The sequence below is a fragment of the Gallinula chloropus genome, assembly GCF_964237585.1.
Source record: "Gallinula chloropus genome assembly, chromosome: 28".
Taxonomy (NCBI): domain Eukaryota; kingdom Metazoa; phylum Chordata; class Aves; order Gruiformes; family Rallidae; genus Gallinula; species Gallinula chloropus.
The window spans coordinates 6,612,280-6,848,014 of record NC_140113.1 but is presented as its reverse complement, the minus strand read 5'-3'; the positions used below and the strand labels follow the sequence as shown (position 1 = coordinate 6,848,014).

Below are 235,735 nucleotides of genomic sequence, written 5' to 3'. Positions count from 1 at the left end.
GCATCTCCTGGCACGCCAACATCCCACAGCACCCCAGCATCCCATGGCACCCCGATATCCCGAGGCACCCTGGCATCCCGCTGCACCCCACATCCAGGCTGCGATGGTCACAGGGATCCCCTCTTGGGCTGGGGTTTTGGCCGGCGGTCTGGGAATGCGCAGCCTGGGGAGGGCTATTCCCAGCCACAGCTTCTGCCCGGAGCTTCATTCCTGGGCGCTGGGGCTGATGTGACCTTTCCAGCCAGAGCCAGTCCCAGAGGAGCTCATTGCTTGGCTGTAAATCCTGCGGCCATGCATGTGATGAGCGGCTCCATTCTCTGCTGGGGGATGTGTGTGTGTCTGGGGCGTGGTCCAGGAGGGACGTGTGTGTCCTGTGGCCTTGTGCATGCTGAGCACGCGGGGCAGCGTGGGGTGTTGTCACAGCCCCCAGGCCTGTCCCAGCACGTCCGGCATGGCACGACATCCCATGCTCTCCTCCTGCTTGGCCCCTCCCGGACCTTGATCCCTGCTGGGGCCCAAGCAGGGGTTTTGGGGACCAGCCCCCGTATTTACTGTTGGACATTCCCCTACTCAACCCCTCCCCCCCAGATCAGGACCCCACAGGGTCTCCCCTCCCTGGGACAGGACCCTCTCTGCCCCCAGCGATGTGCCCCCATTGACACCCTGTGCTCCTTCCTCCCAGTGGGGAGGGCACCTTGGGGGGTGGGGGCTGGTCCCCAAAGTGTCCTGGGGTATTCAGATCACCAGGGACATCCTAGCACAGGACATGGCAACTTGTGGGGAGGGGGTGGGTCAGGTACCACAGCCTGGGGTCCCTCTCCTCCCCGTCCTCCCTCTGCTGGTGGGATACAGCTGCCAGCATAATTTTTTGGGGGTGCACCCCTGTGCCCAGTCCCAGGCGCATCCCCCACCCACAGCCCTCCCTGGGGTGCTGGGGGAGGTGTGGGAGGGCAGGCAGGGTACCCAGCTCTGGTCCTGCTAGTAAACTCCCTCTTCCCCACCCCCCCCCCCCCCCCCCCATCCACTTCCAACCCTGCCCTAAGCAGCAAGATTAACCCCAGCTAATTGCCTCTCTCCTAATTAACTGCTGCTGTCTGCCTGCCTGCACCTGGGTAAGGCTGAGGGCCTCTTACTGGGCTGTACTGGGAAAACTGGGAATCATACAGCATCCTCACCCTCTGTGGCATGCTGCCAGGGGTGGGAAGGACGCTGGGTGGTGTGGGGACCCGTGGGTGCTGCCTGTGGAGCGAGGTGGGGAGGGCCCCAGTGCTGAGGGCCCAGTGGGGAAACTGAGGCACAGCGGGGGGGGGGGGGCAGAACGCAGTGACAAGAGCACAGGGTAGGCTGAGGGCTGTGTGCACACACACGTGTGTGTGTGTGTGTGTGCACCACTGCGTGTGCAAGGCCCACATCTCCCTGTGCCTCCCAGCTGCAGCCGAGGCCTCTGGGGCTGGTGCCCGACGCTGGCTCCCTGCCCCAGGGCTCCGCGGCGCTGGTGCCGGCGGCACGGCCAGGCTGGCAGCCCCAGCGGGCAGGCTGCCCACACACAGGCCTGCCTTTCAGGCACCCTGGACTGTGCCAACACCACCCACCTGTGCCTGGGGGGGGCTGAGCACCCCACCACAGAGCCCCCTTTGTGCCGCCGGACGGGTGTGCGTGGATACACGCACATGTGTGTCACACGTGTGTGTGTGCAGAGCTACACACACGCAGATGTGTCCCGGTATTCCCTCTGCTGGGAGCATCCCAATCACCCTCCAAACATCCCCATCTGGCACTGGAACCCCCCCAAAATTCCCCAGCAGGTCCCCAGCACCAGCACCTGCTGCTGGCCGTGGCTGTGCCCAGCCCTTCCCCATCACTCTGTGGTGCTCGGGGGGTGGGGAAGAAGAGTGGTAATTAAGTTAATTTGCACATGCAAATCATCCTCAGTTTGAATCTGTTAATTTTATAATTTGATGTTTAATGTACATATCTGCTGTGTTTTCCCAGCCAGAAACCCAACATTTTCTGGGTGCTAATGATGGGGGCTGTGCAGGGTGGGGGGTGGGTGAGAAGGGACCCCGCAGTTGCACCAATGCTGAGGATGCACCCTGATGTTAATCCCCATGGGGAACGGGTGCTGCCCTGCGCTGTGGGTGCTGCTGGGAGAAGGGGCTCACCCAGCACCTGTCCTGGCTGTGCCGTCTCCCTGCATCCCTCACCCACCCAGCGTGGTGGCAGCCACAAACCAGCAATTTGAGTTGGGTTTTTAAATATTTACAAATCACAACCTGCCCGTGAGGCTGATGCTGTCAGGGAGAAGGCGATGATCTGCTGGGCACAGCTGCTCCTGGGGGGGGGGGGAGGTGTATGTGAGGGTGATGCTGAACATGCACAGGGCACCTCCAAAAATGCTTGGATTTGCCCTATTCTGGAAGCAGCACGGGTTCTTTCTGTCCCTCCTGGGGTGTGATGGTGACCTGACACCTGGCAACTCGTTTCAGCTGGCTGCCAGCCTCTGAGAGAGCCCACCAGTGACATGCACAGCAGCACCCAGCTCCCCAAGGAGCCCAGCACCAGCTCGCGGCGCCCCAAACTTCAGGGCCCATAGAGGACGAGGTGCTGTCACCCTTTCCCAGAGCTCTGCCACCTCGTCCCCATCCCCAAAAGTCCTGCCTGAAGTTGGGGGACCCACAGAAATTGGGGTTGTGTAGCAAAGGCTGAGCATCACCCTGAGGCCAAACAGTGTCCCAGGGCCAAGGGTTGCTCCAGGGCTGAGCATCACCCTCAGACCGAGCATCACCCCTGGCCAGGCATCACCCCGGGGCTGAGCATCACCCCAAGGTGGAGCATCACCCCAAGGCTGAGCGTCACCCCAAGGCTGAGCCTTGCTCGGGGGCTGAGCACCACCCCAAGCTGAGCACCCCGTGCCGCGCTGGCCAGCTGACAGGCCATGTCCCTGTTTACCCATCACACCAGCTGGGGTTTTGCATAGGCCGGGTTTGTGGGTTCCCTTTGCAGCTTCCTCCATCCCCTCATCTTCAAGCCCTTCCCCACAGCCCCCCAGCACAGGAAGGATGTGGCCACCCACCTGTCCTGGGGCAGGATTTGGCTGGGTGATCCCTGGATACCCAGAACAGCCCTTGGGGAGCAGGGGGAGGGTGACGCCACCTTTCTAATGAAAACTAATTGCAATTAATCCTGTCTCATTGTTTACCCGGGGCTGATTTAAGCCCATTTCAGGCAAGACTGAGCAGTTGAACATTTCTAATGTATTTTTCTTTCTGCTTTAATGACCTCAGTCCCGCCGCCCCGCTGCTGTCTCCCTGCTCCAGAACACCAGTGGCAACTTCATCAAGTTCAACCAAAGAGAGACAAACCCTCTATGGTGCTTTGGGGTGTCCAGGAAGGAGCTGAGACATCCCCCCCCACCCCATCCCACTCCCCAAGCCCCCACAGGGGGATCATCCCTGTGTTGGGGCGGGCAGCTCCTTCCCCATCATGAGCCTCACCCAGCTGTGGGCATCACCATCATTGGGTTCTCACATCCATCTGTTTCCCAAAGCCAAATCCAGCTGTTCCCATTGCACAGCCCTTCTGGCTGCTCTCCCAGGTCTCCCCCATCCTGACATGCCCACCATAACCCCATTCCAGCTGGCCCCATTGCCATCCCAGATGTGTTCGCTGCATCCCAGTCTCTCCCAGTCCAATTCCCTCCAGCACACAGCCCCTTCCCTCCTGGCCTGCCCTGATGCCCCCACCCCCCTCCCCAATCACCCCCAGCCTCCCCCAGCTCTGGGGTGATTTTTACCCCCGCTTCATCCCTCTCCTGCCCCATGCTGAGACAGCAACTTCCACAACCTCCTTTCCCTAACCCAGCGACCTTCCATTCTCTCCCCCACCCCTGGGGATGGGACGATGCTGAGGGGGAGCCAAGGCGGTGTCTATCTTGTCTGGTCCCTGCTGAGGGATTTGCCACACTCACCTTGTCCTCAGAAGACCTGTCACCCATCCTCTCTCCCCCGACCAGCTCATCCCCTTTCTCCCCACCACTGAAACGCCTGCTGAGGAAGAGGAGCAGAGCAAAGGCTTTTGGGGGAGGGAGAGGGGGGCAGGGTGGGATTTTCCCACTGGTGATGAAGTGATGAAGCATCATCCCCCACATCCACCCTCCAACACCATCACACCCCACTGCCCCATGCCTCAGTTTCCCCAGCAACCCAACACATGGTGCCTGATAGATTCCCCCCCAGCCCAACCAGTGGCACCAGCACCCCTAGTTAGGTTGTCCCCATGGCAGGCAGCCTCCATGGATGCCCCCAGCTCCCCATAGGGATGCCCTTTGGCAGCACAGCTCTCTGCACCCGATTGTGATTGTCCCCTCAAGCGTGGCTAACGCCGCCTCTTGCCGGGTGCCACATCCAAAGCCAAAGCATTCCCCCCCCAGCCCCCTCCAGGGTAGCTCAGGCAACACCCACTTCAGAGACAAAACCGGGGGGGGGCGGGTGTGTGGTGTGTGTGTGTGTGTGTTTGTGTGTGGAAACCCCCCCCTACAGCCAGGAGAGAAAAGAAATCCCAAGGATTTCACCCGAAATAAAGGCACAAAACTGGAGCAGGCTGCTGAGCCCATCCTGCTATTCTTTATTTACCCCCCCTCCTTCCAGCATTCATCCCAATCCTGATGTCCCCTCTCCAAGAGGATGCAGTTCCCAGGAGCTGGGGATGCACACACACACACACACACACACACACACACACACACACACACACGGCTCTCTTCCTTGAACAACAGCCAAATTCACTAAATTAAAGGACAATCAGAGTCTAAGAAGCTTGGGGGGGGTGTATTATGTGTTATTATTATTTATTTATGCCACCCTTACAGCGAGTTAGTAAAAAATTCTCCACTCACAGCTTGGAAGTGGAGCAAAGAAACCACAAAAAAAAAAACCCAAACCCAACAACCAACCCCCCCACACACACTAAAAAAGAGCCAAAAAATGGTTAAAACCCCCAATTAAGCGATGAAAATCCTGCCCATCCTCCCTGCCTAAGGCCAGGAGTTAAGGTCAGCTCTTTCCCTTCCTTAATCTGTGATTTTTTACCTCGATAGCAATTTTCCCCTGGCTGCCAGGTGGTGGGTACCCAGCCTCTTTTGTCTTTAGCTCTTCCTTTCTTTCCAGGAGAATGCAAGCCTGGATTTTTATCCGTGGGATTTTTAGACACTGAGGGATGCGGTACCCAGCGCCACGAGATGGGGTGATGCTCTGGTACCCAGCACCATGAGATGGGGTGATGCTTTGGTACCCAGGCAGGGGGATAAACACACAGCAGGTGCCATGGGAGCCGTGAGGCTGGTGGCTTTGGGCATCATGTCCTGTCCCCCCCCAGTTTGTTTAATGTCCGTCTGCCTGTCATGGTGAGCGCCTGGGATGTGGTCCAGTGAGCAGTTTGTGGTGGTGCAGTGCCAAGCCAGCACGCTGCAGGCTCCTGGCAGGCACGGGGAGGTCTGGTTGGTGATTCCCATGGCCGAGCATCACACCGGTGCATGTCCCCAACCCTGGCAGGATTTTCCCCCCAAGGGGTGCCTGTGCTGGGGGGAAATCCGGTACCTCTGTGAGTGTATCATACTGGGAACACTCCCCACTTTGGCCTCCAGCTCCCGAGGATGGATCCTGCATTCCCCCAGCCTGGGGAAGCCTTCGGCTGCTCTGCCGCCCTGGGCTTTGCTCTGATCGATGCTCCAGCCTCTCTTAACACTTCGCAGGGATCGATGGACAAGGCAAGGAATTGCCAGCACTGGAGGGACATGGATAATCCCCCTGGCAGGGCTCTGACTGCAGCCTCTCACCTTAACCCTGTCCGTGCCATAGCGGTCACCAAGCTCTCCAGGAGCATCACTTGACCAGTGCCCATCACTGCAGCCTCTGGGCACCATGGCAGCACTGCACCCCCAGGGACTCTACCTGCTTCAGCCTCCTGCTCCTGCCTCTGCCTCTCCTCCAGCTGCAAAGAACTCTGACAGCCACCAAGAAAACTACCAAAATCATAGAATCATAAAATGGCTTGGGTTGGGAGGGACCCCAAGGGTCCCAGAGCTCCAACCCCCTGCCACAGGCAGGGACACCAACCTCCAGGCCTGGAGCTACACAAGGCTGCCCAGGGCCCCAGCCAACCTGGCCTTGAGCACCCCCAGGGATGGGGCACCCACCCCCTCTCTGGGCAGCCCCTTCCAGCCCCTCACCACTCTCTCGGCAAAGAGCTTCCCCCTAATATCTCCTCTCCCCCTTCCCTCCTCCAGCTTCACTCCAGCCCCCTTGTCCTGCCATTATCTCCCCTCTTAACAAGCTGATTCCCCTCCTGTTCCTCTGCTCCCTCCAGGGACTGGGAGGCTGCAATGAGGTCCCCCCACAGCCTTCTCCTCTCCAGGCTGACCCAGCCCAGCTCCCTCAGCCTCTCTCCATAGGGGAGCTGCTCCAGCCCTCTGAGCATCCCCGTGGCTCCTCTGCCCCCTCTCCAACAGCCCCACATCTTCCTTGTGTTGGGCCCCAGCTCTGGATGCAGGACTCCAGCTGGGGAGGGCAGAGCAGAGAGGGACAATCCCCTCCCTGTCCCTGCTGCCACCCCTCTGCTGATGGAGCCCAGGATGCCATCGCCCTTCCCAGCTGCAGGAGCCACTGCTGCTCATGTGAAGCTTCTCATCCCCCATGACCCCCAGGTCCTTCTCACAGGGCTGCTCCCCAGGAGCTCCTCTCCCAGTCTGTTTCTGTGGCTGGGATTCCTCTGGCCCAAGTGCAACCCCTGACACTTGGCAGTGTTGAACCTCATTAGGTTCCTCACTCAGCTTGGTGTCATCTGCAATCTTGCTGAGGGTGCACTCAATTCCATCATCCATGTTATTGATAAAGATGTTAAAGAGCACCAGTCCCAAGACAGACCCCTGTGGGGGACACCGCCTGTCACCGGTGACAAGCTTGTCCACCCAAATCTCCCCAAAACTGGAGCCTGCTGGTGGCACCGGGGCTGTTTCCCTGTCTGTGGGGACACTGCATCCCATTGCTGACCTTCCCTGCTGGATCCCACACCCCATTCCGCCAGTCACTCAAAGGCAACTTGGGCACCTTAAAAATCACGCTCTGCAAAAGGGGTGCTGGGATGCCCACACTCCCATGAGGCTCCTGCACCCTGGGTGGGGGCTGTGAGGGTGGGAGAGGGCTCCCTGGATGTGCTGTCCTTTGCTGCCGGAGCACTGGGGCACCTTGAACAGGGACCAGAAACCACTGGGTCAGGCAGTGGCAGAGACCTGCTGAGCCCTGTCACAGCTCAGCACACACATGAGTTCATCACAAGCTGGATCCAGATCCCTGAGAGGCAGCATGGGCAGGGATGGATCACGGTGGCCCAGCGAGGAGCTGGATCCCATCCTGGGAAGTCAGCTTTCGAGGAAAAGCAGTGAGGGGAGAGGGAAGAGGAGGCTGGAAAAGCTCCAAGATCAGCGGCGCTGCTACAGAACCATCAATTATCTTCCCAGCTGAGGTGGCTGCAGGAGAAGGCAGAGCCCCCTCCAAAACGAACCCCTGGGGAAGCAGCACAGTCAGCACCGACACATCCCCCTTCCCCTGCCCCCAGCATCGCCACCTTGTCCCTTGGCTGTGTGGCTACCTTGAGGTGAAGCGGCTGCTGTCGGCATCGTTAGTGGGAGCTGCAATTTCTCATCAATCCAAAGTGGTATAATTAACGGGCACCAGTGGCTGAGGCAGCCCCCCACACCCACCACGGCACGGGGCAGCCCCCCACACCCACCACGGCACGGGGCTGCCCCCCACACCCATCACGGCACGGGGCCCCGGGGCTGGCAGAGCCGCTGCCAGCTGTAAATCACTGGCACAGAGGCTCCGTGCCAGAGCATGCCAGCCAGCATCACCCGTCACCGGACCCCCACCATGACCCAGTCCCTTGGCACAGCAGAACTTCTCCACCCTTCCCCTCCAAAATAAATCTGGCAGGGGGCTGCGGAGCATCTGCGGTGGGATGGGCAGCACTGGGATGTGCTGGTTGGGCTAGGATGAGCTCCAGTTCCCTTCATCCCCCCCCACTTCAGCGACCGTTAACCAACGCCGCTTCCCGGCATCTCCGCGATCTAATTACACCCCAGATGAAGCAGGGAACGATACCTTGCCTTTAATTAATAACTCAGCACGGCTGAGGGGAAGGCTGTGAGCGCCAGCTCTGGGTGCCGGCGTTTAGGGGTGCTTAGATTTAGGGGGTGCAGAGGGGTCTGCAGAGCACCCTGCGAGGCTGAACGGGGAGCGGGGAGCTGGGGAAGGCCATTTAAATAACAAATCCCAGCAATTAAGGGGAGGCTGTACCTGGAAGAGCCGGCCAGCGCCGGCGGTCAGCCGGGTAATTAGACCGCGGCTGAAATGATGAAAAGATATTTGCAGGCTTTGAGGCAGAGGCTTTGAAGCTGGAAATCCTGTGAAGGCAGCATCCCCGCACGCACCCGCCGAGAGATATTTACCCCGTGGATGCTTCTTTCCACCTGCATCCACGCCGTGCCCGGAGCCGGCAAAGTCGTGTGTGTGTGTGTGTGTGTGTGTGTGTGTCCCCGCTGTGGGGAGATGCTGAGGGATGCTCCTAGGTACCCCGACTTCTGAGCATCGTGCTCCAGGGAAAGGGATCCCTGGTACTGGGAATGCACTGGGTACTGTGGTGTCACGGCAGCTCAGGCGGAGATTAATGTGGTGCTGTGTCCAGGGCTGGATGCGCCTTGGGGGGCGCTGGAAGCCTCGCCCTGTGGGGACCCACCGGCGATCGATGAGTGTCTGGATGAAGCCAAAGGCCCCGGCTGGAGGAGGGGGATAGATAGAGAAGCCGTGCTGGGGGAATGGTTGCGATTACCGGGGGTGTTCCCTGGCTCTGGGACACGTGGGTGAGATCTTGGGGTGCCAACACACCTCCCCAGCTGTGGAGCCACCTCTGCTGAGCTCACCAAGGCCAAGGCAGCATGGGGATGGATGGAGCCCGTGCCTGGGAAGTGCCAGGGCACCCTGTGGTCCTTCAACACCAGCCTGGCTGCTGCTGTTCAACCAGAACGATGTGACCAGCCAGAAGCATCCCAGGATGTGGGTGCTGGAAGGTGCCTGCGCTCAGAGTGGGTATCCACATGGGAAGACTCTTGGATTTGGCTCTTCTCCACCCCACAAGCCCTTGGCACAGGGGCTGGCACTGGCAGTGCCATGAGGGATGCAGGTGGGGTGCCCACGGCTGGGCCGGCTGGTCAGACCCCAGCAGTAGAAGCAGCAGCTCAGCACAGGGGTAATTAGCAGCTTGTGATTCCAGATCCTCATTAGGGGCTGGCATCTCCCCCCCTTCCCCCCCCCCCCCACTGTTGCGCTCTGTGTAATTAGTCGCTAAGTAACATGGGGATATTTATACCCCAGTGAGGAACCGGCCGGCGCTGCCGGTATCACCGGGATGCTCTGGCTGCACCCTAAGCCAGAGCAGGGACCGTGATGTCTTGGGACAAGCAGCCCACATTGCAGGCCAAGGACCTGAGATCGTGGTCTAAAGGACACCCTGGGGTGGTGCAGGTAGCACCCCTGGGTGGGGACCCAAAGTGCCACACGTGACAACATCACTCTGGGGGAAGCATCAGCCCTGGCACCATCATAGGGGAGCAGCTGCTCCCAGAGCCATTTCTATAGGGAAGATGTTTTATCTTCCCTCTCACCCCACCCTAATTAATTGTTTTAATTAAGGAAATGCCACTTCCACTCCTGACTGCCATTTGCCTGCAGAAACACTGCTAATTACGGCGAGGGAAGCACACTGTGGCTTGTTAAACCCGTTTGCAGGCAGCTGGGAGGGGGGTTGCATGCGTGGGGGGGGGCTAAAAATACATGGGGAAAGGGAAAATAAAGGAGCTTGGAGATGTAAATCACCATCCAGGGAGCTGGGGGGTGGGGTAGGGGGGGTTCAGGGGTCCCCTGAGAAGGGAAGGAGAGTGCATGGTCCAGGGATGTGCCTAGGGGTGGAGGTTTGGTACCTCCATCCATCACCTCTGCCTGGCAGAGGGTGTGAGAGCGCTAACAAAGCCTCCTTCGTTACCGTGTCACCCAGATGGAGCCTGGCTCCAGCACGGGGATTTCAACCCTGTAGATGTAGGGAGCTGTCACTCACCCACACCCCCTTGGCCCATCAGCAGCCAGGAGCTCCCACCCCTTTCTGCTTCCTAAAGGCTTTTGGGCATTTTAATGGGCAGTTGCTGCTGGGTTTTCCTTCTCTCCCCATTTCCTCTCCCTTCCTGCAGTCCTTTGGGTCACCCTTCATCTCCCCATGGGCTCACGGCCACCCCTTGGTATCCTCTGAGTCACCCCAAAACCTTCTCCAGCAGCCTCCCAGTCCCTGGAGGGAGCAGAGGAACAGGAGGGGAATCAGCTTGTTCAGAGGGGAGATAATGGCAGGACAAGGGGGCTGGAGTGAAGCTGGAGGAGGGAAGGGGGAGAGGAGATATTGGGGGGAAGTTCTTTGCAGAGAGAGTGGTGAGGGGCTGGAAGGGGCTGCCCAGAAGGGGGTGGGTGCCCCGTCCCTGGGGGTGTTCAAGGCCAGGTTGGCTGGGGCCCTGGGCAACCTTGTGTAGCTCCAGGCCTGGAGGTTGGTGTCCCTGCCTGTGGCAGGGGGTTGGAGCTCTGGGACCCTTGGGGTCCCTTCCAACCCAGACCAGGCTGGGATTCTATGATCTCCCTTCACCCCTGAGGTGGGGATCTCCCCCAAAGGCACTGAGGTGGTGTCAGCACAGCAGCTGCTGCTGCTCTGGCTGGTGGCTCTGGGCACCTCGGTGGCTTTTCCTGAAATCCCATGGATGGAAAAGCTCTGGAGACGCCACTTCAGAAACATCCATCTTTATTAGCAGCTGTTTAACTCCTCCCTGAGGGACCATAACGAAGGGAAGCGACTTAATCACCATCATGCAGCAAAGTGCTGGCGAGCACGTCTCGCCCTGCCAGGCTGCTCCCACCACCCACACTGCCTGTCCTCAGGGGCTTCCACCTGGCGACAGCGGCCCTCCCAGTCCCACCCAGCTCTGTGATGATGGCCCTCCTGGTGTCCTCTGGTGATGTCTCTCCTGGCCCTATGCAATGGCATCCCTCCTGGTCCTGAAGCCTCGTTCCTTCAGGGCCTTCCAGGTTCTCCTGGTCCCTCCTGGCTCTGCAGTGATGTCTGTCCTGGTCCCTGTCATGGTCCCTCCTGGCTTTTTGGTGATGTCCCTTCTGGTTCTCCAGCCATGTCTCTCCAGGTCCCACACAATGTCTCTCCTGGCCCAGGCAATGATGCCCCCCTGCATCCTCTGGTCCCTCCTGGTCCCTTCTGGTCCCCTCTGGTCCCTTCTGGCCCCGTGCTGCTCCCCAGGCAGGGGACACTCCAGGTGAGCTCCTCTTCCAACCTCCCCCACCCTCAGGCTGCTGCCCATCCCACCCAGACTGATCCTGCACCCAGGGGGGGCTGGGAAGCAGCAGGGGAGGGGGCTGAGCCAGGCTTTTTTCCTTCCCCACCCCCTTTCTGTTTCGGTGCTCTTCTGAACACAAAGCACTTCTCCAAAAGGGCTTGTGGTTGCCCCAGCGATCCAAAGAACGTTCCCTGGCAAGGACTTTGCTCTGGTCCCTCCCCTGCCACAACCAAAGCCCTGGAGATTTTGGAGCTGATCCCATCTGACCCCAAAAATGCCCTTGGGAAAGTGCTGGGCGTGGGAAAGCCAAATTTCCTGACTCCACCCCCCTCTCCCCCCGCCCAAGAGCTGGTGTTGGACCCGGGTGAGTTTTGGGAAGGATGGAAACAAGCCTGAGCTGCAGGCACCTCCACTTGGCTCCCTGGGCTGGGAAAAACCTGCTCCAGGAAGGGTGTGTAGGAGGAGGAAAGGAGCAGGAGAAGCTGGATCAGTCTTCCCAGGAGCTTCTGCCACAGTGCTGAACTGGGTATTGCTGTCCTGGTGTGGCCGGTCCTCCTGTCTCTGGTCACTGAACTGCTCTGCCCGTATGTGGCCGTGGGAAGATAATTTTGGCCATGGGGAGGTGGTTGTGGCCATGGGGAGATGGTGGATGTGGCTATGGGGAGATGGTTGTGGTCGTGGGGAGATGGTTGTGGTCATAGGGAGGTGCTTGTGGCCATGGGGTTTGTATCAGGTGCCTGACTCCCCAACCAGCCGATTTTCCCTGAGAGGGCAGGATCACAGCCCCATCTCCTGGTTTGCAGCATCCATAGGTGAGACAGGGTGACACCGGGGACAAGAGAGGTGGTGGTGGTGGGGAAACACAAGGTGCACAAAAGGGGAAGCTGCTTACCCGCAGCCCCTTTGACAGAGGATGCAGGTAACCCCCAGATCGAGCCCTGTGCTCGCCCCCATCACCCCTCCCCAGGGCTGATCCCCATCACCCCAGCCCTGCCTCCATCCCCACCGCAGCATCCCCACACCTGGCTGCTGCGGCTGCCACCGGTTCCCGCATCCCCGCGAGGGGAGGGAGCTGGAGACGAGCGCAGGGAACTGGTGAGCTGAAGATCAAGAGGAAAATGATCAAAGGAGGGATGTGGGTGAGCGCTGGCAACCCCGTCACCCTGGAGACGGGAAGCAAATATTTGGGCTAATAGCGCTCTCGGGGAGCGGGGACCAGCGCTTCCCATTGTCAGGTGACAATAGCGACCGGCAGCCGCCCCGCTGATCCGCTGCGGGGCTGGAGTCATTAAACATCGCCAGGGCCGGGGGGGCGGAGGGGGAATTTGGGGTATCGGCAGGTTCGTTAAGGGAATTGGCCATCGGTCATGTCGGATGAGTGGCTGGAGAGATGCTCTACTGGAGGGATGCTGGGCTGGAGGGATGCTGGGGAGGGTGATGGAGCCCCAGGGATGAGGGAGAGCTCCCAGGCCAGCACGGGGTTACCCCAGCCCCGATCTGTCTCTTCCTTTGGCACGCACGTCACTGTCACACCCTGAGCTCAGACAGATCTCCCAGCTGCAGCGACGCTTCACATCCTGCCTCCTTGGGGGCTGCTCTTCCTGCCTTACCAGGAGGGAAACTGAGGCACAGAGCAGGCAGGAGGCAGCAAGCTGCTCGGAAGGGCCTACAGGACATCACCAGTCTACTGCAGCCTCATCCCACAACCCAGCACCCAGCACCCCCTTAGTGCAGCTCTCTCCAGCTGGAAACCCCCAGCTGGGCTGGGAGGATGCAGCCCCCAACCTCCATCTTCTCCTTGGGAGTGCTGGGTTGGGGGTCCCAAATACATACAGAAGGTAGAGATACTCAAACACATGAACATAGATATAATTTTTACCACTTTTTTGAATAAATACTTTTAAAATTACTTTTTATTTAATAAACCTGAGCATCAGGGGACAGCAGTTCTTAAAGAGCTACCTCCAGTTTGAATCCCACGGTGCCCTTGGACCCACATCCTTAAAGCAATGGGGGAGCAACTGGACCCCATCTCCCACCCTTCGCCTTGGGGACACCCCACAGAGCTGACAGCACATCCCTCAGTGGCCTCCAGGGCCACCCACCTGCTTGCTGCTGTGTCTGGGTCTGTTTGCAGGGTGGGCACAGCCTGGAGTGGCACTGGGGGGGTTCCCAGGTGGGACAGGAGGGAGGTCAAGGTTTCAATATTGATGTTATTGATAATACTGTTAATAATGCTATATTTCTAGGTGTATACTCTGCATAATTATGATTATTATTGTTGTTGTTATTATTATTACTATTATTCTATTATTACTACTATGAGATGGACAGAGGGTCTTTGGCTGTCAGCAGGCACAGAGCAGCCCCTGCCCATCCCCGTGGCAGGGGGGGTACCTGCTGGTTCCAGGAGCACAATGGAATTGGAGTGACAGGGAGGAAAATCAATCTGAATGAATGAGGTCACCTGCCTTATAAATCATGCATCAGGGCGACTGTGGGTGCACCTCTCCCTGCTGCGGGGGAGCGGGTGGAGGGGTTGGGTGCTGGGTGCCAGGGCTGGGTGCTGGGAATTGGTACCAGTTCAGGCTGCTTGGGAGGAAGGCGAGGGGAGAGGAGCCCGCCAGCACCGCGCCGATGCAAAAGAACATCTTGAAGCCATCCTGCCATCTGTTGTGCTTTCAGCGCAATTAAGCAGGAGCAGCCGCGCCAGGGAGCGGGCAGCAGCATCCCTGCCTGGCCGTGCCGGGCACCTGGGGGACCCCATGGGCTCTGGGGGTCCCCTCGTACCCCTGTGATTCTCTGAGTCTGTGCCTGCAGGGCTGTGGGTGGGTTTTTGGTGACTGGTGCCAGCCTGGGTGGCCCTCACTGGAGGTCAGTGGGATGCTCCAGGCCATTTTGGAGCGCAAGTGAGGACCAGTAAGCAGATGGTAGTGGTGGCACGCTGATGGAGGGTGCCAGGGATTCTAGCACCCCGAAACTTCTCCTGCTGCCATTCTTGGGGACCTGGGGACACACGGACAGGGGACCTGGTTGTCCAGTGACACCATACACCCAGCGAGGCTGTAAGAAGCTGCTGCTGCTGGGGGTGTGATGTTGGGCTGAGACCTGCCCAACTCGTGCCATGAGCCCTCAGCTCCTCCTGCCATCCTGCAGTGCTCTGGGAGGGGGGATTCACTGCTGGAGATGCAGATGCTGCCGTCTCGGGGCTTGTCACCGCTTCCGTCAGCTGCCACCAGCCTTAACTTCCCCAGTAACATCTGTTGATCCCTTTGATCTTGATGGGAAATAGGGAGGCAAGGGAAACATCCCCGGGGAATCGCTGCCACATGCGCCGGGCTTTAATTAGGGATGGGAGATCTCTGCCAGCAGCTGTGTGGGGAAGGGGAAGGGATTAGGACCAAAATGAAATTGCCTGCTCCAGAACGGTGAACAAAATGGTCCCAGCACAGATCCTGGTGATGCCACAGGACTTGTACCACGGCTGTGATCCGGAGAGCCGAGCCCTGGCCACCGGGATCTCGGCAGGTGGCTGAGACAAGGCAGTGAAGCACAGGATGGATCCTGCAAACAGCTGCTGTGGTGAGGAGTGCTCCAGCCTCAGCCCAACCCCTTTGCCTGTCCCCAGTCCGGCAGGGAGGGGTCCCCAGGAAGGCCCAGCCAGGTCCCCTGGGCTGGCTGGGTTGGGGACAGCAGGGACAAGGCCACACACACGGCCCAAACTGCTGTCCTGGAGCGCTGAATATTGCCATGGGCAAGGTGGGGGTTAATGCACAGCGCAGGGCTGGTCCCCAGCACCTGTGCATCGGTGCATCGGTGCCCCTGGCCAGACACACACGGCACCGGGGACACGTGTGTCACCTCCCCTCCCTGTGCCCAACCGCTGGCTGGCTGTCCGGCTGTGCCAGGGTGAGTCCCATGGTGACACCCATCAGTTTTGGGGTGAAACCCCAATGCACGCAGTGGGTGAGGGCATCACCTGAGCTTCAGGGACACCCACAGGGATGCAACCACTCCCCTGGGCCAGCGGGGAGGTGATATCATGCCAGGGTACCAGCAGAGCCGGGGTGGTGGAGGCATGAGCTCCAGCAAACACTCCATCCCATCAAGCCTGGAACTCCAGCTCTCACTGCTGCTGCGCTCTCCTGGCAGCCCCGGCCTCCACTACCGACCGCAGCACCATAACAGGCTCTGTTAGCATAACTGCTGGCTCTGAGCCTGCTGAGGATGGGGAGGGTTAAGCAGCTGGCCGCTTCTGCTAATTAATAATCTACTTGGTTAAGAATTACCAGTCAATATGTCACCAGCATAAGGACAGAGCCTGTGGCCACAAGCTCAGGACAAGGTCCATTGGAACAGCATCTTCCTCCTCCTTCTTTACGCCCCGACCAGTCCCTGTGCTACTCTAGCACAGACTGCCCAGACCCCCCTCTGCCCCCTCTTAATTGTCACTATCTGACATCATGGATCATGCTGATGGGCCATCAGCATGATGGGCCTGCCCCCACATCCCCACTGTCCTTGCTGCTGTCACCCGGGTAGCTGGGGCTCCCTCCCCCCAGTACAGTGACATAACAAGGGCCCTCCCTGTCTGATGATGTCATCTGTCACACAGGCTTGTGATGATGTCACCCCCAGGTGTCATTTGACAGGCAGGGCAGAATTTGGCCATGGAGGATCCCAAAACCTTGGGGATGCAGCAGGGTGTCCCCCAAATGCAAGGGACAGCCAGGTCCACCCCCGCTGCTAAAGGAACAGCATCATCCCCAGCAGGTGACATTGGGGTCAGCAGCTGGCTGAGTCAGGGGCCTCAGGTTTTGTGGGGGGCAACAAGCTTTCCCTCTACCCAGCCTGGATCCTGCCAATGCTGCAGCAGAGGGAACAGTGTCCCCAGGGTGTCCGTGGCACACAGAAAGCACAGCAGGGAGCAATAATAGCATCTCTCCTGGTCCCCACTGGGGAATACAGAGCAATTAGCTAATTGCAGGGGGAGGTTGCGGTGGGTGCCTGTCCCGGCCCCCCTGGCACGGCTAAATGGGCTCCGAGCACAGCAGCCCCATTGCTTTGCTGTTAACCTACATTTGCTTTTGTCCCAGCCAGTGCAGCTGGAGTGCGCCTGGGGCCTTGCATTCAGCTCAGCACGGCACCGCACACACTGTGCGTCCCTCTTAGCAGCCCCCAGACCCAAATGAAGCAGCCAGGGCTCAGCCTCGCTGCCCCTCTCATGAGCCTGGGTGAGCAGGTCACACCTAGTGTGCAGCTTCCCAGCGGCACAGGCAGAGGTGATGACATTGCGGCGGTGTCCCTAGGCTGGGCACAGTGTTTCGCCTCGTCCCAGGAGGGTCATCACGGGAGCTCCTTCCCCAGGGGGTCCCGTTGGGAGCATCCTGCCCTGTCCCCTGCCAGGACGACGGGAGCACGCGGCAGCCTCTCGCTGACCCTCACTCCAACATCCACCGATCCCCAACCCCAACCAACCCCCAAACCCTATAACCCCCCAACCCTGCACGATTCACCGACGCCCACAAACCCCAATTAACCCCCCCTAGAGCCTCCCACAAACACCACCCCCAAAAAACCCCTCCCAAACCCACATGTCACCTACAACCCCCCCCATTCCCCCGCTCCGGGCACACAGACGCCTGCGAGCGGGTGGAGGGGGAACAACCGAGGGCTGGGGACGGGGAGAGGGGTCAGACTGCGGAGAATTGGGGAACTGGGGCCGGGCCACAGGGCAGAGAGGAGGGAATTAAGAAACGGACACGGTGAGGCGAGGGGGGAGAGGGGGGGCCAAGAGCGGGGCGGCGGGCAAAGAAGGAGCCGCCGCGGCGCAGGGAGGGAGGGAGTAAAGACGGGGCTCAGAGCAGCCTCCTGGGGTCTGAGGGCGGCTGAGTCACGGCAGAGGGGAGGGTTAAACCCCCGCAGGACCCCCCGGTAACGACGAGCTCCATTCCCCAGCCCGGGCGCTGGGCCGCCGTGCCGCCGGCACCACGGCGCATGCGCCGACTCGCCTGGCGTACCGAGCGCTGGTCACAGAGCGGCGGCAGCGAGCGGGCAGCACGGCGCATGCGCAGACTCGGCTCTAGCACCGAGCATCGTCACGAAGCGGCGGCGCTCAGCTGCCGAATATCGCACCCCACCGCGCATGCGCCGCGCTCCAGCAGCGGTTCGGGCCCGGCCTCGAGGTGCGTGTCGCGCCTCTCCACCGCGCATGCGCGATGATGCAGCGTCACTTGCGCCGCTGAGCGGCAGCCCCGAGCCGCGGCGGAGGGAGCGTCCCTCGGGCTCGGGCACCCGGACCGGCCCTGCCCGCGCACAACGCGGCTCCTGAGCGTGCCGGAGATGTAGAGCAGCCCCAGGGGAGCCTGGCTGGCCCCAGGACACAGCGCGGCGAGGGGCAGGGGGCTGCTGAGCGAGAGGGGAGCCCTCGAGGGCTGGGCAGAGGCAGCGAGCAGACAGGGCTGTGGGGAGAGGAAAGGCGGCAGGAGGCACCGTGCCAGGGCACGGAGAGCCGAGCGAGCGCAGGGCGCACCCGGCCCTGCACGGGCACACGGGGCGCAGCGCACGCTGCCCCTGCGCCCGCGCAGTGCAGGGGAAGGAGGGGCAGGCAGAGGTACGGGGGCGGGGCAGAGGGATAGTGAACACCTGAGAGGCAGAAAAGGGAGAGGGGGAGAAGGGACAGGCATCCAGAGTTTCACATTCACATGAGCATAGGATAGGCGGGCACTTAACTGTTGGAGCAGCAGCTTAGGGATCCAGCAGCTTTCTGGCTTAGGAGGGTGGTGCTTTCTCCTGGAACACGGGGAAGAGGCAAGACAGTGATTGATGCATCCTCTCAAATGCAGACACGGACAAACACATCTACCCTGTCTCAGCTCCATTGCGTCCCTTTGAATCTCAGTGTTGGAAGCCCTTTAAACTTTCTCTTACTGCCTCCTAAATCCCCCAGGAAAGGTATACTGCCAAAGACTCTACAACCAGGACATCAGTAAGCCGTTGACTGGATTTTATTATTTTTGAAAAATGGAATGTTTCACCAACAGAACCTTTAAGTGATGTTTGACCAAGAACACGTTTATTACAAAAAAAACAAACCCAAGCAAAAAAAAACCCAAACCCACAAGTTGACAGAGTATTTGGCTACAATGTGGCAGCAGTCCTGCTTTTTGTAATCACAAATTCAAGGTGACCCCTGTTAATAAAACGCACCACCATCGTCATCTGGCATTAAAAAAAATATATATATGTATCTATAGTGCTTTCAGTAGCGACGGGTAAAACGGGGCTCAGGGGCTCTGTTTGCCCGCTCCTGGCCTGCAAACGCTCCTTGGATTCCGCTACTCGGCATCATCTGGCTCTGGTTTCCAGCTTGTGTGAAGCCTCCACGCCTGAAAACAAGACCAGACCAATTCAATCTTGCCCAGGGACATTAATACTACTGCGACTCTCAGGAACGGTTTTCAGCTTTACTTGCCAACCCATAGTTACAGAATTACAAGGGTGGGAAGGGCCCTCCAGAGCCCATGGGGTCCCACCCCCTGCCCAAGCAGCGTCCCTGGGACAGGGCACACAGGGCGGTGTCCAGACAGGGCTGGAATCTCTCCAGAGAAGGAGACTCCACACCCCCTGGGCAGCCTGTCCCAGGGCTCCCTCACTGGGAAGAAGTTCTTCCCCAGATTGATTTAGAACTTCCTATGCTCTAACTTGCAGCCACTGTCCCTTGTCCTGTCTCCACAGACCACTGAAAAGTAAGCTAAGTAGAAGCTGACAGTATTAATTTTCACAACTGACAGGGGAATTTCTTCTTTTATACAGACCAATCAGCTATTATAAAAACATCATAAGCACTCTGACAAAGCTTCTTACCCCGACATCACTCCTCGATTCATCACATGGCCTGGTCCTGTCTGACCAGGCATACTTCTATCACCACCTAATTTAAACAAACAAACAAAAAAAAAAAAGGAAAAAAGAAAACAAGAAAAGACTTTTGTGTTTTCCTAATAAAAATGCCACCTCCTTCCCAGAATTTTTATTTGCTTGCTTGGTAAATGCAGTTAAAGCTCCATAGGAATTTTAAGTACTGCTAGAACTTCAGCAGCAGTAATTCATAGAAAAAACCACGATCACACTGGTAAGCAGCAAGTGTACCTTGCCATCTCTCATGATCCCGTCCCATCATTCCTCCATCCACATTTCCCTGCCATGAACGATCTTGATGCCCCTCTAACTTTCGACCATGATCTCCCCAGTCACGTCCATCTCTTAAAAAAATAAAAGAACATCTTCTAGGTGTGTCCCTTCTCCATTTAGCAGCATAGGGTAAAGCTAAACACCGTACCCCCTACAAAAGCACGTTACATCGTTAATCAAGCTGTATCTATAGCCACCCAATCATTGCAATAAAACCTGGTTAAAAAGAAATGATGAGGAACTTGCTTCTCGGCATCCTTCACACAACAAAGCTCATCTTTTTCTCTAGAGATAATAATTAGCATCACAACGTACTGAAATACTTGTTAACTGACCACCATTCCTGTCTGGTGTATTTACACAGAATGGAACATTAAACCATGTAGCCAAGCTAGGCGTATTCCAGATCCATAAAGAAAAGCTGCTACAACTCCAGGTGAGTCTCCATTCCCCACCCCAACCATCGCAGAGATTCTGCCTCAATTTCCTTAAAACCTGACCACTAGCCACAAACCAGACTTCCACAGGCACTACTGGAGCTTCTGGCACAGGACTGAATCTCATCTGTAGGAAAGGAAGTCATTCACAAGAGGACCCCAGTTAGGTGTGGAGCTAACTGAGCAGCACTTCTTTACTCACTACAACTCCCCGAGTCTCGGCGCAGGCGGGGGCTACGTGTGTGAATTCCTTGCTTCTCCGAGCGCCCAAAGAAACTATCTGGAGAGAGGGTTCATGCTTGTCAAACCACTCCTGCTGTCACCTTCAAAGGTTCACTGAGCATTAAAACATTTAACAACCAGCAAATCATTTCCCTTTATTTCTTATGCACTAACCGGGTTTGTGGAGGCATCCCTCTACCTTCACTCATTCTTCTGTCAGACCCATAGCCACCCCAACTATCCCGGGAGTGACGTTCAGCCCCTCCGTGGCGTTCATCTGGGTAGTGCTGGAAAGCAAACGGGACAGAGTTCTGCTAAGAATCAGTACTGCTTTTCCTACAGGATTGCAAATATTCAGCTCCTCAGAGGTTGCCTTTCTGTAAACTGTCAGAGAACAGAACAGCAGCCCTCTCGTGTTACTGGTGTCGCTGTTGTGACTGTGCGTGGCTCTCTCTGAGTGCTGTTTCATAGCATAGACCCCCACCCTGCTCATTGGTAGCTTTTTTGGTAGGGTGGTTTTTTGGCTCACCTTCTACCTTCAGCCATTCAATTTTTACACAGAATACCTGCCTACTACTTATCTCTCCTTGCAAGTGAAAGGTTTTGTATACCACTGTAGTACTGGTTTCCACATCTGTCCTTCTACAGTCATGTGCCTTGTTCCATCATGACACCAGTTATTTTCTACAAAACATTTATGTATCAGAGATCCCTCACCAGCTAAGGGTAAGATGCTACAGTAACTACCTCTTAAGCACTGCAGACACCTAAGATGGTTAACCAGAAAAATGTTATTGCCACATATGAGCTTGAAAAGATGCTGTACTGTAGGTCCTGTCATTCTGAAGCTTACCCCCACCCCAATCTGTGGCTACTGTACTAACAAGCAGGTAACTTTCTAACTTACGTTCCACAAGTTAGCATGCAAACCAGTTGCTGCTTGAGCACTGCTCAGTTTAAACCCAGCAGTGACTGCATTTAAGAACTAGGCAGCACATGCACCGAGTTCTTTCTGCATTGGTGATGGTTTGTTTGGCCTTTTAACTGAAGTGGTTATTTGGGTATAACCCACCTGCCCGTCTCGATCTGGTATTCCTCTTGAACTGTCTCTTCTGGAACAAAACAAAAAGAGAAGTTGTGGTTCCATCAACACAGCAATCACAAATCCAATGTCTGTATGAAATAACATGTGGAAGTTTCTCTTCATTAAGACTAAACCTGAACACCAAAGTTTGGAAGTAAGGTATCAACTGAGTTCTGGTTTCACAGCAGAGATCAAAGTAACAACCATTACAGTAACATGGGTAAGCAAGGCATCACCAAAGCTCGATGGAACCAGGAAAAAACAAACTTAGTGAACCTACTATTATCAGAAATCAGTTAGGAACAAAAGCAAAGGGATTGTTGCCAAAGACCCTTTGAGATCGAAACAGAAATCTCAACAGCTATGGCACAAGTACTTTTGCATTCTGTGGAACTGAAGTGCTGTGTTAGCTACGCCACAACGATGAAAGGAGAGCAAGTTTTAAAGCAATAGGAAATAGCTAAATCTCGGGCTGACAAACAGGGATTCATAAAACCAGATTTCCATACATCTCTAGAAAAGCTGGCATCACAGCAGACTGCATCAGAACCTGGCTTATAATCTTTATGCAGTCTCTCCCCTGTGTCCATAAACGATGGACACAGAGGGTTGCAAGCAGGTGCAAATTTAGACACAAGAAACACACAGGGTCTCTCCTCTTTTGGTACCCTTCAAGCCATTGTTAGGCCACAAAAAGACCCCTTGTTTCCATACAGGTGTAAGGAAGCCGTCGCCTTGCCAACCTGTCCAAACAGTGGTCTTGGTATCGGCTGCGATCCCTGTGGTCGAAGTCGTGGAAGCGATCCTGACGGCTGAACTCAGAGTGATACCGATCGTCCATCGCCATCCGCTTGGCATCCGGCCAGTATGGGTCATCGCGCCTGCAAGAAAGGTCACCATCAGCAATAACCTCAAAACTATCTTCCTTTCCCACTCTCTTGATATTAAACCTTATTCAATCAATTACACAAACAATTTGGGTTTATAATGAAAAGCATCTCAGTTTCAGAGGAAGCTGCGTGTATCGACACCATACAAAACGCATTAGCTCAGCACACGCTAATGTGAGAAGAGAATGACCACCTGTTTCTGCTAGCAACCCTGCGTCAGAGTCACAGAATCACAGACTCACAAGGATGGAAAAGACCTTTAAGATCATCAAGTCCAACCGTTCCTGCCCTAAGCCGAACCATATCCCCAAGTACCTCATCTACCCTTTTTTTAAACACACCCAGGGAAGGTGACTCAGCCCCCTCCCTGGGCAGCCTGTTCCACAGCCCCACAACTCTTTGTCAGGGAGGAGTCGATAAGCAGTTTCTCTTCTCAGTCTCCCCTCTTTGTGAAGCAGGAATTTTAAGTCCATCATAACAAAACTGCACTTACAGATAGGCAAGCGCGACACTGGCTCCTTCTCAAGATCAATATGAAAGCATTAAAAGCAACGTGTAAATAGTCCTTCACTTGTAAGCTCCCAAGACTGCTTTAGCAAGAGTATTCGCAATTTACATAGACTGCAGAATTCCCCATCTGTAACAAGATGTGGCCAGAAGAGTCTGGAATCTCCCTGCAGGTATCGTTACCTGCCGTCAGGATCATAAGGCCTTCTCATGGCCGACCGCCGTTCCTGTTCATAGCGTAGCTGTTCCTGCTGGCGTCGCAGCTCTTCCCTCTCCCGCTGGATTCGTTCCTGTTCTCGCCTTCTCTCCTGCTCGATGTGCATTCTTTCTCTTTCCAACCTCTCTCTCTCCAAGCGCTCTCTGTCAAGACGCTGCCTTTGAAATTCAAGCCGTTCTCGCTCTCTCTGGAGCCTCTGCCTTTCATCCCGCTCATGAATTGCTTGAAGTCGCTGTTCCCGTTCTCGTCTCTCTCTCTCTCTAATTGAAAAAGAGGCATTTTGTTTTCAACCAGAACCTGTAGTCTAAGCTTTATTACCAATTTGTTTTGGGTAGGGTTTCTTATTTGCTCCCCCCAGCCCCCAAATTTCTATGTTCTTCTGCTACCTGCTTAAACATGAGTGATCTCTTCTCAACTAAATCACTGCTGCTGAGATAAAAAAGAAGGAAGCAAGCAAGCAAGGAGAAAAAAAGCCCATACAGAAGAAAGAAGGGTACGCATTCTGCATGTCTAACTCTGGATCTACTCTAAATCAGCTCTGAAGAGTACAGCACGTCCAAAGACAGAAGTCTGACAAGCCTGAGTATTTACAGCCTTCCAGGGAAAAGTTGAGCATGGAAATTCAAAGGTAGAGTTGAACACGAGTCCTGCAAGCATTTACCAAAGTTAATACTCAATAAGGGTCTCCATAAAAGCACAGGCTTGGAGAAGAACTATGTTGGTAGCAAAAACCTTCAGAATTTGGCATTGTGTCTGTGCTATCAATAGATTAGCATTAAATCAACCTGAGGTACTTACTACTGCCAGCATGACACTGCTTTGTGGGCTATTCAAGTAACAGGCAAGTAAAACCAAGTCCCTGCCACTCCGAGCGTAGCACAGAAGTGGAGAACTCACCGGCGCCTTTCCGTTTCCCTGATTTCTCGCTCCCTCTGTCTCTGCCGTTCCCGCTCTCGCTGTTCTTTGATTTTGTCAAATGATAAAATATCTTGCTTTTCTTTGCTCTCAGATTTGCGATCCTGGCTTTTTGTGCTCTGAGTTAAAACAAACCAAAGCATGAGCTGAACAGGCGGTACTTTTAGCTGAAGTTCCTAAGGCAAAAGGTCAAACTTATGACAAAACGAACTATCATACCTTCCCAGAAGTAAAGAGTGTTGGAATTCCATGGAAAAGGAATTCAACTATGGCTAGAACTTCCAGAGAGTTTAAATATCTATAAAGGCAAAGGAGTGTTTATCCTGATTGGATTTGAAGGGGTGGAAAATGATACACTGCTTTAAAGGTCACCTGTCACCATGCTCCACGCTCTGGCAACGTTATTACCTTAACACCGTTTTTATACTGCAACTCTAGTTCTTCAATCAGGACAGCAACAAAGGCGGTGAAGCACAAGCAGTCACCTTTGCAGCATCATTAACACCCTAATGTGCTTCCTAAAAAGCAACAGAAGGCTAACTGTTCCCAATGTGCACAGCAAAAAATACCCCAAACCTTTAAACTAAATTCACGCAAAGCTATTCAACACCTACTTTTAGATAAAGGCTTCTCTGAAAAGTTGTACTCACCCTTTCTTTTGACGTAGATGTTTTCACACTAATAACTGGTTCTCCTTTGGATTTATCCATGACCACTGTCCTTTCAGTTCCTCGACTGGCTAGAAAACAAAATAATACACAAGACATTAAAAAGTTCTTGTGATACTCAGAACTGTTGATACACCAAGCATTAAAAGTTATTTTCTTGAGGCTTTAAGTTGTGGAAGAACATTTATGATTTAAATAGCTTACCAAGATGGAGATAAAGGCAGGAAAGCTATCACTAAATGAGTGTTTTCTGGCAGGGATGACAATTAAAAGAAAGGAAATTTAATTTCATTCATATGTCTGCAAAATACATCCCTCTGCCAGAGTTAAAACCAAACCAACAAACCCCAAACCAAAACACCCACACCCAAAAAACCACTCTGAGCCATGGACTGTGTAAGGTCTAAACTCAGTGATCCATAAAATTCAGAGTTTACAATTTTGACTACTTAAAGCCCAGTAATAACGAAAATTTAGGATGCCAGGAACTTCACAACAAAGGGAGAAGAAAGGTTTTTCAAGGTCTTTTCTGGTGGTATATTTTTTTTATTCACCAGTAAAAGCTCAGTATTACTAAGTACTCATCACAGTCTATTTACTGAATTATCCATCCCATCTAATAAGAACACGAAGTTTGCAGAAGCTGAAGTCTTCTAATCAGCCACTATTCTGAACGTTTACACTTGTTCTTCCATTTCTTGCTTAGCTAATCAATTTTTGGGATGGCTATTAGAAGCTGTTGCTGATATTCTTTGCACAGATTTTTTTTTCTTTTTACAATAAAGCATCCTCAAAAGTGTTTCTGAAAGGCAGCCAGAATTACCCGATTTGCTTGCCCTAGATCTATCAGAGGATCCAGCCTTCTGTTCATCTTTGTCTTTTCCTTCTTTTTCATCTTTTCCATCTTTTTCTGACTTCTTAGAATCATCTTTTTTGTCGGTCTTCTCCTCCTTCTTACTACCACCAGACCTAGAGGTAAAACTTTGCCTTTAATAGACATCCTAACAAAAAGTGCTACATAACCACTCTGATCAAACCAGCCATGTGGAAAAAACCCCCACCCAAACCAACACCCTCCCCGAACACAGCCTCCCCCCATCTCAGAAAACCCGCTCACTCCCAACAACTTCTTAGAATCCCAGACTGGTCTGGGTTGGGAGGGACCCCAAGGGTCACAGAGCTCCAACCCCCTGCCACAGGCAGGGACATCAACCTTCAGGCCTGGAGCTACACAAGGTTGCCCAGGGCCCCAGCCAACCTGACCCTGAGCACCCCCAGAGACGTGGCACCCACCCCCTCTCTGAGCAGCCTGTTCCACTCTCTCTGCAAAGAACTTCCCCCTAACTTAAACCTTCCTTCCTTTAGCTTCCTTAGCTTCCATGCTGAAGCCAACACATATTTCTACACACAATTAAAGAGTGGCAAACAAGCTTTTACTAAAGCTTTTACTTTAATAAGTCAAGTCTCCTGTTCCACCTGTAAATTCATGCTTAGCACTGAGGGAAAGAGGGTCCACCCAGCCTGCCAAAGCATCTCCTTTGCTGAAACTCTTAAAATTTGATGAAAGAACAAAAAAACCTCAGTAAAGCAAAATGCCTCTTTGAAAAGCAAGACCACTTGATAAAACAATACTGATGTATTGCTTGCTAGCCATGCAAAGAGACAGACTGAGTCCTAAAAATATGCCAGTTACAAGACCAGACGTGAACAGTCGGATCGGGGGACGAATGATTCCAATAAAAGTAACAGTTTATCTACAAATGAGTTATTGGGCATCTCCTGATATAACTGACAAGTTTTGATAGGGAATGCTGAAGAGCTCCCTGTTTCTGAGCAGAGGGCAAATTAAGATGCACTTACTGATGCAGAGCATCAATCTCAATTGCTCAAGCATTACTCCTATTTTAGATGCAGTACCAAGCAATGTATTAGTTACTGCTCACTTTGGTCACGTGTCTGCTTTTCAAATGAATGGTCTTTAAACACAGAAAAATACCCAAAAAACACTTTACTTCTCAGATTTGGACTCTGCAGAATGGTGCCTGTCTTTTTCCTTCCTTGCTTCACCTTCCTTTTTGTCCGAAGGCTTTTTCCCAGCCGGTTCATTTTTTGCCTAGAATTTTAGCCAGAAATAGGTGGGGTTTTTTGAAAGCATTAAACTCACACACTTGTATTTTCATTAAACTGTTATTTGAAATGGCCTTTCACTTACTTTTTCCACAGAAATCATTTTTCCATGCAGCTCTGTTCTGTGGAGGTGATTAATACACTTGGTGGCTTCTTCTGACGTTGACATCGTAACGAAGCCGTAACAGCGAGCGCCGGGACTGCGAGCGTTTGTCACTACTTTTGCACCGACCACCTTAGGGAAAGCAATCATTCTGTGTTTGCAGATCTGTTGCCAAATTATTTTTAACTTAATCACTATTTGAGCAGCTCTGTCTACCAATACCACGCAGCACAGCAGTGCCAGACAGTTTTTAACAGGGAGGAAATACATTCTGCGGGCAACATTCCATGAGGATTCTCTGAAGAAGGTGTTGCTACGCTTGTTGGACAGGCAGCAAAGGAAAGGTTATCTTCTTATCTTTGACCTTCACACTACCCGACCAACTGTAGTATTCTAGAAGCATCTCACTAAAAGGTTACTTCACAGACTAGGATCTGAACAGCGTTTACACCCAAGTCAACAGCAACACAAATGCAGCCAAAAAGGTTCAGTTTTAAGATTACTCCACATATGTTCAGAAAAAGGAATATAAAGCAAACACAAAATTCTGTGAAACAGATAAATCTGAATGTGGAAGGGATTACTGATACAGCTCTGAAAGAGAGACCACCCGAATAACCAGCTCAGAAAATGCATCTCCAAGCTGTTGAGTATGTAAATAACTTTGTGTTGCAGTTTTGTGAGGCTGTGCTGCTGAGACAGATTTTTAAGCAGCAGTTAGAGTTTTCTGCCAGCCTCAACTATAAACAATGAGCAATTCAAGGCCAAAGTCGCAGCTAGAGATAGTCAAGCGCCTCTGAGAATCACATACAGGAGAAAACAACCTGGAAGCAGCTGCATTTTGCCACCGGAGAAGGGAGTGAGAAGATGTAACGAGCTGTGCAGACACCAAGGCCGGGACAGGGCTGGGGAGAGGAGGTGCCCCAGGTGCTGGAGAGAAAGATGCCCCTGCAGCCCCTGGAGAAACCCATGGGAAAGGCCCAGACCCCACCTGCAGCCCGTGGAGGGGCTCCAGGCTGGATGGAGCAGGTGGAGACACCGAGGAGATGCTGTGACCCTACATTGGAACAAGCCCCTGCCAGCACTCGCAGCCATGAGGAGAATCAGAGACACAGAGATGAGAGAGAAATATCTGCGTGGGAACAGGTTTGCTGGGGGGAGGCTTGGAATCCTGTGGAGGACTGGGACTGAGAGACACTGTGATAAAGAGAGAAAGCCCTGTGGGAAAGGATTCACATTGGAGAAGTTTTTTGAGGACTATCTCCTGTGGGTGAGACCCCACGGTGCAGCAGGGGGAGGATGTGGAATGAATGGCCCCACACACCCCGGCTGAGAAGGAAACCAACCTGCAAGGGACTGAGCGAAGCCCCATCTCCCAGCCCCTGCCCCCCTGTGCTGCGAGCAGGGGGAAGAAGGGAGCGAGATCATGACTAGAGTGAGGTCTGCTAAGAAGGGAGCAGGGGGTGAGGGGGTGGGGTAGGGTGTGTGCGGGGAAGGTAGAGGTGTTTTAAGACCTGGAAAAAGCCAGGGCTAAACCACCACACTTCGAGAAGTGGGGAAGAGTGGGGGTGTAATAATAAAAATTAACCCAAACAAACAAGAAACAGACACCGTAACTAAAAAAAACCCAAACCCTACCACCACTTTGCCTTTTCCTACAGGACAACTCTGCTAGTTTCTATCCACAGATGCCAATCCCTGACCCCACAGAAACACTCATGTAATGACAAACATTTATACCCAGAAATGCATTTAGGGGAAGGGGAGATGGTCACAGGAAGGGCTCCCTTCCACAACTTCTGCTCTCATATAAGAGCTGGCACTGAAGAACAAATTGAAGCTTGCCCTCAAAGGACTAAATTTATCCAAGGAATACCCCTTGATGCAGAACTGCTTCAAACAGCATGAACTATTGCTGGACACCCAAGAGATATAGGACACTAGATGACCAACCAGATTCTCCTATCAATATTTGCCTCATTTTTACAGCTGCCTACATATAGAAATTCACACAAGTTTTAGAAACTTCTATTTCTGCTTGTCTCCCCAACCCCCCCTTTTCAGACAACCTGTTTTATGAAGTACATTACTGTCAGACCCAGAGTTTCAAAAGACCACAAGAATGTTAAATGTTTACCCCACCCAGTTATTCATTAGGAAAAATAAGAGCTAAAATTAAGGTAATTCTTTGAAATTGATATAATAGTTCTTTAATTTACATATCCACTGCATACCTTTCCATACTTGCTGAAAAGATTCTTCAAGTCTGTAGCTCTAGTAGAGGATGAAAGTCCACTAACCCACAAATTTCTGCCAGAACCACTACCCACACGGCCTAGGTAGAAGGGGAAAATCAAACACAGAAGAAAGTGCAGCACAAGAATGCAACAGTGAAAAAGTAAGCGCCCTACAAAGCTCACTTTTCTTCATAAACATCTTGAAATGCAATTTTACTTCTTCCTGTTCCAATCAATCTTAAAGTCAGCAGACAAATGGTAGAGCTGGTGAACTCCATATCTGATGTGCACTGGAATAGTCTTAATGAGGTTTTGTCTACATATTGTCTTCCTACGCTTCAACCCCTTATGAAAACTATGAAGTATTAATGTTAATTCACAAGAGAAAAACCCAAACTGTCAGCCAATAAGGTTACACAAGTTACATGAACTGAAACCTGCAATTCATGCCTGAATGGCTATATTACAACCACACTGGATTCACACTCCTCACAGGAACTGCCACTTGCGGTACAGAACTAAAGACTAAAGCATCATTTGAGATTTTTCAAACAAACCCTGGCCTTGCCAGGAGCTATTGTCATTCACAAAGGTGGTGGGATGCCAATGTCACTATTACTGTGAAAACACTGGCATGCTTAGGTAATTAACAAGGCAGAAAAAGTATACAATGCAAGAAAGGCAAGTCAAAAAGCGAGCAGAACCATTACTCCCATTGCTCCTCAATGTTCACACAAAACTGACTCAAAGGTAATAATTAGATTTGACACTGGAATATTTTGTCCCCAGTCATTTGTACATCTTAAAACCAAGAAATAAAAACCCCAATAAAACCCACACCCTCTCTCCCAAAGATACCTTTCTCATCCTTTGAGATCAACTTTGTATCTCCGTCCTCCTCAACAGGGCTAAAGACAAAACAACATGTTATTCAACCCATCATACCCAAAAAGAATGTTAATTCTAGAGTGTGCACTAAAATTGGATACCTACCAGGAAATTAGTTCTGAAATAAGCACTATCTTTGCAAATTTACAGAAGAGTAACAGGAAATATGGGATTCGTATCCTTTAAACAGACAATTCTGTTGACAGAGTAATTTAAGAAAACAACCTCTGAAGGTTGAGGAAGGAAAGAAATCAACCCCTCTGTGTTTAAAAAAAAATAAACAAAACCATCGCATCTGCACATGGAGAAATAAAACAGACTCTTTAGCAACAGGCTACAATTTCATCAGTCTCGGTGGCCAATTGAAGGAAACACCTTATTCGCATCACTTAACGACCAATGAAAAACAGAGAGCATCTGGGCTATAACGGAGAAAAAACAAACCTCTTTTTCTGATCACCGCCCTCACTGGCTGAGGACTCTTTAGTAGCAGGGGGTTCCTCAGAATTAGCTTTGTCTTCTGTCTTCTTGGCATCTTCTTTGCTACCTTTGGCTTCGGGACCCGCGCCTTTCTCCGCCGGTTCCCCACTAGAGGCTTCTGCGCCTGGGCAGCGCTTGCTACTCTGATCGCTTAGGGTCTCTACTACTAAAGAGTCAGAGTCCGGCTTCTCTTCCTCTATTGTCTGTTCACTTGTCTCCCCTTTTGCTACAACTAAACGCTTTGCTTCCTTCCTTGCCATAGCTTGTGCCGCTTTGCTGTCCAAATCTAAAGCATCTTCCTCCAACTGAGCGGCACCCAGAGCGTCCTCTTCCTCCGCCAGCCTCTTGCCTGGCACCACGTTACTGGCTTCCTGTGCACGTGGCCGCTCCGCTTCGGAAGTTTCTTCGTTAAGTAGCTCAGATTTACAAGTTTCCCCCAAAATGTCGAGTATTTTCTCATTTTCTACGGATTTAACAGGAATAGAATGGCACAAGATTTAATCACCAGGGAAATACAGCAATCACAAATGTGGAACTGGCATGGCTGCCACACTAACACCAAGAGAACTTCTAAGCTACACAGAGATTGGAAAACCCTAGTGTACACAGTGTTAACAGCCCTACGCTAGCTGCTGTCTGACAAGCTACCACATCAACCCTACAGTGTTAACAGGGAAGAAAAATGCCCCCACAGACTTAACAAAAACCTTCTGGCTCATCCTTCATTATTCTTCAGGAAATCATTCAGCTCGGTTTCTTCTCTAGTTAGCTTCCAGAGTCCCAGATGCTTAACTCAACGTATCAAGGCACTGCGGGTTCAATTTTTTAAATTGCTCTGAAATTCTTTTAGCAGACAGTCCAACATGAGAACTGGGCATCTTCTGATGGTGCATGAGTGTGTTTGCAGTCCAGAAAGCGAGTAGTTTCTGTAGGAAGTTCCTCTGATGACAGCGTATTCCTTCTTCTGAAGTCCAGTCAGGCTTTGTGTTCTGTATCACCTACGCTCCTGTATGTATACTCACAGAACTACAGTACAGTGTGATATCACAAGATCTGTTTTCAGAACCTTTACATCTTTAAGGCTCATTCTGCAACTCCACTGTGGGTGACAGTTCTATGGAACTGTTTTATCACATTAAACACGTTTTCAAGAAGCAGTTATTGACAGATCTGGTGATATGACCGGGTTTCCAATCTCTATGACCCTGCATGACCTGGATTGTCCACCATAATAATGTACACTACAGTAATGCATTAAACCAACCAAAATGAAAGAAAAACCAATAAAAAACCAACCAACCAGGGACACAAAAAGAATTTAAAAAAGAATCAAACTGTTTCAATGCCATTAAAAAAACCAAACCAAAACAAAACCCAAAACATAACAACAAGGAAAACGACCAACCAACCCCACACCAAAAAACAGTACCTGGCTCCAGAGGTAACTCCTCAAGTTCCTGCAGTGAACAAGGTTAAAAAAACAAGGAGAAATATCACAATTTCATACATTGTCAAGATACTATTCTGAATTACTCGAATGGCACTTCTAACCCCAAAACAGCAGATAACTTCAGGAAAGGGTTACTGTAATTTAGCCTATTTCAACTTTGAAAAAGTTGAGTTTTATATAGATTTCTCACAAGAAGGTGTAACATTACTTTTTAACATCGTTAAGTTCTGTGAAATGTGTGAAAATGTCAGTATTTCTCAAATTTGGACACCAGTTGAAGTCATGGCTCACATGACTAAATAAATCAACAAGTGTTAAGCAGTACAGAGCAAAGCTTGTCTGCCTGTGACCCTTCTCTAGATTCTACTTTACCACATCTTCTTTCTGAAAACACAATTTATAGAAACATCAGCTTCACACGGAGTTTTAGCTGTCCTTAACCTCCCACGAGTGATCTGGAAGCAATGGCAGCATTTTGGAATGGATCACTTCCAGCTTTCTTGTCAACATGGGATACACACAGTTTTAATGGGAATTATAAAGTGAGGCACTTGAGACAGGTACAGGGGATCCAATCTACCATCCAAACTCACTGTGATATATGCATCATATCTATAGATATACATATTCTTTGTCCACATGATTAGGAATGTATTAGCTCCTGTTTCTTGCAGGACACACCCCATGTGTACTACCTGCACATACACTGTTTCAGCTCACACTTTATACCACCTATGTCATGACTTTTTATTCGTAAAGAAAAAATTGGTTACCATTTACCTTCATTACTGTTAAATCAGATGAAGAAGCATCTAAACTGTTCCCAACATCTTCAACCTCTACCTTTAAAAAGGAAATGGAGGACATTGTGTTACCTACAGAAGAATGGCATTGTGAATGAGACCTGAATAAGAAAATAAACATGTTTTTTACTGACTATTGGTATTAAACAAATATATCTAGCATACAAAACAGACAGTATGGTTAAAACCCAAACCAGTGACCCCTATTGTCTCTTCCTGGTCCCCACCAACTGTACTAGCTGTTTCATTACTTTTCAAATATGCTGGTTGTCTCAAAAAAAAATGTTAAGAGCAGTGATTCCAAAGTAAAACTTACTCCTTTCTCTTTTATTTACAGCAACAACATAGAGCCCAGAAGTCTATGGGACTCAGTAACTGTTTTTCTCTACTGATAAAAGATAACTGCAGGAGCTGACCTGGACTCCATCAGTTTAGTCACTGAAAAAAAAAGGAACCCCCTCCAAAAAACCCTTTCTGGGTATTTCTATTTGACTTGCTGGGGATATGGGATGAAGCTTATTTCTGCAACTTTCAGATCTGAAGGGGGTGGTGTGGGGAGAACAATCACCCAACTTGAGAATCTTGTGGTCCTGACTGATGTTTTATGTCCAAGAGTTGTACTTCCCTATAGATGGGGGAGAAGTAACTTTCTTCAAATGATTTGTTGTACATTTCAGGACATAAACACTTGACCTTGGGGGAGAAAGTTATCTTCCAGTCCAGATGGACAATGTCATATAAGCAGCACAATAGTCAGACAAACACAAAAAGCCACCATATAAATACTTTCAACAACAGTATTGCAAGACCCTATCTCAAAAGAAAAATAATCTAGTTTCCGGAATGCTGCTGTTCAGCAAGGCTACAGCATTTGTATGCCTCATGTCCTTCTAAATAAAGAGTATATGAAAATGGGAATGTAAACATGAGGTGAAGCAGAAAGTTCAAACCATGACTAAAACAAATGCTTTCTGGCTTACTATTAATTTGTACAGTCATCTGTGTACCGACAACCACTAAGTATTTTAACATCCAAAATGCTACTTCCACAAACACGTAACAGAAGAAAAATCAATGACCATGAGAACTGGTAGAGCCCAAAATTTGTTTCAAATATACTGTAGCTACTGTTTTGCTATTTAATTAAAAAAAAAAAAACCAAACCAAACAACAGAAACAATCAAACAAAAATAATCTGATTCCACACAGGAGAGATGCATACCATCACTACTGGTATTTCTCTTGATTCTTCTTTAATTCCTGAAAATTGTGGGGATGCCTCCAAGTTACCTACAGCATATTCTGCAGGCTGATCTGCAAGTTCTTTCACTTCTGCATCAGCATTTTCTTTACTATCAGACAGTGAGTCAAGAATATTATCAGCACTGTAATCCTCTCCGCAATCTACTGCATTGCCATTATCTATTTCAGCTTCATCTAACACACTAATATCCATCATGTCAATATCCTGCAAGTTATCCAAACTTGCTTCAACATCCTCCTGTAAAAAGAAGAAAAGTATATATAATAGTCATTGTAACTTGAGAGAGATGCTATCATGACTTTGCTTCAAACACAGACTCACATACCTGTCCATCTCCAGAATCCTCTTCCAGGCCATTATCTTCTACTCCCTCTTCATCTGGTCTACGTCCTAACAACATTATCATCGTTAGAATGAAAATAAGGTAACAACCTGTATCCTTCAAGTTTTATTCTTTCATCAGAGTAGGTATTCCAATCAGTTATCTGCTCTTTCCTCATTTTCCATCTCTGACACCACGGCAAACGCGCTACAGCCTGAGGTGGGTCACAAGTTCAAGCAGCACCGCTCCACACTTCCCAGAACTTCCCAGTCACCTCAGACTGCAGTAATTATCTCAGCCTTTCATTCAGTTATATTTACTAGAACACTTAAAGAAAAATAAGCAACCAAACAAAAAAAACCAACACAAAACGATGAGCAAACCCCCACTCTACCAGTAAGCGTTATCGCAGCGCTCACTTCACCACACTTAATACCAGGAGTAACCTCATGGAACACAGTACGTTAGATTCACCACCAAGCAGTAACTCAAAATCAGAGCCAGGTAGTTGCTTTGTCTTTTATGAACGTTCCTGTCCTTAAAAACTACTAGCACATTACTATAGAAAAGGGAAAGGAGCTTTGGAGCCAAGAGGAACATCTCATATCTCTCCATCAGCGCTACACATGCTGTAACATGTGCTAATTATTTTTCTGAAACTTGAAAATTAACATGATTACCAAAGATCTCGCTGCTTTTACCCACAGTTGTGACTTTTTTTTCTCTTTCCAGTTAAGATTTCACATTTTAGTTTGCAAGCAAATGTATCATCACTCTAAACTACAAAAATCTGAGTGAAATTATTAAGGCAAACCATTTGATTTTCACCTCACAAATAGTTATTAATGCCTTTCATTTAAGCTATTCTCCTCATCTCCAATACAACAGTAAGTTTCAATATTATTTGATTGCAAAATAAAGTCAAGTCTGGTAATCAACTTATTTTAGAAGCATAGGATTGTTTGGGGGTTTTTTAACTAAAGACTATGTAAGACTGTCTCACAGAAAATCACACATAGAGAAAAAGCCTTAGAACGTATTGAATTCCAGCTGTTGATTAAAAAATAAGTCTTCTGGGGAGAAAAAGGAGACTGCTGTTAGCTATGAAGCATAACACACTGCAGAGGATATTCTGAATTTGCTATAAACTCTTTATTTCTACCTAAAAAAAACCCTCCAAACTCTCTCACATGTCACAAAAATAAAGGTACAGTCACATAACCCCCTCCCCAGCCAGCTGTTTTAAAGACACTGACGCTGTTTTAGCCTTACTTAGCAATTCCTGCTACAGACTTCAGGGAACTCTTGACAGCAAACAAACAGATGCTTCGAGCTGACCAATTCCTGTCTTATTAAATTACATTAAGTTCTGTGAATAAACAACTGCTAAATTTAATACTATCCTTCTAAACCTGAGCACAAACGTGGGGAACAGTACCAATAACATAAGGCATTAAAGATCAGAACCAAGGAACATTCGACTTAATTTCTTCCAAAGAACCAGTTTTACCCAAACCTGGCTCAGGCCAATAATTTTAGTGGTAACTTTGGGACTGAAAAGCATTCAGCAACTTTAGCATCATACTAAACTAAAGCTCTTTTCCAAAATGAAAAGCAAACTTCAGAAAAAAAAAAGATCATCGTGGTTCCATTTCATGAGTAAAAGTTGCTAGAAAATCCAAGGGGGATGGGAGTGGAGATCCTCTCTAACTGCCCTGTACCTTTGCTGCTTCTTTTTGGAGTTTTCTTCATGATATTTTCTGAAGCCACAGGAATTTCATCAGGATTCCCCCCTTCCTCCTCAATAGCCTATTAAGGTGAAAAGAGAAAAGACAGACATCAAGACAAACATAAAAGTTATTTTTGTGCATTTCTGTTGAGTTTAAGAGGTGGATACCAGAGGCAGTAAAATACCAAAACAAGAACCAGATGAAAGAACAAGCACATGAGAAACGGTAACACGTTGGTGTAAAATTTCTGGAGAGCAGTCAGTAGCATAACCTACAGACATGAGAAGTCAATCCTACTGCATTAGTCAGTGTACAGACATCCAAGGCATCGTGACCAATTCAGAACCTCAGTTCTAGGAGACAGCATCAGTTCAAGAAGGTGGACAACATGCTACTAACATACCAAACATTCTGGTGAGGATACAGTGCACAGACTAGCAGCTAGAAAGCCAGGAAAATATATAAATAAAAATCAGTACACAGCAAAAAAAAAAAGCCTAGTAGACAGCGTGTAGAACTGTAAATCCCCAGCAAGCTGAAAGGCATGGCAGGAAGCCCAGTGATGCACGGGGCTAGAAACACTTGGGCTGCTTGCCATGGCAGACGTGCTGTGCAGGTCTAGGAAAGAGAGGTGAAGCGTCGGAGCGGGATGCCCAGGGAGGCGGTGGAACCTCCGTCCCTGGAGCTGTTCAAAAACACCGGACAGATGTGGGGCAGCGGGGAGGCGGCTTTGGGGTCGTGGGGGTGGTAGGGCTGACGGTTGGACCTGGTGATTTTGAAGGTGTTTTTCCAACCGCGATGGGTCCGTGAGGTCGGAGGGGAGGTGGCTGCGGAGATCCGAGTGCCAGACTCGCTCACACCCCCCCCTCACCGCTCCTCCGTGCGCCCGGCAGTCTCGGATGGTCTTTCGCGGCCCCTCCTAAGCCCGCTCACCCCGTGACCCCGACTACGGGGAGGACGGGGGGGGCCACGCACGGAGCGCTGGCCCCTGGGCCGGCCAGCTCCACGGACCCACCCGCCGAGCCCAGCGCACGCTCCCCGCCTCCCTCCCCTCCGGGGGCCGCTCAGCGGCGCCTGACAGGGCCGGCTCCCCGCCCCTCAGGCGGCCCCGCCGCGCCTCCCCCCGCTCACCTTCCTCAGCCGCTCCATGAGGACGCTCTTGTTTCCGCCGCTGTCCAAACTGCGGCGCCGGAGCTCGGCCCGCAGGTCGATGACGCGCAGCTCGCTCAGCCGCCGCCGGTTTTCGGACTCCGAACCGGAGACTCCAGCTCCGCCGAGGGACGCCGGCTCTCCCGGGCCGGTAGCTGACTGACTCTCCGCCATGGGGCCGTTACTTCAGCTCCGCGGCTGCTGCACAAAATGGAGGCGACCCCGGGACGCGGAGAGAAAGGGGGAGGGCGGGCGCCGCAGCCCGCACGCGCGCCGACCGCAAGCCCCGAGCGCCTGGCGCGCATGCGCGCAAGAGCCTTTACCCCACCGCGCAGGCTACGGGAAACGCGCGCGCGCCAGCCCTTCAAGTTACCTCACCGCGGGATTGCGCAGCCGCGAGCTGCCTCGCGCCTACGGGCGCATGCGCGAGAGCCCGCCGGGGCTGGGCCGTAGCGGCGCGACGCTTTCTGCGCCTGCGCGAGTGTCAGCGGTCACGCTTTCCTCGCAGGCCCCGCCTCCCCTGTTGGTCGGGGGGGGCCCTTCTCTCCGCGCATGCGCGCACCGAGCTCTTCCCCCCCCCCCCTCCGGCGCCTCTCGGCCTCCCAACCATTTTGTGCGGCGGTCGCAAGGTTAGCTGCTTGGTTCTGCCGCGTTCCCCCGCGCGTTCGGGCTCGAGGCGGAATATCGAAGGGGCCTTGATGGCGGAGAGTCAATCAGCGGCCGGGCTGGGGGATTTCGCATCCCTTGGTGGGGCCGCGGCTCTTGGCTCGGAACCCGAAACCCGGCGGCTGAGCGAGCTGCGAGTCATCGATCTGCGGGCCGAGCTCAAGCGCCGTAACCTCGACAGCGGCGGGAACAAGAGCGTCCTCATGGAGCGGCTGCGGAAGGTGAGGAGCAGACCCCGGGGTAGGAGGAGGGGGGCGGCGTAGATGTCATCCGGGTCCTTTGTTCCCGGCCCGAGGGCGCTTTGCGCATGCGCGCTCGAGGGGGCGGGGAGCGCGGCCCGGAGTCCTGCGCCGCGGGAGGCCCAGGGGCGGCGCGCGTCGGGCTGTGCTGCCGGCTGGGCGTCTTCTCCCGGGGAGTCCTTCGGCACCGGCCCGCCCCTTTCCTCGGGCCGCGGTAGGGCTCCGCCGGTGGCCCCGCCGTCGCGCCGCTTCTTTAGGCCGCGATCCCTCTAGCGGGGCGGCCGCGCCGCCGCCCCCAGCTCTGGAGCGCTCCGCGGCGCGGGCCCCCTGGCTCGCTCGCTGTCCCTGCCTTGGGATGTCTTCATTGGCCGTGGCCGGTGTCCTGTGCGCCTACGCCCGCTCCCCTTTCCCCTGTTCCTCTCCTTACATCCTCCGGGTGCCTCTCGCCCGGCTCAGTCTTCACCGCGACTCCGGAGGTGTTCTCACAGCCTCTCCTGAGGCAGTAGCGGTGCACTCGGGCACAGGAAAACCAAAGTAGCTGAGAAAATCAAGAAAAACCCCAGTAATTGTCAGGAGTGCTTAAGTTCCTGTGGTGGTCGCTCAGTTTTAACCAGTTACGGCACTTACCTGCTGGGTAGAAAGCTGCCATTACAAACAAGGGGAACTCTGTTGAATCACAGAATCACCTGGGTTGGAAGAGACCCTTTAGTTCGTCGAGTCCAACCATGGAACTGTTGTCCAGCTGTAGTCTGATTTGGCGGTAGCACTGTATTACAGCACCTCACTGCTCTGTGTCTCTAGCAGGCGATATGGCTGTATGACCTGTGACCTGAACCAGAGGTGACAGGCCAATGATTCCACCTTACAGATCCTTAAATACACTGTTGTGGTTTAACCCTAATGGGCTGCTAAGTGTGATATGGCTGTGTACTTGTTCTATTTCCCCCCCTGGGAGGATGTGAGAGAGAATTGGAAGACTAAAAGTGCAAGAAATATTGTGGAATGAGATAAAGATAGTTCAATAATATTAAAAAATGGAAGTGGAGAAAAAAAGAAGCAAGGGGGAAAAAAGGCAGTGAAGAGGAAAAGGAAAAAAACACAGAGCAAAGGCAGCATTAAAGTTGGCAGTTGCTCACCATCAACCAACTGGTGCTCTGCCAACTTCCACCCCCACCAGTTTTATTGCTGAGCACGACATCATTCTGTATGGAATATCGCTTGGGATCAGCTATCTGGTTGTGTCCCCTTTCCAACTTGTACACCCCCAGCCTGCTGCTAGCAGGGCGGTTTGAGAAGCAGGAAAGACTGTGACTGTGTGTAAGCATTGCTCAGCTCTAACTAACAGCAATACAATGTACGGTATGCTGCTGTCTCTGCCAGGCCATTGAGGATGAAGGAGGAGATCCTGATGAAATTCCTGTGCCCTCAGAACTGACCAACAAGAGAATGCCGAAAAGAACTAGTAAAGGTATGAAGTCTAGACAAATAGAGTTCTTTTGTTTCCATTTAGCATACAATACTGATGTCTTCTGTTGTATTAGTTTATATTTTTAAAAAAGGTGGGTTTTTTCCCTTATGGAAAATGGTAAAACTGTTGCCTTAGTGAGTGATAACAAGTTTAGATGATGACACGTAACTGTACATCAGACAGCAAGTCCTGAAGCTTGTAGATGAGACCAGGTAAGTAGATAAGTTGTAAGTGTTTCCATACTTGTGAGTGTGCAGTTGTCTCCTGTACAGAGCAAGCAGCTGCAGCGTGTGCTCCAATGGAAAGCTCTGCTAATTTATATTAAAGTGGCTCCACGGGTTATTAATTACATTGCTGTAATTATATACATTTTATTTTTTTCATAGAAGCCCCTGATTCCCCTGTCATCATGAGGATACATTTTTTAGATGTGAGAAGTTACAGTGGGAATGATTAGAGTCATTACTGCCTGAATAACAAACACGTATAGCTTCTGCTAAGGTCATATTTCATGTCATCACTTGTTTTGAAAATAAACTCTTCTGAAATAGCTCTTTGCTTTGAAAATATTAAACATTGTGTGGACAGTGTTACATGTGGTTTGCTTGAATCACTCCTAGCCAGTTCTTAAAAAGGCAGTTTGTGAAGCCTCTTTTAAGCTGCTGCATTTAAGATACCAGGGTGAAAGTAGAGAATGAGCAGTTGTTCTTGAATAGCTCTACTGGTTTGCTGATGACAGGATGTACCTAAATGTGATATGTGCATCCAAGGTCTTAAAAGTGAAGACTGGTTCTAAATCAGTTGAATTATTTAATTATTAAATGGTAAGAAGTTAAGGTTTTGTAACAGTGATTAGGTGTTTATTTTAAATGGAGCACCTTCCTAGACAGTGTTGTCTTTTTAGGTGTTGAAGTAGTGTGACATGAGGACTGTAGCTGTTGAAAAATGTTATCTGTGTTCTAGTCCATGCTTGATGCCACTCACTCGTACCAGGCAGCAAGTCATCCTCCAATACATCCTGACAGACTGGGACTTCTGAATCAGGGTCTTAATGATTGTTTGTTGAAACAAATTCAGTGTTAAATAGATAATTCAGCAAACAGTAGATGTGGTATGAAATTCAGTGCTGTATCTCACTTCAGTGATGCTATTTCTAGGAAGAAAACCAGAAGAAGAAGGTGTTGAAGACAATGGGCTGGAAGAAAACTCTAGAGATGGGCAGGTAAGTGAAACCGTGATTACCATTGCTAAGAGTATGCATTATTTTACCCACCATAAATACACATTTACCCTTCTCCTTTCTATAGGAGGATATTGAAGCAAGTCTAGATACCTTGCAAGATATTGACATGATGGATATTAGTGTGTTAGATGAAGCTGAAATAGACAACAGCAGTGCTGTGGACTGTGGAGAAGACTACAGCCCAGATAATATTCTTGATTCTCTGTCTGATAACAAAGACAACGTTGAAGCAGAAATGAAAGAGCTTCCAGATCAGCTAACAGAAAATGAGGTGAGTAGAGGTCCTTGCAGATTTTCAGAAGGGATTTAATAAGTATTAAGTATTTAATATCAAGAGTTATTTCTGTGAAATAGAATATGGGATGTGGATGGGATGTAGGTTTACTTCGCACTGAGTAGGACAGGGGAGCTGTTGAAGTGGTAAACGTCTTTGGATCCGTCTGAGGCTTGAAATGTTCACAGTAGATGGGTCACAGCCTTTTTTACCTTGCAGAACATCTCTGCTTGCTGTGAAAGAAGCCTGGAAGAAAGTAATGTATTAGTATCAGTGCTTCCTCTGCCCATTTGTGTATGTTTAAGTGTACATGTTCATAGAGCCAGCCATCTAGATACGTATATATATATGTGAGGAGTGGGAGAGAAATGTAGCTGTTATGTAATGTAACCACACAAATATGAACTATGTTTCCTCTCCAAATATCAGAGTAACTTTAAAGAAGACAAGATCGTGTTGAAAATCAAATTGAAGGTAACTGGAGAAAGATAATTAGTCATCAAGAAAATTTATGTATTGGTCCTTGTTCTTGGATCACAATCTGAAGGAGTAATTGAGATCTGTGAAACAGTGGAAAATCAGAGACTGTGTTAGGCTGGAAAGGACCTTTAAATGTCTTCTAGCGTGACACTAAGCAGGGACACCTTTAGTTAGGTTGATAATATTTCTTGTATTATTGCTAGGGAAAATCAGGTAGAGCAGTATTTCTCTGTAAGTGAGTGTTACTTATTGTAAAAAATGCTATAAATTCCTTATTTTACTCTTTTTAGGAAGATTATGATGAAATGGAAAACAATTTAGATGCCTCTTCTTCTGATCTAATTGAAATGAAGGTAAATTGAAAATGTAGCTGTATTTCATATTCTTATTATCAGTATTCATTCTGTGCTCCTATCACATGACAGTAATGTGAAATTGAAACTTAATCCAAGACTGACCTGATCTTGATCAGAATACAGTCTGTCAAATGAGACTTCCTCTGCTTGTGGCAAATAAAAATGGCCTTGTATGGTTGATTTCTCCTTTATCCTGCTGATTATATAACAGTAGCTGGGTTTATTTTCCGCCCTGCAGCTGATGTGGCACACAAAGAGACTTTATTTGGTCTCTCTAACATTCTAAACTAGATCTCTATTTATTTGTCCTTAATGTGCCAGAATATACTCAGGTCCAGTGGATGGTGGGGAAAAAAGAAGTGCTCAATGCTGTAGATGAATTTTGTGTAGTTTTTGAGTCTTGGGCTTGAGCTGGGGGGTTGTTAATACTCTGTTACAAATATATTTTATAAAATCCTAATTCCCTGTTTGTTTTCCTAAACAGAAAATGGAGAAGCTACACTTGGAGCCAGGTACTGTTAGAGAAAAACATATTCCTGTCTTTTCAACTAATACTTTTTAAACCATTAACTATTTAAAAAAAAACCCAGCAAACAAACATAATTTGCATTATTTTTATGATGGAAAATCCAGATCATGCAGGGTCATAGAGATTGGAAACCCAATCATATCCCCAGATCTGTGAATTAATGCTTGTCATCTTTGAAATATTTCCAGTGAAATGAAATGGTTTAAAAACCTGTTAAAACTACATAAATGGATTTAGAGAAGTTGAGCACAGTTTAAAAGCTAAAGATTCCACTTGTAAACAGATCTTGTGATATCACACACACCTGTTACTAAGTAGAGAGTACTGAAAAGGTATTGTAGGGCATTAAAAGATTAGTTACTGGATTCAGAAGAAAGAAGAGAGTTTCTTCATGGAAATTTCATACAGATACTTTTCACTTTCTGGACTGCAAACACACTCATGCACCATCAGAAGATGCCCAGTTCTCATGTTGGACTGTCTGCTAAAAGAATTTCAGAGCAATTTAAAAAATTGAACCCTCAGTGCCTTGATACGTTGAGTTAAGCATCTGGGACTCTGGAAGCTAACTAGAGAAGAAACCGAGCTGAATGATTTCCTGAAGAATAATGAAGGATGAGCCAGAAGGTTTTTGTTAAGTCTGTGGGGGCATTTTTCTTCCCTGTTAACACTGTAGGGTTGATGTGGTAGCTTGTCAGACAGCAGCTAGCGTAGGGCTGTTAACACTGTGTACACTAGGGTTTTCCAATCTCTGTGTAGCTTAGAAGTTCTCTTGGTGTTAGTGTGGCAGCCATGCCAGTTCCACATTTGTGATTGCTGTATTTCCCTGGTGATTAAATCTTGTGCCATTCTATTCCTGTTAAATCCGTAGAAAATGAGAAAATACTCGACATTTTGGGGGAAACTTGTAAATCTGAGCTACTTAACGAAGAAACTTCCGAAGCGGAGCGGCCACGTGCACAGGAAGCCAGTAACGTGGTGCCAGGCAAGAGGCTGGCGGAGGAAGAGGACGCTCTGGGTGCCGCTCAGTTGGAGGAAGATGCTTTAGATTTGGACAGCAAAGCGGCACAAGCTATGGCAAGGAAGGAAGCAAAGCGTTTAGTTGTAGCAAAAGGGGAGACAAGTGAACAGACAATAGAGGAAGAGAAGCCGGACTCTGACTCTTTAGTAGTAGAGACCCTAAGCGATCAGAGTAGCAAGCGCTGCCCAGGCGCAGAAGCCTCTAGTGGGGAACCGGCGGAGAAAGGCGCGGGTCCCGAAGCCAAAGGTAGCAAAGAAGATGCCAAGAAGACAGAAGACAAAGCTAATTCTGAGGAACCCCCTGCTACTAAAGAGTCCTCAGCCAGTGAGGGCGGTGATCAGAAAAAGAGGTTTGTTTTTTCTCCGTTATAGCCCAGATGCTCTCTGTTTTTCATTGGTCGTTAAGTGATGCGAATAAGGTGTTTCCTTCAATTGGCCACCGAGACTGATGAAATTGTAGCCTGTTGCTAAAGAGTCTGTTTTATTTCTCCATGTGCAGATGCGATGGTTTTGTTTATTTTTTTTTAAACACAGAGGGGTTGATTTCTTTCCTTCCTCAACCTTCAGAGGTTGTTTTCTTAAATTACTCTTATTTGTAAAGATCTTCCTAATCTAAGTCTGTTTAAGAATCTGACTTTGTTATTTCTTGTCAGATTTCTTAAATCACGTATGCAAAGGTGTGTTTTCATTTGCAACATATTTTCTGGTAGGTATTTAATGTTAGCAATTTTCATAATTACAGTTAGCCACTTTTCTTTCTGACTTGAACAATGTGGTGTTTTGTCTTTAGCCCTGTTGAGGAGGACAGAGATACAAAGTTGATCTCGAAGGATGAGAAAGGTATGTTTAAATACAACTTTAATGATTGCTTGGAGAAGCTCTGCTTGTAGCATATGAGGTATTTCAGTGGAAAAGCATTGAAGTGTGCAGTTGTTAAATATCAAAAATTATTCATGTTTTCCTGGGTGCTTTTTATCTAATTATCTCCCAAAAATCGGTTATCCTTAGAAAATACATGAAAGGAAATCTGTTCCACACCCATTTGTTTTTATCTTGATCTCCAAAGGTAGATGTTAATATGTGGCAGGAGTGTCCTTCATCTCATGGATGATGCTTTGCTACATGCTTGTATTCTTCACACCATCTTCTGTTCTGCTGAGGGAATTTGGATTATTCACATCTTTAAATGCCCCAAAAACTAACAGATTAATACTGTCTTCAAGCAAAATGGATATTAAATCCTTGTCAGTCCAAATCCTGTTTATGGTGTAAACATGCATCATGAGCAAGATGAAAAACTGTTGATCAGTGGTGTAGGTGCCTTCTCCTTCTTTTCATCCAACTTCTTTATTTTAATACGTTATTCTTTATTATTGCTACATCAGAGTGCTGAGGCACTGCAGCTCACCCCGCGTCTCTTTTCTCCTACATAGCTAGGGCAGGAAATGTAGAATCAAGCGTTAATGTTCTTAATTACTGGAGGCAGGTAGGCCAGCACTGCAAGCAGGGAAGTTCCAGTAATTCCTCCAATAGGCACAAAACCTGTTATGAGATCCATCTGCCCACTGAACAGCAAGAATTTCTTTAGGTTTCACACCGCAGACTGAACTCTTTTATCAGCTGCTTTTGCCATGATCTGGGCTTATACCTGCCTGTGCAAGTTTCTGGACCTCACTAAGCTGTCTTAGGGTCTGTTTACCACTTGCTGACAGTCTGCAATCCTGTGGTCTCTTATTCCAGAGTATTTAAAGGAGTGTGGTGTGTGTGCTGTCATTTGCCTAGGGGCTTGTATGTGGGTTTTTTGTGGACTCCTCTTGAATTTTGCACTCAAAACAGCCTTCAGTATCTTGGGTGTCTGATAACCTGTATATCTTCCTCCAAAGGATGTGCTGCGTCCCATAATATTTGTCATGAATCCTTAGTATGAAAGGATTTTATTCCAGACAAGGAGTTTTCCCTTGCATTCATTATGAGAGCTGTATTAATAAGAGTGTAGCAAAAAGAACATATGAGATCATATGTGTGGTGAACTTTGCAGTTAATTTATGCATACCTGAGAGATGTCCCCTGTGTTGAAGGTTGTCTCCCAATATTTGTATCCTTCTAGTGACTAAATTAGAGAAGATTTTATAGTCCCAGTGCTTTTCTTGGCAGTGCAGTACCATGGATTGCAAGAGCACCTCTTTAAGTCTTACAGGAAAGCAGAAGCTGGAGATGTTAAGACTGATCAAATCTTAATCAAACAGGACGTCAAATCGGAGTTTTAACAGTCTAAACCATCAGTAAAATACAAGAAAGAAGAAAGAGCTTTGCAGAGAGAGTGGTGAGGGGCTGGAAGGGGCTGCCCAGAGAGGGGGTGGGTGCCCCATCCCTGGGGGTGTTCAAGGCCAGGTTGGCTGGGGCCCTGGGCAACCTTGTGTAGCTCCAGGCCTGGAGGTTGGTGTCCCTGCCTGTGGAAGGGGTGAGAGCTCTGGGACCCTTGGGGTCCCTCCCAACCCAGACCAGGCTGGGATTCTATAACTCCTAAAAGCACAGTTCCAAGGAGAGTGGAAACTGTCCCTGTGCAGGTGCTTCGTGCTGAAATGCGAACACTAAAACTTGGGTGTTCACCTGAACGTTTTTTGAGCTCTGGACATTGGGTTTTCAAGTTCTGCAAGTACATAGGCATTTATAAACTCATCTTTCTACTTCAGCTGCCAAATTGGATGAGTGTTCTGTTGTTCAAGAAAGCTAGGTCTTTCCTCACTCCTGTAGCTGAAGTTGCAGGCTTTATACCCTGACAGCAGAGTCTGGGGGCAGAAATAGGTGAGACATGTTCTTGCTTTCTGGTGAATGTCTTTCCTTGAGAGCTCTGGTTAATCTGCATCCTGTCATCGTTCCCTTGGAGCTGAGATGATAAGGGGGGCAAGACATGAGCATACTTGGTATTAACATGGTTCTTGCAACTCTAGCAGGCCTTCTGTCCTTTCCTGTAAGTGCAGAGTTACTGAGATCTCCAGAGGCAGAATCTGAAGAGCCACAGTTACTTCAGAGATGCCTTAATCCAGTTTGTATCTTGAAGAACGACCTAACACACTTCTGTTGTATGTATCAAAGTTCATAGTTCCATCCTGAAGTTTTGGGACTTGTAATACTCCTTGCCTTCAGAAATGTGAATCCTGGGGGTAGAATGTTACACATAGTTCACAAGTAGTTGTTGAAATAATTAGCATTTTGGGATCTGTTTTGGTTTTCATTGTTTTCTTCATTAGGTTGCACTGCTGGTGGTTCTGGTAGAAACTTTTGGGTGAGTGGACTGGCTTCCACTACCAGAGCTACAGATCTGAAGAATCTGTTCAGCAAATATGGGAAGGTAAGGAGCACTGGGAGGGTTTGATTTGGTTTGTCTTTCTGCTTGCCTTTTTTTCTCCTTTCTTCCATTGAAACAGTCTTAATAAGACTTCTTAACCTTCTGTCACTGAATATATCCGTGAGAGAAGATGAATTATCAAAACTATTGTGGGATATAAAAGATAAATTGCTGGATTGCAGATTGACTGCTTTTTAATTCTGTTGCTTGCTTCCAAACAAATACAAGATTTGGTTTTGAAGTTCTTTCTATGAAATAATGCATATTTACACACATTTCTGTCTCTGTAGTATAGTACCTTAAACCATTGTAAAGTCACAGTTAAGGGTGAATTTAACACTTTTATTAAACATTTCCTAGGACAAAGTAAAACATGCAGTAAATGTTGAAATATAATTATTGAGAAATACCTCATGAACTGCCTTGGTCCCTGAAATTTTACTTTATAAAGCACTTGTTTGCATGGTTTGGGTTGTTGGGTTTTGTTCTTGTTTGGGGTGGGGTTTGGGGGGGTGTGTGTTTCCTGCAGTTCTTCCTGCTAGACAAAATGGCAAGTTAAACACCCCTGTCAGTTGGGAAATCACAAGAGATAATGTAATAGAAGACTGACGTCAGAGACATCAGTAAGGATTTTTGTCAACCCTTCAAAGCCTGTTTAAAGGTGACTGACAAGAGGCTGTAGTAAAATAAAACTCAGGTGCTAGCAATCTGCTATTCATTGTTGTTAATTAATGAAAATGGAACTTAAATGTGACTTTTTCATCACTGCAAAAATGGATTTAGCACAGCTTTCACTTTGTCTGGAAGTCCTGAGACTAGTAAAACTTACTGAATGTTCCTCACACCAATATAAATGCAGTACTTTCACTTATGTGGTCAGAATTTGGTAATCTGGAATGTTGGCTGTAGAGATATACCACAGACTTTAAACTTAATTAGAAACTGCGTGACACACACTTAGTATGTGCCTCTGCTTACTTCTTGTAGTAACATTTAATCATTTAAATAACATTACTGTTGGTTTCTTTGGAGCACTAGGAGAGGCAGAGCTCCTACAAGGAGGAGTATCTCTGCAGTGAAACACGTGCTCCAAATCATGTTCTTTATTCAGCTGTACTTTAAAATACGACACCTCTGTGAAACACCTGATTTCTGTAGTAGAGAGGGAGCTGTACTGAATACATGAGCAGAAGTAAGCGCTGTTTATGAAAACAGGTCTTTTATGTGGGCTTTTTGGGGAAATACCTCATTTCTTAAACAAGAATGGAGGTAACATCATGGATCTGCCTCTGTGCACTGACAGGAAAATGGTTTTGCCAGGAGGAGGTGGGATTTAGCAGTTGATACAGCATTAGCATGTGGGTGGAAATTGGTTTACAGTTTTTTATTAGGTTTTTTACTCTGTTAGACTGAAGCAGAAATACTGCTGGTGTCAGGTTGGTGCTTTTTTATTTTAAAATTTATATATTTTTTGATGGGCTTTCTTTAGAATGGCTTTAAGCCTTCAGTACCCATCTATTGATGTGGCTTTTGGAGCATTGCATTGCTAACAGAAGCACGATGTCCTTCAGGCAATGCTCCTTTTTTATTTGTTACTATCTTAAAACTAGAAGTTTCTTGAATGGGATCTCCTGGAGAGAGTCCAGCGAAGGGCTATGAAGATGATTAAAGGACTGGAGCATCTCCCCTGTGAGGAAAGGCTGAGTGAGCTGGGGCTGTTCAGCATGGAGAGAAGAGACTGAGAGGGGATCTGATCAATGGGTATCAATAGCTGAAGGGTGGGACACAGGGGGCCATGGGCAGCCTCTGCTCAGTGTCTGTGGGGACAGGACAAGGGGCGATGGGCTCAAGTTGGAGCACAGGGAGTTCCCCCCAGTGTGGGGAAGAACTTCTTCCCAGTGAGGGTGAGGGAGCCCTGGGACAGGCTGCCCAGGGGGTGTGGAGTCTCCTTCTCTGGAGAGATTCCAGCCCCTTCTGGACACCGCCCTGTGTGCCCTGTCCCAGGGACCCTGCTTGGGCAGGGGGTGGGACCCCATGGGTCTGGGGGGCCCTTCCCACCCCTGTGAGTCTGTGATTCTGTGAATGCTAATGGCCTGGAATAAAAATGAAATAGAATAGAAATGGGACTTGTACTTCTTGCTGTCAGGCACTTATTACAGTGAGTGTCATATCCTTTTGCTTTGGAAAGGTGGTGGGTGCAAAAGTGGTCACCAACGCTCGCAGCCCCGGCGCTCGCTGTTACGGCTTCGTTACGATGTCTACGGCTGAAGAAGCCACCAAGTGTATCACCCACCTCCACAAAACAGAGTTACATGGGAAGATAATTTCTGTAGAAAAAGTGAGTACTGCTCCTCACACCTTACCCATTCCCATCAGACTGTACAAATGAGTGAGGCCTCATTCTCAGCTGACAATGTGCAAAACAAATTTCAGGCAAAAAATGAACCAGCTGGGAAGAAGCCAAGTGGGAAAAAAGAGAATGAAGCCAAGAAAGAAACAGGCAGTGAGAGGTACTGTTCTCAAAACCCTTCCAGTGGTGTTTGCTCTTCAGTCCACGTTGATTTGTCAGGAAAATCAGTAACAGTAAGAATTTCTGTGGCAAATGTTCAGAAAGAGCAACAGGTACCTTTTTTTCCAACTTTTACTACAAGATAAACTTCTGGTTAGGTGTTGGAAAGCTGCACTTTCAAGCAGACCTTCTAATTATTTATTTTTTTTAGTAAAAATCATGGTGCTTTCATGTCATAAATTGACAGGAAAGGCCATATGGGAATTCTTTTTTAAACTTCTCTCACTGGAATAGGCCTTTTTCAGATGGTTGTGGTCACTAACAGTTAAAGATTAATTATCCAAGGTCCTGCTTACAAAATAGTTCCTCTTCAGCACTTTTTTCTCTCTAGCATTATAGAAAGTAGCTGAGGAAGTATCTTACTGTCTTAAGTGTCTTAAGTCCTGCACAACATAGTCTGATTGTTTTAATGGTGTGCGAAGGTGTAGAAGGAAATCTTTGGATATCTAATTATGTCTGACTGCATCAGAATTGTCCTTTGTTAATGTGTTGCTACCATTCTCCTTTCATTTTCTCTTACTCTGTATTGCTCTATATCAATATCTATCTATAGACCTTGCAGTGTTAAACGGGATGAGAAATCTGACCAAAAAGATGATCCTAAAAAAACAGAGGACAAGGATGAAAAGGAAAAAAAAGAAAAAGATGAACTGAAGTCTCTTTCATCAGATCAACCAAAAACCATTAAATCTGGTAATTTGGCTAGGGTTTTTTTCATGGAGTAAAAGAGATGAAGTAAGAAGAATTCATTTTCTAGGTAGTTCTTTCCAAAGAACTCCCAGTATTCTGGAATTACTTCAGGTTTTATAGGGGTGGTGGTGGTGATACTGTGTCATCCTTAACCAAAGCATTTGGAGCTAGCAGGGACAAGGGAGGGGATTGGGGGATTGTCCATCTATGCTCTGCCCTGGGGAGGCCCCAGCTGGAGTCCTGCATCCAGAGCTGGGGCCCAACACAAGGAAGATGTGGGGCTGTTGGAGAGGGGGCAGAGGAGCCACGGGGATGATCAGAGGGCTGGAGCAGCTCCCCTATGGAGAGAGGCTGAGGGAGCTGGGCTGGGTCAGCCTGGAGAGGAGAAGGCTGTGGGAGGACCTCACTGCAGCCTCCCAGTCCCTGGAGGGAGCAGAGGAACAGGAGGGGAATCAGCTTGTTAAGAGGGGAGATAATGGCAGGACAAGGGGGCTGTAGTGAAGCTGGAGGAGGGAAGGGTGAGAGGAGATATTAGGTGGAAGCTCTTTGCAGAGAGAGTGGTGAGGGGCTGGAAGGGGCTGCCCAGAGAGGGGGTGGGTGCCCCGTCCCTGGGGGTGTCCAGGGCCAGGTTGGCTGGGGCCCTGGGCAACCTTGTGTAGCTCCAGGCCTGGAGGTTGGTGTCCCTGCCTGTGGCAGGGGGTTGGAGCTCTGGGACCCTTGGGGTCCCTTCCAACCCAGACCAATCTGTGATGCTATGAAGAAATTGCTTCTTAAGCTATATCTATATTAATCTATCTGGTATTATTCTGCATCATTGAAAGAATAGGTACAGTGAAAAAAGATTTTGAAGAGAAGGTTAAATGGCTTTAGATGACACAACTTCTGGCATAGTATTGAGTTGCGTAGACTATGTAATTTGATTGGTTTTTGCATCTCTTTCTCCTCAACCTCTGATTTATTTAGGAAGTAAAGGAGCAGAGAGAACAGTAGTAATGGATAAATCCAAAGGAGAACCTGTTATTAGTGTGAAAACATCAACTTCATCAAAAGACAGAGTAAGTCATGTTTCTGACTGGGAAACGTTAACATGTCGCTTTTCCTTGGAAACAACCACTGAATCCTGCTGAGCTGCCTGTAACCCACCCTTGTCATACCAATTTGTCCAATTAGGGTTTCTATAAGATTGATTTAGATCTTAATTAGTAAAATTAAGCTGATACCCTATTCAGCAGCATAATCCTGCCAGACAAACGTGGGAAGGTATTACTGTGCTAATACATGGGACCCGAGCTTTGAGACACGCTATGTACAAATGGGTATGGAGCTTAAAGTGTTGTTTGTGGTAATTATCCTTTTATAAATGTAATCCATGTAGATTCTCTAAATTACAGAGCGTTAAGAGCCAGGATCGTAAATCAGAGAGCAGAGAGAGGCAAGGCATTGTGCCATTTGACAAAATCAAAGCCCAGCGAAAAATGAGAGAGGCAGAGCAGCGCCGGTAAGAGCAACAGTGAAACTGATTCCTTTCTTCTTCCTCTAGAATGAATATAATTTTCTTGTTACTAAAAATAAGAGATAGAGGGGTTTGAATTGGTTTTTACTTGTAATCTGTTACATGTTTGAGGGTCACATACCTGTCTGATTGTCGAAGCTCCAATTACTGATTCCTAATACCAAGCGCTTGGGGAGGGTGGACGGGTAGTTTGTTTTGTGTTGGCTTTCCGTTGTGCAGCTTTTGTGGGTTAGATTGAAGCACGCTGCTCCCCTTAGCTGAGCATGTGTTGACGAAGTGAAATGATGATTCTGAACTTGCTCACACTCAGATCACAGAATCCCAAGTTTGGAAAAGACCTTTAAGATCATCAAGTCCAACTGTTCCTGTCCTGAGCTAAACCATATCCCTGAGCACCTCATCTACCCTTTTTTTAAACACACCCAGGGAAGGTGACTCAACCACCTCCCAGGGCAAATGCACAGGGAAAGATGAGGAAAAAAGTTGTGTCTCGCAAAATAAAGCCTTGTTTTGTCCATAGCATCCAGAGTCTCCACAGTGTTTGGAAAAAACCAAGAAGAATTTGTTGGTTTAAATACATTTGCTCTATAGAGAAATGGGGAATTTTCATTGTATCTTTCTAGTTAAGAACGGAAATCAGCTGTTTATTTTTTTTGTGGGGTTTTGTATCTCTTATTGTTATATTTAATACAGGATAAAGGTAGTAATGGGAGAGGAAGAAGGTTTCATTAGGTAGATTCCTGAGTCTTAGTGGTGTCACATTACCCAGCGTATACCATTACAGCTTCTTCAGAGCTGGGTAATTTATTTGAGTAGAAGAAATGAGCTCTTGGGGCTTTTGGATTGAAATTCTGGCCATGTAGGATTATTTGCTCCCACACATGGGTTTTGTGGGAGTAGTATGATCAGTCTCTACATACAAACATTTTGTGCATACACTGAGTGTCTTCCCTCTGTGCCCTCCCAAGCCGCCTCCCTCCAGGCATTTCAAGGAGCTGATGCGAGTTCGCAGTGGCTTTAGTTTTAATTCTTAATATTTCTTTTCATTTTGCATTTCCTTTGTTGAAGTATCAGATCTGTAACCTTTTCTTCCTGTTCAAATAGCACCCGTGACCGTCGAGAGAGGCAGCAGCACCTGCAGACCATTCGGGAACGAGAAGAGAGGGAGAGGCTTGAGATTGCTCGGGAGAGGCTGGAAATCGAAAGGCAGCGCCTCGAACGGGAACGGATGGAAAGAGAAAGGCTGGAAAGGGAACGGATGCACATAGAGCACGAAAGGAGGAGAGAACAAGATCGCATCCAGCGGGAAAGAGAAGAGCTGCGACGTCAGCACGAGCAGCTGCGCTACGAACAGGAACGTCGCTCTGCAATGAGAAGACCGTATGACATCGATGGCAGGTAAAGCCAGCAAATGGAATCTATGCAGATGGAGAACGTTGCACCAGGTTGTTTCTCCTCAGTCTGTGCTGTGTGCCCTCCGCTTCCCTTAATCTGCAGGTGTTGACTCCATTACAATGATCATGTGTCATGACCCCAGTCAAACTATCCTCCCCAAGGTTTTTCAAGTCCCTTTTTTGAACTTAATGCTGTTTTGCACAGTTTAGACAGAGGGAACAGCATCTAAAGTCTTTATCTGGACTAAAATGAGTTTGTCCTTTCAGGAGAGATGATCCATACTGGCCAGAGGCAAAGCGAATGGCGTTGAATGATAGGTACCACTCAGATTTCAGTCGCCAGGATCGCTTCCATGACTTCGATCACAGGGATCGTGGCCGTTATCAAGACCATTCAATAGACAGGTTTGTGTCATACCTCCTCTGTGTTCCCCTGAAACACAAAAATGTGTTTAATGTCACCTTTTCCTGCTTTTGCTCTTAGTTTGGTTTGTATTTTTGGTTTTGAGTGTCGCTGTGGTGGTTTAGCCCTGGCTGGAGGCCAGAAGCCCACCAAATTCAGTCTATTACTCCCCTTCTTAGTTGGACAGGAGAGAAAATATATATTAAGAGGCTCAGGAGACAAAATAAGGACAGGGAGAGATCATTCTGTCAGCAATGACATGGGCAAAACAGACTCAACACAAAGTGAAGAAGACAGAAACTCGCTAATTTATTACACTACACTACAAAGAACAGTGAAGAAAACGGAGTTGGGAGCACGACCAAATCTTAAAACAAATGCAACCAGATCTTAAAACACCTTCCCCCCACCATTCCCTTCTTAGCAGACTTTAGTCAGGTTTTTGCTCCCTTCTTCCCCCCGATCACAGCACAGGGGGCAGGGGCTGGGAGATGGGGCTTCGCTCAGTCCCTTGCAGGTTGGTTTCCTTCTCAGCCGGGGTGTGTGGGGCCATTCATTCCACACCCTCCCCCTGCTGCACCGTGGGGTCTCACCCACAGGAGATAGTCCTCAAAAAACTTCTCCAATGTGAATCCTTTCCCACAGGGCTTTCTCTCTTTATCACAGTGTCTCTCAGTCCCAGTCCTCCACAGGATTCCAAGCCTCCCCCCAGCAAACCTGTTCCCACGCAGATATTTCTCTCTCATCTCTGTGTCTCTGATTCTCCTCATGGCTGCGAGTGCTGGCAGGGGCTTGTTCCAATGTAGGGTCACAGCATCTCCTCGGTGTCTCCACCTGCTCCATCCAGCCTGGAGCCCCTCCACAGGCTGCAGGTGGGGTCTGGGCCTTTCCCATGGGTTTCTCCAGGGGCTGCAGGGGCATCTTTCTCTCCAGCACCTGGGGCACCTCCTCTCCCCAGCCCTGTCCCGGCCTTGGTGTCTGCACAGCTTGTTACATCTTCTCACTCCCTTCTCCGGTGGCAAAATGCAGCTGCTTCCAGGTTGTTTTCTCCTGTATGTGATTCTCAGAGGCGCTTGACTATCTCTAGCTGCGACTTTGGCCTTGAATTGCCTGATGCTTACATTTTTGGGGGCCGGCAGGGCATTCCAGCAGCCATTCTGTGCAGTCCCTGGTCTCTCTCTCAGCACCCAGCTGTGCAAAACTTCGACAGTCGCTTAGTGGCTGTGCTGTGACTGAAACCTCCTGCTGTCCTGCTTGCAATGCTGTCACACGTTTGTAGGATTCTGAAAAATTTCTAAATAACATTGTAGGCACCTAGCATCCTCATGAGAATATTCTGGGTTATACTTTAGGACTGACTAGGTTTTCCAGAAATCCAAAATGTGTCATGGTATCCATATGTTCCAGCTCTTTGTGCCTTTTGTAGATCGTGTTGGTGCTACATGGAAGTGGGATTTTTCATCTCTGTTGTTATGTAGGTGGATTTTTCTAGACTGCTGTATGTTTTACTACCACAGTCTGATTTTAACTGTCTGTTTGTAGGAGAGATGGATCAAGGACAATGATGGGAGATCGGGATGGACAAGTGAGTTGCTTTATAAAGCTACAGAATCATCCTAACTTCTTAAAACAAATTTTTCTATAGTTCATGAAAGATAAATGTCAGTAGTTGAAAATGAAATGATACCTCCCAAAATAGGTCTTGAGAACTAGATTGTCTTGTTTTCTTGAAGAAGATGAAATTTAGTTCAATACTTGTTTATTCTAAAAGTTAGACGTGGTTATTCTGATACCAAATAAAACAAGGGAACTGTGTCCAAAAGGTAGAGTGTTCCAAAGGATGGTGTACAAAAGGCCAAGGTACAAAGTCGACATAAATGAACTCTGCCAGGTGGCGCAGAAATACCAGTGAAACTACTAGAGATGTTTGCATGAGGGCTGGGAGGAAAGACCTTTGAGACACACTGAAGTGAGGGATTCATTTTGTGGAGTCAGGGAATCTGAGGTGCTCTTTCCTCTTGGCTGAGCCATGAGACCAGAGGGACCTCACTAGGCTGCAGAATGAATGGGCAGAGGGGAATAGCCTGAAGTTGAACAATGGGAAATGCAGAGTCCTGCTGCTGGAGAAGAATAACCCTGTGCAGCAGCACGTGCTTGGGCCCAATCTTGGAGTCGTGGTCCTAGGAATAGTGTTGCCAGAAGGTCAAGGGAGGTGGTTCTCTTTATTTTGCACCCACCTGGCATACTGTGTCCAGTGCTAGGCTCCCCAGTACAAGAGGTACAAGCTTCCTGGAGAAAGTGCAGCCCAGGGCCACAAACATGACTAGGGAACTGGAGCATCTTTTGTACAAGAAGAGGCTGAGAGAGTTGGGGCTGTTAATCACTGAGCCTTCTCTTCTCCAGGCTGATCTGATCAATGTGTATTAATACCTGGTGAGAGGGAGGGTATGGAGAAGATAGCGCCCATGGATAGGGCAAGAGTCAACCTGTACAAACTGAAACACATGAAATCCACCTGAAAACAAAACAAGTAACCTTTGGGTGCAGCCAAATCCTGGAGCAGGTTGTGTAGGGAAGTTGTGAAGTCCCCAGCTGTAAAGATACTCAGAAGCCAGACTGGATAGCCTGCTGCACCTGGCCCTGCTTGAGCAGGGGGGTTGCACTGGAGAATCCCAGGAGATCCCTTGTGTCCTGAGTGATTCAGAGATTGAAGAATTACCACTGAGTAATTTTAAATGGTTAAAGAGTCTGTTTTGGGCAGCCCTGTAAGTATTCTTTGCCTTGCAGCATTACCCAGATGAGCGCCATGGAGGACCAGACCGTCATTCACGAGACTCCCGGGAAAGCTGGGGGAGCTATGGATCTGACAGAAGAATGAGTGAAAGCAGGGGGATACCCCCCCAGTCACGGTTAGTACCCTTAACTCAAGTTTTCTTATGCATCTAAGGATTATTTCCAGATGTGAAAGCAGGACATGGGTTTTGGAAGTAGGATTCTTTTTTCCACCCAGCTTTCAGCCCCATGTCTGCTGGATGGACTGCATCTGAGCAGTGTTTTCAGCTTGCTTTGTGCATCCAAACCTGTCTTGGCTTGTTTTTTTTCCTTTAATACCTTCACATCTGAACATCTTCCTGTTTTCAATGAGTTCTGCCTATATGAATGCTATCAAAGCTTGGCATTTTCAAGGGCGATGGGCTTAAGCTGCCCCAGGGCAGGGTCAGCTCAGGTGGGAGGGAAAAGTTCTTCCCTGGCAGAGCTGTGGGGCTGTGGCACAGGCTGCCCAGGGAGGGGCTGAGTCCCCTTCCCTGGGGGTGTTTAACAGAGGGGAGATGAGGTGCTCAGGGATCTGGTTCAGCACAGGATGGGAATGGTTGGACTGGATGATCTTAAAGGTCTTTTCCAACCTTGTGACTCTGTGAAGGGGACATCAACAGAGCGTAAAGCAGATGAAGAAAATGTTATTTTCTTACTTGTTGTCGTAGTTGGATTATTGCTGAGGTGTAACTTAGAAAGACAAGGTTTGCACGTCCCTTGCTGAAGCATTTCAGGACCTTTGTGACTGGAATCCGTTCAGTGTGCTCTGGCTGAGGTGAGGAGGTGTGAATTCATCCCTTTGCAGGGATGGACGTGACTGGGGAGATCACGGTCGGAAGTTTGAAGGACATCAAGATCGTTCATGGCAGAGCACTGTGGATGGAGGAATGATGGGCCGGGATCACGAGAGATGGCAAGGTATGCTTCTTGTGCTGCAGCTCTTCATTTGTGCTGTTTAAAACAGAAAAAGCAGACAACATTGCTATTGCTGGAGAAAAAGTTGGATATAAAGGAAGAATTTGAACTTTTTTAGGTGGAGGTAGAGGCAGACCTGGCCACGTGATGCACCGTGGAGGCATGTCAGGGTAAGAACTTTGTGCTTTTTAAACAGTTTGCTTCCCTTCTGAGAGGTATCTCTTCTCTTTCAAAAGAATATCTCAACCTGACTGCCCAAATCACAAGAGAAAAATGAAAATAATCTGAATCCCTTCCTAGGCGTGGAGGTTTCATGCAAGGTGGCAACCAAAGTCAGATGATGCATGGAGGAGGAATGCAAGGAGAAGGATTTGCTGGCCAGGAGAGAGCAAACAGACCTAACGATCCTCGTTTCAACCGTCGCTACTGAATGTGTTTTAAATTTTAATGCAAGGTGGCAAAGGAAACGAATCTGTTCCCCAGGGTTACCCCTAATTGGAACTTACAGGCTACTGTAAGTGGAATTTTTTTTAAGCTGCTGCCATATTACAACACTCAATCCAATGTGAACTCCTTTTGTTTTATAATGTGTTGTTCATATCCCATTTTAAAATGTTTGTTAATGAAGCATTCCATTTTCCATAAATAAAATCCGGTTTACAGTTCATTGCTTGGTTTCAGCAATCCCTGGGAAACTTAATTGATTCAGTTCAACCATGGAACTAAGAGTACCAAAATGCCTTACAGGTGTCCCTTGGCACTTTCAGTAGCACACAGCTCCCAGAAATACACTCAAACACCGTGGAACTTCAGCTATGTCAAAATTGACTGTTGGAACAGGTCCAGAGGAGGCCACAGGGACAATCAGAGGGTTGGAGCCCCTCTCCTGTGAAGAGAGACAGAGAGTTGGGTTTGTGGAGCCTGGAGAAGAGAAGGCTCCAGGGGAGATCTTACAGCACCTTCCAGTCCCTGAAGGGGCTACAGGAAAGCTGGGGAGGGACTTGTTAGAAGGGCCTGGAGTGATGGGACAAGGGGGAATGGTTTTAAATTGGGAGGGGGTAGATTTCAGTTGCGTATTAGGAAGAAATTCTTCCCTCTGAGGGTGGTGAGGCCCTGGCACAGGGTGTTGGCTGCCCCCTCCCTGGAGGTGTTCAAGGCCGGGTTGGATACGGCCTTGAGCAGCCTGGGCTGGTGAGAGGTGGCCCTGCCCATGGTGGGGGGGTGTGGAACTTGATCTCTAAGGTCCCTTCCAGCCCAAAGTGTTGTGTAATTAACCAACATGGCACCAGTGGGAGAGAACAGTGGTAGATGGTGGCTGCCCAAGTTCCAACACCCTGCCACTGCCAAATTGCTGCAGGATCCTGGAAAACAAGGGCTGAGGAAATTGATTTAATCTTGTCTCATGGTCAGCTGTGTGCCACGTGCTGCTCTTGGCTCTGACAAAGGCTACAGCCCAAGTTATACCAGCACAGCTGATGGAAGAGCCTCAGTCAATGGGAGAAGATGCCGGTGCACGAGGCAGTGGAGCAGAGGATGAGCAGCTCGCTGTGGTGTGCCATCGAGCGCTGAGATCTGACCTGCGGCGCCTGAAGCGGGGCAGGGGTGTTGTAGATCCCCACAGCAGGGATGGGATGGAGGTGGGGGCAGTGGGAATGTCTTTCAGTCCCTGTACCTTTGGTTTGGGAGCTACTGCTGGGCGTTTAGCATGTTTTTAATTGAACGTGGGTACGGCTGAGAACAATCCCTAGGGAAGGAGTATTAGGAGGGTTCCCTGGCGAAGGAAAGCCCTGAGCCCCAGGCTCAGAGGGGCTGCTTGTGGGCCGCCTGGGGAGCTTTCAGGCCAGCTAGGTCTTTCGGCCCTGGCTCCTTTGGTTTGGAAGCTATTGCTGGACGTTCGGCATGTTTGAAAGCCGGTAGAGCCCAGAAACTACGTCGGTCACGGTTAGCACGGCCATCCGGTAGCCATCTTACCGCCGGCAGACCATAGAGTTGTTCGTCTCTATGGCCCCAAGTCCCCCGGCGGCCATTTTACCGCCAAGGCGCCTGGTTGGTGCGGTTTTTGGAGGGGTTTTGTGTGTGACGGTGCCTTTGAAGCAGAAAGTTCTCCCGCCACCGTTTTACCAACGAAATACCATAAAAAAATAACCCGGAGCTTGCAAGCCCTCTAATGAAATGCAACAGCCCCTGACAGCCTCCCGGACACCGTGACCGCTGGTGTTCAGTTCCAGCCGGTCACCGCAGCACACCCCCTGGAAACCACACCTGACAGGGGAAAACCTGCCGAGCCTCAAAAAGGGGTCTCTTTATTCCTTTCTCTGTCCTGTCACGCCCTCAGCCGCTATTTTGCATTCCTCCCTCAGGGCTGCAGCCGTTGGTATCTTTGCCGTGTCTGGCTCCATGTTCCTGTCACTAAAGAGCGGAGGACTTCATTGTGAATCAATTTCTTTCTCTGTCTCGCTAGATCCTGTTCCCTGCCCTTCATTTCGAAGCCTTCCCTCTCTGTCCTGTCACTATTTCCCCCTTTCTCCATCTCACTCTGTCTTGTTCCCTGTCCCTGATGTTCTAAAGTCTTTCCTCTTTGATCTCTAGTCCGTTACTACCTTCTTTCCCCATCTCAGTTCGCCTGGCTCCTTGTCTCTCTTCATTCCTCCTTCTCTGCTGCATTCCTTGTACCTCGTTTCCTTTCTCCTCCTCACTCTGTCCACCTGAGTCCCTGTCTTTCTGCTCTGCTTCTCTGCCTGGTCACCCACCATTGGTTTTATCTGTCTCTATCTCTCTCCAGCTCTCCCTATGTTCATTTCCTCCCTCTTTCTGTGGAAGCCCATCAGGAAATTCTCCCTTTCTCAGCCTCCCAGTGTGGCTCCCGCTCCCTGCCTTTAGATTCCTCTGCCCTGTTACCCGTAACCATTTTTATTTTACCCATCCCTCTCAATATTACTAAAGATCCTGTGTTGTTTTGTGGGTTGTTTTTTTTTTAAATTCACAGAATCGTTTAGGTTGGAAAGGACCTTTAAGATTATTATCAGGTCCAAATGTGAGCCTAGTGCTGCCGAGTTCACTCTATTGCCTGCAGGACAAGGGGGATGGAGTGAAGCTGGAGGAGGGAAGGGTGAGAGGAGATATCAGGGGGAAGTTCTTTGCAGAGAGAGTGGTGAGGGGCTGGGAGGGGCTGCCCAGAGAGGGGGTGGGTGCCCCGTCCCTGGGGGTGTTCAAGGCCAGGTTGGCTGGGGCCCTGGGCAGCCTTGTGTAGCTCCAGGCCTGGAGGTTGGTGTCCCTGCCTGTGGCAGGGGGCTGGAGCTCTGGGACCCTTGGGGTCCCTCCTAACCCAGACCAGTCTGGGATTCTGTGATTCTCTGGATGTGCTCTGCTTCAAGGTGTGCATCTGCCGAGCGAAGGATGGTTGAAACACAGAGGAGGTGATGGAGCTGGGTGTATAAGATCTGACTGTAAAGAAATACTCATTTTCCTGTTGGTTGTGGCTATCTACAGACTTAACAGCTTTTAACACTTAAAGTAATTATGAATTAAGCTTTAGAAAAGCATCCATTTCCATGAATGCTAGGTGGAGCTGTGCTACTCACAAATAACATGTTAGTTTAAGTTTTCAGACAAGCGTTTATATGTGCCAGCTCCTCAGGATCCACCAGTGCTGACAGCTGCTTACTGAACACTTACGACTGGTCCTTCCCTAGGTTAGTACCCTGGAGGGCATCTACCCCCTCTCTGGGCAGCCTGTTCCAGCCCCTCACCACTCTCTGTAAAATCTTCCCCCCAATATCTCCTCTCCCCCTTCCCTCCTCCAGCTTCACTCCAGCCCCCTTGTCCTGCCATTATCTCTCCTCTTAACAAGCTGATTCCCCTCCTGTTCCTCTGCTCCCTCCAGGGACTGGGAGGCTGCAGTGAGGTCCCCCCACAGCCTTCTCTTCTCCAGGCTGACCCAGCCCAGCTCCCTCAGCCCCTCTCCGTAGGGGAGCTGCTCCAGCCCCCTGAGCATCCCCATGGCTCCTCTGCCCCCTCTCCAACAGCCCCACATCTTCCTTGTGTTGGGCCCCAGCTCTGGACACAGGACTCCAGCTGGGGAGGGCAGAGCAGAGAGGGACAATCCCCTCCCTGTCCCTGCTGCCACCCCTCTGCTGATGGAGCCCAGGATCCCATCGCCCTTCCCAGCTGCAGGAGCCACTGCTGCTCATGTGAAGCTTCTCATCCCCCATGACCCCCAGGTCCTTCTCACAGGGCTGCTCCCCAGGAGCTCCTCTCCCAGTCTCTGTCTGTGTCTGGGATTCCTCTGGCCCAAGTGCAACCCCTGACACTTGGCAGTGTTGAACATCATTAGGCTCACTCAGGGCCACCTTTCCAGCCTGTCAGGATCCCTCTGGAGTGATGATCTATAACTTTCTAAATTCACCTTCAGTACCATCTTAACGAGCTATTGGGTTTATGATGCTGCCATGGGAGTGGGAAATTCAGTGCAGCAGATGAGCTTGCACACCAGGCAGGGCCGGTAATAGCCAGGCTGCCATCCCATGTGCTGGAATATAGGATGTCATGGCAGGTACAGGCAGGAAGATGTGAGTTGACAGCAGCTCGGACAGCCCTGTCCAGGCTCTGCAGCTGCGCAGCCTCCGCGTTGGCGCGGCCTGCCAAGCAAACCAGCCGTGGGATGGCAAAGCCGTGTGAGGTGTCGGCTGTGTGAAAAGGCCAGCGCCAAGAGAACAGACAAGGCGTGTTTTCTTTTAGCCTCACACAGCCTGCTGGTGTGATAACAGCCAGAGTCAGAGCCAAGGGGAACAGCAGAGCGGCACAAAGCCTCTCTGGCAGCAAAAGGGACACCCGTCAGCTTCCACCACACAATGCCCTCTTGACCTTCCCAGACCGCAGCCTCCCCCACAGACCCTTTGCTTTGGTGCTGGTGGGAGTGATCCTGCATCCTGTATTTGAAATACACCCTGAGGGCAAGTTCCTGTCCTGTGATTTCCCTACCTAATTGCCTGCATTGAAGGGCTGTGCAAACAGCAACTGTAACTGCTGCTTGCAAAGAAAACCAGAGAAGAAACACGCTAGTGTAGACACAGATAGATCAGAAGCATCCAGAACCATCTAGGTCACTGCTTTGGTTTCACTCACACCAGCATTGCTTCCCCACAGCCAAAAGCATGGCCCTGGGAGGGCTCTGGTGAGCACAACCCTGCCCCAAACCTGTTTATGAAGAAAGGAGGCGTAGAACAAACCTGGTAAGAAACACAGGCTGTGCCAGCAAGGACACGATGATATTACCTGACAGGGTTGGAGCAGCTCCCCTACGGAGAGAGGCTGAGGGAGCTGGGCTGGGTCAGCCTGGAGAAGAGAAGGCTGTGGGGGGACCTCACTGCAGCCTCCCCATCCCTGAAGGGACCCCAGGAACAGGAGGGGAATGGGCTTGTTAAAGGGCAGAGACTGGCAGGACAAGGGGGCTGGAGTGAAGCTGGAGGAGGGGAGGGTGAGAGGAGATATTGGGGGGAAGTTCTTTGCAGAGAGAGTGGTGAGGGGCTGGAAGGGGCTGCCCAGAGAGGGGGTGGGTGCCCCATCCCTGGGGGTGCTCAAGGCCAGGTTGGCTGGGGCCCTGGGCAACCTTGTGTAGCTCCAGGCCTGGAGGTTGGTGTCCCTGCCTGTGGCAGGGGGTTGGAGCTCTGGGACCCTTGGGGTCCCTTCCAACTCAGGCCAGTGTGTGATTCTGTGTTTCTATGATTCTCTACCTGTGGTGCTTCATCCTACCCTTGCCCAGCACAGACAACACCCCCAGCTCAGGGGAGACGCGGGGACAGGGCTGCCTGCACCGCTCTGACCCCAGGTCCAGCCACACTATTCCTGACACCAGCCAGGATGCCATTGGCTTTCCTGGCCCCTGGCCACACTGCTGACTCATATTCAGCCTGGAACCACCCAGCACCGCCAGGTCCTTCTCTCCTGACAGCTCTCCAGCCAGTGTCCCCCAGCCTGTAGCGCTGCCCGGGGTGGTTGTGTCCCATGGGCAGCACACCCGTGTGTGCCCCAGCGTGGCCCCTGTGTGCCGGCACCCCGCATGTGAGGGTGCACGGGGTGGCATGTCCGTGGGGCATCAGCACGTGTTGCTCCAACCCCCCCGGTGCTGGTGGAGGCTCCGGCAGTGGATTGTGCCTTGGCACCGCTCCTAATGAATTCAGTGCTGCCCTTCACATCCACCAGCCGCACGGGAAGGTGTTGTTCAAGCCCCATCTTTATTCAGTGTGCCAAACACGCCTCACCCTTGCAAACATCTTGTTCACAGCTGTGGCTTCAAAAGGACCAGGGGAGAGGAGGGGGAGGCTGTGAGGTGCAACACAAAGCCCCGGGTGTGTGCCGGGGATGCCTGTTGTCACCATTCTCTGTCAGGGAGGAGCTGACATCCCCCTGGACACGACTCCAGCTTGGCTCCCGCAACATCACTTACCATGCTGTTGGGACCTGCTTGTCCCCAGTCACCCCGCGGGTTGATGAAAGGTGCCTCTGACAAGGTCTGGTGGCACCCACATCTGAGCAGAGGGGCAGGAGATGGATGAGGGGTGAGGGGGGAGCTCTGCCCTACTCGGAGCTGCCTCTGCCCCTTCCTCTTCCTCCCTGCTCTGCTCTCAGCCCAGCCCCATCCATCTTGCAGGGCTGAAACCCAATTACCCAGCACAGGGGAGATGGTGCAGCCGGTGGAGATGCCCATTAGCTTCCGGGAATGGAGATGGAGCGATAGGAGTTCTAATGGCTTCTCCTCAGAGCCCTGGCGTGGGGCTGGCTGCCCCAGCTGCGCAGGGACCACAGGCCCGGCAGGCTGCAGTGGGCATGGGCTCCTCACCCCCAGCCTCCCATGTGTCCCTGGCTGCCCCCAGCCCCCTGCCTTGTTCCGTGACACCTCTCGTCCTGTCACATCTGTCTGTCTGTCTGTCTGTCTGTCTGTCTGCCTGCCTGTCTGTCTGTCTGCCTGCCTGCCTGCCTGCCTTTGAAGGCTAGATGGTGGATGGATGGAGCAGGACCCTCCTGCACTGGGATGACACCAGCAGCATCTCAGTCACAGTTTGCACACCATGGCAGGGATCTGGACACAGATTTTTGAGCCGTGTGTGTCTGAGCACCCGCTCGTGTGTTCACACATCTTATAACCCCTCCAGCACCCTCAGGAGTTGCCCCAAAGGGTGGAGCAGCTCCCTCCCCACCCTCTGTGGGGTCCCTGCTGGTGCCTGAAGTTTAATTCCCCCGTCTCCCTCCTGCTCAGCCTTCCCTTCCTCGGCTCAAATGCCACAGCCCATCCTGTGCAGATGCTAATGTGCAGAAGGGGAGGGAAAAAAAAGATTCCCCATTTAATTGCAGAACATAAAGATATTACAGGGTCATTAAAGCACCATGAATATGGAAATGAAATCCACAGGCAGGCATGAAGATAATGGCAGGGAGAAAGGGAGCCGCAGGTGAAGCTGAAAGGTGGAAAGGTCGAATCTATCTGAATGCATCATTTACCCCCTGCTCCAGGCAATCCCCAGGGGCTGTGGAGAGGGAGTCTTGGGGGTCTCGGAGGTCCCAGCCTCATCCTGCAGGACCCGTAGCGAGGGGAGGGGGTGCTGCCTGGGCCCAGCAGGGAGGGCTGGCTCTTACTGCAGGCCCTGGGCACTGCTGTCTGCTCCAGCTCCCACTGATCCGGGCTGCAGCTCTGGACTCTGGCCCCAGGGCATTGCCAGTGCCCTTGGGTCCACACCATCCCACCATGCTGCTCTGCCCGTGCCTGCACATGGGGGCTGAAGACAGGCTCCCTAATCTTCTCCCAACGCATGGGGGCAAATGCTGTGGCAGAGGAGATCTCCAGGGGCTCATTCCCACCCCGGAGCATCTCTGGGCTAAGGCTCAGCCCCATGAGCACCCAGAGCTCGTTAACAGGCTGAGCCCAGCACCTCATCTCCCCTCTGCTGCTCCCGCCAGCTTGGGGTCCCCCGGGCGCCACACGCTGCTGGTTTGACACTGACATGTGCTGCTGTTTAATTAAATTAATAGGGGCCTCACTAATTGGAGCTGAGCCACCAGGAAAGGGAGACGGGGCCACACAGGGTGTCCCCATCCAGAGGGCAGGGTGGCTCCCACACCCTCTGGCTGCCGACGGGAAAGGGGTGTGGTGGCAGGGGGTGGGTGTTGGGATGGCACAGCCAGGGGTAAGGTGGCACAGCCACCACGACTGCCTGGATTTTGGTTGTGCCTGGAGTGCTGCTGTGCCTCTATCCTTGCAGCCCTCTGGGTGTCCCTGAGGAGGTGCAGCCCCCCTGGGCAGTGCAGGGCACCGGGACCTTAATGTGTCACCCAACTCGGAGGGATCCTAGAGCCAGCACCGCCTTGACAGGGGACTTGCTGCCCTCACTGCCAACAGCCCCCATGCCCTGGGCACAGCTGGAGCTGGGAGAGCAGAGGGAGGAGGAAGGAGACCCCCTGTCCTGAATTTTTCTGCTGCTCCCAGCATCCAGGCCCTGCCAGCCAGCTGCTGCCAGGACAGCTCTGGACCCCTGAGACCTCCCAGACCCCCAGCATGGTGCTGCAGGCTGTCTCCTCACCAGGCTGCTCGAGCCCCCCCTGCTCTTCCAGCAGCAGGTTTTGCCTCCAGGGAGAGCATGAGGAGGAGAAAAGCAGATTAGAGCTATCGCTGCATCTCCACGCTGAGCCACAGAGCTAAATGTCAGAGCACGGCTGACACAGCACGGGAGGGGGGAGGCGAGGAGCCCCTGAGCACCCCTCACCGGGGTGGGCATCTCTTGGGGTGTGTCAGCAGGGCTGGTGGCCAGGCACCCACCCTCCCTTGGGAATGGGGAGGGGGACACAGCCAGCTTTGGGGGTCTCGCTGCCTCGCCCGGCTGGCACAATCCCAGCCACATCCCCAGAAACTTTCCTCCTCCGGTTCCCATGGAAACCAGAATTTTCTTCTCCCCAAAGTTGAGCCGGCTGCGGGGCTGGCAGCAGGCAGGGATGGGCAGCTGGGGACGCCTGTGCTCACCTGCCCCAGTCAAACCCCTGATGCTGGAGAACCCCAGGATCACCCATGTAGTGGGAGCTGCTGGTTCGTCTGGTGCGGTGCCGGTGGTGCTGGTGGCACAGGGGGGTCTGTGCCAGAGGAGTGAGACCCCAGCTGCAGAGCTGGGGGTCGGGGCAGACCCCCCAGCACTGCAGGAGTGCTGCCTGTTGTGGCAGCTTTCTCCTCTGGGCTGGTGGGGATGTCCTGATGAATGGAGAGGGACAGAGGAGCAGGAACATCTCCTGCTGAGCACACCCAGTCATCCTCCACAGCTCCACCAGAGAAAATGAGACATTCTGCTGAGAAAAGCTCTGAGCAGAGCACCCAGAGAGCCCTCACCCCTGCCCCAGCCATCGGTGTCGCCTGAGCCGCTGTGGGTGATGCCAGGCAGGGACAGCCAGCTTCCCATAGCTCCATTTGGGAAGGACACTTGGGGATCCACCTGAAACCCGTCCATCAGCAATCAAGAGGGTTTCAGCTCTCTCCCAGCCTCTCTCTGCAGGATGACAGGCTTGATATGCCTGCTCTGAGGAAGGGAAAAGCTTTCCCCATCCAGCAGCCTCAGGCAGCAGAGCCCAGGGTACCTCTCCCCACAGCAAAGGGTCTCAGCCAGGATAAGCTGAGGGCTGCCCCAACCATCCCATAGGCTGATGGGAACGGGTGACTGGGCACCAGGCACTGGTCCTGGGGGCTGCTGATGTCCTCCAGGCTGATCTCCAGGAGCTTTTCCATGGGATAAATGTGGAGGAGGCAGGTTCAGACAACAATGACTAAAACTAAGCTTCACCAAAATTAACTGGGAACAGGGGAATGTTCCAGGCGCTGCCGGTTTGTGGTGGGTAAAAATAAACCCACAGGTTCAACACAGCCCTTTCCTCCTGGGGACTCACGTGTGGGAATGGAGAGCTTACTCCTGTCCAAAGCCTAAACTCAGACTCCATCCCTGGGGTGTGTGGGACCAGTCCGGGCATCCTGCACCACCCATGTGTCCCAGCATCCCATCCCTGCTGCATCCACCCAGGAACTGTGCATGGGGATGCCTGTGCTTGCCTCCCAACCCCCCTGGGGAGGGGGGATGGACATGCAGGAGCTGCCCAGACATTCCAGGGAGCCAGGCAGTGGCTGGGACCATGCTGGCAGCACCGGCACAGGGAGGCAGCTGGCATCCTTCCCCCCCACACCCCGGGGAGGTGTGAGATCTCACACTTCGCTTCGCCCCCGCCTGCTGCCCTCCGCCTCCGGCTGTGAAAGCGCCTGGGCTGCTGCTGGGAGAGATGGGGGGGACACCTCACACCCAGCGCCCACCCGGGGCTGTCCCAGGGGGTGGGGACGCTCCACTCACCCCTCACACTCCTGTATCCCTGCGGGGTCTGGCACACAGCAAAGACCCCAACCCACTGTCCCACAGCCTAGCTCTGCCCATCAGGCAGCATTCCCAGGACCAGGCTGGGGTCCCCAGGGCTTGGGTACCAGAGGCACCAGGGGTTGGTGGACACCAGCTGGGCCCCCCCCCCCGTTCACAGAGCCCTTCTCCAGGGCCAGCTCCATCCCCCTGGCCGCCACTCATCCAGGTTTTTAATTAGTGCTGCTCTGTATATTCGGGTAGCAGGAGCCCAGAATGGAAACGTACAGGTGTCCCCTTGATCCGGTTTCCATGGTTGCTGCATCGAGGTGGGGGCAGCAGCTTATTTTTTTATTTAATTATTATTTATTTAATAATTTTATTACAGTGGCTTCAATCCATTGGCAAAGGAGGGGAAAGGGGGGAGAATGTGGAGGGGGGGAGGGGTAAAAAGATGCTGGATGAGACGGCCACGTCCCTGCAGCTGGGCTCATTCGCTGTCATTCTTTGTATCTTATGAAGCAAGCGCTGGTTTCCAAGCTGCACAGAGTCAAAGGGCTCTGTAAGGAGACCACAGCCCTTGCTGGCACAGGGGGATCAGCCTGGGCAGCTGTGAGGAGACACATGAATGCCCGTGGGCTGCTCCATCAGCAGCTCCTGCAGTGGAAGGAGAGGAGCAGGATGGCACCGAGCAGAGCGGGGGTCTGGGATGGTGCTGAGTTGTGCCAGCGTGCCCACATCCCTGCCCCTGTCCCCATGCCACCCTGGCATCCCTCACTGGGACAGTGGAGCTGTGAAGGGACGCTGTCCACCTCCAAGCAGAGGCCATTGGGACACAGGGCTTGGTCCCCCAAGCGCTGGGTCCTGCGGTGCAGACTGAGGCCCAGGGTGTCCAGGGTTGGGGGGGGAAGTCCCACATCCTCATCCAGCTCACATTTGGGGACCCCCAGTGCCACACTCGCTCCGACCCTGCCATCCCCTGCTGCGGTGGCACTTGGTCAGGCTGGTGGCTCCCCCAGGGTGCCAACACCAGAACCTCTCCTCTCCATTTCCTCCAGTCAGACCAGCACAGGGTGTAGACAGGGCCCATCTATCACCTTTAGGTGCTTTAACCCCCGCCCAGCAGGCAAAATCCTCTCCCTTTACCACGGGGAGGGCAGCTTTTGTGCAAGGGGGAGTTAAAAATAACATGGGAACACCACAGGCCCACGAAAAAACCCCAAATCTTCTCTCTCCTGGCACAGCTCGGCCTGCCAAGTGCCTGGAAGAAACCCCCTCTCCTCCCCGCGCTGGCAACGGCCTGCGCTGTGGCAGGCAAACACACACGCCGAGCCACGGACCTATTAGTCACCAGTAAATGTTCTTTTCTCTCCTGATTTGTTTCCCTTAAGCTTGATGTTTTCCTCTCCTGCTGCCCCGGCCTCGTTAGGATGCAATTAAAACCGGGAATCAAAGCCGCATGGTGCAATTAGAGCCGCGCGTGGGATGCGGGATGCCAGGGGGAAGTGGGCAGACGCTGCTGGGCTCTGCTCACGCACCCAGACCCCTTGTGTGTGTCCATCTGTCTGTCCCCACCCACCCCCAGCCTGGGATGGCCCTCGGGTGAGACACACTGGGAGTGATGCAGGCTCAAGGCATTAGGGCCGGCCAAGCCTGGCCAAGCTCCACTGTGAAAGTGACTCTGTTGCTCACAGTGTGGCCAGGTCTGGGACCCAGAGATGCGCTGAGGTGTATCTACTCCAGAAGCCAGACGCCTTTTCCCAGCTGTGAGGTTCATTAAACACAGGGAGCAGCTCTGCAGGGATCAGACACGGCTCTGCTCAGCGCTTTTACACAGAGATAGAACCTTCCTGTGAGGAGGAAGCGGCCTGAAGTGGCCGTCCCTGTATGGGACCCTCCAGCCTGGCGCCCGGGAACTCGCCGACAGTCACTCGCTGCAGTATCCCCTGGGATTTTCCTTTGGGACAGTCCCGAGGACATGTCTCCTGCCTGCAGATCGTGGAGTGTCATGCTAGATCCTGCTCCCAGGACTCAGGGGACAGCCCTCACCCTCAGCACCCTGCTCCCAGGACTCAGGGGACAGCCCTCAGCACGCTGCTCCCAGCCAGGCGACGCAGCTCCAGGTGCCTCATCCAGTTCTGGCACGGGCTGACGCCGGCCAAGGCTGCGGCACAAAGGCTCGGCCAGCGGCACCGCCTGGGGAACGGGGCATTGTTGGTGCCCCACGATGCGTGACAGCAGCTGAGGCGCCAGATCCTGCCCCAGAGGGGCCACACTACCAACATCCCAAACTCCTCTGCAGGACAGGACCCACCAGCACTGAGCCACCCGCAGCTGGCAGTGCCCCAGACAAGCTCCAGCGCCATGTGGGAAGCTGGGATTCCTCACAGACAAAGCCAAATGGCAGAGACCCACAGCACCCATCTGCCACATGGGTGCCAGAAGCTCCAGTGCCTCCAGCACATCCTCAGTCTCCCCGGTCAGCAGGGCAGGCCAGTGCAGGGGCAGCGCCGGCTTTGGAAACACGTAGTAGCAAGTGAGCGTGGCAGCAGAAGTAGCAAAGCCTCTGGTAGGTGTTGGAGTTTATTCCTGGCGCTGAGTGGCAGCAGCGACAGACGGCTGGGGGTGGCGAAGAGAGAGATTTTTTTGGGAGGTGCCCGTGCAACACCACCCCACGGACACTACAGCTGCAGCGAGGGTGGGGACCCTGACACCCCCTGCTGTGTGCCATCCTGGGGTGGGGGGACGGGGCTGGGGAGGGGGGGGCATGTGTGGTGATGCTCTGCCAGCGCCAGCAAAATGCAAGTGTATGTTATAGCAGGTCTGGGCTCCCGGGAATAAAAGGGACAGGGATCTCCTGGAGACAGTCCAGAGGAGGGACAGGGATGATGAAGGGCCTGGAGCATCTCCCCTGTGAGGAAAGGCTGAGTGAGCTGGGGCTGTTCAGCCTGGAGAGAAGCAGCCTGAGAGGGGATCTGATCAATGGGTATCAATAGCTGAAGGGTGGGACACAGGGGACATGGGCAGCCTCTGCTCAGTGTCTGTGGGGACAGGACAAGGGGCGATGGGCTCAAGTTGGAGCACAGGGAGTTCCCCCCAATGTGGGGAAGAACTTCTTCTCAGTGAGGGTGAGGGAGCCCTGGGACAGGCTGCCCAGGGGGTGTGGAGTCTCCTTCTCTGGAGAGATTCCAGCCCTGTCTGGACACCGCCCTGTGTGCCCTGTCCCAGGGACCCTGCTTGGGCAGGGGGTGGGACCCCATGGGCTCTGGGGGGCCCTTCCCACCCCTATGGTTCTGTGAGTCTGTGATTCTGTGAGCCCCCTCCTTGTGCTCCTGGGATGTTGGGGTGCCATGGGGCTGAGGCATGTCATGCTTCACCACACTGTGTGATACCCAAGGATGGATAACAGCAGCTCAGCAGTGCTGGATGCAGGCCTGGGGCGGGGGCTGGGGTTTGCCACCACAGGCAGTGGCACTCCTGCCCCTGGCTCTGCACAACCTGGAGCTGCAGCACCCTGAGGCTCGTGGCAAATCAGCGCAGGGGCCAGAGCTGCTCCCATCACCCGACGCCTCTGCCGGGAGATGCTGTGGGCAGGGGGCCAGGAGGTGGGAGGCAAACAGATTGTCCGCAAAAAAGCGCGTCAGTCCCTGAGCAGCAGCTTGGAGCGGGATCTCCTGCGGGTTTATACTCACTGGGGGGGTCTGGGGGATGGGGCATCCCCCGCACAGCCCCTCCTGGGGGCTGGTAAAGTGGGTGCTCATACCAGGCAGGATGTGTGGCTTGCTGCCTGGACCAGGACAAGGAGCAGGAGTTGCCTTCTCCTCTGTCAAGGAGACAGTGATGCTTTGGGGATGCTTTGAGGTGCAGCCGGGCCCCTGGCACCTCCCTCAGCTCCAGTATCTGAGTCTCTGTCTGCTCAGCACCAGAGCTGGGCTGCGATGCTGGGAGCGATGGTGAGAGGAGTCAGGAAGCCCAGAGCTGAGGCTGAGGCTTCATCTCCAGCTCCTGCCTTAAGGGCACTGCCAGCATCATCTTCAGGCTCCCCAGTCGCACTGCTGGGGAGGGGGGCAGGATTAATGAGTCCCTTCTCCAGCAGAGGCTGGCCAGCTACTGGCAGAGCTCCCAACATCCGCTGGTACCTGGTACTTTGACCCCCCCCACCCTGAGCATCCCACCCTACCCAGGGTGGGTAAGTGATGGCCCCAGCAAAGCACCCAGCCCAGCCTGTGTCCCCTGGCATGGGTGAGATGATAAACACTTGCAGTTCACCTGCTGCCGCTGCTAATTGCAGCGTTCTCGCTTCACACTGATGTGCTTGATAAGATTAGTGATTACAGAAACCTCATACAGCAATTGGGCTGAATTGGGAGCTGTGAGAGGGAAATTGGGCTGAGCTGCAAATAGGAATTAATTATACCCTGGCAGCAGTGAGATTTGAGGTTCCCAATGTGTGTTTCTATGATTTGCCCAGTGTAACCTCCGGCTTTGCTGTGGGCACAGGGGCTGCTGAGAGCTTCACCTGCAGTGAGGATGAGCTTTGTGCTGTGCTGGTGGGCACAGAGGATGCCAACCAGCGCTGGAACCCCCCAGCACTGCCCAGCACAGATGAGCAAGGCCAGTGGCATCTTCCTGGCGAGCTGCTGCCGGCGCTGCCTTGCCCTCCCTGCGCTTGGCAGCGGGCAGTGTCTGCATTGCCATGGCAATGCCAGGCGAGCTCCCTGCAGCGTCCAGCACAGCCCCTGGGCTGTGGACTCCATCACCACGGCAGACACAGCCCCACTCTCAGCTTGCACCCCGCTCTCACTGTGCCCCACCAAGCCCAACAGCCCCCTGGGGAAGGCAGGGGGGAAGCACAATGGGGACAGCCATGGGGTTAACACTACCCTGGGGAGAGCGATGGAGGGAGATGGGGATGCAGCCCCTTGTACAGGGCCTCAGGTCAGGCGGGGAAACGGAGGGATAGCACCCCCAGCCTTTCCCATCCCCACCAGCTGGGTGTCCTCTGCCACGGCTGGACCCACAACCATCCTGGGCTCAGCCAGAGCCCTGCCCTGCACAGCAGTGAGTACAGGTGCCACCCCGCAGCCCTGTTGCTGGGTTCTGGTCTGCAGGGCCGTGGAAGCGCTTTGCTTTAACGAAGCCTCCTGCTTTGTGCCATCTCTTCCCTCCCACCTGGGCCTGTTTGGTGCTTCGGGCATTTCGCAAACATTTCACAGCACTTCCAATGCCAGCAGGCAGCTAGGGAAGAGCAGGTCACTGGGGACAGAGAGGAGAGGTGCAGAGAGCCCCCACACCCTGCAAAGCAGCCCCCTCCCCTCCTTTTAGGGCCACAGCCCTGAAGCTGAGCCCGTGGATGCTCCCAAGGGTTTGCTTGAATTTCGGCTCTGCCAGAGGAGATGGGGAGGGGGAGTCAGAGGCGTCACTTCCCGACTGCTCCATGCTTTTCCCTGGCTGCACAGGCAGGATCTGGCCCCAGGCCCTGGCTGGGTTGCCAGGCTCAGAAGAGGAGAGTGCAAAGCTCAAAAGGGAAAGCGAGGTGCAGGCAGAGTGTGCCCTGGGACTGGCACCACAGCAGCAATACCTGCCCCAGGGACACCCCAGCAGCTGCTGCTTCCACCCCACTGCTTTGAGTGAGCTGCCGAGCGCCGCGGGGCCGACAAGGAGGTCGAGGTTATCCTTGCTCCCAGCAGACCCCAGGACCCTCCCCAACCCCAGGGGCTGCTGCATCCCCTTGGAAGAGCACAGGCTGGTGTGGCAGCCCCGCATCCCAAGGAGCATGGGGAGCGGGGGACCGCTCTCCTCTGGCTTTCTCTCTCTCCTGATGTGGCTACAAGGGATTGTGGGATTCAATTAAGTTCTGTTTTCCTCCCGGTAACAGTGGGAGTCTCTCCGCTCCGCTTTAGCGCAGACACGCTGCCAGGGAAGACAAATGCTGGCAATAAAGCGCAGGGGCTGCGTGCTGGGGGAGGCCGATGCTCGCGTGCAGCCGGAGCAGCCCGGGGCACGCTCGCCTCTTCCCTGCTGCATGCTCACATGCCCACCCCTCACCCACCCCACGGCTCTGCTCGCCTGCCCCACACATGGAGCATCCTGAGTGCCCCAGAGCTGCTGGCTGGCCCCAGAGCAGGACCCCCGCCACCCCCAGAGCTGCTGTGGCTCCTGGCTGGCCCCAGAGCAAGACCACCACCACCACCACCACGCAGCCCCTGTGCCTTCAGCCCATGTCCACCCTCAAAGGTGGGGGGCTCACAAGGGATGCTGCTGCCAAACCTGGGGTGCGCCTGCACTTCTCAGAGCCCAGCAGCCTTCTGTGGGCAGCGATGGCTGGGGGGGGGTCTCACCGCGGTCCTTGTGGCCCCCCCCGCCCCAGCCCGGAGGATTCCCTGGGTGCTGTCGCCCGTTTACCGGCCAAGTGCATCGCGTCGCACTCGAGGCAGCCGGTTGTGCCCAGCACCGTGGCGGGAGCTGGCCCCGCACCCCGGGCACAGGGTCTGGCTCATCCCCGCTCCCCCCCTTCCCCTCCCCAATCTTCCCCCCCGCCCCGAGCGCCCTGTCGCGCACCCCGGGAAACGCTCCGGTGCGCCGTACCTAACCCCCCCCCGGCACCGAGCAGCCCCCGGTACGGAGAGAGAGAACCCGGAGCGACATCCCCCCCACCCCCCGCCCCGCCCCCGCCGCTGGACCGGGCGGCCGAGGGTTGCCAGGCAACGAGAAGATGCTTTTTCCTGACCGAAACGGTAAATCGGCAGCCGGGTCGGGGGGGGGAGGAGGTGGGGCGGACACGGCCCGGCAGGGCTTGGAGCTGCCCGTCGGGGGGTAAGGGGGGGGGGAGCACTCGGGGCTCCTCCAACCCCCACTGCCCCTGAAACTGGAGAGCCACCGCTGTCCCACCCCGGGCCCTGCTGAGGACCCGGAGCATCAGATGGGGACAGCACCTGGGACCCCTCCATCTGGCTGGGAAGTCGGGGGGGGGGGGGGGGGGTAAGGACAGCCCAGCCTGCCTCCCCCCAAGAAACCCTCCCTGAGGAGTCCCAGCCCCCTACCCCTATGAGCTGGAGCCCCCAGTTTGCCCTGTCCCCCCTGGGCCAGCGCATCTCTCCCGCAGCCAGAGGAGCTCCAGGCAGTTTTCTCAGGAGCTGAGCCCTTGCTCTGTGGGAACAGGCACTATTTTTAGTCCAGGTCTGGTGGTGCCTGGGTGGATCTCGCTCTGCAGAGAAGGGCAACAGAGGCAGCACCCACCACCAACTCCTGCACATCCAGCCACCTCCCCTCCCTGCCTCAGTTTCCCACACAGGTCCTAGCTATCCCCCAGCACAACCGTCTGCATCAGTCCAGGGGCCCTGGAAAACCCCAACCAGCTGAAAGATTCCAGGGCTTGAGCATCCCCCAGCATCCCCAGCCATGGGCAGAGCTGCCCTTGCTCTCAGCCGCTCACCCAGCAGCCTCCATGGGCTGGGCATCCACATGCCTGAGGTGTTGCATTCTGGAGGGGGATGTCTCCCACCCCCTGGTCCCCAACAGCATGTCCCAGCCGTCAGCCTGGCCGCAGCCCTCCCAGGTCCAGCACAGACCAGCGCTTCCTTCCCACAGCTACTCGATTACAAATTCAGAGTTAAACCTTCCCCCACAAGACACCCCGTTTCCTCCCCTCTGGATGCTTCCAGCACTTTCAACACTCCATACTTTCCAGGGATTTCTCACGTATTCAGGCTGACCCCATCCACTCTGGTTCTAACTTAATCAGCTTCATTTTTATCACTAACTGCTGTAGCTTTACACCTCTCCAAAGAGCACCGCTTACGTTCCCTGGCCCCCCTGGCACGCTGCTTTCCCTTCCCCCGTGGGGGCAGGAGGAGAGGGAGGATCTGTTGAGTGCCAAATTATTAGGGTGGTGGGAATTATGGAAAATGGCATTTAGGTAACAGCCCAACCTCCCTCTTTTCTTTGGTGGCATTCGGCTAAGAGGGGGTTTGAAAATGGAAGGTGAGGAATAAACAGGGCAGTGTGCTGAGTGCTGGTAGCTGGGGGAGTGGTCCTGGGGGGTCCCAGCCCAGGAGCTGCTCTGAGAGCTGATGCTCCAACATGCACATGGCTCAGGGATGGAACCTGCACCCCGGCAGCACCACAGAGGGGGCAGAAGCCACTAGGTTTGTTTCCAGACTGAACTGCTGCCCAAGCCCATCACTGTTTGGGAGCTGGCCGGAGGTGCTGGGCTTTTGAGGGGTAAAAGGCTGGGGGGATTGCAGAGCAGCGGGGGGGGGGCTTCCACCCCCACGCTGCCATGGGGTCAGGGATCAGATATGCCCCAAGAACCCCTTGAGGGTCTCCTGGAGCCCAGAGCCCCCCGCAAGGGCAGCACTGGGGGTGATGGGTGTCAATCAGCAGGACCAGGGAAGAGCTCCCAGAGCACCCTGAGCCCGGCCAGGCTGTCACCACACAGAAGAGCTGCCACTGCCCTGAGCAATCCCAGGGTCCCAACTCTGCTCCCTACTCCTCCACAGTGCTGGGAGCCATGGTGTTGGATGGGGGGATGCTGGAGCAGGGGGGATGCTGGAGCACGGGGGGATGAACGCAAAGGGAACACCTCAGGGAAAGCAGGAGCCGGGACACCGCCTGGATCTGCTTTAGAAATGACTTTATTGCACTAAAAAGGGAACTCATCCGTAAACAAACACTCATTCTGGTATGAAGATATTGTTTTCACTCCAAAAATGCATCATTAAATCCAGCCACAGAAATATCAAAGCAGGAACAGTAGAAAAGAGCTACAGGGGAGGGAGGAAGGTCCCAGGCAGGCCCCAGCCCCACGCTGGAGCAGCACGCCCCAGGGCTCAGCAGACAGCCCATGCCACCACCCCAGTGAGGCAGCCCTGGGACAGGCCTGGTGGGACAGCACAAGCCCCCAGGCCCTCAGATGTCCCCTCCCCAGGGCCAGCCCCAAGCCAAGGAGCAGCCCAGCACCCTGCCCTCGGTATCGCCCTTCCCCAAACCCAAAGGCACACAGCTCTGCTGTGGGGCAGCCTTACTCAGAGCCCTCTGAGAGGGCACCAAAATCCTTTACCCAGCTCCTGTTTCGCCTCCCTCAAAGCCTGACAGGTTCCACCACACCCACTCCTGGTCCCACCAGCCCGTTGCAGGCACAGCATCCCAGGGACTGCAGCACCCTTACAAAGGGTGCCAGGGCTGCTGGGCAGCAAGCAGGGTCGCCTTCCCACCCCAGCTCTGCTGAGAGGTGGGACACTCAACCTTCAGCCCAGGGACACAGTCCATCTCCCCATCCCACCTTCCCAAGAACCCCCCCAGGGTGAGCCTAGACCCTCAGGGGCTGCAACTACCCCCCTTGTTGGCTGCTGGGGGATGAGCGATGTGAAGTCCCCTGCAAGGGAGGGACATGTCTGCTCCTTAAGGTTGTTTTCAGCCACAAGCTCAGAAAAAACACTGCCACAATCACCCCAAAATCCCCCCCCCAACCCCCCCCACACCCCTCCCCGACATGCAAACACGGCGCTATCAGGACCCATGCCTGGCATACCTGCAACGTATTTACAGACAGAAGTGAGACACGCTGGGAAAGATCAGCCTCAGGATATAAATAGCCAACACTGAGATCTGCCATCTGCTGCGAAGGACAGGGAAGGAACATCGACTGCCACCGACAGGTTAACACAGACAGACGGACACGTGTGTGCGTGTGTGTGTCCACGCGTGCAGCCACCGGCGGGGACACTGGGAGCACTGGGAACGGTGCTCCCCAGCCACAGGAACATGCAGGGCTGATGCGATGGGTAACACCACACCAAACAACAACCACCCATGAAATGCCCCAGCTGGCATCTCTTTACCCCACCCCACCACCCCATCCCACTCCTGGTACCTCCAGTTGGTCGACCAGGATGGCGGGGAGGGATGGGAAGGGAGTGGGGGGCTGCCCATTGCCCCCCCCTCCTCACCCCCAAAAGGGAAGCTGCACAGCCAATTCAGTCCCTTCAGGGGCTGCATCTTGCTGGGCACAGGGGCTTGGCTTCACAGGACATGTCCCCCCCACAACACACCACCAACATGCGGGTACAGCCACTCCAGAGTCCCCATGGGTGAGGGTGGGCAGAGGAGCCTCAGCCGCAGCCCCCTTGTTGCCCAGTGATGCCTGGGACTCCCCTCCCCTCCAGTGCCAGCCAGACCACCAGCTTTCAGGGAGTGCTACTCCTTTCACCTCGGCTTATCTCAGCAAGCACATCTGCTGGGACACTGCTGGGACCACCCGAATGTACCGGACCAGGGATGCCAGGTTCTCCCCAGCAGTGCCAGGTGATGGGCAGAGCAGCCTCCTGCGCTTGGGCAAACCCAAACCCCTGAAGCTCCAGGAGTGGGGGTCAGCAGCAGTGGGGACAGCAGGGGGTGGGCAGGGAGGACATCCCAGGAGGCTGTGGGTGTTGGATCAAGCTGACACGCACATCTGTGTGGCCCTGCAGTGCTGGAAGAGGTCAGATGAGGCTTGAAAAGCACAAACCTGACTCATCCCCCCGGGGTCACCTCCCTTGGCCCACCCTGGGGTCACTGCTGCAGTATTTTCTCTGCATTTACCAACACCAGCAACTCGCCTGTGACATTACAGCTGGGATGGATGCTGTCACCTGAGCTCTGGAGCCAGGCTCTGTGAGGCAGCAGTAGGTATGCTACAGAGATCTACCCACCTCCAGCCTCCGTGCAGGGTAGCTGGAGACGGTGGAAACCAGAGAGGGAAGAGCCGGACGGGTGACATCATTCCTTCCCGGTGCAGACGGGCTGGCGGCTCCCCGCTTCCCGCCAGGCTCCAGGAGATGCAGTCCCGGGAAGGAGCTGGCGGGAAGCCGAGGGGAGAGGCTGTGGCTGCCGACCCCCTCCAGGTCAGAGCCTCACGGCAGTGCTGCCCCCCAGGACCCCCACGCTGCACCATGGCCCCCCTCCCCTCCTCCGAGGGGCCCTTCCAAACCCTCCTCCAGCGGGGCCAGGGCACAGGGTCGCCCCCTCCCCCCCCTCGCCCCCCGCCCCAGCCCCATGGGCACCCTCTGGAGCTGGCGGCAATCGCCTACAGACAGGACAGGAGGGCGGTGAGCGGCAGCTCCTTCTCCCCCAGCAGCGTGTCCCGCTTAAGGCTGCTGCCTTTGTTGACCACCTTGAGCTTCAGGGACATCTTCCTGGCGTGGCCGGGCCCCAGCCCGTCAAAGAAGAAGTCCTCGTTGAAGATGGGGTTGCGGCTGTTCTTGACGATGGTGCTGCGCTGCTTCTGCAGCTTCCCGGGGTTGAGGCACAGTGAGACGCAGCAGTTGATGCTGCGCAGGTCGACGAGGGCATCGTAGAGGTCCTCAGCGGACACCAGCCGCACGCGCAGGCGGGCGTTGGAGGGGTCGTATTCAGCAGCCAGGCGAAGGCTCCCGCCCCGGCTGAGCCTCAGGCTGTGCTCCCGGTCACGGCCCGGAGGCAGGTCCAGGGGTAACAGGGCTGCTGGAGGCTGCCCCGCAGCCGGAGCGCTCCGGGAACGGCGCTGGGCGCTGGGGCTGGTGTCGGCTGAGCTGTCATCGGTGGAGAGAGAGCTGTTGCGGGCTACCGAGTGCTTGAGCTTGATGACCTTGGACTGGCTCTCCTGGCTGAAGATCTTCAGCAGGGAGACGGAGCGGGAAAGCAGCGGGGAACCGAAGGGTGAGGACTCTGCTGAGGAGCACGTGTCGCTCTCGCCACCGCTGAAGTACCGGCCAGGGTGCATGAGGGCTGCACCCAGGTCAGAGGGCGCCCGGGGTCCGCTCTCACCGTTGAGTTTGGCTCTACGCTGGGCACTGGGTGAGGTGGCTGGAGAGGGGCAGAGGCTGCTGTGCTCGCTGTGGAAGAGGGACTCTTTGCGGCGTGTGTGGGGGCTCTCCACCAGCGTGGCGAAGCCGTAGGAGGTCTGTGCCTTGGGGACGTAGGGCAGTGACATGGCTGTCTGTGCCTGTGGGTCAGCGTTGGTGCTGAAGCCCCCCTCGGCCGTCCAGTCTTCGGCGCTCTCAATCTGGATGATGTGTCTCCCCGCAGCCCGTGATCGGGACCGGCTGGAAGGCCGGGGGCTGCGGGGGGGCTTGCGCCCAGCCAGGTCTTGCTCCGAAGCCGAGGGTCCCATGGTGGGTGCTGCTGGGGTCTCCGAGCCCTCAGCCTCGGCGGGTGCTGCGCTCAGCTTGGGAGGGATGAAGAAGTCGGGGATCTTGTCGGGGGTGAGGACGTTGCTGTAGCGGGACCCCCGTGGGGACTCCTCTGTCCCTGCGCCCCGGGACCCGCCGTTCTCTGCCACGCCACGCAGCCGCTCCAGTAGCCACATGTTGCCGAGCTGGAAGAGACCCGAGGGACAGAGCCGTCACCGGGGGCCAAACACCGGCACGGGCAGACCGGAGCCGTCAGTCGCGGGGTGAGCAACCGGTGGCATCGAGAGACGGGGACCCACCAGCCTGGGGAGGGGACCGGACGGGGACAAGGCTGGGAGGGAACCGGCCACGCTGAGGGGCACGGGGACCCGTCAGCCCGTAGGTGGGTGGGGTGGGAGGGTTGGGGGGAGAGGGAGAACGGGAAGGGAAGGAACCGACCGCGGCGCCGGGACGCACCAGCCCGGGGACAAGGGGACAGAAAAGAACCGGCCGCGCCGAGGGACGCGGAGCCCCGGGGGATGCGGCGGTGCCGGTACCACCGGCCCCGAGAGATGGGTCGGGACGGGACGGGGCGGCCGCGGCGTACCGAGAGCCGCTCCCCGACGCGAACTCGACTCCTCCCGGACCCACCCACCCACCGACCGACCGACCGACCGACCGACCGACCGACCGACCGACAAGTTGCCGAGAGCCGCCGCACCTGGAGCGGAGCCGCCGCCGCCGCCGCCGCAGCAGCCCGGGCGCGGCGGGCGCGGACGCGCTTTTATACGGCGGCGGCTCCGGCTCCGGCTCCGCTCCTTCCTTCGCGCCGCCGCCGTAATCCTCCGAGCGCGGCGCCCCCGCATTTCGCCGCGCAGCGCCCGGCACCGGCACCGGCACCGGGACCGGCACCGGGACCGAGCCGCCCCGCGGTGCTGATGCTCGGGAGGTGAGGATGAGGGAACCCGGCTGCGGGACACCCGGCTCCGGGGCACCCAGCCGCGTCTCCATGGGAGCGCCGGGGCTGAGCTGGGCTGGGACCGGGGAACCCTGAGCCGGGATGAGGATGGGAGAGGGATGGCTGCAGCCCCCCCCCCTCCGCCCCCCTTCCGAGCGCGATGCGGCCAAGGCGGAAGAGGGACGGAGCCGGTGTCCCCCCCGGCCGGGGCGCAGCCAGCTCTCCGCTCCGAGCTCTTGAGCTCGTCAAAGCGCCGAACAAAGCCAGCGGCACTCCAAGGCAGCGGCTCCGAGCTCAAGGACTCGCCGAGTGCGTTAAGTGGTTTAATATCATGTCTGGAGGAGCTGGGGGGGGAGGGAGGGAGGCAGTGGCACAAGGCACACAAGGCACCAGCACCTGGCAGGACAGTGCTGGTGCAGGATGCGACCCAGGTGGTGCTGGGGCGGAGCATCAGGAGGATGCCCGGAGCATCACTGCAGGCCTCGGCGCAGGAGGGGGGCTGGAGACTCTCCCAATTGGGTGATGGCCCCAGCCCGCATGGGGCAGGGATGCGCTGAGCAAGACAGCGGCACGGATGGGGACCAGTGGCTCTTCCTCCCCAGCTGCCATCCCTGGGGATGCCATCAGGCTGCAGGAAAGGAACATCCCACAGCAGTGCTGGGCTGGGAGTAACTACAGGGAAGGAGCCTGACGTGGTGAGGTCCTTCAGCAGGGGCTGCTGCAGCCGGGTGGGAGGTCTTGTCTTCCTCCACATCGTGACTCAGAGCCGATAGAGACGGACAGATGGCCGTGCCGAGCCGGACTGAGGACCAGCAGGCCAGTTCCACCAGAGCCTGGGAAAGGTGGCAGTTGAAAAAGGCCCCCAGGGCCTGGGGGAACAACCCTCCTCCCTCTGGAAGCAGGTCACTCTTCCCTCTCCCAACACCCCCAGGTTCACTGGGAGCACAGCGAGCTGGTGCTCCCTGGCAGGATGACACTTCCTTTGCACGATGCTCTGCCCGGTGTGGAGCAGCAGCTCAGGATGACTGCAGACCCTCTGCAGCAGCAGCTTCCCCTCGCTGGACCTGGGAACAGCTGCTGGGACCCTCCAAATGGGGCATGTGGGGAGCAGGAACTGGTCAGGATGGATCTGCACAGGGATATCTTACAGGCACTGGTGGGGAAGGGGGGCAGTGATGTCCTGACTGGACCCAGAGCTCTGAGCCCTGGGTCCCATGGGATGGAAGAGCACAGATGGAGCCTGGGAGGGGAGGACAGGGCTCACAGGAAGGGGAGGCTGGTGAACAAAAGGCTGGTGTTTGCCTTTCCTCCACCCTGCACACTGTGGGTAAACAAGGAGCAGGAACGGTTGAGTTCCCTTCAGATAACAAAGGGCGATGGAGCTGGGCCAGCCAGGCCCACGTGGCTTGGGGCAGTTGTCTGGGGCACAGAGGGGAGCCGGGCGCTTGGAGCTGCCTGTTGCATGCACTGAGTTTGCCTGGGCTCAGCTCCAGGCCAGGATCCCAGAGGAGCTGCAGTGGCTGGGCAGAGAGGTCCCCAACGTGCCAGTTCCAGGTGAAGAGGTGGCAGGAGAGATCCCACACTTGCAGTGGGAGCTGTGAAGGACACTTGCATCCCTGACACCCTGGGGACATGGGCTGTGTGGGGACATCCCTTGGTGGCAGCGCAGAGAGGGGCTGTGGCCCAAAGATGTGGGCTCATCCTTGGGTGGCACACAGCATCCTGGGGCTCTGGCTGCCTTCTCCTGCCTCAGCTGTCGAGGGGACGGTGCGATTGTCTCCGCAGCCACATCACTACGTGGCAAAAAATAGCAGCTGAGGTGGAAGCGCCGCAGCCCCGTAGGTATTCATCCCTCAATGGAAAATTACACCTTCATTACTGGGCTTTATTTAGGGGCTTATTTTATCCAGTGACTCAGCCAGCACTGCAGCCCCATCCTGGGAGGGGCTGAGGGTGCTGGGTGACCCCGCTTCCCATGGCAGTGGCACTGGGGGAGCACCGGGCGCACAGAGCAGAGCCCAAGGGGGGGCCAGCGCTACCCAACTGGGACAGGGTGAGCCAAGGGGATGCAGCTGAGCCCATGGATCTGGTTGGTGCTGGGAGGCTGCTGCCCACCCACGGTATGAGCCCGGTGTGTTCACAGCCACACTGTGGGGCCAGAAGCCCCCCCAGGGCACCACCAGGGCGACATCTTCTCACCTCTGCTGAGTCCAGCCAGGACGTTTTTCAATCTGCCAGGCACACTGTGCACCAGAGCCACAGCCAGGCCCAGCGTGGGCTCCTGCTGCACCCAGTGCTGGGTTCGTTAATGGGTGACGAGCAGCAGCTCAGCTCTGGGGTGCTCAGCACCGGGCGGCTGCATCCTGCCCCTGGGCAGGGGTGGGAGGTGAGACAGCAGCAGCAGGAGGAGCAGGGTGGGGGGATGCTGGGTGCAGGGAAGTGATGCTGGGTGCAGGGTGAGGGTATGCTGGGTGCAGGGAGGAGATGCTGTGCAGGAACATCACCCCAGCACCAAGCCCTGAGTACTCCAGCCCCCTCCAGAGCTGGGGGCCGGGGGGGACATGACACCCCACGTGCAGAAGGGGGATAAGGTGGCCTGGGGGGCAGAGACAAGTGTGACCAGCTGGGGTTGGTGGTGATGGAGACGCTGTCCCAGCACCCTCTGCACCTCTGGCTCCATCCAGCAGCCCGGTCCCAGCACCTTTCCTGGTGGGTGGCACGAACAACCAGGGCACCTTGCTCGTTTCCAGGTTTAATTACAAATATATTCCAAACCACAGACTCCCACCCAGAGCCAGACACGCTGGAGAAGGGGATGTGTGTGCCATAAAAACCTGCCACAGCCCCGAGCCGGCCGGGGAGGGGGTGGTCCCTGGGGGCCATGGGACCCCTCTCCTCCCAGCAGCTTCCAGTAGTGCACTCCTGAGGCAGCAGCTTTGTCCTGGCCCCCGGCCCAGGGAGGGCTGCAGGGTCTCAGGGCCCCTGGGACCCCCGTGGCCGCTGCTCCTAGGGAGAATACAGCTGGGAATGTGGGAGTGATGGGGACATCCAGCAGCATCAGGCGTTTGTGCCCAGCCCTGTGGGCAGAGCCAAGCTGGGGGCTAAAGCCCCCCACTGAGGCGAGCCCCCAGCAGCTGGGGGAGTGAGGTGGGGGGGGAGTTGGGTGCTGAGCAGCAGCGCTGGGTGAGAGGCACAGTCCTGTGGGTGAGGGGCCAGTCCCCTGGGTGCCCTTCATGTATCTACACACAGGTGGATGCACCACTCAGCCTGCACCCGCCAAACCTGCTCACCTCATCCCACCAGGGACCCCCAGGGGGGGAAGCTGATGGACCCCCGACCCCATCTGCTCTGTCACTGCCCAGAGACTGATTCCATGGCCTGGGAAGGTGCTGGCCCAGTGCCCCATCCCTCTTGGTGAGATCACCCACCAGCTGCCACCCCGACGGCGTTTCACCTCCATGCAGGGAACCAACATCTTCACGTCAGCCGGGCAAGGGGGCCCCATGCAGACGATGGAGCAAGGATGGGGTGGGGGTCCTTCAGGGCCAGGGACAGTGAAGGTCTCCTGGAAAGGGGGATGGGGAGCCCAGCCCTGGGGTGTGCAGGGGGTGGGGGCTTTGCTTCCCCCCTCCCCTCCCCCCAAAGCCAGGCACAACTGGAGAAGAAGGGGAGCACGGAGGGGCCCTGGCTTTGCCAGTGTGGTGCCAGGGATGCAGGTCGGGGGGGTCACATCCCCCCCATCATCACTGCTTCCTCCGGACGACCTGGCGGAGGTGCAGCTCACTCTCTGCTGCCATGATGGGCTGCTCGTTCTGCCGGTGGTGGCTGATGAGGTGGCTGATGCTCTCGAACAGCACGTCCTTGGTCCTCACCTGAGGGGCCGGGAGGCACAGCGGTCCTGAGCCCTGACATCACCCCTTGCATCCTTCCCACCCACCCTCACCTGGCCCTTACCACGCCCTCAGGATCCACCAGCAGCAGGTGCTTGGGCTGCCCGCTGTGCATGCCAGTCAGCACGTACTGCCCGGGGTTGGTGAGGCTGTCCCGCACCAGGAAGTCCCCGTCCATCTGCAGGAGCCTCTCAGCATCCCGCCGGCTCATCTTCCCGTGGTACCACGGCTCCCGCCTGAGCTGCTCCTCTGTCGGGGCGACGGGGGCTTTCCGTGTGGGGGGGCTCGGCCACTGGTCCTCGATGGGGGGGCTGGTGCTGCCCCCTGCAATGCACTCGTGGAGCTTCAGGGCATCCTCAAACGGCCCTGTGGGAGCCGGGGGTGCAGGGGTGTCATCCCCCTGCCTGCGACACGGAGCGGGGCTGGGGCATGGTGGGGATGGGGATAAGCTGAGTAGGGGCGGTAGGACCAACAACCTCTGGGATGGAACCTGCTGGGCACCCAGGCGAGGAGGGGACGGTGCCTCCTGCATGGGCACAGGTCTCCCTTCACAGGGCCCAGCAGGGTGAGGGGGCACCTTGTCCGCCCCAAGCACAGCCCTGCTGTCCCCAGCCAGCGTGGGCAAGGATGGGAGCACAGGCTGTGTGTGTCCCCCAGCGCTCTGCACAGCACTGCTCTGGGCTCAGCCAGGGTGCAGCCAGCCAGTCCACCGGCACGGCTCGCCCCCCCCCAGCAGCACACTGTGTACCAGCTGCCCCAGCCCCCTGGCTTACTCATATCAAAGAGGTCCTTTTTTGGGCTCTCCTCTGGCACCCCACGAGCTGCCACCTCAGGCTCCCAGGCGTCCAGGCTCTGTGTGTTGACGTACATGTGCTCCTCGTAGTCCCGCGGGCCCAGCGGGTGGCTGTCGGCCTGCACGTACCCGTCGCAGGGCTGGCCTGCGAGGACCAGGCGTCACGGGTGGCACGGGGACACGGGGCCCCCTGCCCACAGTCCCCAGGGTGCCTCCCCGCAGCGGTACCCACCCTGGCTCTCCGGGTCCCAGGGTGGCCCCAGTTGGCTGTTCTGGTCTCTCCTGGCTGCAAACCCGCCCTGGGGAGAGGAGATGGGTGTTGGGGAAGGGGGGGAGTGGGGGGGGACATGACACAATGCAGCTGCCTGGGGCCCCCATGGCTGCTGCCCTGTGGACTCACCTGGCTGGGGGGGCCGGAGCTGGGGGGCTGAGTGTGGATGTGGCCGGTGCCATGCCGGAGGCGGGAGTCAATCAGCCCCCCCGGGGGCGGCTCCTTCCCCGGGATGCTGTTGTAGTAATCGTGCTCAGCCGACTCCTCGTCCTCCCCCCAGGCTGACGACTCCACCCCCAGCACCCTGCAGCAGGGACGAGGAAACTGGGGACACCCTGCCCGGCTTGGACCCCTCCCTGTGCTCAGGGACATGTCGGGACAGGGGGTGAGGGCTGTGGCAGAGCCCACCATGCCTCTACCTGTCTGGGGGTGCCACCACCTTGGGGGGGCTGTGCAGGTACTGCTTGAAACGCAGCTCGAAGGCCTGTCCCACCGTGCTGATGACGCTCTGTGCCAGCCCCTCGCAGCACTCCAGGATGTGGCAGGCTGCGGACAGACGGACGGATGTCTTGAGCGCTGCCCCCACATACCCATCACCCATCCGGGACCACCCTTAGCCACCCCTCGTGCCCCCAACGAGAGATCCCCTCCTCCAGCCTTCATCCCCCAGCGCATCCCTCCTCTTCTGCAGAGCTCCAGGGTGTGGGGGCCAGTGTCACCTCTCTGGTTGATGGGGTCCTTGGCGACATAGGCGACGTAATCTGTGGTGTCCTGGGGGACATGGAGTGGGGGGAACTCAGGGCACACGTCCTGCTGCCATACAGGGAGCAGGGCTGGGAGCACTGGGGCGAGGGGCCGGGCTCAGCCCCAGCCCCACGTCCTGCCCTGGGACCCACTTTGGCTCAGCTGTAGGACGGGCAGCCCCCACCACCCCCAAGGGACTGCAGGCGGGGGAGGGCTGGGGTGTGCGTGTCCTCACCGTGTCCCCACCAGAGGCGAAGGAGATGGACTGCATGTGGTGGTTGGCGATGATCTGCAGGGGGGGCACGTCCCCGGGGTGGGGGGGAGTTACTGCGGGGGGCCACCAGCCCTTTGGTTGGCAGCAGGAGGGCAGAGGGTGGGCAGGTGTTGGGGCTGTGACCCCCGGGGCTGGCTCTCACCTGGCGTGTGGTGGGGATCATGAGGTTCAGCCCGTCAACAGAGATGTTGACAGCAATGCTCATGCCAGCGAAGCGGAGGTTGCTCTTGCCCAGGATAGAGAAGAGGGCTTTGTTGGGAGCCTGACGGGGCAAGAGGAGCGTGGGAGCGACGCAGGCCCCCCAGAACCAGGTTTCCTGGGGTGAAGGAGGCACAGAAGGGTGCCCCCAGAGACCCCAAGCTCTGCCCCGCGAGCTGGGCGGGCACCCCCGGCACCCCGTGCCACAGCGCCAGCTCACCCAGGAAGGGATGCGTGGGGTGGACACTCACCTTCTTCTTCCAGATGCCCTTCACGCCCGGCACCGCCTCGTACAGTCTGTTGATGGCTTCCCTGTAAGCCATGGCCTGGGGCTGGGTCACTGCTGCAGACCCCCTGCCCCTTCCCAGCTGTCTCCCCCCCCACTCCTGTGGCTCCACAGGGTCTGGGGGTGTCAGCCCCCGCAGCCTCCCCGCAGCACTGCCCCACGTCACCAGCCTGCGGTGTGTCATCCCGGCTGGGGCCACCTCCCTTCTCCTCTTTCCACTCATCGATCGGCAGCAGTGCCCTTCGTCATGGTCCCCGTATGCAGGGTGGATCCCATGGGACAGGACTCTCTCCCCCACCCCATGTGCCCCCCCTTTCCGCAGGGCCCTGGGGGTGGGGTGGTGGGAGAGCACCCAAGGCCGTGGGGGATCCCAGGGATGCTGGGGTGCGGGAGAGCGGGGTTGTACCTGGTGACCTGTGTTCGGGTGTTGAAGTCAAGGGACCTCATGGAGCGCAGCACCTCGATGCACCCCATGTACTGCGGGGACACACAGACGGTCAGAGCAGCCTCCTCCCGCCACCTCTGACAGCCCAGGGCAGGCGATGAAGAGGAGGGGAGGGAGAAGGGCCCCTTGACGCCAGCCCCAGGACTCTCACCCCAACACATGGCACCCTTTCACCCTCCACCCCAGAATGCCCCATCGCACGCCCAGGCCCCATGCTGAGACCCCACAAATTCATCTGTGTGCCATGGCTCATGCCACCTGTGTCAGCACTGGCTGCTGCTGGGTCCCGAGGCTGGGTCCCCAGCCCTGAGAGCTCCCCAGCTCACCCGGGCAAGTTTGGGGTGCCATGCCATCCCCCCCATTGGTGTACCGCACAATGTGGGGAGCGAAACGGGGGTCCGGGCTGCCCGGGACAGGGCAGAGGGGCCGTGGGCTTGGCATGCTGGGGGTGACTGCCCGGGACACCCTGAGGGTCGGGTCCCCACCTCATCCCCACGGACACAGCCCCGCTCGATGCTGCGAGCTCTCCCAGTGCCCGTCCCGCGACGGGTCCCACGGGACCCCAGGGATGCAATGGCAGCCTTCGGCGGGGGGAGAGAGGGGGGGCGGGGGGAACACACCCGAGCCGGGGGTCCTGCCCGCAGCCGTCGGCAGGGACGGACACGCGTGGGACCGGGGGATCCGCGCCCTCCAGCTCCGGCTCCGGCGGGACTTACCCGGACGATGTAGGAGACGCCGGGCCCCAGCACCCTCTCGTCGGGGTGCAGCCAGCCCTGCGCCGGCTTGCGGATGAAGCTGCCCTTGCGGCTCCACTCCTCCGCCCCCGGCCGCGCCGCCTCCGCCCTCGCCGCCCGCCCCGCCGACCCCCGCGGCCGCCCGCCGGCCGGTACCGAGCAGGGCGCGGTGCAGAGCGGCTCGCAGGCTCCCAGCACGGCGGCCAAAGCCGAGGGGGCTCCCGCGGCCGCGGAGCCGCCCGTCCGGGTCGGTGCGGAGAGCTCCCGGCCGGTACCGGCGGGGCCTCGGCCGAGGAAACCGGCGGGGCCGGGGAACTTCCACTGCGGCATCCGCGGCAGCAGCGCGCAGAAGGTGGTGCCGGGCTCGGGCTCTTCGCCCGCCGCGGGGCAGGGCCCGGGGGCCGGCGACGGCATCGGGGCGGTCAGCGGCTCGTCGCGGAAGCGGTCATACTTGGGCTCCGGGAGCATGCCCGGGGCCGCGCTCCGCTCCGCCGCTCCGCGCTGCCGGCTCCCTCCCTTCCCCCGCCCGCTCCCCCGGGGCCGCGCCGCGCTGATGTCATGGTGCGAGCGCTCCGCCGCCCGCCCCGGCCCCCGGCCGCCAGCGCAGCCCCCGCCTCCCCCCTCCCCCCCCCCCCGCCTCCCCCCGGACCCGCGTCCGCCCCAGCATCTCCAGCCGCCAGCGCATCCCCCGCCCCAGCATCTCCCGGCCCCTCCCCAGCATCTTCGGGCCGCCCCTCTACCCCCGCAGCATCCCCCGGCTGCCCTGGACCCCCCCGGGCTGCGCAGTCCCCGTTGTCCCGTCCCCACCCCCACGAGTGGCCGGCGGGGAGGCGGCTGCGGGAGCAGGGGAAGAGGCGGGCGCGGTGCCGGCGTGCGGGGGCAGCGGGGGCCGGGCTCCCGGCAAAGCCCCGGGTGCCTGTGCTGGCTGAGAGCCCTCCGGACACGGCTCTGCGGCCCCCGCGCCCGGCGGATGGAGTCACCGGGGCCCGTGTGCCCGGGATGGAGTCACCGGCTCAGTCCTGTGCCCGCTCTGGACTCACACCAGCCCCCCCGGGTTGCCGGCCTTGCCGCAGGGGTGATGGGCTGGGGGGGAGCCGGGGGGCGGCGGCTGCCTTCCCGCGGGAGCCATAAGGCCAGTGCACCGGCCGTTGGCCACTCACGTTCCGCCATCAGCTGGAGTGGCTGGAAGGGGCCCAGCAGCCCCTGGCTGCTGCCCTTGCCCACCGTGGGGCTGTGGTCCGCTCTTCGCCCAGGGGAGCCCAGGGATGTGGAGGCTTTGCCCGGCCCCGCTGCCCCGTGCCTGCCCAGCCCAGCGCTCGCCTTCACTCTGATCTCATCTGCCTCCAAAGCCAGGCCTGGCTCCCACTTGTTTATGTGTCTGGAGGGCTCGGGCACTAAAAAGCACAATCATTTTCTTGCTTCTCTGCCAGTATCTGCAGCGAGCAGGGAAAGAAAAACACCCCCAAAAATGTAACAGGGCCTTTCTGACCTCAGTCCAGTAACTCAGCCTTCCTCCAGCCCTGGGGCTGCTGCTTTTTGCCAGCAGTTCAGAAGCCTCAGACCTCCTTGCCGGTCCTGGCACCAGCCCACGGCATCGGGCTTGGTGCTGGGCTGGGTGGGTCTCCCCTCGCCGGTGTGAAATGGGCGCTGGGCTGGTGCTGGTAGAGCTGGGGACTCTGCTGGGGTCTCCCACCAGTGCCAGCGGCAGCAGGAGCCCGAGCTCCAGCAGAGGGTGCGAGGCCTGTCCCGGCAAGGTGCTGGGGCAGTGCTCCGGCACGACTCATGCCAGCTGCCCTGGCAGAGCTGGGGGCCAAGCCTGGTGCCACTGCGGCATTCCAGGTTCACCCTCTGCCCTGGTGCTTCCAGGCCTCGGCTGTGCACGCTGACCCCCCCAAACCAGCCTGGCTCTGGGCTGGCTGGGCACAGAGGGGTGAGTGGCTGTGGGATGAGGGCACCTGCTGCTGAAACCCACCCCCTGGCCTAGAGCGGGGCCCGGAGCAGCTCTGCTGCACCAGTGCCCTGGGGCCCCTCACCTCTCCCCGCCCCGGCTCTGCACCCTCTCCATCACCACAGCCACCACCACGGGCCCCGGGCAGCGCGGACGTGTTTGGCCTCAGCCGCTCAACCGGGCGGCAGCGGCCCCGCTCCCCTGCCCGCAGGGAGGGAGGGAGGGAGGCGATCGGGAGCTCGTCCCCCCTTCCCACACCGGCCGGCACAAGCAGAACCGGAGCCTCCCTGGAGACCCGCCATGCCCTGGGCAACGCGCAGCTGCCTTTGTCTTGCCTTCTCCTGGCTGTCTCCTGCTCGGTGGCAGGTGATGGGGTGAAAGCCAGTAATGGCTCTAAGTGCGATCAATAAATCAAGGTAATAGAATCACATTTGCTGTCGCCATGTTAGGGACGGCTGCTCGGCGCTCTCCTCGCTCAGCCCTGCTTGGGTTTGTTTCCAGATGGCCGCAGAGCACTGGAGCCCCTCGGGCTCCTCGGTCTGGAGGGGCTGGGGCCCCTGCACAGCCTGGGCAGCGCTGGGCACACACCCCGGGGGCTGGGGGTCACCCTGAGGGAAGGTGCCAGGTCCCCGCGGGGGTCAGGGGTGTTTTACCCCATGTCACACACAGTGTTTTGGGGACCCCACGGCTTGGGGACGGGCCTGTGGCCCCAGCACAGGGCAGCAGCCCCCACTGCTGCCTTTGGGGCCAGCTGGGGGCTGGAGCAGTGGCACATTTGCCCCCAACCCTGGGCAGACGGAGCAGCTCTCTGCTCCTGCACAGTTCCTGGGGACCAGGGGTCACTTTGCCCTCGGGGGTGGCTGGCCACATGCTCTGGCACCGGCCTCACGTCAGCACGTGCCCGTGGCGGCTCTTGGGCATTGCTGACTGCAGCCAGTGCCCAGAGCCTCCATGGGCCCCACAGCACCTCATGCCCCTCCATGCCCCCTGCTGCCCCCCGGGGCGGCATCGCCGGGGCTGGCGGGCTGGAGGAAGGGGAGGTGGGACCCCCAAGAATAACTCCCCTGACCTGTGCCCAGTTCATTCCCCACGGGAGTGAGCAGCGAGTGCCCCTGATGCCCCCCACCCAGGAAGGCTCCATCAGGAAGCGCCACGCGGATGCTGATCTCCTGCCGCGGCACCGGAGCTGCCATCCCATCCCATCCCATCCCATCCCATCCCATCCCATCCCATCCCATCCCATCCCATCCCATCCCATCCTCATCCCATCCCCATCCCAATCCCATCCCCATCCCATCCCATCCCCATCCCATCCCCATCCCCATCCCTATCCCCATCCCCCCCATCCCATCCCATCCCATCCCATCCCATCCCATCCTCATCCCATCCCCATCCCAATCCCATCCCCATCCCATCCCCATCCCCATCCCTATCCCCATCCCCCCCATCCCATCCCATCCCATCCCATCCCATCCCATCCCATCCCATCCCATCCCATCCCCATCCCCCCCCATCCCATCCCCATCCCCATCCCCATCCCCATCCCCATCCCCATCCCATCCTCATCCCCATCCCCATCCCCCCCCATCCCCGCCCGCCCCCTCCCCAGCTCCCCCCGGCTCCGGGATCCTCCCCGCAAGGTGCCCGGCGGTAACTACCCCGGCTGCGGCCGCCCGGGACGCCGGGGCTCCAGCCTGAGCGCCCGGCAGGCAGAACCCCCGGCAGCCGCCGGTGCCGCCGCCAGGCCCGGGGGCGGCCGCGAACCCCCCGGAGCCCCGTCCCGCCGCCCGCCCCGCTCCGTGGGCACCACGGCGCCCCCTAGAGGACCGGCGCGCTCCGCCGCGCCCCGCCCCGCCCTCGGCAGGTGCCTTGACGTCACGGCACCGCCCACCCAACCCAGCGGAAGAGGCCGCGCGGTGCCGCCCTCCTCCCCCGCTCCTCCCAGCCACTCACCGGCCGGGAGCAGACGGGGTGGCCAATGGGAGCGCCAGGAGCAAAGAGCCGGAAGCGCCCGTCAACGCCGTCGTCAGGGCGACGGGCGGAGGGCGGGGCGGGGCCTGCGGGCGGGCCGCCCTCCGCCGCCGCCAGCCGGGCCGCCGCCCTCGCCTCGCGGCGCCGCCCCCGCGCCCGGCAGCCCCGGGCCCGGCGCTCTCCCGCCCGGTGCGGGTCCGGGCCCGGGCTCGGCTGCGGCTCGGCGCGGCCCGCTCCGCCGCAGGGAGGATGGGGCAGCCGCGGAGGCCGGCGAACGGCAGCGGCCCGGCGGCGCCATGACCGGCGAGAAGAAGAAGAAGAAGCGGCTCAACCGCAGCGTGCTGCTGGCCAAGAAGATCGTCATCCGCGACGGGGCCGGCGTGAGCGCGGCGGGCGCCGGCTGCGGGGAGGCCCGGGGGGCTCGGGGGGGCGCGGGGAGCGCGGGCCGGGGCTGGGGGCGGCAGCGCGGGCGGCCCCGGGCGGGCGGCTGTGGGGTGGGGGCACGGCGGGGCGGGCCGAGGGCCGTGAGGGGGCGGCGGCGGCGGCGGCGGCCCGGGCAGGCGGTGCCCGAGGGCCGCGCGGGGCCGCGGCCTGCTCGGGGCGGGCGGGAGGTGAGGCCTCCCCCCAGCAGCTGCGGGGTGGCAACGCCGCGCCACGGGCAGGGGCACAGCCCCCCCCCAGGCTCCGGAGGGGGGTGCGAGCGGGCCCACAAACCGCCCCCCAGCCTCGGGGTGCCGAAGGGCGCAGCTCTGCCCACGTCCAGCGCCGTGTGGCTGCCGCCCTCCGGACTTCTCCAGCCCCTGCCCCCCGTCTCCCCGGGCACCAGACATTCCGTACCGCCTCTGAGGGTGACGGGCAGCCTTCGTCCCCGCTGAGCCACGTACTGGCTGCTTTTGAGAGGAGCAGAGCAGCGCCACAGGGCTCCGGGTCATGCGGGCGACAGCGTCGTGCCTGCGCAGAGGCAGCTTTGAAGTGGGCGCACCTGAGCTTAAGATGGTTCTGAGCCCTTTCCCTCTGGGCTTGCTCTCCCGAGAGACAGTTGGCGCTGGCTGTGAGGTGCTGGCCTGTCCTCCCAGCCTCTTTCCATGTCTCTTTAGCCCTGGCACCTTGGTATTTTGTGGTAGCAGCTGTGCTTCCTCTAGAGCAGTGGTTTGGTGTGGTGATGGTGTCCCGAAGCTGCTCAAGGAGTTCTAACACCATGAGCCCATCACTGAGTGGAAGGAGCGGTGTTAAGCTGTGAACAGGTTGGATCTACTCTGGGGAGAGAGAGATCCACTTAAGTTTTGTTGCAGCCAGCGTGGTAAAATGGTTTAAACCAGGCTAGAAAGGGGGTGATGGAAGGAAGAGGAGCGGGCTGCTGGGTGGGGTGAAGTGGGTAACGATAGCAGTGCTCTTAATTACTGGCTCTGTGCCACCTCGGGCCTGCTCCCTCTGCTGCAAAGCATTGTTGGGTGCAATGAAAGTGAGTCCCACTAATGACTGTGTGTCCCCCTTGGGTAGGGTGCCTCCTGCCTGCATGCTGCTGATTTGGTAATGGAGTCAGTGATGGTAAACAGCCTTTCAGCAGAATAATGGCTCTTGCTGCCTTCCCTCGTCCTGCAAGTAACTCTCAGCTCTCTTAGTTAACTGAAATGCAATGTTGTTCCCTCAAAACAGGTTGGCTGGGGCCCTGGGCAACCTTGTGTAGCTCCAGGGCTGGAGGTTGGTGTCCCTGCCTGTGGCAGGGGGTTGGAGCTCTGGGACCCTTGGGGTCCCTCCCAACCCAGACCAGGCTGGGATTTTATGATTCTATGAAAACCTGGGAGGGTGTGGCTGGGTGAGAGCCTGCCCTTCACACACCAGGCTGCTTGAGTTCCCATCCCTGGGATCTGTCAGCAGTGAACGCTGGAGGCAGGATGCTGATACAAATACATCATTGGGCCAGTCCACAAAATGATTTGTATCTCAGGAGCAGTGTGGAAACGTTAGTTCTGAGGGGATGAATACAGAAGCCTCTTCTCTCAGCCTAGAAGAGATGCCTGTGTATTTGAGGTTTCCCATCCCGTGTCCAGCATCCCTTTGAGTCTGAGGTTTGCACAGCTGATGGAAGGTCATGGGGTGTTTTTAACTTCTGGATACTCTTCAAGCTGTTGGAAGCTCTCTGAATTGCTGGGATTGCAGAGATGGTTTTATTAATTTATCAGTGCTAAACTCTTATCAGGGAGTTGGAGTCATGTGGTTTGCTGGCCTAAGAAATGGGGTCCCCTTGGAAAAGCACATCGAGCTGCTGGATGTTTGGCCTGTGTGGGTTCTCTGACGTAATTCAGCTGAAACTCGTGTGCCTTTGTCCTGTTCCTTGCCATTTGTTTTCCTTGGGAGCTTGTGACTTTGCAGGTGTGTCCTGGAAAAGTGACAGAAGAAATGCTGTCCCAAAAGAGCCCTGAGAAGTCTTTAAGGGAGGAAAGAGAAGCAGGACCTTGAGGGCTGGAGCAGCTCCCCTACGGAGAGAGGCTGAGGGAGCTGGGCTGTGTCAGCCTGGAGAGGAGAAGGCTGTGGAGGGACCTCACTGCAGCCTCCCAGTCCCTGGGGGGAGCAGAGGAACAGGAGGGGAATCAGCTTGTTAAGAGGGGAGATAATGGCAGGACAAGGGGGCTGGAGTGAAGCTGGAGGAGGGAAGGGGGAGAGGAGATATTAGGGGGAAGCTCTTTGCAGAGAGAGTGGTGAGGGGCTGGAAGGGGCTGCCCAGAGAGGGGGTGGGTGCCCCGTCCCTGGGGGTGTTCAAGGCCAGGTTGGCTGGGGCCCTGGGCAGCCTTGTGTAGCTCCAGGCCTGGAGGTTGGTGTCCCTGCCTGTGGCAGGGGGTTGGAGCTCTGGGACCCTTGGGGTCCCTCCCAACCCAGACCAGGCTGGGATTCTGTGTATTGTGGGGCTGGTTTTTTTTAACAGCTGATCTCAGGACTGTGTCTGTGCTGGGTGAGGAGTTACATTGCCTTCCCAAACTCTTTTGTGGGGTGTTGCACTTATTGCTGTGAAAACACTCTGAGAATTGAGGTGTTTTAGAGTCCTTAAGGCCAAGGATTTGAAAGGATGGTATGGTTGGCTGTGTTAGAGAAGGAGTGACAGCATCAAGGATGTGAGTTCCTGGAGAAGAAAGCAGCAGACGTTTGGCTTTGTAGGAGAGGTGTGTGTGTCCCCAGGCAGAGGGATGCCACAGCCTGAGCTCACCTGCACTAGGCAGCAGTGGGGGGACCTTCCAACCACCCATCACAGATTGGTCACTCTGTTTTTAACCCTTGTTTTGCAGCGACAGGGGATTGGGGAGCCCAGCGTCTACCACGCCGTGGTGGTTATTTTCCTGGAGTTCTTTGCCTGGGGGCTGCTGACCACACCGATGCTGACGGTGAGTAAATCTCCCTGGGAGTAGTAGTGAGTAGTTACCAGCTCTTGTAGGCTTCAGCTGAGCTCAGGTTGGCCACAGTGAAGATCTTCACACAGGCCTCAGGGTGGAGGAGGTAACAACCAAGCTGTAATGCTTTCTGCCTGGATTTTTTTCTGTGTGAATAAGCTGGAGCTGTGGTAACTTATTTTTTTAGTGGAATGGGTCAATTCTTTTCTTAATTATAGCAGCTGAACTTGGAGCAAAGCCTGAGTGAGGTTTTTTGGAGGATTTCAGGAAAGTGGGAGTGTAAAGACCTGACCTGAAATCTCTGGGATGTCCTGATGCTTCACTAAAGTTAAGCACAGAGGGGTAGCTTTATTAAAAACACTTAAAACCTCATCTCAGATACTTCCCTTTGCCTAAGGAGCTGTGAACTTCTGGTTTGGCAACTTCAGGAAGAATTCCTGTTCCTTTTCTGGTGCTGGTATGCCAGCTCACATTGAAGTCTAATGTGCCATGAGTGGTTGTGACCTGATCTCTAGGTAACCACACAAAGGGAGTCTTTCTGTCTTTGATGCACAGGCATTTAGAAATCCAGTGTTAGCTTTAGTAGTATGGACAGCAAATCAAACACAGGAATGGTGTGAAAGGGGAGAGGGGAGCAGGAAAGTTACCTGGCTGCATGAAGTAAAACCAGAGGGAAATGGGGTAGTGTGAAGATGGAGAAAGGGCTTGTTTCCCATTACCTTACCCTTGCCCAAGCCTGTGGGGATGATTTACAGATCTGGGAAATATTAAAGAAAGCAGATGCCTGTATTGAAGAGGGGAGGTAGAGCTCCTCACGTGGGAATTCTCCATGTTTTCCACTTTCCCTGTTGAGTTCCTCAGGCATCAAGCTAGCAGGTGCTGGTGGCAATCCACAGAGGTTGTGCAGGAGTCCTGAGCTCTGATTTTTGTTTTGTTGGGTTTTTTTTTTCTCCCCTAGGTGTTACACCAGACCTTCCCTCAGCATACCTTCTTGATGAATGGCCTGATTCATGGAGTCAAGGTAAGGATTATTCCCTCCAGGCTTTCCTTTGAGTCTGTGATGGGTGCAAGGAGTGGCAAGCCCAGTCTAATCCCTGCTAGTTCCTGCTGTCAGGTGAAACCTTTGTGTTTCAGTCTGTGTTGGTCATTGGCAAACCTGATGCAGAATGAAGAGTGGGGCCAGCACGTGGGGATCAGGGTTTTCCTCGGTGGTGTGACCAACGTGCTGCTTGTCATGTGGGTTTGGGGCTATAGCAGCTGTGTGTTTCAGCCTAAAACACCCTAAACCAGTGAGAGATCAGCCCTGGAACCATATCCCGGTGCAGAACAGAATTTAAAAGAAACCCTAATAATCAGTAACATCTGAAATTACCAGTAATGAGCTGGAACTGAGCGGGTCTTGATGGGCTATCCCCAGGCAGGTGGTAGGGGCTGTGCTGCAGCACAGTGAGTTTGGACTTGGACCAGCATTCCCAGAGCAGAACTGGAGGCAGCTCTGGCCAAGAAGCAGTCTCCATGTGTCCTGACAGACTGCTAGGCACTGGCTCTGTCAGGAGGATCTCAAAAAATGGCCCCAGGGAGGGTCACTTTGATGTGAGTTGGGCACCCCCTGGGTACACTTGAGGGGCTCTTCCCTGCCTGTTCTGGGTTTGAAAGGCACTGAATGATTTTATATGTGCTTAATGGCCTTTTGGGGTGGGTAAATTTTCCTCCCTGAAAGGATGTGAGCAGTGTAACAAACTGGTTTGGTAACGCTGCCTGCTTGTAGAGACTAGGAATGGGTTGTCTCCTCCTGTTTTTTGTCTCTAGATGATCTCATCAATAGCTCTCACTCTGAACAACCAGAATCTGACTGAGGGGTTTCTCTCTGTCACCCTGTCTGTCTGTCTTAGGGTCTGCTTTCCTTTCTAAGTGCCCCGCTGATTGGTGCTCTCTCTGATGTCTGGGGCAGGAAATCCTTCCTCCTCCTCACCGTCTTCTTCACCTGTGCACCAATTCCCCTTATGAAGATCAGTCCGTGGTGAGTTTGTTCTTGGTGTAGCTGAAGGGATGAGTGTGAGGGTGACCAATGGGGATTTGTGGGTGCTGCAGAGGAGGAGGGGATGGAAGAGTGGAGAGGGATGCTCAGCCAGGAGACTGCTGTACTCGTCTGGTTCTACCCAAGGGTTCGGTGCCAGGAAGCACAACTGTGTCCTCCCTCTCCTGGTGCCTGCTCTCCAGATGGGTGCTATGAAGCCATGCTGATGTTTCACAGGCTGACAGAACCACAGGGGTGGGAAGGGACCTCCAGAGCCCATGGGGTCCCACCCCCTGCCCAAGCAGGGTCCCTGGGACAGGTCACACAGGTCGGTGTCCAGATGGGGCTGGAATCTCTCCAGAGAAGGAGACTCCACACCCCCTGGGCAGCCTGTCCCAGGGCTCCCTCACCCTCACTGGGAAGAAATTCTTCCACATATTGGTGCAGAACTTCCTATGCTTCAACTTGAAGCCATTTCCCCTTGAAGCCATTGCCCTTTCCCTCCAGTGCAGGGAAAACAAGTGACAAATCTCCACGGGCCACCAGACCACTGGGTGTTCCCCGAGCGCCTTCTGGTGCAACGAGCCAGGATGGACTGAAGGAAGAACAAGAGAGAGTCTCTGTGAACTGCCCTGTGGTTGGTCTCTAACTCTGCCCTGGGCAATTCCCATTCCAGGTGGTATTTTGCTGTCATTTCCATGTCAGGAGTCTTTGCTGTCACCTTTTCTGTGATCTTTGCCTACGTTGCTGATATCACACAGGAGCATGAGCGCAGCACGGCGTACGGCTTGGTAAGGAGCTGAGCAACGGGCTCAGCACCTCAAAGAAACACTGGGGGCTTTGCAGTTAGGGAGAGGTATAAAATGAGGGTGGGAGATGTGCAGACAGCCCTGAGGTTCTTTGGTTTGTGACTTAACAGGGAGGGAGAGGGTTACTTTCTCTGTACTCTGGATGCTGGCTGTGCTGTTGCTTAGCCTGGTCTGTGAGCTTGCTTTGCAGCAGGAAGGATGGCCAGCTGTGATGCTGGCACTGGAACAAGTAGCCTGTGGTTGTGCTTGTTCCATAGGGTTACTGGAAGTCTTGTCTGCAAATCGTTAGGACAGCTTTAATTTCCCTTTGCTACAGCTTAGTCTAGATCACACTGAGTGAACGTGTCCTCTTCGTGCCTGCAAGAGTCCCAGTCTGCCCAGATCATCTCCATCAGAGATGGCAAAATTAGTGCCTCTGGGGGAGCAATCAGGCTCTCTAGGAAGAGGGAGACTGTATAAACATTGGGGATGTTCAGCCTGGAGAAGAGGAGGCTGAGGGGAGCCCTTCTCCCCACCTCCCCTGCCCTGCCAGGAGGGTGCAGAGAGGTGGGCGATGGTCTCTGCAGCCAGGGGACAGGAGATGGGACAAGGGGCAATGGGCTCAAGCTGCCCCAGGGCAGGGTCAGCTCAGCTGGGAGGGCAAAGTTCTTCCCTGGCAGAGTTGTGGGGCTGTGGCACAGGCTGCCCAGGGAGGGGCTGAGTCACCCCCTGGCTGTGTTTAACAGAGGGGAGATGAGGTGCTCAGGGATCTGGGTCAGCACAGGATGGGAATGGTTGGCCTTGATCTTCAAGGTCTTTTCCAGCCTTGTGACTCTGTGATTCTGTGATGTGCTTCCAGGTGTCTGCCACGTTTGCTGCCAGCCTGGTCACCAGCCCAGCGATCGGTGCGTACCTCTCCCAGGCCTACGGCGATACGCTGGTGGTTGTCCTGGCTTCAGGTGTGGCTTTGCTGGATATTGGTTTCATCCTGCTGGCTGTGCCAGAGTCTCTGCCCGAAGAGATGCGCCCGGTCTCTTGGGGAGCTCCGATCTCTTGGGAACAAGCAGACCCCTTCGCTGTAAGTACTCTTGCTGCTGCTTTTCCTCATGCTGGCAATGCCTCTATTTGATTTAGTTCTGCTAATTTCTGTCAATAGGAAGATGTGTTCCCCAAAAATAAAGGATGTGAGGCTTAGATTAACCCCCTTGATGGTACAACTGACAGCAGACTGCACACACCTGAAGCTGCCTAGCAGCTTCTCACCGATTTCAGAGAGCTACAGACCATCTAAAAGCAGCTCCAGATGTCCCACCAAGCGTCCCTCAGTGGAAGTGTGCTGGTGGTTTGGCTATAAACTTCATTACTTAGCGATAAGTACTGTGTCAGGAGAAGTCTTTGTGTTCCTGGCTTCTCAGAACCTTTGCTAACAACGATGAGCTTGGCTGTCTCACCTCACCTCTGCTTGCTTAGGGAGATTATTTTGGCTCTCCTAAGGTAAAACCAATTCTCTGGAGGTCCTGGAGCAAGTTCAGAGAAGGGCAGCCAGGCTGGGGAAGGGGCTGGAGGGCAAATCCTCTGAGGAGTGGCTGAGGGAGCTGGGGGTGTTGAGCCTGGAGAAGAGGAGGCTGAGGGGAGCCCTTCTCCCCACCTCCCCTGCCCTGCCAGGAGGGTGCAGAGAGGTGGGCGATGGTCTCTGCAGCCAGGGGACAGGAGATGGGACAAGGGGCAATGGGCTCAAGCTGCCCCAGGGCAGGGTCAGCTCAGCTGGGAGGGCAAAGTTCTTCCCTGGCAGAGTTGTGGGGCTGTGGCACAGGCTGCCCAGGGAGGGGCTGAGTCCCTGACCCTGGGTGTTTAAGAAAGGGGAGATGAGGTGCTCATGGATCTGGTTCAGCACAGGATGGGAATGGTTGGACTCAGTGATCTTAAAGGTCTTTTCCAGCCTTGTGATTCTGTGATCACAAGCTCTTGACTGTAAATCTGAGCTCCAAAAGGTAAAAACCCTTCATTCTAGGCTGTGAGCTGATGCAGTTATGCACCTGGTCCAGTGAGTTGTAGCAGTGTTCCCATCGTCTCCGAACAGTGGTTTCACTCAAGCACTTGCTTCTTAGGCAGAGATGGTTTTGCTCTCTCTACCTGGAGAGTATTTAAGGATAGCAACTCTTTTTATTGAACTTTAAATAATTCTCATTCCCCACTCTGTTTCCCTACAGTCCTTGAGGAAGGTGGGCCAGGATTCTACGGTGCTGCTCATCTGTATCACTGTCTTTCTCTCCTACCTTCCCGAAGCTGGCCAGTACTCCAGCTTCTTCCTCTACCTGCGGCAGGTGAGTCCCATCTCCCGTGACAAGGGAGGGCTCTGAATGCAGGAAGTCCCAGCCCTCAAGGATTACCCAAGCCCTGTGACCTGGGGAGGCTGATAGCTTAGGAAAGCTGAAGCTGTAGCACATGGTGATTTGTTTCAGCTTTCCTAAAAACTCGAGGGGGCCTGGTGACCCCTCGGTAGGCACTGCAGGGACTCTTGCTTGGCTTCCTGCTGGTGGCCTGCTCATCCATCCTGCCCATGCCATTTTCAGGCATTTAAGGTGATTCCACTGATTTAAAGTTGCTTTTTCAGCCAGAGGAATAGATTAAAATCTCCCACTGTATTCCTGTGGCAGTGGGAAGGTTGATTAACACTGAAGTACCTGATGAGCAATGTCGGCAACCACTGGTGACAGATGGAGTGGCTTTTCTGTGTGGTACAAAGCTCTTGACAAGTCCCTCTTTGGTATTTTCACAGGTCATTGGTTTTTCCTCAGAGACTGTTGCAGCCTTTATTGGTGTAGTTGGAATTCTTTCTATACTGGCTCAGGTGAGAAGCTATTTCTCTCTTGGCTGTAGCAGTCTGGTGTTAAAAACAGCCAAAATTTGTGGTGATTTGGGTTGGTGAGTTGTGAGAATCCCTGTCAGGACCCACAAGTGGCTACCTGGGGTCCCTTTTTATTACCTCCTGAACGCAGCAGCTGGGGTTTCTATGACTAACAGACCATGGTAACAGTGGGGCAGTGCTGTGCTGCTCCACAGGCTGTGCTCTGACTGCACAGACAGGGATCTGCTCCTTTCTGACACAGGGCTGTGAGAAAAGAGCAGTGTGTGATAGTCAGCCTCACAGCAGGGCAGGTTCCCTCCGGTGTCCCATCCCCTTGTGTTCCAGTGCTGTACCTCTCTCTGAAAGCACCTGTTTTTCTTTCCAGACAGTAGTGTTGGGAATTCTCATGCGTTCAATAGGAAATAAAAATACCATCCTGTTGGGATTGGGCTTCCAGATCCTGCAGCTTGCCTGGTACGGCTTCGGCTCACAGCCTTGGTAAGAGTTCTCCTTCCTTGGTGGCTCTGTGACAGCTGCCTGTCCCCTGCAGAGGGATATCCTGCCCTGCCCACGATGTCCCTCAGCATCCTGCCTCCTAACTGGTGCCTCTTTCTTTCCCCAAGGATGATGTGGGCGGCAGGAGCTGTGGCTGCCATGTCCAGCATCACCTTCCCAGCCATCAGTGCCATGGTGTCCAGGAACGCCGACCCTGACCAACAGGGTGAGTCGCTTGGGGGGTTTGTCTGAGGGGAAAATTCATCCTGGGGCATTTGAATCCCCAGTGTTGGGACTGGAGGGGCGGGTGGGAGCATCTGTCACTGTAGCAGTACTGACACTCTGGCTGTAGCTGGTGCATTGTCCCTCTCTGCTCTGCCCTGTGAGGCCCCAGCTGGAGTCCTTTGTCCAGAGCTGGGGCCCAACACAAGGAAGATGTGGGGCTGTTGGAGAGGTGTCAGAGGAGCCACGGGGATGCTCAGAGGGCTGGAGCAGCTCCCCTGTGAGGAGAGGCTGAGGGAGCTGGGCTGGGTCAGCCTGGAGAGGAGAAGGTTGTGGGGGGACCTCACTGCAGCCTCCCAGTCCCTGGAGGGAGCAGAGGAACAGGAGGGGAATCAGCTTGTTAAGAGGGGAGATAATGGCAGGACAAGGAGGATGGGGTGAAGCTGGAGGAGGGAAGGGTTAGAGGAGATATTAGGGGGAAGTTCTTTGCAGAGAGAGTGGTGAGGGGCTGGAAGGGGCTGCCCAGAGAGGGGGTGGGTGCCCCGTCCCTGGGGGTGTTCAAGGCCAGGTTGGCTGGGGCCCTGGGCAACCTTGTGTAGCTCCAGGCCTGGAGGTTGGTGTCCCTGCCTGTGGCAGGGGGTTGGAGCTCTGGGACCCTTGGGGTCCCTCCCAACCCAGACCAGTATTCCATGATTTGGGAAGGAATTCTTAGGGGGAATTGTTAAATTCTACGTAGCGGTGTCCGTGCTGGCTGTTTGCAGGAGAGGAGATGGCTCTTCACGGTTTGCCTGCTCCCTGATTGGACCTCAAGTGCTTGGATTTCCCTGCCTTAAGTCCCAGTTCAAATTGTTGCTTGATGTGCTCGATTTATTGGGTGAAGTAAGCAAGCCCAGTGCCACCCATCTCGGGAGAACCTGAGGCTGAGCACAGCCAGCCAGCAACTAGCCACAGCAGAGTGTGTGCTGGCCCAGACCCGAGTGACCGACCCCACTAACCGTCCTCAACTCCCACGAGTCTGTTCAGCAAGGTGTGAGCCCCTCTTGCCTTCCTCACTGTCCCTAGGTGTGGTGCAGGGGATGATCACTGGCATTCGGGGCCTGTGTAACGGGCTGGGGCCGGCACTCTACGGCTTCGTCTTCTATCTCTTCCATGTGGAGCTGAATGAAATGGCTGAGGTGGAAACCCTGGGCAAGGCCTCCAAACCCAACATGGCCAACCCTACAGACGAGGTAACCTGTTCAGCTTCACCACTCTGTTTGCTGGGCTGCTTCTGGCCTTGTGCTCGAGTGTTAATCGTTCCTCTGTTCCTCCTTAACAGAGCAGCATTATCCCAGGGCCTCCATTCCTCTTTGGGGCCTGTTCTGTCCTGCTGTCTCTCCTGGTGGCCTTGTTCATTCCGGAGCACAACCTCACACTGAGGTCAGGCAGCCACAAGAAGCACGGTAACGGAGCCCAGACCCACACCCACAGCCCTCAGGCCGGAGGCTCGGACGGGAAGGAGCCCCTTCTCGAGGACAGCAGCGTATGAGGTTGGGAGAGGAGGACCTGGCTCACGTCCCGCTTCCAGACCAAGGATGGACTTAGCCAGTGGGAGGTGGGGGAGAGAGGGGTTGGAGGGTGGAGGAGAGGAGAAACGAGGTGAAAGACTCTGCCACCAACAGCTAATGAGAAGGGACAAGGCTTTCCCTTCGAGCCAAATATCCCCAGCTGGTGCAAAGATGGAATTGGATCATCTGGGGCTGGTGGAAGGGGGAGATGCTGAACTGCTCTGCTCAAGGGGGTAGTTCTCTAGAGCAAACCTTGTTCGTGAAGCCTGAACTTCGTGGTGTGACCTGCCAAACACTCGACTCACCAGTGGAGAAAACCCCACAAACCAATTAAGGAGCTAGCATTGTCTTTGTTCTAATGTGAACTAACTGAGTTGGCAGCCAGAATAAAACAAGGCGTCTGTTACGTGCCCCGTCCCCTTATGTAACTGGTACTCGCTACTGGTCCCGTCACAGCTCGGGTGGCCAACCTCAGCCCTGGAGAGGCTTGGCAGAACGTGTGACAGTGCTCTGAGGGGAAAAGCGACCGTCAGCAGATCCTCATCACCCCCCAAAAAAAGCCCCCATACCCAATGACTTGATGTTCCAATGAAGATCCCAAAAATTCCCAAGTGGAGCTACCCCCAGTGTAAGGAAGCTGGGCAGGTGAGAGAAGGGGAACCATGTGAATTACAGATGGTCAGCCGTGTTCGTGCTCGTTTGGCTCTTCTTCCCTTGTTAGGTGGGTGTAACTTTCATCTGCTGCTGCCTTCCCAGGTGGGAGGTGGAAGGGTTCTTCAGGAATCCTTTTCTAGAACTGGAAAGGGCACGTGGGAAATCCGGTTCCCCCAAGGGCTTGGAGCAACAGCTCAGCTCTGCTAAGCACAGTGCCAAAGCCTGGTTTCCTGAGAGAGGTCAAAAACCCCCAGCTGTTTATCTTCAGCCTTTTCATAAAGCATGTTGGTTTTTCCCCAGGCTCTTAACATGACTGTAGCTTGTTTTTCCCAGAAGATCCCAGTGGTGATGATTGAGATTGATTTGAACTCAGCAGTTTGGATTCCAGGTCGTGTTTCTGAAGGCTTTTGTTGTGTTGAAGAGGAGGGATTGCAGCCTCTGCTCTGTTTGGAGAGAGCAGCAGATGCTTGAACTTGAGTGTTGGGAAAGATGTGGAGACAAAGATCCAGGGAATGCTTGGTTGGCTCTGGATACACAGAGACAGAGGGCAGGGAGCTCTTGTTCTCATTGGAGTAAACCGAGGAGTGATGGCGTTGAGTAGTCACCCTGGAGGTAAAGGCTGAATGGGAGCACTTAAGGAATTGGTTGGTAAGGAATCGAGGCTGCAGTGGCCAAGAATCATCCTGTGTGAGTGGGGTGTGTGCTGCAGCCATCCTCCTCTGTCTGGGATCCCTCCTCTGTCTGGGATCCCTCCTCTGCAGGTTTGGTAACCCCTGGGGGAAGGCCGGAGGGGCGGGTGCGCTGCTGCTCAGAGCTCTGCAAGCCTCTGATCGTGCCTGATGCTGTGCCAGTGCAGCAGCCACTGCAAACACCCTTTGCCTCTGGGCTTCAGGGAAACACCCCCAGGTCAGCCTGGAGAGCTGGGTCCTCAATCTGGCAGCAGCAGTGGGAGCACTGCCTGTCCCTGCTCCATCCTGGCAGCACAGCTGGCCCCGTGCTGGGAGTGCAGGGGGACGTGAGCTCCAGGGTGTGTTTGGTGCCTGATCGCTCCCGTGGGCTTGTCAGCGGGGGCTGGTGAGTGTTGGCTTTGGACAGACCCAGTGCTGCTGTTTCCTGTGGTTCCCTACACGCCGGTCGGGTGTTGATGGCTTGGAAGCGCCGGCTGGATGAGCTGTGTCCTGTCCCTGTGCCGGCTGGTTACAGGGGGCGGGTGCTGGAGTGAAGTAATGCCCTCCTTTGAGGGGACCTGGAGGGAGCAGAGGTGAGGGGCTGGAAGGGGCTGCCCAGAGAGGGGGTGGGTGCCCCGTCCCTGGGGGTGTTCAAGGCCAGGTTGGCTGGGGCCCTGGGCAACCTTGTGTAGCTCCAGGCCTGGAGGTTGGTGTCCCTGCCTGTGGCAGGGGGTTGGAGCTCTGGGACCCTTGGGGTCCCTCCCAACCCAGACCAGGCTGGGATTCTGTGATTCTATGAATTTGGTTTGCTGTGCATTAATCCAGCTTGGAGCTGCCAGAGCAGGTCATTGTCTGTGTGGAGGGCAGCCTGAGGGTTTGCTGATGTGGATCTGAAGATCAGAGCTGGCAGAAACTCACAGTGGCGTGTGGTGACACTGGGTTTCCCGGGCTCGTTGGGGTGACGTGCCCCATTCCCAACCGTTACAAGGACGGGGTGTGTGCACAGCAGGCTCCTTTCCAAAGGAGATCCCATCACCCGAGGTCCAGGCAGCAGTCCCAGCTCTGTACTGCTCACAGAAATGCCTTTTAGACAGGAGCTCTGCCAGGTGCTTCACTCACACTGTATTGAAACAGACTGCAGCAGGTCTGTCCCTCCCCCGGGAACGAAGAGAGACGAATTGTGACCTCGGTCACACTGAGGCACTTGGAGCGTCCCGGTGGAGGATCGGGGGCTGTGACAGGAGATGAGTGTGGTTTATATGACAGGAAGTACATAGAGATATATTTTTCAAAGTCCTTTATCAAATAGTTTATTGAAACCGATGTGTTTCTAGTCTTGTTCCCTCTCAGCACCGCCGCTGCCTGGGGCACCTCAGCCTCCCATTCCCTTCTGACAGCAGAGCTATCCAGGCAAGCTTCCCTCCTCAGTCCCCATCCATCCTGGTGTGACACCCACATTTCCAGATGTGATGTGTCCAGCTTGTGAGTAGTGGAACTGGAGCTTCCTTGGCCCCCAAACACAGGGCCAGGCAATGCCACACATCACAGCCACATCCCCAGGCTACAACCTGCCTGTTGGAAAGGCTGTGCTGCGGTGGGGGGCTCTTTGGCTTCTGGGGGGAGGACACACAGCACTGGGAGGCCACACTGGCAGAGGGTATGGCACAAGCACCGATCGCAGTGCCACGGTGACCCGTACACAGGTCCCTCCCTGTGCTGGGACTGGCACTGGGACTCTGCACAGGGCAGGGCTGTCGGGCTGCTGTGGAGCTGTCACTTGTTCCAGACACTGGGAGCAGGTAGGAGCCCCATCCCACAACGCTGGGGTTGCTCTCACCAGGTTTGGTGGGGGCCCCTCAGTTAACCCCCCATCAGCACAGGGACGTGACCCACCACCGTTCTGCCTTGAAGTGACAGAGGATGGCTTGGGCCGAGCGGTGACACCCCTGGGACTACCAGACCCGAATGAAGAACGGCTCGTTCTGAAGGGCTGGTAGTTCTGCAGATCCCCCGGGGAGGCTGGACAGTCCCTACGCAGCGTTCAGCTAGTTTTGCCAATTTTTCTTGCTTTATAGTCAAATACAGCTTTTTTTAACAGACTCTTTTCTTAAACCCCCTCAGTGGCCACTGGGTCTGAGTGCCTGAGCCTGGCTGTTTGACATCACTTCCCAGAACTTGTCCACAGCAACAGGTTCAGGTCAGTAAATCAGTGCCCCGACCCAACCACCAAGATGCCGTCGCTGCCCTCCTGGAGTCCCAGTACAACCAGTGCCAGGCCAAGCGAGCTTAAACTGATCTTGTGGGATTAAAAATAACCTGTTGAGCCATTGCTTTCCCTTTTGCCCTTACTTTTACAGAGTCCTGACTTTTTACTTCACTGGGTTTTATTCTTTCCTCTGCACTGAATGGCCACGAACATCCTCGGTCGCCTTTAAACCGTGGGCGCGGGGTGAGCCTGTGTTCACCGAGTACCTCTGCTCCCTGGTTCCTATCGCGTGCAATGCTCTATCTCTTCTCTTTTTTTAAGTATTAAATGTATTTCTTTTGGTTCAGGTTGTGTTTAGAACTGGCTGATCTCCCCCCTCTGATGGATTATTTATTAAACTGCTGCTTTCCTGTTGTGTTGAAGTTCTCTTGTCCTTATCCTTCACCCCGCCTTGCCGGCAGCTTTTCCACCCTCCCAGCACTTGTTTGGAGTAAACTGAGCTGAAGAGGTTGCTACAAGAGCCTTCACATCGGGCCCTCTATGGTGATCTCCTGTCTCTTAACAGGCACAACCTGTCCAGTTACCTCTACCAGTTCCTGAGACCTGAAGGATTCCAGAGCAGGCAGGCTTGGTGCGGCTTCACACGCACCCACCCTCCGTCCTCAGAGAGCTAAAAGCAACCCAGGTTTCCACCAGAGCGTTACACAGAGTCACAGACTCACTGGGTTGGAAAAGACCTTTAAGATCAAGTCCAACTGTTCCTTTCCTATGCTAAACCATATTCCTGAGTACCCCATCTACCCCTCTTAAACACAGCCAGGGGCTGACTCAGCCCCTCCCTGGGCAGCCTGTGCCACAGCCCCACAACTCTGCCAGGGAAGAACTTTGCCCTCCCAGCTGAGCTGACCCTGCCCTGGGGCAGCTTGAGCCCATTGCCCCTTGTCCCATCTCCTGTCCCCTGGCTGCAGAGACCATCGCCCACCTCTCTGCACCCTCCTGGCAGGGCAGGGGAGGTGGGGAGAAGGTCTCCCCTCAGCCTCCTCTTCTCCAGGCTCAACACCCCCAGCTCCCTCAGCTGCTCCTCAGAGGGTTTGCCCTCCAGCCCCTTCCCCAGTGCTTCTCTGGACTCAAGGGCCTTGCTGTCCTGCCTGTAGAGTCCCTGTGCCCATCCCTGGCTTCTGCCTCCCCAGCAGCCTCCTCCTGGGGCAGGTTTTAGCATCCCACGGACTCACTAGCTTGGAAATGACCAACTAACCCACATCCCTGAGCACCTCACCTACCCCTCTGTTAAATCCATCCGGAGTCAGTGACTCACCTCCCTCCCTGGGCAGCCTGTTCCAGCGCCTGATAACCCTTTGGTGAAGGACTTTTTCCCGATCCCAGCCTCTCTTGTTTCCAGGCAGGTTTAATTTAGCTCTTATCTTGCTCCTTCAAACACTTCTCCGGGTGCTTGAGGCTGGTACTAAGTGAACAATATAATCACAAGAGGTATAAAGCCTCCGAGTCAGCTCTTGGATGGGATCTGGCCTTTGATGGCCGATATCCTGTAAGGAGCTGGAAGCACAAACCATCCCACACACACAGTGTGTTGCCTTTGCTGTATTTATTTCCTCTGGGCTTGAGCTTAGTTCTATTGTTTGTCTCAGGTTGTATCCCTTTGGAGATAAAGGGGTGGTTGGCCATCTTTCTTCTCTCCTCAAGGAGGCAGTTGCGGCGGCAGCGTGTGGCAGCCCAGCGTTGCTGTGATGAGGATGCTGTGGCTGTGCTGCTAGGGAAGAGGCAGAGCCAGGCTGTGGATGAGCCTCCTGGGGTTTATACCACACAGAACGCCTTCATCCTGTTCCAGACATCCTCATGAGCCCTGTGCCTTCTGACCCCGGGTGTGGGCAGTGGGGGTGATGACAGCCCAGGGTTACACCCCGACCTGTGGGGCTCTGGTGTTGCTTGTGGCAGCACAGGGGGTATCCTGTGCGGGGCCCAGCGCTCGTCCCTTTGGGGTTTGTCTCCCCGCTCAGCTGCGCTGCTTCCTGAGATAGAGCTCCGGACCCAGCAAGAGCCCCCCACTCCTGCCCCCGGCTCCTGCCCCTCAGGAAGAACTGGAATTGGCTTCCAGGAAAACCGGTTGGGCTTCTGATTCTTGAGAGCCATCGTTGCCGTCCCTCTGACCCACAAGGTTTCCTGTCGGGTGGAAAACCCTCCCAGAGCCTACGCTTGCTCTTTCCGCCCTGTGTCCTCAACCTGGGGCTCTCTCCTCACGGTGGGGCCGGGGGCAGCTACGTGAGGGTATCGCTGTGATGAAGGGAAGATTGTCCTGCTCCATTAAAGGAGGAACTGAGCCAACAGTGGAGCGGGAACATGGGGGGTGAGGGGATGCTCAGGGCCAAACCTGCTGCTGTGAGGTCCCGCTGCCGTGCTGCTCGGGGCTCAGATGAGTCCCCGGCCCCTCCCCAGCTCCATATTGGTGCCGTTAGAACTGGCCCTCATGGAGTTCATGGGGTTCCCACATCTCCAGTGGCCTCGGTGATCCACGCTGCAGAGGCACTGGTAACGTCCAGTGCTCCGCGAGCCCCGAACTGGAGGAAGTGCATCACCGGTGCTGGACTTTCTGGTAGCTATTAATCTCCTGGAGACTGATCCGGGAAGGCTTTATTGAAAGAAAGGGCTGAGGCATTAAGTGCTCAGCCTTGGGCCTGACACTGATTTATGGGCTTTCTCTGTCCTCGCCTGAAGCAGCGTGCTGAGAGGCACCGGGCGCGTGGGGTGCAGCAGGGGCCTCGCCTGGGGCCGCTCTCATGGGAACGGCACTCTGGTCCCTGGTGGCCGTGGACGCTTTGCCCTGGCTCATGGCTGGAGGCTGCGCAGCTCCGTGGCCCCCGGTGGGTGTGGAAAGGCCGGGGCTGATCCCCTGGGACCTGCTGGCCTCGTTCCACCCCAGCTCAAAATTGTACCGGGCCCCAGCCAAGGGCGGCTTCCAGGGCTTGGGTAATTTGGGGTTTTACCCTCTGTGTTTTGCCCCAACCCCCTGTGGCAGTGAGCGTGGCCCATGAGGACAGCGTTGCCCTTCCCTAAACTCTTCTGTGGTGATGTTCCAAAGCAATCCTTGCCCTAACGGGGTGACTTGTCGCTTGGGGTTCCCTCTGTAACTGCTGTGGCTGCACAGCCCTGACTGATCCCTCCCAGGTCCTTTGCTCACCCAACACCCACAGAGGGGTCACCGGTGGCCTCGTGCATCCAAGGGGGTGCTGCAGGAGCTGGAGGTGAAGCCTGAGCATGGCATGTGCATCCTTGGGCAGAGTATGTGCATCCTGGGCATGGTGTGTGTATCCCTGGGCACGGTGTGTATCCCCAGGCATGGTGTGTGTATCCCCAGGCACGGTGTGTGCATCCCTGGGCATGGTGTGTGCATCCCTGGGCATGGTGTGTGTATCCCTGGGCACGGTGTGTGCATCCCTGGGCACGGTGTGTATCCCCAGGCACGGTGTGTGCATCCCTGGGCACGGTGTGTGTATCCCTGGGCACGGTGTGTATCCCCAGGTACGGTGTGTGCATCCCTGGGCATGGTGTGTGCATCCCTGGGCATGGTGTGTGTATCCCTGGGCACGGTGTGTGTATCCCTGGGCACGGTGTGTGCATCCCTGGGCACGGTGTGTATCCCCAGGCACGGTGTGTGCATCCCTGGGCATGGTGTGTGCATCCCTGGGCACGGTGTGCATCCCCAGGCATGGTGTGTGTATCCCCAGGCACGGTGTGTGTATCCCTGTGCATGGTGTGTGTATCCCTGGGCACGGTGTGTGCATCCCTGGGCACGGTGTGTGCATCCCTGGGCACGGTGTGTGCATCCCCGGGCACGGTGTGTATCCCCAGGCACGGTGTGTGCATCCCTGTGCATGGTGTGTATCCCTGTGCATGGTGTGTGTATCCCCAGGCACGGTGTGTGCATCCCTGTGCATGGTGTGCATCCCTGTGCATGGTGTGTATCCCTGTGCATGGTGTGTGTATCCCTGGGCACGGTGTGTGTATCCCTGGGCACGGTGTGTATCCCCAGGCACGGTGTGTGCATCCCTGGGCATGGTGTGTGCATCCCTGGGCATCCCAGGTTTGCTGCTGGGAAGAGCCCGGTGACACAGGGCGCAGCCACGGCTGCAGCTTGACCGGTGCCAGAGCTGGGCCGGGGGCTCTGGCGGCCGCTGTAAACTCCGGGAAGTGGCTCTATTAACACAGGATGGAAGGAACAAAAACCCCAGACCCATTAATCACCCAGCTACAGCTGAATGTGCAAGATTCGCTGGTGGCTGTTTACAGAGCACTTCCCTTGCTCCGGGGCCTCCCGGACTGTCCCAGGATTAATTACCTGCCCTCCTGAAAGGATGCACAGCATGCTCAGTGCCCGGATCATTCCCAGATGGGGAAGGCACAGGTCCTGTGCTGGCTTCCCACCCTCTGTGACAGGAGGTGTGGGGTTGGGGATGTCCCCTCACCCCATCAGCCCTGCAGCACCTGCCACTGCCCAGCAGGATGGGATGGGGCAGAACTGGGACCATCTCTTCCCAGGAAGCTGGGCAGGAGCAGGGAAGTGATGCCAGACCTGCCATGAGACAGGCTGTGGGGATAGATAATGTGGGGTGATCAACATCCTCCCCATAGTAAAGCATCCTCCATTTATCCATAAACCAACACTCCCAGGGACACCCCCTCTCGTCCTTGGAAACACCCAGTTCTGGGAATAGATGCTGGTCGCAGCCCTGGGGAGCAGTGCCAGAGCCTGGACATCCCCTCCTCCTGCCCTGCACCTCTCCGAACCCCGTGGCTCAGGGATGGGCTCCTCCTGTGCTGACAGTTCCTCCCATGCTGCCAGGTCCTGGTGCCGGGTGATGGGGGTCCCTGCAGCCCCTTTGGGCTCTCCTGGGTTTGGGGCTGCCAGCGTGCCCCTGGGCTGCGGGGCTGGGTGTTGTGCAAGAGCTGAACTTGGAAGAAAATCAGAAACCTCCCTCTGGAAATACCCCTTGGGCCGGAAAGTCAAGGAGGCCCCCGGGAACGGGGCTTACGGGTCGAGGAGGGGGGTGGGCGGGCGGGGGCGGATCCTGCAGAGCTTAAGAAGGGCTGAGGATGGGGCCGGCAGCCAGGAGGAGACGGCCCAGCGGGAGGTGATTGCTCTTGGGAAGGAAGGAGAACCAGCCCTTGCTGCTGTGCTGCTGGGTCGGTGGGTGATGGAGCCGGCTCCTCTCCTCCTCCTCCTCTTCCTCCTCCTCCTCGGCTTGCTGTGGGGCTGCAGTGGTGAGTACCACGGGGGGCTGAGCACCGCCCATCCCTCAGCCCAGCGTCCTGCCCGGCTCTGCTCGCGGTGCTCAGAGCCACAGAGTGTGCCTGGGACTTGCTGGGGTGAGAACTGGGAGTGGGGGTGGGTGATGGGATGGAGCACCCGACTGTGACTGACTGGACCTCCCCCCCAAACAGGGGGACCCCCAGTGCTCCGTTTGCTTTGGGAACAGCTGGGTTTTGGGGGTGTCCCCTTCCCCAACCCCACTGTTTCCGCCTCCCTCCCAGGGCGACCCGCTGACGGGCTGTTGGTGATGCCACAGGAGCCGGTGGTGCAGTACGGGGGCTCGGTGGAGCTGAACTGCTCCCTGGCCTGTGCAGAGGGCACGGTGCAGTGGAAGGGGCTGGACACCAACCTGGGGAACGTCACCTCCTTCCCTACCCACAGCATCCTGCACATCAGCAGCGCCGTGGTCGCTATGGAGGGCACCAAGATCTGCCAGGGCAGCTGCCACGGGCAGCGCTACCAGCACGTTGTCTACCTGAAGGTCTTTGGTAAGTGTACCCCAGCCCCTCCCCATCAAAATCCTGCGTGTCCCCCCCCCCAAGGCAGCCTGCTGCCTCCTGGGGAACAGTGCCGAAAATTCCCTGTTTGATGCTGTGATTCCTCACCCAGCCATCCCAGACACGCTGCAGTTGGAGGCGGCCCCCCGAGCCCTGGAGCAGGGGCAACCCACCCGCCTGCTCTGCTCGGCGCAGGGTGTGTACCCGCTCTCGGGGCTGGTTCTCACCTGGTACCGGGGGGGCCGAGCGCTGGAGGCAGCCTTTGATGCCACGGAGACCGAGGAGGAGCTGTTTGACATCGTGTCCACGCTGCCGGTGGCCGGGGAGGAGGTGGACAACGGGGTGGAGTTCAGGTGTGAGGTGACGCTGAGCGTTGGGCACCAGACCTTCACCCGGGCGGCCTCTGTGGTGGCGAGTGCTGGGGGTGAGTGCTGGGGTGGGGGCTGGGGACCCGGGCTCACACGCTGCCCCAGCTGCACAGAGCTGACCCCCGCTGCCCTGTGGTGCTGGAGCAGAAGCTTCTGATATCTCTGCAAATACCCTGTCCCCAGAGAATCACAGAATCCCGGCCTGGTCTGGGCTGGGTTGGGGGGGACCCCAAGGGTCCCAGAGCTCCAACCCCCTGCCACAGGCAGGGACACCAACCTCCAGGCCTGGAGCTACACAAGGCTGCCCAGGGCCCCAGCCAACCTGCCCATCCCTGTCCCCATCCCTGACCCTGCTTGCCCCTCTCTGCCCCGGGGGTCCTGGGAGGATGGATGGGGCTGTGAGGGGTAACGTGTGACCTGCCGTGTTCACAGCCAGGACCGAGCAGCCGGTGGCCACATCCGCCTCCACGGGGAGACCCCTCAGCACGGTGACGGCCACAGCAGGGACCCTCAGCACAGCCGGGCCTGCGACCACCACAGCGCTGTCCCCAGAGCCAAGTGTCCCCACGCATGGTCCCGCGACAGCCCTGACCACCAGACTGCCTGAGCCTGACGCCAGGACTGTCCGGGCGCTGTCTGCTGCCAGCGAGCCCCCCTCCGCACCGCACCCCACTTCCCGGGCCCTGCTCACGCCCCGTGCCGTGGCACAACTGGCCACCACCGGCCCCGGCACCACGAGAGCCCCGGCCGAGGCGCCGGGGCCGGCTGCGGACAGCATCCCATCGGGGACGCCCCCGGGCAGGAGCGGGACGGGGCCGTCCGCGGGGCCGCCGTCGGGCTGCAGCCTGCAGATCCGGTCGCTGCCTCCCAGCGGGACGCGGGGCAGGGCCCTCCGCATCGAGTGCCGGGCGCGCTGCGCTGGGAACACCGGTGTCCGCTGGCTGCGGACGCCCGTGGCCCTCTCGCAGTACCGGGAGGAGGCGGCGGGCAGCAGCTCCGTGCTGCAGCTGGACCACGCCGAGCCCCGGCACCAGGGGCACTACCAGTGCGTCCTGCTCGGCCGCCGCTCCCAGGCGGTCAGCCTGCAGCTGGCGGTGTTGGATGGTGAGTGGTGGTCTGCAGCCCCCCCCCTTCCCTCCGCCCCCTCCCCGTGCTGCCCAGGCTGGGCCGGGCTCTGCTGCGCCCACACCCCCTTCTCCCGTCCTCGCAGATCCGCTCCGCACCGGCCCTGCCATCGCCGGGGGCACCATGGTCTCGCTGCTGGGGCTGGTGGTGGCCGCCATCGCGTCTCATCGCCTGTGGAAGCGGTTCAGGTCCCAGTATGAGCTGGCCTAGGGCCTGGAGCTGCTGCTGGGCACCCACGCGCCTTCCGGCCTCACCCCCGCAGCCACCCTGCGGGCGCCGGCCTGAGCCGGCCCCCGGCCCCCAGCAGCTGGTGGAAGGGGGAGCAGGGCGGGGAGCAGCCCCCGGCCCAGCGCCCGCGGCCCTGCGGCTGGGGCAGCTCGGGGCTCCCGCCGTGACCAGGGGCTGCGCTGCCCGGCGCCGGGGGGGGCCGGGCCTGCCGGGGGGCGGAGGGGAGACGAGCGGAGGGGCCGGCAGGGCCGGGGCACCGGGGGACGCCGGTACCCGCGGGGGCGGGCGGGAGAGCCGCGACCCCTCGTCTGTCACGACACGGGGGGCAGAAGCAGCGGGGGGGGGGGAGGGGGGGGGGGATGTTCGTCCCCGGCGCCCGGGCGGAGCGCTGCAATAAAGGGCTGTTTCTGTTCGAATCTGAGCGAGTCTCCTCGGGTCGGGGCTGGGCGGCCCTGCGGCCCCTCACGGGCCGCTCACCGGCCCCGGGACCGGGCGGGTCACCGGGCAGCGTCCGCCGAGCGCTCGGTTGCTAAGGGTGCGGCATCTGCCCGGAGTAGCCATGGCTGCCGGGGCGGTGACTTTGCCCAACCTCAAGATGGCGCCCGCAAGCCTCGCCCGAGGGCGGCACGCGCGCCCGTCTTCCCGCCCACCGATTGGCTGCCAGTGTGCAAGATGGCGGCACGGGAACTTCCCGCCCGGGCGGAACGGCCGGACAAGATGGTCGGAAGCGGCCTTTTCCGCCAGTAACCAAGATGGCGGCCTACGAGAAGCGGCGGGCGGCCGCCGCCCCGGCCCCAGCCCCAGTATCAGGCAGCGGGGCTTCGGAGCCGGCCCGGACGGCGGCGGCCGGAGAGCTGGGGAGCGAAGCGGAGTTCCTGCTGCGGGCCGGCGTCACCGCCATGGTGCGGGAGGCGCTGCTGAAGGTGCTGGAGGCGCGGCCAGAAGAGCCCGTCTCCTTTTTGGCCGACTACTTCGAGCGCCTGGTGCTGGGCAGCCCCGGCGCGACGGGCGAGGCCTCCGCGGAGCTCCCGGGGCCGCCGCAGCGCCTGGCCCGGGCGCTGTGGTACCTGCGCTTGGCTCACCACTCCCACAGGTGCGGGCGGCATGAGGGAGGGAAGCGGGAGGCGGACTACAGCTCCCGGCGTGCCCCGCGGCCGAGCCCGTCCCGCGCCGGCGTGCGGGCACCCGGGGCCTGCTGGGAGTTGTAGTCCGGGGCGGGCGGGCGGTGGCGGGGAGGGGGGGTGCTGGTGATGCTGCACGTCCGCTCTTGTCCCATGTCGTGTCGCGACAGGACGGCCTTCGACAGCAACGCCGGCGCTGCCTACGAGGTGCTGGGCGCCGGCGGCCGGCGGCGAAAGGCGGGCGGCGTGGACGGGCGGCTGTACAGCGAGCTGCTGCGGCGCATCTGCCAGCACGGGGCCGCGCCCGCCGAGGCGGCGGCGGCGCTGCTGGGGCGGGTGCGCTGCCGGGACCACGAGGCCGTGCCTTTCGACGTCTTCCGCTACGGCGTCCTCACCTGCTTCGTGCTGCTGGAGTTCGCGGCCAAGGCGGATACGCTCTTCAGCGTCCTGGGCGGCGGCTCCGGCGCTGCCGACGGCAGGCTGTGCCGGGCGGTGCTGCGGGCGCTGGAGGATGCCTTGGGCACCGGCCACTTCTCGCTCCCCGGACGCTACCTGGAAGCCGGCTCCAGGCTGGGGCCGGATGGGCTGGCCGTAGCCATGGACCGGGCGCTGCAGGAGAGGAAGCTCGGCACCTCCATGAGCCGGGAGGAGTTCCTGAAGAAAGCCACCGCCTTGTTCGTCGCAAAAGTGAAGCCCGTTGAGTAACGCCTGGGCGGGAGCAGCGCTGACTGCGTCTGCTTCCGATCCCTGCCCCCAGCCGAGCCCCCCGCGCAGAGCCACTTACACAGAGGGCTCTGGACCCTGGTGCTGTGCTGGACAGCGAGTGCCTGGGGCTGCTCGGGCGCTGTCCAGGGAGCCCGGCTCTCCCTGATGAAAGATTCCCCACATCCCCACTCCATTCCCTGTGCCCGGCCACCTCCGGCACTGGATGTGTCCCTGCCCGCCGTGCCTCTTCCAGCCACACCTCCTCTGGTCCAGCTGGCCTTAGTAAATCCTTTGTAGGTGTTACATGGGGCCTCGCAAGGTGGCCTGTGAACTGCTGGGCAGCATTAGCCACTAAAAGTGAGGCAGAACAAAGTGAATGTGGGGCTGGACCTCCTGCATCCCACAGTTTCATCCTAGTGCCGACCTGCAGCTTCAGCAGGGAAACTTTTGTTCCTGGTTTTGGGTTTGTTTTTCACCTGCCTGTGAAGGGGGAGGAGTGATGGTTACCTCCCTGTGACCACACGGCTTCGTGGGTAAACATGGGGCTGATGCTGAGATAAAGCATGATTGTATTGAGCAGGATGTTTTGAATGCAGGGTGGGTGAGAAAGGGCTGTGCTGGAGGGGGTTCTGCCTGTGCCGGCTGCTGAGCTGCGAGGCGATGAGCTGCCTGCTCACTCAGCTTTTCCCCCACCGCCCCCGGGGTCAGGACTCTGAAGATCAAAGCTGAGTGGTGACTTCTCAAGCAGAGCTGCAGAGTGCTTACAGGTTTGCTGCTGACTTGGGATGTGGAGCATGGGGTCAAACCCCCTTGCCTGAGGTCAGAGTTTGCTTCCGAAGAGAGATGCCTGTGGAACCACATGTCATTCATCTGAACTCATCTCTGATAATTTATTTACACCGTGCAGTTGTTGTTTTACTGGAAGACATTAAAGCTTTGTATGATTTTTTTAGGGGCCAATTCCTTTCCTGCCTTGTGCTGGGATGAGCTGCAGCTCCTGGATCAGAGAGTCACAGCCTGGTCTGGGTTGGGAGGGACCCCAAGGGTCCCAGAGCTCCAACCCCCTGCCACAGGCAGGGACACCAACCTCCAGGCCTGGAGCTACACAAGGCTGCCCAGGGCCCCAGCCAACCTGGCCTTGAACACCCCCAGGGATGGGGCACCCACCCCCTCTCTGGGCAGCCCCTTCCAGCCCCTCACCACTCTCTCTGCAAAGAACTTCCCCCCAATATCTCCTCTCACCCTTCCCTCCTCCAGCTTCACTCCAGCCCCCTTGTCCTGCCATTATCTCCCCTCTGAACAAGCTGATTCCCCTCCTGTTCCTCTGCTCCCTCCAGGGACTGGGAGGCTGCAGTGAGGTCCCTTCTCTTCTCCAGGCTGGAGCCTCGAGGGGGGTTCTTTGGGGGGTGTCCGCAGCCGGCCGGGCCGCGGAGGGAGGCAGGAGGCGCCCTCGGGCTCCGGGGTGTTTGTTTTCTCGCTGCCAGCGGATGTTTTGGTCCCGCGGGCGGGGTGCGGGTGACAGGACGTGAGAGGAGGCGGGGGCAGGTGAGTGATGCCGGCGCCATCCCCGCTGGGGCTGCGCCCTTCCTGCCTCAGTGACGTCAGCTCTGACGTCACGCCGGACGCAGGCCTGAGGCGGTGCGGCCTCGGCCCGGCCGCCGTGCGCCGCCCGGCTGCCTCCGGGGCTGCGGAAGCACCCAGGGCGTCCTGCGAGGGAGGCAGCCGGTCTCCGGCGGCCCTCGGACGGGCCGTGGGTTTGCCCGGCAGCGCCGGGCCGGGAGGCCGAGCCCACGGCGAGGGGCAGAGCGGCCCCGCGGGCCTCGAACCCGCGGCCGCCCGGGGAAGGAGCCCGCCCCCGCGTGCCGGCCCCGCGCTCTGATAGGTGGAGAGCCCGCCGAGGGGGTGGAGCTCGTGTCGCGCCCTCAGGAGCGAGCGGCGCCGTGTGGGCGGGGCCTCGGCCGGCTCCGCCCCGCGCGGCGGACTACAGCTCCCGGCGTGCCCCGCGCGGCTGCGCTCGCAGCGGCCGCGGAGCAGCCGGACCCGCCGCCCGCCCCCCGCCCGAGACCGGCCGCGCCGCTGACGCGAGGCCCCGGCTCCGCTAGCGGCCTGTCCCGCTCCCTGGGCATGGCGCGGCCCGTCGTACCCAGCTCGCAGAAGGCGCTGCTGCTGGAGCTCAAGGGGCTGCAGGAGGAGCCCGTGGAGGGGTTCCGGGTCAACCTGGTGGACGAGGGGGACCTGTACAACTGGGAGGTGGCCATCTTCGGCCCCCCGGACACCTACTATGAGGGCGGGTACTTCAAGGTGAGTGGCTGGGGGCAGCGCGGCCTCGGGAGGACCGGGGTCTGGAGCGAGGAGAGGCTGCGGGGCGGTGGGGAGGAGCCTGGGCGGGCAGAGGTGCGGCGGTGCTGGGGGATGCGCGGGGAGGGGATGCGCGGGGAGGGGGCTTTGGAAGCGGGGAAGGACCTGGGAGGGGGCTGTGGGGCGGCAGGAAGAGGTCAGGCTGAGGTGGGCGCGTGTCGGGGACCTCCGGGGCTCGAGGGGCGCTGAGGGCCCCGCAGACCCGGGTCTGGAGCTGGGCCCCCGGGGGGTGTTGAGGCTTTTGGGAGCTGGGATGGTTCTGGGGCACCTGCGGGGTGCGAAGAAGGGAGGCCCTGTGCGAGGGGGGGGCTGCCAAGCCCGCCAGCGGTTCCCTTGGCTGGAAGGGGGCTCCGGCCTTCCCGGGGTTCTGCTTCCCTCCTCCCTGCCCCCTCTTTGCCCCTCGCCCTGCAGGCTCAGGAGAGCGAGCTGGGGGTCGCTGGGTTCCCTCTCCCAGAGAGCACCGAACCAGCCGGGAGGAGACAAAGGACTCTCCAGCGCAGGCAGAGGCAGCTGGGGCTGAGCTCGGGTGGGGAGCGGGGGGTGTTTTTGTCTGGGGGTTGGGGTGGGGAGGCGGCACGTGTGGCCCTGGCTGCGCAAGTCCCTCTCCCGTGTGTACATCCCGCCCCGGGTCTTGTGCAACCTGCCTTGCTGTTTTCTTCCTCTTTCTCTTCCTCCCTCCTCGGCCACAACCTCCCCTTGTCATCCTCTTGCTGGCAGGGTGGGGATGCACAGGGACTGAGTCAGCCGGGGGTGGCTGTGACGAGCTGCTGGGTGGTTTGTTTTTCCTGTGGAGCGGTGGGAGGGTGAGTCTGAGGCTTCGGAGTCGGGGCTCATCTCTCCACTGAAACAAAGTCTCTTTCTGCAGCGTGGGGCTCCCTGACCTCTCAGCACCTCCTGCTTTGTCCCTGGGGGCTTCCAGAGCCAGCACCGCTCCTTGGCAGCGGATGGGACCTCCTGGGCACGCGGGAAGGGGCCGAATCCTCTTCCAGCCCGCTGGTGCACAGCAGAGCGGGGTGGCTTCTCGAGCCCCCTCCGGGAGCACTTTGCCTCTGGCTGGTGGTGTTCCCACAAAGGGGATTATTCTGCGGCGTTCAGCTGGCTGGCCAGAGCCCAGCACAGCCGTGTGGCTGCTGCCTCAGGCTCCCTGTGTACACAAAACACACCCAGCACTGGCTGCTGCCTCCCTTTTCTTCCTTCCACCCCCCACCCTGCAGAGCGGTTGGACAACTGGCCAGCCTGGGGCTGCAGGGACAGCCCTCAGGGCCCCCCACTCCTCTGTCCTTGTGTGTGTGCCCTGGGGGAGCGAGAGGCCTTGGGGAGTTGCTGTTTGAATCCACCCGCTGCGTTTGTCTGTTTCTGGGGGGCTGTGCCTGCCTCCTCAGCTGGAAGCTTGTTTCCAGGGCCTGGAAACACCTGGAAACACCTGGAAGCCAGAACAGCCACTGCAGGTTGTGCGGCAACACGGGGAGAAGCTGCTCCCGGCCTTGTGGGGTGTTTGGTGTTGGTGGGCTGGGGCAGCAGCTCCCTGGGGAGGACGGGGATGTTGCTGCACGACTCTGTGCCAGCTCAGGCTTTGCCCTCGTGCTCGGAGGCTGATGGTGGGTCTGTGTCCCTGTCTTGCCTTAGTCGCTGGGCTGCTGTGGCCCGTGGGAGAAGCCGGTGGTGGGACGCTTGTCTGTGCTGGAGCCGTGGTGTGATCCTCATGTGCTTTTATTTTTAGCCCCTGAGCTACGTGCTGTGGCTGCTTTTGACTTGGTCTCTTTCTGTCGGTGCTGACAGGCTATTTTTAGAGCCTCGGTGTGTCAGTCGGAGCACCTGATGCTTCCTTCCCTGGGAGCTCCAGAGGGTAAACAGCCTTTTCCCTGCTGGCTCAGCCATTCAGCATCCCTGGCAGCCGGGCTGGGGACGACCCTGGACTCGCAGCCTGGCTCTTGGTTTTGCTCAGGCACGTGGCTTGAGCTCAGCTCAACCCCCGTCCCCTCTCCCAGCAGCAGCAGTCCCAGCTCTGTGGCGGTTCCTGCCAGGGGGGTGTGTGGCCCTGCTGCTGCTGCTGGCAGCTCAGTGTTCCTTTGCCTGCAGACTCTGTTGGGGATTATTGTGCGCTGCCACCCAGGCAAACCTATCCTGAAGGCTTCCTGCCCGCTCTACCATCATATTCCTCCTGCTCTGCCAACAGCACGTAGCTCTTAGGAGTCCTGATGGCCAGCAGGGAGGTGCTCAGTGCCAGTGGAGAGGTGCTCATGCCAGCTTGGCATGGATGTGCCTCAGCAGAGGAGAGGTTGTGGCCAGGATGGTCGTGGTGGCAGGGTGGGCACGCTGGCAGGCATGGAGACCCTGTCAGGAGGAGCTCAGCTGGACTTGGCAGAGGCTCCTCTGTCCTGGTGGGGTCTGGAGGTCTGTGGTTTCCTTCCCTCCTCCCAAGCTGATGCTCACTCCTACTGTTGCCTTCCAGGCTCGTCTCCGGTTTCCCATCGACTATCCCTACTCTCCTCCTGCCTTCAGGTTCTTGACCAAAATGTGGCACCCCAACATCTATGAGGTGGGTTGGCTGGGGTGGCGGGGGGTGTCTTGGGTGGGTGTGGGGTGGGGCGTGTGCAGGTCTGTCTGTTGCAGCGGCACTGGCTGGAAGTGCCGCCTCCATCATGAGGCATTGCGAGCTCCGTGCCTGGCGCTGGAAATGCAGCAGCCCACGCCCTGGCCTGGAGCTGGTTCCTGGTCAGCCAGGCGTTCCAGGCACCGAGGCTCCCAGGCTCTGCTGGTGATGTGGTGCTTATGCCAAGAAGGGATGCGGAGCGAGCGGCGTACGGGGCCCCGGGGCTGTGTGCTCGCCCTGGGGTGCTGCCGTGTGGGGTTGGGCTGTGTCTGGCCGTCCCTGCAGCCCCCCCGTTCTCTAACAGCCCCCGGCTACGAACAGCTGCGAGTGAGGAGCGCGGGGTGCTGGGGCAGAGGACCCAGCCGGTGCCGGTGGCAGCAGCTCTGATGGATCCTGTTTCACTTGTGCTTTCAGACTGGTGACGTCTGCATCTCCATCCTCCACCCGCCCGTGGACGACCCGCAGAGCGGGGAGCTGCCGTCTGAGCGGTGGAACCCGACGCAGAACGTGCGGTGAGGGCTGTGCGGGGGCACCTGGGACAGTGGGGAGTGGGTGGGGGGTACCTTCCCCTCCCAAAGCCGGCAGGAGGTGCCTGGGTGCTGCTGAAGGGTGCTCAGGCCGCGTGCTTTGCTCAAGAGTGGCTGCAGCTTGCCTGGGAATGTGAGAGAGCTGTGCTGTCCCCTGCCTGGGCTGGGATGCCCCCTTGCTGGTTGGCACATTGGGAAGGAGACGGTGGGGTTCTCGGCACCTGGGGTGGGAAAGGAGGGTCCCCCCGAGCACCAGCAGCCGCCGCTGTGGCTGGACTGGAGCCTCCAGCACCGGGGTGAGGCGGGGCCGCCCGCACCGGCCGCGACCAGGACGCGTGGGAAGGGCCCCGGGGAGCGAGGTGGGGACAACGGCCCCGGGAATCGGCCGCGGGGCGCCAGGGCAGGGCGGCCGCCGGCTCCACAGGCCTCCCGGCCGCGGTGCCGCTGTGCCCGGCTCTGACGTGTCTCCTGGTTGCCAGGACGATTCTCCTGAGCGTCATCTCGCTGCTCAACGAGCCCAACACGTTCTCCCCAGCCAACGTGGACGCCTCGGTGATGTACCGCAAGTGGAAGGAGAGCGAAGGGCAGGACCGGGAGTACACGGACATCATCAGGTGCGCGCTGAGCTGGGCAGCCCCGGGGCGCCGTCCGCAGAGCTCCTTAAACCCTGGCCTGGGCGAGGGGAAGAGCTGCGTGTCCCTCCGCTGAGCCCCACGCGGCGGGGGGTGTTGTGCACAGCTCTGAGCTCAACCCCCCACCCTGCTTCTCCTCCTCCAGGAAACAGGTCCTGAGCACCAAGGTGGACGCAGAGCGGGATGGCGTGAAGGTGCCCACCACCCTGGCAGAGTACTGCGTGAAGACCAAGACCCCAGCCCCAGATGAGGGCTCAGACCTCTTCTATGATGACTATTACGAGGATGATGAGATGGAGGAAGAAGCAGACAGCTGCTACGGTGATGAGGATGACTCTGGCAATGAGGAATCTTGATGGCCCCCTGGCACTGCAAAACTTCCTATAAACTACTGGGTTTTACCTCAACTAGGACAAACTGGTTTGAATTTAGGATCTGTCAGCCCTGAAATGAACTCTCTACCTCGCAGGGAGACTGTTCTGCTGTTGCAAAGGGAATCCCACCCGCTGCCTTTGTAGAAAAAGCGTGAAACAGAACCCCAGTTTGTGAACTTCCTGGGTGGGGGGTGGGTGAGGAAGGGGCAGTCGTGTTGGGCGTTTGTGGGCAGAACCCGGGGAGCCGACTGCTCTGGCTGGGTGAGGAGCGACAGCAAATCCTGGGGGTGCCTGTGCCCATCCTTTGGGCACGGCGAGTTCCTCTGCAGCCCCTCACTGGGGTCGGGAGGGGAGAGTGGTCGCTTTGGGTGGGAAGTGTGTGAAGCCTTTGTGGCTTGGGGGGTGAGCGCTGCCCCCCTCAACGGGGCCATCCCTTGTGGGACCCTCCTGACACCCCTTCCTGGGATGCTGGAGCTGTGGTCCTGGGCAGGACGTGCCTGGCAGCTCCCAGGCACTGCAGGGCCTGGGGATGTGCTGTTGTAGCTCTTAACTAGCTGGGAGGGATGGGGTAGTTCTGAGTCCTGCTTTTGTTTTGGGTTTGATTTTGTTGGTTTGGGCTTTGTTTTGTTGGGTTTTGGGGGTTTTTTTGAAACTATTTAATAAACTACTCAAAGGGAACAGCCCTGTGGTGCATGGGTGACACTTTCTGCCCTGCAGCCCTGGCAGGGAGGGGGGAGATGGGCTTAGCTGCTCTCCAGAGCTGTGGCTGGGGGCAGCAGGGCAGCCTGGAGCTTCTGTCAACCCTCATCTGTCCTGAACCCCAAACCCCCAGCACCACCCTGGGATGGTGCTTTTCCCTCCTGCTTACTCCAGACCTCTACGGGCAGCAGACCTGCCCTGGCAGTGACCGATGGCACCCGGGGCACTGGGGCTGCTCTGATCCAGGCAGAGCTGGGTGCATCCCAGGACCAGCTGGGCTGGGCAAGCTCCCAGCTCCCTGCCAGCTCCTGCCCCTATTCCCAGCCCTTGGGCAAAGCTCATCAAGGGGAGAACGAGCCTAATTGCCCCTGCCTGGAGCTGTGCCAAGGGGATGGGGGTTTGAGTGATGTCTGTGGCTGCACGTGGCCAATGCACGTGCTTTGCTGCCTTAGGAAATGAGGCCAAAAGGTGAATAGGATTATTGTCACTTTACTCAGGCCTGCCTCTGGTTTCCAAGGTCACCCAGCTGCTGGTTCCAGGCCAGCCCTACCTCTCCTTTGCCCCCAGCAGCATCCCCCACCCCGGCTGCTCCCTGCCACAGGTATCTCCACCACGTTGCCACATCTGTGCACACCCCCTCTTCGCTGGCTCCTTGCTCCTGGGTACGTTTCCTCTTCCCTCCCCCCCCAACCCCGTGCTCAGGGAGCCAGTTGGAGGGTCCCAGTCCCCTTGAGCTGCACCTGGGAGCACCCCAACATCCCTGCTGCTCCCTGTCTGGAGAGCAGGAATGTCGTGGGGCCCTGCACAGCCCCTCTTCCCCCAGCCTGGAGCAGGCCCAGCTCCTCGGGCAGGGGAAGCTGCGGGCTGCCACGTGCTGCTGCTTTTCTGCTCCGTGGAATCCCCCCAGCGCAGAGGGGGAGCGTGGGAGGGGGAGGCCCCGCTGGGTACGCCAGGAAAGAGACGCTCCGGGGGACCGAGGAGCTTCCAAGGGCCGGTGCATTCCCAGGGAGAGCGCAGCGGGACTGGCGCCACCGGGCTCTTCCTGCCCAGCCCTCAGCCCCTCCGCCTTCCAGCGTTCACCTCGCTCCCAGGCCGGCCATGGGGCTGCTGGGGCGCGGGGGAGCTGCGGCCAGAGCCGCTGCCTCACCAGGGCCCCGCTGCCCCGGCTGAGCTGGGCGATCGGGGCTGAAACAGCCGCCCGCGCTGCCTTATCGCCTGGCCCAGCCCCGGGGGGGGGTATCGGGCAGCATCAGCCGGGCTGCAGGGGGGCGGGGGGCCCGGGGCTCTGGGGAGCCGGCGGCCGCCCTGCCCTGGCGCGGCCCCGCGGCCGATTCCCGGGGCCCTCCCCACGCGTCCTGGTCGCGGCCGGTGCGGGCGGCTCCGGCGGGGCGCGGCTGCCCTGCCCGGGCCACCCCGCAGCGGACCCGAGCCGGGCGCGCCCCGCCGGGAGCTGCTCTGCCCCGCGCCCGCCCGGCGCTCCCCGGCCGGTCCCCTCGGCCGTGGCCTCCCGCCCGCAGCCGCTACCGGCCGCCCCCATCCCGGCGAGCCCCAGCGCCACCGCGGGAGCTGAGGACTCGAGGTCTCTTGTCCCCCTCCGCCCGCCGTCCACCGCTCCCCGCCGCGCCTCCCCATTGGCTGCCCTGCCGGCTGCGGGGCGTGGCCGCCACGGGACCGGACCGAACCGGCTCTCGCCGCGGGGGAGAGGAGCGAGGAGAAGAGCGCTTTATTATTCCTTCGCTCTGATTGGCCGGGCCGGGCTGGGTGGGCGGGCCTTGTTCACCGAAGCGCCTCGCGATTGGCCGTCTGATGGGTTTTCTCCCCGGGTCCGCCCCCGCCTCCGGGACCCAGCGCGGCGCTTATTAGCGGGCGGCGCGAGGCGGCTGGGAGCGCGGGCGGCGATGGCGGCGGCGGGGCTGGGGCTGCGCGGCCTCCTGGCGCTGCTGCTGCTCGTCGGGCTGTTTGGCGGCGGCCTGGGGACAAGTACGGATGGGGCGGGGGGTGCTCGGGGACGTGGGGCCCGGAGGGGAGGCGGCCGGGGCCGAGGGGGCCGCGGAGGCGGCTGGGGGTGGGGGGGTGGCTCGGGCCCGGTGGGGTGCGGAGTTGGCCGAGGGGCGTCCTGGGCGGGGGGGCCTGAGGGGAGTGGGCCGGGGCCGGGGCTGGGCCCGGGCTGCGGGGGGCACGTGGGGGGCGCGCAGTGTTTGGGGAGGGAGGGGAAGGGGTGGCGGCGGCCCGGGGGGCCTCGGAGCGGGACACGGGGCCCCTGAGGCGGCCGGGGGGGCTCGGGGGACGCCGCCGAGGACTCCGGAGGGGCTCTGAGGGGTCTGGGGGACGGGCACCCTGCTGCGAGCCCGGCGCGGGCCGGGCAGGCGGCGGCGCGGGCGCCCTGCGGCGAGGCACGTCGCACAGCGGGCGGGGCCGGGCCGAGCGGAGGGGAGGGGGCAGCGCCCGAACCCGCGCCTGAGCCGGGGCCGCGGAGCGCTGCCCTCGGGGTCCGGCCGGCCCCAGCCCCTGTAACAGCTCGGCCGGTTCGGCCCGCGGCGATGCGGGCTTGTTCTCCCCGGAGTCGAGCTGAGAAGGGTTGTGCCTGGCAGCCGCTGCTCCGGTTCCCGGGGCTTAGGAGGAGTAGGAGATCTGGGGGCTTTAAAGCCCGAAAGACCTTCACATGCTGCTCGAGCGGATAATCCCCAGTGAGGCGGCGAGGCCTGCGCTCGCTCTCTGGCTGCTTGCGGAGGCTGGACGCGCAGCACGGGGCTTACAGGAGCATGTGCAGCCCTGGATGAGGTGGGACTCGCTGGGTGCTGGTGCTCTGACGTCTTGTTTTCTCACTTCTGGAGCTGGCATTGGGGCAGCTCGGCCGGTTGGTGCGTGCAGAGCCACAGGTGAGCTGCTGCCTGGGCAAACACAGCGGCTCCTTTGCCCGGAGGACTCTGCGGTGTCTGATTCAGACCTGGTGCAGGAGGTGCTGATGGTAAAGGTTTTGTTTTATTGGGAGCGCTTGTTGGCCCGTTCTGGCTGTTTAGTCTATCGGGTATTAAAAGCTTTGTGGCCTGTGTGTGGTGTCAGACTTGCCTCAGTAGAGCAAGATCAAAGGAGAAAGGGGAAGGATTTGGAAAATCCAGGGGTAGTGAGTGTCATTTCCCTCGCAGCAGGGCTGGGTTTTAACGCTGCGGAACAGGAGGGCAGGGGGAGCAGTCTCTAAACGACAACTGAAACCAACCCCAAACTGCCTGTGTTGGCTGCTTCCAGCTCCTGCTGCTGCACTCAGGGATCCTCTCTCGAAGGCCATTTCTAGTCCCTGCTGTGAGCAGCCTCGGAAGGAAGAGCAGCTCTGCTGGCCTCAGCGTCCTGGGGTCGCTGTCTCATGGTGCTGTTTCCACAAAGTAAGCAGAGTGAGGGGCTCTACACCTCACCAGTGTTCAGATGTGGCTCTATGGAGCAGGCTGTATGTTAGCTGGTTCCTCTGATGGAATTTGTGACTTTTGGTAGTTTGCCACACAGAGCAAGTGGCTGAAGCGTAGGTCAGTGTGTGTGTGTGGACTCTGAGCCCCTCAGGAGGATGAGTCCTGGCTGAAAGCACTTACTTTTGACCTGGTTGTGTAGCAGCTGCCTGGTTATGTGAGCCTTAAGGGGAGAGTAGGTTTTATAGCTCTGGGTGGAAATGGCAAAAAGTGTCAGAGGTTCATATATCCCCTTCCCAGGCCAAGAAGCAAAGGTCGTGCCAGGCAGGATGGTGCAGAGCTTTCCCAGCTCGGCTGCCTGGAGCCCAGATGCTGTTTACACCAGGCCTCCTCCCTCTGCTCGAGGAGGGGGGGGGTGAGGTTGTTTTTAGTTTGAAGGTGACTGGGGAGAGTGTTATCTGGTCTTGCCTGCCCTCACTGCTGTCCAACCTGATCAGATACCGCACTGTGCCTGAAGAGATGCCTCCAGCCCTGCTCTTTGAAGAGCCTTTTGGGTTTATGGGCTGGTTTCAGCTTGCAGTCTGTTGCCATTTGGAAAACATTTGAATAGCTCCCATCGATTCCAGCGGGCTCATGCTGGCTGTGCTCATGGACTCTGCTTTCCCCAGCCCTGAGAGCCCAGGAGTGTGGTTGCCTGGTCTGCTTTGTGCTGGGAGGAGAGGGGATGTTAATCCCTTGTGAATGCAAATGGGTTCTTGTTGTTGCCACTGTTTGCTGAAGCTTTTTAGCCTCTGTGATCTGCATGAAGTGCCCTCTAACTCAGAGCAAATAACCTTGCAACAGCTCATTTTGTCAGCAGAAATCACCTTGTGCCTGTAAAAGAAAAAAACCCCAAACAAACCCAAAGCAGTGTGATCTTCAGCACCCATTTGAAGTTGGGCTGCAGTTAAAACGGGACAGGCTTCTACAAGTGCTGTGGTGGGTTCCGTGACTGTTCAGAATTAGGTGGTTGGGAGTGTTTAATCACAGGCCTGTGGCGTAAGAAAAACCACCCCAGCGTCTGGCACACGGAGCAGGAGCCGTAGGGGTGAAACTCGGCGTCTGAGAGCTGCTTACAGCTGACTCCCCCAGTCCCAGCACGGTTTGGGACCCTCATCACGAGTCCAAAGGTGGTGATCGCTGTGTCTTTGGGACAGTTTTGTCACCAGGAGGGCTTGAAGCCTTTACAGGGGTGGGTGTATGGGGTGGCAGCAGCCACAGGGTTACCCTCTGGTTTGAAGTGCCTTGGTTTTCAACTCCTAAAGGTGTCTTGACCTCAGCTGAGAGCTGGATCTCTCCTTTCTTGTCCAGGCGTGCCCATTCTAAAGCTGTAGTACATAAAACTGCATTTCCCTCTGAGAAATGTGGAGCTTTTGTTTATATGGGACTCAAAACTTTCCAGACTTACTGTGATTTTCTTGAGTTTTGTAACACTGCTTTGGTTTTATGCTCACAAAAAAAGGAAGCTGTAGGATTTCTTACTGAAACATCCTCAGGCATTCAAAAGACCAACAAAAGAATTCTCCCCAACACACTTCCTCAGTGCTGGCAGGTCCTGGTACCTGTGTGTGGGGCTGTATGTAATCCTGAATGTTGTGTGCTTGGTAGTTGTGTAAACAAACGTCTGGGAAGCTGTCTCAGGGTATGGGAAGCCCCCCCGCAGCTCCCTGCTGGCCCTGTGGAGTGCAGGAAGGATGTGTTGCAAGCTGAGCCAATTCTCCTTAAATCTGACTGAGCTTGAGTCACGTAAGTAACCTTGACCCACCAGTGATGTCTTTTCCTGCAGCGATGCTGCTGGAACCTCCCTTCCTGCTCCCCTGGGCCCTGCCCTTCTCCTGGGGCCGCAGGGTGCAGCAGCTCTGCTGCACCTGGCCGGGGGCCTGGGGATGTTTGGCAGCACAGTCCAGCGGCTCCCACACATACCCTTGGGCTGTTTGAAAGCTGAACCCCTCTGAAAGGCTGGAGCTCTTTGAAATGCTGTGGATTTAGCCCGCAGCCACTTCTGCTCTTAATCTGTTTACTGCTGATCCAGCCCTGCACAGTTATCTTGCCCGAGATGAAGAATCTGATTTCACTGCTTGTGTGACATCAGATGTCACCTGGCTTGCAACACCTTGCAGACTGCGAGGCATTCCTCCTCCCAAAAAGCTGCTGTTGGGATGTGTTGGAATGTATCTGCAGGCAGCGTGGTGAGCAGGGTGGGGAAGCAAGTGTGTGAGCAGGGCAGAGCTGCCTGTGCCTGTAGCACTCGGTGCACAGCGTCCCCTGCTCACTGTGCAGCAGCAGTGGGTGACTGAGACCCAGCTCTGGGTTAAAGCTGTGACCTTGGGGGTGTGTGCAGGGAGGAGCAGAGATGCTCCCTGTTGGGGTGAGAGGATAACAAGGTGCTTCTGGTGTTAGGGTTGTCCTGAAGCTGGCTGAGCATGGGCTTGGTTTGCTCTGGGCGCTGCTGCCTGCAGCTGCTCAGCGAAGGTGCTGCCCTCCTGGCACCAGCCTTCCCCCGCAGCCTGGCAGACCCATGGGTCACCTTGCTAGAACCAGGGGATGCTGAAATCCTGTGGGGATCGTGGTGGCTGGATAAGCCCTTGTTGCTGTCTTCATCCAGAGCTGCCAGTGCCTGCAGCCTGGGTGAGCAGCAGGGGAAGTGCTGAAGGCTCTTGCACTGCCCCAGGAGTGTTGTGCTGCAGTGGGATCCCTTGGAGGCAGGTGATGCCGTGGCTGCTGTGGGCCTCCTGTTTTGGCAGTGGCAAATGTTAGGTGCTGCTTTGTATGTTCCAGACTTGCAGGGGAGTCACATGAAGTGGTGTTGGCTGGAGAGGCAGCAATTAAAATAATGGCCTGGGGCAGGTTTTGGAGTGTGGGGTGGGGGAGAGGCAAGAGTGTGTTCATCTGAAGATTGTGTGTGGCCTCTTCTCAATCGCTGAGGGTTTGTTTTTTTGCTTGCAGAGGGTGAATTCTTGCTTTGCACTAACACTTTGCACTAATACCTCTTCAACTCATAGCTGGTTTTATAAAGTCACCGCTGTCTCAAAAGAGACTGACTCAGGACAGCGTGGAGTTGTACTGCGAGGCGATTGGCAATCCTATCCCTGAGATCCAGTGGTGGTTTGAGGGGAACGAGCCAAACGAGACCTATGCCCAGCTCTGGGATGGTGCACGGCAGGACCGTGTCAAAATCAACGCCACCTACAACCTGCACTCCACCAGCACCATCTCCATCTCAAACCTCACGAGCGACGACTCGGGCATGTACGAGTGCCGGGCCAGCAACGACCCCGACCGCAACCACTTGTCGAAGAGCCCCCGAGTCAAGTGGATCCGTTCCCAGGCAAACGTGTTTGTCATCGAACGTGAGTGGCCGCGCTGAGGCCCCGGCACTTGCTCGGACACCGGTGTCTTGAGTCTCCTGCCATGCTCACCCCTGCACCCGTGTCCTGTGGCTCCCGAAAGCTCCCCTCACCCTCCCCCCCCCCAAGCTGTAGAACCGAGAGACTCCCACCCTGTGTCATCTCCCCCACCACCTGTGACTTGCCCCGAAATGGCTCTCCTCAAAAAGGGTTGTGGCTTCCCAACCAAAACACCCTTCAGCAATCCTCTGCCTTTTCTGGAGCCAAAGACCTGGAACCTGCTGCTTCCTCCTGAGTGCCTCTGAGTCCCGGCGCTGGCTCGCAGAATTGAGTCTTGATTCTGCCGCAGACTCTGTCCTAACCACCACTGACAAACCAGCCCTTCCCTGCAGCTCGTACAGCTTCTGCTCCTCTGAACAGTCTTGCTTTAAGCTCGCTTTCTTGCTAGTCATACAAGCTGTGGGGAAAAGCCCTGCTTTGAGTTTCCTGAGATGCAACCGTTTTTGAAATGGCCCTGTCTGTGTGCGACACTGAGTGTGGTGTAGTTGCTTGTGCTGTGGAAGTGACTGGATCCCCTCTGCGCAGAGCTGGCAGTCGAGCTCTGGGGTTAACAGGCGGCTGCTGTGAATAGTAGAAACCTGGGCTGGTTTGGAACTGGGACTGCTGGGACACTTTGTGAAGGTCTTACCTTGAATCTTGAGGGTAGCAGGGGCAGTGTAACGGTCTCCTCAACATGTGTGCTGGGCAGTACAGAACCCCAGCAGAGCCTTTTCCCTTGGAATTTGCAAAGGAGGAAAAGCCTGGTGCAAAAATTGCTCCTTCCCGGAGATGGGGAGGAAGGAAGGGCAGGAGCCACAGTGTCACTGGGGCTCTGAAATGGTGCTGCTAGTGGCAGCAGTTTTCTTTGACTGCCTCCTACAAGTAGAAAGCCTGAGTCATCTTATGTTGCATAATTTTCTGCTGCTTGGAGGCCCAGGAACTTTTGGAGCTGTGGTTCTGTGTTCTTCCTGGAGTAAATCTAACTGTGCTCTTGGGCTGCATCAGATGGGGCACGTACTGCTTGTGTAAGGTCTAGTTTGCCACCCCTCCCCACAGAGGGTCTGAACTGCCATCAGCTCTGTCTAAATCTGCTCCAGCTCTGGAAGGTGTGAGCAGAGTGAGCGCTGCAGTGGCTCAGGGAAGCGGAGCGCTGTGCTCTGCCCTTCACAGCGTGACCTTTTCCATTGCTTATCGAGCGCTTGGCGCTGCTGGGGCTGCACCCAATGTAGGGTGGCAGGGACTCAGAGCTCCACCGAGCACATGGCAGTGATCCTGCTCCTGGTGGGAGCAGCTGCAGGCTCAGCATCAGGGATTGCTCGGTGCTGTCAGGCCCTAGCTGCCTGGTTTCCAAGTCTCTCCTGGTATCATCAGTTCTGGTAGGAAACCGTAAAGGTAAGTGAAAGCTGTGAGACGAGGAGCTGTGGGGTTTGAGCTTGAGGTTCTTGGGCAGGCGTGTGACCTCCTAAATGCCATGTATTAACTTCTGTCCAATTACTTACAAATGCAGGTCCTGAAGTCACAGCTCATGTGACTGAAGCTTCTGGCAAGCTGATCCTCACCTGTAACGTGTCCGTGTCGTACCCTGGCATCAGGGGTCACGACTGGATGCGTGGGGAGAAGGTTCTACAGACGGACACGGAGGCGAGTCCCATCACCACTTTCACGTGAGTGGTGGGCTGAGGTCAGATGAGATCTGGACGTGGGGCAGGGATTTTACTGGGGCAGGTAATGTTTCCTACCAGCTGAACCAAAGCTGGGTGCTTGCAGCCTTTCTGATGATTAAGGCTTTTAAAAGGTAAGATGAGCTAAAGAAAGTTTCAGTGAGTCCCAGTGCTTTCTCCTGTATGGGGAGGAGGGGGCCAGAAAAAGAAGAATGGGCAAGTTATATGCTATGAATATCCTCTTAGTAAGAGAAGTTGTGCTGCTTCGAGGTTGTATGCAGGTGCTCAGGGGGGTTGGTTTGCCCAGTACAGCATGTGGCTGCTGCCTGGCCTGTGGCTGCACTGATACCAGTGTGCTGGAGCTGTTTCCCCAGAGCTTGGGGCTCCCAGCTCCCTGGAGTCCATGTGTGGAGCGAGACTCCGGCACATGTTGTTGCTGCCTTTGGGTTTTATGTACCTTTCCAAAGTCCAGCTGCTCTTGGGGAGCAAGCTGGGAAGCTGCCTTTGAGTTGTGGTGTGGAGTGGGGAGCAGGGGCAGGAATACCGGCTGCATTGTACGAGTGCACTGAGCCTTCCTTTCTGATTATGCTCAGGCCCGGCTGGCGCTGACCCAGCAGCTGGAGAGGCATCATGTCCTTTTGTATGGCAGTGCAGACGTGCCTGTCTCCCCATAGCAACAGGGAGCTGAACAAGGATTAAAGTATTTATAACCCAGCCTCCCTCGCGTGACCTCAATTCCTCAGCTGAGTGGGTTTTGGAAGTGGGAAGCGCCCTGCACAGCAGGACTGACAAACAGCCTGTTGTCCCAGTGCAGCCACGGGACTGAACCTTCGCCTGCCCCTTCCCTCCAGTGGGTGTTACTGAGCTGCAGAGTGAGGGGTTGGTGCAGCGCAGTGTAATCCGCTAAATCTCACTCCAGCAGCTTTACAGAAAGGGAAATGGGAGAGTTCTCCCTATGGTTGGATCAATCCGGAGTATCCCAGCTTGGGTGTTCCTTTCCCACTGGTTTTCTGGTATTTCAGTGGGATTTCCTGTGTGGGAAGAGCAACCTTCCTCTGAATGTCGGCCTGTGTTCCTTGCCTGCCTCCTTTAGAGGTGAACTGCAGGGCTGATGTCTTGCATGTGGTGTGTGGCCATGTCCTGGGTTGTGCTAACTGCAGGACTCTTGCTGCACTGCACCTCCTGTTGGCTTTGCTCAGTTGGGTGGGATTCTCTTGTTTTGGTGGGCCTGGGCTCTGGAAGAAGGACGAGTATGGAGTTGGCCACTTCCAAATTGTGCTCATAGCAGGTCCAGTGAGGTGATGCCCTTGTGCCCCTGGTTTTCTTCATCCACACTAGCCAACAGTCTTGGGCTTACTTCCCCCCACCCTTTTGTAGAGGCCCTGGTGGCTCCACTTCAGAGTCTCCACACTGGCTTTCAGGATTCAGGACATGAGACCAGGAGGTCTTGATGATCACTGGTGTGACAGGCTTGGTGTATGTGAAATCCTCTTCTGCCTCCCTCAGTGTGTGGGGAGAAGGGTGGAGAGTCCAATTGCTGTAGGTGTGGTGTGCATACTGGCGTGGGAATGGGAGAAACTGCCTCTGGAGGAGGCTGCTGACGCTTATGGTCTGCTGTGGAGAAGTTGGTTGTGCTCAGTGCTTACCTGACCCTTTGTTTTGTTGGTAGAATCGAGGGGACGATGGAAGATAACTCTGGTGTCTATGACTGTGTCTACAAAACAAGCCCCGAGATAAAAGGACAAGTGGTTATTTCAGGTAACTTCTGTGTTTGCTTCTGGGTCTGAGGGGAGTGGGGAAGTGGTGATCTCCTGAATGCTTTCCTTTCCTGGCTTCTCAGGAAGCTGCTTCTGGCCCTTGCTGGAACTGGCTGTGGGACTCCACATGGCTGCTACTGGGTTTGCTCTGGGAGGCAGCTGGGCAGCCTGCAGGGTCGGCTCCAGGACCTCATGGTGAATCTGCCTTCTGCTGGGGCCATGTTCCCTCAGGAGTAATAGGAGAGGGATAATACCTGGTGGATGATTCTCCAAGCAGCCTGATGCACTTTCCTCTCTGAAAATGCCAAAGACTGGGCACTGGCAGTCAATAGAAAACAGTCAGAAATAGACCTGCTAAGGCATTTCTTATCTGTAAAGCTTGACTTCAGTTTAACTTGCTCTGGCTAGGTGGATTGCAGGGAGTGCAAACCTCCTGTGTGTTTTCTACGGAGAGGGGTCTGATTTTTCCTTCTCTTGGCACAGTGCCACCCCAAGTGACTGCCTACAAGAAGTCTGAGCATGGAAATGAGGGGGACACAGGTGTGCTGACCTGCAAGAATCCCTCCTTCCCTCCTGTCAACACTTGGGTCTGGTACAGAACTGGCCAAGAGGTAAGTGCTGTGGTGTGCTCGCCCTCCCCTGCTCCTCAGCAAAAAGGTGAAGGCCCTCATCCCATCAGAGCTCGCTGTCTCAGCGTAGCCTCCTCGGTGCTGTGGCACGGAGGGCTGGTGTAGTGGTCGGACCACGTGTGGCAGGTGAGCTGCTCCCCTCGTGCTCTCGGTACCCTGAGCGCTGTGTCTCCCTCTCCCTCCAGCCCATCGTCAATGGTTCTGGCCGATACATTATCAAGTCCACGGGCAACAAGACCGAGCTGCGCATTCTGAAGCTGAGCATCGAGGAGGACACTGGTGACTACTACTGCAACGCCACCAACACGCAGGGCAGCGGCGCGGCCGCTGTGAGCCTGCGCGTGCGCAGCCGCCTGGCAGCGCTCTGGCCCTTCCTGGGTATTGTGGCAGAAGTCCTCGTTCTTGTCACAATCATCTTCATCTACGAGAAGAGGAGGAAGCCGGATGAGGTTCTTGATGGTAAGAGGTTGCCTGGGGTTAAACCTTTCTGGGGGGAGCAAGTACCTTGTAGGGTGCAGGCAAAATGTTCTCCTGGAGGACTTGGAGTTCCCCTGCAGTTCTGGGATTGTCAGGTGTGCGTTACTTTGGAGGCCACTTCTCAGGGCGCTTGTAAGCCCATCCTGGTCTTTACTGGGCTGCTTCAGCTGTGCGGTAGCAAGGTGGTTTAACAGCCCTTCAAGCTGTGCTTTGCATCTGAAGCAAGTTAAGAGTGAGTGCAGGTCAGTCTGCCCCTTTGCCTCACCAGTTCCTCTGCACTTTGCTCAAGTGCTCGGTGTGTGTATCTGCCCAGATGCTTTGGCAGCTGGTGTTCTGGGGAAGCTGCTGCATCAACAAGTGGTAGAACTTCTCCAGTGCTGAAAAATCCAGGCACTGCCAGTGGCTCTAAGTTCAGTTCAGGGCTCTGTTTTCATTCCTCAGATGCTCACATCCTGAGTTCCTCAAAGCCTGGTGATATCTTTAATCTGTTCTGGACACACTGGCTCCTCCCTTTCCTTGTCAGTAGGATCAGCATTGTGTTAGCCCAGCTGGCCCTCCCTTATCTGATCAGGTTAACAATGAGGTGCTAGTGCCTGGTATCCTTCCTGCTGGCCGGGTCAGGCCCCTTGGTCTGAGCAGCTCCTCAGGTAGGCTGAGCTGCACAGAGGCACTGAAACTGCATGTCTCTCCCCTGACTGCAGGGCCTGGGGAATTCTACCCAAGGCAGCTTTACAAGCAGATGCTTTGCCCTCCCCATGCTCTTGTTGGAAGGCAGATGTCTTGAGGATGTGCTCACTGCATCTTCAGCAAGAAAATAAAGGCAGTGTGTGTGGCATGGTCTGACTTGTGTGAGGGCTGGCCTGTCAGAGCTGTAGCAGATCCTTTGACAGGCCCTGGATACGGAACTGTCCTTGGCCAGAGCTCTTAAGCTCGGGTTCCTGAGTGCCTGTGGATGAGCATACAGCATCGTTCCTCTCTGATAGACATACACAGCGTTACACTCCTGGTGTGAAGTGGTTGTACCTCCTCCCAGGAGGGACTACTGGGGAGAGAACTAGGGCATTGCTGAGCCAGCTCAGACTAGTGCTGTCCCTCGCTGTGTGTGGATGTGAATTGGCTGCTCCCTGTTACCTGGGATGCAGTGTGACTTGTGCTTGGTGTGATGTCCTTGCTGGTGTTACCTTTCCACTCTTCCCTTCTCTGCTGCTGGGTGCTGCCTCACATGGTAAGTCTGTGGTAGTTCCAGCCGTGGTCGTGCATCTGTTCCTCTCACCAGCTGACTGTGGCTCTTGGGACAGTCCCAGTGCTCAGTGGGGCCTCGGTGCTGTTCGAGGGGAGCATGGGCTGTGGAGCAGTGGTGAGGAGCCTTCTGTTGGAAGGTGGCAGGTCACACAGAGCTGGTGAGAGGCCCAGGGCCTGGCACATGTTGGCAGAGGTGTTGTCTTAGCTGTGTTTTTCAGTGTAGTGAGGTGTGGTGTGTTTTATTTCTGTGGGGAGGGCTAAGGGTGTGCTGCTGCTGCAGCTTAGGGCCTCGCTCCTCTTAGGATTCCCCTCACTGCTGCTGAAGCCTGTGTTTGGGTCTGGGAGCTGTCGGGCCTGGGGTGACCCGTGGCTCCCCCCTCCAGTTCTGAAAGCTGGTGGTGGCAGTACGGCTGCTGGCTGGGGCTGCCAACCCTCACCAGTCAGCAGTGCTGCTGCGGAGGCTGCCTGGGGGCTTCCCGGTGTGTTGCTGCTTCTTCATCCTCCTGAAGGAGTCTGGGGGTGCCTGAGGGTTGTCGAGGTGCCAGACCTGACCTCTGCAGACTGGTGGGGTGGTGCTGGGGATTCAGCACCTGTGAGCCCAGCCTACCCTGTGTCAACAGGAGCTCATGTCTGAGTTTGTGTCTTGTCTAAGCTTAGACAAGAAGCAGCTTAAACCTTGTGCAGGGGTGGCAATGTCCTGGTCAGAAGCAGCCCCCTGCTCTGCCCAGCACTGGTGAAATAGGAGCCCTGTGGGTGAGGTGACCTTTTGGGTTCAGCCTGCCTGGAATGCAGCCCTGTGTTTCACGAGGTGGCAGAGATCACTGCCTATGTGTGCTTCCCTGACACTGCTCTTTCTTCCCTCCTATGCTCTCCTGCACCCCAAGATGACGATGGAGGTTCTGCACCGCTGTAAGTACCTTGCTCTGTCTGGTTCTGCTGGGTTTGTGCTGGCAGATCACATCCATCCAGGGAGTCTGCTCTGGCTGGGAATGCTGCCTGGGGGGGAACAGCTCGATAGAGTTTGCTGGGAGGGAGGGAGACTGTCCTGTGTATAGACCACATAGAGCTGGGGGTGGCACTCATCTCCCCTTGCCTTTCCTGACCATCCATCTGCACCTGAGCTGTGTTAGTGTGTGTGGGGTGGGGCTTGGTGCTTTCTCCTTGCTCACTGCCCCTTGTCTCTCTCCAGGAAAAGCAATGCCACAAACCACAAGGACAAGAACGTCCGCCAGCGAAATGCTAACTGAGGGCTGGGGCCAGGTGAGTGCTGCTGCCAGGGGCAGTGCTGTGCCAGGCTCTGTGTGCCCTGCAGCCCTGCCTGCGGCTGTAGCCCAGCTGCAGCTCTGCCAGCTACTGAGGCTCACCCAGCCACAGGATGTGCACCTCGAAGCAGCAAGTGCAGGCAGAGGAGGGGCAACACGTGCTGCTGTGGGGCTTAGGCACAGGCCCCACTGGTAGGAAGCTGTGAGGGCTGTGGGGGGGCACCAGCAGCCTGTCTGCCCTCTGCCCAGACCCCAAGGGGAGCAGGAGTGTCAGACCTTCCTGTGGGGCACTAAAGCAGCCAGGGCTGCCTGAGAATACCTGGCCTCAAGCAGGTGGATGGGCTGAGCCCACACCTCGCCCTTGTCTGGTGCTGCTCCACCAGCCCCTCTAGCCCAGCGCAGCCCTCCTGGTGCAGCTCCATTACCTAACCAGCTTTTCTTTCTCTCCTGCCAGGTGACACACAGACGAAGAACTTGTCTGGACAATTTGTTTTCTTTTAATTTTTTTTTGTAAAATAGCACCATGAGATATTCTAGTGCGTCCTTGTGATTCAGTTACTTCACTTTCTAAAGAAACTTAAGTTGTAGAATCTAAAATACACCTTTTTTTTTTTAAATAAAGTAAGTTGTGGGGAGGATTTTTCTACCTGTAAATGTAAATCCCTTGTTCCTGGTAGTCTAGGCCACTGGCTGTCTGTCCTGGGTTTCTTCCTGTTGCTGTGGGGCTGGGGGGAGAACAGACTTTCTGTCTCCCCTCTGGGCAGGATGAGAGGTGCTGGGTAGGGCCACTGAAATGCCCTCCTTGCCCCCCACCTCAGCACTGGAGGCTGCTCACAGAGCTGTGGGTAGCAGCCCCAAATGCACAGTGACATGTGTGCTGCTCCTCCAGTGTGGCTCAGCTGGGTGCAGCATGGCCTGTGTGCCCAGCCAGCTCTCATCCTGCACTGTTTGCCTGGGTCAGGGAAAGTGCTTTGGTGACCACCTGGGGATGATCTGATCCAACCCAAGGGCTTAGCAAGATGGTTTTGTGTCTGCATTGCCTGGAGCAAGGCTGCACCTTTCCCTGGTGTGGAAGCAGCATGTGTCTTCAAGCTGCTGGGCTGGAGTGTGTGTCACCACCCAGAGCTGGCACAGTGTTGGAGTCCTGGCAAGCTGCCCCAGAGTGGCTTAGTTACCCTCTTCATCGACCCAGGAGGCAAGTGCTGGAGCTGGGCACGGGATTAATGATTCCTGGTAGCTTAGTTGGTGTGTTGTTAGTATCTTAAATTGCTATGGAGGGGGACAAGGCCAGAGCCAACAGGGGCTGGGGGTGGATTAACAACATGTTCTTTTGCTTGAGCCAGTGTGATGTTTGTGTGATGCAGGAGCCCGAGAGCAGATGAGTGCTCAGTGGAGTCCCATACCTTTATTGCTGGGTAGTATTGAACTGTTCCATCTGATAACACTTCGAATAAAGATGATTTCTCTCTTTTTTTTCTGCTTTTGTTTGGACTCTGCTCTCTTCCCCACTGCCTGGGTTCTGGGATTGCCCCATTGGCTCTCTTCTGCCTCCCTGGCTGTAAAGCAAGGTGCTGGGTCTCAGTGGGGGTGCCAGCTCTGTGCTGGGCTTGAGAGGTGTTTGGGCCCTTTGCTGGGGTGATGAGTGGGGCTCCCTGCTTTGCAGATCCCAAAGCAGGCTTGGGCTTTGGGGGCTGGGGTCTCCTCACCCTGCACAGCCCTATGCTGGCGGTTAGGAGGAGCCCTGGTGGGACACTCAGGGCATGTCTTGTGTTTCTCTAGGGAGTTTTTTCCTTACACTTTCTGAGCAGGATCTGCAAATGGTGAGGCCTTTGTGTACAGCACGGTGCTTGTGCAGAGGATGGGGGATGCTGTGGGGTTTCCCTTTCCTGCTGCCAGCCCTATGGCCAGGGCGTGAGGCAGCGGCTGAGCTGTGCCAGCTGGGATGTGAGCTGCAGCCTTGCCCTGTACCCACACTTCTTCCTGCCTGGGAAGGGGCAAAGGGAGAGTGGGGGTCTGGCTGTGGGGCTCTGCTGGGGGAGCTGTGGGGGTGCTGGGCCTGGGGGCAATGCCAGCAGCTGGAGCTGTGGTTGCCTGGTCTCTCCTATAGCATTTCTGCTGCCTTGGTGTGTCATCAGCTGGGCCAGCCAGGGAGCTGGCGGGCAGCGTGGCTCTGCAGCACGTAAATGGGTTACACAAGCCTTCTGCAGCCGGCCTGCTGCTTGTGGGTGCTGTCCTGGTGGGAAATCAATGCCTGGCTTGATTTCCTTGGTGAGGATTATGGGTCCTGCCTGACCTGGCTCTGGGGGCACAGCACAAAGCCGGGTTTGTGCCTTTTGTTTGGCAGAGGGGGGAGCTGGAGCAGCACGGTGCTGCACTCTGCTGGGCCTGCTCCCCATGGCAGCTGCCCCGAGCTGAGGCCGAGCAGGGCTGTGCTGGCCGAGCTCTGTGCAGGGGTGTGTGAACCCGCCTCAGCTCTTGTGCCCGTGGGGTGAAGGTGGCTGCCATGGGCCTGCGGGATGGCCCTCAGCCTCCTGCTGCCTGGAGGTGAGCCCTGAGCTGCCACCTCGCTTGCTGACTCTGCTGTCTCCACAGCCTTTTGTGGGATCAGTATCCCGCTGCTGGTTGGACTCTGCAGGGTGGGGGCAGGAGCCCCCGTGCCCCCAGCACCGCCCCCGCCCTGCCTGCTCTGTGCCCCGGGGCGGGAGCCTTGTTTCTGCGGGGGCGGCCAGGCCGCGCCACAGCCCTTCTGTCGGGCGTTCTCGGGCGAGTCAGTTTGTGCTGCCCGCCCTCCCCCTGCAGCTGTGTCGGCGCTTTTGCTGTTGGGGTGGGCTGGGGGTCAGCGAGGGCTCGGCTGCTGCCCTGGTCTCCCGCGCCCCTCCCTGCCCGTGTCTCTCGCTGAGAGCAGCGCTGGGCGTCCGTGTGGGGTGAGCACAGGGGGCTGTGCGGCCAGAGCTCTTCGCTCCCGTCCGCGTCCCGGCAGCAACGTGCTGCTTCGTCATCACGGTGACTTTTCCCTGGGAGGGGTCAGCAGCCCGGGCGCGGCCCCTCAGGCCCCGGGAACGGCCCCTCAGGCCCCGGGCGCGGCCCCTCAGGCCCCGGGCGCGGCCGCAGCGTTCGCGCGGGAAGAGGGAGGCTGCAGTACGCATGCGCAGCGCCGCTCAGCGCCTTCCCCGGCCGCCCCCCGTCCCGGCGTGCCCCGCGCGCGGCGGGCGGGGCGGGCTCTGCTCACACAAAGGCGCAGCGCTGGGAAAATGGCGGCCACGGCGGCGGTAGCGGCGGCGACGGAAAACGCCGGCGGCAAAATGGAGGAGCCGGCAGCGGCTGCGGTGACGGCAGCGGCTCCACCGCCACCCAACGGGGCGGGCGGCGCTGGGGACGCGCCCCCCAAGAGGTAGGGTGGCCTCCGCGGGGCCGCGCTACCGCCTGGGCCTGTGGCGCCGCACGCGGCCTCCCTGCGCCGCGGGCCTGGCCCGAACCGGGCCGCGCGGGGGGGAGGGCCGGGCAGCCGCCGCCGCGCCGGGCCTGGGAGCAGGGCCGCTCCCGGGGGTAGGGCCGCCGCTGGCTTCCAGGAGCGGCCTGCGAGGCCTTGCCGCCGCGGCGCGGAGGCTGGCGGGCGCGGGGCCGCCCGGGGACGGCGCGTCCGGGGTTCCCGCCACGCGAGGCGGGAGCGGGGCAGGCACCGGGCCCTCGTCCTGCCGCCTTGTGCCCGCCTGCGGCGGCCAGGGCGGTCTTTGCGCATCTCGCTTGGGAGGTGTTTCCGCTGGGCCTCAGCGGTCAGGCCTCCCCCGGAGCTGCGGGGACTGCCGGGAGGGACGCGGCGTTCCGGGTTAACGACTCTCCGCTCGGTCTTGGTGGGAGGTCGCAGCAGTGACGCTCTTCTGGGGCAGCCGCCTCACACTTGCTGCCGTTCCCGCAGCAAAGCCTGCTTCTCTGATTGACTTTTGGGTGGGCTGGGAACGCGAGGGGCCTTGGGAGCTAGAGAGGGCTCGAAGGTGGTGCCTGGCGCTGGGTGAGGGTCGTGGGTCTGAGGGCGGCAGAATGTTACAGGAGCTTTAACAGATCTGCGGGGATTGCAGCTCCTGCTCTGTAAATAGAGGCATCGCGAGCAGGAAAGGGTTGAGCTGCTTGTCGCTTCCTTATGTTAATGCTGATCTTCATTTTGGGAAACTATACTCAGTGAAGCTTTTAAAACCCTAAATCTGTAGAATTAAGAACTTTTTTTCCCAGTAATTTTTGGGCCTGTGGTGTTAAGTGCTGGAAAGATAAGAATCAGCACTTTGAACCTGATGTTCTGTGAGTAATGTTTGGGACTTGAGGCCAGCTCTGTTTGTCCACAGCTGCTGAGGTGTGTTGCATAGCTGTGCACTGCTGGCTGCTGTGCCCAGGCATGTTGCATATCTGCATTCTGACCCAGAGCTGATGGATGTGAACGAGAGGGTCTGGCTGGATGGTTTGTAGTGGATTTGAGGTAACACGGGTATGGTGAGGAGATGGCAGTGTGCCTCAACTAAAAAACCCCACAAAACCAACAAAAGCCCAACGTTCTCAGCTGCCTCTGCTGCCTGAGCCTGTGGGTTGTGTTTTCACATCACCATGAAGGCAGTCAGCTTCCGACTGTCACTTTATTTGGGGAAAAATGTCCATATCTATTTGTTTTTCCAACATAAAATAATTAAACTGTGCTTATGACAACTGAAAAAGTCTCAGCTTAAGCATCTCCCTGTCATCTTTGTGCCTGGGAGCAGGGGTTGTCCTGATCCCAGAGCACGGGCATCCCCGTGCTGCCACGGCGTGTGGTACAGCGATGCACAGCGTGTTAGCCGTGGCTGGAGGAAGGGGCTTCTCATCATCATCTCTCACGTTGAGCACTTGGGATGTGAAGGATGTTCATGTCTTAAGCTTTTCACATCAGAGCTCACTCTCGGTGACTGTAGCAGAGCCTGCAGCTCTAGTAGTGTATGATCAGTAACTTGTCTGAACTCAATTTAATCCTGGAAGTGGAAGTAAAGATGTCTGCTTTGTTCTGATTTTGTTTTTCCTGGCCCCTGATACATTTGGAGTCTCTCCAGAGAGCTTCTCTGTGCTTCTGGACGCAGTTCTGTGCGTAACATCTCGCTCCCTGTGGCAGAGCTGACACAGTGATAATGTCAATCAGTCATCGTGTGGTGGCATTTTCAGTGTCTTGGGGGATCTGGCTATACCAGATTTTGAGTCTTAGTGACTTCTGGTGCACTTGTTGGGTCTAGGTGGCACGTTTAAGAAGTCTTCCAGAGCCATGTGCATATTCGTTAATTTATTTGGAGGAAATAAGAGCTTCCCTTTCACTTCCTCCTTCACCCGGCCCGAACAGGATTCTTTAGATTCTTTACTTCCCTTAGTCTTGATGAAGCATTTAAATTCTGTAACTCAAGGGGGGGGGGAATCAGAGTAGATATCTTCTGAAAGAAACTATTGAGGTTCACTGTTTTCTGTAGATTTGTGTTAGCCTTGGTGCAAAAGGATCACATTTACTTGGACCAGTTCCTTACTGGTGTGGGCAAAGCTGCTGTGGGAATCTTACCTGGCCTCCCCTTTCAACTTAAGGATCCCCACAGACAGTCCTGGTGTGTTTTGGAGGTAATGTGGGGCTGTGCTCTCCCCTTCCTGCTCCCGTAAAAGAAGCCTGAAACTCTGACCTGTTTTCATTTTTGGTAAGCAGGTCTTGGGAGCGATCTCTGTGAACCTGTGCCTGCTTGTTCTTGTCCTTTGGAGTGTGAAACCTGTGGAGGTTTCTCAGTATCTGAGATCCTGCAAAAGGGATAAAAAACCCAAGAAACCAACAAGGCAGTGCCCGCTTTGTAGCTAAACTTGTTTCCTTGATGTTTATTTTGACCTGTCTGGATTTTCTTAAACTCAATAGGATAAGAAATACATATATATTAATGCTTGTCTTTAACAGTGGGATCTGTGGCTTGTCTGAGTTCCTTATGGGTCTATCAAAGTTTAAAGTGTTAAGCTGTCTTAGGAGCTTTAAATATGAGATTGTAGAAAAGCCTGTCTCCTTCATTCCACGTGGCTTTGAAGCACATTATACACAGCAGTTCAACCTGGGGGGAATGCATATAGTTCCAGTTTGAGGAGTGACTGCCAAAGAAATGGGATGCAGCATTTAGCACAAGCACTAAATTTTGTGTTGTTTCTTCAGCCAAACAGAAGTTACAGTGTTGGAAGGATTGTCCTCTGTTTTGAGTCTGTTTGGGGGTTTTTAATTCCTTCATTGCTCAAGAAGGTTTAAAAAAGTTCAGTGAGGGAAAGTTAAAAAAAAAAAATCACTTTTTGGTGAAATAAATGTACATAACTGAAGATGGAGCTCTTTTCTGGCATGTTACTTGCATGTAGAACCAGTGTCTCTCTTGGCATGAAGTGCTATGTGATGACCATGCTTAGAGCCGAGACCTGTTTGCAGTTATGACTTCATAAAATACAATATTTGTGTTTCCTGTGACATTCTTGTGGCTAAAAAATGGTTGACAGTTATGTAATAAAATGGGGAAACTGCTCAAACCTGAATCCTGACTGACATCTGCACAGTTGTTTCGCTGGGCCTCGTGTTTTTCCTCCCCACCTCGGGCTGTTGTATCTGGTCAGGGATTGGAATGGTTCTCAAGGCACAGGGTGGTGATGCAGGAGGAGTGCTCGCGTCAGAGCCGGCGTTCCTGGCTTGGCCTGGAATTGCTCTGTGGGCCTTGTGTACATACAGATGCTTCAGAAACATCACCACCTCTTTTCTTTTTGACTAATCTGTTCTCATGGAGTGTTTCTAATGATGGATTTCTGCATCTTCTCAACCAGCACAAAGTGAACCAGGAGGTTTAATTGGATTAGTCAAGGAAATTGTGCCAGGCAGAGGCTGCAGTATCTCCTGTTTTCCTTGTTTCTTTTTTAGATACTGTTGCTCAGTGGCATTTGTGTCCTGTTAAGACCTAATCATTAGGTTTCAGAAGTAGTCTTCATGTCTAATTTTTATGTTTTGACCTGTTAGATGTAACATTCAGCAATAGTTAAAAGAACTATTCCATACACTTGTTGAAATGCACAGGAGCTTTCACAGAATGGTCTGGGTTGGAAGGGACCCCAAGGATCATAGGGTTCCAACCCCCCCTGCCACAGGCTTTGAGTTTGTATCGTCAGAAAACTATTAATTGGAGGAGAAAAAAGGGTCATTAGTTCAGTCATTAACATGAGTGATTACAGAATTATTTTGTTAAAATTCTTCTAGTGTAAGGCTACAGATATGGTGGGTCAATATATTGATTTGACTGTTGAAGCAGCATAGTGTGCTAAATAGAAAATCAGTAGGGTGGGTGTCTGGTCTGGAGCATCTCCAGGAGATGGAGTGAGGCTTGGTCGGCTTTAGAGGTTCAGCTTATGAAATGATAAGCTTTGGTTTCATTGGATAAATGTGGGAGAAAATAGCTGGTCTTTGTGATGTAAGTTGTCTGTGATTAGGAAACCTTTGTCATGACACACTATGTAGCGCTGGTACCCTGGGTGCCAGCTTCAGTGGAAAGGCTTAAAAATAACATGACTGGATGAAACTTTGTAAGTTTTGATTTAGCTTTAAGAATGTTACAAGTTCTGTTTCCAGGTGGTGGTATGTCCTTGCTCAAATGCCAGAGTAGTTAATGTGTGTGATTATCTTTCTTTGCTTGCAGTGAAGGTGAACGACCAAGCCAAAATGAAAAAAGAAAAGAGAAAAGTGTCAAAAGAGGAGGAAATCGCTTTGAGCCATATGCTAATCCTGCTAAAAGATACCGAGCTTTTATTACAAATATTCCCTTTGATGTGAAGTGGCAGTCTCTGAAAGACCTGGTCAAAGAGAAAGGTAATGTACAACTCAGGTGGCCAAGTGATGTCTGTCATCTTACTCGTGGCTGACTTTGTTTGTAAACGTAAAGAGTTGTAGTTCTGGGTGGACTTAGTGACATGAGTTCTGTAAAAAGTCTGCTTGAAGCCTTTTTGGGTGTTGCACTTCATCTGCTCCCTGGCAGCCTTCCAGACCTATAGTTCCTTTATAGGCATGTTGGCTTCTAGTAACAGCGCTTCATCAGAGTTCTGAGGGCATTTTTCTTGGGGGCGAAAGAGACGCTTCTACCAGATTTCTAGCCTTGACATGCAACAAAGCTTTCTGAAGCATTTTAATGTCTTCTGAGTAACAAAGGGTAGTTATTTACTGCTGACCTGGTGTGTGTAAATATAGCTGTGTCCCCAAACTTTGTAGTGATTTGTGCTCAGGTGAAGCTCCAGACTGCTGTTTGAGAGCAGTAAAATGTATTTAAGGGTGACCTGCAAAAAAGAAAACTCAGGTTTGTGCTTAGGCATGTGCTGCAACACAGGGCTGTGGAAATCATGTCTGTGGTGTTTCCTCCTTCCCCACTTCTAATTAACTCATGTGAATGGGAGCTGCCTTGGTTTGTTGACTGTAGCATCTTCATCTCTTGAAGAAGATGAAGAGATTGAGCCGACTACCCTGAGGTGGTGACAACTCTAAATGTAGTGTTATTTCTTTAAGCCGATGCCCGTCTTACTGGTTCTCAAGTCACCTTGGAAATGCAACAGAGTGGCAAGAAAATACTTGGCTTGTCCATCATTAAAATGTCTCAGAATGTGTTAAGGGTAACAAATAACAGCCGTTCTTGTGGGTCACTTCTCAAATACAGAGCATCAGTCATAAACGTCTGGCAGAGTAGTGAGCAGTGTTCACTTGCGTTTGAGCTAGGTAGGGAAGGGCAGCTAATGTGTTCACAGGGTGTGGCCTAACGAATGGGAGAGCAATTTCCAAAGGGCTTTAAACGTTTGTCTCTGGAGGCAAAATGGAACTGAGGCTGTGTAAGGAACCTCAGGACTACAAGGCCTGGGAAATTTCCATAATTGGAGGCTGTAAAACGGTGATGGCTTGAGATTTAGCAGTGGTTTTCTGTAATGGGAAGGATTATAGTCTTTAAGACTGCTTGAACTGGCCCTAATTATGAACGGTCCCTTGCCTTACAATATGCTCTCTGTGCTACACGAGATACATTGGTTAATAGGTGTATCTGTATGTGTAGATGTCTTAATTTTAAGTACTATGTTGAATTCCGTTCCAAGTGTCTTGTGGTTTCTCTCCAGTTCACGTGGATGAAAAAGTCCAGTGTGAGATTGTTTCCTGCCTTGCTGTTCAGCTACTCATTCCAGCAGATACTCCTAGGGGAACGTTGAAACCTCTTCGTTCTGTCTGCAGGGCTTGTTATGCTAAACACTGAGAAGCATTGTTCGTGGTTTTTGGGACTGCTTGTTCAAATACAGCAGTTTAGATTTGCTGTGCAGTTGCGATTCGTTCTAATTAGTCACTGACTTCACCCAAATTGGTGCTCTCGTGCTGTGCTTGAACTTGCTCAATCGGTATTTCTTGATACAAGGAATAGTAGTTCCAAGAACCAGGAATGTGACCGTGGGAAAACCTCAATGTTAGAATTCTTGGTGTGTAAGTGTAAGAATCCAGGCCCGACTGACTGCTCAAGGTTTTGGGAGCACGTGAAACAGATGTGTACACAAAGGGTCCCCCATAGGTGTTTCATGGCTGCTCCATCGTTTGGCAGTCGTGAAGCTGTTAGCAGCACTGGCATGGCAGGTTGCTGAAGGTAGGAGGAGTTCACCTCACTCGGCTGGTTTGCGTCAGTAAGTATGGTTTAGGAGCCGTGAGCTTTGAGATGTGCTCATATCTCTGCAACCTGGCTTTCTCAGTCTTCTAAAGGTGACATTCCTCGAGTAATGCCTTGGTTCAGTCATTTCAGTGTATTTGTTGGTGAAACTTAATTACAGGTATGCAGTATGACATACTTAATAATGAAATTAAAAAATGTTCTTGTTTGGAACTCCCTTGTATTGGCTGACAAACATAAGGTTCTACTAAACTGATGGAATCAGCATTGACTGACAATTGGTGAATGGCTTCAGGAGGAGAAGGAGGTGGCAGTTCTTCAGCATCTTAAGTGGAGTCTAAATGTAAATGCAACTGGATGGTAAATAGCTGTCTTAATCTGTCCCCCAGCAAACGTCTGTTTTAGGGAGAGAAGTGGTAATGTTTCATGGCAGCTGGCACGAGTGAGGTGATACTGTATGATACGTGTTTGAGTTTGAGATATTTATTGGTTCCTTTAACTAATGCAGATTTTGTAATTTAAAGCTTCCTGACCGGAGTAGCAGGATACAAGGAGAAAGATCAGCTGAGGCAATAATTCCATTCTGCTCTGTTGCAAAACCAGAAGCAGTTGCAGTCAAGGCCATGCTCACGTCACATACCAAGACTCCAGGACAGCCTGTTTGTGTTAGTGTGGCTGTACCCACCTTTCCGTAAGGTGGAGCTGTAGTATGGAGCAGGAACGCTCGCCTCTTGCTGTCAAACCCTGGATGTGTGAATAGCCGTGAGGAAAAGAAGCAACAGAGCTTTCCCAGCTTTCTGTGAAGAGCAGCAGCTACTGAACTCTGTGCTGCCTTCTTTCTTGCTCTATCTCCAGAATTTTTTTTGAACCTTTGTGGCTTCCTAAAGATGTAACTCACACCCTCTTGCTATTGTACTCCATCCCACATGTCACCCAAGCACTTCAGTTACTTCCACAGCTGAAGGCAGCTGGTACTGGAAAGTCCCCTGGATTTCAGTGCTTGAGATTGTCACCTGTGCTCGCAGACTGAAGTTTTGGGTGGGCAAAGAGAAAAGGATGAATAAGCATCCTAGGTGCTGTTCCACATCTGACTCGTTTCCCCCTTGCTTTCAGTAGCTGTGCTAGTGTGTTGCTCTATTTTCACTGACCTTAACCATCTTTTCAAGGAGGCACTGTCCTTCCGCAGTGGATACAAACTTTTCCACTTTATCTTTCCTGGACTGTTAGCCCAAAATTACCTATTGTGTTGGGGTTTTTTTTCTCTGTGTGTGGTGTTTGTTTATTTTTTTCCCCTGGGTTCTCTTCATGCAAAAGTGGGACTTCCTTTCCCTTGCTGCAAAAGAATAGCTTGTGAACTTCTATGCCTCTACCTTGGAGAGAATGTTATTCTCCTCCCCTTTTTAATCAAAGCTTTGTATGTATCTAAAGTGTATTTACCTTCTCTCTCCCCAGCCCCCAGCCTGTATCTGTTTTTAGGGGTTGCCTGTCATGAGCACTGAGCTGTAAACAAAGGAGGAGCTGTGACCAATTCTGTTGCATTAAGGTATTAGGCTTTTGATAACAGAGTCCTCCTGAATCAGTGACATTGCTTGTAGCTTCAGAAGATGATGTGCCACCAGTATGGTTTTGATAATGTCTTGGTAATGCCTTTCTTCCTTCTGTAGTATTTACTTTTGACCCTGTAGGCCAAAGAAATCACTGTGATGTAAAGCATTTACCTTCTCTGCTTCTCTTGCTGAGACTTGCCTTTCTGCACCTTTGGCGTCTTTCAGAGCTGTTTGATTTGTCACTATTAAAATCACATTGCCCAACTTTAGAACCTTCAGAGTTGACATCTACGTCTGAACTTATCATAGTCACTTCTAGATATGTCTCTAGGGCTGGGTGAATCCATCTGAGCCATGCCTCAAGTCACCGTGAAGATGTAGGTGTCTGGGCTTCCTGAACAGAGAATATCTGGATTCTGACAGACCAACCTGGCTTCAATATCTTAATTTTCCATACAGACAAACTCTGGGAAGTGAATGATATGGAGGGGTGGGGGAACCATGGCTGTAATAAGTAACACCAGAGATTCCTTTGGATTGTATTTCTAATTATTGCTTTGGTCTGGTAATGAACTCGAGTTCATTAAGTAACAGCCTCTTGTGCTTGAGTGGAATTTCTTCACTTACAAATATGTTTCCTGAGAGAAACCAACTGTTCTCTAGCAGAAAGACAATCTGCCTGGATCGCTGCATTTCTTTTGCCCTCTGGGGCAGGTTTAGGACGTGGCTCTCTGCTGGTGGTGCTTTTCCATGGTGCAATCGCCTGTGCACTATTGTAGGCTACTCTTTGCTGCTGTTTTGCTTTATCCCCCATGTTCTAATATACTGTGGTTTGGGATCTAGAAAAAAGCTGAATAAAATGTTTGACCCAGCATTGCTTGTTAAATAAAAAAAGTCTCCTTTGCCAGCCTCAAACAGTAGGCTCCTGGAAGAAGTGTCATGGGGGATCATTTTACATGTTTTTGAGGTGTAAAAATGCATTTTTCTTGCAGTTGTTCTGTACTGTGGACTTGGTGTCTTGGATGCTGAAGTTGTTGGGCTATTTGTGTCATTCCCTTTCTCCTGCTTTTTTTAAAAATAAATTTGGCTGTTGAGGAAGTTCATTCAGATGGCCTTTGAGAGAAAACAGCTCCTTCAAGATGTATATTTAGTTTTTAATATAGGTGTCTATAAGGCTGCAATGTGAAGCACTGAGCAAAATTGGCACGTAGTAGATTTTCCAAGTGATGGGGGATGCTTGCTGTGATTAGACTCCTGCACATCTCATGGGTCAGAGATTCGCTAAAAGAGTAAAGTTAAATTGTATCTACTCTGTTCAAGGTTGGCAAGCCTCTTTGGAAGTGTTTGTGTGGCTCCCAAGTAAGAATTGTAGCTGAACTGGATTAGTGGTTGGGAGAGGACAGCCCTTAATCCGGGGGCTCAGTAGTGTTGTTAGGAGCAGAGTCACAGACTGCTGGCCTCTGTGACGTGGAGTGGTTTTGTATTGCAGATAATTTGGGAATTTGTCGTCTTCCTACATAAATTGTTGAGTCACATTTGCATTCTTGATTGAAGTTAGGTTGGATTCTGGCTGCTGCTGTTGAGATGGATGGCTTCAGAATGGCTTGGTAACGCTTGATGTTTGGACTCAGTGCAAGCAAGGAGTAGTCCTGGGGGGCTGTTTAAGTGCAGTTCCTTTCACTCCCCAGACCTCGGAAACAAATCCATGTGTGCTACATGCTCTCAGGCTGTTAAGTTTATAGGATGGAATTAATTATGTTAGGCTTTATTACAAGAAGTATTGTTTAGACAGTGAAGCTATGGACAGAATTGAACACTGATCAACCCTGTCCCTTTCAAAGGGACTTGCTTGTGGTCTCAAACACTGCCCTAAAGAATAGATCAGAATGTGTTTATTTGCCTGTTCCTTGTCTGGAATGCTGATAATTTAGTAAATTATTTTTTTTTAAATAAGAAATAGAGATTGAAATAAAATTAAGCATTCCTTGTTCTTCCAGCTTTGAGAGACCTTTCAGGATATTCATTTTGTATAATGAGGCTGGGTGCCCTATAAACGACCAGTCCTGTGGGAGGTCTGGCTGAGCACCTCATCCTCTCTCTGTCCCTTGCTAAGACAGAGAGTCCTGAATGTGAGAGAACTCCAATTCCTCCCTCAGAGTACGGTATTGATACTCTGCCTGGGTTCTGTTTCCCATGAAGATTGCTTTCCACTTCTCAGATAATGCAACTTGAAGTCCTCCTGTCTTAAACTTAAAAAGGAGGACTTCTAAAATAAGAAAGGGAAAAGTCCAAAATATTTTCTTCAGTTACTCTTCTGTATGCCAGTCACTTCAAAGGCAGCAGCCGTTTTGGTAGTTGTATTCTGGAGGTACCTGATGGTTACGTGGTCATACAAAGGCAATCCTAATCTTGTGAGGAAAGGTGCAGATCTAGTTTTCCAGTGCATTTTGCCTACTGCTGAAGACGTTTTTGTCTTGAGAGCAGACTTTTTGAAGCTAAAAATTGACTTTATTGTGGCATAAAACCAAGGTAAAATAGTGCTGAAAGAAATAGTAGGCAGTCTGATCTCTTGGTTCAGTCCGACTCCCTGTTCGGAAGCTTGTCTTTCAATCCAGAGAACAGTAAATAACTATCAAGCTCTGGAATACAGAGGCAAGATTATGTACTGTGTAAAGCAAAGGAAGCTTGTTCTTGCAGACTTTCCCATGGATTTGGATTGCCTCAGGTAATGAGTAGGTACTACAGCTCAAGGAAACAGTTATTGTGGAAATCGCTGGCTTTTGAAGTGGAGGAAAATCAAGAACATATTTAACTCTTTTAAGACTTTACTGCATACCTGTAATTGTCCAGTTTTGTGGTCTAGAGAATATGGAGTGTTTCTGGGCTTTCTTATAAGGCAGAGGCTCCATACACGGTTGTTGATTGTTCTAAATTCCCATTGTTTTCTTGGCTTTTCTCCCTTGGTATATGTGTCGTCTGGAATCTGATTTGTAGTTGGTGAGGTAACATACGTGGAGCTCTTAATGGACGCTGAAGGAAAGTCAAGGGTAAGTGTTTGAGAGATTTCTTCTGTGGATTTTCATGACAAATGTAACTGTATGGTGGCGTGGAACGAAACGAGGCCAGGAACGTAGGGAGCGTGTATGCTTAGTGGCTCTAACATAGGGTTGCTTAAAGCCTCTTTTGGGGTGGGGAGGAGGTGGGGTTGGGCCTTGTAAACAGTGTTAGGTTGGTCTTCCACTGTGTTCAGTTGGCGTTGGCTGTTTGAATCACCCACGGACCCTAGCAGTATGCATAGTGGTATGGAAGATTAATGTAATCCTTGTGTTTTGGAAAATGTCAGTGGTTTGCTGAATTTGTAAGGCCAGTGTGCGAAAGCAGGTTCTGTAAACTATGCTTCCTGTGCCAGTAAACAGCATTCAATCCCTAAATGTAAACGTATAGTGCATCCATAGGTACCCAAGTCCTTTAGGCCAGCGACAGTATCATACAGGGAGAAAAACAGTAGGAGCACACTTAACTGCACTGAAGGATGTTGATCTGGGATGAGAGACTGTCAAGGATTTTGCTGTATGACAGAAAAGAGCAGGTCACATGAAGTGTGTGGTATTTGTCGTGGAGAATCGGGACTTAGCTTTGTTTGTTACAACTTCAGAAACTACAGTCAAACCCTGTTAATGCATAAGAAATTATATCTTATGGAATTCAAGTATTGAAGGCTTTATTGGGTAAGATTACATTGATTTTTTTTTTCCACTATTAGGGCTAACTAATGTGATTTTACTTTTTTTTTAATCAAGTTTGTGTGTGTTGTGCTATTACTTACTTTATTTCTTCTTTCTTCTCTCCTCTCCTGCCCGTTACTGGCCTGTGAAATCATCTCCTCAGGGATGCGCGTAAGTTCACTTATGAATGCATAGCAAGAAATGAGGAAACTCTCTTAAAATAAGCAATGTTCTTAGATGTCTTGTATCCCCACAGTGTTGTTGAATTCAAGATGGAAGAAAGCATGAAAAAGGCTGCAGAGGTTTTGAACAAGCATAGTCTTGGTGGAAGACCATTGAAAGTGAAAGAAGTAAGATGTGCATCTGTTCTTTCAGTATGTTGAATTTGAAGGTGAAGGGGTAGTTCTTAGTCAAGGTATATGGCTGACTCATTTGCAGATAATAATTGACAAAAGGCAGGACTCTTCAAATAGGATTTAAAAAAGGACTCGCAACCTTTTTTTACCATCAGCAAGTACTGCTGAAATGGAGTTTGAATGGGATTATTGAGCCTAAACTGGATTTAAAGAGTAGGCGCTGACAGTAGCTACGCAGAACTTAGCCAGACTCTTGCTTGGTCTGTAACTGCAGGTACACTTTCTTGTTCAGCGATTCGAAGAAGAAACCTTGTTCATTTTTGACTGCCTTCCCTTTTAATTCTGCATCCTAACGAGGGTATTCTGCAAACAATTCCATAGAACAAGCTGGTTTCTGAAATACTTCAGTGATCTATTTCCATTTTGATGGCTTTGCTCTTGTCAACCATTATGACATGCTCAACTGTGCCACGAGTTGATTCTTAACCACTGTCAAGTTTAAAGTTTCATTCCAGGAATTTGGAACCTGGAGCTGCATTGCAGGTTCATCAGTTAAACAAAAATAACAAGGGACTCACTTCAGTCTCAGCACTGAATCTTGAGCTATGTTCTTGGCTGAGCAGGCTTCGTGTTCTGTTGTGCCCTGGCTGCTTAGTGATGGGGGATGAAAGACGTCTGCTAGAGAATGTGTGTGGAAGGTCTGCCCTTAGCTTCTTGCTGTATAGTCTGAGGAGCCCTTGGGAGGAAGGATGGGGACAGCGAGTGGCAGCACTTCTCAGATCTGGCAGACTTTATAAGTAGAGTAACAAATTCTGGGGGCAGCAGCCTGCCCTTAGGTGTGAGCCATCTTCTGATGCTGTTGGCCTCTTGCTGCCCTTTAAAGGATGGAAGAGGTGAAATACAAGGTTAGAAAACCATTGTTTCACTTGGAAGTCATTGGGCACTGACTTCTCTAAGGAGACCTTGAAGAGACAGCTATTTAAAGCAGGCCACATCGGGGGCAGTCTTCCTGTTAATGATACACTATTAGGACTGGCAGTCAGGTTGTCCTCTGGTATTGGTCCTTGAGAAGAGGTGGCTGTAATTTGCCCAACTCCTTATGAAACTGTCTCATACTTGAATATTTTGGCTTGTGTGACACAGAACAGAAATGAGACTTGAAATTGGTGAAGAAGCATTTTAGCAGCATTAGGGACTTGAGCAACACTTACCCAGCCAAGTGCCCCAGTCTGACTTGTGTGGAATGAATTAAGTTACTGTGGGTGGCCACTGCCACCGGTTTCACCAGCTGTTTGGTGTGTACCTCTCTGTTGCCTGTCTCACTGCTGAGGGGTGTGAAGGCCTTCAAGTGACATAACAGAAATCTAAGCAGACTAGATAAAGCCTTTTCCTGATCAGAAGGCTTTAGTTTGTATGGCAGCTGCTCTTGGCTTTTTGTGGGATCCCATCTGGTTTCCAGCAACACTTATGTTAACAGTGAAATAGGAAATTTAAATTGAGATGTGACTTGTATTCACTTTAATGCGTTCTCCACCTCAGACTGCTGTGGTTTTCTGTAGCTGAAATACTATGTGAAAATCATGTGAAAGCTATCCTTTCTCCTGTTTCAAAACATGCTATTGTTTAGTCTTAAAATTCAGATCAAGATTTAAATTAACTCAAAGAACTTTTACTTTTTAAGCATCTGTATTTCTGACTAATTAATTCTATTTGATTTTCTACTTCAGCAGTCCGGTGCATTTTGCTCACTGAATAATACAGTGTGACCTTTCCAACCTCAGTAACATAAGTTCACCTTGTATTGTGAAGGTGCTTACCTTGACTTTCAACATTAAATGAAGTGATAATTAATCTTATTTCCTTCCTTGAATTCTTCATCCGATTCTTCATGTTCTTTAGCATGCCCTAAAATCATGGGAGTGTGTAGTAATAGGGGGATACATTAAAAGGTGGGGGTTTTGGGGTTTGAAAACAGGTGGGGGAGGTGTGGAAGGGGGGGAAGCATTGCCCAAACCAATCTCCTTGGTGTTTTTACACACTGTATCTCATCTTGCAAAGAAGTCCAGATGCAAGATAGATGAACTGTTGAGTTGTTTTAAAGAGTTAGTTGGCATTTGTCTTCCAAAACCCCTCCAATGCCATTCTGGGTTTATCAGTCTTTGGAACAGATCTGTGGGTTTATTGTTGGTGTTAAATTCTTTCAGAATGGGGGGAAATTCATGAGTAGGAATAACTTGGAGGGTGCTGGCACATTGATGAGTGAAGGAGTGAAGGAGTTAGCTGGAGCAGGTAGCCCAGCATTAAGGGAACCCCTTCTTTTGACTCATGCTATGTATTTAGTGGAATGGGAGGTAACAGAGTGTGTTGTTTCTGTTTTTGCAGGATCCTGATGGTGAGCATGCCAGGAGAGCGATGCAGAAGGTCATGGCAGCTGGTGGGATGGGTATTGGTCCCGGCCCAGGCGGCCACGGCATGATCAATATCCCGCCCAGTATACTCAACAATCCCAACATACCCAACGAGATCATTCATGCCTTGCAGGCAGGAAGACTTGGGAGCACTGTCTTTGTTGCAAATGTAAGTGCTGTCTAATTTGTGAACAGAACATCTGGGTCTTCACTGAGTTAAATCTAATGAAATTGAAGAATTGCCTTAATTTCAGCTCTTTTCCAGTAAAAAGTAGTCACTTATTGTGCAACTTGACTTGTTGATTCTCTGTGCTAGTGAAGTTGTATATTAAGATGTATCCTATATGTTACAGTGCCTCTTAATTTGTATTTTTGAACACAGCCAGGGATGTTGCATTAAGCTCTGTAGCATTCTTTATGCTCTTTAAATTCAATCTTGTCTCTGTGAACACGCTCTCTTTAAGATCACTGATGGGGGAAAGGAGACACAGGAACACTGAAAGTGTGTGGTGATGAAAGTCTTTCTCACGATTCCAATGTCACTTGTCTTCCAGTTGGATTACAAGGTTGGTTGGAAGAAACTGAAAGAAGTATTCAGCATGGCTGGTGTTGTGGTTCGGGCAGACATCCTGGAAGATAAAGATGGCAAAAGTCGTGGGATCGGCACTGTCACTTTTGAACAAGCTATAGAGGCTGTTCAGGCTATATGTATCCTTGAAGAGAACCTTGGCAAAGAGTAGGCAAGTAGCTGAATAAGCAGAGCAGGAGGAAAATGGAGATGAGGATGTTTCCTTCCAGTGGTTGGAAGGAAGACTGGAAAAAGGCCAAAAGGTCCATCTTGAAAGAATTGTTGCTGTTTGCTCAGAATCAGTAACATCATCCCATGTGGATAGATGTGTCAAATAGTGAATTTTCTTTATCTAGGTTGTAGCTAGGGTTAAAATGTAGATTCTGAGAAAATATTTGTCTTAAATTCCTGTGATGGTGGGAAAGGAGAAACACAACAAATCCATTGGCAGTGTAAGATGGCTGGGCCTAGTGTGTTCCCCCGTTTCCTGTATCCATACAGTGTGCAAATGATGGCTTGCTGCATAGTAAGCTACTAAAACCCCCAACCAACAACAAAGTACAAGTAGTGCTGTGTGCAAGACATGTGGCCCTGGTATGGAAAGGAGGAAAATATTTCCCTCTTTCCCTTCCTAAAGTTTCTGTGTGAATGTTAATTCCATTCTCCATGTGCATCTGATAATTTAAGCTTTGTAGAACAAGATTTACGTAAATATCAGGGGATTCACTAGCATGGCATGCTTCAAAATTTGGCTCTTGGTTGATGAGGAAGTTTTGATAACTTTTGCTTGTTTTAAATGGCTGAAGCTACTATTAAACATTTGAACATCTAGACTGGCTTGGAGTCACGGTGTGAGTTCATTAATGAACTAAATCTTAGCCAGAAGAGTATTTTTAACTCAATGTTTTCATTATAACTTGGATATTCACAGAATGGCTTTTTATTTGGGTTTCAAAGCTTTCAGTTTTGGAGAAAGAAGGATTTTTGATAATCTGTGAAACAGCTTAAGCAGCAACCTGCTGGTGGGGGTTTCTGACTGGGTTTCTGCACTCTGCAGTGCAAAGCACTCCCAGCTCTAAGACTCTGTGGTTCTTGTGCTTGACCAACGATCCTTAATGGAACAACAGCCATGTTCAACGGGCAGCTGCTGTTTGATAGACCGATGCACGTAAAGATGGTAAGTGCACTCAGAGTCTCCCTGGTTCCTGCCCTGAGAATGGTGCTGCTGATTTTGGGTGATGTGGGGCTTCACAGTTGGGTAGAAATAAGGGGTGAGACACGTCACTGGCCTCGTTCCTTGTGATACCAACTCGCACAACCGGCTGTGGTTAACTCGGTTTGCTTTGCTAAAAGGCAACCATAAATACAGCACAAATTGCTTTAGCTTTGCATTTCTGTGTATAATTAAAGGAGAAAAAGGCCAGAAATAACTTCTCACTCGTCTCACAAACTTTAATGTGTTGAATTCTGTCTAGGATGAACGAGCCTTTCCCAAAGGAGACTTCTTTCCTCCAGAGCGACCGCAGCAACTTCCTCGTAAGTGTCTCCTGCATGACAGAACATCTTATGTTTTTCATGTTGCTGTTCAGCAACTGGGGCCTGATCCCAGCCCCAGTAAGAGTCTGCTTCGGTCTTTGGAAAACTGGGATCCACATGGCCTGAATAAATATCGAAGTGGGAAATAGTAAAGAGGAGCTGCTCAGTCTCTTACTTCTTTCAGCTCATAGCTAGAAGCTTGTTTTAAAACAGTATCCCATTCACGTTCTCAAGGCTTCCAAAGATCTTGTTTGCAATTTAAAGACCCCAATGCCTTGTAAAAGTACTGTTAATAGTGGGATTTAATGGAAACCCAATTAATCAGTTATACAGGCTGATGTGTGCCTCCTTTAATTCTGGGTATCTGATGTTTTTCCTTCAGTTGGAAGGACTAAACTGAGCACCTGAGAATCTTCAAGGTCTTCAGGTCTCTAAAGGGGATCTTAATGTATATCTATCTCTGAAAGGTGGCTATAAAGAAGAGGGAGTCAGGCTCCTTTCAGTGATGCCCAGTGACAGAGAAGGAGGCACTAAGCATTAACTAAAACACTGGAGACTCCAGATGAATGTCAGGAAACATTACTGTGGGGGTGATGGAGTTCTGGAACAGCAGGTTGGCTGGAGAGGCTGTGGAGTCTCCACACTTGGAGACAGTCAAAAGCTGTATGGATACTGTCCTGGGAACCCAGCTCTAGGTGACCCTGCTTGCATCAGCAGGGTTGGGACACATGACCTCTGCAAGTCCCTTCCAACCTCAACTCTGCTGTGATAAGATACTGAAAGCATTGAACTGGGTTGGAAGGGAAGAACTAGAGGTGGGAGAAAACAGGCTTAATTTGTTTAAATACAGCAAAAATGCAAAGTGTGGCTGTTTAATATAATTCTGCTCCTTCAGCCAGTTGCTGTTTTGTTGGGCATGGCAACCAACTCTGTTTGCTGTTATATTGCACGATTTAGCAATCATCAATCAATCAATCCCTCCCTTAGTTCAGCTTTCTGTCTGTCTGTCCAAGCCTTATTCAGCAGCTGGTGTTTATTGCTGCCTTGGTTTTTCTGATAATGGTACATGTCTCTTGAAAGGAGAAAGTCATTGGGTTCCTATTTAATTGTATTTGTATAAAACTTGGTAACTACCTCTGGAAGCCTGTTTCTTGGCCTTTCTTGGGGCGGGGAAGGGGTATCTTGTGTTGTTTTAAAACAAGATTCAACACTTCCTGTGTTTATTATCCTGAGCTGTAAATGAGGAAGTCCTCATAGGAAAAAAATGCTGTTAAGCTGTTGTTTGATGCAAGTGCAAGCAGAGAACTCTTTTCTTCCTGATTAAGGAAGATATGGGGGGGCTTTTTCTTCTTTCTTGGACTGGGGAATACTTAATTCATTTGGGTACAGGGAGATTCAAAATTATGCCTGGGAATGATACACTTTTGTTTGCTCAGAGAAGAGGCTGGCTGTGTGCTCTGAATTCTATAGGTGGCTATCATAATGATAGGTTTAACTTCGTGGTGAAATTCTTACCTCCAAGGGAAGAACCTTGGCAAAGGTGGAATTAAGCCACTTGTCAATAAGGGTAATATTGTGCAAAGGTCAGAAGATCTTTATCCTAAATTGCCCACTCTATTCTCCTTAGACTGAGGAGTTGCACAAAACGAGCAGTGTTCTAGCCAGTTATTTTTCAGGAGTCAGCTTAAAACCACCCAAACAAGCACGTTTTCTCAGTAGTAAGATGGAAAAATGGATCATGAGAAAAATATTTGAGAGAGTTTTTAGTATATTTCAAGACACATCTACTCTGGATTTACTCTACACATTCATGCTTTAAGTACATGCCCCAAAGTGGGAACACAGCAAGCTTTTTGGAGAATGGAAGTCAATTAACTTAAAAATAAAACTTGCTGTTTTGTCAAACTATGGAAAGAAGGCTTTTTTGATATCTGAATATTTTCTTCAGATGGTCTTGGTGGTATTGGCATGGGATTAGGACCTGGAGGTCAACCTATTGATGCAAATCATTTAAACAAAGGCATGGGAATGGGCAACATGGGACCTGGAGGTAAGAAGATTACTCCTATGCTTTTGTTTCATGAGAGCTTTAAGCTATGTAGAGGGTAGACAGCTTTGTTTTACCTACACCAAAAAAAAACCCAGTTGAAGTGTATTAGGAGTGTTAAAACCAAATGAGTTTTTGTTGAGCTAAGTAATGAGCTTGGTAATGGAAACTTGAATTTAACCAACTGCTCCATATTTTTTTCACTGTGGTCAAGGCACAGCTCTCATTTTCTGACTCTTGAGCATGAGCAGCAGACACTGCAAATATACATTCAACTTTTAAAACCATCTGTCACCTTTTAACACTTATTAGTGGGCTTGCAAATCTTTGTTTAGGATATGTTTAAATAGCACAAGTTTTTAAAGAGCCACCTAAAAAGTAGCACACATTCAGCTTTCAATTTATAAATGCCTGTGGGGTTTTTTCCCCCCCTTTGCTGCTTTATTTTCTGAGAAGGAATGTTGCAATCTACTCAGAGTTATCACATGTAAGCTCTTCAGTCCAAACAGTGGACATGCTGTATGGTCTCTTCATTCTGCAGCCAGTCTGATGGCTGAAATTGTGTAGAATTACATCTGCTATATAAAGCTTTCTCTTTTATTTTGAGGAATGGGAATGGAAGGCATGGGCTTTGGAATGAATAAAATGGGAGGTAAGCTGTGTTTTTTGACATGTATGTAGCTTGGGCTTTCTGAAAGTCATGTAAATTTAGCTGTGTATGTCTAGCAGTCAGCTGTGTTCTTTGAAATTCTCACCAATTTAGTAGTATCTTGTTCCTTTTTGAGTACTAATAGAGCTGCTGTAGGGGTATGGGGAAGGGTTGATACCTCAGATAAAAGAGGACTGATGTTCTTGTTGTGTGTCTTGTTAAAACTGCCTTTGCTTCAGGAGATACAGCTTGGCCAAACGTTGTTTTGTGAGTCTGTGACACAGAGTTCTCCTGGTGCCTGTGGAAATGTTGTGTGAAAGCAGCTTGTGTGAGGGAAGCCTAGCATGAAGTTGAAACTCTTTGCTAAAGAGCCCCTGAAACATGTTTTCTTTTAGGAATGGAAGGTCCTTTTGGTGGCATGGAAAACATTGGTCGCTTCCCAGCTGGGATGAACATGGGCAGAATGAGTGGTAGGCATCAGTTTTCCTGTGTATATCCAACTCCTGACTGGTGTTCTCTGCAAGTGTGATCTGGGGGGGACTTTCTAGACTGTTGGTTCTTCTCAGTTTTTAATGGGAAAAACTTGGAGCTGACGTGGTGTCCACAAAGTACCATTGGCCTCTGAGCTGCAGAAAAGAAGTGGTTTGTTGAGGTCACCATGAAGGACTAGTACAGAATGACATACACTCTGCTCTGTGCTCACCAGAAAGTCTTCTCCAGAGCAGAGTGGCTGCCTCAAACATGCTCATATTGAGACAAGTCCTGCTTCTTGTTGGGCTTTTTTGGTCTCAAAGACATGATAAAATGATGAAGAGAATGTAATAAAATACTTCTCTTGCTCTTAATCTTTAAAAGTTGTGTCTGTATTAAAATGTGCTCTCAGGAGTTGCTTAGAGACCCTGAAGAATATATAGTCAAACTTCATCTTGGGACGTGGTTGAGTCACTAACCCTGGGTGTGTTTAAAAAAGGGTAGATGAGGTGCTCAGGGATGTGGTGTAGCAAAGGGCAGGAACAGTTGGACTTGATGATCTTAAAGGTCTTCTCCAACCTTGTGATTCTGTGACCTTTACAGAGATGGATCGGGCCATGGGGGGAGGATTTGAGAGAGAATTTGGAAGAAATGAGATGGGAATGTCTCGTAGTTTTGGAGACAGCTTGGAGAGAGGAATAGGTAAGTACACCCAGTACTCTTGTACCTGCTTTTTGTACCTGAACTGTCTGTAAAAAATTGTGTGTCTTTCGTTATTACAAATATTTTACATATACTTGCTATAGGAGCTTGGTTTTGATCAGACTCCTAAGAGCTGTATGGAAGGCAGACAGATACACTACTAGTGGTCTGCTGGGCTGTGTAATGGGGTTCCAGGTGCATCAGGAAACTTTTGAGAGCCTTAAGGTGCTACTGAAGCTTGAAATACTGGAGCAGGATGAGTGCTGTTCATAAATGTGGTTGCTGCAGTTTTCTTTGAGTATAGGCTCATCTTAGGGTTGCATGTCTTGTTTCTCTTCGTTAAACATACGTAGATAATTTAAGTACACACTTTATTCAAGTCTGTTTCCCTTCAAACAGGAATAAAACTTAACATGCGGCGCTGCAGTGCTAAACTTGATTTGATAGGTAAGCTAAGACCTCTGGTACAACAGCAAAATGGCCTAAACTCTGGAGGAGTGATCCTCTTACTGCAGGAACTCAGAGACTCTGTAACAGTTGGGAATTTTATAAAGCAGAGATAAAAATAGGGTTTCTCTGGCACACGCAACCTGGTCGGGCCCCGAGGGGAGCTGCTCTGGAGCTGGGCTGACCTGCAGTGAGGGGGGTTTCATGCAGCTCTCAGGAGTCTCAGATGCTCTCTGGGTGTTGGCAGAGCAAAGGCAGCCCCTCCACTCCTGCACAAGGCAGCCAGAGCGTGCAGTGTCAGCTGTGGCCTGGCGGTTTGCGTGGCATTTGGCATGGGAGGGTGAAGCACACAACCCAGCGACCGGCCACTGAGAGGTCAAGGGCACCTATCCTACCTGACCATCAGGCAGAATGGTGGGGAGAGCAAAGGCTGGGGTTGGGGGTCTGCACCATCTGTGCTGGTGGTGGCTGATGCCTCTCCCAGATGGAGCTGCTGAAGGGAAAGGCTGCAGTGCAGACCTTGGGCTGTGGGAAGTGCCCAGACCTTTCTCCCAGGGCAGGGACCAGCCTGCGAAAGGTGTGCCCGGGTGGAGCATCTCCTCCTTCAGTGGTGGCCGAGCTGCAGGAGGTGGTGAGGGGGCTGCGTGACGGTGGGGAGGCTGAAAAGGAGTTGGATAGCTAGTTCTAAGGGCAGGCTGCAGTGGACCCACAGCCAGACACCCAGAAACTCCCCTGATGGCACACTGAGAAGGGAGGGAGGCCAGTAGTGCAGGATGTTAAGCTTGGGATGGCAAGGACTGGCAGGAGGAAGAGACATTCCCCCCACCCCAGAGCCTGAGGTGCCTTTACAGAACTGCTTCACCGCTCTGCACGCTGATGAGGACAGACCTGCCACCTCAGGAAGGATGCTGGAGCCCAGTACAGCCGCCCGGTCTGCTCCCCAGAGAACAACCGGTGCAGCCACGGGAAGGTGACGGGTCACGGTAGCAGGTGACTCTTCTGAGACCCAGAGGCACCGTGTGCTCACCTGACATGCTGCCTAGAGAGGTGGGCTGCTTTCTGGGGGATCAAGGATGTCACCCAGAAACTGCCAAGCCTCCTACAGTCCACTGACTGTTCCCTGCTGCTGCTGTTTGACGTGGGCACTGGTGGTACAGCTGGGAGTAGACTGAGGAGCATCAGGAAGGATGACAGAGCCCTGGGAGCGGCAGGAAGGGACTCTGGAGGGTGGGTAGTTTTCTCATCAGTCCCCCTAGTCTAAGGGAAGGGGTTTGGAAGGGCCAGTTGAGTCTGGTGAGTTGGCAAATGGTTACAGGACCACAAACCTGGAGTTCAGGAGAGCAGACTTGGGCCTCTTGAAGGGGCCTGCTTGGTTGACACCATGGGACAAAGCCCTGGAAGGAAGAGATCCCCAATTAAGCTGCTAGTGTTCAAGGGTCACCTCCTCCAAGTGATGAATCCCAGTGGAGGAGAAGTCAGTCAAAAGGTCTGCATGGATGAGCAAGGAGCTCCCAAACCAACTCAAACACCAGAAGGAAGCCTAGAGAGGCTGGAAGTGGGGGCAAGCAGCCTGGGAGGGATACAGAGAAACTGTCCGAGCAGCCAGGGACCAGGTTAGGAAAGCTAAAGCCCTTAGAGAATTCAGTCTGGCCAAGGATGTCAGGGGCAACAAGGAAAGCTTCTGTAGGCATGTCAGCAGTGAAGGGAGGACTTGGGAAAATGTGGGATTTGATGGATGGGCACACTCAGGGGGCTTGGTGTCCAGGGATGAGTAGCATCAGGGTTCAAGGCCAGGCTGGATGGGCCTGTGGGCACCCTAGGCTAGTGGTATCCCTGCCCGTGGCAGAGGACAGGATGGGCTTTAAGGTCCCTTCTAACCCAAGCCCATCTGGGATTTGGTGATTGTTGTATTTCAGCATGAGGAGGCTTTGTGACTGTACAACAGTCAGTCTGCTCTGATTCTCCTGTGGAATTCGCTCGCTTTTTCTCAGAGTCCCAGCAGTAAGAGGGCTCTTGGGTTTGGGAGAGCTTTTCTTGTGGGGGAAAAAAAAAAAAAAGCAATCTTTGAGTTGCTTGGCAAGGATGAGGTGACTTCACTCCTCTTCCAAGCAATAGATACTGGAACTGTGATTCCAGTCACTAAATTAACCCTCTTGCTGTGTAAACACCAGTGTACTGCTCAGGACAGCTAGCAGCTAGGATTGCATTTCAAGTACTACTTTCACCACCAGACTGCTTAGGTTTGCTCATGCCATCAAAATTTCCTCCTCTGGTTTGGAAGGCTGTGGGGACAGAAGTTAAGCTCCTTAACAAAGGGATAAACTTTCCTCTACCCCAGCTACTGAATGTGGTCTGATGAGATGACCATGCTACTAAACCATGCGTAGTAGTCATGATGGTCTGTGCAATCAACAACAGGACTTGGTTTACCCTCTGAAATAAAACCTTGCTTCATGTTCTGCAGCAAACAGAGCATGCAGCTTGCTCTTCTCACTGATAAAGCTTAAAGCATTTCAGTAGCATGAGCACACGTTAGGGTTTTGTTTTCTTCTCCTCCTCCCTGTATGATGACTGATAACCTGTGTGTTGTGTTCTAGGTGGTGGAAATGCCAGCATTCCTGGGATTGAGAGGATGGCACCTGGCATTGATCGTATGGGCTCAGGAATAGAAAGAATACCTTCTGGGATGGGACATGGGATGGAGAGAGTAGGGTCAGAAATAGACAGGATGGGAATTGTTCTGGATCGTATGGGCTCCAACGTGGAGCGAATGGGTTCCGGAATTGACCGTATGGCCCCTCTGGGTATAGATCACATTGCTCCAAACATTGAGAGGATGGGCCCAGCCATTGAGAGGATGGGCTCTGGCATAGACAGGATGGGCTCTGGCATAGGCTTTGGTATCGAGAGGATGGGTGCTGCCATGGACCGCGTCGGCACCTCGATGGACAGAATGGGCTCGGGTGTGGAACGTATGGGGTCTGGCATGGATCGAATGGGCATCGGCATGGAGCGCATGGTGCCTGCTGGCATGGGAGCTGGAATGGGCCAGGTGATAGAGAGAATGCCAGCTGGGTTGGACCGCATAGGTGCCACTCCCATGGAAAGAATAGGGATAGATCGTATGGGTGCTGCTAGCATGGAGAGGATGGGCTTGGAGCGCATTGGAGCCACTAACATGGAGAGAATGGGGCCTGCTATGGGACAGGGCATGGGAGCAGGCATAGATCGAATGGGACTTGCAATGGGAAGCAATTTTGAAAGAACAATGGACATGGAACGTGGAAACTTTGCAGGCAATTTTGCAGGCTCCCTTGGAGGAACTGGAGGACCTGCAGCTGGGGTGGCCAGAAAAGCCTGTCAGATATTTGTGAGAAATGTGAGTAGCCTTCTTCCTGCCTTCACAGCTCTGATGGTTGGGACTGACACCTTGATCTCATCTCTGCTCAGTTGGCTTCACTCAGGATGTCCGAGGGGGGAGGTTAGGTAGGCTTTGGGGACTTGGGGCTGTTTCCTCCTTACCAGGAGAACTCCTCTCAGCGTCCCTAAGCGAAGATGCTGAACAATGGCTGTCCCAGGGTGCACCAAGTGTTTTGGGGAGTTGGTAGTGCCTGCAAGGTGTTCAGCAGCTCCTCAGTAACTATCTGTTCTTCCTTCACAGCTGCCTTTTGATTTTACATGGAAAATGCTGAAAGATAAATTTAATGAATGTGGTAAGTTATCTTCTTCCTGATAACCCTGAGAATTGAAAAGGAAACAGTAACTCCTGGCTCTGTATGCCCCTGACACGTGTGTCTTAACTAACCCCTCACTCATGCTTGCTGAAACACCAGACAGTAACACATGTTGGTGTTGGGAGGATGTTTATTGTCCTTCCCTGCTGCACCAGCACTGAGAAGAAAGAAATGCCCAGCCCCTTGATAGCTTGCTTCTGGGAGCATTTCTTCTTGTCTTCTCCAGCTCAGGGGCCGTGTTTGTCCTCTGGTGCCGCTTGTCCGATGTGAAGGGTACATGGACCAGCTGGACAGGGCTTGTTAGCTTGTGCTGCTGCCTGAGTGAGAGCTGAAAGAACTAGAAAGAATTAATTTTAAACTGAAAATACTAATTTTAAACCAAAAATGCTTATTTAAAGCAGTGACTTGGTAAAGTTGTCCTGCAGCTTGAAGCTTCAGAGCAGCGCTACACCTCCTGCAGGCAAAGGGTGATTTACCAGGGACGAGCCTCCGTGCCAGATTAAACAAGACCCCTTCTTTTCCCTTCTCTTTAAGGCCACGTGCTCTATGCTGATATCAAGATGGAGAATGGGAAGTCTAAAGGCTGTGGTGTGGTTAGATTTGAGTCCCCAGAAGTAGCTGAGCGAGCCTGCCGTATGATGAATGGGATACAGCTCCGTGGGAGGGAGATCGATGTGCGGATCGATAGAAATGCTTAAGTAGTAGTTGCCTTTTTAACACTGATACCAGATTTTTTGGAACTTGTATTTTTTCTTGTTAACTGTTTTAATTTGACTGGATGTAAAGGTGTTTAAAAAAAAACCAAACAAACCCAATTCAGTTGCTTTCTGGAGTAATTTTAATTACTTTTTTAACAAATGGATTTCCATTTTACCCTTTTTTGCATTGAAACTGCAACGTGCACAATCTTTTTTTGTAGTTGTGGCATCTTGTTGACATTTCCAGATGTAAACAGTACGACTTTGATAATAAATGCAAGTTAAAGATTTCAGGCACAGCATCTGTTCCTGGCCAGCACATCCTTAATGCTTGCAACCCCCCCCCACCTCTCTGTAAACTAGAACCTTGTACTCTTGTTGAAGTGTCAAGAATGTTCCTCTGCTAGTTGAAACCGGTTTCTAACATGATGCATTGGTGTGTGGATGTCTCTGGGGTGGTGCAGGGGCTTCCCCTTCTGTCCTGTGTTCAGACCTCAGTGCTGACCACTCTTGAGCAGAAAGGCTGGTAGCTTAGGTTGGTTTTTCTTTCTTCTTCCTCCTCCAGTGGCATTGCTGATTTGAAAATAAAATAAAGTATCCTCTACCCTCAGTTGTGTCAGTGCCATTCTGAAGGCCTGAACTGAAAATGGGTTTAAAAACATCTCTCTTCCCCCCACCCCCCGGAGTGTTTCTGCGCAGCGGTGTGTCGGCTCCAGCTGGTGAGGTGGAAGGTTAGGCACTGGGGGGTTATCACCTTGTTTTAGTGACCTGATTCTTTTTGAGTGGGAAATCTTGTGAGTGGTGAGCTGAAGGATCCTTGTCCTTTACCTGTTTGAGCTGGGAAATTAAATCTTCGTTTCCTGGGCAATGGGAGGATGCTCTCCTTGCGGGCTCAGTTCCCCCAGCAGGCCCAGAACTGGTCCTGCTCAGTGTGAAGAGGGAGGATGACTGCTCTGTAAATCCTTTGCCAGAGGACCAGAAAGCCCTCAGAAGTGTCATTGTACTTGTGAAGTTAGAGCTTGTCATCCCCCATGTCTTCTGTCCCATTGCCTCTGCTGCTGTCTGTGATACTAACCCTGTTGTGGTCGGAATCCTGACTGTGGAAAGACACCTGCACTGGGCTGTTTTAACACTGTAGAGCTATGAGGCAGCAGAAAAGCATCACACCTTGGTCTCCCACCCTTTTCTTCCTTGCAACCTTCTTTCCTCAGGCTTCAGGAATTCTTTCCCCAAGCTTCAAACCAAGTTACAGTGTCACAGTTGTGTTCTCTGCCATGGTGACCTCAGGGATGCAGTTCCTGCCCTCTGCCAGCCCCTGCTCCTCCCCTCCCTGTACAAGCAGGTTGTAGTTCACAGGCTTCATCACGCCACAGTTCAGTACCGGTTTCCTGGCGTGCAGCTGAGCTGCTGAAAGGGAAGGGAAGTGCAGGAGCCTCCCTCCAGCCTTGGTCTTGCCCAGTGAGCTCTCTGCCCGGGGCTGGTTGGTTACAGAGCTCCCTGGCAGCCCCGTAGAGCCGCCTGCCGCTGTGCCGCGGGGAGCGAGGGGCCCTGTGGCCAGTCGGGAATTTGGAGAGACCCCTCCCTGCCCTGCTGCGCTTTGCCCGCGGTGCCGCCCCCGGGGAAGCCGTTCTCGGCGGGGCTGGAGCCCGGCTGCCGGGGCGGGGCCGCCTCAGCGCCGGGGCAGGCCGGGCGGGACGGGGCCAGCCCGCTGCGGGCTGCGAGGGGGAGAGCGGGGCGGGTATTGGCGCCTCTCGCCACGGCCGGGCCGGGCCCGCTCCTGCTCCGGCCACGTGGCTGCGGGCGGCGCGGGGGAGTGACGTCACGGCGCGCGCCGCGCGAAGGTCACACGCTGGGCGGGAAGATGGCGGCGGCGGCCGGGGCCGGCGGCTGCCGGGTGAGCGCGGGGCCGGCGGCGGGGCCGCTGCTCGCGCCTGAGGGCCGGGCCGGGCCGGGCCGGCTCCGCGGAGGCGCCGGGGCCGGGGGGGCCGGGGGCGGGTTCGGCCGGGCGGCGGCGCTGGGCCGCGCTCCGCGCCCTGCGGAGCGGCCCGGGCGGACCCGCAGCCGCGGCTGCCGTGAGCGGGGAGCGCCGGCGCTGAGCGGGGCCGGCCCGGCCGCCGGCCCCTTCCCTTCCCTTCCCTTCCCTTCCCTTCCCTTCCCTTCCCTTCCCTTCCCTTCCCTTCCCTTCCCTTCCCCCCGCCTGCGCCGCGGAGCCGCCGAGGGACCTGCCCGGGGGCAGCAGCCGGGGCCGGGCTCAGCTCCGCGCCCCGCAGGCAGCAGCTGCGCTGGGGACAGCCCAGGCCTGTGCCGGGCGAGGGTCGGGCTGGGGGTCAGGAGCAGGTTCTGTGCTGAGAGGGGGTCTGGCGCTGGCACGGGCTCCCCAGGGAAGGGGTCCCAGCCCCGAGCTGGGCTGAGGGCGAGAGGCGCCTGGGCGATGGGCTCAGCCCCACGCCCTGCCTGGGCCGGGCTGTGTGGAGCTCGCTGGGCCCTGTGGCTCCTTCTCAGCTCAGGGCGTTCCGGGGGTCTTTGAATCCAACCCAGAGTGCTCATGGCACTCCAGAGCTTCGCAGAGCTGCCCCTGTGCTGAGCTGCCCCACTGCTGGCCTCTGCAAGGCTGAAACAAACCCACGTTCTGCCCCTCTGTGAACTGAGTGCCAAGGTTTGGGCTTGAAGAGCTGCTTGGCAGTGTGATGTGCTTTGAAGGTGGCTGATCTTTTGTGCCCAAAGCTAAGCAGAGGACTAAGCATTTCTGCTCAGCAGCATGGGAGAGATGTGCCTTTTGGTCCAGAAGTGGGATGGATTGCATCCAGCAGGCAGCCTGCCCTGCATTTTAATGCCATTCTCACAGTTAATACAGGTTTTTGAGGTATGCAGGTAACATCTTGCTTATTCTTACTTGCTACGATGCCTGGTGATGACCTGGGCAGTGAGGTTTGAGGACTGGTTGTGGGGACTGTCCCCTTTCTTGGTGTAAACCTGACACTTTAAAGCTCATCACTCCAACTTCGCTGTGACTCCAGAGGCACTCGGTGAGAGGGGGCTGGGTTTAAAAGATTGGACTTAAAACTGTGACAGCTGGTGAGTCAAAATACTGAGTGTCTGGGCTGGCAGGATGCCTGTGGTGGTTGCACCACCATCCCTTCCCAGATGCTGGAAGGCTGGAGTTAGCTTGTGTTGGCAGTGCCATCTCTTCCCAAACCCATTTCAACACCTGGAGCCCCACAGGGGGTGGGTGTGTTATAATTAACTGGGACACAGAGTTACGTGTTCTCATCTTCTGAATAATTTCCCAAAGCCTTTTAATGGCAAAACCCATCTGATTTGTCCATGTTTGAGAGGAGGTCTTGGAGAGAGCGAGCTGGGTTGAGTAGTGTGGGTGATGCTGGTGCTTCAGGAACAGGAGGTTTAGTTCGAGGTAAAAGGTGCTGCTTTCCCCTGACTGGAGGCCAAGGACAGGCTGGATATGGGTGTTTTCCCCCAAGAAAAGTGGGAAAGAGGAACAAATACAGTGCTGAAGGGCTGTTTTAAGGGAGTAGAGACAAGAATGTGAGCTGTGTGCTGGCTGCTTTCAGTGTAGGGTGAAGGATTAGCCAGGTGATGCAAGAACTTGCAGCTTGGCACCGTGGGAAGGCAGAGCAGGATGGCTCAGGGGGTTTGTGTGAGGACTTCTGCCCTGTGACTTGAGGCAGAACGTGGTTGTCTCTGACTTCAGGCAGCACGAAGCTTAAATACAGAGGGGTGTTCTCTCTCTCTCCCCTCCATGGGTGGGAGAAGGTTACCTTGGTTACCTTTGGAGCCAGTTTGCCTGGACAAGGGAGGTGCTCCTCTCTTGAGGTGTTTCAGCTCAAGGGTGGGTGTACTTCTGCGTTGCTGCTGTTGTAGGGCTGGGGGTCTGCACAGTGCGTGTGGTTTCTCAGGGGGCTGTGAAATGTGTGGTGCCCACCTTTGGACTGTGGCTTTGGTTTTACCCTCATTAACTTGTAAATTGAGCTCAGACACAGAGCAGAGCTTCCATGGATGACTTCCCAGAGAGCCCTCTGCTGGTTCTTTCCCAGAAGACTTCTGATTTTCATCTGCTTGCAGGTCTCTTCCAGCTCTTCCTTGGCTCTGTGCTGCTGTCCTGCATCCTGTGCTGACCCGATCTTCTGTTTTGCTTGCAGAAATGTCTCATCAGTGGCATGTGGCTTCTGTCCAGGAGATACCCCCTTCCTGCAGTCCCCAGGGGTACAGTGTGTGGAGTGAGTGGGCCTGCTTTAGACATCCATCAGGTTGGTTAATGGGTGATTTTTAATTAGTTCCCCATTAGAGTGCTGCTCTGCCAGATGTGGGTGTTCAGAGAAGTGCCAGTTGTAGGTTGAAACTTTCTGGTTTTTAAGATATATCTTAGGAACTCCCCCTTCTGCTCTGGTCACTGTGCTGTGTCCAGCCTGGGGGGTCCCCAGGATGAGAAGGATGTGGATCTGTTGAAGTGAGTCCAGAGGAGGCCATGGAGATGATCTGAGGGCTGGAGCAGCTCTGCTGTGGATACAGGCTGGGAGAGTTGGGCTGGCTCAGCCTGGAGAAGGCTGTGGGGAGAGCTCTGAGCCCTTTCCAGCCCCTCAAGGGGCTCCAGGAGAGCTGGAGAGGGGCTGGTGCCCAGGGCAGGGAGGGCCAGGCCCAGGGGAACGGCTTCAGCTGCAGGAGGGGGATGGAGAGGGGCTGGGGGCAGAAATCCTTCCTGGGGAGCGGGGAGGCCCTGGCACAGGGTGCCCAGAGAAGCTGGGGCTGCCCTGGGGTCCCTGGCAGGGCTCAAGGCTGGCTGGATGGGGCTGGGGGCACCTTTAATGTCTGTGTTCATTGGCTGTTAGAGGTGTGTAGGACATCTGCCTGTCTTGAGGGCAAACTGATGCTTCTTCAAGGTACCTGCATGTTCTCCACAACATTTCATACGTTAGAAGTAAATCTCCCTGGGGCTTTGCTACTTTAATGTCTTTGGATCCTACAATGCATAATGATTTTCTTTAGTCTAGATGTTACTCCTCTGGAGGAAGAAAGGGTTTCATCTCAGGCTTTGTGGAGAACATCAAGCAGGAACTGGCGAAAAACAAGGAGATGAAAGAAAGTATCAAAAAATTCCGAGACGAAGCGAAAAAGCTGGAGGAGTCGGACGCGCTCCGGGAGGCCAGGAGGAAATACGTGAGTTATCCCAGGAATTCCTTTGGTGTTTTCATGGCCTGGACACTGAGCTGTGGCTGTTCTGAACATTAATTTGACTCTTTTCTTTGGAAATGAACCATTAGTTCAGCAGTGCCTGTGTTTGTGAGGAGTTCAACACTGCCAAGTGTCAGGGGTTGCACTTGGGCCAGAGGAATCCCAGCCACAGAAACAGACTGGGAGAGGAGCTCCTGGGGAGCAGCCCTGTGAGAAGGACCTGGGGGTCATGGGGGATGAGAAGCTTCACATGAGCAGCAGTGGTTCCTGCAGCTCAGAAAGGTGATGGTATCCTGGGCTCCATCAGCAGAGGGGTGGCAGCAGGGACAGGGAGGGGATTGTCCCTCTCTGCTCTGCCCTCCCCAGCTGGAGTCCTGTGTCCAGAGCTGGGGCCCAACACAAGGAAGATGTGGGGCTGTTGGAGAGGGGGCAGAGGAGCCACAGGGATGCTCAGGGGGCTGGAGCAGCCTCCCTATGAGGAGAGGCTGAGGGAGCAGGGCTGGGTCAGCCTGGAGAAGAGAAGGCTGTGGGGGGACCTCACTGCAGCCTCCCTGTCCTTAGGGTCCCGCCCAGCCCAGCCCAGCCCAGGCTGGGATTCTGCTTGGCTGGAAGTACTGACTGGGAGCAGCTGGGGTCTTCTTCTCATGGAAAATCTTCACAGCAAAACCCCTTCCTGGGATTTCCTAAATAACAAGCAGATAAGAGAACGAGACATCAAATTTAATGCTGGCAGTGTTTAAAGCCTTCTTGTTTTATTTTTGGAAGAACTATAAAGGACATTACTTGTAAAAATGAAATGCCACTGCTGGTTACTCAAGTAGTGAGCTCCCTAGATGGTTGTAGCTCTTTCTGCCCTCATTAGAGCATTAATGAGGTGTGCTGTGTGCTAAGTGGTATTTGAGTGTTTTCTGTCCTCACAGTTACATGCAGCATGTTTTCTTTTTTCCCCACAGAAAACCATTGAATCTGAAACAGTGAAGACCTCAGAAGTGATTAAAAAGAAGCTGGAAGAAATAACTGGTACAGTTAAAGAGGTAAAGTGCAGCCATGAAAGATCCTTTCCCTGAGGCAGTTCTGCTCTAATTTTATGCCTTTTGTGGACATTTGAATTATCACTGTTGCTTTTTTCTTGGCAGAAGGTGGTTGTTATTCCAAAGGTGATTGTTGTTAACAGAATCAGAGGGGTGGGAAGGGCTCCCCAGAGCCCATGGGGTCCCACCCCCTGCCCAAGCAGGGTCCCTAGGACAGGAGCTGGAATCTCTCCAGAGAAGGAGACTCCACACCCCCTGGGCAGCCTGTCCCAGGGCTCCCTCACCCTTACTGGGAAGAAGTTCTTCTCCACATTGGGGGGAACTCCCTGTGCTCCAACTTGAGCCCATCGCCCCTTGTCCTGTCCCCACAGACACTGAGCAGAGGCTGCCCATGTCCCCTGTGTCCCACCCTTCAGCTATTGATCCCCATTGATCAGATCCCCTCTCAGTCTCTCCTCTCCAGGCTGAACAGCCCCAGCTCACTCAGCCTTTCCTCCCAGGGGAGATGCTCCAGGCCCTTCATCATCCCTTGTCCCTCTCTGGACTCTCTCCAGGAGATCCCTGTCCCTTTTATCCCAGGGACCCCAGCACTGGACACAACACTCCAGTGGGGCCTGAGCAGGGCAGAGCAGAGGGGGAGGATTGATCAGCAAGACTTGGACGTGCTGGAGAGCTGGGCAGGGAGAGGTTTAATGCTTGTGTAGCTCCAGGCCTGGAGGTTGGTGTCCCTGCCTGTGGCAGGGGGTTGGAGCTCTGGGACCCTTGGGGTCTCTTCCAGCCCAGACCAGGCTGGGATTCTGTGCTCTGCACAGGGGTGTTGGATAATGCTGTGGTGTCCCAGTAAGTCTTCCCCATGGCATGTAACTCTCTGTTCACCTCAGGTTAGTCTCATTGTGTGTCCATTGCACGTTTGGCCGTCACAAAGAGGAGTTCCTCAAATTTTCACCTGTTTGACCAGAAATGACCTTTCCCTTCCTGTCTGGTTCTGTTGCAGGGTTTGGATGAAGTGAGTAAAAGCGACATTGGCCGAAAGATAAAGGAAGGTGTGGAAGAAGCAGCTAAAACAGCCAAGCAGTCTGCAGAGTCAGTGACAAAAGGGGGAGAGAAATTAGGCAAGACAGCAGCCTTCAAAGCGATTTCTCAGGTACGTGAGTCTGCTGGTGGGGGCTGCTCAGCCTGCCTTCCTCTGGCTTGATTTATTCCAATTTAAACTCTTGGCTGTACCCATAGCTTCTAGTATATTATGTGTTGGTTTTCCTTCACCCATTTGCTGCCCTAGACTGTTAACTTCTTGAGCAGATGGCCTCAGTGTGGGTGGTGTTTGTCTGTGGGCATCAGCAAAGGAGCATTTGCTGTGTAAGGGAGAGGAGAATAACCTGTGGTGTCTCATTTGCCTCCCCCTTTTTTCACCCTTTGATATGAGTTGTTTTCAGGGAAGGGGAGGGGGCAATGGTAAACCAACCTAACAGGGATATTTTCCTTTCAGGGAGTAGAAACCGTTAAGAAGGAACTGGATGAAAGTGTTCTAGGGCAGACTGGTCCTTACAAACGTCCGGAGCGGCTACGGAAGAGAACAGAGTTCTCAGGAGAGAGGGTTAAAGAGGAGCGGGTGTTCGAAGCCAATGAGTACGTACTGGGTGTCATTTAGGGTGAACATCTCTGTGTGTAACTTGATTAAAACACTCAAACTGAACTACAGGTCAGGGAGGGTTGAAATCCCAGTTGTGGGCTGAGGCGTGACCTAGCAGTGCAGGTCTGAGAGTGAATTTCCAGCCTGAGTTGATGCTACTGAATTTTCCACTGGTGAAACTGGGCATTTAATATGGACCCTTCCAACCCAGACCAGTCTGGGATTCTGTGGTAAAGTGGGACTGCAGCGTTCTGACGTGACACTCTGCCCTGCTCACGTGTTAGGTCTTCTCAGTTCCAACTCAGCTCTGCTTGGTGGGGTAAATCTGAGCTCTGCAAAGCCACGTGTCACTCCTGTGGTGTGTCAGCCTCAGCGATGATACCACCTGCTGCAGCAATAGTCACCAGCTTGTTCTCCTTTTCATTCTCCCTGTCAGTGGTTGCCCAGTACCCACCCATGTTTTCTGCCCTTTCTAGGGAGGCCATGGGTGTGGTGCTGCACAAAGACTCCAAATGGTATCAGCAGTGGAAAGATTTCAAGGACAACAACGTGGTCTTCAATAGTAAGTGTTCCAAAGACAAAGGAGTAGCACATTATCTTCCCTGCTCTGGTCCTTGCTGTGTTGGATTTGATGCCATCTGTGCAACTAGGCTCAACATCATGCAAATGGAAGCCCTTTTTTTGTTGTAGCTGTTGCTGTGAGGAGGTGTGAATGGGAGGTGGGCGTAGCTGACAACACCACAGCTTTTCCAAGCTGCTCCATCTGTCTTCCAACCCTTCCCCCAGTCAGGCATTGTTTTTGATCAGTCCCTGCTCCCTGTAGGTGCAATAACCTCCTTTCACCATCGGTTAGAGGAGACTGGACCCTGGTTTTGTGTTGGGTTTTCTTTTGCCCTAGTCAGATCCACTCAGGCACTGGGAAGAGGCCAGGACATGTGTGTATATCACCAGGGAGAGGGAAGGCAGGTCTCTTCTTCCTGACCTTGAGCCTTATAACAAGGAAAGCAGCATCTTCTCTTCAGTGAGCTGGGTTTTGTTGTCATCTGCTTAGAGCTCCAGAACGTGTGGGACTTTGCCTCCTTTCTGTTTTTATAGCAAAACCTAAAAATACTGAATATCCGTGCTGCAGTGAGCAATAACTCCTGGTTGTTACTGAGATGCTTAATGTTTCTGAGACATAAAGAAGCCTGAGACCAGAATTCTTCCCTAAACCAGAATAATTGCTGCCAGGGTACTGCAGGGTGGACGACTTGCTAAGGGAAAAAAGATTGTGTCGAAACAGGACGTGTAATTACCTTTGGATTGTGTTTCTCCCCAGCTCCTTTTAAAGCTGAGCTCCTTGGGAGGGATCCAGGAATGGGTTTTTGCATCCCATTTGTCAGCCTTTCCAAGGAGATGCTCGTAGCTCCTAAATGCCCCACGTGTTGCATCCTCTGCACGAGCTCTCTGCATCCTCTGATTTCACACATACTTCCAGGGCTCTGTCAGGTTGTGTGGTTCAGGCAGCTCTGCAGATGTGGCTGCAGCAGCAGCAGGCTGTACAGTGTGTGTGCTCTGCCTTCATGTACCACCTGGACCAAGAATGCTGGCTGGTTTTTGGAAGGAGCATGAGCTTCAGGGCAGGGTTCCAGTTCTTAATTGATGTGGTGGGAAGAAGCTTCCCTGCAGGGCCTGTCATCCCTCAACTACCTTCTGCAGTTCTGGTCCATCTGATGGTGTCCAGAGGCAGATAATGGGTTGCTTGAGTCCTTGGTTTGTTGCCACGATGCCTGCTTGCTTAAATGGCTTTTGGGTGGCTTTTTTTCCCCCTTTATACCCTGCCCTTCTTAGTGCCTTTGAGACTTTGGTTTGCTGGAGTTGTTCTCCTAAGTAGTGAGCGCTAGAATAAGAGGAAATGGTACCAAGTTGCATCAGGGGATGTGTAGATTGGATATTAGGAAACATTTCTTTACCCAGAGGGTTGTCAAGCATTGGATCAGGCTGCCCAGAGAGGTGATGGAGTCACCATCCCTAGAGGGGTTCATAAGATGTGGTGCTTTGGGACTTGTTTTACTGGACGTGGTGGTGTTGGGTTGATGGTTGGACTGGATGATCTTTGAGGTCTTTTCCAACCTTAAACATTCTGTGATTCTTCTGTGACTTTGATAGTTTTGTGTCATGCTTGGCTTCCTTTCTTCTCAAGGTTGAGAAGTACACAGAGTTGCTTAAAAACTGCCTCCCTGCTGGTGTCCTGCTATTTTATGAAAAATTGTCAAGGTTTCAGGTGTATTCTTGATCCCACCACATCAGTTGAAAGGTCCTGCTACCCCTTGGAGTACCTGAATTAAGAGGTATTATCAGTCTATCATCAGCAAGCCTAGTGTGCTTTCTATCTGAAAATATGCCTAGAAGGGCCAGGGTCTCTGGCAGCTGAAGTCACAGAGACCATCATTCTCCTAAGGACACTCTTGATCCTTAGGAACGTTGCAGGAAGATGAGAAAAGCAACTTTGGAGATGGATACTTGTTAATCAACAGAGAGATGCAGAAGGGAACCAGCAGGTTTGATCTGCAACCCACGGCATGTCATTTCCCAATCCAGGAACACAGAGGAAGGCCCCTGCTGCTCACCTCTCCTCTCCTTTCAGGGTTCTTTGAAATGAAAATGAAGTACGATGAGAGTGATAACGCCTTCATTCGAGCTTCCAGAGCTGTCACAGACAAAGTCACCGACTTAATAGGTAACATTTCACCCTGGCTTTGAAAGCACCTCTCTAGCTGTGTAGCTCTGGTTCCCAGTGGCTGCCAGTGCTGATATCCTCTGTGTGTTGTTAATTCTTGGGGTGGATTCTGGAGCTTTAGAGTGTTTCCTACGGCTCCTTACCCCGCGCTGTGCAGTGTGACAGCCTGCTGCTGGCTCAGGAGTGCACTGCCACGGTGCTGTTTGCATGGGAGAAATCCAAGCTTAACTTAATGTCTCTGGTTGTTCCCAGGTGACTGTCCCTCCCCCCTGTTACATAACCAAAGGTTTTTCCTCTTGTTTTCTGGTGATGGTTGTGCCACCGGTCTCACCAAAATGAACCAAATGAGGTTCAGCCAAAGCAAGTGTGGAGTCTGGTACCTGGGAAGGAATAACTGCTGGGGTCAGGACAGGCTGGGGATGAGCTGCTGGAGAGGAGCTCTGTGGAGAAGGACCTGGGGTCCTGGTAGATGACAGGGTGGCCAGGACCCAGCAGTGTGTCCTGGGGCTGAGAGACACGATGGGATCCTGGGGGGCATCAGCAGGAGTGTGGGCAGCAGGTGACAGGAGGGGATCCTCCCCCTCTGCTCTGCCCTGCTCAGGCCCCACCTGGAGTGTTGTGTCCAGGTCTGGGCTCCCTGGGATAAAAGGGACAGGGATCTCCTGGAGAGAGTCCAGAGAGGGACAAGGGATGATGAAGGGCCGGGAGCATCTCCCCTGGGAGGAAAGGCTGAGTGACCTGGGGCTGTTCAGCCTGGAGAGAAGAGACTGAGAGGGGATCTGATCAATGGGGATCAATAGCTGAAGGGTGGGACCCAGGGGCCATGGGCAGCCTCTGCTCAGTGTCTGTGGGGACAGGACAAGGGGCGATGGGCTCAAGTTGGAGCACAGGGAGTTCCCCCCAGTGTGGGGAAGAACTTCTTCCCAGTGAGGGTGAGGGAGCCCTGGGACAGGCTGCCCAGGGGGTGTGGAGTCTCCTTCTCTGGAGAGATTCCAGCCCCGTCTGGACACCGCCCTGTGTGCCCTGTCCCAGGGACCCTGCTTGGGCAGGGGGTGGGACCCCATGGGCTCTGGGGGGCCCTTCCCACCCCTGCAGCTCTGTGACTCTCACTGAACTGTTTCTTTAGGTGGGTTGTTCTCGAAGACAGAGATGTCTGAGGTTTTAACAGAGATACTCAAAGTGGACCCATCCTTCGACAAAGATCGGTTTTTAAAGCAATGCGAGTACGATATCATCCCCAATGTCCTGGAGGTAAGGGGGGGGAGAGGGGGATGCATTTATTTTACTGTTGTCTTTTACATGCAAGATTTTTCTTCTGGTTTTCTGATGCTGAATTTGAAAGCTGGGCACAGCATTTGCTTCTGAAGCATCCAGCTTTGCACAGAACATGAGGTAGCCTTGGGAAGCAGGAGTTGTATCCCACATAACGACTCAGTTTAACACCATATTTTATAATTCAGTAGACTAGCAAATTTATTTTCTGGCCTTGAAGACAATCTTCTCCCATGAGAAATGATCTGGGCATCAGTGGGATCAGGCTGAAATGGGTGAATGAACTGGGCAACTGATGATATTGAATATTGATAAGGGAAAGAACAAACCATGTACACCTGGAGGTGTTCAAGGCCAGGTTGGCTGGGGCCCTGGGCAACCTTGTGTGGCTCCAGGCCTGGAGGTTGGTGTTCCTGCCTGTGGCAGGGGGTTGGAGCTCTGGGACCCTTGGGGTCTATTCCAACCCAGACCAGTCTATGATTCTACTACTGGATTCAAAGTGATCTGGGACCTTTGGGGTAAGAAGCCCAGGTCATCACAAATGGTTTGGTGCAAATATTTCAGGCACTAGGCAAGGAAGTACGTGGAACTTCATGTTTTTAGAGGCTAAAGTATAAAACCACTCAGAGGATAGAGCTGATGTGACCTCAGGTGTAAGGGAAGATAGCTCCCTGTGTCAGAGGAGACGTGGTGGAAGTAGGGGATTTGTTAAAGGAGGAGTGGAAAACCTGAGGCTTGAAGAGATAAATGCAAAGAGAGAGCAAAGTCTGTGCTACAGTGCAGTGAGTGACTGTATCTCACACTGCTACATGCTAATACACACATAGAAATACTTCTCACCCTCCTGGTCAGGAGGCAGCTCTGTACAAGGAATAGAGGGGAGGGTGATGCTCACAGATCCATCCCGATGCGTAGTGGGGCTTTGTCACTGCTGTCTCTGCAGGGACTGACTGTGTGGCAGGCGTGTGACTGGAGCTGTAATGCTGGCAGTGAAATAAGACAGGCCTGTCTGAGTGAATCCCCTTCCCCCAGCAGTGCTGTGTCACTACAGTGAGCTGCAGAAAATGGGCTCTGGACTCGTGGAGAATGAATTTTTCACAGGAGAGCTTAGAGGTGCCATCAAATGGGAAGGTTTATAGGTGTTCTACTGAAAAACACCCTGCCATGTATAACCTCACGTCATCTTGAAACCTCCTCAGTTCCCAGTATCTGTCTTGTTAGGAATTCCAAGTGTTTATCACTCCTTGTTTTAAAGATAAACCTTTGCAGGTGCTGCAGCATGATTCTTCTGTTCATTCTGTGCCCTGAATTTGTCACACTCTTGAAGGCTGTAGATCTGCTTCTGGTTTGTACTCTGCCTCTGATAGATCCCATCTCCCAGGATTTCTGGGTAGTGTGGATGATAGGAAGGTTTAAGAGAGCTTTTATCTTAAATTATGAGAAGGTTTTTGTACATCTGACTCGGTACATGTGTGTTTATAGATGTTCTGGCTCCTCCTTGAAGCTCCCATCCTTCAGGCTTTCACAAGATGTGAGATTTAAAGTAGTTTGCTGCTCAAAGTGCTGATAATTTCAGCTGTCTGGTACAGGAGGGAGAGTTGACACAGAAATGTTCATCTTTTATTGGATTTTCTCTTTCAGGCTATGATTTCTGGAGAGCTTGATATCCTCAAAGATTGGTGCTATGAAGCAGTAAGTAGAGCTACTAAAAATGTCTGCAAAGGTTATATGACCCTCTTGTAAGTGGGTGTACTGTGGTTTCTGTGCGTGCAAGCTGTCTGACTGTTGGTTACCTGCTTTGCCCAGCTGTTTCCTTATCTAGTGTGTTTGTACTGTCAATAACCAAGTCAAGTGCACGTGCTGGATGTCTGGAATAGTCTGGATATGAGAGGAGAGGATGGATATTTCTCTTCAGACAGGTGATGGGACAAGGGGCAATGGGCTCAAGCTGCCCAAGGGCAGGGTCAGAGCAGATGTGAGGGAAAAGTTCTTCCCTGGCAGAGTTGTGGGGCTGTGGCACAGGCTGCCCAGGGAGGGGCTGAGTCCCCAGCCCTGGGGGTGTTTAACAGAGGGGAGATGAGGTGCTCAGGGATCTGGTTCAGCACAGGATGGGAATGGTTGGACTTGATGATCTTAAAGGTCTTTTCCAACCCAGTGATTCTGAGACTGGTTAGAGGCAGATCCAAATCAAGAACTAAGCTCAAACTAGTCTTGTTCTTGTACTGGGGTAGATAGATTGTGGTGTTGTCCACTTAACTTCATAAAAATGGCTCTTTTCTCAACAGTCTAGATGGATGGACCCTTGTTCTGGACTTTACTCTGCTCCAGAACAGAGCCATAGTTATTCCATTTCTGAGGAATTTCATTGTGTAAAGTGCCTCTCCTTACTGATCACCACCACAAGAGGGCTGGAAGAGGCAAATTTTTGTATTTCTTTTTTTTTTCTTCCTTTTTCAGTAATTAACATCTTCATAAAAATATCTCAGTGTGCAAGAGTAGGACTGAAAATAAAGTAAGTTCTTTATTGGTTCAGGCAACCTTGGAAATCACACTGTAGAATTCCTCTCCAGGCTCTGGAGGGAATTAGCAGATTTGCTGCAGTTTATAAATCCACAAGTAAACTCTGCTAAGACAGTTTTAGTTATAAATTAAGCTCCCAAATCAAGAATCATCTGTTAAATAAGCCAAGGGAGGAAATGAGAGTCCTATTAATGAGAATCCAGGAGAGAAAGGCTCTTGAACCGAGTCATATGCAAGCGTTAAGTTTGTGATATTGGTCACTGAAGTGTTGGAATCTAAACCAGTAAAAGCAAAAAAAGCCTTAAATATGTGGCAAGTACCCTGACTGAGCAGCAGGTCACTGTCAGCCCCACTGGCTTGGGGATGGTGTTGTAGAGCTGCCTCTTCCTGCTGTCCTTAGACACCCCACTCTGTAGCTCCAACTTGAGTGACTTTGCTGGTGACTTTTGTAGGACGCTCAGGTTTAAATGCTGGTGATGAAGGCTGGAAGGTCCGTGGTGGGGAGGTGGGTAGGGGCTGCCTCCTGTTTGTTCCACACCTGCCAAGAATCTGGTGATAGTGCTGGAAGCAAGTCGGGATTTGCTCTCCCCAGTAACAGCTCTGGATGCATAAATAATGAAGCATATGTGCCTGTGCCTAAAAGGAGCCAGGAAAGGCTGGTCTGCTCCAGGCTCTGGCTGGGTGTTAGGAAAATAGCTTGGTTCCCAGACTGTTTTCCCCTTGTCTGCTGTCAGATCAGCATCACAAGCGCCTTGGCTCTCAGGTGCACTTGGTGTCCGCACGCTGTGGTGAGTGATGGATCTGGGAGCTGCCTTGGCAGGGGGTTGGACCCAGTGATCTCTTGAGGTCCCTTCCAACCCCTGTGATTCTGCGATCTCCTGTTCTGGCCAGAGAAGGTGGGATTTTTAGTGAGAATTTGGCTGTGTGAAGCCCAGAGCATTCCCTGGAGCTGTCTGATACCTCACAAGACGTACGTGTTCAGCATCCTAGCACAACCCCCGACGTTCAGCTTTTTGATGGTTCTCTCTAAGCAGAAAATCCCTTCTTTTTTTTTTCCCTTTGTGACAGAACAAATTCAAACGTGTAACACAGGTTTGTTGCTTCATTTAGACTTACAGTCAGCTTGCTCATCCGATCCAGCAAGCCAAAGCCATGGGGCTCCAGTTCCACTCCAGGATTCTCGACGTTGACAACATTGACGTGAGTGTCCTTTTCTACATCTTGCCTTGGGGGTTTGGCTTAGAGACTCCTGACCTGAGCTGAGGGCTTTGGTTTTGCTTGTGACTCCTGGGGTCTTTTTCGCCTCGTGCTACTTTGGTATTTGGATTTCTGCTAACAAAGGAGCAGATCACTGCTGCAGGAAGGGAGAGCTGCAGGAAGGGAGAGCTCGTGGGACAGATTCGCTGCTTTGTGATCAAGCCTGAGTTACAGTGCTGGTGTTTGGCTCTCCTCTGCCACAGGGCACCTTGGCTTTAATTGCTGGTGTGTAAATTGGGAAAGGGGAATAGAACTGTCCCAGTGCTGCGTGCAGGTTCTGTTGGTGCTCAGTCAGTGCATACTTCTGTGGCTCAATGTTTAGGGCTATGAAGGGGATGAAGGGCCTGGAGCATCTCCCCTGTGAGGAAAGGCTGAGTGAGCTGGGGCTGTTCAGCCTGGAGAGAAGAAGCCTGAGAGGGGATCTGATCAATGGGTATCAATAGGATTGGGATGAAGATGGGATTGTTAGCAGCATCAAGCCATGGGAAGGTGTGTTTAGGACATGATGCTTTTCCATTACTCCACAGAAATCCTCTGTTTTCTAATGGAATTCTCTGTCGTTGCAGCTGGCTATGGGGAAGATGATGGAGCAGGGACCAGTATTAATCATCACTTTTCAGGCTCAGGTCGTGATGGTAATAAAGAACCAGAAAGGGGAGGTGGTGGAAGGTGATCCGGTAAGTGATGCTCATGGGCTGTGGATGCTTTCCCTGGGTCCCACCTTTTAGTTGTCAGGATAGGCAATGGCAGCACAAGGGGTTATGGATTAAAGCTGAAGGAAGGGTTAAATTAGATATTAGGGGGAGGTTTTTTACAGAGAGAGTGGTGAGGGGCTGGAAGGGGCTGCCCAGAGAGGGGGTGGGTGCCCCGTCCCTGGGGGTGTTCAAGGCCAGGTTGGCTGGGGCCCTGGGCAACCTTGTGTAGCTCCAGGCCTGGAGGTTGGTGTCCCTGCCTGTGGCAGGGGGTTGGAGCTCTGGGACCCTTGGGGTCCCTCCCAACCCAGACCAGTCTGTGTTTCTGTGATTCTATCCGGACAGCTTGGTCTGTGCAGTGTTTAAGTAGCTTAATGATATATAATAGGAGGGACATTGTGACATGTCTGGAGCTGGCAGTTTCTAGCAGGCTTCCATTAAAATTAATATATGCATTTAATAAATATTGGCTTCTTGCAACCATTCTCTTTAGTCCAGGTTGTAAGCTAACCAAAAAAAAAAAAAGGGACTAATTTTAATGATGGGGCCCATCTGGACTGATTTATAACCTGTCACATCGACTGCAGGGGTGGAACAGCTGATAGAGTGATTTCTTGCATTAAATTACTGCATTCCTAGAAGATTGATATTGATGTGATAATTATTGAACAGGATATCAAAGTCTGTTTGCTGTCTGGTTTCTCTGGAGCAGCAATAAATCAAGGAGATGCATTAAAATTCTCCATTGAAAACAAAACTTCAGCTTTAATCAAATGTCAGATGCAGGCTGGCTGGCAGCTCTGCCCTGGTGTCAACTGCTGAGCTGCTCCTGCGGAGTGTTGAGCAAATGACCTTCGGGGGGAAAGAAGGAGCCTCAAATAGTGAAGTCTTGGAACAGGAATTCCTGTGCTCAGAGCTGCTGTGGTGCTTTGAAGGAGCCCAGAGAGGGGCCGGTGGGAGGGGGCGCGGCTGGAGCGTGCGGAGCCGCTGCAGCCGTTGGGGTTTCCCCGCAGGACAAGGTGCTGCGGATGCTCTACGTGTGGGCCCTCTGCAGAGACCAGGAGGAGCTCGACCCCTACGCTGCGTGGAGGCTTCTGGACATCTCCTCATCCAGCACCGAGCAAGTCCTCTGAGAAGAACCACATCCAAGGGCTTCCCACCCCTCTCCGGAAGCACCACCACCGCTGGACTTGGGCTGGTCTCTGGGCTGGACCGTGGGGAGAGGCTGGACTGGTTCCCTTCCAGGAAGAACAGGCTGTTCCATGTGCTCATTACACCAACCCCTGTAACGAACTGGACGGGTCTGACATACCTGCCTTACGCTCTGCTGTGTGGTGCTGCACTGTGGGGATGGATGGCAGGGTTGAAGGTCAATGCTCCAAGACACTAGTGGCTGCTGTTGGCTCCTTTTTAAATTGTGGCAGATGGAGGCTGGTTTGGGTCCTGGGTGTTTCTCAGTGATGGATGGAGGAGTGACAGGTCCAGTTCCCACCTGCTGCCATCCTCTGGTGGCCTCAAAGCATCCCTGAAGACATCTCAGAGGTGCTTTCAAGGCACGTTGGTCTTAGCTAACCCACACCTCTCGCACAGAGTCGCACCAAGAAGCCTTCTGTTGCTGCAGTGTCTGGCACTTTACTGAAACAAATACAATCAGGACTTTGCACGTGACTCTCTGTTGGCATGGAGCAGGGTTGGGATGGAGGTGTTGGCATCATCAGGCAGGTTCTTGAGGCTGGTTGCAGGGGGGGAGTTTGCCATCACTGACAACTTTTCTATATCCACAGCTTTGCAGGGGGAGTGTTGTTGTTTCTGGTGTTCTGCTCATGGTACCACCCCAGAGCACAGGACTGTCTGTGCTGGGTTAATCCCCTGGTGTGGAGGAGACAGGCTGTGAGGAAGCAGGCAGAGGAATAAATAAAATGCAGCAGCAGGGAGAATGTCATGGCCTGCAGCTCTGGTGTGTGTTATGTGCAGTGGGAAGAGAGGGGGCAGTTCACACGTGTGGCTCTTCACCCAGGTGGTTTGTGCATCACGGGGTGACCGGCCTGGCCTGGGGTCCAGCACCTGGGTGACCTCAGAGGAGGAGCTGCTAGCTCGCTGCTTCTTGGTCCTGGGTGTCTGCAGGAGGCACAGTGTGGGAGCTGTGGGGTGGGTTGGTGTGTCAGCTGCCTCCTCTTAATGGAAAGTGAGGGTGTGGGGAGAGAATATTGATCGTGGAATAGGAAATCAAAGGGCTGATGTGCTGCTGGGCTGTGCAGGACAGCGCTGCCTTGACATGATGATTAAAGAGAATAATTGCCAGTTCTTCCTTCTCTGAGTGTCTGGACAGGTTCCTTTGAACACAGATGGGATTATCTCTCAGCCCTTGGGTGAGACATGGACCTCTAGCAGCTTGCTTTGAGCAAGAGGTGATGAGTGTGGCAAATTCAGTAGCAGAGTCTGTCCTGTCTCCGAGAGCTGCTGCCTGGCTGCCACTCGCGGTGCTGCTCTGGGGGTGGGACATGGGCCCTGCTGGCTCCCTCATCACACAGTTTCCTCACTGGAGCTTTTGCCAGTGAAGTAATTTCAGGGTTTTACTCAAATATCTTCAGCACCAGTACAAAAACTAAAGCTCTGAATTCCACGGTGCAGAAATGGGCTGGGAGGGGGGGAATCCTGTGGCCAGTTCTGGGCTCCCTGGCCTGAGTTACAGTGCTGGTGTTTGGCTCCCCTCTGCCACAGGGCACCTTGGCTTTAATTGCTGGTGTGTAAATTGGGAAAGGGGAATAGAACTGTCCCAGTGCTGCGTGCAGGTTCTGTTGGTGCTCAGTCAGTGCATACTTCTGTGGCTCAATGTTTAGGGCTATGAAGGGGATGAAGGGCCTGGAACTTCTCCCCTGTGAGGAAAGGCTGAGGGAGCTGGGGCTGTTCAGCCTGGAGAGAAGAGACTGAGAGGGGATCTGATCAATGGGGATCAATAGCTGAAGGGTGGGACACAGGGGACATGGGCAGCCTCTGCTCAGTGTCTGTGGGGACAGGACAAGGGGTGATGGGCTCAAGTTGGAGCACAGGGAGTTCCCCCCAGTGTGGGGAAGAACTTCTTCTCAGTGAGGGTGAGGGAGCCCTGGGACAGGCTGCCCAGGGGGTGTGGAGTCTCCTTCTCTGGAGAGATTCCAGCCCCGTCTGGACACCGCCCTGTGTGCCCTGTCCCAGGGACCCTGCTTGGGCAGGGGGTGGGACCCCATGGGCTCTGGGGGTCCCTTCCAGCCCCTATGGTTCTGTGACTCTGTGAATTCCCATATCTCACTGCCTTGGCAGATGGCAGCTGAGTGCTGCAGACCTCATCCAGCGAGGCTCTTTCTGGGGCTGCCTGATGTGTGCAGAGACTTAGCCTTTATTTGAACATCTGGACATGCTGAATACAAATCCAGGGTTGGGAATGGATGTTTCTGAGACACTTCTCAACCCCCTTATCACCAGGACCATGCAGAAAACGAGTCACCTCCTGCCCTGCTCCAACAGGACTGTCCACCAGCCCGGGTATGTCCGTGCAACCTCTTGGCCAAGTCTGTTGGGATGCTTCCATGAAGCCCCAGTACAGATAGGAAAGGTATTGCTCAGCCTGCATGCAGCTGGAGGAGGATTTTAAATTATTTTAAAATACTTCCTGTGAGCCAGCAGATTTACAGTGGGCTGTAAATATTTTGCTGTGCTGAGTTATAGTAGCACCACCCAGGCCTGGGCTTGCTGGCAGCCACCGTGACACCGCTGTACAGGCATTGCTGGTGCTTCTGAAGCTCCTCAGGGTTAGGTTAGGCATGGGGAAAGAATTCTTTACTGAGGCTGGGGACGCCCTGGCACAGGGTGCCCAGAGAGGGTGTGGGAGCCCCATCCCTGGCAAGGCTCAAGGCCGGGTTGGATGGGGATTTGGGCAACCTGGGCTGGTGAGGATGTCCCTGCCCACGGCCGGGGGTTGGAACTAGATGGGCTTTGAGGTCCCTCCCAACCCAAAGCGTTCTGTGATTCTCTGAGGTGGGACAGTGGTTGAGATGGACCCAAGCTGGTGGTGGGGCAGGACCTCTGAGCACTAGTCCATCCTCTTGCTCGGAGCAGCCTGGTGCAGTTCTGGAGGTGCCAAAGGGTGGCTGTGGGACGTGGAACTGGTTAATCCCAGGGCCAGGGGACGGGACCACTGTGGTGCCTCAGCTGGTGCTACAGTAATCTCCCCGTTCTGCTTCCTCCTGCAGGAACCAGTGCAGAGCCCAACACACGTGTGTGTGTCCCTGTCCCTGGCTCCATGCAGGCTGTGTGTGGCGTTGGGGTGCAGGGTGTGAGCCGGGCAGGGGCGGAGCGAGCGCTGCAGAAACATGACTGCTGAAGGAGTGGGAACACTCAGAAAGCATCACGTCTTCTTGATGAAGGGCAAGAAATGAGGCAGGGTCTGGCCTGGGAGGAAGGCTGGTGTTCCAGGGGGCATCCCCTCATTGCCTTGAAGGGACAAATTGGTACCTCTGCCCACGGTGAGACTGAGGCACGTGCTCCCCCTCCTTCAGCAGCCTGTCCCCACACGTGGGAAGAAGCTGAGATTCCAAGTCTGGCTCCTGAGATCTCCCTCCTCCTTTCTGCACAGAGATGTTCTGGAAACGTTGCTTCTTGATGAAGAGATTTGGGCTCACTGGGGCAGCCCCCTGAATCTCAGCATCAATACGGCGATTCCACCTTAATAATGTCACCACCACAATGATTCTACGTATTGGGCAAAGATTGATGCCTTCTCCTGGGTTACCTACTGCAGAGCAGCTGTCACTGCTGCTGTGCCTTGCAACAGGACTCTTCCTTCCCCCCTTCTCCCCAAATCCTCTTGTCCCTCCAGTGCCAGAGTCTGTTTCACCCCTCCTTGGGGAGAGCGCCCTGAACCCAGACCATCCATAGTGGCCATCGTGCTGGAAGGGCCAGGGGCTGCAGGTCCTTGTCCCAAAGGGTGTCACATCCCTGAGCAGCATCCCCAGGTCAAGGCTGGGATGGGTGAACGTCCCACTTGTGCCCATGGCACAGAGAGCTGAGCCTGTCTTTCCCTTGGAGCTTTTGCCTTTGTTGGGAGCAGCTTTGTCCCTTTCCCCACTGAGGAGAAGCAGGAAGAGGATGCTGGACCGTGGGATGCAAGTGCTGGCAGCAGGGCCAGTGTGTCAACAGAAGAAGGTGAGCTCTGGGGTTGTCCAGCCTGCAGGAGGGGGTTAACCCAAGTCCCCAGTGCCGGGGGACATCACTGTCCTTGTGCCAGCCCCAATCCTGTTCTGGTTCCTGGCAGCTCTTCAGAGCTGCCACTGCTCAGCTCAGCGTGGGGGGTTGTTTAGTGCCTGTGTCCCTGTTACCAGTGTCAGAGCAGGGCAGTGGGGGTTCACAGCCCCCTGAGCTGAACTGCTCTATCTGGGGGCTCGTTCTGCCCCGCTGAGCCTCTTCCCAGTCACCTGGAGGTGACCTGCCCTGGAAGATGCTGGCAGACATGGGGCCCCGTCCCCTCTGCAGAGAGACCACACATCAGCCCCTTCCCGTGCCTCAGGGTGGGAGAGGAGGCAACTGGAGGTGTTGGGGGGCTCAGAGTGGGCTGTGGGACAGGGGAGCAGGGAGAACATGGCATTCTGTGTGCCAGTAACATCCTTCAGGATGCAGGGAGTTGTTGGGGCCTGTCGTGCTGTCTCTCTGGACCATGGCTGAAGCCCTCAGCCAGGCTGTGTCCCAGGGGGTGGATTTTCCCTGGGGGAGGGCAGCAGGACTTTGAGAAGGCAAAGCCCAAGCTGGGAAGCGGAGGAGGGACCAGAGCAGCTCAAAGTGTGGATGGAAGGACCAGCCCCAGCGGGGATGATGGGGTGGGTGGCTCTGGGCATGGAACCAGGTGCTGGCAGAGCTATGGGGCAGCCTGGCCCAGTCCCACCCTCCTGCCCCGATGGGTGGGGGGGAGAAAACCAGCCCCAGTGCCTGGCACCAAGACAGCACTGACCCCACCAGCCTGGCGTGGGGACACTTAACCCTGTGTGGTGTCCCCCCTCCACTGAGAGCTGGCAGGAGCAGACACAGCAGCCCTGCATCCTCAAACCCTGGGGAACTGTTTGCTCCTGTGAATTTGCATTTCATTAATAATGAATGAAAGATAATTAGCTGTAATTAGGGCCTGAACCGTGCCAAAGTGGAGGGTTTCTGGGCTAAGCCAATTCCCAGGGATGTGTTGTGGTGTTTAACAGGCTCCTGTGCTGCAGGGTCGGGGGGACACACAGCAGCTCCCCTGGTGACAGAGCCCAGTTTCACACCCTGGATGAGCTCCCCATTCCCAACTGGGGGACACTTACTCACCCCCCAGCACCCCCAGCAGCATCCAGCCCAGGATCAGCAGGACCTCCTGCTCCCTGTCCCTGAGCAGTGCTGGTCCATGGGTGCAGCATCCCATGGTGGGGATGCAGGGCTGCTCCAGGCACAGGCTTGGATTGATTTTTATTTGATTTTAGGGGTTTGGTTTTTTTTCTCTCCCTGGTATTTGGCAAACCTCTCAAAAGATGGCTCATTATTTTCAGGAAATGAAATAATTTTTATGGGCAGAGGCTCCATTTAGAAATCATATAGAAACAAACAAATAAACACCGTGTTGCTGCAGCTGTTGGGGATGAGGGGGTTTGGATCAAACTTTGCTGGAAGCAGCAACGTTTGTTACAGACATGTTTTCAGTGGAAAATTTCAGTCTTTTTTGGGGAATCTTTTTTGCAGGCTGAACACGAGCCAGCAGTGTGCCCAGGGGCCAGGAAAGCCAAGGGCAGCCTGGCTGGTGTCAGAAATAGTGTGGCCAGTGGGTCTGGGGAGGGGATTGTGCCCCTGGGCTGGGCACTGGGGAGGCTGCACCTCGAGTGCTGGGTCCAGTTCTGGGCTCCTCAGCATCAGAAGGACATTGAGGTCCTGGAGCGAGCACAGGCTGCCCAGGGAGGGGCTGAGTCCCCTTCCCTGGGGGTGTTTAACAGAGGGGAGATGAGGTGCTCAGGGATCTGGTTCAGCACAGGATGGGAATGGTTGGACTCGATGATCTTAAAGGGCTTTTCCAACCCAGTGATTCTGTGAAAAAAAAGCCTCATGTGCATGACCTGGTGTGGGAAAGGTCTTGGGGCTTTCTCAAGGAAGGTTCTTGTCCAGCTGTTTCTGTGCAAATGGAGTGGTTTCAAGGCAAAGAGGAACTTTGGGAACTTTGGTTAGACCCCACACTTCTATCCATCCCTACACCATTCCCTTGGCACAGTCAGCTCTCTGGTGAGGTGGTGGATGCAGGAGGTCTTGGGGTGTTCTTGTGTCACCCACAGTCCCTGATGGTGTGGGCTGCTCAGGCAGTTGGGTGTTGCTGGAGATAAACCACATCTAAACCGGGGTGTGATGCTTTCCCCTGGCCCAGGACAGGCTGATCCCACCCCCCTGATCCCACCCCATGCCCTGTCCTCAGGAAGGACGTGATGGAGACCACATCCCCCCACCCCTGCACAGAGACACCGTGGGCTGCTGGGGATGAGACCTTTGGCTCTGTGGTGTTGCCAGTGGCCACTGATGTGCAGAAGGGGCCGGCTGCTAATTAGTCAGCTCGGGCAGATTGATTTGTGGGGCTGGTAGAAACAATTGATTTGCTGAGGTTTGAGCAAAATGCTCCCCCTGGGATTTCCCTGCAGCTTTTCTGGCAGCAGGAAGCTCTCTGGGCAGCTGTGCTTCCTCAGAGCTGGGTGAGCACCCACCACCCCAACACCCTGGGCTGGAGAGGAGGCCAAGCCTGGGGGACCTGAGGGGTGAGATTTGGGGAGTGTGATCTGAATCAGCTTGTTAAGAGGGGAGATAATGGCAGGACAAGGGGGCTGGAGTGAAGCTGGAGGAGGGAAGGGTGAGAGGAGATACTGGGGGGAAGTTCTTTGCAGAGAGAGTGGGGAGGGGCTGGAAGGGGCTGCCCAGAGAGGGGGTGGGTGCCCCGTCCCTGGGGGTGTCCAAGGCCAGGTTGGCTGGGGCCCTGGGCAGCCTTGTGTAGCTCCAGGCCTGGAGGTTGGTGTCCCTGCCTGTGGCAGGGGGTTGGAGCTCTGGGACCCTTGGGGTCCCTCCCAACCCAGACCAGTCTGTGTTTCTATGATTCATATGCTGGGTGCTTCCCTCTGCCTCCAGAATCCTTGCTCTCAGGTCTGACATCAGCACAGTCACAGCCTCCCTGTCTTGTCAGTTTTCTCTTTGGAGAAACTCTGAGCTTCAAGACAAAAAACTCCCTAAGAAATGAATTCAGGATTATTTTTTCCAACCAAACCCATTCTGGTTACAAACCATTCCCACAAGCTTTTGCTCTTTGGCCCTGGGCTATGAGGTTCTGTGATGAATATTCATAGCTCATCCCGTTCCTCCTGCTGTTGTAGCTCTGTGGTTACCATTGGTACCAATAAATCTCATTTGCTGAGCAGTGGCTTGTGCTGCATCCCAGGGGTTGTGCTGACTGGTTGCTTGCTCACCTCTCCTCACCAGCTCAGGGCTGGATGTGACCACCCAGCTCAAGTGTTGCTTGTGAGAACCTTCTAAACAAAAGCAGGATGGCATTTTTGGGGAGGTGACTGATCTGAGTCCTTGCCCCCCTCCCTCTGGCACTCAGACCCACCAGTGATCACAGACTCACAGAACCACAGGGGTGGAAGGGACCCCCAGAGCCCATGGGGTCCCACCCCCTGCCCAAGCAGGGTCCCTGGGACAGGGCACACAGGTCGGTGTCCAGACGGGGCTGGAATCTCTCCAGAGGAGACTCCACACCCCCTGGGCTCTGGAGGTCCCTTCCCACCCCTGTGACTCTATCCTGTGATCTCCAGACACTAATCTGTCCTCCTTTGTCTCTGCCAGTTAATCCTTCGCCCGCCGGCGCTGGCTCTGCGCTGCGTGTTCGGATCAGACGCAGCCCCGATTCACCTCCTGAGTGCTCAGTTAAGCCAGTTAAGTGACCATGACTGTAATAAACAGCCTCTCATGCTGGTTCTGCTCTGGCTTGCTACACATCAGCCGTGCCTTGAGCCTTGTGAGGTGCCACCAGCACCCCGAGCTGCGAGGGAGCGTGTTGGGGGCTGGCTGCCGTGGGAGGGAGGTGGGGGGTTGCCCTGCCTGTCCATCCTGAGCCAAGCCTCTTCTTTCCTGCTGGGTTCTGGGCTGCACAGGTGGGACAGTGGTGTACATGAGCCTTACCCTGGGATGAGAGGCCCCTTCCACCTGCTCCACAGCCTGTCCCACACCAAAAGATGCTGCTGCTGCATTGCAAGTGAGCCAGGGCAGGCAGCAAGCTCAAACCTTTCCTGTCTGGCTTCTGTTCTCCCTTCTTGGCATTGCCACCGCTTCCAGATCTTCACTCTACGGTCGTAATCAACCTTTTCCAGCTTCCACAGATGTCAGGAGATGCTTGTGCTCTCCAAGAGGAAGAGGCCAAGCAGCAGAGCCTCTCCTCAGCCAAGTCAAACCCAAGCCCTTTGAGCTGGTCCCTTGCCTTTTCGAAGAGGAAGGTGGAGGAAGAGGATCCACTGCTGGAGACAATCTCTGAGCAAGTGTCATTTCTGAGCCCCGAGGCTCATTTGAGGGCTGAGAAGGGCTCTGAGATGCCCTTCATTTCCTACGTCCCAATAGCTTCTCTGCCCAAGCAGCATTGGATGGTGGGTAGCTCATGGGGAGAAAGAAGAGAAGAGAAGAGAAGAGAAGAGAAGAGAAGAGAAGAGAAGAGAAGAGAAGAGAAGAGAAGAGAAGAGAAGAGAAGAGAAGAGAAGAGAAGAGAAGAGAAGAGAAGAGAAGAGAAGAGAAGAGAAGAGAAGCTGAAGCCTCTCTCCAGTGGGAATTTATGAAACAGTTCCTGATCGTTGTAAGTCAAAAATAGTGCCTGGAACCCAGTTGGAAGGTTGAGGATTTGAGTGCAATCCAAATGGTTCCCAGCCCAGATTCCTCTGATGACGCCGCATTGCAGCTCGCGGCTGCTGCGCAGAGTGTTGCAGAAGTGTCTGTGCCTCTCCCCGGTGATGGATGAATCAATTGGCTGCACATCCACAGCTCCAGAGCTGCTTCGCTTCTTCTGTGGAGTAGCAACAAATGAGGAAGCGTCTCAGAGAGCTTGTGAGCCCCCATGAGCCAAGCAAAGTCCTTGGTGGGTTGGAGATGTGACCCCTTATACTGACCGAGCTGGGATCTAACGAGGGTGGGGGTCCCCTCGTGTTTCCCACCCGGCAGGTGATGGAGTGTGCAGGGTCATTACTGTGGTGGCTTATGTTGTCTGCTGTCCTGGTAGTGAGAGTGGTGTATGCCTTGGGTCCTTGCTCTGGTTTGAAGGGGTGTAGACTGTGCAGTGATGCCTGGGAAGCTCCTCTCCTCTGGGGTGAGGCCCTCAGTGCGATGAGATCCATGGCTCAGACACGGGGCGCTCGGACACGATGCTGCAGGACTCTCCCTGGGGTACTTAAATCACAGTATTCAAACCTCAGCTGGGCAAAGCCCTCAGTGACTTCATTTTAACTTCAACACCAGTCTTGCTTAGGGTAGGGCAGTTGGGCTGGACATTTCATGCAAGTTCCTTCACAGCTGTACATTTCTGGGTGTCCTACAAGGTGTCCTCTGCCCACTGCAGGTCCGGGGCAGTCTGGTGGAGGGGTGATGAATGCTCTTGGGAGAAGGGGGAGGGATTGTTTCTGCCTTTTCATTTCAACATTGAACTTCTCACCTCCTAATGAATTCCCATCAGCAGCATAAAAGAGGTGAAATAACACCAGTGCAAGTTCAGAGTGACTTCCCAGGCGGGTCTGGGTGACATCTGGGGGGCTTTTTCACAGGGAAAACATGTTTGTTTTCCAAAGTGAGCTCTCTCCTGGTAGCCCCGGACTGGGACCGGGCTGGGAGCCCGGCGTTGCTCAGGGCCATGTGGCACAGTGTTGGCAAGTGGTGCACAGCCTGGCTCTTCAAAAGCATCTCTCAGCCCCGGATACAAATGAATATGACATTTAGATGTCTTCTGCCTTGGATTGTCCATCCATCACTTCTGGAAAAGCATCACCCATCTTTATTCCATGCCTGGAGACCAAGAGAGACCTGAACATCACCCACGCTGATACAGCCATGGGCAATCTGAGCAGGAAACACTTGATGTGCTAGAACAGCCCCATATCATGAGATGGAGCTATGTGGTGGGACAGGATGCTCGAGGAATTCATTTGGCAGTGGCTCTGCTGAGCAGTCTGTAAGATCCAGGGACGTGGGGGTGGGATGGGGTGGGAGGGATGAAGCAAGCACAGCGTTTGCTTTCAAGTGGAAAAGGGAGTGAAACCAGTCTGGAGCTGCAGGGCCTTCACATGTGATTTCTTCTACTGGCAAAATAATGGTGCAGATACTAAACTGGAAGATTTCCACAAATAGCAAGTGGAACAGAAGCTGGAGCAACAGGAGGCTGGAGCCAGCTGGGATTGTTTTGCCCAAGAGCCCAAATGCTTCAGTGGGATGGTTTAGGGGGAATCTGAGAGAGGAAAAAAGCCACAGCTGTGGGAATTCAGGTCTGAGGAAAGGGTTTGGTGCCTTAGGTACAGAACGTGTCCCTGAGATGGAAAATGTCACAGATGGGATCTGGTTGGAGTCCAAATTGGATAGAGGGTGGTGAAAGGAAGGGAAAAGGTGATGGCAGCTTTCAGGTGCTTGCTGGTGGGGTTTGGGTCCTTCCCAGGCTGAGTCTGGAATCGTGGTACCTGAATGTCTCCTCCTCTGGAGACATCCAGACCCCACCTGGATGTGTTCCTGTGGGATTTAGTCTGGGTGATCCTCCTCTGGCAGGGGGTTGGACTGGGTGAGCCTGCGAGGTCCCTTCTGACTCCTGAGGTTCTGTGATTCTGTGACTGTCACCAGACCCATCACGAGGGTGATGCTTTCCTTGGAGTCTCTGTCCATCTGCTGCCATTCATTGCTGTCTCATGTTGTCCTTGAGCATCTCCATACACAGCTGAGGCATCTGTTTGTCTTTCTGTGCCTCTGCAGTGCCCAGTGCTGTGTCCTTCCATCCAGGTAGGAAGCGTTTCTCTCCCAAGAGGGTGCTCAGACCCTGAATGGGCTTCCTGGAGAGATGGCCGGTGCCTCAAGCCTGTCCCTGGAGAACAAGCTGCATCTCAGGATGGTCCTTGTGGGTCCCTTCCAGCTGGGATAGTGCTCTCCCCTTTCCCCCTTCTCTGTCCTCCCCCTTTTTCCTCTCTTTGCTTAGTTTCTACCCTCTCCTATCCCCTGTGCTCCCCAGCAGCGTGTGTCTGCATCACCAAGATGAGGTGGACATACATAGCAGCAAGAGGCAAACTGGAGGCAGTGGGGAGAAGCTGCAGGAGTGGGAGTGAAGGGGAGGACACAGAGGCTGGTGTGAGGCCAGATGGAAAGAGGAGAAGGAGCAAACATGATCCAGGCTTGATGTGTGAAGCAGCCGCTAAAAGGCTGTGAAGCTCCGATCGGTCCTTGGCTGCCTGACAGAGGAGCAGCTCCAGCTCTGCCCTGGCACCGTCCTCAGCATCCCTGCTGGGAACTGCTGCTCCTCCCACCACCAGTGTCCCAGCCCGTGGAAGCTGTGGGGTGCTTCTGTTGTGGAGATTGGGAGAGAGATAGCAGCTGCCTTCCTGCTGCCATACGTGGTCCAGGTGAGAGCTCTGACCTGCTCATGGGAGTGGAACAGCCCTTGGTGCCTGTGACAAGGGCAGCTGACACAGGAACTGGTGCTGGGGACATCCTTTGGGCTCTCTTGGTTAAAGACGTTCCTGGGGTTGGCCAGGATCTGCATCAACTTTGGGGTGTGCTGTGGGAATGGCAGTGTGGTTCTCCAGCCTGGCTCTGCAGGTGAGGAGCAGACTTGGTGTGAGTCTGGCAGCAGCGTTGTCCATCGTGATGAGGTTGAGCAGTGTGCCAGCCCTGCCACCCCAGAGGGAGCATCCCTGTCTTCCTGTGTCCTGACCTCAGGTGTCTGGGGGTTCATTGCTCCTCCTGCAGTACCCACAGCTGAGCTGACTGCACGTGTCTCCTCTACCTTCAGTGGAGGTCTAGTGAAGGGGTCCCTGCCCATGGCAGGGGGGTGGAACTGCAGACACCCTCAGGTGTTTGGGTGGCTCCTCCCTCGGTTCCCAGGTGTGGGCTTGTGAATCCTGCACTCAGCAGCTCTCTTTCAGTTGAAGCAGCCTCCTGATCCCTTGTAGTGGCAGTAAGACTTTCCTTGTCAGGTGGGAAATGGACAATTTAAGAGTTGTCCTGAGTACTTAACTCCCAATTCCCATTGATGCTCAACAGGAGATGCAGGTAAGGGCACGGAGTGGGGTGGCAGAGACCTGACCCAAGGAGCACAGGGACCGGCTGCGCAGAGCCAGGGGGTGTAGTTAACCCCAGACAGCTCAGAATTCGGCATCCTCGCTGACACTTGGCTTATTGATTCTTCTCTTAGGGGAAATCTAGTTATGTTTCATGAGATCAAGCAGGCACCAAGCCTGGGAGAGTGTAATTTGATCAAGCTGAGCCTTTCATGCCTGCTGTGCCTGAAGCTCTGTCTCGGGACGTGCAGCTGCTCTTCTGCTTGGGAAGGAGAGGAGAGGGCTTGAGACTGACACCCCGGGGTGATGCTTGGGTCATCAAGCAGGATGATGTTTTAAACCTGAGGTTTAAAGTGTTTTAAACCATTGAAGACCTTCTGCCTTCCTATGGTGCAGGAGAAGTCCTTTTGTTTGTCATGGAAAGAGACTTCCCAAGCTAAATGCTTGCCCACCATGGGTGTTTGGGAACACCCGCATGTTCCCACTGGTAGCTACCTCTGGAAGAGGATACTGGTGTGGAACTGGTTGCTGTGGTCCAAAGGAGATGCTGCATTGTTGCATGGAGTGCTGTATCATCCCAAAAGGAAGCCCTTGGCTTTTGGATCCAGCCTTGTGGCTGCGGGTGCAGCTGATCCCTGGAATGAGAGTGGTGGTGGATTCCCAGCAGGCTGTGCTCAGCAGCCTGCCTGAGTGAATCTGGGCAGCAGGAGGAGGGCAACAGCTGTACACAGCCCAATCTCAGTGTTTTCTGGAGGTGATGACAAATCAAGGGGTTAATGAGAGATGGTCTGGGTTACTCTGATCTAATCAGTCCCCTCTGTACCTCCACAGTGGTGTGTAGATGCTTCAGCTGTGAAAGGGCTTGAGGGAACCTGGCATCGTGGGTACCAGCGGCTCAGGTGGGCAGACACGATGTCCTTTCTTGCAGGAGATCCCTCTTTGGGAAGGCGTCAGAGCCAAATGCCAAGAGTCAGGAAAACGTGGAGCCACCATGTGCTGCCCGGGCTCGTTCTGAATCCTGGTAGGTGCAGTGGGTGTGTGGGTGCACTGGGTGTGAGTGGGTGCACTGGGTGTGAGTGGGTGCACTGGGGGTGTGTGGGTGCACTGGGGGTGTGTGGGTGCACTGGGTGTGAGTGGGTGCACTGGGGGTGTGTGGGTGCACTGGGGGTGTGTGGGTTTCCTTGTGCTTCTACCCTGAGCTGGGTGTTTCCTGCAGCAGAGTGACCACCTCAAGAGTGGTATTTTGGAGCCCAAGCTGGGACAGTCCTGTAGCTCTCTGCACCCTGGGCACAGGCACTGTGCATCCTCTGCACACACTTTGCACCGGCCTGGAGCTCCTGGCAAGGGCAGGGAGCTCTGCCGGGAACACCTTTGACGTGATGTGTGCTGACAGCTGTCCCTTGGCTGGGACACTCCTGGTGAGGATGAGGGCACTGGTGACAGCAAGAAGTGGCTTTGATGCACGGGGAGCTCCCAACTTCCCACGTGTCTGGTGTCCTCTCTGCTTCAGAGGGCTGTGACAGCCCTGTCTGCTGCACCTGTGGGAGGTGGGGTGACAGGACAGGGGATGTGATGCTTCCCCATCTACCCAGCAAGGGGCACGGGGGTCCCTGGGTGGATGGGTGGAGGGGTTCCCACATCATGGCTGTGTGTGAGCTGTTCTTGGTCTCTCAAACGTCCATCAGTGATGCAGTTCTCTCTTCCCACCCCTCAGCTTCTCCTGCCCATCTTCCCAGCTGCTTGGGCACAGGGATGGGTGAAGGAGGTGCCATCCATCAGCCGATCCCCTGTCTATGGACCCACAGCCTGTCCACAACCCCCTGCTACATCCATCCTCCCTGCCTGGTCCAGTGGTCATTCTGCCTTTTCCTGGAGGTACCTGAGACCACAGACATCTCTTTTGCCAGGGGTCCTGGGTAGCTGAGCACATCCTTGAGCATTCCCCACCTCCCTCCTCTGTGAAGGATCCATGGGCCACCAGCCCAGACACCCTTGGCAAGGCGCACAGGCTTTGCTTTGCCAGGCTTGGTCTTTCACTCCATCTGCCTGGTAATTAAATAGTGTGGACTTGTCACAGAGCCTTGTCTGACAGAGGCACGTGTGACACCAGAGACAGCTCCAGGGCTGGGTTTGTCCCCAGGCAGTCCCAGGGGGGTGGTGATTGCAGCAGGAGGCTGTTTGAGGGGATAATCAGAGCAGGGGCAGAGCAAGGGCAACAGGTATATGGTATATGGTCACCGGGTGAGGAAGAGGGGTCCCCATCCCACTGCCCCTTCCTCCATCCCAGTACCCCTTCCTCCCAAGGAAGCCTCCCCAAGCCCCAGCTCAGTTTGGCAGCAGTCGGAGAACCTCTCCTGGGTCTTGCTCTGTGCCTCCAGCCAGCGGGTGGCCAGGAGCATTCCAGGGAAAGGACCACTCTCCACACTGATCTCAAGGACACGTTGTTCCCGGGGCTGGCAGGTCCTGCTCGGTGGCTGAGCTCCGACGGGTCCCTGGTGACTCCCTCGGACGCTGTCTCTGCTGGCAGTGCCTCTGTTGCTGTTTGCCTGGCTGTATCGTGGTGAAAGAGAAATAACCCCACCCCCTAAACAAACCCGTTCCCCTCAGCCTCTCCCCATCCTTCCTGTGCTCCAGCCCTTGACCATTTTGGTGACCTCAGCCAGGCTCATTCCAATTTTTCACTGTCTGCCTTGTGCTGCCCTCACAGCTGCATCCTCCCAGGAGAAAGCCATGGCAAGGCAGAGAAGAGCATCTCCATCAGGATTGTCCTGCCTTCTCCCTACAGGAGAGCCAGCCTTGCAGCCCCTGCCCCCCTCCATCTGCTCACCCCTGGACCCATGGGGATGTTTGTGCTTTGGGGCTGTGCAGGAGCAGCCAGCGTGTCCTGTCTTTGCTCTCTGGTCCCAGCAGCACTGGGAGAAAGGGGTCCAGCTTGCAGGGTGCTGGGCATTCACCACTCAGTGCTGGTGGCTCCCATCCCCAAGATGTCTTTATGGTGAGTGGAGTTGCCATGGGAATAGTGACTCACTGCTCTGCCAGCAGCTGCTAACAGGCTGCTGAGGGCGGGGGTCTGACATTCTCCTGGGCTGTCTCCCAGCGTGGGGGGTGCCTTTGGTCCCACACACGTCACCAGTGCTGTGGGATTCACTTGACTTGTGTAGCTCCAGGCCTGGAGGTTGGTGTCCCTGCCTGTGGCAGGGGGTTGGAGCTCTGGGACCCTTGGGGTCCCTCCCAACCCAGGCCAGGCTGGGATTCTGTGATTCTATGATCTCCACATGGTTGTATTTCCTTTCTACTTTCAACAGCCTAACTTCAGACTGGCCATTAACTCGAGCACCAGGTCTAACGGGAAGAATTGGTCCAATTTGTTAAGAATCATTCTGGTTTTACTCAATATGATTGTCCCTGAACACAGGCATCTCCCTGCCAGTTCCAACTAATAAATCCTGTGAGGTCCTGCTGCTGCCACACCTCTCCACATATTTTGCAGGTACTTTACACCCCTCCTCTGATTTATTTCTTCATCTCTACCATCTGTTGGCAGCACCAGCCAAAAGCCCAAGCTCTGCACACACTCACTGGAAAGCCTTACCTGGACTGGTGAAAAGAGAAGACACTGCTGATATCCAAGTTTCTTCCCCACTCTTTAATTCCTGGGGTGTTAGTCTGTTTGCCTTCACAGCCTTGTTTTGATTTCTTCTGTTGTAATTCCGATTCAGTAACTCACCTGTCCCTCCAGACTTGTCTGGCTGAGCTTTACATAGCAAGATGCTTCTTTTTCTGCTTAAATCTGTATTTTCCTTCATCTTCCCATCCCCGCCCCCCCCCAGCCCAGTTTGTAGATCTCTAGATCTGCATGACAAGGTTGCCTGGAGGGTGGGATTTGACAATTCACCTGGAATCAGGTGCTTTACTCCAATCTCAGGCCCACTATAAGCACCATCATTGTTTTTCTTCCCTTTTTTTCCCTGGGAACACCATGTTCTTACTTTCTACAGCAAAATACCAGCCATAACCAACTTGTTTTTCATCACCTAATCTTCTACTGAGCATACTTAGCGCCCTGCTTTAGGGATTTGATTAGTTTTGACATTAATTAATTAGCAGACCTTGATAGAAAATCTATGGCATGGCCCTCGGTGCCGCCCGCTTTGCTGTACTCACCTTCACCCAGAGACAACAGCTTCAGTTTGAAGCTTCCCTGTTAACTGTTCTTGGAGAGCTTGGCTCCAGGCCTCTCCTGGGTGGCACCACCATGTAGCAGTGTTGGTTCTGGGTGCCTGTTTCGGGTGATGGTGGGCGGTCTCTTTGGAGCCCTGTGGCTAACGTCAAGGCTGTGCTGGTGCTTGGGGAGCATGGGGAAAGTGTGTGTGCAATGCAGTTGTGAGAGAGGGGAGGAAGAGCTCTGGGCTTCAGATCCACGTGAGGATCAGCTGCTTCAGGCTCATGTCCCACACTGCTTGGCTGGAAGGAGCTCAGGGCTTCTTTGTCTTTGGTCCATGCTTCGGGTCACCCACTCCGGTGGTTCTCCTCCTCCTCTCTTCTCCTCCTTTCCTCTCAAGCTTTCCTAAGAGCAGAGTTTGGCTTAGGGTGCTCTGCAGACAGGACAGCGTGTCCCCTTTCCCACCCTGAGCTTCACTTTGTCAGGTCCCCAGAAGAGGAGATCCATTCCCTGCGCTGCGGGGAGCCTGGGTAGGGTCAGAAAATGGGCATTTCCATCAGGTCCTGAGCAGAAGTTAGACACTGCATGGCTTTAACCCCGTGAAAAACTGTGGGTAAGACGTGGAAGAGCAGAACTGGTCTGAAGGTCTGCAGAGAGATGATGGGGGGGCAGGGGCAGTGCTCTCAGGCACCCTGTATCTTTCTCCTGCACATCACCCTGTGTTTAGTTTGCCTGTCACAATATTATAAATTCAGATCCTGTCTGGACCCGCAGACTGTCTGGAGGCCAGAGGGCACCGCGGCTGCCAGCCGACGTGAGGGGATGGAAGGGCAAGATGGATCCCACATGGTGAGCCGGGCGCAGGAGAGGGCTCACCCAACCTGGCACCCCACTATAATGCAAGAAGGGTGGCCAAGATCCCCAGGGAAGGGGGTTAGGAGCGAGGGCTGTGTGGGGCAGCCAGTGTGCCAGGCAACCAGGGTGTTGGCCATGGCAGTCGCTGAGCCACTGAAGGGGGGAAGTGGAGAAGGAGGAGGATCCCCCAGTCTCTCTGCAGACCATGTCTCTCCTAGGTCTGCTGCTGCCAGTCCCCAGCTGAAGTCTGCCCAGCTCAGGCCATCGTGGCGGGAACTGTCTGCCTCGTTAATTTAATGAGGCCCTAGCTTAATGCATGGCAAATCCTGACATAAATAAAATAAAACATGTCAAAGTGGAACTTCTTTCCAATTACAATTCATTAGCGAGCTCTGAGCTGCGGGCCTGACCACGATCAATACTCTGGCTGGGGAAGAAGCGATTTGTGTCCCTGCCCGGGGGCCGCAGGAGGAGACAGGCCCAGGCAGGCAGGTCCGGTCAGAGCAGGGCCTGGCTCCGTGGGGTCTCGCGTGGGTCCCGTCTGGCCTGGCACCACTGTGTGTGGGGTGGGGACAAGGACACAGTCCTTCCCTCACCTCGCCCTTCCACGGTGCAGGAACGCTGTTGGGGTCTTAGTGTGACCTGAGGTGGGTTGGCCAGAGAGGACATGAGCTCCTGACAGCTTAAAGGGCACCTGCATGGGCCTGATCTTAATGGGGATCTGTGTGGGCATAACCTTCTTCTGCAGGAGCTGCCAACCCCGATGTGTCTCACGCCCAGTCTGCAGAGCTCTGGGAAGGCCTTTGGCCGGTCTCCACTGCCATGGCCTTTGGGTGAGGAGGACCCAGTGGCTTCATCTTTTGTGGGAGAGCCCATCGTGTGCAGTGGCTGTGACACGGACCTCTCCGCTACCGGGGTTATTTGGAGGCTTTGGAGGCCAGAGGTGGGTTTGGATTAGATGGCAACAGATGTCTTGGCCAGTCAGGAGATAAATTGGTACCTGGCTCATGGCATACAGGAGATCAGGGTAGATGACCTAACGGTCCCCTCTGGTGTCACACACCATGACACCACGCCCTGTAGGAATGGGTTGCCATCTCAGCCCTTCCCATGCCGTTGCCTCCAGACACTCAGTGCTTGTCCCACTGATCCTGTCGTGTCTGAGCTTGGCCTGTACACCACTTGAAGGTTTTTCTCCAGCCATTTGCAAGTCTTTGTTCTTGATGCTGATGGAGTGTGATGACCAGGCTAGGTCTCGAACACGTCCCCCGTGACTCCCTCAGCACAGTTTGGTCCTCTGCTCCTCCACCAAACAGCACATATTAGGGATGCAGCCCATGCTGTCAGATGAAATTGTTCTCCCTGGGCTTTCTGGCACAGCGTTGTTTCTTTCCAGTCTTCAGCATACAAAGCATTCGCTGCCAAATTACAGCTCCAAGGAAAGTGCTGTGCCAAGACCGATGCATCAACCTCGTTTAAGAACAGTTCATTAGAGGTGGAAGGGTTTTTTTTGAATGAGGTGTATTTCATCTCAGGAACGTACCTGCCTGGCCCAGGTACAGCTCCATGAACAGGACTGTTCTGTCCTGGCTCTCAAGATGCTCATCTCCTCTGCCAAAGCCTCTGAGATGGGTTGGTTTCTGTGGTGAATGACTCCAGCGTGATTTTTCCCCTTCATTAGATCAGCTCAAAGTGCTGGTGAGTTCTCCCTGGGTGCTGCTGAGGAGAACAGTGGTAGGTTCAGCCAAGCTCATTGGAGGAATGAGTTAATGAGAAATACCACCTTCTCTGGAGACATTCAAACCCCATCTGGACGTGTTCCTGTGGGATTTGGGCTGAGTGATCCTGCTCTGGCACAGGGGGGTTGGACTAGATGATCTTTTGAGGTCCCTTCCAGCTCCTAATGTTCTGGGATTCTGTGTGGATTCTTCTGACTCTGACTGTATCCCCACAGAAAAACAAACCACCCCAAACCACCACCAACAAAACCTTCTTTAAGGTAGCCCTTCTTTTGGGTGGCAGCAGGGACAGGGAGGGGATTGTCCCTCTCTGCTCTGCCCTCCCCAGCTGGAGTCCTGTATCCAGAACTGGGGCCCAACACAAGGAAGATGTGGGGCTGTTGGAGAGGGGGCAGAGGAGCCACGGGGATGCTCAGGGGGCTGGAGCAGCTCCCCTACGGAGAGAGGCTGAGGGAGCTGGGCTGGGTCAGCCTGGAGAGGAGAAGGCTGTGGGGGGACCTCACTGCAGCCTCCCAGTCCCTGGAGGGAGCAGAGGAACAGGAGGGGAATCAGCTTGTTAAGAGGGGAGATAATGGCAGGACAAGGGGGCTGGAGTGAAGCTGGAGGAGGGAAGGGGGAGAGGAGATATCAGGGGGAAGTTCTTTGCAGAGAGAGTGGTGAGGGGCTGGAAGGGGCTGCCCAGAGAGGGGGTGGGTGCCCCGTCCCTGGAGGTGTTCAAGGCCAGGTTGGCTGGGGCCCTGGGCACCCTTGTGTAGCTCCAGGCCTGGAGGTTGGTGTCCCTGCCTGTGGCAGGGGGTTGGAGCTCTGGGACCCTTGGGGTCCCTCCCAACCCAGACCAGGCTGGGATTCCATGATTCTATGAAGGTAAATGCCTTAAACCCCCCTTTCCCCCTGCCATGAAGCACGGAGAGGAGATGCCACATTGAGAGGTTCCTCTTGAAATGGTGGAACCACTGGAGGTGGGATGGTGTCTCATTGCCACGCAGCCAAGCTCTGAGAGACGCTTCCCGGTGCACCAGGGGGTTTGGAAGGCTCTCCTGGTCGATGGGCAGCCTCTTAAACTGCGGAGTCACTGCTGTGACATCAGCAAAGAGCCGGTAGCACAACCGAGACACGGAGCATCATTAAAAAAAATAGCCACACTCCAATTGTCAGCCCTGACTGATGATCTGGGCAGCAGCTGCAGATGCCATCAGCAATTTACTTTCCAGAGGGGAAAGTGCTCAGCGCTTCCAAACATCACATCCCTGTTACAGTGGAGCTAGAGGCAGATGCCCAAAATCAAAAGCATCCTGACACAGCATGCCTGGTCTGAAGCAGCGTAGAGCATGTGGCTGAACATGCTGCAGCAGCAAGACATGAAACTGCAGACACCTTTGGGAGAGAAAAACCTCTCAAGGATGTCCCAGGAGCAGAGAGGAGGGCTGGAAGAGACCTGGAAACCCCACAAGGAGGCAGGATCCAGCACATCCCCATCACCCTTTTTAAAAAGCACGTGTAATTACTGTGCTGCTGGCTTTCAGAGCGACTCTTGGTGGAGAAGTGACTGCAGATTAATAGCTGGATACCCTCATCTTGCTTTGTGCTCCCCTGGTATGCTTTCCACAGAGGGGTTTCCTAAACCAGCGTTCATTCATTTTCACTCTGCTGCTGTGATGCTGCTAATTGGTAGCTGGAGCTGTTTGATGGGATTTGCATAGATTTTTAAAGGAGAAAAAGGCTAGCATCCAAATAAAAACACACCACGATCTCAAACGTGGCAGAAACATAATGAAGCCTTCAAAATATCCTGAATTTTCCTTAAAAAATATCCTGAATTTTCCTTAAACACTGAATTTTCCTTAAAAACACACTGAAAATCCTGGTTCTGAGAGAATCCTTCCTCCCAGAAACGTTTGCTGTTGGGAAGGATGCAATGCCAGACTGGAACATCCTGACCACGCTGTAATTGTAACGAGCTCTGTAACTACACAAGAGCTGCCCAGGCAGGAGCAGCTTCAAGGAACACGCTTGAATTTCCCTGGGAACACGTGCCAAGGGTTTGCAGCAGCAGGTGGGACTCGTGTTTCCCTGCCAAGCCCCCCCCCCCCCCCTCACTCCCTGTGTGTGGGATGCTTTCTTCTCCAAATGGCTGGCATTTATTTTTATCCCCATGGGTTGCTGTGTGGGTCTGCACCCAGCATCCCAGCTCTGCCCTGACGGAGGATGAGCTCCTGCAGTCACTACTGACACCAGCACGTCTGATTTCCCCGGTAACGTCTTACATCCTCTGCCACGATCTCCTGTAACCATAGATACACACAAGCCGTGCACAGCAACGCTTTTCCATGGGTTTGGTGGGGGGGTTTGGGGCTTTTTTCCCCCATCTCCTCTTAGATGCTGTCAGACTCCTCAGGTAGGAGATGATTTGGGCTGTTCCCAGAGCAAGGGCTGGAAATTTTAAGCAAATAAGGTGGGTTTTTTTCCCATGCCAAGGAGGGGGAGCACCCTATTAAAGCTTATCTTTGCTCTGAGCATCCCTCTGCCTGGGAAGCAAAGGCTTCTGCCTCACCAGTGGGCGCCTCTTCCCATTCAATAAGTCTGTGGGAACTTCTGCCCCAGGTTCTTCTTTGGGACATGTGGCCCAGCAGCTTCTCTCCTGGGATACTGATCCTATAGCCTCAGGGTAGGATGAAGGAGAGGGTGGGGGGACATGGGTGGGGGGATCTCTGCTGTGCTGCACGTGGGGTTTTAGGAGCTGCAGGAGGCCGTCTTCTGTGGTTTGAGGGGAAAAATATCACCAGCACGTCCCAAAGCTCACACCCAGCAAGAGCCTCCTCTCAGCTCTGTACCTGGTCAGTCCCCTAGGAGCTTTGGAGGGTTTTCCAAAAGACAGGGCTCTTCACAGTCCTTCCAGTGTTGGAGACAGAGATTAAGGCTCCCCAGATCCCAGAAGGAATGGTTTCTCTTGGATATATCATGCCCAAAGTCTGCTCGCTGGGTAAAACCATCAGGGACCCACGGGAGGTGGGAACTTTGGAGCATCTGTGACTCATCCCAGCCTTGGCAAATGCACCCAGGACCCATCTCAAACGGCTCCAGAACTTGCATGGAGAAGGTGCCAGCCCTCGAGGACACCCGGGAGAGGAGCCACACGTCCCCAGCAGGGTTCTGTCTTTGCCATTTGCCAGTTGTACCTCGTCCCTGCACCTCGTCTTGAAGGCTGAGCAGCACCAGCAACGCCTGGGAGGTGCGGGTGCTGAACCCGCGCTGCAGAGCGCAGAGGAAAAGGACTTTGCAGGGAGGGGGCTGTGCAACATCCGAAGGGTCACAAGGAGCACTGCAGACACCTTCCTTCCCTGAGCACAGCTCAGTTCTTGGCACCCAGTGCTGGAGGGACAGTCCCCTCTGGTCCCCTGGGATGGGAGCTGGTGGGAGGGAGCATCATCCACTGCTGGGAGTGGCGAGTCCAGCACTGCTGAGAGAGCTCAGCTGGGTGCTGGGGCTGGGGAGTCCCACCACGGGGGATGTTAGAAGGGGTGTGTGTGTGTGTGTGTGTGAGAGACACAGGCTCACAGAAGTTCAGCTGCCCCCATTCTGCCCAGTGGGTACTGCTTTGAATGTCCCTCTTTTTTCAGACAGACTTTAAATATATATATATATTTATAACAAAATTATTGTTCTGTGTATCTATTCTTTACCATTGCAGAGGACAAAAGTCCAAGTGACACATTCCAGCCAGAGAAGATGCTGGGACAGGAGACAGGAACGTGTGCAGGAGGCTTGAGAGCTCAAAGCCCTTCAGGCTGAAAGCGAGAGAAGTGGGGCACGGTCACCCCTCTGCGCTGGGCTCCTGGGTCGTGCAGGAAGGCAGCGCTGGTGCATTGCTCAGGAGAGCAGGAGGGACGGATCCAGCCAGGGGGTGGCTGTGGTGCAGCAGCAGCAGCAGCAGCTGCGCTCGGCTGCAGGGCTGGGCTGAGGGTGTGCTGGTCGCACTTAGCTGGAGAGAAGAGGCAGCTCTGTCACCGCTCTCCTGTCCCTGCCGCCAGCCCGTGCTGGCCCCAACAGTCCCCTGGGGATGTCCCAGCAGGACAGGGGCTGCTCTGCTCATCTTGGACAGCAAAGCATGCTTCCAGCTGGGAGCTGGTGCTGAGCAGAAGCAGCAGCAGCGCAGCAGCCCACAGGCCAGCATCTGACAGGGATGTGATCCCGACCGAAGAATCCAATGGGGCCTTTGCCTGGCTCATGCTTCTTGCCTGTCCCAGCCAGGGATGTGCTTTAACGCTGTGTCCCCTTCCCCAGCATCACCCCAGCTGTGCATCCTCCTTTGGCCCTCTTCACCTCACAGGTACCACCCACACCCTCCTGCTCCCACCTCTGGCAGTGCCATCTCCCCCTTTGGTCCCACAAAGACCATGGGACCCCTGGGACATCCCTCTGTGGCTTCTGTGCACTGTCTGCCTTGCATAGCCACCCCTCCTCGTGGCACCCTGTCTCCCTGCACACCCCCCGGGGCCGCCAACCTCTCCACAGCACCACCCCTTGTGCCCCCCTGCATCACCGAAATTCCCCTGCATCCTCAAAGCAGATTCCCCCGGCCCCCCAGCACTGCTCCCTGCTCCACATGCCCCACACCTCCCAGGTCCCCACAGCAACCCCTCACTCCACACTGCCCTGCATCTCTGCTTCTGGGCAGCCCCAAAGCCGTGCTGGTGTGTCCCCCTCCCCAGGTACCTCCACTAGTACCGCATGCTCCTGCAGACAGACACATTACCCACCCCCGCCCCTTGCATTTCCAGAGCAGCCCCATGGTATTAGTCCTCCCCTCAGTCCCGCCGCCATCACCAAGGTCCTCCTGTAGTACCACCCCCACTGAAGCCCCCTACCATCCCCACATCCCCGTAGTATCCCCCCCACCCCCGCAGGACAGCACATCCCCTTGCATTCCCCACACCCACTGCATCCCCACGCCCCCTGCAACCCCCGTCGCACCTCATCCCCCCCGCATCTCCACGCCGCCCCGCACACCTCCACTCCCCTCCCCCCGCATCCCCAGGGTACCACGTCCCCCTGCATCCCACCCCGCCCGGTACTTCATCCTCCACACCTTCCTGCATCCCCACGGTACCCCACCCCCCTGCCGCCCACCCCCCGCTTCCACCTCCCCGCACGGCCCCCCCCCCGCCTCCTCCACGGCCGCTGCATCCCCCCCCCTTCCCCTTCCCCTTCCCCGCTACCACACCCCCCGCATCCCTCCGCCCCCCGCCCCCAGACTCCGCTTCCCCCCCGCCCCCCGCCGCAATCCCGGGCCCCACCCCGCTTCCCCCCCCTCCCTCCGCAGCCCAATCAGGGCGGGTTGGGCGAATTCAAACCCCGGCCCCGCAGCCGCCGCCGCCGGTTTCGCTCCGCTCCGTTCCCCCGGCCGGGAGCGGGGCCGCTCCGGATGGGCTCGGGGAGCTGCGGGGCGGGTGCGGCCCCCGCCCGCCGCCCGGAGCGCAGGTGAGCGGGGGGCAGGGACACCCCCAGGCCGCGGGGGTGGGGATGGGGGCGATCCTGGGAAAGTTTGGTCGCGGTATTGCCGGGGCGGCGGCTGAGCGGAACCCGGGGCTGCGCCGGGCGCGGCCCGTCGGCGGCTCCGCAGGGGCGGTGCGGGGATGGGCTGAGGGGGGACACGCCGATACCCGGTGCGTTCCGCTCTCCCTCCCGCTCTGAGCCCGCTGCCTGCGGGGCAGCCTGCGGAGAAGGGGGACCCGGGAGGGTGGGTGTCTCCCGGAGCGGGGAGGGCGATGGATGTGTGGCCCCGGGGGTCTGTGGCAGCTGGGGGGGGGGGGGGGGGGGGGCTGGAGGATTTGGGAAGAGACGAGAAAATTGGGCTGGGCGTTCTGGGGGAGAAGTAAAACCCGGGAATTCCTGCTGCTGCTGCGAAACTGCTGATCCTAGAGTTCGTGTAGCCGTGGGGTGTCCGTGAGAAACCCCCTGTGAGGGGGGGGGGGGGGGCTTGGAGGATGCTCAGCCCTGGGTCTGGAGAGCTGGGGTGGGGCTGAGAAACTTTTGAATGAAATGGAGCCGGTGTCTGTGTTCCTGAGCTGCGGGTCTGGGGGGATGCGGGGAGGGGGATTGCCGGAGCCTTGGGACGAAGGAGCTGGTGTAACTTCAATCTCAGCCCCCACGGGCAGAGTGGGAGCTGTGGGGCCTCTCAGTGGGATGCTGGGAGCATCGGCGAGCCCTGCCCGTGGCCAGGGAATCGTCTCTCCCGAGCCCTGGGTGGAACTGGTTTCCCGGAGACAGTTTTTGGTGCAGAGCCTCATGTTAACCATGAGGATAAAAGCTGTTAGCAGTGGCAGGTGTGGATTTGACACTGGTTATGGGTTCCTCAGTGCTTGGCTCCCATCCTCACCCTCCTGCCATTCCCAGAGATGCTCTGCCTTCTCCCAGCTGTTATTATTTGCCATAAATCCTACCCGAAAGCAGGAGAGGAGGGATCCTTAGGCTGGCAGGGCAGACCTGTTTGCAGTACATGAGGGAAGCATGACTCTGGTTCTATCTACATGTCGAGTCTCCCTCTGTACACGTTGCAAGTGCCTCGTCACCCTGGGCTCAGGCTGTGATGCTGTAACGAGGCACTCGAGGCCTCTGGTTGCGTTGCCCAGGTCAGTAACTGTCACCCCGGGGCACAGACCTCGAGCTGAGCGGAGCCACTGTACCCAGTGGGAGCTTGCCGTCCCAGTAACGCCCAGTTTGGGGTTAGGCTGGTAAAGCCCCTGCAAGGGGTGTGGGGGGAATCATCCTTAGGAATGTGCTGGTCCTTGGGTTTGCAGCAGGGAGGTAGCAGAGCTGCTAACAGCCCCCAGTTCTGCTCCGTGGGTGGTTCTGGTGGTGCCTTGGTAGGGCTGCTGCTGGGGGTGGGAGGTGGTTTGGGGGCTGGCTGGGGGCAGGGTCTGGTCCTGCTTTTGCGGCGCAGCCCCAGCCTGTTTTGTGCAGATCTTTGGCTCAGGACCTCTCCCCGTGGAGAGGGAAGGAGAGACCCCGCATCACCTCTACAGGCACGTTTCATGGGTGAGATGCCTGACCTGTGGGTCCCTGGAAAGGGGTTTGGCACAGCTCTGGGGGTGCACAGCCGTGCTCTCTGCCTGCCAACCTGCTCCCCATGCTGGGAAGAGGCTGGCTGCTCCCTCCAACGTGCCGTTCACCTGTTGAAGATGGCACCAGCTGGGCAATGTCGGCGAGTCCCGCTGCCTTCCTCTCCCTGCTCCTGCCAGAGAAATCTGCTCTGCTCTTCTTTTCCCTGAGCAGTTGGCCGGCTCACTGTGCTGTCTGCAGTGATGCTGGGGCATCCTTCCCAGTCCTCAGTGGGGATGGAGTGGGCCGTGCACCAGTGACCAGAGGGCTGGAGCACTGGCAGGCCGTGGGCGGCCGCCGGAAAGCTGCAGGCTTGGAGCAGCAGATGCGTTTTCTCAGCTCTGTGGCTCCTTCACAGGAGCTGACACGGGTGGCAGAAGCGGGTGGCATCCTCTGGCTCGTGGATCTGGACTATCTTGTGTTGCCAACTGTCAGTAAATCCTGAGCTGATGTGTTTTCTGAGCAGCTGCTCCCAGGAAAAAGCGCTGCTGGGGCTGTCAGGCGCCTGGGAGCTGCTCGGGTTTCACTGCAAATGTTCCCCACAGAGGGAAATTGATGGAGCCGAATCTAATACTCGGAAGGGGAACTTAATGGCCATTAGGCTGCTGCTTTCCAGCTCGGAGTGTGGAGCTGGGGTGCTTAACTGGAGGATTAAAGGCATAAAGACAAATGGAGAGGGTGGAGGGGGGGCAGGGGGCTGCCAGGGCAGAGTTGGGGGTGGGGGGCTGCTGTGATGTCTGTGGCTGGAGCACTTGTGTAAGGATGGGCACGGGGCAGAGCCGTGGTGATGTGAAGAAGACATGTAAGGTGGGTCTGCCAGGGCCAGTCCTGCAGGGATCAGTGCTGCTGAAGTCCCGGGTCCTGGCTCTGCTCTCCTCAGTGCTTGCTTTGTGGTGCTCAAGCCTGTGGACCTTTTTGGGATGAGATTCAGCCCCAACCTGCTGCCCAGCACTGTCCTGGGGTCCTTTTGATTGCACTGAGACGAGCAGCCCGAGCCTTGCCTGGGACTCGGGACCTGTTGTTCTACATCTCTGGGTGGGGTCTGAGGGTAACCCGGGGGCTGGGCTGGGGGTCTGAGGATTCCCCTTCACCCTCCAGGTACTTTTGGAGGAGCCTGGCCATGTCCAGACTGCCAGTAACACTCCTGCCCCTTGTTGCAGCATCTCTGAATGTGCAAGGTGACAAGGCTGTGTGTGTGCTCAACACAGCTCTGGATGTGGTGCCATCAGGATGCTGAGCTTGTTCTGGGAGTCCCTTCAGCCCCACTGAGCCCCAGGGGCTTGGGGAGCTGTGGGGCAGTGCTGCTCACAGCTGGCCCGAGGCCGTCAGGAAGGGATTCATGCCACAGCACATCCCCTGTGAGCTGATGGTCACCTCCAGGCTCCTCTTAACAGACTCCATGTAAAACATAGCCAGTGCTAGGGCTCAGACACGAGTTCAGCTCCCAGAAATTCTGGGTGGGCTTAAAGGATCCTATTGCCTACAGAAGTGGTCCAAGCAGATTCCCCACTGTGGGCTTTGTCCTTGTCTCACCAAGCCGTGAAACCCATCTTGTTGTCATGATAGCTGGCAGGCTTAGTACTGGGAGGCAGTGTGGACACTGAAGCACCAGGTCCTTAGTCCTGGGGGCATCTGGAAGCAGCAGGCTGGTTGCTGTGTGTGGCAGATACACGGGCTAAAGCAGCCACCTGCTCCTGCTTTACAGTCCTGCGACTGCAGGAAGGGATGATGAGTGTTACTCCAGCTCCTTGCAGTTGCTCTGGTTCTTTGTGCTGCTGGAGTTGAGGGGGATCCAGGTGACTTCTCGTACCTCTGAGAGCAAAAGCTCTCCTGTGCAATGTCTGCTGAAGGTTCACCTACATCCTGTGCTTATGGTGGGAGCCTCCCAGACTAGTCTAGGCTCAGCAGCGGGCGTGGGGCTCGCTGAGGGAGCTGCTCCGTGGCACAGCATGGGGAGACATCCCTCGGTGTGACATTGCATGGCCAGGCTCTCCTCCAAGCAGCTCTCTTTTTGCCATGCTTTCCCTTCCCATGTCCCAGAAGAACCTGTATTCCTTTCTCAGGTGTGTCCTTTCTCTTCAGCAGATGTTGCTGCTTCCCTTGGGAAGGCAGGAGGGACGCAGTGGGTGCAGGGAGGGAAGCCAGGGGAGTGAGCACATCTCTCTGGGGACTCATGAAGACACAGGGCGTAATGCTGTAGCAGCTCTTGAGCAGCCTTGCTTCCTTCTGTTCCTCCTGTGGGACCTGACTGCTTGGTTTGGGGATTTTTTTTCCCTTTTCCTTTCTTTTTCTTTCCCTTCTCCCAAGATCTGCTGCGACAGCAGCTTTGGTTTAACTCAGCCTAACTGTCTCTCTGTCACTTCCAAGCTTCTGGGTCCCCTCCAACCAGCATTTGCCTCACAGGCAATTTCTTCAAGAAAGGTGACCAGAGAGGCTTCTCCCCATAGTTTTTGTCTCTCACAGCCCTCATCTTCACACTGTCTGACTGCTGTCAAACCAGACATCATCCCTTTCCACGTGCCACAGGCTGTCCCCATCACACAGCTCTCCTACCCCAGCAGCAACAGCAAACCAGCCCTGCAATCTCCTGGCAAGGTGGCTCTGAAAGCATCTCTTAAGTGCTGATGCTCTGAGCATGTCAATTCTTCAATGCATTAAATAAAATAAAGCAATAAATCCGAGGGGGTAATAAACCAGGCAGTGATAGCCCAGAACAGCAGCAGATGGATAAACACTCAGCCTTCAGGGAGAAGCAGTGATGCTCTTCAGTGCCTGTCCTGGCAGAGGCTGTAGGGCACTCAGGTAGACACCTGTACCTGTAAAGCTGCACGTATGTGTGTGTGGTAGTGTGTGTGTGGTCACATACCACCTCTGTGGTGTGCATGGAGGTGGCTTTGCTGTCCCTCCTTGTTGCCCCTGTTTTCACTGGGGCGCTGAGCTCCTGGGTGGCCCAGGTCAGAGGGATGCAGGATGAAGGCTCCCAGGGTGCAAGATTTTGGCCATGGTCATGGAGTTAAGGTGGAAAAAATATATATACAAATTCCTGTGAAACTCACAGTGCTCTCAGTGCCTGGGAGGAGAAGTTTCACCCATCTCCCTGCATCTCACTCCTTCCTGACACTTGGCTCCTGCTGATTCTCCTTAGTGTTGGTGCTGCTGCCTTCATGTGCAACCACAGAGCCACCCTTGGGGCTGCAAACCTGCTAGCTCAGCTCTGCTTGGGGTTGTGAGCACCTGGCAGCATCCTGCCTCCAACATCCCCCTCACCTTGCTGGTATAAATGGTCTCAGGCAGCTCAGCTCCTCAAGCTGGGTGGTACCTGGGAGGGACGGGGAGCTCGCAGGGCTCAGCCGTGGCTGAAGGCTCTTGCTGTCTCCTCGTCTCTCTCCTCTTGTGGGAGGTGACAGAGTTGTTGGTGCAGTTGCTTATGGTACCAGGAGATGGACTTGTTGAAGGTGTGATGCTTGGGTAAGGCGACTGTGGACCCTCCTTCATCTCCTGGCAGGGACTGTAGGAAGACACTGAGGAGCAATATATGGGTGTGAGCTCCAGGCTGGGATAAACTGGGATGAGGGTGTGAGCTCCAGGCTGGGATAAACTGCAGGAAGCTGTTCTGATTCTTGGGGGTTGCAGGTTCTTGGGGCGGTGGGGGTGCCCCAAAGAGCCGCTGCCTTGTGCTGTGGTACGTTGCTTTGTGCAGTTTGTGCTGTCTGGTGTGTATGGACTTGGCACAGGGTCCCCCTGGGGAGAGGCTGGATGCTGGCACAGAGGGGACTGTCCATCCCAGAGAGCTGGTGATCCAGAAGAACAGGGAGACCTTCCTGTCCCCATGACAGGAGTACAGAGACCAAGTGACAATAAAACTGTCTCCTGCAACCCCCACCGTGCCCAGCACTCTGTGTCCTGTCTGGCCCATCCTCATCACCATGTCCGTTTGTCCTGGCCCATTCCCAGCCTGATGCCATCTCTCCTGGCGCTGGCTCCCACCTTCTGTGTTCAGTGCCAGTACCTTTGCTTGGGCTGATTGTGTCACCAAGTCCAGCTCTGCTCTTCCCAGACACCTCTTGTAGCTCCTCCACCCTGCTCCCCGCCTTTCTCTGTGCTTGGGGCTCCTCCTCAGAGCCCTTCCCTGAGCTTGGGGGGCAGCCCCATGGAGCTGCACTGCCTTGGAAATGCTCCTCAGCTCGGGAGACACCAGCTACTGCAGAGATGAATTCACAGGACCCCTCGCTGGTGCAGGAGGTCTGCATTGCAGCTTTGGGAGCTTGTCTTTAATTGTGTAAGGCGTGTGCTAACGAAGGGATTAAGGCCTGGGAGGGTGAGCAGAGCGGGCCAACGTTCCTTCAGATGCTTCAAGGTTTTATAACATTCTCTGTCTCTCCCTCCCCTTCACCCTGTCCTCTGCCTGGAGCAGCCTCCTGGTTTCCCCTCCCCACTGGAATCCACTGATGCTGCTCCAGGTGCTGGATGTGGACCAGTTGCCTCAGACCTTCCCCACTGGCTGGCAAAACCTCCCCCCCACCTTGCCCATTGACAGAGAGCCCTGGGAATGCCTTGCTTCCAGCTGCATCGCTGGGGTGGGTGTTCCTGTGCTGGGGGGAGCTGTGGCTGTGTGGTGGGTCAGAACAAGGTGGAGAGAAAGGATTTATGGGCTGGTATCAGCTCGAGGACTAAGGTGATCAGAAGGGTAACTGGGGGAGGATGGAGGCTGCTTGGGCCGTCCTAGGTTATCCCCCCAGCTTCTGGCATGGCTGGAGAGTGGCTGCTCTGCTGCAAGAGATGGACCTTGGTGTGGGAGAGGGAAGGGCTCTGGTAGCACAGCACCCGAGGGAGGGAGGTGTCTGGATTTAACAAGGGTCCCTGGTGTAGAGCATGGAGCAGGGTCACCACATCCCTGCCCATCTCTGGCTTAACAACCTGGGGAAGATTGATTTGGAGCAGTGACTGTGCATGGGGCTGGGTTGGGTTGGGAGCTGCGTTCCCACCTGTCCTGTCCTGAAGGCCATGGTGTAATGTTTAATTCCTGCTTGGCCAGACCCCAGTCAATTTGTGTGCTTCGAACTCTGGCCCGCAAGAAGCTGGATGTTCCCTTCTCCTTGGTTCCTCTGTTGTGTGTTGGCAGCTTGGAGCATTTCTCCAGCAAAGATCAGAGTGTACTGTGGGGTGGGACATGTTCTTGGGGAGGACAGAAGTGATCAGTGATGCTCTGTGTCCCATGGGGAGCAAGGGCGGCTGCAAGGAGGCTGTCTGCTGCAGAGCTGTGGAGCTGCTCTCGTGGTCCAGCCGTGAGATCCTCTTCATCCCTGGCCAGGAGTGCATGGGATGCACCCAAGGCTTGGGGTAGGAAACCCACTGGGGAGGTGGATGGTGACAGAGCTGCTGCTGCGGGTGCAGTTACACCAGTAGACCTGTCCACAAGCCTGTTAGTGCCTGGTGGGGTTGGTGAGAATGATGGTGGAGACTCAGGAGCTGCGTAGGGGACGGGGGATCAGTGACACTCCCTGAGAGCAGAGCTCACCCATCAACCAAGGGAACCCTTGTCCTTCCCCAGAGGTGCCAGGGTGTGGGGTGGAGACACTGTGTCCTGGGGCTGTGACTGTCTTTTCCAGTAAGAGCAGTCTTGCCAGCAGACTTGGCCCAGCCACCCTTCCTGGTGCACCGACGTGCTTCCAGGAACGAGCGTGGCCGTGGGCTGCTCAGCTGCTGCACGCTGGGGCAGCAAATCAAGGAGCGATGACAAGGGCTTGGCATTGAGGTGGCACAAAGTGTCCTGGCACATGGGGCCCTGTGCAATTAGCCAGGGGAGTGCAGCAGGACAAACACTGCCCTGTGAGCTGGGATCACGGGTGTCGTGCCAGGGCCTGGCTCAGTGGGAACCCAGAGCCCAGAGCAGATGGGTGGATGGATACAGGTCTGAGCACGGTCCTTCTGCTGCAGGACTGATGGTTTTGAGTCACAAGCAGGTGAGTCTGTGTCTCGTGTCTGTCCCTGGCTGTTCTTCCTGCTCTGCACGCACAGGAGAAGGCTGGCACGGTGAATGTGGGGAGGGGGAAGTGTTTCAGTGGTGGGCTGAAAGGATTTGGGGTCTCTTTGTTGCTTGAGGCTCTAGTTCTGGGGATGCTCCTTCCCTCCCACTGCACCTTGTGCCCCGCTCAGAGGTTCAACCCTTCAGGAGTCTGGGACCGATCCTGAATTCCCCCTCCACAGTGGGAAATAGCAGCAGTTGCAGGATTGGGGATAAAAAGCAGCGTGGCCTGCAGCAAAGACCTCTGACAGTGAGTGTTGAACGTCAGGAAAGGTCTCTGGGTGGTGAACCCCATGTAGGAGAAAACATGAGGCAGGACCTAAGTGCCTCTGTCTGCTCTGTGACACGTGGGCACCAGGACAGGGTGCCCAGCCTGATTCTGGTGTCACACTGGAGGAGTCATGGGCAGCTTCGGCTTCAGCCTGGGGTAAGGAGATGATGGTGGCTCAGAGGGATCTGCTCAAGCCCTTGCTGTGTCCATAGCAGGTCCGTGGTTGCCCTGGCTCTGTGTGTCTTGCATAGCATGAGAAAGCAGCTGCTGTCAGCCGTGTGGAGCTGGGTTGAAGACATCACTGTCCCTGTTGGAGTAGATGGAGAGGTTCTCTCCAGTGGAGAAGATCAAACAGGTCTGGGAGCCAGCAGCAGGGCTGGACCTCTCATTTGGAGAGCAGGAGATTTGCAAGCTTAATACCAGGAGTCCTGGATCCAACCCTTAGCTGGAGCCTTTCTAGTTTGATGGGACAGTGTGGTTTCAGGATCGATCCCCTCCCATTACACCCTGGCCATGCCCCTTCTCATGCAGCTCAGGATCTGGGCATGGGAGCTACAGGTGAGTTCCCCAGCACTGTGATGAGCTCCCCAAGATGGATTATTGCTTGGCCATGAGCAGGTGTCAGCAGGATGGGGTGGGCTGCAGCCACGCATGTCCTGAGCTGTGGATGTTCATATCCCACCACAGCCAAGATAAAGGGGGCTGATCCTGGTGTGGGCAGGGAATGGTCTTGGGTGTCTGCTCTTTACGTGTCAGGAGCCCCAGAAGATCCTGCAGGTCCTGTGTGGATGCCAATAGCAGCCAGACTGTGGCTTGTGCAGGTGGCACCGACTTCTCAGCTGTGATGTGGTGGAGCTGAGCTGCCGTGGTCCTTACCACGAGGACAGATGATGCTGAACAGCCCTCACCAGGGCATGTTCCTGTGCCTGCTCCCAGCGAGTGGCAGAAGGGCAGCAGCAACCCTTCTAGCTGGAAACCAGCCCATCCAAAGGGGTTTTGGAACAGCCTTGGTGAACAGACACTGAGCTGGGTTTGACAAAGCAGGGTCCATTTCTGGAAGGGTTCATACAGCCTCTGATTGCCCCAGGCCAGACAGGCTGGCTCCTGGGTCCCTTCCAGTCCCGGGTTCCTTGTTGCTAAGCAAAGGAATTACAACCTCCCCCTTGTCACAGCCCTTGGGTTTGCTGTCATCTGAGGGGTGAGGAGGCCCAGCCCTTGCTGGGGAAAGCATCCTGAGCAATTTCTCCTTGTTCCTTCTCCTACCTGCGCTTGTTTGTTGGCAGGTGGGGAGCCTGGAGCAGTGAGCAAGGGGATGGGATGGTTTCAGATGCTGTCATTGCTGGAACAGACATGAAGCAGCTTTGGGGCAAAGCTTGAACTATGGTGCCAAAATGGCTTGAATAATTCAAGTCCTCAAGGAGACGTTGGCCAGGTTGGAATCGTGCTGATGCACCGGGCTGAGGGGCACTGCCTGAGGGGGTGAAGCATCAATTTACTGCTCCCTCTGTCAACATTATCTGTTTTCCTTGTAAAGCTGGAGCTGCAGTTGAACATGCTGCCTGGCAAGTGTTGGGGTTTAGTGGTGATGCTCCCATCTGAGCAGGAGGCTTGTCAAGAAATGATCCAATTTCAGCCCTGGAGCAGACTCTGCCTGGCTCCAACTCTTCCCCTCTGAGTGACCTCAGGAGGAATTGTCTCTCACACATCCTGTGGTGTGATCCAGCCTGGTCTAGCAGCCTTCCAGGCAAAGAAGAATTGGATGTCCTCCCACCAAGCTGGGTGGGTTGGGATGCTCCCCTTGCAGTTATCTTCCCTGGTTGCCCCACATTCCACCAGACCTGAGAAATATGCTCAGAAACTGGGAAGCAATGTAGAAAAGTAGGATCAGGAAGCTGTTGGAGGAGTGTGGGGGTGTTTTTCCTGGGTGGTCTGGTTCCATGCCTGAGATGCATCCTCCTGCCATCCTTCTGTGAGTTCCCCATATCTGCTGGAGAAAGCAGGAGGACTTGAGAGAGTTAAGAAGTACCAGGAGGTCTGACAGGACCGGCTGAATTTGATTAGCAAAGAAAGGGAGCCAGCTCTTCCCAACACATAAAGCTGTTATAAAGTGATCAATTGTTCTCTGTGTCTGCTGGGACGAGAGGAGAAGTGATCAGTTTAATTTGGAGCTAATTAGATTTGGGTTAGATATGAGTGAGATGCAGATTTGCTACCAGGGAGTTGTGGGAGAATCCCCTTCAGCTGCATTTGTCACAAAGCAAGTGACTGTTCTGAGCATCCTTGGACTGACGTCCGTGCTCCCAGAGCCCATGGGGTCCCACCCCCTGCCCAAGCAGGGTCCCTGGGACAGGGCACACAGGTCGGTGTCCAGATGGGGCTGGAATCTCTCCAGAGAAGGAGACTCCACACCCCCTGGGCAGCCTGTCCCAGGGCTCCCTCACCCTCACTGGCAAGAAGTTCTTCCCCACATTGGGGGGAACTCCCTGTGCTCCAACTTGAGCCCATCGCCCCTTGTCCTGTCCCCACAGACACTGAGCAGAGGCTGCCCATGGCCCCTGGGTCCCACCCTTCAGCTATCTCCTCCTCACAGGGGAGATGCTCCAGGCCCTTCAGCATCTCTGTCCCTCCTCTGGACTCTCTCCAGGAGATCCCTGTCCCTTTGATCCCAGGGAGCCCAGACCTGGACACAACACTCCAGGTGGGGCCTGAGCAGGGCAGAGCAGAGGGGGAGGATCCCCTCCTGTCACCTGCTGCCGTGTTGTGTGCAGACCCACAGGGTGGCAGGGGTGGGCTGCAGACCCACAGGCTGTGGTGGGCTACCCAACCCACTCACTACCAGCCTGGACTGTTATCCTGGGAAATCCAGCTCCACCATCCACAGAAATCCCTGAGCACTGCTACACCTGCTGTTACATGTGAATGGTGCTGAGCAGGACAGCAACCCAGACAGACAAAGAAATAATTTAAAATCACTTAATTGCAGCAATGGATTGCTTTGGAGCAGTGTGTTTGCTGGCTTGCTAAATAATTCATAGGAGAGCCTGGTAATTAAATGCTAAAGACCTGATTTGCTTAGCATTGTTTGTACTTACATTACTATTTAAATGCAAGAAATTACCAAGACATTTAATTGCTAATTAAAAATAATACAGTTACTTATCCTCTTATAAGAATTAGTCAGCATTTCTGTGTCCTGCTTGCACAGAGCACAAACACTCCTACTCTTATATTTATTTTTTGGCCAGTTATCTTGCAAATTTATCCCTGTGTTTGTGCCAATGGAGGGGACCTGTGGCAGGGGGTTGGAGCTCTCATCCTCGGGGTCCCTTCCAACCCAGACCAGGCTGTGATGCTGTGATGCTGTGTGATCCTAACCCTTCCGAGCTCCTCATGTCTTAGGCTCCTGGACAACCTTTTGATCTTCCCAGTGATGTCCAAGTTCTCCACGACCTCAGCGATGCCTCAAACTTCCATCTTCCTTATTTCACTTTATTACTTCTTTTTCCCCAGCACATTTCTTCCATGGCTGTGTCTGGCTGGTAACGGAGCCGAAATGCAGCCAGTCTTCAGGCATGGGCTGTGAAGAGCTCCACAAGAAAGATCTCTGCACACTCCGCTTCCAGTGAGCCCCCTCACATCTTCCTCTCCAGCTGACAGCTCATCCTGTTCTGCTCACCACCACCACCGCCCCCCTTCAGCCTAACTACAGATTTCTCACCATACCAAGTGATCTGCTGAAATATCCTGGTAGGTGACATGAATTGGAGTTTCTCTCTGTGAACAGGGGTGGGATTGAAAGGAGCTGTCAGCTCTCCTGGCGTGGCCACGCTCTGAGTGCTGCTGCACTTCATCTCCTCTCACACCCATGGCTTTGTTTCCTACCCTGCCCACTCCAGAAGCCTTGTGTGCTGTTGTAGCTGGGCTATATGTGGTCTCTAGCTGCTTGGGTATCTATTGTTTGCTCTTCAGCCATGAGCTATATCCACTGTTCTCCAGAAAGAGGAGATTAATTGGTGGCCTGTACTGACGTATCCTGGCTCGTTAGCAAGCCCAGCCGAAGGGTCCTGGTTTTATGCCCTGGTTTTCCAAGGGAGACACGACATGGATTATCTAGTCCTGCTGATCTCAGACTGATGCTCAGCTTAACCAAGCTGTTCCCACTGGCCCAGTGCCCGTGTCTCTCTCTGGCTTGGCATCCTTCTGCTGTCCCCGTGGCTGCAGCTCAGGTTCCCGGAGCAGTTAAGGTGAAGGCACAAGCCCTCTGACTGAAACCCAGCAGAGCCCAGACATCTGTGCCTGCTGTGACCCAGCCACTCCACCTGCCAGCCAAGTTTGCCTCTCCACTGATTTCTAGGTAATCTGTAGCAAAACAAGGCTCCAGCTTGCCTTCCCTTCGGCCAATGGCTTTCCACTGAAGGCCAAACTCTGACTCTTCCTCCATGGGCATGGCTGAGCTCCTGAGAGCAGCTGCAGCCCAAGGAGAACAGCTGAGTCCTCTCTGTGCTACCTGGAGTCTGCAGCACATCACAAGCAGATGTTGGGTGGATGTGTTGGAACCTGAGATTCTCCCTGGGTGGGAGGGAGCTCCAGAGGAACCCCACAGGAGCAGGACCATCCCTGTTGGGCCAACCAGGGGATATTGGGTTGGTTTCTCAGCAAGTCGAGCATGTTGCTCGAGGTCCTTTTGCACAACGATGCTTTGACAGCCTCCCTGTAAGGATACTCCCATCTCTAGGGGTGCAGGCAGGTGCAGTCCCTCCAGCATCTCTGCATTCAGCACCCTCCTGCTCTTCAAAGAGATTCCCAGATGAAACTGGGTTATACTGCAATTAAGACTGAGAATATGAATCAGTGATTTGAGAGAGGGAAAAAAAACCCAGTGAGGGAGGTGGCAGCGATCCCACACCAAGCTCTGCTCGCTGTTAAGGGGGAGACCTGAGCTCAGGGGCACCCGAGCTCCAGGCTGTGGCCAGGTGATGGAGACCATGGGCTATAGCAGCAGGATTAGACAAGCCATGCTGTAACCTTGCAGCTAATGTCCGTGTGGTTAAGGTACGTGGTGGGTGCCATGGCAACCTGCACCTGCCACGGGCTTGCTCGTGGCGTCAGGATGCTGTGGGAGCTGACAGGCTGAGCGCTGGATGAGCTGGGAGTGCAATTGCACCAGTGATGTGGCAGGAGGGTGCAGCAGGCACCGTGCATGGGTTGGCTCTCCTCCAGAGAGAGGAGACCGTCTGCCTGATGTGGCTGTGCTGCTTATTTGGGCACTTAAGGGTTGAGGAGAAATAGTTCAGAGCACTGGGTTGGATAAGCCCTGAATTGATAGGGAAGATGATGGGAGAGGTAAGGCAGCACGGGCAGGTCAGACACCTGGCTTATAGCATGGAGAATGCCCACCTGCTCCCCCCCAGAGATAGATGGGCAGCTCCCCCCTGACTTTGGGGAGGTCTTCAAGGGGGTGGAAGTGTCTCTGCTATGCCTGAGGGAAGATGCTGAGGTCTGTGGCTGTATCAGGTTACAGACAGAAGAAGAGGAGCAGGAGCTGAGCAATTAGCACCCAGAGCTTGCAGTATCTTCCAGATTGCCAGCAGAGCCCTGAGCAGCCAGTTTGGCAGCCAGTTTAGCAGCCAGCATCCCCATCTACAGAAGCTGCACACCTTGGCTTCACCATGGGGTTTGATGGGGCTGAGTGTGCCCAGCCAGGGCTGGAGCTCCTATTGCCTGGGGCTGGGTGACTCCCTGCTTCCCCACGGCCCAAAGCTTCTTGTTCCCACTCAGGGCACAGCACAGGAAAGCCTAACACCTGCAAAGGTTGCTCCTTCTCCTCTGGGGAGACTTGCTAATGAGATGGTGAAGGGCTGTTGCTCTTCAGAGCAGATGTTCACCTGGAGCTTTTTTCCCAAGGAATTGCTGAAGCTGTTCTGCAGAGCCCCTGCTCAGGGAGTAGAGGTTGAAGGCAGGAAGGTTCCTCTAGGCAACTTACCCACTGGTCTCAGCCAGCACAGGATGGAGGTTAGCAGGCTGTGTACAAAACCAGAGGAAGGCATGTTCCTTGGCGCTGGTGGGGTGTTTCCATGCGTGTTTGTGGGTCCCTGCTGAAGATGACGCTGGCACCAGCCCTGGATGAACGCTTCCCCAGGGTTTCATCCCTGCCCCTCTGGGCTCAGCAGAGACTGAAGCTGGATCTGGCAGTTTTGGTGAGATGTTGCCCAGTTTGTGGCACAAACCCTAGTTAAAAGAATGAGCTTCCTCACCATGAGCCTTAGAGGTGCTGCTTGGGAGGAAAGATGAATTGTCTGAGGGCTGCTCAGGTGTCTTGCACGAGCTGAAGGGTTGGAGGTGCCTGTTGTCCGATGCACCAGCCTTTAAGTTCAGTGAAGTCTCAGAGTTGTTGCCCTGACCTTGGAGCTGGGATTGCAAGTCAGAGTTGAGGAGAGTGAAATACGTTTACATAGGCTTGGCTGAAAGCCCCCTGGGGAGCTCTGGAGTTGTCCTGATGTGGTTGAAGCTGTAGGCATGAAGAAGAGCAAAAGAAGCAGATAACATTTACTCATTCCCAGCTTGAAGTTCCACTGAGCTGGGTGGTTTTTTGCTGCCTAAGCCCTTCCATCTGCCCTTTCCTCCTCTCATTCCCACATAACAGACTCTAGAGGCATCTCAGTTCCTTCACGTCAGAGCCAGAACCTGAATTAATAATGTGCTAAGAAAATAAAGAGAGTTCAACAGACTTTAAATCAGGGAGAACGGCACGTTAAGGAGTTTGAGCAAATCAGATTACTTTGGGTGCAGTTTTAGGGCTGGCAGAAATAAATCTCCCAGCAATTTATTGATGGTGACAAATTCTTTCAGAAAGAGCCTGCTCGGGGAATGCTTCTCTTTATCACCAGACTCTCTGTGTGAATTATCTAGGAGCAGATTAATGTGTCCCAGGGAAGGTGTCAACGCAGTTTGTGTCCTGGAGCTTTCGTGTCACCTGGGCTGATGCATCATTTGAATATGGCTGTTGAAAAACCAGGTTGCCTTTTTTGGGTGCTTCTCCCTTCGCTGCTGCGTGGGTCTGGGTCTGGCAGGACCATTTCCAGAGCTGGGTAGATGGGTCTCTGAAAGTGGAGGGGACAGCCTGTCCTTTGGAACGTGAAACCTACTTGTGTAGACACAAGGTAAGAAAAGAGCAGGCAGAAAGCTGTGGGGTTGATGGCTCGGATGCTGCCAGTGAGGGTTTGGCAGAGCCAGGGACCAGAACTGTCCTCATGTGGCTGGTGGGACCAAGCACCTGGACCCTGGTATCCTCCAGTGCTCCTTGTCCCTCTGCACAGATAAGGCCTGAGGAAGGACTGAAGGGCAGGAGGTGCTGTGCAGTGGCCCATCACACGTGGGTCTGGCTGGGGAACAGCTTGGCATTCACTATTTCCATTTAACAGCAGGTCTGTCAGAACCCCCCCTGGCACAACGTGAAAAGGGGTGGGGTGGGTTGGAAGCTGCAGGGATTGTTCTGGGGTTGGTTGTCTGCAGCCATGGGGACGTTCCCCCTGCGTGGGTCTCACTTCAGCCCCCGGTGCCCCCTGTTAGTGGCTTGTCTGAGAATTTGAGTCTTCTCCTTGGGACTCAGGGTCTGGCTTTCTTCCTTATGCTTTTCTGTGTTACCTGGACCCTGGAAGCTATTGCTCCAGAACCTCTTCCTACTTCTCAGCCTCCTCTGGACACCTTCCAGCCTCTCAGCCTCTACCCAATGTTCACCTCCCAGCTTGAGACAGAACCCCAAGCAGGGACTGCTGCCCATCACATGAGGCCACCTCTGCACCTTTGGGAAGCTGTGGGGGCAGGTTGGGGCACCCCTCTGTGCTGCTCTGACTGGTGCTGAGTGTTTGATCTGGAGTCCAAGTCGATACAGGCAGGTGAACCCCATTTCCCTGGATGAGCTTGGGCTGCAAGGCAAGGACACTTCCACAGCCTGAGGATGCTTGGTTGGGGTGGAGAGCATGTGTGCATCTGTGGCTGTGCCAAGGAGGAACAGCGTGCTGAGACACCCCAACAGAGACCTCTGGGGAGCCAAATTCAGCCTGTGCCCGCTCCAGAGCCTGGCCAGGGGGGTCACAGGCTGGGCACAGTGTGCTGCCCAGATACAGCTATTTACTCAGCAGCCACACACCAGCTTAACGGGCAGGAAAGAAGAGAAGTTAATTTATTACCACAAATGACTTTGAAGTAATTAATTGATCTTGTCAAAGGCAAGGGATAATTCCACGGCTGTATAATCCCAGCAGAAAGATACTTCTTGTCCCCTGACAAGGCAGCTTTGATAGAGCTATTTCACTAACACATGCTGAAGTCAGGAAAGGGACATTTTGTTTAATGATTCATGCTAATTAGAGTGAGGCAGGCGTGCTCCCTGCCTGCCCCACAGAGCAGCAGTAGCTGGGTCTCTTATGCCAGCCCTGTGGTGACAGCCCCACTCCCCAGCCTGCACGTGGGCAGGAAAAGTCCTTGGGGACCAGCAGGTCTGGGCATCTCTCTATGGATCTGGGTGGGACAGAACAGGAGAAGGTTGCTGACCATCTGATGAGGGGAAGGAGAAAAAGCAAGCCCTGTCTCAGCAGGAGCAGAGATGGCCTCTCAAAGGCTTTAGCAGATCTCTTGTGCAACATGCAACAGGGCTCTGACTTCCTCAGCAGTTGTGTGTGCTGGATTTGGGGTAAGAATCATGGAATCATAGAATGGCATGGGTTGGAAGGGACCCCAAGGGTCACAGGGCTCCAACCCCCTGCCACAGGCAGGGACACCAACCTCCAGCCCTGGAGCTACACGAGGTTACCCAGGGCCCCAGCCAACCTGGCCTTGGACACCCCCAGGGACGGGGCACCCACCCCCTCTCTGGGCAGCCCCTTCCAGCCCCTCACCACTCTCTCTGCAAAGAGCTTCCCCCTAATATCTCCTCTCACCCTTCCCTCCTCCAGCTTCACCTCATCCCCCTTGTCCTGCCATTATCTCCCCTCTTAACAAGCTGATGCCCCTCCTGTTCCTCCTCTTTTCATGGTCTTCCCTCATTTTCCTGTCCCTTGTAGAGCCAGTGTTACCTAGTGGCTTCTGTTGTTATACCAAACACTGATTGCTTGTTGTTGTGCCCAGCTCTGCCTGTTTACAAGGGCTTGCCATGGCTCTGCTGCAGGCTACACTTTATTATTGGTTTTGGAAGGAAAACTTTGGCTTAAATGAAATTGGTGGGAACTTGTGTTTCCTTCTTGTTGCAAACAGAACCTCTGTCTTGTAGAACAGAACCTGAAACAACACCCAGTGATGATCACCTCTTCAGTGGCCCATTATTTGTCCTTGGGAGGAAAATATCAGTTCATTGATCTGGTGAGATGAGACTGAAACCAGCAACCAGACTGTGATTCTGTGAGATCTTGAGAGTCCATCATCAAGAGTCTGCTGACCATCAAACTATGCTGACCAGCTAACTATGTCTCTTAGGCAGAAGCTGTGACAGCAGCAGCCTTGGGGAGCAGGGAGGAAGACCTTTGAGATGCTTCTGCCTTACCCCATGCAAACAGGGCCCCAAGCCTGTACCTCCCCTGTGCCTGCTCACCCTCCAAGGAACCATTTCTCCATGCTCGTTCCATGGCATGACTTGTCCTCTCCAGGCCTGACTGTTGCAGTTCCTGGCTGCAAAGGACTTGGAAATGATGCTGTCTTGAACTCTGCAGGTGCTGGAGTATCTGAAGGACCACGGCTCTTCTCCTCCCCTCCCCTCCCTGTAATGGTTAAGGGGTCTCTTGGCAGCGGCTGGGGCCAGGAGGCTGTGTGAGGAGAGGTCACAACTCTCAGATATCAAAGAACAGGTCAACTATGAAGCATCACTCATCTTACCTGTAATAGCTTTGCAAAGCTGAACTTGGCTCCCAGGGAAGTGTAACGAGGTGCAATTCTCTGCTTGAGCAGCTGCCGTTACGGGAGAGTCAGCTGCTCCCAAGTGCCCTGGGTGAGCCCTGGGAAGGACACTCTCTTCCCTTGTTGCCACCCAAGCACGTTGAGAAGTGTGTCCTCGGAAGGAATCAGAATCACAGGGGTGGGAAGGGCCCCCCAGAGCCCATGGGGTCCCACCCCCTGCCCAAGCAGGGTCCCTGGGACAGGGCACACAGGTCGGTGTCCAGATGGGGCTGGAACCTCTCCAGAGAAGGAGACTCCACACCCCCTGGGCAGCCTGTCCCAGGGCTCCCTCACCCTCACTGGGAAGAAGTTCTTCCCCACACTGGGGGGAACTCCCTGTGCTCCAACTTGAGCCCATCGCCCCTTGTCCTGTCCCCACAGACACTGAGCAGAGGCTGCCCATGTCCCCTGTGTCCCACCCTTCAGCTATTGATCCCCAGTGATCAGATCCCCTCTCAGGCTGCTTCTCTCCAGGCTGAACAGCCCCAGCTCCCTCAGCCTTTCCTCACAGGGGAGTCGGGTCAGCACCAGGGACAATCCAGGAAAGGGGGTGGGATTGTGCCAGCCTCAGGGGATGCAGAAGTGGAATCAGTGCACCAGACCTGGCTCCATCCTCAGCAGTCTGAAGCATCTCAGCATGTGGCCTTTTCTGGCCAGAGGTGAGGAGCTCTCCTGAGCCACCCAGCCCTTCTGAAGCAGCAGCACCAGCAGCTCTTGCTGCAATCTGCTCTCACAATAACTCAGAAGTTAATTTTTGTTAATTGCCATTGGCAGTTAAGTTAAAAACCTTTAATTGGTGCAACCTGCATGAACAGAGAATGATTTTCACTGGGCCACAGGCAACTTTTTTCTTGAACTGAAGCATCTGAGTGTGTGTTTGCAGCCACTGTCCTCCAAACACCAGTCATTCCATGCCACAGGGCTTTACCCAGCTCAACTGCTGCAGTATTTTACAATATCCCTTTGTCAGCACTAAAAAAAAGTGCTTAGATCCCTTTCAGGGATTTATGGCATCTCACAGGTGAATAGATTCCTGATTAGAGAAACTCTCTGCTTTTTTTTTTCCCCCTTTCAAAGGCCTTTGGCCGAGAGGTGGGATGATGCAGAGGCTGAACCTCATTTAATTATCAAGCCCTTTACATCCAGGCAGAACAAAGTCCCTTGCTGTCTCCTTGGTGCAATTAGTTCAGCATAACCCAGATCCTGGGCCACCCCTCCTGGTGCTGTGCTGGGGCAGTGGCTGTGCAGGCTGCAGTGTTCAATCTCTGCTCCCCAGTGACATCAGGATCGATGCTGCTGAACGCCCAGAGTCTTTCATGTGCCTCCAAGAACTTGTCATGAGTTTCCCTGAGGCTCTTGGTGGTGGTAGAGGAAGAACCTTCAGCAGAAGGAGCTCCTGCAGCTCTGAAACCCTTCCAAAGAAGTGAGGGCAGAGTGAACAGCCCCAGCTCCCTCAGCCTGAATGGAATTGGGAATGGACTGGGATACCCTGGGCTGACTTGGGCTGGGTGGAGTGGTGGGTGTGGAGGGTCTGCTGTGATGTGCTGCAGGGAGGATGCTCTGCCAGGGGGTTCCCATCAGCAGGGGGAAGAGGGAGGGCACCAAGGACCCTCCACACCAGCAGGTCCTGTGGCTTCCAGGGGTCACAGCTCCACAAACAGAGCAAGCACAGAGCACACGGGGCTTCCAGGACTCTGCCAGGAGTGGCTGTAAGAGTGCAGTTCGGAGCTGCTGGCTGCCAGAGGGCAGATGACTAGTGAAGCAACACTAACTGTGCAAGGAGGCCACTCCTGGGTCCTGCCTCCCCTTTGCCCCGGGGCCATGAGCCTTCCCTGCTCTTACTAAGTGTGAGAATGCTCTCTGTGGGCACCTCTCAGAGAGAAAACCCATTTCAATTAGCAGCTAAGATGGATCACACAGGAAATTGGGTGGCTATTTCCAGGTGTTTACAATGAATCACCTCTCTGTAGGAAGGGCCACGCTGCACCCTGCTGAAGAGCCTGGCATGGCAGTCGTGCTCCTCTGCTACTGTTCCTCCTAGAGGAGTTGGCTTTTATGATTTGGTGATTAATTTTTTTGCAGGATGAGTATTTTCTTGCACTGGGGAAAGTGCTGAAACTGTAGAGAGGGAGCAGCACAGGAGGGATTGCATCAGCTCCCTACAGCTACAGGCAACCTTGGCATCTAATCCACACCTCGAGGTGCCTCCAGCAGCCAGTTGGAGCATCTTCTGTCCCCTCCTGAGCTCCTGGATGAGAAGGGATGAGTCTGTTCTCTCCAGAACCGGTGGCAGAGTGTCCCTTGCTTTTCCTCATGTGAAGCATCCTTGCTGCTACCTGTCTCTGTCCCTCAGGGGTCCTGTACCCCACGACCTTGCTCCTGCTTTCTCTTTCCTGGGAGTTTCCATGTGCAATGATCTGTTGTTCTGCAGGTGCTGAAGTAGTGATGGGTGTAGGGGAGAAACTAGGTGTAGGGGCATCCTGTCCCCAGGGCTCCACCTGGAAATGAGGGGCTGGGAATGGCCAAATCCTTCTCTCTGGCTGCGAAGCTCAGGCAGCCACAGTGCCAAGTGCTCAGCAGTGTTGGTATATTTATGTGCAGGTCATTTTTCACTTGCTGACCTCTCCCTGGCAGGGGCCAGCACCCTCTGGCTGCTGCATCTCTTAGCTTTGAGGGTGCCCCTTGAAGCTAGGTGTGGGTGATGACCCCCAACAGCCTGTCCTAGCTGAGGTAACCAACTGGTTCACCTCTCCCCTCCCATCTGGGTGCTAGCACCCCCTCCAAACTGCAGCTCATCAGCCCAGGCTCCAAGTGTCCTGTTGTCTTTCTCCAGAGCCAAAAAGTGCAGCTTTGAGTTTCCTCCTATGGATCTGGCATGCTGAGGTGGGGTGGCACCAGGCAGAGCTGGTGAGTGACACACGCTCGTGGAGCTGGTGTGGGACTGCCCAGGCTGTGCTGGGCTGCTGGGCTGGGTCCAGGTTGCTGGAGAGCTCCCAGAGCCTGGCTGTGGTCCCCTGGGAGCTGCTGGGGGCTCTCTACAAGTCTGGCAGCAGGTTGCATCCCAGAAAGCCGGGTCCTGAGCCTGGGGTGGGGAGGTGCAGTGACATTTCACAGTCCCTCAAAGGCCTTCATGGCCAGTTGTGCTCCCAGCATCTCCTCAGCACACAGCCCTTGTCCCAGGCCTGGCCAGGGGGTGTGTGTCCCATCAGGATGCTGTGCTGGCTCTGGAGCATCCCAGGCTGCTGTGGGGCTGGGACAGACCCAGGCTGTGGCCAGACAGGGAACCTGGACATCTCAGGGGGGCAGTGATGCAGGCAAGCTGCCCTGGGGGTTCAGGGAGCTTTTGGTGGGGAGCACAGGGATCCAGGAGCCGCAGCCGGGGGGGGACAGGCAGGCTCAGCCCCCCCACCCCTGCACTCCCATGGGCTGGCTTTCCCAGGCAGGCAGCTCATGAAACTTCTCTGGTCTCCAATTGCTGTGCTCCACCTTTTATTATAATTGATTCTGCATCGCCATAGGAACCCGCTCCAGCAGAGTGAGGAGCAGCTGCCTTCCCTGGGCGCTCTCCAGGAGAGAGGCGGCTGCTCCCTCCCTCAGGATGGCAAGTGATGGAGCCAGGAGCCTGTGCCAGCCAGGTACCCACCCTGCCCCATCCCTGCTCCAGCTCTCTTGCTGTGGGGTGGCCTTGCAGAGCCAGGGACTACGTGGTGGTGGTTGGGGGGTGGGGGTGGTAGTTTCCTCTGTGCTTGGCTGCCAGAGACACCCCCACCCCTCGTGGTGGTGGGCTGGGGAGGTGGGGCTGGCTCTGTCTGTCTGGGCACCAGCGTCTCTTCTGATGGTGGCTGTCAAGTGTGGATGGAGAGGACAGGGGGTTGTGTTGTGGGGTGGGGTGGGATGGGTGAGAGCAGCCTTTCCAGGTGGGGTAGCTTCTCCCTGGGTAGCTTGGTTTGGGGCTGGGGGTGTTCCCTGTGCATTGGGGTGACCGTGGAGAGGAGGCAGGTGCAGGGTGTGCTGCAGAGCTCTGCCCTTGGCTGCTTCCCACGCCCCCCCAGGGATCACAGGACCTGGGATTTGGGGGTGAGCATGCTCTGAGCTGGTGCTGGGCTAAACCCCTCCCTTGGCTGGAGGGTTTTCCTCTTCACTTGTGTCCAAGTGGATGGGGCATCCTTCACACTGTGTCCTGTGCTCCTGGCCTGCTCGGTTCCCCCCTCCCCATGTCCAGCACGTGCTCATCTTCCTCTGCTGCTGGGGTCAGCAGCAATGGGTGGCTGCAGGGGACTGGAGAACAGTGGTGGGGAAGGTGGAGAAGGTGGGTGACCTTCCCTTGGCCATGGGCTGCTTTAGCAGACGGCTGGCCAAGCTCTTCGTGTCAGGGTTTGGGGATGGATGTGCTGGGCTGGTGTCCCAGCCTGTCCTGCCATTCCTTGTGGTGGTGGGTGCTTGAAGAGAGGTGTGAGCAGGCTTCAGAGCATGAGGGGACCTCCAGATACACCAAGCTAACTGGGGCACCCAGCTGAGATTTGGGATCTTCTCAGATGAAGGACCCAGGGGTTGGTGCAGACCAATGGCAGGATGTCTCCTGGCCCCACCTGTCCACACGCTGATCCCTCACAGGGCTGGGTGATGGAGAAGGGCTGAGGGGGGTCATGAAGGACCCCCCAGGCCCCTGCTGTCGGTAACACTGACAGGGAGCTCAGAGCTTGGCCCTTGGCAGGTGCCAGCACTGCCCATCACCAGGCAGCTGCCTGCTGTTTGCTGCACTCGGCAGGTGGTTCAGATGCTCGAGACAGGGGCAGGGGGGTGTCTTATCATCCCTCCTGGGGCACAGCATCCTCTCTGTACCCACCTTGGTGGAGCAGGAGAGCATCCCTGCCAGGGTTGGTGAGTGTTGGGAGCTGGGCTGAGGCTCAGGTGCCTCCCTGGAGCAGTGGGAGGGGAGCTGGGGTGGTGAGGCTGCACACACAGCTCTCCCACAGACAGGCTGGAGATGGGAAACAACTTTGCTCCTGCCAGGCCTGTCTGCCTGCTGCAGGAGGACAGTGGGGACAGCCCTGCACCACAGCACAGGGCAGATTTGGGGGTCAGCACTGGGTTTGGCTCTGGGACACACAGGGAGGGAAGTCAGAAAGACACCTGGGTCATCCCAGCCCCGTTTGCTCACAGGTCCTGGGCGCAGCTGGAGGAGGCAGCCTCGTGTTCTCAGCATCTGCCAGCGCTGGGTGGGGGCTGGGGGGTCCCAACGTGCTTTAACACAGGGCAGAACACCTCAGAGGACACGTGTGGCTCTGTGCCCCAGGGGGTTGTGTCCCAGCAGAGCCCCGGGCTGTGCCTGCCCTGGCAGCCCTGCGGGTCTCGTTCCACCCAGCACTGGCGTTTACTGAAAAAGGCAATGTGAGCCCTGCACAGCACTCAGCTGCTCAGCCAGCGGTGCCAAGCACAGCCTGGGCTTCCCCAGAAGGGCATCCAGCTGCCTCCATCCCAGCCTCGGACAGAGACAGACAGACCCTTTGCTTTGGGAGTGGGACAACGGAGGGAGCGCCGCAGCCGGGCTGCACCTGCAAGTAAAAAGCCTTTTCCCATCTCTTAAGAGCTTTGATCCTACAGATCCTCTTGCTTGGGCAGCAACTTGTTTGCCTGCAGCCTTTCCCAGGGCACCAGCTTCCCTCTGTCCCAGCGGTGGTGTTTGCTGGCTGGTTGCAGCAGGCGGTTGTGCAGCCATGGGCTGAATATCAACCAAGGGGAGCACATGGAGACGGGTCCTGCGAGCCCCCCGGTCCCTCAGGGCAGCAGATGTTCTCTCAGCCCTTTGCTTCTGCCCTCTGCTTCCCCCATCCCCACTCGTTTTGCCCCCAGATCCAGCTTTGTTGGACATCCCCAGGCCCAAGGATGCATTTATCTTCTGGTAGATGTCTCAAACAGGTTTGGAGGGTGGTGGGGGGGGCAGCAGGGGGGTTGGGGTTGTGCTTTTCAAAGCAGGGTTATTTTAACATTGTCCTAAGGGATTGGCTCCAGTTCTTGGTCTGTGTGCAGTCATGTCATTCTGGCCTCTCCAAAAGCTTGGTTTGAATTAAAGGATTCCAGCCCCCCCCAGCTCTCCCCCATCAGAAGTAGCTCCACTTTCTCCTTTTAAGACATTAGTCTCATTTCTCATTGTTACATAATTGTAAGTGTCTATTTTTGGGGAGGGAAGTACTAAGTTGGGCACATTTAAAGGTGTGTAAACTGAGTAATTCCCTGGCTGCTGGCCTGCTCCATGACTCTGTGCAGTTTAACCCTGCTCCACCACGTCCTGTCCCCTTCCAGGTCCGTTCTTTGGGCAGGTCAAGCCTTCCTGGTCCAGCTCTGCCTCCCTGTGCTCATCACGTGGGTCTGGTTTAACTCCTGCTGCCTTGCAAAGCTGACTTCACTTTCCCAGCACCCTGACACAAATATATCCATGTTCTGGGGAGTTTCCTGTTCACTTGGACCCTGGATCCAGAGCCAGACTCGCCCTGCATCGTGCCCTGCACACGGGGCATAGCTGGTGTGACAGCACAGAGCAGGGCATGGCTCGCCAAGGGTCCTGGCTTCTGCCTTTGTTTGAGCAATGGGAGAAAACTCTTTGAAGGAGGAACAGGTTTATCCATTGTTTATTTATTTTCAGTGAGGTAACTCCTCTGTGGACAGGGAGGAAGCTGTACCTGAGGAGTTAGCATCCAGACACTGCTCTCTGGCTGGCACAGAGGACATTCCCCAGCTCCTTTCCCTGGTCAGGCTGTGATTCTGCTTGGGACACTTCACAGACTCACAGAACAGTTGGCATTGGAAGGGACCTTTCCCATCACCCAGTCCAACCCCCTGCCATGGGCAGGGATGTCTTCAGCTCCATCAGGTCGCTCAGAGCCCCGTCCAACCCGACTGTGAACGTCTCCAGGGATGGGGCATCTCCCACCTTTCTAAGCAACCTCCTCCCTCAGCATAATTAATTTCCTCCTTATATCTAGTCTGAATCTCCCCAATTTCAGACCCCTATCCCCACACCCCCTTAAGAGTCCAAAGCCTGCAATAACTTCTCCCCAGCGCCTTCTCCAGGCTCTCCTGCTTTTCCATCCTCTACCTACCCCCAGGTCTTGACTCTTCACCACAAACCTTCAAGGACTTAAAGGGTGGCACACGAGCTGGTGCTGTGGTCCAGCGAGCAGGCTGAGTCACGCCAGCTCTGCACAACCCCATCCCTGCTGAGATCCCACAACCTCCCTTCACTGCCCACTCAGCTCCTCCTGCAGTGGGGAGGGTGAGCCCTCCCTACCAGCTGGCATCCTGCACTGGTAAACACCACTCTGTACTTGGTTTTTTCTTTAAATAAATCTCTCATTAGATATTTGCCATTCCCAAATTAACCTTTAATTCATGTTTCATACCCAGAAACATCTCACCACTGAACTGGTGACAGCGCTCCTCTTCCTTCGTGAGCCCCGTCCCTATCAAGCAATTCCCATGCTCATATATCCTTTTTAGTTACTAAGGGAACATGAATCTTAATAAAACTCAATCAAATGTTCCTTAAATACCAGCTGCCTTCATTTAACTGTCTTAGCAGCCGTTTTTCTTTACTCTGCTCAAAATTCCTGGGAAATTAAGAGCTGATTCTTCAGGCAGTAATGAAGAAGCAACACATCCCAAAGGCAAGGGAAATCCTATCTCCTGAGTGCTATAGGATATAGGATATAACGTGAGGGATGCCATTTAGCAGAGAAACTCTTATATTTTGTCCTAAACATGCCTGTTCCCCCCTGTGCTTTTAATGTGGGTCTGTTGGGCATCTCCAGATACATGGGTTGTGTTTGGGTCACTGATGTTGCAGCAGGACCCATCCTGAGCATCTCTGGCACTGAGAACCAGGAAGGGGGATTTTTTTTTTTCTTAACCCTGATGCATCCATGGGAAACTCAAATCTCCCCTGGAAGTGCAGTGGTGCCCTGGCAGTGCAGCCCTGGGGGGTTCCCCAGGGCACCAGGAGCTCTGCGAGGCAATGCGCCTGTCCCCAAAGATCTCTGTGGAGTGGGATGCTCTGTCCCATCAATGCTCCTCCCCTGGATAGCACCACATGGAGCCATCACCTGCTGGCTGGGGAGGGGGAACCCTTCTCTGCCCAGGTGGAAGCTCGTCCAGATCATCCCCATCCTCCTGCCTTCCCCATTGGTACCAGTGCAGCGGGAAACTCGTTTGGCTTATCCCTGCATCCCTTGCTCACTGAGGGATAAATCCCAGCGTGATGGCAGCCTGAGGGGCTGTGGGATGGAGTCACATGGGGGGGGTGGGGGGGATGGGGCGTGCTTTTGCTGGTTCCTGATGTCTCCCAGTGAGGCAGGTTGGCTTTGTTACTGGAGTCCCCAGAGCACCAAGAGCCCTCAGGCTCCAGGATGCTGCGAGGGGAGGTTGGTGTGGATGTTCCTCTGGGTGAAGTTCATCCAGTGCTGATCTGACGAGACACAGAGAACTTCAGAGGTGCCTTGTTGTGTTTTGCTGTGAGACCCAGTGCCTGTGGTCCTTTTAACCCCTTTTGCTCTCTTTGTTCTTCTGCTTTGCATCCCTAGCCCCAGAAACCAGGACCCTGGCGATCCTTCCTCAGTGACGCAGCTGTTTGGACACAGCCTCCTCCTCCTCCTCCTGCTGCAATAGCAATGCTAGTGTCCCCATGCTGCTGCACTGAGGTAGGTGTCCACCTTCTCCATCAGGACTCAGCTCCTTCTGTACCTGGCACAGAACCAAAGGCTTTGTGCAAGGGAAATACAGCAGCTGGACACGTGTCCTTCCACAGGAATGGGCAAGCTCTGAGCTTGAGTCCATCTTGGGACACCTCTAGTTCCAGAGTAGATAAAGCCCTGAGCAGCCCACTCTGCCTCCACAGCTGAGATCCTTCCCAGGGTGGATTTTCCTCTGGTGCAGAGAGCTCTGATCCAGAAGGGTCCTGCAGCACTACCCTTGACAGGTGGGCAGCATCTCACAGAATCACTGGGTTGGAAAAGCCCTTTAAGATCATCAAGTCAAACCATTCCCATCCTGTGCTGACCCAGCTCCCTGAGCACCTCATCTCCCCTCTGTTAAACACCCCCAGGGCTGGGGACTCAGCCCCTCCCTGGGCAGCCTGTGCCACAGCCCCACAGCTCTGCCAGGGAAGAACTTTGCCCTCCCAGCTGAGCTGACCCTGCCCTGGGGCAGCTTGAGCCCATTGCCCCTCGGCCCAGCTCCTGGCCCCTGGCTGCAGAGACCATCGCCCACCTCTCTGCACCCTCCTGGCAGGGCAGGGGAGGTGGGGAGAAGGTCTCCCCTCAGCCTCCTCTTCTCCAGGCTCAGCACCCCCAGCTCCCTCAGCTGCTCCTCAGAGGGTTTGCCCTCCAGCCCCTTCCCCAGCCTGGTTGCCCTTCTCTGGACTCACTCCAGGACCTCCACGTCCTTCTGATGCTGAGGAGCCCAGGGGCTCCATGGGATTCATGTCTGTAGATGCAAGATCTGCCCATCCAGCCCACGCCTTTGTGCCGCTCATGACCTTGAGCTTGCTAGAAAACCAGGGCCCCACTTGTGACCGTCCCTGCCGGCACACCCCCGGTTATTTAGCACACATGGTGAAGCCCACGGCCACTTTTTCCTCCCTCACCAACTCTACTTTCCCTTCCAGGAGCTCTCAGCCTGGGCAGGAGGGAGTCCTGAGCTCGGTGTAGGCGAGCTGGTCGCTATGGAGTAACCTGCGCGGCGGGTGCGTGGGCAGAGCAGGAGGCTGGAGCTGGCTGCCCGGGCACGAGGGCGGCCGAACGCGCCGCTGCCCCCGCGCTGCCCGCCTCTGCCATGAATGATGCATCGACGATGGATTATGAACTGCTCTCCCCCTCCTTGGTGGAGCACCCAGCCGGCGCTGCGGGTATGGATGCTGAGCAGAAAACTGTCTTTGCCTTTGTCATCTTCCTCCTGGTCTTCTTGGTGATGCTGATGGTGCGCTGCTTTCGCATCCTGCTGGACCCCTACAGCCGCATGCCCGCCTCCTCCTGGACTGACCACAAGGAGGGGTTGGAGAGGGGCCAGTTTGACTACGCCTTGGTGTAGAGGGCAGGGATGGGGCGAGCCTGGGTGCTCTGTGTGCCTCCCACCCCGGCTGGCCCCGGCCCCGGCCCCCCCTTCCTCTGTGGTGTTGCCCCGGGCCAGCAGGGATGCTCTGGGCAG

General features: G+C 54.7%; 14 protein-coding genes across 20 annotated transcripts; 11 read left to right on the top strand and 3 right to left on the bottom strand.

Moving 5' to 3' along the window:
• Window positions 1–18,422: 18,422 nt before the first annotated feature.
• On the bottom strand, window positions 18,423–37,342 carry LOC311201805 (scaffold attachment factor B1-like). 5 transcript variants are annotated; one of them, XM_084276260.1, is made up of 21 exons: window positions 37,100–37,342; window positions 35,960–36,047; window positions 34,242–34,306; window positions 33,875–34,153; window positions 32,630–32,692; window positions 31,829–31,856; window positions 30,364–30,862; window positions 29,890–29,939; window positions 29,029–29,129; window positions 26,777–26,926; window positions 26,577–26,677; window positions 25,388–25,533; window positions 24,547–24,635; window positions 23,879–24,015; window positions 22,948–23,241; window positions 22,111–22,248; window positions 21,356–21,395; window positions 20,458–20,570; window positions 19,583–19,695; window positions 19,298–19,364; window positions 18,423–18,819 (listed from the first exon to the last, which is right to left on the bottom strand). In XM_084276260.1, exons 1-21 carry the CDS (start codon window positions 37,289–37,291, stop codon window positions 18,693–18,695), a joined length of 2,880 nt encoding a protein of 959 aa, XP_084132386.1. In that variant the 5' UTR covers window positions 37,292–37,342; the 3' UTR covers window positions 18,423–18,692. The 5 variants fall into 5 exon arrangements, 2 of the variants coding, with proteins under 2 accessions (XP_084132386.1, XP_084132387.1); XM_084276261.1 differs by lacking the exon at window positions 33,875–34,153 and having other exon boundaries at window positions 37,100–37,339; XR_014617882.1 differs by lacking the exon at window positions 19,583–19,695 and having other exon boundaries at window positions 18,654–18,819.
• A 384-nt stretch (window positions 37,343–37,726) lies between these two features.
• LOC311201905 (scaffold attachment factor B1-like) lies at window positions 37,727–57,704 on the top strand. Its single transcript, XM_084276383.1, has 21 exons — window positions 37,727–38,004; window positions 39,403–39,490; window positions 40,648–40,712; window positions 40,798–41,004; window positions 41,778–41,840; window positions 42,328–42,355; window positions 43,244–43,742; window positions 44,183–44,232; window positions 46,644–46,744; window positions 48,930–49,079; window positions 49,175–49,251; window positions 49,864–50,003; window positions 50,964–51,055; window positions 51,392–51,498; window positions 52,618–52,911; window positions 53,175–53,312; window positions 54,853–54,895; window positions 56,098–56,219; window positions 56,930–57,042; window positions 57,158–57,209; window positions 57,340–57,704. The coding sequence occupies exons 1-21, from the start codon at window positions 37,816–37,818 to the stop codon at window positions 57,467–57,469; spliced, it is 2,748 nt and encodes a 915-aa protein (XP_084132509.1). The 5' UTR covers window positions 37,727–37,815; the 3' UTR covers window positions 57,470–57,704.
• Window positions 57,705–78,474: 20,770 nt separating this feature from the next.
• Window positions 78,475–79,734, bottom strand: C2CD4C (C2 calcium dependent domain containing 4C; the record flags this gene model as incomplete). Its single annotated transcript, XM_084276294.1, has 1 exon — window positions 78,475–79,734. One exon carries the CDS (start codon window positions 79,732–79,734, stop codon window positions 78,475–78,477), a length of 1,260 nt encoding a protein of 419 aa, XP_084132420.1.
• Window positions 79,735–84,238: 4,504 nt separating this feature from the next.
• Window positions 84,239–88,690, bottom strand: SHC2 (SHC adaptor protein 2; the record flags this gene model as incomplete). The annotated part of the gene is given in 13 exon segments (XM_084276434.1): window positions 84,239–84,367; window positions 84,450–84,751; window positions 85,159–85,323; window positions 85,411–85,477; window positions 85,579–85,753; window positions 85,869–85,995; window positions 86,169–86,220; window positions 86,429–86,482; window positions 86,610–86,729; window positions 86,917–86,977; window positions 87,358–87,428; window positions 88,113–88,636; window positions 88,639–88,690. Coding segments are annotated over 13 exon segments (1,899 nt in total).
• A 3,514-nt stretch (window positions 88,691–92,204) lies between these two features.
• On the top strand, window positions 92,205–103,755 carry LOC311201767 (hippocampus abundant transcript 1 protein-like). Its single transcript, XM_084276210.1, has 12 exons — window positions 92,205–92,429; window positions 95,331–95,426; window positions 96,391–96,453; window positions 97,325–97,452; window positions 98,126–98,240; window positions 99,097–99,315; window positions 100,448–100,561; window positions 101,017–101,088; window positions 101,471–101,583; window positions 101,709–101,806; window positions 102,865–103,031; window positions 103,121–103,755. The coding sequence occupies exons 1-12, from the start codon at window positions 92,346–92,348 to the stop codon at window positions 103,328–103,330; spliced, it is 1,479 nt and encodes a 492-aa protein (XP_084132336.1). The 5' UTR covers window positions 92,205–92,345; the 3' UTR covers window positions 103,331–103,755.
• Window positions 103,756–111,748: 7,993 nt separating this feature from the next.
• MADCAM1 (mucosal vascular addressin cell adhesion molecule 1) lies at window positions 111,749–114,615 on the top strand (the record flags this gene model as incomplete). Its single annotated transcript, XM_084276164.1, has 5 exons — window positions 111,749–112,151; window positions 112,422–112,688; window positions 112,810–113,125; window positions 113,502–114,169; window positions 114,276–114,615. The coding sequence occupies 5 exons, from the start codon at window positions 111,749–111,751 to the stop codon at window positions 114,398–114,400; spliced, it is 1,779 nt and encodes a 592-aa protein (XP_084132290.1). The 3' UTR covers window positions 114,401–114,615.
• Window positions 114,616–114,777: 162 nt separating this feature from the next.
• On the top strand, window positions 114,778–117,186 carry TPGS1 (tubulin polyglutamylase complex subunit 1; the record flags this gene model as incomplete). The annotated part of the gene is given in 4 exon segments (XM_084276163.1): window positions 114,778–114,843; window positions 114,927–115,000; window positions 115,002–115,511; window positions 115,710–117,186. Coding segments are annotated over 4 exon segments (1,185 nt in total). The 3' UTR covers window positions 116,245–117,186.
• A 1,100-nt stretch (window positions 117,187–118,286) lies between these two features.
• Window positions 118,287–123,401, top strand: CDC34 (cell division cycle 34, ubiquitin conjugating enzyme). The gene is made up of 5 exons (XM_084276112.1): window positions 118,287–118,545; window positions 121,055–121,141; window positions 121,610–121,707; window positions 122,202–122,336; window positions 122,500–123,401. Exons 1-5 carry the CDS (start codon window positions 118,369–118,371, stop codon window positions 122,708–122,710), a joined length of 708 nt encoding a protein of 235 aa, XP_084132238.1. The 5' UTR covers window positions 118,287–118,368; the 3' UTR covers window positions 122,711–123,401.
• Window positions 123,402–125,270: 1,869 nt separating this feature from the next.
• On the top strand, window positions 125,271–138,757 carry LOC311201793 (basigin-like). Its single transcript, XM_084276241.1, has 8 exons — window positions 125,271–125,407; window positions 131,758–131,914; window positions 133,581–133,669; window positions 134,152–134,279; window positions 134,483–134,756; window positions 136,901–136,925; window positions 137,206–137,276; window positions 137,733–138,757. The coding sequence occupies exons 1-7, from the start codon at window positions 125,326–125,328 to the stop codon at window positions 137,261–137,263; spliced, it is 813 nt and encodes a 270-aa protein (XP_084132367.1). The 5' UTR covers window positions 125,271–125,325; the 3' UTR covers window positions 137,264–137,276; window positions 137,733–138,757.
• On the top strand, window positions 129,288–130,455 carry LOC311201684 (basigin-like; the record flags this gene model as incomplete). Its single annotated transcript, XM_084276113.1, has 2 exons — window positions 129,288–129,492; window positions 129,867–130,455. The coding sequence occupies 2 exons, from the start codon at window positions 129,288–129,290 to the stop codon at window positions 130,229–130,231; spliced, it is 570 nt and encodes a 189-aa protein (XP_084132239.1). The 3' UTR covers window positions 130,232–130,455.
• Window positions 138,758–140,512: 1,755 nt separating the features above from the next.
• LOC311201735 (heterogeneous nuclear ribonucleoprotein M-like) lies at window positions 140,513–151,773 on the top strand (the record flags this gene model as incomplete). Its single annotated transcript, XM_084276162.1, has 4 exons — window positions 140,513–140,669; window positions 144,973–145,142; window positions 151,500–151,552; window positions 151,756–151,773. The coding sequence occupies exons 1-4, from the start codon at window positions 140,530–140,532 to the stop codon at window positions 151,771–151,773; spliced, it is 381 nt and encodes a 126-aa protein (XP_084132288.1). The 5' UTR covers window positions 140,513–140,529.
• A 713-nt stretch (window positions 151,774–152,486) lies between these two features.
• On the top strand, window positions 152,487–166,134 carry LOC311201809 (heterogeneous nuclear ribonucleoprotein M-like). 3 transcript variants are annotated; one of them, XM_084276266.1, is made up of 14 exons: window positions 152,493–152,580; window positions 154,969–155,163; window positions 155,549–155,702; window positions 156,690–156,739; window positions 157,038–157,098; window positions 159,047–159,148; window positions 159,753–159,797; window positions 160,190–160,264; window positions 160,869–160,967; window positions 161,367–161,414; window positions 164,012–164,065; window positions 164,711–164,793; window positions 165,076–165,127; window positions 165,683–166,134. In XM_084276266.1, exons 1-14 carry the CDS (start codon window positions 152,503–152,505, stop codon window positions 165,844–165,846), a joined length of 1,260 nt encoding a protein of 419 aa, XP_084132392.1. In that variant the 5' UTR covers window positions 152,493–152,502; the 3' UTR covers window positions 165,847–166,134. The 3 variants fall into 3 exon arrangements, with proteins under 3 accessions (XP_084132393.1, XP_084132392.1, XP_084132391.1); XM_084276267.1 differs by having other exon boundaries at window positions 152,487–152,580; window positions 164,012–164,793; XM_084276265.1 differs by lacking the exon at window positions 159,047–159,148 and having other exon boundaries at window positions 164,012–164,793.
• Window positions 166,135–167,702: 1,568 nt separating this feature from the next.
• TIMM44 (translocase of inner mitochondrial membrane 44) lies at window positions 167,703–184,501 on the top strand. The gene is made up of 13 exons (XM_084276311.1): window positions 167,703–167,740; window positions 170,004–170,111; window positions 170,848–171,018; window positions 171,987–172,067; window positions 173,059–173,208; window positions 173,551–173,690; window positions 174,171–174,256; window positions 176,321–176,413; window positions 177,540–177,664; window positions 179,327–179,377; window positions 181,316–181,405; window positions 182,029–182,139; window positions 183,168–184,501. Exons 1-13 carry the CDS (start codon window positions 167,708–167,710, stop codon window positions 183,285–183,287), a joined length of 1,359 nt encoding a protein of 452 aa, XP_084132437.1. The 5' UTR covers window positions 167,703–167,707; the 3' UTR covers window positions 183,288–184,501.
• Window positions 184,502–235,351: 50,850 nt separating this feature from the next.
• Window positions 235,352–235,644, top strand: CTXN1 (cortexin 1). The gene has a single exon (XM_084276529.1). The coding sequence runs from the start codon at window positions 235,364–235,366 to the stop codon at window positions 235,616–235,618; it is 255 nt and encodes an 84-aa protein (XP_084132655.1). The 5' UTR covers window positions 235,352–235,363; the 3' UTR covers window positions 235,619–235,644.
• Window positions 235,645–235,735: the final 91 nt, after the last annotated feature.

Bases quoted from the DNA above. Each gene is read 5' to 3' on its own strand.
- LOC311201805 (XM_084276260.1), bottom strand. From the start codon at position 37,291: ATGGCGGAGAGTCAGTCAGCTACCGGCCCGGGAGAGCCGGCGTCCCTC. The intron at 29,940-30,363 runs GTTTGTTTTTTC...TTTTGTCTTTAG, and splicing joins GGCGGTGATCAGAAAAAGAG to CCCTGTTGAGGAGGACGGAG. The intron at 18,820-19,297 runs GTAAGAAGCTTT...TCTTGTTTTCAG, and splicing joins AATCGAGGAGTGATGTCGGG to GCGTGGAGGCTTCACACAAG.
- LOC311201905 (XM_084276383.1), top strand. From the start codon at position 37,816: ATGGCGGAGAGTCAATCAGCGGCCGGGCTGGGGGATTTCGCATCCCTT. The intron at 42,356-43,243 runs GTACTGTTAGAG...TTAAATCCGTAG, and splicing joins GAAGCTACACTTGGAGCCAG to AAAATGAGAAAATACTCGAC. The intron at 52,912-53,174 runs GTAAAGCCAGCA...TTGTCCTTTCAG, and splicing joins CCGTATGACATCGATGGCAG to GAGAGATGATCCATACTGGC.
- LOC311201767 (XM_084276210.1), top strand. From the start codon at position 92,346: ATGACCGGCGAGAAGAAGAAGAAGAAGCGGCTCAACCGCAGCGTGCTG. The intron at 97,453-98,125 runs GTGAGTTTGTTC...TTCCCATTCCAG, and splicing joins CTTATGAAGATCAGTCCGTG to GTGGTATTTTGCTGTCATTT. The intron at 100,562-101,016 runs GTGAGTCCCATC...GTATTTTCACAG, and splicing joins TCTTCCTCTACCTGCGGCAG to GTCATTGGTTTTTCCTCAGA.
- CDC34 (XM_084276112.1), top strand. From the start codon at position 118,369: ATGGCGCGGCCCGTCGTACCCAGCTCGCAGAAGGCGCTGCTGCTGGAG. The intron at 121,708-122,201 runs GTGAGGGCTGTG...CCTGGTTGCCAG, and splicing joins AACCCGACGCAGAACGTGCG to GACGATTCTCCTGAGCGTCA. The intron at 122,337-122,499 runs GTGCGCGCTGAG...CTCCTCCTCCAG, and splicing joins GAGTACACGGACATCATCAG to GAAACAGGTCCTGAGCACCA.
- LOC311201793 (XM_084276241.1), top strand. From the start codon at position 125,326: ATGGCGGCGGCGGGGCTGGGGCTGCGCGGCCTCCTGGCGCTGCTGCTG. The intron at 134,280-134,482 runs GTAAGTGCTGTG...CTCTCCCTCCAG, and splicing joins GGTACAGAACTGGCCAAGAG to CCCATCGTCAATGGTTCTGG. The intron at 136,926-137,205 runs GTAAGTACCTTG...GTCTCTCTCCAG, and splicing joins GATGGAGGTTCTGCACCGCT to GAAAAGCAATGCCACAAACC.
- LOC311201809 (XM_084276267.1), top strand. From the start codon at position 152,503: ATGGAAGAAAGCATGAAAAAGGCTGCAGAGGTTTTGAACAAGCATAGT. The intron at 156,740-157,037 runs GTAAGTGCACTC...AATTCTGTCTAG, and splicing joins GACCGATGCACGTAAAGATG to GATGAACGAGCCTTTCCCAA. The intron at 160,968-161,366 runs GTAAGTACACCC...CCCTTCAAACAG, and splicing joins CAGCTTGGAGAGAGGAATAG to GAATAAAACTTAACATGCGG.
- TIMM44 (XM_084276311.1), top strand. From the start codon at position 167,708: ATGGCGGCGGCGGCCGGGGCCGGCGGCTGCCGG. The intron at 167,741-170,003 runs GTGAGCGCGGGG...TTTTGCTTGCAG, and splicing joins CCGGGGCCGGCGGCTGCCGG to AAATGTCTCATCAGTGGCAT. The intron at 174,257-176,320 runs GTAAGTGTTCCA...CTCTCCTTTCAG, and splicing joins CAACAACGTGGTCTTCAATA to GGTTCTTTGAAATGAAAATG.
- CTXN1 (XM_084276529.1), top strand. From the start codon at position 235,364: ATGAATGATGCATCGACGATGGATTATGAACTGCTCTCCCCCTCCTTG.